The sequence below is a fragment of the Podarcis bocagei genome, assembly GCF_964188305.1.
Source record: "Podarcis bocagei genome assembly, chromosome: 11".
Classification (NCBI taxonomy): Eukaryota; Metazoa; Chordata; class Lepidosauria; order Squamata; family Lacertidae; genus Podarcis; species Podarcis bocagei.
In genome coordinates this window covers 37,270,879-37,492,388 of record NC_138136.1, presented here as the reverse complement: position 1 = coordinate 37,492,388, position 221,510 = coordinate 37,270,879, and the positions used below count along the sequence as shown (strand labels likewise).

Sequence of the window (221,510 nt, the reverse complement as noted above, 5' to 3'; positions counted from 1 at the left end):
TTGCAAGATCTGGTCCTAGTTCTAATGTCCTGCCTTGCTGAGGTTGAAGTTATACATCAAGTGTGTAGACACCGCATGTGATAGTCATTCCTAGACTGTATGATTTCTGAGTACATGAGGATGATTGCTTCCTGTAAGATTTTTTAAAACTCCCCACATACAAGGAACAATCTCCTAGCTTTCAATCTGCAGAAAACATTCTCACTTGTAATCTGCCATAGAACTGTCTATATATCTGAATCAGCTCTGAAAGTAATAAACTCAAATTTCCAAAGGAGGAGTGGGGAATAGGACAATGGAGCGGAGAAAACAGTTTGACTACAACTCCTGTCATACCTAACAATTGTCCATGTTCACGGGAGTTGATGGGAGTTGTAATCCAGCAACACCTAGAGGGCCACAGGTTAGCCACCACTCAACTATGTGCAACGCAGCCAACTATTATATGCTCATACCAGCTAAGCGCCCTTCGCAGCACCACACGCCAAATCATACAAGCTTGGGGCTGTTCAGGGAATGAGACTACTTCCAGGATTATACCCAATGTGAAGTCAAGTTGACATGCCCCTTCACTGCAGGAGATTGTTGTTGATCAGTGACGTCTTAGCTGGGCTTGCAATCATTTTTCCTACAGGGAAGGGTGCTTCCCTTTCAACCCACGCCACTGCTGCCATTTCCAAATTCAAGATAATGCCTGGTACATTTGGAAAGAAGGCACTTTGTGCCTGGCTCAGATATAATACTAAACCACGGTTTAGCCAGTGTCACGTGAACAAGCCTGCTTAAGAGTTTAACCCTGGTTTGTTTCAACAAACCATACTTTAAAACTAACCACTACTTCAGACCTACCAACGAACAGTGATTTGTTTAAACTAGACAGTGAATATACAGGAGTGTAAGCCCAAGGTTTGCAGCTCATTTCTGTAACATTAAGCTATGGCTTAGTGTTACATTCAAACCGGCCCTTGGCCCTTGCTGTTACTGACAGCTTTTTTAAAAAAAGAAACATTGTTTTTATGGTGCGGCATACAAAAGGCTTTCTCCCGTTGGCTAGAATTTATTTATGAAGGCCACTAGTGATTGTGGCTCAGTTAGCCCTTTTCAGATATTCAGCCCAAACATATGAGGGCAAAAGATGTGTAGGAGGCTGGGGACACATATACTAGTCCTGCTTCCACTTCAGTCATTTGCATGTTTAGCATCAAGTCCTGAAGGAAGTCTCAAAGTGCCCCAAAATCTCTCTGCAACCAGGAGCCCAATCTCAACCATGAGGGTGCTTATCAGCATGCTGAACAGGCTTAGAAGCTCCCCACTCAACCTGGCAAGGTATTGGGAGGGAGGGAGCCCACCATGCCCACCCCTGTCCCCCTTCTTTTTGACCTCACATGTTCAAGCTGAGTGACCAGAGGTTCTGATTTACCTACAATTAATGGTGGGGAGGGACCATTTTAATCTGCAGCCCACTCTTCAGCTCCTCCTGGGAATAGAGCCACAAAGAAAGTATTTTCTAAACTGGACTCTTAATCAAAGATAGTGTGAACACCCATACTAGAAAACAGAATAAATAAAATTATGATGCCCAGGTCTAGAGAGTACATAGACCAATAAAGGCCAGGTATAACAGGCTGCTAGCCACATTGACCATGTTCCACGTCCAGTAGTGGGTAGACTGCTGCTGTGCTCAGGTCCTGCTGCCATGCTTCTCATGGGCAACTGGTTGGCCACTGTGAGAACAGGATGTTGGCATAGATGCGACATTGGCCTGATCCAGCAGGCTCTTCTTATGTTTATCTGCTTGCTGTTGATTTTTATGCTCAAAGCTAGGAATGCCCAGGAAATTGTCTTAAATAGCAGAAAAGGTTGTGCAAAACATTAGAAAACAGCTTTGCAAAATAGAACGTTCACCATGGCCCAAATTAGATTTTAATTACGTAAGATTTCATGTAGCAATTAATATACATTATTTTTTGTTGGAGGCTTTAAAATGAGTTATAGAATAAAACCGCTAGTGCTTTGTTTTTCAAACCATTACACACAGTAACAAAACAATGTGCTTTTCTCTACTAAAGAACACTTGGCCCCAATCCAGGGAAATGAGAGTGCAGCAAAAGGCTGTGTGGCTGCTGCTTCACCACAGAGCATCAGCCTGCCTAAGGCATGATCAAAGCAGTCAGAAGAGCAGGACACCATATTGAATCTGGATGTCCCCTTTCATGGTGGTTGGTGCTGCCATCTGCTTCCAGGAATAGGTTGCTAATAGATTAGGGTCAATATTGATAGCACACAACTATTGACACTTGACTCTAGTAGCATTTTAAAATTCCAACTTCCTCTCAATAAGGTGCTTACATCTCTTGCAACAAGCATCTCTTATGCCTCCTTTTCAATAAGCTTATTTGCTTGTTAACAGTTCACCAACACTAGATATACCTTGTTTCATGCTTCTGGGTTCATTATGAGTAACACAGGTAACCAAATTACAAAAGCATTACAGCGAAAATAAAAGAATGCTCATAAATCCAAATAGTTTTACAGTTCGCTCTTTAAAGTCAGTGCAAATAAAAAGAGAACATTGACTTTGAGTGAAAGTTTCCCCCCTTTTCACTAGACTGTGACAAAAATGCACATGATTCTCTGAAGACAGTGTCTACATGAAACACAACTCAAAAGCAAAAACTTGGAAAGCACCAGCAAGACATGATTTAGTGATGTTAATTAGTTTTTGTGGTTACCAATTTTATAATATAAGCTGCTCTACTCTGAAAAGCTTTACAAGCAAATGGTTGAAATAAGAAGCAAAACTATCTATACTAAAGAATATAGTCAGTATACAAATAAACCAAGCAACTAAAATTAAAGACTTATGGGATCATGCTGCAGAAGATAAAACCACTTTAATAAATGTTGCTGTTCAACATAATTTATTTTTCTAGTGGAAATATAACACATTGGCCTCCTTGCTGCCAAACTGCCAAACACACGACTCATCACCTCCTGGCATTTATAGTTCCTTGAGCTAGTCTACCACCAGTTCAGGGGCATCCAGGTAGATCACCACATTTCTTGACAGAATGCATTGTGGACAATAAATTGAGAACAACGGCTACAGTACAACCATGTACCGCAGTCCGTCTACAGCATACAAAATACTGGAATGCATTTTTTCATGCATACTTGTCAGCTGCATAGATTTAGGTGTGAATGCCACTTCAAGCAGCATTCATCAATAACTTTTCTTAAATGCACATATATTTGCTAAGTCTGCTGCAATAAATGTACTAGACTAGAGTACTGTGAGTTCTCAGCTGGTATGCAATGGCTTCAAGAAATAAAATTAGGAATCACTATTAATTAAAAGCAAAAGCAAAACATGTGGGAATATAATTATAAGGAATTGCACATAGATAAGATGGACAAGGTCCTAACTTGACAAATTTGTGTAAAATGCTATCCAGGCACTACTGGCACCCAGATTAATCTCTTCTTCCTAACAGATTATGGGGAAAAACTATACTCGGTCTAAAGGAAAACTCTGGATAGGAGATCAGCCACAGTACAGTGGTACCTCGGGTTAGACGCTTCAGGTTATGCGTTTTCGGTTTGTGCACCGCGCCGAACTCAGAAGTACCAGAACGGGTTACTTTCGGGTTTCGGCGCTTGCGCATGCGCAGAAACACAACCCGCATGTGTGCAGACGCGGCGCTGCAGGTTGCAAATGTGCCTCTCACACAGATCACATTCGCAACCCGAGGTTCCACTGTACAGCAGCCAAGTATGTATAAAATATGTTCCTCTGAAACAGCCATTTTTATAGTGCCAAAAGCCGGTTTTATTTTTTTGCATTAATTAAACTGTCAGAAATAGTTTTTTTAAAAAAACCAAAAACAAACTAGAGCTTTCAAGGCAAAGATTCCATATATACAGCCTGAACATTTCACAATCATCTTGAGAGCTTTATAAACTTTCCATATGAATTTAAAATTTATAGTTGCAAAAGAGTGTTAGCATAAGGAGTGTTACTCTCAATTTTCAATAAGTTATGTCTCCTTGATTACGTGAATCGTCTATCAAAATTTGCCATTCAAAGCTCCTGCTGCAACTGATTGTGTAAAGCTTTACATGATCCATCTCATCCTAATTTTTAGAAGTTCGTGTTTTGGGCTACAACTAAAATTTCAAACACAATATATTATACAGTGGAAATTTGGAGTGTGACTAAATGGAGGTGACTAAATGGCAAAGGCACACCAACTACATATATTATGGTTTATGCTAAAGGTCAACAGTTATATTTTGCAGCTATTTAATTATTGCCACCACCAAATCTTGCATTACCTGTGACTGTAACCACATAGTGCATAATGTGATTTTGGTTAATATGCAGTAACTTGGAAAGGAAATGGGTTGTCTTGTTTTTCAGAAAATTAATGTTCAGTTCCTAATACAGTTCTTTGTCTCCCCAACAGAAGGCGTTCTCACAATAATTGAACTCATGCTATTCTCAAGCTTACCTTTGGGAAAGGATAGCATTTCAGACTATATAAGGCAATAAGCTTTTTTTTTAAAAAAACAGAATGGCAGGTATCCTGATAAAATATTTCTCATTATTATTACTGGCCTAGGTAGTAACTTTTGCACACCCAAATATTTCCAAGAGTTGAGCTGGACTGTTACATGTATTGTCAAGTATTCAGGGTACTCCCAAGTATTTTTAAAATGAAAAACAGCAAGACATTTATTTAACCTCTTACTATGAAAGGTGAGTGGGCTTACTAAATGCATTCCATCCAATATGCATCTACTTATAACAGGGCAGTGAATATAGTAAATCATTTTAAAATGGATATTTCCTATCATAAGGGATCATAGTTTGTCAAGCACAAGATTCTCCTACAAGCAGAAATTTTCATTAGAGAGCATTTTAATAAGGGTAAGATTAGCCCTGGTACAGAAATACTATTCCGTACAGTACTCTGTTATTAAAAAATGAGCTGCCTGCAGCTATTAGTCATGCTGTTTGGGATTACGTTGCTTTAGATATTCACTGTACCAAAGGCTGTACCTCCTTTAGACCATTATACAACCAGGGTTAAAAATGAAGTGTTTTTCAAATAAGCAGGCTGTTACATAATTCAAATATTTTAACAATGACAGGAATAATGAAAACTGGAAAAAAATTATAACTTCCACAACTTAACAGTAAAATGGGATTTCAGTTTTGAATTTTCTTTAAATAAAGGTTCCTTAGAGTAATCAAAGAACAGTCAAACTAATAGACAAAAATAATTTTAAGTATTCTCATTACAAAATATTGCTTCTATAAATAAAATTTTATGTAACTTTATTATCTATCACTCAGTCCTGCAATTAAAATGTTTCTATTTATACGAGCATGGGAAATTCTAATTTAAAAATACAAGATGTACACAGTATACATGGCCTTCTAAAGGGTTTTGCTATATGCCATTTTAAATGTACTAGGCTGTAAACAATACATTCTTAAGTATATGTATTCCACTCTTAGGGGGCTTCCTGTTACTCTGTAGAGCCATTTGTTCCCATTTTCAAAATAACTTGTATTTTGTACAATGAATAGTTAAAATGCATTATATCTCTGAAATCCACTTCCTACATGACAAATATAGTGAGAAATAAAGACCTTTAGGAGAATTCCTGTTGCTGTAATAGAAGCTGATGTGAAAGTAGCAATCTGTTGATTAAACAGTGAAGTCTTCAGTGAACCAAAGGTCAGATTGCAGACCTGTCCTGGTAAAGTATGTTGGGAAGAAGCTCTGCTGCAATAGGTGCTGATTTAGTGTTTCACACGACTGTAAAAAGTGAGTGAAGAACCAGAAATATCTTGAATGGTTCGTTCTCCTCAGTGTTCTGCAAAATACAGATCTAATAAGGTAGTTTTTGATCCCATCAGAATTTTGTACCATAATTTAAAAAAATGCATTTTAAGCTCTTCTGCACATATCAAATTGTTTGTCAGATGACGCCTTTCCCAGACAGAAGGTGGTGAGCAAACTGTTGACTATGGATGTTCAGAAGTGAAAGGAAAATCATTATTCTGTGGAATCCTCACCACCTGTTTAAACAAACAAAAAACAGCTGAAGGACAAACTATAAAGTTGCTTTTTAAACCAAATTCTATTCCTTTAGAGGCCGCATCAAAATGTGATTTTCAAGCACCTATTCCTCCTTGGCATCTGAGTCTGCAGGCCACGTTCTGTGACAGGCTGCTCTAGCTGAAGATATGACAGAAACAAAATTAGTAGAAGAAAAGGAGAGGCTTAACTCTCCCAACAGCTCATTAATATGATTAGTCTTTCCCTCCCCACATCACCTGCTTGGAATACTGAATCAAGAGGACCCTTTCCTCCTCTGCCCACAGCAATAGTGCTAGTGTAAGAACTCAATGTCAATACTGTTTTGCAGGTGTGCATATGAAAACACAGATACCACAGCAGTACCTGCTTTGCTTATCAACAGTTCCATTTTCAATCCCCCAGTACCTCCAGTTAATGTAATCTCCAGTTATATACCAGGGCTGGCAGAGAATCTCCTTTCTGAGAACCTGAGAAGAGTTGCGGCCAGTCTAAGTCACCTATACTGGGCTAAAGGGACTCATGAGCCGACTCACTGTAAGGCAGCATTGTTTAACTCAGGAATAGGCAAACTCGGCCCTCCAGATGTTTTGGAACGACAACTCCCATCATCCCTAGCTAACAGGACCAGTGCTCAGGGATAATGGGAGTTGTAGTCCCAAAACATCTGGAGGGCTGAGTTTGCCTATGCCTGGTCTAACTACTGTACGTGAAGATCTGTGGATGAGTGGAACATTTGTAGCTTTAATTTATGTATGCTTTGCTTTTTATAGAGATTTTTCCACTGCAGATTGATTTACAGAGTAAATTAGTAATTTCATCCTTTAAATCGATTCCCCCTTTACGGGAAAACTTGCCTTGCAGACTTTGGAAGTGACCTTAATTTTGATTAAATATATTGCAATTAGTTATTGGCATGCCAATTCACACATTAATCCAGTAGGGTCACCTCCGTCAAATTGATAACAACCGTGATGAGACAAATCTTACATTCCACTAATGCAACATATGTTTCCACCTGCAACCCAGAAATCAGATTAAGGTTTTCACACAATTTTTCACTAAGGCTTAACCCCCTCCATGATCACAATCTTTCCCACTTTGTTCATGCTGTTGATTCAAACAGTCAAGGTTTGCTTGCAAATACTGCCTTTCCACGTTTCCAGCATCCTGAAAACGTATCACCATTTAAGAAAGATGCTATAAATGGGAAAAGATCTTGCTTTTCTTAAAAAAAAAAAAACATGTCTAGAGCTTTTGTTCAAATAAGCACAAGCATCAATATACCCCAAAATTCCATATCATCAAACTGTAATTTAGATGTTTTAGATGAGTTAGGGAGGAATATAGTGTGCATTTCTCTTCTCTGATTAGAACAGTGGAATATAACACCCCTAGCCACCCAGCTCAACAACCCAGAAAAAATGGGCAACAGATCTCTGAATTAGGAAAACTCCTCCCAAATCAATGACTAGAAAGGAGGCCACGTCATATAACTCTAGGAGTACTAGCTAAGACACACTTTGGTAAAAATGGAAGCAGCAGAGGCATCTGTCAGTCAGAAGTAAGGAAACTATATCCATTCTGACAAAGCAAGTTTCCTTCAGATAAGTATCTTGTGAGAAGTTCCAACTTTCTTTTCCCATACACTTCCCCCCCGCCCCTGCCTCAATCCTCAATCCTACTCAATTAATGAATATAGTTCTGGGATTTCCTAAATGTACTAACATCCTCGTCTCCTCTGTGAAAGTTCAGGAGGATGGCAACATGAGAGCAGACCTTTTCTACTATGCCTCCTTGCTTGTGGAAAGCTCATCTTGAGGTGTCAGGCTAAAACATTCCTCTTTTCCCAGGCCTTTGGCTACTTAAACAATATTTGGCCTTTTAAACTGTGGGGCATATTGTTTTTTCTTGTTACTATGGTATATGTATTTTTGTGTTTTTATATTGTAAACCGCCCTGTGATGCTCAGATGAAGGGTGGTACAGAAATTTAATAAATAAAAATAAATAAAACTAAACTATTTATGCACAGCAGTGCTCTGCACTGAAATATTAATATACAAAAATTTGCCTGAACTTGAAAATGATTTATTGCTAATAAATATTTTGGATAAAGCCATTTTGTGTTTTAGTCTAAAAGCAGAAATAAACCCAGATACATTAATCTGCCTATTTTGAGCTTATACAGTGGCTGCGGATCTTAAGCCACACATGCACTTCTCTTGTGTAAACGTAGGAGAACTTAGGCACATTCCTAACAAGGATCTACTATTATAGGTGCTACTACTATTTGAGGAAACCAGATATATACCAAAAGAAGAAACATTACTCCTTAATTTTCCCAGTCTGTGCAAGGCAGGTTCTCCTCTTCATCTTCAGACTCTGGTGATGCTTCCTTAATTCGCCGTAGTGCTTCATGGATGCTGCGTGTCAAAGGGTCATCATCAGGTAGAATTGTGAATGATTCTCTCATAAGGTCCTTTTGCACTTTCTTCAGTTTCACACCTTTTCTTATCTGTGCCAAGATGTTATTGCTGTCGTCCTCATCAGGGAAAGGCGGGAGATTTCTCTGCTCAACTTTCCTCAGGTGGAAGCTACCACGTTTCAAGGAAGCCAACACCTCATCCATTGGGGAACTCACTGCAGAAAATCAAGAGTTCAGTAAGCATTGCAACTTTTCATATTTTATGCTATGAAAATTCAACAAGACAGTCACAAAAGCCAACGATGTCTGAAATCTCCTTTTCCTCTCCTCCTCCTTGCGGCTCCACCTCCTCTCCATTGGGTTCCCCAACCCACAAAGCACATTTCCTACATGGAAGGTAAAAAAAAAACCTGCTATATATTTCTAATGCACTGTTTCTACAATGAAAAAAAAATTACATTATTTTCAGATCACAATAATCAAGCCCATAAGAAAGGAGATCAAAACAATTGGAGGATTATGTAGTTCAAAAGGTGAAATGAAGCTCCTGCATCACGAGATGAGCCCCCACTGTTGTCTTTGGTTCTCACAAAATGTCTGGTAAGTATCTGGCTCAACTTTCTATGTTAGGATAATGAAGCTGGTATTGAGGGAGGCTGCTATTCCTTAGAGAGCCAACCCAATCCCTCTACATACCCAACTGCCCTTGTGTACAGGGGCAACAACCAAACCTGGACACCTCCTGGTCTACCTGCCCACAAATGCATGTCCGCTTAGGGAACAGGTTGGACTATGCCTTTAATTTTTAAGATCCACTGTATCATGTTTATTCTTTTCATTTAAAAACCACAGATCTGCTAAGATACACCACTTCCTACCGGCAGAGGTGTGGAACCTTGTTCTTAAAAGTTCTGTTTTAAAAAAAACACCAAAAAAACTTTTGGTACTAGTACAAAATAAGTACTTTGAGCTGCGGACTAACACCCTGTACTCAAGACATTGAAAATGTCACCATTTATTAATTAAAATATACCAACGCCACCTCCCCCATTGTTCAATGTTGTCAAAACAGAAATCAAAATTTGGATAAAAACATCAACAGAGTTATCAAGAGTTTTCATTAATTCCACCAGCTGGAATCCAGAGATCTACTTCAGGTGTAAAAACTTTTTATTTTATTTTTTGCTCAAAGCCACCAACACCCCTCCCCTGGAAAACATCACAAAATGCTATTAAAAGACCCGCCCCCCGCCCCAGTTTCAAACATGATTTGGGGAGATCATGTTCAAAAATCACAAAGCCATGCTCTCTTGGGGGGTAGGGACCCTTTAATTTTATTACTCAAGGTAAGAAGAACTGCTTTTTTCTTTTCCCCGAATCACATTCAAGAGAAATGAAGTTACCTCTTCTCCTCTGCAAGCCTTCCATATCGCCCATTTTCTTTAGTTTCTTCTTGGCACTGACCAACTGGCTGCTATCAAAGAAATGAGCTGATGGTGCTATAGTGGTCAGCAGTGCTGGCTTCTCAATGCTGGGTTGTTTCACAGGGCTACTGCTCTTCTCAGAGCACTGAGTAGACTCTTCCTTGGTGGGCAGAGGTGGTGGCGGCGGTGGTGGAAGAGGAGGCGGCATTGGGGCCTCATTAACTATATTGGGCTGGAGTTCATTACTGAGAAGAGCAGGAGGAGAAGGAATTTGAGAAAATTCAGAGATAACGCCACAGGGAGGTGAAGTATCTTCAAGAGGTCCTAAATTCCTAGACTCCTGGATTTGTAAAGGTTGTATTCTTTTTTCTTGCCCCACCACATCAGTCTGTGTAGTTACAGGTAGCGACAGACGATGATCAGCACATGAAGTTGAACTGGCCGTACTTTTTCTTCTTGCATGGGCCAGTCGAAGTCTGGTTGATTTGAGTATTACTTGTCCAGGATAGCGCTTAGGAGGGGGGAAATGAGTTAAAAATCAGGCAAGCATCAAAAGCATGGTGACTAACAGCACAATTTTAACCCTGTAAACTCAGAAGGAAGTCCTACTGAATTCAATGGAGCTTACTCCCACGTAAGTGGGGTTAGGATTGCAGGCCAAGAGACTTATTACTGCTAACCTCAACTGTTCACATATAATTATGATTCAACCCTTTCAAAATTGTCAGGTTAACTTGTAAATTGAGAAACATAAACATAAGAATTAATTAATATGAAGAGAAGTATAGCACAATTTTTTCCTAAGAATAATTCCAATGTTCTTTTCTATTTTCTTGTGAATATGAATACATAGTTTAATAATTAAGAAGGTTTGTTTCACACATTATATGGCAATGATATATGGTTGCCATCACATATGCAAACAACACGAAGCCATAGCGAATGCATGCTCTCTGGAACAAGTACTTGTGTCAAAGGCACTATTATTGGTGTGCAATCATATGTATATGTATATGTATATGTATATGTATATGTATATGTATGTGTGTGTAACTTACAAAGCATCAGTAGAATGTCTACCTTCTTCCATTTACCTGTTTAAATGTTCGAAGTCTGTCCAGCGTTATCTGTCGTTCCTGAGTAACCCATGAGCTTTTTCTTTCTTCTTCAGCTTGCAACTGCTCTCTCTTCTAAGAATGAAAACAAAAAGATGAAAGCTGTGGGTTAGAAACACCAGGCTGGGAGGGACGAATTTGGATGGAGTAACTTTCACCCACTACTGCTTAGTCCCAGTTAAAGTTAACGTTTTTCTTCCTTTCGTTAGAGGTTTTAAACCAAAACTTCTTAATCCAGGCATCATACACAGCCTGTCTTTGATGAGACAGGAAAATGGAATTGTTAATCTTTGTTTTCATTTTAATCACCAGGAGCTCAATGTTAAGTGTAAAAAGAGTTGCTTTTTGCCTTAGGAACCATAAGTCTTTGGAACCTCCTGAAGAAACTTCACTACTTCCACACAACACCACTTCTTGTGGACAGCTTTCTCTTCTCTTCTCTTCTCTTCTCTTCTCTTCTCTTCTCTTCTGCCCTCTGCCTCTTCTCATTCCAGTGCAGAAGAGATCTCCACACCAACCACCCATCAAAGTCCAGCTTTGCAAATTAAGGACAGGTACTAAATCTCTCTCCCCTCTCCTGGCAAGTACCTCAGCTGACCATGTTCTTCTCCTCCCCCTCCATCCTTCTGTCTCTCCCCTCCCCTTTTTCATGTCCCCAGACATCCTACTGCTTTGTCTCTCTCTCTCTCTCTCTCTCTCTCTCTCTCTCTCTCTCTCTCTCTGTCTGTCTTTCTTTCTCCTTCTCCCCACCCGCATTTCTGCTGTCCTGAGGTGATCTGCTCTTTGCCAAGCCCTTTTATTCTTCCTTAGTACAGTGGTGCCTCGTTCCGCGAGTTTTTTCGTCTAGCGAATTTTTCGTCTTGCGAAGCACGGTGTTGGAAAAGTTTTGGAAAAGCTTCAAAAATCACCAAAGTCTTCAAAAACCTCAAAAAAGGCTACCACACCGCGTTCTGTGTGTTGCTCCTCGAAGTCAAGTCGCAACTGTATTAACGGTGTTAAGAAAAAGGAAACAAACTTGCAAGACGTTTTTGTCTTGCGAAGCAAGCCCATAGGGAAAATCGTCTTGCGAAGCAGCTCAAAAACCGCAAAACCCTTTCGTCTAGTGAGTTTTTCATCTTGCGAGGCATTCGTCTTGCGGGGCACCACTGTAGTTCTGCTCATTTACAAAAATGGAACTTATTTCAAACCATGTCCCAAAGTCATCCAATTGCTTTCTTCCAATTCTTGCCCTAACCCCTTCCCAAAGCCTTCCAAAAACAATATACCAGCCTCCTTCTTCTTGACAATTTCCCCATCTCTTCTAAAGCAACTGGCCCTAGGCCCCAGTCTGTATTAATTGACTCCAATCAACCCATTTTTAATGAACATGCTGATTTCCTTTTATTGTAATAAATTGTTTGAATGATACCCTGTGGTATTCTTTGACTCCATAAACTGCCAGGTATGGGACATGCTCCGGTCTCAATGTCAAAAGATCAGAAATGGCTTGTCAAGGTTGCATGTGAGAACTACAAGTTTACAGGCAAACTGTATACTTCATAACATCTGTCATTTAGCTTCTAGCTAGCTGTAGGGTTGCAGCCATTTTTATTTTAAAAATGGCAGTAATTATCAAATACAGCATTCATTGCTTTGTAACAAGAGCAGGACCAGACCAGTCATAAATGCAAACTAGGACACCACCAGATACCAAAATTATAGGTGAACGTCCCTCAGCTGCATCATGACTTAGAAAGAGGCATAACCTGCATATTTAGACTCCTTCATGCTTTTAGAAGAAATTGGGATTCAATCTATGTTAGTGATGCTGCCTAGGAATCTGTAGATAGTAGTTAGTGCAGATAAACTAATGTAGAGCATAAGATGATGACGATGATAAATTATGCTACAAACTGTTATTTTTCTGATGCTGTATTTTAATTGTATGTTATTATAATGATTTTATACGTGAGCTTCCAGAGTACAATGTTATTGCACAGCTTTATAAAAAATATAGCAATTTTTAAAAAACAGAATTGTGGTTAGTAACATGAAAAATGAAATCAATAAAATAATATTCTTGTCAGCTCTTGGTCATTTAAGATACAGTTCTTTACCCACTTACCTTGGACGAAGCGTCACTAAATTCAAAGTGACCTACTTCTGAGATGTGCATAGGATTGTAGTGATAATGTCCTATTACTGTCCTATTGTGTATTGCTCAGTATACAGTAACATTCAAAAGCAAGGCGGGGGATTTAAATTTGCTTAAGTTGGGGGGAAACCTTGAGCTGGAGGCTTATTTTAATATTAACCAAGATGAAACTCACAAACTGTGCAGTATGCTGTGACTCTTCTTCACTCTGAAAGTGCTGCAAGAATTTTTCATGATGTTTTGCAATGCAGATCTCCTGTCAATACACAAGATACTGTATAAGATATAATTAACAAATAATAATAATAAAATAATAATAATTTATTTATACCCCACCCATCTGGCTGAGCAGCTTCCAATCGAGTGTTAAAAACAATACAGCATTAAATATTAAAAACTTCCCTAAACAGGGCTGCCTTCAGATGTCTTTTAAAGATAAGATAGCTACTTATTTCCTTCACATCTGAAGGGAGGGCATTCCACAGGGCAGGTGCCACTACCGAGAAGGCCCTCTGTCTGGTTCAATTGAAATGATCAACAGTAATCAAGCTAAGTAAGTATAAAATGAGTAGCACAAAATAATTTCAGTCTAAACACAGCAACAAATGTGAGGTTTGTTTTAAAAACACGCTTTTAAGTATTTTCTGTATGTTTGTTTTTTAAAAACCTGGAAAAGCAGTCACTGGTAAGGTGTAGATGGACACAAAAGTCAACATCTAGACTAAAAGAAAGCCACAGTCAGGATAGGAAAGGAACTAGATATGCTTCGTAAAGGATTTTGTGAAGGGAATACATAATAACAATTAATCATGCCCTGGAAAAGAGTGTGAAACCTTGTCCATGTTTATGCATTTCAGTGAGTTTGTTGCAAAGGAGATTTCAACACAGCAAAGTCAGAACTAGGGGTAAATGGGCAATTGTGTGGCTTTGGAAACTTGTGCAGTTTTCTGTATCTTTTTGTAAAGTGGGTCTGTGTTTGTGGAATCTATAGCCTCAGCTTGACAGCCTTAAAGGTGTCAGTGAGTTTACAGAAACAATCCAGTGTGTGTGTATCTGCCTGTTTGCTTAATAGTTTAAGAAGTTTGCAACATCCATTATTGTGAATTCAAAGACAAATACAGCATTTATTTCAGAACACATATATCCACTGGCTGCTGTGCTGATTTAGTTTACTACAGGAAAACCTCAATCAGTACTAAAATATTCTGCCAAACAGTGTGTACAATTTCAGCATTTATCTCCTATTACCAATTTATTTCAAAACTAGCTTTCCTAACACCAACAGTTGCTTGATACAATAAACCAAGACTACCAGTGCTTAGCCAGCAGGTGGTAGCACCGGGATAATAGGAAACTGTTTCCACAGTGATCCCATATCAACCTGCTATCAAGACATTATCAGGAAGGTAACATTACCTATAAGTAGCTGTTATAAAGGTACTATGAAAAGAATTACATTATCCAAATAAATACATAAATACACAAATACACACACACAAAATCTCTAACCATAGCAAAACAGACACCACCTATGAAGGAATTTCTAGCCTCCACACTATGAACATGAACCTGAGATCGCTGCATGCAGGAACAGGATACATGCCCACTGTGTATAGTAACACCAAATCACCACTTTGATGGTGCACCCCCTAAAAAAAAAGCTGAACAAAATATTCCTCCTCTCTCCACAGCACACAGCTTACAGAGGAAAGTGGGTGAAAAATTAAAAAGGCAATCTATGTGTGAAAATCTAGAATTTACTCCCTTAACTTTAAAATCTAATGATTAGTTTCTTTGGAAGAAAAGGCTGTTAAGTTACGTCCATGATTTTGCTTACAGCTGATCAAAACAGCAATATATTAGCTAAAACTTATAGTCAATTCAGGGAACAATAATATCACTTTTATAATGCAGCTTACGGCATGAAAGCAAGTACTTACAACTAGCATTATTTTGTGTACATCTCAACATATTTTAAAATAAAACATTTATTTTAAACTGCAGGCGATGGCCACCCTGGAGATGCTGCAGGAAATGGTTTTACCATGGTAAGGGCTTTCCCCACTCTCACCCACAGCCCCACAATTTCAGCCCTAATGTTTGAAAGTAGCATGTTGTGAATCAATATGCTTCCCAGTAATACTGTTTGGAAATACCATTTTTTACACCCAGATCCTGCTGCTAGTGGTCTCCCTTCCCTTCTACTACTCCCAGGTATTTTCTTTCCCATCCTCCTCCTATTCTAAATCTCACGTTTTATCCATTTAACTTCTGCTGCCCCCAAATCTTTATTACCATTTTTCCCTATGTGTTTAACACAACACTTTGCTGTATGTAAAAAGAAATAGGTTCCTCCACATTAGGGACAAGGAGTTTTAGCCTAGTTTGTTCTTGATACTCTATGCTAACTTTATACATGCAACAAAGCAAAGGAAAACACCAAAATATGTAACACACACATCACCAGTAGGCTGAAGTGACAAGACTTTTCCCTTTGTGCAATGTACTTTTCATTATTACCAAAACAAAACAAAAATTACTGTCATTACAGTGCTGGGGTGAGCTAAAAGGTTTAAACGTCCCTGACAAGAATGCAGGGACACGGGTGGTGCTGTGGTCTAAACCACTGAGCCTCTTGGATTTGCTGATCCAAAGGTTGGCTGTTTGAATCCATTTGATGGTGGTGAGCTCCCACTGCCCTGTCTCCAAGCTTCTGCCAACCTAGCAGTTCGAAAGCACATCATTGAAAGCAGATAAATAGGTACAGCTGCAGTGGGAAGGCAAACAACGTTTCTGTGCACTCTGGCTTCCATCATGGTGTTCAGTTGCATCAGAAGCAGTTTAGTCATGGTGGCCAAATGACCCAGAAAGCTGTCTGTGAACAAAGGCCGGCTCCCTTGGCCTGAATTGAGATGAGCGCTGCACCCCATAGTTGGCTTTGACTGGACTTAACCATCCAGGGGTCCTTTACCTATTACCTTTTTACCTGCATTAACCCTCTAACATCACCCCATATGAACTGATCAACTAAGAAGAAAGCGCACACGACCAATGGTCTGATCTGATATAAGGCAGCCTCCTATGTTCCTGTGCCAAATAGGCAAGGAACTCTTTGCTGAGTAGTGAATGAATTAGTGTTTTACCTTTTTATTTCTGAGGTAGGCTTTCTTGGCTGAAATGCGCCCACGCCTTGCTTCTAGCTGGCGGACTTTCTGTTGCAATTTCTGTAGCTCTTCTCTTTGCAAGTGTATAGATGCTGCCATATCTTCTTTTTCGAGCATGGCTTCCATACTTTCATAGGTATCATAATACACTACTTCATCTCTTTTCTCTGTTAGAAAATACTAACAATTTTAATAATTTTAAACATGCACACACACAAACTACACAATGCAATAAAATCTAGATCAACCTTCAGTTGTGATAAACAGAATTATGTAGAAATAAGTTGTTTAATGATATCGGAATGGGTCACAGAGCCAGAAGGGCTTGAGGGTTATAGTCACACACCAACACTGATCTAATACCACACAAAACCCCAACTATAGTGTGACCAGAGCAGGAAAGAAGAGCATCTAATGGAAATTACATTAGAGGTGACTAAGACCAAGGCTACAGAGGTATTTTCTCCCAAACAGATATAAGGATTGTGGTGCTCGAACCGACTCCAAGTGTGGCAAACTCCACTCAACATGGAAGTTACATCTCTCATCACCCTCAATAATAAATTCAATTTATCCAACATTTTGACTCTAGCTGGGACAATCTTTGATACCTCAGAAGGAGAAAGAAATCAAAAGCCAAACAGTTAAGGCCACAGTTCTGTGCACACTTACCTGGAAGTGAGCCCTATTGAATACAGTTAGATTCACTTCTGAGTGAATATGCATAAGAACTGGAGTGGGAAATTTGCAGCCACAGGATAATCTCAATAACCAACTTGTACTACAGCTGCCTATGGCATATTGTTATAAATAATATACATGTAAAATGAATGTATGTCACCTGAAATAAGTCTTTTGATGCTTTCAAGTTGTGCTGTCAGCAGCAGTTCTTCACACTTCAAAATTTCAAACTGTACTTCATACAACTGAAGTTGCAGGTCATAATAATCAGATTCAAGTTGATCCAAATGGGCTATGGCTTCTGTGCCACCTTGTAAACTCTGCATCTGAACAGGAAATATATAATAGTTACAACAAGATGACCTATTAAATCTTAACTCTGTCACAAAACGTTTACAAAGCCTCCTATCAAGAAGTAATGTGAAGTTATTGAGCTTTATGTGGGGGTGGGTGGGTTATTGGCTTGTTGTTTTACAGTGGTACCTTGGGTTACATACGCTTCAGGTTACATACACTTCAGGTTACATATGCTTCAGGTTACAAACTCTGCTAACCCAGAAATAGTGCTTCAGGTTAAGAACTTTGCTTCAGGATGAGAACAGAAATCGTGCTCTGGCGGCGCGGCAGCAGCAGGAGGCCCCATTAGCTAAAGTGGTGCTTCAGGTTAAGAACAGTTTCAGGTTAAGTACGGACCTCTGGAATAAATTAAGTACTTAACCAGAGGTACCACTGTATTTTAATTACGTCTTTGTGATTTTATAATTTGAATTTATTCTGTCTGAATTTTATAATTTGAATTTAACCGCCCTGAGACCTCTGGTTATAGGGTGGAATATAAATTCAAATCAATCCATCAATAAAATAAAACAAAACTATTTAAAGGTATTTTAAATGAAAAAGTATACTAATACTACATAAACCTTAGCTTCATATGCATCATCTAACTCTCCCCACTTTATTCAAAGGGACATATCTCCAATATGAGGATAATAATATTGACCTATATATATTGCAAGCCTTTTGGAATGACCGAAATGTACATAAGCAAACTGAACCCTTGATGTGAGCTGTAAAAATGCTAAGTGTAACTATTGTTTTATAAAACTAAAGACAGCCACACAGAAATTAATTTTCACACCGAAAACCTTATTAGAATAAAACAAGGGCTGAAGAAAAACAGGACACTTTTTTTCTTCTGCTCCATGAAATACACCCTCACTTTTGGCAATTTTTCAGACTGCAGAAATGGGAACAACAGTATTTGTATAGAGGGAAGTCTCCCTGGCACACATTCAGGTGCCCCGATGCACATGATGTTCCCTTGGCACTTGAATTTCAGGCAGCAATGACATCACAGAACGGGCTCTTCACAGCCCCCAAAGGCCGCTGCTCTGGTACCAATTATGGCAAAAAGAAAATCTCCCAAGTAAAACAGTGACACTGCCACACAATTATTTTCATTTCCCCTTGCTAATATTGTCGCACAACCAAACCTGACTAGCTACATGATAGCAAACAAGGCAGCAGTTGTGTTTATAAAGAAGAAGAGGAGGAGGAGGAGCCAAACCTGCTGTGAACCTCTCTGAAAGGTAAGCTTTGGAGAAATCTATTGAAGAATTTTTTGGGTTACCAAAAAAAGCCCTATTTTTACAGTAAGTGGAAAATGTTTGCCTGTGAACATGCAGTTTAGCCCTTAATGCAATGTCCTAACATTCTATTCTAGGTACCTACGCTGTTTTACACATTTAGAGAAAATTGATGATTTGGTGTTTCTGGCTGTCATCACAAAGACAAGGCCTGGCAGCTGAACTGCAAAAAGGATCTGGTATGCCTCCAAGAAAACTCTTCACTGTTCCTTTCACGCTGTAACTACCCATATTCTATGTATTTATATACAAGTGCTTAAAGGAAGAAACTAACTGTGCTCATGGGTTTAAAAAAAAATAGTTTAAATGTATTTGGTATCAAGTAAAATAGAAACCCAGCCTTGTTTTCTTTCCTTGCATCAAAAGTCTTTATCCACATTGTCAAATTAGGGCCCAAAATCCAGCAGGGACTGCTAAATGATGCAAGCAAGGGACAAAAAAATCCCTAATTATGTTATTAACAACTTTTATGAGTGATAGAACTACAACAATGGTCAACATTATTTCAGTATGCCATTTTCAAAGAAGGGACCCAAATTTTAAGCACAAATAGTTAAAGCAGAATTATCTAGCAAAAGAAAAGCACACTGGAAAACGTTTAAAAAAATGACAGCATATAGGACACTATGGCAAGATTGCAAAGTGTAACACAGAGAAGGAAGAGATATCAGAGAACCATCAGTTCCCTCTATACGGCATGACACAAACCAGAGGTCCAAGAACCAGAGAAAATATCCAGGACCAGATTTAAAAAGGCAAGTAAAGGCTGCCAACAGAGGCAGATCCAAGGTGGGCCTGGAGTCTTCCCAAAGGTATTTTAGAAGGAGCATTCATAGCAAATATCCAATGATCCATTCTCTGGATAATGTCTAGGAGTTCTCCAGTACCACCATGGGATGTGCCAAAGCTCAGCCCTTGAGGACGGGAAACACTCATCTACCCATGAAAACTAGGAAGCAGGAATAACCTTTTAAAGTACCTTTCCCCCAAACATTGCCTCAGCTAAAGCATTGTCCATTTTATGCTTGGTAAAAGTGGTTGGAGTAGCCCATATAGACCTTGCACATTTCCAATGAAGAGGCATTATTTGAACAGGCAGCAGAGGTAGTTGCAGCCCTAGTAAAAAGAGCAGTAACATTAAGGGGTGAAGGGAGATACTAAGCCTCATATGCTGTAGTGATTCAGGCACTGAACCATCTAGATTCTAGACCGTGTAGAGAAGGACATCTTTTTACCCAAAGTTATGGAATGAAAGATGAACAGAAAGTCAGATTTCTGAATTAGCTAAGTTATTTAGAGATATATTGTGAGAGCCCTACAAACATCTGGTTAATGCCTTGGCCACTCTAATGAGAGAGTTTAGGTAAAAGGAAGAGAGCAATTTTCCCTGCAAACAGTGAAATGAGGAGTTCACTTTAGGCAGGAAGGGAGGCTCAGTTGGCAAAAATACTGAATCCAAATGAAAAATGCAAAAACAAAACAAAACATCCTACCCACCCAAAACTATTGGGCAGGACCTCAAAAAATCCTCCTGTTTGTTCTGAGTTCCCAGAATGTACTCAGTCTTGTGGGACAGGAGACTGGACTCCCTGTGCATTGAATGAGGCAAGTTCATTCTCCCCTACACCTTCCTCAGTTGATCTGCTGTATTGTCCATAGGCTATCATGGGTGAAGGCAAAAGAGGCTGCCAAATGAGGGGAAACTAGATGGTCTTTTCCAGAGCCCCTAGGGGCAATATTGAATCTAAAACAATTAGGGCAGCCAGTGGATGTGACCAGAGTGGAACTTGGCCAACGGCAAAACTTTGATGCTGGAAATCAGGGGACCAAGCACATTTTGTTGGCTAGACTGTCGCAATTAAAATGCATCTTGTATCTTTAAACATTGTATTAGTCAGTTGGCAACCCCAGTAAGCAGAAGCACTAGAGCCCAACTTGTGTATTTGATAACCTTGTAAGTACATGTTTGTTAAATAAATTTATGTTCAAGCATTACATATAATGCTTTTAAGAACATGCATCTTATCTCTGTATTCTATTATATCATTTTGAGAGTTAAAGTTGCATTTTCAGTTGGACTGAAAATTTGTTTGTGAACTTTGCAGAACAGAATGTAATAACTCTGATAAGAAATAATACAAGGCTTAGTGACTTCATGGAAACCAGGAGTTACATATGTGTTTTTATGCGAATGATTTCCCTTAAAGAGGGTTAAGAAGCAAAGAAACAGATGTAGTCTAGCAGATGAGCGAGCTGGCAATGTGGACTTTGCTATAAACAAATGGAAGATGTTCCTATGCAAGCGTAGAGAACAATATTGAAACAATTCAAACCTCGATCTTGGCAGAGATGAATGATGTTTTCACAAGCCAATTGAAATTATGGATTCTATGAGAAAGAACTTTTGTATGCCACAACACATGACTATAAAAACAGTTCTCTCTCAATATCAACTCAGAGGAAATATGGGGCAGAGACACCAATGGTGGAGAAGATCAAGTAGAACCGAGAAGGCCAACTGGAAGAAGCCAATTGGGAAATGGATTACAATTTGAAGAAAGGATTATAATTCAGAGAAGATTTAAAACTGCAGAAATCCAAAGAGGCAGCAGGTATCCACAGGCCTGATGTTTTTCCTATTTTTTTCTTACAGGATCTCTAGCTCAGGTCCTTGGGGTGTATGAGTTTAGAGTTAGTGTGCTGGGTAGGGTAGTATCTTCACTCCAACTTCTATTTCCCTTTTCCTCCAGAGTCAATCTTCACAAGGGAAAGAACACCTCACTGGGTAAGTATTTTTAAATAATAAAGCTTTGGGCCTTCATTTTTGGTCTGTTTGTTTGTCCTTGTATTCCCTTGCAAAGGAATACCACAGGCTGCCATCTTTGCATTCCCTGTGCAAAGAAATATCCTGAGCTATCTGTTTTTCAGGCCTGATCACTTTGACACACACACATAGCAATGCTGTTGTTCGAGGTTTACTATCCAATTCCATCCCCAAACTGTGTTGTAACAAGTTCCTCCCTCGCTTGAAGCAACAAAGGGGACCTGACCAGCAGGTTGTCTAGATAGGAATAAATGTGAATACCTTGCAGACTTGATGCAACACCTTTACCATCATTATCTTTGTTAAGACTCTGGGCAGTGAAGCAACACTGAAGGGTTGGGCTTTGAATTGAAAGTCCCTAGAATTTATTTTCAGCAAATACTATTACACAATAAGGATGGGTGTATGTTTAAGAATCCCCCTCTCCCAGAAGGCAAATGTTAAAACTTTGCAAAGTAGCGTAAGCATGTCTCCTGCTATGTAAGAGCTAAAGACCAGGCACTCTTTAAGGATCCACAGTACAGTCTAATTAGATACAAGTCTCTTTGCAGTTAAGTGGGTACAGGATGGCAGCCTAGGCTTTGGTTTAGGTTTGGCACTGCGGGGCGGGAACAGGGTTCTTGTACCTTTGACAGCTGTATGGTGGGCATAAATTCAATAAGTTAAGCATTTTCTAGAATAGAAATACAATAGAATTTCTAGAATAGAAATTTTCTAGAATAGAAATACAATTAGGGGGAAAGCTTCACCATGACAGTACTCCCCCTTAATTTTCTATTACAGCCCTCCATGACAACCTGCAACAATTTTGTGACTGATGCCCCCAGCACTCTCTCAAAATTCAAAATGTACCACCGGTCCAAAAAAGAACTGGTGACAACCCCAATCAAAGTCCTTCCTGGAGAGACATGGGAAAATGGAAACTGTTGACCTTTGGGCGAACACCTTTCTTTTACAATGTGTTTTAACTACTTGTTTAGACAGGTGGGAAAGACCATCCTTAATCTGCAGAAAAAGTGTGTGGTGCCCATGGTGGCTTAACAATCCAGCCTCCTACGAGGGCGAAAATGAAAGGCAAATAAATTTGTCCTTCGCCTAGGAAGGAAGGAAGGAAGGAAGGAAGGAAGGAAGGAAGGAAGGACAGTCTAATGCAGAAGTGCTAACTAGGTGCTTGGGGCTATGGGTGCACCAAAATTTGTGGGTGCCTGGTCCCTTCATGGGGAATTTTGTGGGTGCCCGGGTACCCAGGGAGTTGGGACCCATGGTCTAATGAATCAGCCTTGATCCAGAAAGGGGTATGAGTGCAAATTCTATGGCAATAATCATGGACAGGAAGATTAGGTTTCTGCTACCTGAAGAGCGCTGCCTCTTTGGTAATTGACGGAGGGTACCACAATCAAATCCTGAAGCTAAGGTGGTGTTTGTTGACTTTGCTGATCAAACAGGACAGCAAGAAAATCTTCTCTTTTCCCCACCTACATTTGCTGCCTCATCAATCTGTCCTCAGTTAAAACCATTGGTGGAAAGGCAACAAGGATTGGAAAAGTAAGAAGGAAAGTAGACAGGGAAAAGAACTGGGGAGAGCTGAAACAGCAGTTTTTACATTTCTGTCATCTGACCTGTCTATTAACAGCAGCCTTAATCCATGGTTATACTGAAGGCCTGTAGCTTGTCACCCAGAGAATCTATGTATATAATAGCATGCACATTTATTTAAAATAACTAATGCACTAATTCACAACAAACACGTTGAAACAACTTGTGTGCTTCAAACTTCCAATGAATTACTGAAGTAGTATTTACTTGCAGGGGTAGTTTCTGCAGTAATGCATGTCTGGTAATACATTTCAACATGAATAAGCACTTTCTTTGATAAATGTCCCTCAAAATGTTCAAGAGAATCAGAATCAATTAAGTGATAGAGAGACATAAGTCAGATTTTGCAGTGAGTCAGTTGTACAAATCAGTTCATGTTATTCCTTTTAAAATGGAGCTCTGGGGAAAAACAGAAAATGCTCAATATTTTTCTATACTGGCTTCAAATGGAGACTACAGTTTTAAATGATGCCATCAATGTGTATGGCCACTTCACAGAGTTTTATAATCAAAGATTGCTCCTGACTCAAGAGCTTATAAGCTGCATTTTGACAACATGGAGACAGTGGGAAGAAAAGGAAGAAAGAAAATGTGGTGAGTGTCACAATAATCTAATCACAAATGGGGCACTCCATATTTTGAAGTGACTTTTTTCTATACAAGGATAACTTCCAAGTGGGGGGAAATATTCATACTATCTTGCCATTCAAATTTTCATAGAAAGTAAATCACAATTAGCTCCTGCATTCTTGAAAGATAAATACATTTACGTTTTTAAAAAAAATATTCAGTCCCTCCAATAAATCAATGTAGTAGTGGATTTTATATTGTTTTCAAATCAGTTTGAGCTAACAAGCCAATTAATTTTTTTCTTTTTAAAATCTAATTACTCTAAAAAATTACCTCTTCTTTTAACGCATGTTTCTTCTGTTCCAAACAGATTTCTTTTGCTCTCATAAGCTGCAAAGTCTCCTTAGACACTGCATACTGAAGCTTTTCCATTCGTTCCACTGCTGCTGCCCAAGCTGCCTTACCAAACTTTTTCTGGTCTGCTCGCATTCGATCATATACAGCTGTAAAAAATGATTTTTTAAAAAACAAAAAAAAACCCAACAGGTTTGTCATATATGGAAATGCTTCATATTTCATTACAAAACTTGGACTTAAGCATATGTTTGTGTACAGAAATAAAACAAAATCTTTATTGCTTAGCCAAGGGCATAATCCTACACAGGATCAGACAGAGAACTTTTACGGGGACTAAGGTTGGGCAGGTATGGACATAAATTAATTTACTGCCCCCTAAAGAAAAGGTATGGTATATCCAAAAGCTACTATATATTTTGGAAAATGGTTTGTATGTCTGTCCATTTGTTCTCTATACATTCGGACACCTTGGCACAAGAGTTTCCGAGGTGAGGGTGGCACTCTTTGTCAATGTTTGGACGCCAGACGCCATTCTGAATCAAGATGGTGAACCAAAACATGAATTTGGTTGAACTTTTTTGGTATAGCTTCAAACGCATCTCAACATAACATCGCCAAACACAGCACGAGGGTTCCTGAGGGCAGAAAACTTTGCCACCATTTGGATGCCATTTTGAATCAAGATGGAGGACTAAAACATCACAATGTTTTACATATCCAGCAAATTTTGAATAAGTATTTTCAGATAACCTGTTTTGCTGTTTAGTGACAGATCCTGAGAACAGGGATACATTTCACAAGGGGTTTACTTGTGAATGAACTATTACACTGTTTCTTATACACTGCATCATTCTACAAATTAATTAATTCACAAGAACAATTAATTAATTAATTCACAGGAACATTAATTAACAGGAACAGACTAACATATATGTTAGAAGTTTACAAAATCCCTTTTCACTTTGTTAGCAGCCTATAGCAGCAGTAATGTCAAGATCTTTCAACATCAATATAATTTTCAGTTCGAACATACAAGTACTCGGTTTACAAATCGAATCACAAACCAAGCATATTTTTTAAAAATCTAAGGGATCTCTCCAAATTTAGTGTGAAATCTCAATACCTCAAGACTGAGAAAGAGTTGAGTAATTGGGAGGCTATGAACACAAGAAAGAATCGGACAGAAGGATGCATAAATGAGTATCGGGGCCTTCCAATCTGAGAAGTGGCTAGTACACTATAATGCATAGAAATACTATCCTAGGAGGAAGGGGGAGAAAGGTGAGGAGGAAGGAAATGACTCAATTAAAGCCCATGCCAGCCCCTTTACCTACTGCTATGAACCATCGTGTAAATGTTTTTGAAGACTTTGAGGAAGGAAACTCTAAGATTCTCACTTTTCCAAAATGATTAAGCTTCAAGATCCAAGAACCATTGCATCAATCCACATTGTCCATATTGTACAATGGACTTTGTACAAAAGCAGCATGACTGTCTCCAAGGAGGCAGCCCGCCATCTTTTTCCATACAATGTTCCTGGGAGATTCTCCGTTACAATGCAAGGAAAAATATGGCTGCCTCCCTGGGTACAATACCATCTCTCTCATTCTCTCTCCTTCTTTCCTTAAACAAAATCATGTTCCATTGCTAGCATGGGCAACACTGGACCCATTTTAATGCATTTTTTCTGGCCATCCCAGACGGCTAGTATGTGGGTTTAAAAAAAAAATAATAATAATAATAATAATAATAATAATAATAATAATAATAATAATAATAATAATGTAATGTTAGACTTCATATTGTAAGTACTTAATGAAAAGAACGTGCTAAACCTGTACTGATTTTTATAATCCACATGGAAGGGCAGATTTAATCTATAGATGAATACATGTGAAAAGTGACACAAACCAGAGGAAGTCTTATTTGTCCATCTCTACTAGCAATTCATAAAAAAGCAATGACAGTGCTTTGAGACAAAGTAAGAAGGTGCAGCTATAAGACCTTGGATCATGTAAATAAGACTTCCTAGTTCTTAAAAGGCCTTTATTGGAAAACATGAAGTAGTAAAACTCCATTACCTTTCTGTGCTTTTGCTGTTATTTCAAAATATTTAACAGTGAGGTCTTGAATAGAAAGCACAGCCATGTGGGCCTTCCGCTGCCAGTCTGCATCTTCTTTTTGTAGACTCTCAATTCTTCTAGGTCCCAGGTAATCATTCTCTATGGATATCTGAAAATAGATCAGTCCATTATATCCACCACCAAAGCTTAAAGGCTACACAGAAAACTTCAAAAAGTTAAACTGTTTAACAATTATGATATGGATGAAATCACTTAACTGGGAAGGACAGATGAATGATCATGTGCTTTCCGGAACTGTTTAGAAATAACTTAGGGAGATAAATCTCACAAGCAAATGTTTCCTAAATTATTTGCTCTTAGCTACTAATCTGAGTAAGCATTACAGCATGGGTAAATCTTCATAAATTTGCATTGGATCGAAGCATGAGAAAGGGACTTTTTGAAGTGACAAGCTCAGTCACAGCACAGTCATTTACTCTGACAACTGTTTTCTACCAATGGGAGGAATCAGGTAATAGGATGAGAGCCATCCTTGAGATAAAGGTTTGGAAAGGTGAACAATACAGCTTCTTGCTGAGAATTCACAAGCAATCAAAGCTCCCACAGAATGCTACTGTCTGGAAGGAGAAATTTCCAAGACATAATTTGTACTGAGAGGCACTCTGCAAATCAAGTATCACATGAGCAGTTGCGCACAAATCCTACCCTACTTCTAATGAAAAGCTTTTGCAGGGGTCTCCAATTGTAATATATCACTTTTCTGTAGGGAAAGCATGCTTAACTTGGGCTGTTTTTCCTCACAAATGAAAATGATTAGCATGTTACTACAGATAACATGCCATTCATATATTAAAACCATATTTTGGCATATCTCCCAATCTCTACCCCTTAAATGATCTAACTGATTTGGTTTGAAGAGATTTATAAAAAGGCGTATTAGGAAAGCATTCTTACTCATTAAACACAATTATACCCTGTGTTCCCTATCCTTAGAACACTATAAAAATGTTAGAGTGCCTAAATTTTTAACTATTCCTTGTACAAAGGACAAGGGCAAAATGAAACATCAACTTATCTTTGCTTTAACAAAGGTTTTATTACACTGGTAGGTAAATTCACGCTACGGAAAATTTGATTGTACATCCACGGAGCTGTCTTTTAAAGGGTATTAGTGTTGTTTCTGAATTTTGTATATGAAATGTGCTTGCATGGCTATTAAAATTTAAATCCAACTTCTAAAATGGACTCTGGTGTCTCCTACATGATTTCAGCCTTTGTTCAAAGAAAGAGGCAACTGCGGGAAAATACTTTGAAACATGTAGGCCAGTGGTTTTCAACCAGTGTGCCATGGTACCCTGGGGTGCCCTGAATGATAGTCAGGGGTGCCATGGGCAGCACCAGCCTCTGACCCTCTTTCCTCCTCTCCCTCTTCTGATGCCCTCCTGCGTCTCTGCCTCCCAAAGGCTTGCACGACTGTTTATTGCAGCAGCCCTGGCTACAAGCTCCCTAGGCAAATAGTGCCTCTGGGGCTGGCCAAGGGGTGCTTCCCAAGCCCCTGTGGGGCAGTGTGAGGAGGCACCTCTCTTTGGGGCGGAGGTGGGAGGCTCAAAGACCAGGGGTGGCAGCTGTGGCTGCTCAGAGTATGCCCAAGGAGAGGGGAGAGGAGAGGAGGCTGAGGGAACACTCCAAATGGGAGAGCGTTCAAAAAAGGGTGAGAGGCTACCATCTTTGCAAGCAAGGGGTAACATAACTGGGTTCCTGAGTCCCACAGGGGTGCCACAGAAAGAATGTAGTTGGTCAAGGGAGCCGTAGACTCAAAAAGGTTGAAAACCTCTGATGTAGGTGATTAGCTACTAAAGCACAGTGCCCTCCAGATGTTGTTGGACTATTACCCCCATTAGCCACAGTAAGCGTGACCAGCAATTAGGAATGATGGGAGTTGCAGTCCAACATTTGGATAGCACTATATTGGCTATCCCTGTGCTAAAGACTCAAAGCCCATAGCTGAAAGGTAGAGCTAGAGGTGTGTTCCATCTGCCCCAGGCAAACTTTTTGAAAGGTAAAATAACCAAGCATATTGAAGAACAAAGAACAGGCTCTGCTGAAGTGGAATCGACACTCAGACCCTGCTTGTGGGCTTTCCATAGGCATCTAGTTGACCACTGTGAAAACAGGATGTTGTATGAGATGGGCCAATGGCCTGATCCTGTTCTTATGTCCTTAGAGGCGTTTGCCTGTAGTGGCTGTATGCAAAAGCGGTCAGGTGCAGAGAGAAACATTTGCATATATCAAGAGTTCTCATATCTGAGGCAATGAGGGTAAACATAACTCAAATGAGAAAGGGGGGGGGGGTACTTCACTGCTCAGTCCCTTGCCCTGCCTTGCATAAGTCTTTGCTCTAAACAGTCACCTACAGCATGAAGCTTCTTGTGTCAAGGCGCTCAGGGGTACACTCAGAATGACATTAGGACAAAGCACTTCAGTAACACCTCAGGTGGTTAATGCTTCATTATAAGAAGAGTGGTCCCTGCCACCTTGTAGGAGGCAGTCATTAGATCAACTCTAACAACATCAGAAGCCCTTCTTCGATGCAGACTATTGTAACTATAAATATGAACAACTACCAGCCAGCCACAAGTTTGGGGGATATTTGGGGATTCTACAGGTGGTAGAGCAGAGCTTTCCAAACTGTGTTGCAACACATTAGTGTGTTGGCTGCAGTGTGTAGGTGTGTCACACAAACGCTTCCCGCACTCCTCCTGGGACTGGAAAGGGGTTAGTTTAACCTTTGCTTTGCTAGTAAAACTGAATTAATGTGTCACGAAATGATGCGTGTCTAAAAAGTATGTCACCAACATAAAAAATTTGGAAAGCTCTGTGGTAGAGGATCAATTTTAGCTTTTACGAGCACCATTAACTATCTGGACCCATTCTGATTTGGCACCCAAACACAACTATTTCTTTACACAGCAGGTCAGTGGCTTTTTATTCTTCAAGACTTCTAGTCACTGGCCTGTGGTTCTGCCATTTTTAGATGTTCACCTGACTTTTACTAGATCTCTGTTCTGCTGCATATGGCTGCTGCCACCTATACTGTTTTTATTGTTTTAACTGGGCCCATTTTTATTCTAAGCTACTCTGGATATTTTAACAGGAAAGCAGAACAGAAATTAGATCAATCAATAAAAGCCATAAAAATATGGAATTCCAAATTAAAAAATTCCAAACTCTCCAAATCCATGCCCTAATTATAGACCACATAGATAAGACAGGCAGAACATACAAGTAAATACGGAACTCAAACTTTCAAGAATTTCAAACAGAACCATCACAAGGTGATTTGAAAATGACCAAAATTTCTAAAAGACAAAAACAGATTATGCATAAACACATGTAACACCTTTAAAGATTTATATTCATTTTATCTTCCTTGTTATTTTTCAAAATAAATAAATTTAAATTATAAGATTTATGTTAATGTGTACCTTTATCTGCTGTCTTCTGAGCATTGCAAGCTCCCTCATATCTCGGAATGGTTGCAGTAAGTACTGATAAAGTTCTGTAGTTGCTTCAGCAAGAATGCTATATGCTTCATCTTCCATTTGATATAGTTCAAGCAGCTCTACCATGCTTTCTGTATTCTTGTGTTTCTCTAGGAGCTAAGTAAAGAGAAATAATAATACATCAAAGCATAAACACATTTTCCTGCTATCAAAATGCAACCAGATATAATGACTAACATTTTCAAGTTTTGTATTCTGATATCTCGGTGAATAGCACCAGTATCACTTAATCCTACTCTCTCTCTTTTGCATAAAGTTATAAAACTAAAAAAGGGTTAACAGGGCAAGCCAGACTGAATTCAATGAGGCTAGATAAGTGTGGTTAGGATTGCAACCTAAAATATTTGATCTCCAATTATATGTCAAGCATGTAGGAAGTACACAGTGTTAGGGAGGCATTCAAAATCATGGTCTAACAGAATGAGAGGAGTCTGAAACAAGCAAATCTCTGGCTGGGCTCCAGCGCCTGAAGTCCCTCATCCTGTCCAAGTCAAAAAGTAAGCTGGCATAAGCCCCCTAAAAGGGGTCTAGTGGCACAAGGGGAGACTTACTCCTATTCCAAACGCTTTCCACTCAGTTGTGACCTAGCAACCCAGTGGAAGTTACAATGGCAAAAAGGGTAGAGTAAGTCATATTCTACTTTAAAGTCTTTGTTCCCCTCTGCCAGGCTTGGGCTGGCTCAGCCAGCAGTAGCTTCACTCCTAAATGGCTTTTGAAATAGGGGTAAGTTACACCAGTATAATTTACCCCAGTGTAAATTACACTGGCTTCCTTCGGTTGGACTGTTATGCCCATATATTACTTACAATTCTATCTTTAAGATTTTTTTTGTCATTTAGCAAAAGACATACCATTAGGGACATGGGTTGCTCAGTCCCTGCTCCTGCCAACTTAGCAGTTCAAAAGCATGAAGTGCAAGTAGATAAATAGGTACTGCTCCAGCAGGAAGGTAAACGGCGTTTCCGTGCGCTGCTCTGGTTCGCCAGAAGCGGCTTAGTCATGCTGGCCACATGACCCAGAAGCTGTACGCCGGCTCCCTCGGCCAATGAAGCAAGATGAACGCCACAACCCCAGAGTCGGCCACGACTGGACCTAATGGTCAGGGGTCCCTTTACCTTTTATACCATTTCTACATTGCACTAAGTTTTTTGTTCTTTCTGTAATAATAATAATCATCCATCCTGCTTTAGAAACCTCTACAAACTAATTTTATGTAGAAGTAGTGTATATAATATCTGTTCCGCATCATTTCTATGTTCTCTACAATTTTATGATGAAATCTTCCTAAAGTAGGAAACCTAGTTTGATAAGTAGAAACTAAGAAAGCCAATTTGTTTTTCTAAACTGTCCAGAGCTTGAAGATGTATAGTTTGTCTGTAAATATTTAAGACGTTGAAATATCTCACTGTTAAACAAGTAGTAAAATATAAAAATACATAGCACGATCTACTCCCAAGAAAGTACAGCTGCCCATGCACAGAGGGACTGCCACAAATCTTAACAGAGTGCGCTGTTCGCACTCCCATCACCTTGTGGGTGCGGACAGATTTGCCACACGAAGTACACTAAACATGAGTAATTTGTACCAGGCAAGGAGCTGTGGGAGGCGGACAGAAGCCTCCCATTCCCAGTAATGGCTTGGCAGATTGCAATGTGGGGGAGGGGAAGAAGTAGGGAACTGGGCTCCACTGAGTCCCATGCTGACCTTTTTGTGTGCCTGCAGCTGTGCTCATGAAGAGGTGGATCATACTTTTAGATTAGAATCAGGAAGAAAATTGAAAGCACATTGAAAGCACATTTCCCAACTTCCCAAGAATCCCAGGAACTGTAGTTCTGTGAACTGTTAGTGGTATATTACAGCTACCAGGATTTCTTTTTGTGGGGGCAGAAGGCTTTAAATGTATGCAGCCACAGTTTTTCAGAGGCCAGGTCTACCCAGCTCAGTAGACTCTGCATCCAGGCCTCTCAATCAGGAGATGTACTACAGCAGATATTCTCCAACACTATGTAAGCAAGTATATACTGTACCGCTTACCCCCATCTCATGGTACCAGAAGTGTTAGGTCCTTGAATGCAAAGTATGCCCAAAATCCTGCTCAGTCAAAGGACAAGAGCTCTTTATCTTTGTTCCTCCATATCCTTGTTCTTATCTTTGAATCAAGTGACTCAAACAACAAAGAATAGTGCAAACCATATTCTAAAACCCAGAACAGGAAACAGCTGATCAGAGAGTTTAACTGCCCATACTAAGAAATGCATAGTTCATATCAAGACAAAACTGGAATACAACTTCTCATGCTGTTTTATCTACCAACTGAAGTATAAAAACTCTGTAAGGCTATGCCTTGATGTTACTTATTTAAAAGTAAAGTGGAAAGTGTAGGTATAAGGGGAAAACAATGTCCATGCCCCTGGCTGCATTTTAATGGTTTTACAATATGTAATCAATATACAGAACTTAAAGAACTTTCATAAATGCTTACAGAGGAAATCTTTTCTGGACAGTCATTAAGCTAAATGATGCCAAGATAAGCATTTGATGGAATTAGAATATATATTCCAAGATAAAAGATGCAAGAAGATACTTTCATTTATTATTTGCACAATATTTCTTTTATATTCTTCAAAGAAATCTCAATTAAACTAAGGCTGCAACTGACAGAACTGCCTGGCTAGCTCTGCTCACACAGCAGGGCTTTTGTCTTTTGGCTCCTCCCCGAAGCAGAAGTACCCAGCATCTTATGACATACTACTTGTGAAATTAAGTAGAGTTTATAAACAGCTTGCAATGTGGTGTAAAGGTAGAGGGAAATTGGGACAAGGGAGTGGGAATTAGGCAAAAGTGTGCTGTGTACACAAACCCTCCACAGTTGTACCCACTGAATAAAGTAAATTGTTACACCAGCAATTTATGGCCTTAGGCTATTATATGCTGCAGTACCAAGTTTTAAAACGAAAGATGAAGTATAAAGAACTTCTCTAAAATATGCAAGGCAAATTTGTCAGACCAGAACACATTTTGTTTAATATGACATCTGTCTGACCCACATGGCAGCAACACTCCTGAGACATTATTCATTACTTTTTATCCCATCCATCATCCATCCCTCCATGGAACTTAAGAGTGGCTTTCTACCCTCACAAAAATCAAGGCAGAGGAATAGAGACATGTCTGAGGCCACACTATTTGAACCTGGATTTTATACTTCCAACCCTACTTATGACCCACTGTTAACTTTAAATTTTATCTTTAATACGGTCAATGACCAACAAGCAAGTTATAAAATAAAATAAAATTGGCAATATGAGTACTATTGTACTACAGATAACAGTGGAGATATGGCCAAATCACAAAATTGGTACTTATGTTTATGACCAGGTTTCGACTTCTAAGGTTTTGAGGATTCAATTCAAATGTCATTACTGTTTGTTATCGTTCCTTCGATGTTAACATATTCACCACTTGATTTGACTACCTTGCTGAGGTAGACAGAATGTAGGTTATACTATGCTCTCAAATACTCTATTATATTACTATTTGTAAATATCAATTATTTTTCACTAGTAGCAAAAAGTAGACATACAGTGGTACCTTGGTTGAAGAACAGCTTAGTTTATGAACAACTTAGATTAAGAACGCTGCAAACCTGGAAGTAGGTGTTTTGGTTTGTGAACTTTGCCTTGGAAGCAGAACATGTTCTGCTTGCTGTTGGGTGTGTTACATTTGTAAATTGAGACCCCTGCAGCTATGGGAAAGCAAACCTTGGTTTAAGAACGCTTTGGTTTAAGAACAGACTTCCGGAAAAGATTAAGTTTGTAAACCAAGGTACTACTGTATATGGTAACTAAAACTGTGAGATCACAAACTTGCATCATAAAATAAAGCAAGGAATGTACACACTTAAACCATACCCCGTAACCCTCCAGATCAGAGCTATCCCACTTCTGACAGCACAGCTGGATATGATGCAATAAATTTCCCTCCCTTTGATTTCCATTGAAGGGGGTATTAAAAATCCCCACTATATTGAGGACCACCAAACATGGGATATAATGTTAGCACCAAATCACCAAATAGGACCACCAAGCATGGGATATAATGTTAGCACCAAACCTCCAACAGGAAGACCATAATTCAAATAAGACATATGACATGGAGTACAACTCTCTGTCCCGGTGTTACACTATTTAGAGCTGCAAAGGAGAACTTTGCACAAAACTGTCCTCAGAATATTCTGGGACATTATTAACACTTCTCTACCTAGAACCCTGAGAAGTACTCCTGCCTCAGGACTCTCAACACAAACAGCCAACACCCCACTTCACAACTAGGACTGGTAGGCTAAGCAGAAGTATAACTTCAGAATCCTCTCCCTTGTCTCCTACCTACCCCTTTTGCCATACAGTGGTACCTCGGGTTAAGAACTTAATTCATTCTGGAGGTCTGTTCTTAACCTGAAACTGTTCTTAACCTGAAGCACCACTTTAGCTAATGGGGCCTCCCACTGCTGCCGCACGATTTCTGTTCTCATCCTGAAGCAAAGTTCTTAACCTGAGGTACTGTTTCTGGGTTAGCGGAGTCTGTAACCTGAAGCGTCTGTAACCTGAGGTAACACTGTATATGAATATCAAATCTTGTCTGAAATGTACTGCTCTAATGCTGTTCCCTACTATCAACAGCAGGAAGCAGTGTCTTTCAAGCAGAGGAGAGGCACTTATTCTCATACAGTTAAGCTCCCAGTTGGCAAAGGCCAGGCACTCTGTCCCCAACCATCACCACTGCTGGCCAAATACTCATCAGCAGTTTGGCTTTAGAGGAACAACTGCATGCATGTTCTGGATTCCACTGCAACCCCCAAGGGATGGATACACGGTAGATACAGAGATATGTAGATACACACACACACAGTCACTGCATTCCTCTCCTTCCCACATGAGAGAGGGGAGCCTGCGGCATAAGTGCTGTCTAAACATACAGGTGGCACCACGCCCTCTGCTCCCACCCACGTACAGCCACTGAGTATCTAGATTCAGGAATGATGAGCGCCGGCTGAGGTCTATTGCTCATTCTCCCTGTCTCTCCCTTTGTTCTTCACAATCTCCCCCACAGCTACAGGATGAATTTTACACCCTGTTCTATGCAGGTCCCAAACGAGATCTACACCATGACCAGCAACAGTGACCAGGATGTTCCAGTTATTCCTCCTCCAGTTATTCCTCCTATATCTTAGCAAGCTCAATGAGCGACAGTCATGCAACAGGCGAAGATGTTCCTACCAATGGCGTTCTTGAGATAGCTCAGGTGGAAGAGCGTAGCATACTTAATCTCAGGGTTGTGTATTCAAGCTCCACGTTGCAAAAGATTCCTGTGTTGCATGGGGTTGAATTAGATGACCCTCATGGTCCCTTCCAACAGTACGATTCTATGATTCTAAGCATAGGGCTGATGCTGGTGCCATGAGTGACACTGAACCTAATATGCTGCTATCTGTTCAGCCACTGTCCAAGGCACAGAAAACTTGCAAGGGTGACTGATACACATGCGTCTCTTCAGAGTACATTTCATCCTGGATAAAAAGGCATTGACTTTGCACAAATTTTTATCTTGTAACAAATATTAGGTGGCATTCTTAAACATCTTTCCACAAAAACACATATCCAAAAACTTACTGTTTACAATTCCAAACTTACAAATGGATTTCAACAGCCCTGCTTGCAAAAAAAAATCCCAAAAAAGATTACTAGCTCAAAGAATTACTCTTTTACTGTATTTTTTAAAATGCCACTCATCGGTGAGGAGTTTACTTTCATAGTTAGTGTTATGGATGCTCAATTAAGAAAAAGCTGCAGTCAGAAACCTTAGTATTTTTAAAAACATGGCCAACATTGTCAACAATAAAAGGAAAAAATGCAGCTAATAGGGTCAGGATGCTCAAGGCTGAAATTGTACATAATATTGGGGCATTTTGTTTTGTTTGAATGACAGTTCATTATTTCTTTAAAGAAATAAAGTCACTTATCTACAAGAAGACATGTAGCTGTTAGAAATAGACGGTCATACATACTGTACTAAAGAAATTTTAGAGTAAAAAAGGGTGAGCAACATTAGTCCCTAGCCTACAATACTATTTTCTGGCCAAAGTCACTACCCACACTAACAAACAAAAAGGCAGCCAGTCCCTGGTGGGGTTCCCCGACCAGCTTAGCCTTCTGAGCCCAAGGCAAGTGTATCCAGCTGCCCTGCTCCTCTGCACGGACCTGCCACTAGGCCCATAACCACTGACACGCACACACATGAAGGATGACTCTCCATGTCATGGGAGCAGTTGTAACAAGCCAGAGCCTAAATCTAGGCTCATGTGTCAGCAGTGGCAGATGACATCTTGGAAAAACTCAATGATCATTGGAATGAAAAATTATGGAATACTATTAAAAGAGAATCTATGTTTATACCAGGAAAGGGTTCAAGCAGTAAGACTTTATAGCAAGAGAATTATTTAGATTAAAAGGACACAAAGTGCAAGAACTATAGAAACCCAGCCAGATGGGCGGGGTATAAATAAATTATTATTATTATTATTATTATTATTATTATTATTATTATTATTATTATTATTATTATTTCAGCTATTAATAAATCTCTTCATCTTCTTAGAAGTATACCGTTCTAAACCCAACACAGATGTTTTGTGAGAACAGGCTTCTTGTATCAGATCTAGGCACCCACAGTCTAACACATCTTCCAACAGAAGCTATTCTAATGTGTCTGGGAAGCTCACATGCAAAGTACAATAAGAATAACCATCCCCTATTATTTTTCTCTATGTGGTAATTAGCAGTTTGCTCCTTTTGAATATTGCGATTCCATATAGATGTCAAAACTACTGGTAAGAGGTAACCTTCATTAATTTTGAAAGATATCTAAGCCTTAGAGCATACGTTATGACAACTACGGAGATGCCACCAAAAATGCCAACCCCATTAGTGAGTTCTGGATAACATTTTGAAGTACTCAATATGTGGAATGCCACCATAGCACTGAGAGACTCCACATCTGTACCAAAAGCCACCAGTAACATGATATTGCTTCTGAAAAAAACTACTCTTTTAACCTACACAGAACTGAGAATTTATGACAGATATGTTGGAGTAGTAGACTATTACAACCTAAGCTCAGTTTAAAACATTTCAGATGGAGATAAGAAGTAAGCAAAGCATTTTAAGGCCTACCGCCCACACACAACACAGTCTTTACCAATTCGGATTCTAGATTACTCTGGGATTAATTGAGCAGAAGTTTTATCTTTTCTAAAGTACAAATGCAGTCATTAATGCCCATTCAAATTATTGATCCTCTAATAAAGTATTTTAATAAAGATAAAGCATTACAGTTGTTATATAAAATAAAATGACTGCTCCTCACTTACTTATTACATTGTGATTAAAGCTGCAGAAGGATAGATAAGGATGAAAAGCCTGGAGTTACATTTACTAGGTTTTTTTAAAAGCACCTTGATCTACAATAGTATACAAATTTATACCTATTGAGAACAATGGGACTTACTGCTGAGTAGACATGTATGGGCTTGAACTGTAAAAATCACAGGTAGAGGAAATCACTTGGCTACTGAGCTGTCCATCTTGATCCCTTGGGCATGTATAGTAGGGGAAGATGGGGCTCGTCAACCTGGGAAGGTAGGGGAAGGAAAACTCTGATCCTAAACCTCTGCTGCCTTGTGCATTCATGACAAAGGCTTTGGGAGTAAACCCCAATGAAAAATCTGTAACTGATCCTTGTGCGACATTTCTTGGGAGAAAAAAAAAGACTAAGGAATAAACCCTACACAAATCTGGAGTAGAATACAGTTGGATGGAGCCTTGTATGCCTCCTTCCAGCAACTCCAGCAGTAAAGCTGGTGGCAAATGTATTGCTGTGCTTTCCTTTGGACCACATCAGCAAGGCCAAGAGGGAGGACTTGTCATCTGGGCAGCCAAAGACCTCTCCATACACACTGCCCAGGCTTGTGCCCCAAAGAGGTCACTTCGGTGCTGTGAACACAGCGAAAACCATGTGGGAGGCAGCAGTTATGAGTTACCAGTCTCTGCAGCCACAGAGGGCACTGTGATTTTCCAGTGGTTTGACTTCATAGTGAAGAATTTAAGCAAATTATGTTTTCTTTTTAAACATAAATCTCCTGTGTGGGAAGATAGACCAGAATTCCGCTCCCTTTGTGTGATTGGCCTTTTTTAAAATTACTATACTTCCTTTTAGCACAAATCATAGCCATTCTTTTATTTTCATGCCTTGAAGAACATTTACAGTGAAGTTCTCATATTTTATTTGTTTATAATTTTGAGCTTTCCAACCTGGATTCTAATGCACTGCCTCATTAAAAAGCACTGCATACGGTAATTTAGAAAGATTTAGAATTTTACAAATAAATCTAGTACAGTACTGATCAGAACCAGTTTTAAATGTTGCAGAGTTAAACTAAATGATATATTAACCAACTGAACAAAAGACTGGCAGTGTTAGCACTCTAAAACAATAAGAATTTTGTTCAAACAAGTTGAGTCATACATACAGTAGAATCTGTCGGTTAGAAAGAGTTTTAGCATAAGTCTAATAACATCACACATTTTTGAATATCTTTGTTTTCTGTAATGTTCTTCATTTGTTTTATGCTAATAAAATATTATCTTCATTATTATTTATTAAATTTGTACAATGCCCTTCATCAAAAGATCACAGGGCAGTTCACAATATATCATTTTATGAACAATGTCAACTTTTATAGTTTCCCTTTGAAACCAAGACCACATTTTCCTGAAAGTTCTCCTAGCTTTTTAATCACACAAATGCCAGAATCCAGTATCTCTATCTGCATCTCTAGTCTTTTGAAAGCTACTTTCAAAGTGCAGATGGCAAAAGTAACATGGAAGAAAATATATCTGAGCTTGGTTAGGTTCATATTTCAGGAAGAGAACAGAGTCTCATCCTGAAGTATGGAAAAGCACTGCATCAGAATTACACATTAATATTAAATGGCTGTCATCTATTGTTCCATTATCATGGAATAACTTAGCCAAATGAGATATGGGCTTCTTGTTTCAAAGAAAGCCACTATTAAGCGTGTAACAGACAGTAGAAACCTGAGAGCCAAAGGACAGAGAGCTACCTAAATGATCTTCTTTCTTAAATATGAAGCACATTTTAATTAAAGATGGGTCAATTTACACCGCATACGTACACTAACAGAGATACTGACACCAGATATGGATTAATATTCACTGGATTAAATTAATTGAGTCACCAAGAGAGCTGCCTTGCAATTAAACACAATATCCTACCCAGTTGGATCATATCTACACTACAGGTTGTGGTGGGTGGCACTGTGGCCTAAACCACTGAGCCTCTTGGGCTTGCCGATAAGAAGGTCGGCGGTTCGAATCCCCGCACTGCTCTGTCCCAGCTCCTGCCAACCTATCAGTTCGAAAGCACACCCGTGCAAGTAGATAAACAGGTACTGATGCAGCGGGAAGGTAAACAGTTTCCATGCGCTCTGGTTCCCATCACGGTGTTCTGTTCCACCAGAAGCGCTTTAGTCATGCTGACCACATGACCTGGAAAGCTGTCTGTGGATAAACATCGGCTCTCTTGGCCTGAAAGCGAGATGAGCGCCGCAACCCCATAGTCACATTTGACTGGACTTAACTGTCCAGGGGTCCTTTACCTTTTTTTACACTACAGGTTACTTCACATTATTTTGGAAAGTTCCACACATTTGCCTTTGGTTCTTTGCATCTCACCTATTCATGTATCTGCCTCACATTTTCTCTGTCTCCATAATGCATTTGTCCCACAGAACTACAGTAGAGGAACTGAAATTTTACTGAAGTCGCTTGCTTGTTACTACGGATGGTAACAATTACTCTTTCCTAGCTTTCAGTATCAAAGTTTTTAGGCACTTAGGCAACCAGGTGTCTTCCACCATCCTTTTTTTAAAAAAATGTCAGAAGTGAAGTTTTGCATATATTCATGCCAAAAGAATATACCTGTGGCAACTCTGTTTTGAGAAGCTGAACAGTTGTACATGGCCCTAAAAACCAAAAAAGAAAGAGGAAACACAGAAGGCACTGAATTTTAACATAAACTAGTAACTATTCATTACCCTGGCAACAGCATTCTCAGGTCAACTAGGTAAATGTAAAATGAACACCAATTAACACTAAATTACAAATACAACAGATTTTCACTAAAGTTAGCAGCCTTCAATCCATGCAGATTATTAAAAAAATATATTAAATGAATCAAATCACACTTTTCTAAAAATAACCACAACCAGCATTTCCTACAAATGCCACCATACAATAAAAGGCATATAATCATCAGAACTCTGAAGCAGCCAAGCCAATGGCTCTAGAATCACACTTAATTCAAGCCAAGCATGGCCTTCATCATGCTGCAAAGTTTCACTTGACAAGCATGTTGGGCAAACAAGAGTAATTAGTTACTTGGGAAATGAGTGAGACTATTTTTGGTCCTTACCCAACCTCTTATTCCAAATACTGTAAATATATATCTTCATGAAAGCCACAACTAGACAGACTCGTGAGGTATTCACACAATAGGATAACAAAGAACAAACTCAGAGTCGAAATACTGTGGGCAAAATGTTGGTCCTCTGCTTCAAAACTGACAATGTTGGAAACATCATTCACTAATTATCTTCCTCATTAAGTTCACTAATAATATGATTTCATCCTAAATGGAAATATATAAAAAATTCAGTATCTGTTGCAAAATGATGCATGAAATTTTTGCCCAATTTAAAAAAATACGAAGTATTGTTTGATGTATCCACCACCAACTATAAATAAAAAATGCACAAGGTGAATAGAAGATATTGACTCACACTCATGCTGATCTTAGATGTAAATCTGACAGGACAATTTAGTTCTGACTGATTTTATTACAATCCATTTCCTTGTATTAGGAATAGTGTCTAGCTAGCAGAATAACTGGCAAACATATCCAAGTACCAGAGTAAACATGGTCAAGTCCAGTACCCACCCACCCCACTGACCCAGCCAGTTAAAATAAAAACATATGGCTCCTCCTTAAAAAGTCAAGATACCAGTAAGTACTGTATAAGAATACACCAGTTTTGGAAAGATACAAAAAGGGCCTTAGATACAGAAAGCCAGATCCTCTGGAAGTTTACTTGGAAGCACATGTGACTGGCTATAGATATAGATATAGATAGATAGATATATAATGCACTGGATTCAGCCTTTAGCATCTTTCTGCCCTTCTCCGAAGTCTTATTTCCCCCAATAAAGACTTTACATGAAAATATAGTCAGGTCAGCAGCAGAGTTGGAGGCAGAAATCCAAGGAAAGCTTATACTGAGAGTAAGTTGCATGGGACTCAGGGGAACTAAGCATGTTCAGGATCGGGCTGAAGGGGTTTCTATTTTATCAGCAGTGGGGACCTTCCTCACCTCCTGGATGCGCTTGCGGGCCCGCTGCAGCACTTCCTCGTAACCCTTTTGCCGCAGCTCGCTCAGGCTCTCGTAATACTCCTCCGGGTCGTCCGTTTCGGTGAAGAGCACCTGGGAGAGGATCTTCCACCCGCAGGTGTCCAGGCAGTGGCCCAGGTAGACCTGCAGCCGGCAGCACAAAGCGTCCATCTCCTCCTCAGACATCTCCGGAGCTCCGAAGAGGACCGTCCACATGCCCGACGGCTCCTCGGGAAGGACCGGCAAGCAGGGCTCCAGCTCGGAGCTCACCGAGCACAGCTGCTGGTGCACGGCCCGCAGGTCCTGGAAAGAGAAGAGGCCGGCCCAGCTGCACTCCTCGCCCGACGGCGCCTCGGTCTCCGAGACGGCCGCCGAAGGCGGCTGCGGGGCGACCGCAGGCCCGGCGAGCGGGGACGGCAGCAGGAAAGCGGCGCCTCCCGCAAGCTCGTCTTTCCCCAGCTCCAGCACCTCGATGTCCTCGGCCGCGCAGGCCGCGGGGCTGAGCGGCGCCTTCGCAGCAGGCTGAGGCCTCCGGGCAGGGCTGCTCCGCGCCCGGGCCGGGCTCCTCTGCGGCGGCGGCGCCTCCGCCACTCGGCTGCCGGGGCTCCTAGGCAGCGGCTCGGCCCGGGCGGGAGAAACCGGCGAGCTCCTGGCTTGGCCCGGCTCGGCGCTGCTCCAGGCCGGGCTGCTCCTGCGGACGGTGGGGCTCCCGGGCACCTTGGAGGAAGAGGCGGCGGCGGCTCGCTGGTGCTCGAGGCCGGGGCTCCCCCCGCGGCGGATCTCCCTGGAGCCGCTGCGCTGCCTCTGCGCCGTCCGGTTGTGGCAGGTGATGGCGAACTTGCCCTCGATCTCATTCCAGGCCACGATGAAGACGAACTTGTGCTTCTCCCGTTCGTGGAAGGCGTGAGGCCTCACGGCCACCCAGTCCGCCTCCAGGGTCTCCTCCAAGGCGAAGGTGCTCATGGTGGCCGGGGGGCAGCCGCTGCCCGCCGCCGCCCGGCTCCCTTGCTTCCTCACGACCACCAAACCGGGAGGGCGCTCAAGTCACTGCCCAACGGCCTCAGCCATTTTAGCGGCGGCGGCGGGCAGGGAGGGAGGGAACGTGAAGGGAAGGATGCGCTACTGGCGGGGCCGGGTGGGATGCGAGGGGAAGGGACGACGAGGGGGATAGGCTAAGAAGGCGCCAGAGAGTCGTCAGCGACTGCTGCTGCTGCCGCCGCGGCGCGCGCTCCCCTCGCGCTCTCCCGCTCGGCTTTGTTGTCATGAGCCCGGCGGCGGCGGCTCCTCTTGCTGCTGCTGCTTGCCTGCCGGAGACAATACGAGAGGCAAGTCAATACAGTCCCCTCACACAGGTACTTGAGGCGGTCACGTGGAGGCCCCGGATCTGTTTACAAGCCGCTGCGGCGGCGACGACAACGACGACGAGGAGGAGGCGGCAGCTGCGTTCCGGCTGCTCAGCTCTTGCCCCGCCTCCAGGACTCTCTTCTCCCCCCCCCCCTCACGACACACACATACACTGCGCCCCGGCGCAGACGGGGACTCCTCCTCTCCGACGCCAGCCCTGGGTATGGGGAGGCGACGGAGCGGGGGGTGGGAGGCTGCCGGAGCCGTTTGCACAGTCCTTCCCTCCCCCTTCCTGTTGTCTCCGGCCCGACCAGATTGCCTCCTTTCTCCAGTTTCTCCCTCTCCCGCCTGCCAGGAGCGCCTTCATTATCCCTCTCCCTCAAACAATGTTCCTATTATTCAAGCCACGCAGGCAGCGCACGTCAGGCTTAGCCTCCTGCTCCTCCCTCGCCGAGGGACTTGCACCGTACCCGAAAAAGCACAATAACCTCACCGTCCTCCCAACATAACAATACCCCTCGCCACGGCCCTTGTGCCTATGGGAAAGCAATGGCGATTGTGGACCTGGTGTGTGTGAATAAATATGGTAGCCCACCAGCTGCTGGAGGCTCTCCTGACAGCTGCATCTCACAACCGCTTTGCTCCTCATGAGGACACGCCAGCTTTTGCTAGTATGAATGTTGACGGTGGGTGTGTTATTCGGAGGGGGGTGGTATTTTATTCATTGTAAATGTCTATATTCCTAAATTAAATCTATTCATTTCAAATGAGTCTTTGTTAATATCCAAACGCTTTGGGAAGGAGATGTGTGCAACAACACAAATGGGCATTCATGTGCTACTGGTCAGGTGGTCAGAAAGGACATCTCTGATTCCCCTGGAAATCAGGAAGACTTAATTTTGAGCTGGTTTAGTCTGTAGAAGCTGTTTTGTACCTCCAGCACAAAAATGCCTGTCTCTGATCCTGGAATATATTGTAGCAACCACACCAATCTCCAAGCGGTGCAAGATTCCAGGGGCACCAGGTGCTTACCCAGGCTTTGTGCTGCTTTTTTGAATGAGGTACAGCAGAGACTGTGATGTCTTTATGATACAGTGGTACCTCGGGTTACAAACACCTCCGGTTACAGACTCTGCTAACCCGGACGTAGTACCTCGGGTTAAGAACTTTTCCCCAGGATGACTAACAGAAATCGCACGTCACCAGTGTGGCGGAAGCAGGACACCTCATTAGCTAAAGTGGTACCTCACGTTAAGAACGGTTTCAGGTTAAGAGCAAACCTCCAGAACGAATTAAGTTTGTAACCAGAGGTACCACTGTATATGGTTTATTAACACAGGTATACAACCCGAGCCTACAATGGAGGAGTTCACAGCATGGACACTCCAAAAGGGTCTTGTTTCTCCCATAGCTGCAGCCTTGGATTGAAACAGAAATCTTGAATGCCTTGAGTCTAGCCCATTAGCAAATTGGCAGCCGATACAATATTTTCAACACACGTGTTGCATGTTGCTAGTAGGTTGCCCTGGAGAACAACCACACAGCAGTTTTCTGCACAAGCTGCAAGTGGTGTAGCATGGGTTGCCAGGGCCCGGGCAAGGCAAGTATGCTCTCCACCACCTGCCAGTAGACGGAACAAACGGGCAATAGCTTGGCAACCTACATGAGTGGCAGGCGTAGTGCCCAGTGAGCACCAAGAGCGGCAGAGAGCAGGTATATTTCTAAAGCCCATGTAGAGGGCACCCTAGCAACCAGCTGTTGCCCAAATCCACTCCTCAGTCTGCCCATGCAAACATTGGGAGATTTTCTATGCAAGGGGGAAGGGACACTAATTTGTATTTAATTAATTAATTGATGATGATGATAAATTATTTATACCCCACCCATCTGACTGGGTTGCCCCAGCCACTCTGGATGGCTTTGAGCATATATAAAAACACAGTAAAACATTAAACCTTAAAAGCTTCCCTATACAGTGCTGCCTTCAGATGTCTCCTAAAAGATATATAATTTCTCATTATTATAATGATTTATTATGACTATTTTCTTTCCTTTTCTTTTGAAATTTTGCACCCCAAGAATTTTGCACCCAGGGCCCCCGCCCCTGCTATGCTCCTACAAGCTGCAGTTTCCAGACCATATTCAAGGGAAACCCCAAGTAAAGTGTATTACAATAATCAAGTCTATTAATTAATCTAGTTTCTAATGCATGCACCACTGTATCAAAGCAATCCCTGCCCAGGAGCAATTGTAGCTGGCACACCAGCCAAAGCTGGCAAAAGACATTCAAAGACATTGAACACACCTGAGTAGTACCCCCTCCCCAAGGAGTTCCCCTAAGCTATGCACCTGTTCTTTCAGAGGGAGTGAAACCCCATCCAAAGCAGTCAACAGACCATTTTCCCAGATCTGGCAGTCACTCACTCACAGGGCCTCCATTTTGCTAAACTTCAGCTTCAGTTTATTGGCTTTTATCCAGCCCATTACTGAGTTCAGGTAGTGGTTCAGGACTTGCTCAACACCTCCTGGTTCAGATGTTAGAGAAAAACAGAGCTGTGTGTCATCAGCATGTATATAACACTGTGCTCCAAACAGACTGCATACTGAGTTCCAAGCAGATGCCTTGGCTACTTAGCAATCAAGGCTCTAATGCATAGTGTTATTAGTTGCAAGTATTAACAAAGCTCTCCTTGCAGCTTATGCAACTGAAGCACATACAGTCTTTCTTTCTTTCTTTCTTTCTTTCTTTCTTTCTTTCTTTCTTTCTTTCTTTCTTTCTTTTTCTATCTCTCCTTTCTGCTGTATTTGCATTATTCAGAGCATCTTACAACAATGAAACTACCACTTCCCTAATAAAACCGCCATATAAAACCAAGCAATATAAAAACCAGCTCAACAGATATTAAAACACGCTCAGCAGTTTAAAAGCCCTAAGCAGCATTCACCATATGAAGACTCATCTGCCCAACAAGATAAAAGCTTGCTGGTCCTTGAAACATCACAAGATTATAAGACCATCTCCAGTTAAAGCAGCTGTCAATTGTAATCCTGTGTTTACACAGCGGTGGGTTATGCCCTAGTGCAGGGATTGCCAACCTTTCTGGACCAGGGGACACACCTGGAATTTTGAAAAAGTGCCATGAGTGCCAGTCACAAAATGGCTTCTGTGGGGAATATGTCATTGCAAAAGATTTTTTTTATAAAAAAAATGGCTATAGTAGGGATAACACAAAATGACTGCTGTGAGAACAGGAGTAATGGCTGCCATATTTAAAAGAGCAGAAAAAGAGACAAGAACACAAAATGATGTTGGCATGTCACCCCATCAGACACTCCATCAATGAGCATATTTCAGAGGGGGGTGTTCAATGTGGGAGAAGCTGAGCCAGTGCAAACAGGAACTGAGCAGGAAGACCAAAAAAATGGATTTTTGAGGGGATATTGACATTTCATGGGCACCATAGCAGGTACTGATGGCCCCTGCCATGGTGTGCTTTCCAAGTGTTTTTGGAAATATAGTTTTTCAAAACACCCAAAGGCTATTTTGAGGGTTGTTCCCAGATTCACTTATGCAAATATAAAAGGGAAAATGAGAATTAGTCTTGAGAATTACATTGGTAAGGAGTAACATAGTGAGTTTGCTTAATAAGGAGACTCCTGTCAACTGTGAATCATATAATAGCAGGTTATATTCTGGGACGTGGGTGGAGCTGTGGCCTAAACCACTGAGCCTCTTGGGCTTGCCAATCAGAAGGTCAGACGTTCGAATCCGTGCAAGGGTGAGCTCCTGTTGCTCTGTCCCAGCTTCTGCCAACCTAGCCGTTCAAAAGCATACCAGCATGACCCGGAAAACTGTCTGTGGACAAAAGCTGACTCCCTCGGCCTGAAGCAAGATGAGCACCGCACCCCATAGTTGCCTTTGACTGGACTTAACTGTCCAGGGGGTCCTTTACCTTTTTACCTAGGTTATATTTTAATGAAATGATGGAGAACCTCACTAGCCAATGAATCTCTACTTCTGTTTCCTACAAGAATAGAAGTATCCCATTCCAACAATCATGTCCAGTTGTGTGCACATATATTTGCCCTATAAAATAAATAGGAAAGACTGCATCAGGGCACTCTAGATTATGGACTAATGCTATAATTTCACTAGAACAGAATACTTATTCCAAAAACAAAACAGAATTAAGTAATTTAGCAAGTAACCACAACTGGAAGCTGGTCCTCCAAACAGTAAATCAGGAACTGAGGGAAATGCCACAAACCACACAATATGTATTATGTAATAGCTGCTGGGTACATTTATTTTAAAATGGAAATGTAACTCATTCATAAAAGAAAGGATTGACCAAGGTTAACTATGAAAACATTACTCTAGCTCTGGTTGGGACCCACTATCTGGTCATGGGTTTGGGTCTTATTCCCTAACCTTTATCCAAGGTGGGTCATGACAGCAGTACTATCACCATACAAATATATGGTAAAAAATTTCAATAAATGGGTCCCAAAACACTAGGTGGGTCCTGAGTTTGAAAAGGTTGAACTTTACTACTCTAGTACAGTGGTACCTCGGGTTAAGAACTTAATTTGTTCTGGAGGTCCGTTCTTAACCTGAAAATGTTCTTAACCTGAGGTACCATTTTATCTAATGGGGCTTCCGGCCGCCACCACGCAGTTTCTGTTCTCATCCTGAAGCAAAGTTCTTAACCTGAGGTACTATTTATGGGTTAGCGGAGTCTGTAACCTGAAGTATCTGTAACCCGAGGTACCACTGTATTCTATAAACTAAAACGTCCAGGCCATTTCCCCATTAACTTTCCAGAAAGAAGCAAATAATATTTTACCCTTTCAGCACTGCTTTTTAGATGAATCTCCCAGTCTCCCATTCTTCAACAATACAGTAGTTCTTATAATTGAGGTGTCAGATTTTGACATGGATATCTTCATGTCACTTTGCTTCCCAGCACTGTCACAATGGAAAACACCAACCCTTGCAACTTGGGAGGCGATAGGTTTGCTAAAGAAGATGGAAGAGATTTGTTCTCTGTTGTTTACAAGGGTAGGACTAGAACCAAGAGTCCAAACTGCACAGAACCGTATTTCAGCTAAATATTAGGGGAAACTTTCTTTGGTAAGGGGAGTTCAACAATGGATCAGACATCCTCAAGGGGTGGTGGACTTACTCTGCCAGCGCTATTTAAACAGAAGCTAGATTAGACAACCATCTGTCAAGGCTGCTGTAGTTACATCCTGCATTTTGGATCCTGCACTGAGTAGCAGGTTGAGCTGCATGACCTCCAGGATCTCTCCCAACCCTATGATTCTATGAGAAGTAACAACTATGTTGAAATATGGTGTCTAATTAACAGCAGGCTGGTATGTTATTGTTAAGGCAAAACTTCCTTCTTGTTAACGCAGACACTGATTCATAGAAAACAAACAATTTTATTTAATATATATTTTTACCTCACCTCTCAACCTAGTTTCCAAGTGAGCATATGCTGATGATATACTATGAATAAATGATGGCCTATTTAAGCTTGCATATTGTATATTCATAAAAACATTGTGCCCTTGTTTAGTGAAACAAAAGGACCAAGGATTCATCCTACCTTGCTATAACTGAGGAATTACAGATTAGATATGCTATGACATACTGTATGTGTCAGGAAAGTAGATATTTAAATGTTGTTCCATTTTGGCATTTTTAGATCCTAAAATAGTTATCAGCTTAAAGCGCTTCTCTGAAGTAAAGCCAAGCTATCCTTTCTCCCCCCAATCTCTATCTGGTTTGACAAGTTATTTTGCCAGCACTTTGCTGCTAGAGGTGTGTCAGAATTTTTGCATTCTTTTTCATATGAGGCAGTATATAAATGATATCTCAGTTGTCATACATTCCTGTTTGGTGACTTAGTATTGCTTGGCTTTAGGGAACTCTTTGTCAACAGAAGTATTTGTTTGAAGCATTCTTGGGGAATGTAACTTGGGCACATACAGGCACTTTGGTAGATGTTATTGTTTTTCATTTCTGATTTGTAATACAACTTTTGTATCCTCATAAATAAAAATAAAAAATTGAAACTTCTCTCGTTAATTTTACACATTTTCCCATCAAACATTGCATATCTGGTGAAATTTAAAACCAACTGAGTGATGCTTCCTTTAGAGTTTCCCAAATTGTAATTATGAAGTGCATTGCTTCAATTTACCATCTCTCTGAATTATACCGGTAATTATTTCAGAATTTCTTTAATAACAGTTTACTAATTAATCCAAACACTGTATTTGCTGCAACAAATTAATAGCTACATCTCTCAAATAAATTAATATAATCAGCTTACTTCCTTTCTTCTATAAAACTATCAAACAATTTCAGCCAGGTACACTTAAAGGGTATCAGCTATGTGCAGATCTTCACTTGTTTTGGCTAAGGAAAGTAAAAAAGCTCAGTCTCATGAGCTTTTTTAGCTTGTCCATACAGCTATACAGTAAAGATGGATGGTTAGTTGGAAAATCCTAAGCTGTCTTGGTTTTAATGGATGTGTCAGCAATGTCAGTACTGTACATTGATCAGATTTTTTTAAAAACAGTTTATTTAACTTTACACACAGTGTGTGGAGAAATTTTAATATTCCTTTGTGTAATGAAACAACATTTTGTATTTACTGGATCAAAGATCACTGAGTTTATGCAATATTAATGACCATGTGTCCCCATAATGAAAATGTTCTTTAATCCAAATTAGAAACATACTGTTGCACACAACCTCAATCTCAGAGTTGTGCAAGATTTCAGGGTTTGCAGGCTCTTTACCCTGGTTCTGTGTTTCCTTTTGGAAATGTGGAGCAGAGGAGATTGTGGTGTCTTTATTATATATGTTTTATTTACACAAATATACAGCCTGAGCCTACAATGGAGAGGTTCACAGCATTAACACTCCAAAAGTCTTGTTTCTCCCATATCCATAGCCTTGGATTCAAGCAGAAACCAGCCATGGCTTTCTCTCTGCCTTTCCAGACCACAGCTTTCCCCTCTAGCTCACATCACAGGAAGATCTGCTCCCAAACCAGACTTTTGTTTTTCTCACTATCTCAGGAAACTGAAAGAAGGGCTCCAATCATTTCCCTTCTGGCACAGAGCCCCCTTTCCTCATTTCTCTGAATGGCCCATCAATCCAGACTACATTGGCTATTTCACCCACTGAATCCATGCTGGATCCAGGAATCAGAAGGTCTTCCATTCAGCCTACTTCCACCCTACCTCCAGCAAACTGGTCTGGCACCCACAAACTCATAAGAATACATATTGGAGCAACCCTGATTCTCAAATCTACTGGCTAAAGGGGACTAGGACTAGGCTGAGGGAGCCACATTTACCACACAGCATCCTGCTGTGGCTCAACCTACAATGTAAAACAGAGAACAAAGGCATCAGATGAAGTGTGCTTGAGTCCACGAAAACTTATTTCATAGGAAATTTGTTAGCATTTAAGATATCACAAGACTCTTTGATTCTTTTTTATCAGTGTTGGCCAACATATCTTGAATGTAGAAGCAGTTGTAAATCATTGAATGACTGTGGGAACAGGAGATAGATGTTGATGTGTACTCTTCATGTGTATGTTCATCACAAGGTGAGCACGTGTAAAACCGGGGTCTAAAATTACCTAACTGTGCTGCTCAGCATGCTGGACAAAATAAATTGCTTGCCTGAAACCACAAACTGAGTACAAGGCGGTACAGGTGGGGGTCTTCTGAGCCCCACTTATTTGAGCCCAAATTTGCTGCTGCAACATCCATTCCTGAAGGCAAGCTAATCAGATTCTGAGATATTGTGAAATAAAAATGAGAGACCCCAGATCCCAAACTTAGGTGGAAGGTAAAGTTCTAAGGTTTCCAAAGTACCATGTTCTGAAATGCTTCCTATTCTATTTACAAGCAAAACTTTATGGTCTCAAACTGTCAGTGCATGTATGACAAGATGGTATTAGGAAAGAGGGATTATATTTGTTAGGTACAGATAAATATTTTTAGCTATAACTAAAATGTGACTCTACTGCTGGTACTTAAAATGAATTAGGTTGCAGAGAGGCTTTTAAACTAACATCTGGAGGAAGGCTGACAGGTACTGAGTTCAGTTTGGGATGACTCATCCATCTGGCATGATAATAAACACACACAGCTAGCGTGCTCTAAAAATGGTTATAGAATAGAAGCTAACACTGTGTACATAAAATCCAGTGAGAGGCAACCAAATAAAGTAAAGTGTCAGGTAACAAAATATACAATTGATGGTTGCGTGGGTCACCACACAGTTACAGTTGCTAGAAATTCCAGGCCCCTTAATCAATCTGGTGATCATGGCTTTGAAACATTAAAAAGAATTGGGGCAAAAGTAAACAAGGGAACAAAATTGGCTGACTTCAGCTCTCCTTGTATTGAACAGCATAAATGTTAAGAATCAAGGCAGGTCACTATTAAGTATTATTGATTCCAGATAATGATAGGTATTATTCTTCACATCAGTGATCTGAAGGCAGGCTCTTGTCTAAACACCTGGTTCTCAGAATTGGGTAGAAGGGATAAACATAGGGAAACGACTTGATTAAAGTAACTTCAGTCTACCTGAGATGTGCAAATCTCCCCCCAAATCAATATTGACACTAAAATTGAATGGGAAATTTTGTGCGTGTGCTTTTGAAAGGACTAGTTAAGAGGAAACATAAATGTATATTATGTGGTGGGTCCAATCTCTTCAAGCAACATGATAGTTATTTCAAACACTACAATAGAAGCTTAATTTAGCATATGCACAAAATTCTGCAAAGCATATACAGGACCAATATTATGTTTAAATACAATAACTGAGAATATGAAAGTGACAATAAAGTTGATTTTATCATATTGAAGTGTAAGAGTCTCCCATTCTTTGAATTAATCTGGGCAAAGAAAAGACAAAGGTAAGTGAGTAAAAAGGAATATGAGATTTGAAAGATCAGAAACAGAATGAGTGGATCAGGATGTATGAAAGGAAGAAGCGACTATTAGGTTCTAGTGGGGACACAAGACACTGCGCTGGGCAATGTTCTCTCTGTCTTGCTACCTGAAGAGGGCACCTACAAAAGGTGCAGTCTACAATTCGGAATTGTGGCACTGGCCATCATTCTCAACTGGCTTGGGATTCTAGTCTCTATGCTTCCAAATAAACTTTCTCAATAATGGTAGCGACAGCAAATTGGGGTAGAAAATAATGCTAGGAAGGTATGCAATATAGCATGGAATTTCAAAGCCAAGGTTGTTATAGATATAGTCAAGGTGAAGCCATTTCAGCATCACCCACATGGATCCAGCTGGTCAATTTAGACCATGCAGGGCTGGGTCAAGGCAAGTTCTAAGTTATGTCAAGTTTAAGAGATGCCATAGCCTTAACAACAACAAACTGTTATTTTAACAGAAAGGACAATGAAAATAGAAATAATTAACTTTCATACAGTATTTGCATATAAACTGGTACATAGCTGAGGATGCAACTAAAAGCTAACAAAAATGTGTATCTTGCAATAAATAAGTCTATTTGTTTTTTTAAGCAATTACATAAAACTTGAAATTTAGTTTAGTTTAGTTTTTGTATTTAGAGACCCTAAATTGCAACCTACTTAGCCTACTTAATCTGAGACCCTAAACTGCAGCCTGCTTAGTTTGCACATACCGTATTTTTCGCTCTATAAGACGCACCAGACCACAAGACGCACCTAGTTTTTGGAGGAGGAAAGCAAGAAAAAAAATATTCTGCATCTCAGAAGCCAGAACAGCAAGAGGGATCGCTGTGCAGTGAAAGCAGCAATCCCTCTTGCTGTTCTGGCTTCTGGGATAGCTGTGCAGCCTGCATTCGCTCCATAAGACGCACACACATTTCCCCTTACTTTTTAGGAGGGAAAAAGTGAGTCTTATAGAGCAAAAAATACGGTATATCTGGCCCTGTGGACCAGCAACGATCAGCACGTGGGCTACAGGTGCCAGCTGCATAGAATCATCTGGAAGCGCTTCAATCTGGAAACAATTCCAGCATGTCTGGCTACCATCTGTGCAGCAGATTCACCTTTCCAGGTTTTGAACACAAGTCTTGAATATAGGATTGTGGTATTAGATTGACACGAGCCCAGAAATGACAAGGCAGTTATAATGGCCTACATTTCCTTCAATTAGTATGCAATAGCTCTGTCTTCCTTACAGTCTGAAGGAATGTATCTTCCATTACACAGACTGATCGCTCCTTTTATGTAAGTACTGTATTTGGTCCTCTTGTAAACAAACTTTGCTTCAGGAACTTTTTGGCTCCCCTGTGCAGTAACACAAAGAGCCTTTGTTATGCTCTGGGTAAGTCTGCCAATTAAAGGAAAAAAGGAGAAACGTTCTGGAGCTATGAACTAGTTCTGCAAAAGAGTTTTCTGCAAAATTATATGAGGCAGTGATGTTGCAATACTAATGGAGTGGGTCTATAGTACCGTTAACATTATTCTGATGCCACTTTGCTTAAATAACAATTTTACAATCCTGCTCTTGCAAGTTGTTACAATTGTTACAGGTTTTTGTGTCAAGGATTCTACCATTTCCCCCAAATTCTACATTCTACAGTGGTACCTCGATGTTCTAATGCTACATACAGGGATAATAATTAAATCTATATAATTTGAATCCCTTATGCTTGAATCCCTCAACATTTGTTTTATTTGCTATTATATGCTTTTACACTGCTAATTTATTGGTATTACATTGTATTTTTGTTTTCAAAATATAGATCTATAGAATACTGCTAACAGGTTTGTAAAATATCAAGCAGTTTATAAATGATTTTAAATACATAACTTAAAAATAAAACAACACAGAATAATAAAGTCAGAGATTATCTAAACTTTCCTAACATCCAGGAACAGTAAGGGAGACACCAAGGCATATGCCTAATTCCTATCAATTATAATGAGCACATTATAAATCCCTTAATATAAGCCTTGTTGTTTTCTTCTAACATGCAACAATATGCCTAATTGTGTATAGACCCAGTTTGTATCAGGAAATGCCTTTTCTCTCTTACGTTAGCTTCCCTACACATCCTGAAACATCCCAGAATTCCTTCCACTGCTTTGGTACCCATGATCCAGACTTTTCCGTTCATATTTATACATTACAATCATACCAAAGAGCCAAGACTTACAATTAAAATCACAATTGATCCCTACATTTAATTGTACTCAATGAGAGATAATGTAATAGTGAAGTGGTGGCTTATTCAGGGCAAAAGCAATTTATAGTCCAGCTATTTTGGTGATTTTGATTAGTTTCCTGTGGTTATGAATTTCACTCTGGCTGTCCTAACATATTGGCTTGCAAGCTGATTTTGATTGATCATTGTTATTATTTCGCCTAACAGAATTGTCCTGTTGTTCCTTCCAAAAGCTACCAAAGAACAAAAATAGTTTCCTACTGAAGAAATTTGCATTTTTCATCAGTAAAAAAAATGTTTGGATGCAAGTCACAGATTTTATAGGTTTTACCCCTTCACACATATCCTGGTCACACGTCACTTTCTGCCCTTTCTGATACATATAAAAATCTGACAACAGTGATGGATGAATCTCAGTTATTCTGGGTCTATCAGAACAAGGAAAGAAGCTGAAAACACCATGACAAAATAAAACCAAAGCATTAACAGCTAATAACTGTGTATAGTGTCAACATTGTACATAATGCCAAGCTCCTAAGAGGGCAAGGCCCTACTGGACTCCATAAGGCTGTTGTTTCTCAAAGCTGCTGCTGAAAGCCGGTGCCAAAGGCAAATACCTTTTAAATAGGGTTGCCACACCTCCAGGTCTGACCTGAAGTCCAGCTGGAGGGCTTGAATCTCTAAGTGGTGCATTTAAAGAATAATAGCAGCAGCAAAAACAGTAGTTTAACAACAACAACAACAACAACAACAACAACAACAACAACAACAACAACAACAACAACAACAACAACTTATACCTGCCCATCTGGCAGGGCAGGTAGGGCCTCAGCCTGTGTACCTGTTGGAGCTGGTAGACAGCTGCCCTGGACACAGAATTGACCTGCGCCTCCATGGACACCTGTGAGTCCAAAATGACTCCTTTGCTGCGCACCTGGTCCTTCATGGGCACAGTTACCCCATTCAGGACCAGGGAGTCCTCCATACCCACCCGCCCTCTGTGCCCCAAAAACAGTACTTCTGTCTTGTCAGGATTCAACCTCAATCCGTTTGCCGCCATCCATCCTCCAACTGCCATTAACTTCTGTTTCTTTATTCTATAATGTTTAAGTTATTAGATTTTAGTTGATTTAAAACCTCTTAACACCCTTTGCCTTCTTTTTACCTGTTTGCTCATGTCTCTTATTTGTCTTCTTGCTGTCTTTGTTCTTCCCTAACTTTCCTCATAGCTAAACCTTGAGTCACTTATTCTCCTTCATGCCTCAGCCCTTTTCTCTAGAAATCACAGCCTCCCAGCATCTGAGCCTCTCCCTCCTTGCTGTTCAAACAGCTTTTAAAGTTTATCTCTTATTCTCATGTGCCTTTGACCTCTAATACTAGCCTTTCCTTTCCTTAACCCACTTCTTTTTGTATCTTTCCCTATTTTCTAAGGTCTTATGCCCTCCATTTTATTGCATGTCAATAGACAGGGTTTCTCCTGTTAAATGTAATTGGTGCCCAGTGCCCAGTTCTTCAGGCTTACTATTATTACTGTATTGTTATTATTTTACCCATCATTAGAACTTCTCTGGGTCCCTCCTCTTAGGAAGCCACAGAGGGTAGTGACAAAGGAAAGGGCCTTTTCAGTTGTGGCTCCCCATCTGTGGAATGTTCACACCAGTAAGATCTGCTTGGCACCTTAAATGACATATTTCTGGCTCCAGATAAAGACTTACTCTCCCCACCCTCCCCCTGGCATTTTTTTTTATCGATTGAGATGATGTTTTGTTATTAGTGTGCTGCCAAAATTCACGTGACTGCTATGTGATTTAGAAAATCTGAAAAATATTTGCCATGGTATGTATGCCTATATAACTCATACACATTTGCAGGTGACACAGAGCATATTGCCTCTCAAAAACACCTATACAATACTATGTTTGTATTCTGTTTAAAGACATAATGAGAGGGCACAAAAACATAAAAAGCTATGCTGCATATATGGTAGTTAGGCTTATTTTAAAATTGTAGATGTTACCATGCATATATTCATACCGTAAATGAAAGCGCATTAGTCTGGTATGCTAATTAAACAAGACATAGGCATACCTAATTTTCAAGATGATGAATAAGGTGGATCTCTTAGACTCTGAGGTTATTAATCCATCAAAACTATTAGAAACACATCCTTGTGAACAGCAACACACCTCCTTCTATTCATTTCTGAAGCTGTTGGTTCATTTCTCAATGCAATAAACAATTATCCATTCCTATTTACTGGATTCCTTGATTTGTTGAAATTCAAGTACACCTAAACATTAGGGAATATTTTTTAATAGAGCAGGATTTTCCTTTGTACTTCTTAAACAGGGTAAACTAGTACACAAAACCAAGCGAACAAAGTCTGACTTCCATAAGATAAATGCTCTTTTAAAGGCATCACTTCAATGTGTAAAGGTAGATTGTTATCCTAAATTAGCTTACTAGGGGATAAATCCCGCTGGAAAAAGTGTGACTAATTTCTGAGTAAATATGCTTCTGATCCAGCTAACAAATACATTATCCTAATAATCACACTATGCACAAAGCAATATACACTTGCTTACAAAGTGTGCCGTTTGCCCCAAAACCTTGACACTCCTTTTGGTGTCTTTTGACACTGAGACCTCAATGTGCCCCTAAATTGGCATTCTATGAAGTCAGAAAACATCACTGAGTATCATTCAAGCAATTTAACACTAACAATAGCTTTAAATGATTCATGCCTAATGATTCAAGCCGCCAGTTGCAAAAGCATGCATCAAAACACATAGAAACTGTAAGATGTAGAGAAATGGTCAAGGGGGAAAAAGATGTTGACTAAAGATAGAAGGGGAAATTTTAGCTGGGGGTGGAGGGCATCCAGAAGGGAACCAGACGCTGACCAGAGCCACCTGCTTTAGAAATAGAGAGGAAGGTTGTCAGAGGAAGGAGAATGCAAGACTTTGGGACATGGCCAAAGGTTGAGGTGAAAGTGGGAATGGGAAGAAAGAGAGCAGGTCTACCCAAGAAAGAGGGACCCGATAGATGCTGAAAGCAAAAGAAGATTGCTCTTCATATTTTGAAGATCAAAAAAGCAGACACATTTGCTGCATTTAACTATGGATCACTATGACTCTGATTTTACATACCCATGAAAAAGAGGACCTGTCCTGGAAAAAGAGGACACATGGCAACCCTAGGATGGACTTGCCAAAGTGATTAATAGTCTAATCGTTCAGCCCAGACACTGAGATCCAGCATTCTGGCAGTTCCCACAATGCAATAAATGAAGCTACAGGGAACCAGGCAGAAGGCCTTCTTGGCTGTGGAATGCCCTCCCATCAGATGTTAAGGAGATGAGTAATTGTATAACATTTAGGAAACACCTGAAGGAAGCCCTGTACAGGGAAGCTTTTCAAGGTTTAATGTTTTACTGTGTTTTTATATGTGTTGGAAGCTACCCAGAGTGGCTGGGGCAAACCAGCCAGATGGACGGGGTACAAATTAGTGATGCTGATACTGAGCTGATTAATTTGGGGGGGGGTTAGCCTGGATGAGACTCTGGGTACCCTTCCAAACCTGAGATCCTGTACAGTGGTGCCCCGCAAGACGAACGCCTCGCGAGACGAAAAACTCGCAAGACGAAAGGTTTTTCCGTTTTCGAGTTGCTTCGCAAGACGAATTTCCCTATGGGCTTGCTTTGCAAGACGAAAATGTCTTGCAAGTTTGTTTCCTTTTTCGTAAAACCGTTAATACCCAGGGTGCATTGCTGGAAGAGGTGCAGTTGCGACTTGACTTTGAGGAGCAACACATTGCACGCGGTGTGGTGGCCTTTTTGAGGTTTTTGAGGACTTTGCTGAATTTTTGAAGCTTTTCCAAAACTTCTTTTGCAGCTGTTTGGTAAGTTAAACTTTTAAAACTTTTTTGGGGGTTTCTGAATTTTGGGTTGGGGTGTTTAGAATTCAAGGACTTGGTGTTGGGGAGAGGTTTGCAAGAATCTGGGAGCTTGTGTGGTTTTTTTCTGCATTTTTATGATTTTCTGTGACCATTGGGCCATGTTTATTTCATTTTTTTAAAAAAATCTGGGTTTTGAATTTCTGCATGCTGGGTGGCTGGGGGAACAGCTATGGAGGGGTTTGCAAGAATCTGGGAGCTTGTGTGGGTTTTTTTTGAATTTTTATGGTTTTCTGTGACCATTGGGCCATGTTGTGTTTTTTTGAAAAAAAGTTCTGGGTTTTGAATTTCTGTGTGCTGGGTGGCTGGGGGAACAGCTGAGGAGGGGTTTGCAAGAATCTGGGAGCTTGTGTGGGTTTTTTTTGAATTTTTATGGTTTTCTGTGACCATTGGGCGATGTTGGTTTTTTTTTGAAAAAAAGTTCTGGGTTTTGAATTTCTGTGTGCTGGGTGGCTGGGGGAACAGCTGAGGAGGGGTTTGCAACAGTTGGGGAGGGGTTTGCAACAGTTGGGGAGGGGCTGGGGGAACAGTTGAGGTTTCTGAAGACTTTGGTGATTTTTAAAGCTTTCCCAAAACTTCTTTTGCAGCCATTTGAGGATTTTGAAGACTTTGGTGATTTGCAGCTGTTTGGTAAGTTAAACTTTTAAAACTTTTTTTGGGCTTTCTGGATTTTGGGTTGGGTGTTTGGAATTCAAGGACTTGGTTCTGGGTTTGAATTGCTGATTTTTTTTTTCTTTTTCTGAGTTTACGAAGGTAAGAGCTGTGCTGCCATGGGACCCAAGAAGACTGCTGCTGCTGCGGAGGCCGGCGAGAGGAAGAAGGAGAAGGTGACGCTGGAAATGAAGAAGGAGATCATCTGGAAGCACGACGGTGGAATGCGTGTGACGGACCTCGCCAGGGAGTACGGCAGGAACCCATCGACCATCGGGACCATCCTGAAGATGAGGGAGAAGATCCTTGCGACCGATGCAGCCAAGCGAGTCACCAGGATCGTGAAGAACCTCCCAGCTGTTCTGGAGGAGGTCGAGAAGTTGCTCCTCATCTGGATAGAAGAGAAGCAGTGTGCAGGGGACACAGTGACTGAGGCCGTGATTTGTGAGAAGGCCAAGGCCTTGCACGCAGACCTCATCCGGGAACAGCCAGGAACCTCAGGCGAGCCAGAAGTCTTCAAGGCAAGCAGAGGCTGGTTTGACTGGTTCAAGACGAGATCTGGAATCCACAGCGTGGTCAGGCAGAGAAATTTGAATTGCGCTTGGCGCAGCCTGTGGCTGGACTGTGTGGCACCAAGTGACTCTGATGCACCAGAGTCAACAGTGGTGCAGGACATTGTTTCCTTGGGGAGGACCATGGGCCTGGAGGTCACAGAGGAGGACGTCAGCGAGCTGGTGGAGGAGCACGACGACGAGCTGACCACCCAGGAGCTGGTTGAACTGCAGGCAGAGGTTGCGCAGGAGCAGGCCTCGCTGGAAGAGGAGGAAGCAACTGAGGAACGGCCGTCCTCCAAAGAACTGAGGGACATTTGCCAGAAGTGGAAGGAGGTGCAGGCTTTTGCAGAGTGGCACCACCCTGACAAGCACGTGGCACATGACCAAGCGAACACTTTTGATATGACGGTCATGTTGCCTCTCAGGGAGCTGCTGAAAAGCCGGATGAAGCAGCAGACCATGGACAGGTTCCTCAGCAAGAAGCAAAGAGTGGAAGAGGAACCTTCTTCGAGTGGTCCCCCAGAGTCTTAGAAAATGTAATGTACCCTTTTTTGATTTTTAAATGTTTTTCCTGTCATGTTTAGAAACTTAATTTATTGCTCCTTCAATTTTTGAAATGCTCTTTACAGTATGCGTGACTTTAAAGAGCAGTTAATAAACTCTTGTTGTACCAAATTTGGCTTTGATTGGACTTTTTTTGACCATAGGAACGCATTAATTGGATTTCAATGCATTCCTATGGGATTTCGTGCTTCGCAAGACGAAAAATTCGCTAGACAAAAAAACTCGCGGAACGAATTAATTTCGTCTTGCGAGGCACCACTGTATCTGTGAGGGTAATGACTTTGGCTGACTAGTTTAGTACCATAATTTAGCATATCCAACAAAGTTATAGCAGAGATTGGGTTCTGTTTTGGGCCACTGCTAGCTGATTCTATTTGGAAGTCTGATGTGGAAGCAGTGGCCTTTGTTTGTTTGCCAGAGCTTTTTAAGCTGTGCCTTCACCTATGTTCAAGCAATTCCTTTAAAAAAAACCACGGAAATGTTATAAAATGTCAATAAGCCTCTAGTGACATCCTTTCAAAAGAAACTGGACCCAGGTAAATGCTGCACCCATTGAACTTCTCAACAGGTCTAGCAACCTACCTGTTAAATGGTGTGGATTTGCCTCGGCATAACTGTTCTCTGTCTTGCCATGTTCACACACCAACCCTTCCAGATAACAAAGTAACTTGCATAATGTACAGTTATTTATTGGAGGATAAGGTCCACATGCACTGTCTGGGCAGTTTTGGTTACTGTATGACTTTTATTGTGCTTTTATTATGATGGTGACATTTGTTCATCTGTATTTTTTTTTTAATCAGGATAACACAACAGGAATTCGATTCAAAGCAGAATGCTAAAACTTGGGGCTGAAGAGAACACTGGGAGAAAATAAATTACACTTTGGTTACTGTTGTCCACATTGGCTCTATCCTCTGGGGAATGGCCATAGCTCAGCGAATAAGCATCTGTTTGCATGCAGAAGGTCCCAGTTCCAGCATCTCTAGGTAGGGAGATGACCCTATCTGAAATCCATCTGCTAGTCAGTGTAGACAGAATTGCACTAGATGGGAACATTTCTATGTAATAATTTAAATAAGCCATGGTTAGGACCTTTCCTAGAATTCAAGGACTGTCCTAGAATTCAAGAAGCAAAGTGTGGACAGCAGGAAAATACCCCAACCTACCAACATTTATGTGGCACCGGTGAACTTTATATGTTGATTGTGTACGCACAAATGTCATGGGCTGCAACGGAACAGTATGTATATTGCTGTGAAGAGCCGCACAGTCTCATCAACCCACATCTTCTTGGGCCCTGGCTGTGATCCTCCCCCCACCCCCACCCCACTATGTCCAAGAAGGAAACAGTCTCCCGTGTTTCACAATAGTGATGTTCCATTGCTATACTCCCTTTGGACATCACTATTGGTGAGTGTCTGCTCTGTACTACCTGAAAAGCCACATGGGCGTAGACCTTGAGCACTGGGTGCCTGCGTGGAGAATCTGTCCCTGGAGTGTATTCACCATGACAAGGTGGCGTAGGTATCATCAGTCCGTTGCTCCTAGAGCAGCCTCCCACCTGACAGTGTATTTGTTGTTAGGTGTGGAACAGGTAGATATGTGACTTGATCAACTGCACAACTGAGTTGCCCAATTGCCTGTGGGGCTCTTGGTAATGCAGCGGATCCTTTCAGAAAGTAGAAGTTGGCTTCAAGCCTGTTGGCTAGAAACTGTGCAAGACTCTTTGCAAGCCTTGTACGAGGCATTGAAGTCCCGACTGGAAGTCGTTGTGATGCAATATTGGAACACATTAAAGATATAACAAGTATTGTGAATGCAATCAGATACATGAAGCCTTATTCTCAGTTTGCAAGTATATATCCTCATGGATTTAAGTAGAAAAATTGTAACCAGTAGGCCCAAATGGCAATTAAATGTATAAACTAGCACCTGTGGCAGTTGAATTTAAGCTTAAATGTATGCAAAATAAGCACAGCAACTGTTCACAACTTAATTAACTGGGAATAAATCCCTTGGGAGGGTTGCCTTATCTTTCACTGCTCTTGTAACTATCTCGCTCACCACAAGGAGGCAGTGCTTTTACATTTTTACAGTACTTTTAAAAAATCCACCTAGTGATGTGGTGTAAGGTGGGGTGGGGTGGGGTGGGGTGGGGCAGGGAATGCTGAGATGGAAAAATAATTATAAAGATGTTTTCTAGGGACATTACCTATTACCTGCTTTTCTAGATTTTTTTTTGTATTAGTGTTGAACTACAAATAAAGAGTGTGAGATTCTGCTCTGCTGCCAGAGCAACACCCTTACAATGGTTTTTCAAGGCAAAATGCCTCACAATACCACATAGTTGCACCACTTTCTGGGACAACATAAAGAGAAAGAAGCCGAAACTGTTGATGTCAAAATTCAGCACAAGCACATCCATTTCGTGCTAATGCATCACCTTGGGTTTCGCCAGTGTTTAGCTCATGTTTCTTCAGGTTAAGCACCAGTCTTCGGTTTGGGGCAAGGACGGAAACAGAGGCTGCAGAACTACAAATACTATTCCATTAGGTCATCATCAGATAGTAACTGTTGGATATCCCTGTTGAATTACAAATTTCTTCTCATTCTTCACTTTATGGCTGACAACCAAGGGCACTTCTAGACAGCCACTGTTTTGGGCTTGCAATTTACACAATAAAAGTTGATTCTGATCTATTGTGCAGCAATCCTGCTTCCTCCTCCACTCCCCCCCCCAAAAAGCCCCCAGACTTTTTGCAATAAGAAAAACAGTGGGGGTAATAATAATAATAATAATAATAATAACAACAACAACAACAACAACAACAACAACAACAACAACAACAACAATAATAATAATGCTGCTGCACTGGAATGTATAATAAATAATACATTATTTATATAATAAATAAGAAAAACAGTGGGGGAAATAATATTTTAAAAAATGCACTGGAAAGTATGGGATAAGATTTGCTTGACTCAGCATCAACTAACCACCCTGCAACCAAATCAGAATTAATACTCAAAAATTAGCTGACACCGTCTCATCTCCTGCAAACCTTCTGCAAACAAATCTGGATGAAAGTTCAATGAACAGGCTGTCTGGAAGTGATCCTAGAATGGCAACCAAAAAGCTGCTCTAATGTGAAGATCATGGAATTCAATTCTTTTTAATTAAAAACTGACCGTCATGCACATTCAGTACATCCCAGTGCAGTGGGAACGTTAATGCATTTCCATGATGCTATCTCACTCAATGGTAGGGAAGAGTTGCATTGTTACCACAAACTGCAAACAGATGTGCAGCGATTTTACTTTATTTTTTAAAAAATACTATATATAGAAACAGTCACACTATTGTTTATGGCCATGCATAGCTTAAGGAAAAATTTCATGTGTGTTTTAATAAAAAAACCTGTTTCACATTTTGTTTGGTTTAATTCACATTATTGCCAGCTGAATGGACATTTTATATGTAATGGAAAAGTTTCTCAAGTTGAGTGGATGTGGATTATCATGACTGCTTAATGGAGCATTCTTCTGAGGCAGCCATCTATTCCAGTTTAATAAGCAATTCATGTTATTTACTCTTGCTCAGAGACATTAGTGAGGAAGAAGCATTCCATTGTTACTATTAACATTTACTTGTAAATGTTTTTCCACTTGAAGGCTCTCTAAACAGTGGATTAAAATACAGTCAATGTAAAGCAAGGAACCTGTGGGCCACCATATATTGTTGGACTCCAACTCCCATCAGGCCTATCCAGCATAGCCAATGGCCAAGAATGATGGGAGCTGGAGTCCAACACCTGGAGGGCCACAGGTTTCCCCACCCCTGATTTAAGGAGCATATATTCCTAAGGACTGTTTATTACCATGTATATTACCAGAACAGAACACCCTTATGCCCAACCTAAAGGCTGCTCCAGAGAATTGTGAGACGGTGTTATATGATTTCCCTCAGCCAGCTCCTCCTTGTGGAGAAAATAGAGAATGAATCCAAATACTTTAAATGTGTGTAAAGGCAACACAAACTCTTCAAAGTAACTGCTGCAGAAATGCCCTATTTGGCTTCCAGGATGTGCAGCAAATGTTCAATTCTCAGTGGATGGTTAATTGAAAACATTCAAGGGTTGAAAAATTGTCTGTTGCTATTGTTTTTAAACAAACTATGGTTGCTCCAGAACACCCCGGCAAAGCATCTTCTTGGACACAAGACACACAAAATGAAGTAAAGTCCTAGATTCAAGTTGTTGACAGCTACAGTATTAGACTAGACCTTTTGGACACCAAAGAACAGGAATGATATAAACAGTCAAACCTCAGCTGCCAAACGCCTCCTTTTTGGAATGTTTCAGCTCCTGAACGCCGAAAACCCAGAAGTAAATGCTCCAGTTTTTGAACATTTTTCAGAAACTGAACATCTGACACAGCTTCTGCTTAAAGAGTTTGGATTTGATATCCCACTTTATCACTACCCGAAGAAGTCTCAAAACGGCTAACATTCTCCTTTCCCTTCCTCCCCCACAGCAAACACTCTGTGAGGTAAGTGGTGCTGAGAGACTTCAGAGAAGTGTGACTGGCCCAAGGTCACCCAGCAGCTGCATGTGGAGGAGCAGAGACGCGAACCCGGTTCACCGGACTACGAGACTACCGCTCTTAACCACTACACCACACTGGCTCTCCAGAGTGCAGGAAGCTCCTGCAACCAACCAGAAGCCTTGGTTGTTGAACATTTCAGAAGCTGAATAGGCTTCCGGGACAGATTATGTTTGACAACCAAAGTTTAACTGTATATATATATATAGTTACAGCTACATCTGGAGGGCCAGAACTTCCCATTCCTGCTTTATTGTTACAAGATTGATATAGCCTTTTTTATGTGTATGCACAATTACAAAAGAGTTCTATAATGTGTCATGGAGAAGAAAGGTGTCAGGGCAAACATATTCAGGAAGAATATTTTGTGCCAAACGAAGCATGTTAAAACATTGTGTTAGGTACCTTTATTCATTTTTTCTTAACACTGCACGTTTTAAATATAATTTCACTCTTAAAACAGCAAGACATTAGGGTAATTTGTAAATCTTTATTGGTATTAATACAGAACATTGCTCTTAGATATAAAAGAACTGAATGATGTCACATATAGGCCAAACCCCTCAGTATATAGCAGATATTAGTCATCTATTTAGCTTTTTCAGGCAAGGTGAGGCAAGCACCTTAAGTGGCAGTAACCACAGGGGGCAGCAGATTCCAATGCAGATCTTTATTTCTCCCCTTGTTCCTGATGCATATCTTCACTCAACCCTTCTTCCTTAGCAGGGAGGGTGGGGCCATTTTGTGGTTTGCCTCAGGTGCCAAAATGTCTCAGGCCGGCCCTGAGCCACATGCCAGAAGATTTTCAGTCGTTAAGGTTTTAACATGTGACCTTAGTTTCAGTGAGAAATGGAGATTTCCCTTTTTAAAAGCGGGTACCAAAGCCCTCATATGATATTAGATGTAAGAAAGATTATTTCAACTACTTGATCAGGTGCACCAGTGAAGTATATTGGAATGGATCAATCATGCTGAGTGGTGAAAGTAAATGTGATCAGCTTCCACAGATGCTACATGGTGAAGTGGACCTAAATATCTGCATAGTTATAGAGTGGTATCCAGTGGCAACTATGGACGGAAGGAATTGGTCAGCAAAACAGGGAGGGGTTTTTTTTGTCCATTTCCCCTTCCTGCTTAGCACCTCTCAAAACCCATATACGGGGGGGAGGGGGGCAAAAATTTGAGGGATTTAGAGAGGGCATGGAATTTAGGGGTCATTGAAATGGCTTCCTCCCCACTCTACTGGTGGATTATTTCAGTACCATCACTTTTGGATACCACCCACAGTCTGGGAAGCTAAGCAGCTCAAGAGGAAACTTCAGTCATGATCTATATAAGACTTCTTGCTAATTTGTGATGGAAAAGCCAAGTGGATTTTATACCTTTCCAGAAGTTACATGTTTGGATTTCACATGCAGAAAAGAGTTTTATATTCTTGTATCTTCTTTACATTTTTCTGTTTCTAATTGGGACTGTAAATAACCCTTTTTAATAAACTTTTTTTTTAATGCAGAATATTTTTTAGCTAAATTTGATCTCCTGCAATATGCATTTAGAGATTGCAATGGCATCTCAGGCCTAGGAGAATAAAACCAACAAATATTTTGAAAATAGCCTGCTGTTTATCAGAAGTATTTTATTTTTTAAAATTATATAATTGCAGTGATCTAAACTATTCCTATCCTGAGAAAAATATATCTTTCCAAAGTAAGTATTCACCTCTTTTTTTGCTTTCATAGAGAGTGCTATGCTTATTGGGGGGGGGGGGTTCGAAGATAAAACTTCTCCATCTAAGATAATGGGCACAATCCATATAAAGTTCCAATTAACCCAAGTGCTTTGGTGAAATCCTAAGCACATTCACTAGGAAGGAAATTCTGTTAAACGCAGTGAGACCTGATTTTGAGAAAAGTTGCTTAGGATTGGACTATTTTACATGTAAGCATTAAATCCCAATTATTTCAATAGGATTAGAGGATGAATGTGCTCTGAATTGTGTGTACTGCAAATAAATTGGAGTATTCAATAAAAGTGCAGCACATAGCATGGGCGCATTTTCATTTTTAAAAAGTGTTTTGAGATTTATTATACTTCCAACTTGCAATTAATAAATTTTGTCTGATCTTTCCACTGAGTTGTCAATTATACAGTGACATGCTTGTTTTTGCATAGACAAAATTGCTAATAATCTATGCTACAGTGCTGGATTTGAATTTCTGTCTTTTGAAGAGTTCTTTCTGCTGTTGTTCAGATGTTGCTTCTTTCTGCTGTATCAACTCAGCATCCCCTTTGGTCACCCCCCAGGCATCTGGCTTTGACAGTGAGGGGCAATATGGTCTTCCTGAAGCAGGCAACAGATTCTCCCAGTATTCCTTCCTAGCCCTAAGTTAAAAAAGGGACAAATGCTATTCAATATATTTTAAATCAAAGAGGGATACAGTACAAGATATTTTACAAAATATTTTAGCATGTAAATCAACAGATTGTCATAGAATAATTTTGGTTGTAAACCTAACAGTGCAAAGGATTGTTTTAATAACTCAATTTAAGGTGTTCTACTTTTAACTATGGCTCACTATGATGACTCTGATTTTACATACCCATGAAAAAGAGGACCTGTCCTGGAAAAAGAGGACATGTGGCAACCCTAGGATGGACTTGCCAGAGGGATTAATAGTGTAATCATTCAGCCAGGACACTGAGATCTAGCACCAAGGGCCTCAAACCCATAAGGGGGCACATCAACATTGGTAGTGCTGTATTGTTGCTAATTCTCCCCACCCCACCTCCCCAAGGATATTGAGGAATAAAACCCTAACATACAGTATCACTTTTGAAATACAGGTGCTTTTGAAAGGGTTATATGGATATTTCCTAGTTTCTTTTCCTCCTAAGGCCAGGTCAAAAATAACATTGACATATATAATACAGTGATAAGGGGGAGGGGGCTAAAATGAACTTTGTAGCCCCAGGAATATGGATAGTAGTTTTCCAGAAATCTTGACTATAGCTTTTAAACATTGTTGAATGTTCAAAGGCAGCACATTGTTGAACTTCAAAGGCAACCTATATAATGATTGCAATGTAAGACGTTTAAATGAGGTTTCAGGACCTCAGACAACCTTCACAACCATGCTACAGATATATGCTGAACTTTTTAGTGGCCCTCTGGCTTAGCTGCAACAAAAAGGAGGGCAATACCACACAACAACAAAAGAATCCCCAACATTTTGTGTCAGGGAGGGAGAATATTTGGAAATCTGAGAAACTGTTATGAGCACCACAAAATACCCATTTCACAGAATGAAAGTGGTGATGCTCGGAACTGCCCCCACCCCCTGAAAAAAAATATCCCCAGGGGTCCAGGCAACGTATCTACATACTCAAAACAAAGAAAACACAGACCCCCCCCAAAAAAGAGAAACCCCTGGCCTGAAATAAAACCCTCACAGGTTTTTTTAAAAAAATTAAAAATTGGTAGGGACAGAAGGCCTTGATGGGCACTGCATCGGGCGCCCAAGAAGTAGTATGAACAAAACAAGTTAATTATGAAATTGATTTCTAAATGTCCCCACATGTTTGGAGCATGAGGGCAAACTGCACAACTAAGAAGCTAGTATTCTGATTGAATTCAGTCTCTCTAGCTTTACTATACATAGCAAATGCTTACAGCCTAACATGAAAGGAACAACATTTATATCATCAGGAAATCTGAATGAAACTTGACTGTACAATGGTTGAATAACAGGTACCCTTGTAAATTGGAGGGTATTTAACTCAGTCACTGTATTGATCTAAATGCACATATTTAGTAATATCCTGCATCCATTACTTCCATCTTGGTCTTTAGGTCTATAAAATTACTGTTCAAAACTGCTTGTGTGCATGGTTTTGTACCATGACATAGAGTTTTACTACTACCAAGTAATTTGCTATATGAAGCAATGCATTTCTGAAAAAGAAATATATATAGTGGGTTATTTTAGTATCAGAGTTAAAAATATACTTTACCTTGCTCTGACCCATGGTTTGGTATGCATGCTCAATTCGCTCCCCCAGCTGCCATGTTTTTCAGAGGCTTGTGGTAAAAATCCTCTTTCAGGGGCCAGCTCCTCTGCAATTGCTCTGATGTGATATGGTTCAAACCCACAGCACCCTCCAATATACCGAACCCCCAAATTATAGGCCTCTCTTGCATATTTGTGAATATCCCATCTGGACAGAATTCTTGGCTCCAAAGCTGTAATGATATGTAATTACTTTAACTTCACTATTATCTGAACATTCGGTGATAAAAATCTGTGCAAAACACTACCATTGTCATCCAAATGTTTTACAAAATATGCTTGTTTTCTTTAGACAGCGCTAACCAGGACAGACAATTGTGTATTTATTCACAACTACTGAGTTTGCAAACAGCAGCAAGGAGTGAATCAACCTTGGGGAAGAGTCTCTTTCCGGGTACCATAAGGCAGAGCCACAGTAGCCACTCTTGGGGAACAAGTTTTTAGTTTCCAAACTGGCTTGACTTAGGTAGGGCTCCCTATTCCACAAAGTGATCTAAACAAAATTTTCAGCACTCTTTTCTAGTTCCAAGAATTACCTACATGTTTTCCCCACCAAATGGAATAGATCATCTGATGAACAGGGAGGTTCTAATTTTTTTTTATCCCCAGTTCAGCATGCCGGGTGGGAAGCTTTAAGCATACTGAGATGGGGATGAAAATCAGTAGCTTTCTCCTGCTCCTTAGATGATATTTGCAGATCATCTGGGAAGCAGATGGCCCAATTTCATCCCAGTCTCAGCACGGACATCAAGCCCAGCCGTGGATGAAAATAACACACACCCCTCAGCTGATCTGCATGGTAACTGGCCCTGTCTACTTTTGGACTCTGTCCACGAATGAAATGTGACATCCCCCAATAGCTTTTTTGCTGAGTAATGTGGTCTGTGGCCTGAAAAATGGTTCCTATTCTTGCTATAGACGTTTACCTGCCGGCAATCTTTAGGTTTAAATATTTAGACTCTGACCCTACTGTTTTAGTGTTGTATTTTATAATTAATCTAAGTAAAGGTAAAGGGACCCCTGACCATTAGGTCCAGTCGTGACCGACTTTGGGGTTGCGGCGCTCATCTCGCTTTATTGGCCGATGGAGCCGGCGTACAGCTTCCGAGTCATGTGGCTAGCATGACTAAGCCGCTTCTGGCGAACCAGAGCACTGCACAGAAACGATGTTTACCTTCCCACCAGAGCGGTACCTATTTATCTACTTGCACTTTGACATGCTTTTGAACTGCTAGGTTGGCAGGAGCTGGGACTGAGCAACGGGAGCTCACCCTGTCACGGGGATTCAAACAGCCGACCTTCTGATCGGCAAGTCCTAGGCTCTGTGGTTTAACCCACAGTGCCACCCGCATCCCTATAATTAATCTAATTGACTATAAATCACTCTTGAAATATGAATAGAATGATGGTGCATTTAAAAAAAAAAATACATTTTATACAATGCAACATGGCTTCAGTTCCAGACCAACTGTATGCTTTTGAAGGCAATGGGGCCTATTTCCAGTACATGTACTGGATATTTGATGTATACTGTATTTTACTGTACTATTTGAGGTATAAGTGCTATTTTTCTCGCAGCTTCATGCTAAAAACAGCAACAACAACAAAAGTCTTACCAAAAGGAAATTCTGGTAGATCAATGAACCCCTGCTTCCCACAGTCCGGAGTATGAAACGCAAGTGGCTGTGACATGAGGTGTGCTTTTAGTTTAGCAGCTGCCAAGCCCTCCTTCATGAGTTTCAGAGTTTTGAGGGAAGTAGCTGGATCAAAATGGCAGTTCACGCCAACAATAGAAGCACCTAAAGAACAAGAAGTGAAGTGTTTCACAACGTCTTTCAATTCAATATTTTAAACTAATGTGATCTGTGCATAAAGGGCCCCTTTTGATGTTGTGGGTTTTTTTGAACTGCACTTTAAATATGCATGTATGAAAACAGACATAAATAGCAAAGTACTTATTGTCTTTGAAATGCTGGGAGTGTCAGATTAAAGTATGAGATCCACGCCTTGCAGGGCTGGGCTGAATGTACTCTAGACCTGGGGTGGGCAGATGGATTTGCTAAGTTCCCACCCACAAAACCCAAAGACCACAAGCTGGCATCTCTAAATAAATAAATAAATAAATATTTTAATTTGTATCCCACCCTCCCCGGAAGAGCTGGGCTAACATCATAAAAACAACATAATATGCATAAAAACAGACATCAATTAATTAAAATACATCTTAAAATTAATTCAGACAAGTTAAAATCTGGGCATGTGGCAATTATCAGGTTGGAATCACATGCAAAATACCGTATTTTTTGCTCTATAAGACTCACTTTTTCCCTCCTAAAAAGTAAGGGGAAATGTGTGTGCGTCTTATGGAGTGAATGCAGGCTGCGCAGCTATCCCAGAAGCCAGAACAGCAAGAGGGATTGCTGCTTTCTCTGCGCAGCTGTTCTGGCTTCTGAGATTTAGAATATTTTTTTCTTATTTTCCTCCTCCAAAAACTAGGTGCGTCTTGTGGTCTGGTGCATCTTATAGAGCGAAAAATACGGTACTACGTTAGAAAGGGAGGTGAATGTATACTTAGAATTAAAGGGCAGGATGTACCTCTTAGTGATACCTCCCAGTCCAGAAATTTGGTTGTGTGTGTTTTTGTTTTTTGCTCACAGTCCTTTCACACAAAAACCCATTCCTGATTCCTCCCAACCAAAGCTTATTTGCTTTAGCCGCCTGATTTAAGTGTGGAATTGTTGGTATTGTAAAGCAACCAAGTATGGGTGTGGGGTACAAGCTTCAAGTATTTTGTGCCGGGATTTGCATCTCGTGCACCTTTTCAGGCAGAATCAAGAGATTGATAGCTGTTCCCCACTTGCCTGTGGATGGGGCCACTTGCCTGTTTTTCTGTGCTGCAATAGCTAAAGTGGACGATAGGGTCATTTGCAAAGCACTTGTTAAAATGACATTTTTACTTTGAGCTTTAATAAAGCAGATTCGAAATTTTAAAATAAAAAGTAGAACTATTTGAGTAATTGGTCCATTAGGGAGAATGGGGCAATGTTCCTCCCCCCCCCCCCAAGCTGGGTCCACTATGATCCAACAGGCCTTCCCTTTCACCTTGTCCAATATTTTCCTACTCAAACATGCACCTACTTTTGCTGAGCTTCTTTCATCTCATTCCATATCGCTAATATTTTAACTTGTATCACGATGGATATGTCAAATATAGAATCTTACCAGCGTTTACAAGTTTGACAGCACATTCTCCAGGTAATATGCCATGCATATCTCCTTCTGGACCAATACAAAGAGTTGCTGCAACTGGAACCCCAGCTTCTTTTAAGGTTTCAACTGCCCACACAGCTTCTTCAACATGTTCAAAATACTAAAAAGAGACGAAAGGAGTAAGTAAGTAAGTAAGAGAGAGAGAGGGAGAAAGAGAGAGAGAGGAGAGAGAGAGAGAGAGTTCAGAGCATAATACTACCTTTGGTGTGAAAATGTAACAAAAACAAACAAAAGGCTAAAAGAAAAAGTACATTTTAATTTTTTTTAAATTGGGATACAATGCAAAAACCCCACCCCCTGACAAAAGGGCTTTATTGAAGGTCAGAGCCATCGTTGCATCTGCCCCATATCTATGCATGGTGGCTGTGGTGAAATGGAGGTGGACTACGATTAGCCCTGATCACTGCCGGAGCTCCAGACTGGCACAGTGATTGACTCCACACAGGGCCTAATGCCTAGCTCTGCTCCCTCCCCACCTTTGGAATGCTCCATATTTCAAGGCTTTCTGCTGCCCTCCAATGGCAAGAAGAATACCACCAGTGGGCCACTCACCTACATGTTCAGTTGGGAGACACCTTTGCTGAAGCCAGTGCTTCCCCTTCCCAGCCCAGCCCAGCGGAGAGGGAAATTGGGATTCTTGTTATTTTCTAAATATTCAAAACTTCCCCTCCAAAAATTGCATTTGCTGAGTATCTTTCGTCATATACTAAACTCATTTGTACCTCAGGGTATCTGTTTAAGGGTTCTACCAACCTATTCACTGAGCACCTATCCTGATTTGTTCATGTAAAATTTATGTGGAGGCTATATGATATCAGTTTATTGAGCATTCGTTCTGATTTGTTTGTGCAGAGGCTAGGCCCAAGTCATTGTTATCCCACACCTTCCAGGATTGGGGTGGGGCCTGAGGGGCACATGGCCCTGGGCACAATTTTCTGAGGGGGTGCCCTGCCCCCAACTCTTTCTGGCACTCTTTGATGAAGCAGATTTTCTAGATCCATTTCAATAGGGGTTTAGGCCCGGTTTTGGCATGCCTTGGTCACTCTTTGGTGGCAGGTGGGTTGCAAATCTGCAGAGCCCCATTGTGCAAGCAGTTTTTCAATTCACACAAACTCTGGATACGAACCTATCACAAAAGCTGTTTCCCCCATTATCACCGCTTACTGTTTCCTTAATGGCTGCATTTACCTCTGCAATTAAGAAGTCCACATTCTTTTTGGTAAAAACCTCTAGCTGCTTTCGAAAGATTGATTTAACTTCAGCTTCACTCTTGCTACTTAAGTATGAAGGGGTTTGGCTGACGCCTCCAGCCACCAAAGCATCCCCTTCTTGAGCCACTTCTTTTGCAATATCACAGGCTGCTTCGTTTACTTTCTTGCCCTGATAATACGGAAATAGCATTAGTACGGACTTACACCATACACATACCTACACTTTTATTGTAGGAAAAATGAATACACGTTACATTTGTTGTCCAGCTAAGAAGTCTCACATTTTACCAATCATCACAGTACAATTTCATAAGGGGGTGTTTTTTATTAGAGGACAGTGTAAATGTTTGCCTGCTTCGTTTTTGGGTCCAAAATAGTATCTTCAGAGGTCCCAAAAATATTTCCTGAAAATAACTCCTTCTAATCACAACATAAATATAGTTCGCCTCTCTTTGCTGCTATTGAGCCAGCCTGCTTCTATTTTGGCAAAAGCAACTAACCAACCAAAAACTAACTAGGTCTTCATCAGTAGTCCCATCCAGACAGTCAGGAATCATGCAGCAAATGTCATTTATTCCATCACTCTTGGCAAGCAAAGTTAATTTAGAGTGAGGACATGTGTGATCCTAACCAACTACCTAAAAATAGGCAAATGATCCTTAAAATATTGAAGAGGAGAGTGCTTCTCAGTGTTGACAAAAGTGTCTGTATCTCTTCTCTGGTTCTGTCCTGACATTGCTGACATGTTCTCAAGTGAGAGATTTAAAAGCACCTGAGGAAAATATTAGGGGGGGGATGTTTTCAAGTCTGAAAGGTAACCACAGTGTTACAATATCTCTAAGAAGGAGCAGTGGCGTAGCGTGGGTTGTCAGCACCCAGGGCAAGGCAAGTAATTTGCGCCCCCTAACCCGTGGATTTGCGCCCCCTAACCCTAACCCCCAGATGTTGCGCCCGGTCCGGCCGGGCCCCCCTGCACCCCCCACGCTACGCCACTGAGAAGGAGCAAAGGACAAACTGGCCTCGAAAATCAGTTTCTAGATTAAAAAATAGTAACTAGGTTTTACTGAAAAATCAATCAGAAACATTCTTCTTGGCTATTCATGTCTTGCACATAATATTATGTCACACTATAAGGCGTTACTTCTGTATATGGGTATACAAACTTTTCTTTGTCACAATTAATTGATAAATTTAGCCCTTGTCAGCTCCTGTTTTCCACAGTATTAAACAACTTGAAAGTGCTTTGTGAGAAATAACTACAGTAAGAGTAACTAGCTTGCTTCTTTCATCTGACAGGCAGTTGTCCCTGTTTTTTGGGAAGGTAATCCAGGCAGCATCTCTGTCTTGCCATTTCAGTATACTAAATCTTCATATATTTTATTTCTATTTGAATTTTTAAATCTACATCTTTGTATTAATGAGTTAGGTCTTGCAAAGGTGACCCATGTTTCTGCGTTGAGATCATGCAACTGTGCTTGTCAATAAAAATAAAAAACAGTTGAAACTACTCACAGAATGTTTATCAGCTACATAGTTCCCCCTGTTTTCTAATTTGTCATCACTGGCATAAAAGGTGAATGTCTGTAAAACATTTGATCCAGCCCTGAGGAATTCTCGATGCAGCTGACGAACTGCAAAATGTTTAAACAAAACGAAGAGTCAAATATGATGTTAATATTGTGGCAGCAGCTCCTTTTACATTTTATTGCCTTATGTTCCATTTTATGACCTACACATAGTGATTCGCTTCATTTTTAACTGAGTTGTTATACTGTTAAAAAGAAACACTCCCATTGATTTATTAATAAAGGGTATGCGTATTTAATCAATTAAAAAATCTGCACATTAATTTCCCAACTTGCAATTGGTATATGATTAATGCAAAAGGCATCTGAGACTGTTAAACCATTTCACTTGTAGATCTGACAGTTGGACAAAATTGGATTTGAACCAGGAAGGTTTAAGGTTCATCTCTATAGTAGAGGTATCTTGGAAAAGCAAAATCACTCTCTCTCTCACCCTCTTTTTCCTGCCTGTAAAATAAGAACAATGCTGACTTGAGCGTTTTGAAAAACTCTGCAAATTAGAAGTATAAATAAATAGGATTCATATGATAATAACTGATGAAAGACTTCCAGGTAAATCTGAAGTTGCAAAAGAAAGGCACATTCTTTCCTTTCCTTAGAGTGTAATCCAGTGTTATACAAGCAGATTTCCCCTTCTTCTCTTTCCCTCTGCAGCCTCCTGCACTCCTCCCCCAAATTTCTCTAGACTCTCATTGACACCCAACTCCCAAATGACTGTGATCTACTCACAGTATTAAAAAAACTGGCAGTGATCTACCCATTGTTGTTGGATGGACCAAAGTTGTTGAACTTTTTTTTTAGGAAGACACAGGTTTCCCCCCCCCTTTTTTGGGGGGGGGGAGATCACTGAGGGGCCAAAGATCTCCTAGGAACACCCCGTGATCTACAAGTAGATCACAATCTACCTGTTGGACATGCCTGCAGTTTTAGTAGGCATGCAAGGAGCTGCATGAGGAGGAGGAGAGGAAGGGGAAGTCCTGTTGCATGGATAGAAGTCTCTTCTCCACTACTGGATATTGTCAATTAAGCTATTTTTCCTTAATCTACTGGTGCAATATGCAATAGCATTTTTAACAGGCAGTGTATCAAAAGTAGATTTTAAATGGGAAATGTGCCACCCACAACTACAATGAATTTATAATAATAACAATAACAAAACAACAACAACAATAATAATTTATTATTTGTACCCCGCCCATCTGGCTGGGTTTCCCCAGCCACTCTGGGCGGCTTCCATAGAAACCAAAAATACACTAAAATATCACACATTAAAAACTTCCCTGGGCTGCCTTAAGATAGAGACAATAGAACACAGACAGCCAATGCAGTGTCCTCCAGATGTTACTAGATCCCAACCTCAATTGGCCATAGTCAGCATGACCAAAGGTCAAGGATGATAGAAGTTGTAATCCAACAACACCTGCAGTGTAACCATGTCGGTATCCCTGCAGTGCAGGATACTTAATGTGCACAGGTAGGCCACTAATTACTTCTACTTGTTACCTCATTTAGGAAGCATTGTCGGCCACAATAAAAAGGACTTAATTCCAAGCAAATGTGTTGATAATTATGATGCCAGAATAGCTGTCTCAAATCCCACAGCAGTTACTGTGCAATAGCTGGCACCATCCGCACTCTAACCAAAGGCCAGAAAAACAGGCTGTTTCTTCACTTCAAGACTGTTTGGTTTCCTATCCAGTTTCAAGGTCACATCTGACACACTGACACCCTCTGTCACCCCCCCCCCATTTTGACCCATACAAATGTAATTTAAGAATGATTTAAGGTCACATCTATTTCACACTTAGAACACTGTTTGCCTGACTGGTATGGGACTTTCGCAATACACCCCAGTTGTGAAATAGTTGTTTGTTGCATTTTTAAAATCTTGCCTTACTTTGAAGGAGCTGGAGTGATACATGGAAAATTGTAGTGGTGGACAGAAGTAGTAGCATCAGGCTTAATTTCACTCTCCCCATACTGTGGCAGGGACAGTTTTGTCTTTGAAGAGGTACAGGTTTTGCCAAATGATTTTGAACATAAAGCTACTACTGAAAATGGTACCAGAATACATAGTACAGTGGTACCTCAGGTTACATACGCTTCAGATTACGGACTCGGCTAACCCAGAAATAGTGCTTCAGGTTAAGAACTTTGCTTCAGGATGAGAACAGAAATCGTGTTCCAGCGGTGCAGCGGCAGCAGGAGGCCCCATTAGCTAAAGTGGTGCTTCAGGTTAAGAACAATTTCAGGTTAAGAATGGACCTCTGGAACGAATTAAGTACTTAACCTGAGGTACCACTGTATTTGACACCATCAGATACAAACAATGTGGTGGGGTACTACTGTTCACCTAACCTCCTGTTAGTTGCATCACTGCTGCTTACCAGGAGGTAGAGGGGTGAAGTGCTGGCAAGGCCCGCATGGTGCAAACGCAGAGGCAGAGCCAATCCAATACTCCCATCAGCGCATTTGCACCATAGCCATTATCCCCCTCCTGGTAAACATCAACAATGCAATGACCAGAGGTCAGGTGAGCAGTGCCATCCCACCACATTGTCTGCTACTGTAGAAGCAGAGGATAACCAAAAGACCATTGATTACATTAATATGGCTTTTTGTGATTATCACAGTATTTGCTTGCATCCCCTTGTCTTTGTAAATCCAGGACCCTATCTTCAAAGACCTATAGATGCCTTCAGACACAAGATAACAAACAGTATACTTTAAATCCTTGTTTTAAGGCAATCCCAAAACTGCAAAAATATAAAAAGATTAAATATTACTGATATAATGTTAAAGCAATATTTCTGTAATAACCAGTTCAAAGTGTCATAAAATACGAAATCAGGTATAAATCAGAAAATGTGCCCATTAAAGAGCCCATTAAAATTTGTTGAATAGAACCAATTTTCATTGGCCTGTGCGTTGTGCCCAACAGCCCCTATTTAGCTAAAGTGGACTGTGATTAAGTCCATTGAATGAAATGGGATGTGAACTAATTGCACCCGACTTATTCCACTGATTTCAAGGGGCATAAAGCACAATCCTCTAAAGCCTTACTCACTGTATTTAATGATGTTTACTCCCTAGTAAGTTTGTTTAGGGTCACAGCTTTTATTATGACTAACTTTATCAAGCATAGGGGTCAATGTGTATTCTACAACTGGGAATTTTACACAATTCATAATGTATACATTGCAGATTAAACTAACCTGCTTCTGGGTGTTCTAGAGCAGCTTCTGGAGTCCAAGGCCCAGCTTTTACATATCCCCTCTTTTCGAGAGCAATGACAAATCCTCCATCACCAATCACAATTTCTCCAGCATCTAGACGTTCAAGAATACCCTAGAAGAAGAAGAACAACAACTACATAGTGTTCTAATATTTTAGAACGTTCAGCTAAAATGTCTCCAAGCAACTTAGATCTGAAAACATATACATAAATACATTATATCATGTAGAGGAGAAAAAAATAATAAATTACATTAACATTTCATATAAAGTTAAGCTGCTGCACTTGTGATCTTCCTGGGGTGCAAGCCTGGGCAGTGTGTATGGAGGTCCTGGGATGTCTAGACAAGACAACACTTCTTGGTGTGGTCCAAAGGAAAGCAGAGCAATACGTTTGATTCCAGCAGGGCAGCGGGAGTTGCCAGGAGGCGGCGTACAAGGCACCATCCACTCATCTTAAGACTCCATAATGGATTTGTGTAGGGTTTACTCCTTAGCCTTATCTTCTCCACAAGATATCACACAAGGCAGTGGAGGTTTAGGATCAGAGTTTTCATTCTCTGAAAGTAGATGGGCTACTTTCCCATGCTGATGAGCCCCATATGCTCCTAATTTCCCTCTACAGCATATGCAGAAGCCGCCTTCTTGACCGTTGGACCCACTATTTATCTTGTCCACTCAATCCGCCACAGTCTGTCTTCACATGTAAAGGAAGTCCCTAACTTGCCAAGGGTTTGAGACTCATCGGCTACCCTCATCTGGTTTAGTTTGCCAGTTGAAGCTGTTCCTGAAGCTGTCGCATACTGACAGCTTCTAGGAGCCACAGATGAGAGCTGAAGAAGTTTCTGAAGAAACTTTGTAAGATTCCACTGGTGGATTGCCATGTAGAAAGCAGCTATCATCAACCATGCCAACACATCTGTCTTAAATCTCTCTTTGTGTGCTAGTTTTATATAATTCCCACTGATAAGAGAATGCTTGCCAGGAGGACTATGCCAAGTTTATTACTCAACCCTCTGAAACTCACACCAAGTCATTTTGTGTCATTGTATTAATTCTTTAAATGCAAGACTACTACAACAGCCACTAAATTCACCAGTTGTGTGCTGGGTTCACAGAGCACAATTTATTTATTTTTTTGGACTAGCTACTTTGAATCTGCACGACAAAAACTACAGGAAATATGTAGAGGGTCACATTCAGCTTCCAGGATGGAAATTACCCATTCCTGATTTAAGAGGACTATTGAAACCCTGAAAGGTCAAAGGAACACAACCTTTACCCTTCATGGCACTTCATTATCACCAATGCACTTCTTGGAAATCCTCTCGATTACAGCAAATTCGTATATATATTTATAAAAAAATTATTTGTACAAAATATTTTACTACTTTGTCTATAGAAACATATCTGGTGGCTATTATGGGCCTAAAAGGAAAAACAATACTTGCATTCTATAAAATACCCAGTCTGGAGGTGATACCAATGACGGCATTTATAGTATATCATACTAGCATCTCTTGGGCGAACAGGTAGACTTGAACCTATTTGTGCCCTATGTTGGTTTTTATATCAAGTCAAATCCATCTAGCTCAGAATTTTCTACACTGACTGGCAGTAGTTTGCAGGATTTCAAGGAGGAGTCTTTCTTAGTCCCACTTGGATATCCTGGGGATAGAAGCTCCTATACTAAACTATGCCCTTCCCTAAGATGAGGTGTCATTTTGGGTTATTACTCCCTTATGTGCTTGATGGCAGATCCTGTTCAAAGTATTATTTCCCCTTGAGTATGTAATGCTATTTATTAGGGAAAAGTTTGCTGACAATTGCCTGGGCTGCCATCTGAACAGCTTTTTGTGATCCCTCAGTCATAGTTAACTGAGGCATTAGTGACAGCTGTCCTGTGTTTCTTTTCATAGCTGCAGTGACAGTTGCTGTTGAATCTCAGACTGACCTCTCCCTAAATGTCCGTGCCCCCTTTTTTATTAACTGCTTCACGATTTACCAGACCTGCTTCATAAAACTCTGCTTCTGAAGTGAAGACAGTGTGAATTGAGTCTAGCAGTACACATGTTACACACTACACTTGCCCATGTGTTCTAGGAACATATAATCTGGACGCTAACATTTTTTAAACAAATCTGAAAGGCAGTGTATTTACCTATCACCAAAAAGTTCACCCTTCCGTTAGGAAACAGCTGTTCTGGAATGGGGCACACTGCCTTTCTAGCTTAAGTAAAAGCTTTACAGAAGGTGCCACCAAATGCTTTGCCAGGTGTTGGTCACCCACATATGCAAATACTGTACTTATAAACACTTGCAGAAGAACAGTTCTCTGCTACAGCAACATGACAGTGTCTCTCATTCTTAGTTCTATGCTTCTTTTTCTCCTTCTCTCTCTGTGAGGCTTTTGGGGCAGCATGATTCCCAACACAGTCTTTCTAAATCTATACAGTATCAAAATATAATCTCCTGCCCAAGCATTGTTTACACTTCTCTTCATTTTCCATGCTTTGTATGCAAGAGGTGCCCACATTTTCCACTGTAGTCAAATATTTTTGTTCTTCTAGCCATAACATTGCCCAGATTTACCTTTCTTTCTCCATTAACACTGCCAAAATCATTGCCAAGGAGCTGTTTATTGGTTGACTGGTGCTACTTTTTTATCTCTGTTTTTCTGAACACTATCTAGTATCATATGCTAGATTATCCATCTTCATAAAAGCTGTATTGATAAAATCTAATAATCTATTTCTTCAGGTTTCCCCCTGCATGTGACTTTCCTTCAAACATATAACTCCATAGCTATGCACACATACATACTCCATTTTCCAACAGGCATATTATCCATAGGTCTAATATTTAAGAGTACTTTTACCTCTCCTATTAGGTTTTAGTGATATACATGATCAAGCAACAGTAACACAAATATTTAGATGAATTCCTTTGAAATCACACGGAGTAACGTTTATGAAAGCAATTAACAATGAGTCTTCTAGTGAAGCTTTCTAATGACAATGAAGATTCACATCTGCGGGACTGCAAATTTGCATATTCATGGAATAGGAAGTGACCCAACAATTCTGACTGATTACATTTTTATGCAGAATCCTGGCCAAAGCATGGAAAAAGTATCTATCTAAATCAGTATCACATTCAGTTGTTCCAAATGCAGAAAACACACTTTGCTATCATACTGAACATTTCCATAACAATGTGAATAATCAGATTTATACACAAAATAAATGAAAAGTCTTGGGATATAAAAAATTTGTCAGAACCAGGTGCCCCTGGCTTCAATACGTGCCCTGGATTACACTTCACAGTGTCTAGGGCAGCTGAGATAGTTAAGGGTGTAGACCAGTGGTTCCCAACCTTTTTTTGCCCATGACCCACCTAAGCATCTCTAAAATCCTGATGCCCCCCCCCATATATAATTCTTATTATTCGAAAAGTGAACTCCTGTTCACGTGGAGGAAGCCTAAAGGGCCATTCACTATTAATAATTCATTCTCGAATTGCCCGCCTTAAAAATCAAATTGCCCCCCTGTGGGTGTAGACCGAGGTGTCTATTTCTATACCTCAACTCGTGGAGCGGACTTTCACCTTTGACCCTCTTGAAGCCCCCAGGGTCTGCCTATTAGCAAAGCCCCAAACGACCCCTCTCTCTCGCTCACAACTTTTCTATTAAAACACCGTTGTTCTTTTTCTCGATGACGCCTTGCAGGAGATAATCGACCACCTCTTGCCCGAACACTCCAAAGCCAGAGAAAGGTCTGGCGGCTCTATTACACCTCGGGGCTTCTCTTCACAACGAAACCAAGCAAGCAAGAGCCCCAAGCAGCCGGCGGCTTTACCTTCTTGTTTTTCGGGGTCCCTCCAATAGGTGCCATGATCCGCCGCCCTGTCGATCCTTGTCGGGAACTGCACTTTCCCTCCTCTGCCGCCGAGACAAACGAACAGAGCGCGCCCCAGCGAAGTGGCACAGAGAGCGCTGCAAACCGCTCGCGCGTTTTATATCCCTGGGAAGGGGCGGCCGGAGGTGGGTGGATCCTGAGCTGGACGTCGATTGGAGAAAGAGGCGTCTCAATATAGCTGCGTTCGCCCGGGCAAGACCCTGCTCGGACTTGCTCCTTTCTGCGAAGGGCGAAAAGTAACGGTGCCTCGAGAACTCAAGCACCGGATAACCTCTCTCTCACGCTCGAAGAAGCAGCAGTGTAGAATCACGGCTACTTAAACGCTCCATACATTAAAACGCCACTTCGAGCATTTGGCAACTCATAGCTACCTATAAATAATTATTAGGGTGTTAAGCGCTAACGGCACAGCATTTTGCCTTGCGTGCAGGAGGTCCCAAGTTGGGGAAAACTCGTGACTGAAACCCTGGGCAGCCGCTGCCAGTCAGTGTGGACAATACTGAGGAAGATAGACCGATGGTGCGGCTCAGTATATGGCAGCTTCCTACGGGGCGGGAGGAAGCAATGCTTCAAATTCCCACATAATTCCCCTCGCCTCCCTCAAGCGCCTAGCTCATGGATGCCACAAATGCATCATATTTTTCAGTGTGCTGTTAGAAGCTGGCTTCCAACGGCCATTTTCAGGATTTCGTGTATACTTCCCAAGGTTTTGAGATTCCTCACTGCAGGAAGCAAGTCATTTTTCCTAAACCCCACTCACCCAAATATGTATCTTTACCGGGTATAAAAAACATGGGCCGCTTACAATGGGTGGGAGAGGGCGCAGGAGGAAAAGCACTTTTTAAAATACGAAAGAGTTGGTCTTAGGTTTGGGCGCGCCTCCACCGCGTTTCGCCTCCCCTCACGGCGCCAATGTCGTTTTCTTCCTTAACTTCCCCTGAGCCTCAGTTTTTGTCTCCTCGCCCTGACACCCGCATCCCTAGCTCCCAAGAAGCCATTTCGGCGGGGGGAACCCATCCAGCAATTATTGCTCCCTTTCCCCCACCCCTCAAAGGGAGAAAGGTTTAAAGGTAATAACAACACCCCCATAAGCTGCTCTTTCGCCTTCGAGGGGCGGTCCTGGTTCCCTCCGCCGTGGGGATTGGCCGCAGAGTGAGCTCTGCCAACTGGAAAACGACGGCTCAGCCTGTCTGTCTTGTGGGGAGCAGCGGGAGCGGGGTGCACATTGGGAAGGAAAGAGCCTCGGCTGGCCGAGCCACCATCTCCTGAGACAGACAGAGAGAGAAGAAGCCATGCTTCGGGGAGCCCTGCGGTCGCTCCCGCCAAAGCTGTGGGGCAGGGAGCCCGCTTTCTCGCCTCCTGCTCGGCCTTTTGCCTGCAGCCCGACCACTGAAAGGTGGTGAGTCCAGCTTCAGGCTCTTGCCTCCACTTCTTCCCTAGCCGCGTTATTCTCGAGTCTGGCCTCAAATAAAGGCTGGCTCTATGTGCATAGGCAGCCAAGCTGCTCTGTGGTGGTGTTGGTGGTGTAATTTGTCCCAGACCCGAGACTGGGAAGTTTTGGGGTGCTCCTGACTTAAAAAGGGATGTTTCTCCTATTTCGTGAAATTGGTCTGAGGCAGAGAGACTTGGGGTTGCGTTTTACATGCGTGAAATTATTAAAACATAGCAGGGTGAGGATGCACTGAATTACACCTGAACAAATTTAATGTAGATCCTGTGAGAAGTCAAATTAATATTTAGTTACATTTTTATTGTATTGTTCCTTCACAGAGTTCAGGGTAGCATACATTGTTCTTTCATCTTCACAACAGCGGAGAGAAACTCATCCCTTTGTCATCTGGGAAGCTTTGTGGTTGAATAAGGATTGGAACCCAGGTCTTAATGTCATAAGTCATTTCTAAAAGGCTGCATATATTCCTGCTTGCCTTTGATCCATTCTTGGCATACTTAGAACTCTACAAAATTGCCTTTTTCTCCTCTAACAGTGTCTATGGAGGCATTTTGGGGGTGCATTTGTGTGCATCCTGTTGTAGCCCATATTCTGTAACTCCTATGCAGGTGTGAAATGCCTTAGCTAAAAAGGTAAATACTTTCTCCAAAATCCTTGCATGTTGGTGACACTGAGATGTCCCTCCCTCTCCCCATCCCACAACTATAACCTTTGTGTTTAGAGATCAACCAAAATTGAGAGAGGTCCATTCTGTGTCCATTCCCACATGGTGTATCATTAATACACACTGAAAGGTAAACACAATTGAAGACTTTTGAACATTAAATTGGTGTACCTCAGCTCAATATGGAAGCTGCCTTTAGGGTGAATGAGCCTGTGAATGGTTGTGAGTAGTGAACAGTGGTGGTGGCTGCTCCTCCTCACTTGAGCTGGTAGGGCAGTGGGCAGGGCAGCTAACAGCAACTGGAGCTAGGGATAAGCAGAGCCAGAGGTCACAAGAGGCAAGCTCACTTAATCCAGAAACACACACTGGGCACTTCTAGACTGTCGCCATTGTATAACCTCCCTGCCAAAAGAATAAGAATGAATGCTCGATAAATAGCTCCATAAACATGTACAAACAGACAGGGCCAGCCCAATACATTTTGGAACCTGAGGTGAACCACCAAATGGTGCCCTCCACCCCACCAAGAAAAATGGGGTGAGTGAAGACCTACATCAGGAACAAAGGAGGAATAAAGATCTACATTGGGACCTGCTGCCCCTGTGCATCCTGCCGCCTGAGGCAGTCATCTCACCTGTCCTCATGGGTTGGCTGGCCCTGCAAACAAAGCAAAATGAAAGCTTGATAAGTAGGTTATATGGAAGCAAACACAGAGTTGACACATACACAAGTGAGTGTGTGGCAGGGGAAGAAAGCAAGGCTGGGGACTCGGAGAAGGACAAATGGAGATGTTGAAGGCAGGCAGGGGGGTTCTGCATGGCACTGCAAGAAAGCGAGTCTTTCCCTCCAGCACGGAAACCAAAAATCTTGCTGTGGCTCATTCCCTCTGCTTCAAACAAAAGTGGCACAATCTGCCTGCTCTTTCTGCTGCTTCCTACCCAGTGTCTGGAATGGTATGTTAACTAAGCTCCTCTCAGATTTGCAGCAACGGCAGCAGCAGTGTGATTAGCTGAAAGCATTCTCAGTGAATCCTCGTTTCGCAACCTGGATAAAATGGGAGGGGAATATTTTGAAGCGCTCTCAGTGGATTGGTAGTGGGTGTCATTCTGAAAGGAACAGTGTTATGAATAGAATCATTGAATTGTAGAGTTGGAAGGGACCATGAGGCTCATCTAGTCCACCCCCCTGCTATGCAGGAATCTTTTGCCCAACATGGGGCTCAGACCCACAACCCTGAGAGTCTCTACCAGCTGTGCTATGATTTTGCACAAAGTGCAGCAAATAAGTCTCATAATCGCACAAAGTGCAGCAAATGTCTCATAATTGGCTAGCTGTTTTCATTCTCTAGGAAAGAAGGGAATTTGATAATTTATTTATTTTTTATATAATTTGTTTTTTAAACTGAGGCTTCTTTCACTCTGCTATCTTAGGGATGACAATATACTTCTTGAACTATTTATGTAAAATACATAAGAAATACAGTATATAAAAAAAGACAAAGAAGCAAGATTCCTGTTTCTATGTTTTTCCTAGGGAAGAAAAACCTTCTATAGAAGCAAGATGGAAAGATGCAGCAGAAACAGTAATTATTGGAGGTGGTTGTGTTGGTGTTAGTCTTGCCTACCACCTGGCCAAGGCTGGCATGAAAGACGTACTTCTGTTGGAAAAGTCTGAACTCACTGCTGGATCTACATGGCATGCAGTAAGGGAAAGTTCTAACATATTAAATATGAAACAAGCCATCCGATTTTTAGTTGCTTAGATAATAACAATTTCATAAATTATATAATTATTGTCATTCTAAATATAGCCTTTCGCAACTCATTAAATTGTCTCTCAGAAACACAGTGGAAATTTGCATAGAGCTGAAACTCATTAATTACTGATGTTTACTATGGGAGTGTGACAGAATAGCTCGTCCATTGCATGTTTGGCAATTGAAGTTGGGCCTCGCAAATGCTACCATTATAGCATGTAACCTAAGCAAGCGGAAGCAGTTTTTTTTAAAAAAAACCTAACGTGTTTAGTTACAGCTCCTTGCCAAGGGTGCAAGGGAGCATAGGTACACCTCTGTGTCTTCTGAAGCAGCAAAATCCTTCTTGTACCACCTGCATTTTTCAGGAAGATTGCTCCCTACCCATACAACTGAAGCCAATAGAAGCCTTTTTGCAACACTAGGTTTTTTTTGCAGGGGAGGCACAGCACACAAGGAGGAGAGTTTTAGACCTTTCTTCATCAGCTGCAACTTCCCTGCAAAAAGATGCCTCATGCCACAATTATGCATGAAAAAGGCAATTATTGCCTCCAATAGAGGGCTTTTAAAAAGACTAATTATGGAGGGGTGGGGAGGCAGAGGTACGAGAGATCTGCAGGGTGGATGAAGGGTCCCCAGGGGGTGTATCTGACCCATGGGTAGGGATGTTTGAGAATTCCTAAGAAAACAGAAACAGGAGTGGCAATTGGCAGTGTTTGCTTATTTTCCCATGTCTGGAACAGAAATCAATCCAGTGAATGTGTTTAGCATTCAGTGTTGTTGTTGTTGTTGCTTTCAGCCTGCAAGCAATACGTAATTGATTACCTTCGCCTCACATTTTCATTGTGTTTCCTTTGCATTGAAATGAATGGGGTGGAATAATGTAACGACAACATAATTTATATAATTAATTACACGTTAGGTAATTTCACTACAGTTGACAGCAAGACGAATAGCATACTTTTTGGCAGATGATGACTACAATGGAGTGGAAGCAGCGCTGCCTGCTTACAAATACAGAAATGGAAAACAATGCCTTCTTACATCACTACGCATAGACCAGCAGTTCCACATCTCTGAAAGTGACAGGACTCCAATGTTTGACCTGAGTTAATGTTGTATCTTAATTCTGCCTCTGCCTTGTTAAGATTGTCAGGATTGCATTGAAAGGTGAAAAACTCTTACACTGATTTAATGGAGAGAGGAAGACCATTTGGCAAGGTTCCCTGCATATACTAACCATAGCATTCACAGAAAAACAATCTATTTATATTTCTGTAGTTATGCAAGGCATTCTGCTCCATGTGGGAATTACAGATTAGTAGCTGGATCCATATTACGCAAACTGTGCAGTGACCTAGCTAGTTACCAAGAAGAAGTTGTTTTCAGTAGCTTGCAGCCTCAGGGTAATCCTAGATATCATATCGTGTGTCAGTGGTGGTGGCTGTAGTAAAGCCAAATTAGACATTACTAACATGTACCGTATCTGCTGAAGTGGTATACATTTCTAGTCACCTTGCATATTCATATACTATTGTAAATTATCAAAGTAGCACTTGATAGGCTTTATGAAATATAGTGACTCTCAAATTTTGTGTGCATAATTCTGCACAGTGTGTCCTCCCAAGACCAAACTTCAGTGTGTATTTTGGTTCCATAAATTCCTTGAGCATTTGATGCTGCTCTCAGCATTTGATTCTCAAGCTGTGTTGATGTGCTTGCCATTGGAATTTTAGGCTGAAATCAGATACACACTTAGCTGAGAGTAAGTCCCATTGAACTCAGTGAATTCACTCAGTGTTAACCACTTAAGCGATTATGAATAGATGAGCTTCCTCTGGCTTGCTTAATAATTAAAGCTGTTGCAAACTTTGAGAAAACTCAAGTCTTTCCAAGAATTTTCTGAGAATGCTTTCTGAGCCCAGTGGAGCTCTCCATTAGCTCTCTTTTATCGCTAATTCTCCATCCCAAACTTACACATCGAAGTGGTGAGGGAATTGGTCTAGGTTGGCAAAGCCTATTGCAGATGTTTTGAAACACTCCTGCAGTATAGATATCACTGAGGATATTGATCATAGAAGTACAGGCAGCACTAACTAGTATGATACAGAAAGCACTAGAGCAGAATTGTAGTAAGGCCCTGCCCTTGCATTCCTGTAAGGTAGAGATGACTGTGCTGGTTATGAACTATGTTGTGCTAGAATGAACATACTTCTATGCCATTCGTTTCCAGCCAAAGGATAGGATCAGGTTTTTAGACAAAGAATAAATTGAACTCCCAGAATTATGCAGCTTAGATTTGCAGAATACAACATACAGGGATTATTTCATCTTTCAGTGAAGCATGCAAAGTGTAGCCTATATAAGAATGCTGTTTTTAGTCTTCCTATGCTCGTGCTTATGCACAAGAGAGAAGTATAGCTCTAAGGTATGAACAAGTAAAACAAATCTGATGGAAAGAAAAACCTTAAGAGGGAAAATCCTTACCCTCCAAAACCCCAGCTCCATAATAATTCAGTGGCATGGAACATTGAGGGACTAAGAGGGGGGAAACTGGGTGGAAGGAGTATAGAGTAAAATGGCTAGAACTGAGAACAGAGAAGCATAGCTACGTAGAAGGAACTGTCTCAGTGTTCAAATAGGTCACTTCTTGGTTCTCAAGGAGAAGCTCTTTTTCATTTTTCCCAGGGGTGAAAAAGAGAGTTGCTCATACATGTTAATGGAGAAATTAAACAATTTAATGTAGCAGGGATTGGGCACAAATGTGTCTTTCTCCTCCCTCACCTCCATAAAACCCCAAATGTGGCAGTGGTGGAACAAAATTGTCTCAACGGAGTGGGGAGCTCAAAAAAGCTCAGTGGGGGACCCACATGCTTAGTGGGGAAGGGGGAGGAAAACAGGTAAGTGGGGATGGGGTGGGGTGGAGCGACTGGAACCATGAACAGAAGCATTCCACGCTGCAATGTTTTGTTGAAGACACCCCCATTTGTATCCTTTTTTTGTTCTTTTTTAAAAGGCAGGTTTGACAACGTATTTCCACCCTGGAATAAATCTGAAGCAGATCCATCACTACAGCATCAAGCTTTATGAACAATTAGAAGATGAGACTGGACAAGTGTGTATCTTTAAATATATTTATTACAGATCCAAAATCTTGTGAAATACAGCATTCTGCACAAAGCAAGAACATTTTGCATGCTTGGGGTTGTTTAGCAACTTTAGAAACTCCCTAATGATTGCTCCCAGTGGCTTCATGTAGATTTTAAATAGCACTGAAGACAACATAGTGCCCTGTGGCACACTATAGCTCAAAAGCCAAGGGGCTGAGGTCCAGGAATTATTGCAGCTGCATCAAACACAACCCTCTCAATACCTCCCCCCAAAGGGGGTATTTGTGACCAGGTGGTAGTTGTTAAATATTGTTGAGTCTAGGGTGGGTTTTTACAGGGGTGGCTGCACTATTCCTTCCTTCTTTCCACCTCCTCATACAGAGACCCATTCACCACATCCTGAACTCACCCAGTCTTATCCCCCACCATATATATATATATATATATATATATATATATATATATATATATATATAGGTTTTGGTGTCTTCGGGTGTCTTCCCGTGTAAGAGTTGGGGTGTCTAGGCGACGTTTCGACGAGGTCTCACTCGTCATCTTCAGGCTGGTGCTTTCGGCTTCTTGTTACTAGAACAGAGCTCTGTTCTAGTAACAAGAAGCCGAAAGCACCAGCCTGAAGATGACGAGTGAGACCTCGTCGAAACGTCGCCTAGACACCCCAACTCTTACACGGGAAGACACCCGAAGACACCAAAACCTACATTCCTGTACCCGTGAAAATCTACGAAAGCATATATATATATATATATATATATATAAATTTTTTATTAGGTTTTACACAAATATCACCAATCCAACAATTTCACAAATAACATATTTCCATCTTTTAGACTTCCCTCAGCTTCTCTGACAATCATCCATGTTAAAATTGTTATCTACGCATTCCCCAAATTTCGTATCGCCTTTTAAAATACCTTTTCGAACATATTTACATTCTTGCAATATTCCTTATACTTTTACAAAGCTTCTTCAAAACCCAGTAGCGTTGTTTGTTCATCACATACAGTCTTCAAATAATCTGTAAATTTTCCCCAATCCTCAGTGAACTTGTGATCTCGTTGATATCTTATTTTTCCAGTTAATTTATCCAGTTCTGCGTAGTCCGTTAACTTCATTCTCCATTCCTCCAGAGCCGGTAATTCTTCCTGTTTCCATTTTTGGGCCAATAATATTCTCGCTGCTGTTATTGCATACTGAAAAAGTTTACAATCCTTTCTATTTATTTCATTTCTTGTTATTCCTAGGAGAAAGGTTTCTGGTCTTTTTACAAAAGTATATTTCAACATCTTCTTTAACTCATTATATATCATCTCCCAGAACCCCTTCACCTTCTTACATTCCCACCACATATGAAAAAAGGTTCCTTCTTTTTCTTTACATTTCCAACACTTATTACAAGTTTTAAACATTTTTGCTAATTTAACCAGTGTGATACACCATTTTCATAACATTTTCCTTTAACGTGGTGCACGCTGTAAATCTCAAATTATCATTCCATACTTTAACCCAATCTTCAAACTGTATATTATACCCAAAATCTCTGGCCCAGTGAATCATTACCACCTTGCTAGCCTTAATCATCCAAGAAGGGCAAGGGTCCAAATGGTATGTCATTGGGAGCATACATGCAGAGGTGTACCCAGGCTCCCTTGCAGCCTTGGTCAAGAATCTGGCCTGGCTATTCCAACAATTTAATCTTTGCTAGACCCAGGAATTAGAAGTGACTCAGGGATATAGGCTAACATCTCCCCACCACACAAACTCACAATACTATGATAATGGCAATTTGTCAGTGCCCTCTTATTCAACTTCATGAAGGTGGAGCGTCAAATAATTTCCCTTGTTTTGTTTTAATGATTGGTTTTATTGTTTGCTACTTTGGAAAATACTAATGAGTGTTTAAAAACTATGTTTGAACATTAAAGTATGACTTGTATTAGAATAATAGAATTGTAGTGTTGGAAGGTGCCCCTGTGGGTCATCTTGTCCAAACTCCTGCAATGCAGAAATCTCAACTAAATCATACATGTCAGATAGCCATCCAGCCTCTTATTAAAAACTTCTGTTTGTCCACCACTGTCAAACAGTTCTTGCTGTAAGAAAATTCTTTCTGATGTTCATAATCTCCTTTTTGTAACTTGAAGCCACTGGTTTTGGTCCTACCTTCTGGAGCAGGAGGAAACAAGCTTGTTCCGTTTTCTATGCGACAGCACTATAGATACTTGAAGATGACTGTCCTATCTCCTCTCAGACTCCTCTAATCCAAACTAAACATACCCTAATCCCTCAACCATTTCTCATAAGGCTGTGTTTCCAGACCTTTGACCATCCTGGTCGCCCTCCTCTTCACATGTTCCAGTTTATTATTGTTTATTATTTTGTTATTTATTTCATTTCTATACTGCTTTATATTTTCAAGAAAAATCTCAAAGCAGTTTACAGCATATTAAAACATCAATAAAACAATCTGAAGAAAGTCAAATATAGAGTATACAGTCAAAGCAACATAATTAGCGAAAAACTAAAATATTATCTTAAAGATTTCAAAATAAAACATTACAAAGGAGGTCAACTACAGAATACATATTTAACTCAAACAAAGTTAACATAAAACTTAAACATTAAAAAACCCCATTGCTAAGTGAAGTCAAATATAAAATGCACATTTAAAACAGCATAATGAACAAGAGAATAAAATATCATAAGCATGACACAGCTGTTTAGCAGGCACAAAAAGATGGGGCAAAAGAATCCAGTAGTTGGGGTTTGTTGTCAGGCGTATCCTTCTTAAATTGTGGTGCCCAGAATTAAACAGAATTGAAAAGAAAACTAAAAATTAAAGTGGTTAATCTGTTGGTACATTTCAAATAACTATAAAGTTAATTATAGCAACTCATTATTTATTCTGTAGCCTCTTCTGAAGATACACTATGCCATGGTTATCATTTAGGACTTTATTGGACTGCTTGTAAGTATTCTATATTGGGAACCTGATAGTCTTTTTTCTGTTCCTGTTAGGCTGTTGGGTTTCATCAGCCAGGAAGTATTAGAATTGCTTCAACTCCAACGAGGGTGGATGAGTTTAAATACCAGATGTCTCGGGCTGGTTGGCACCCAGCAGAGCAGTATCTTATCAAGCCAGAGAGAGTACAAGAATTATTCCCTTTAATAAACATGGAAAAGGTAAACAAATTCAATTATTTTATTTCCAAATGATGTGAAATTTATTTTACATGCAGAAAATATGACTCTGTGATTCAATATCCCTCTTCAAAATTTGAAGATTATTTTATAGTACACAACTCTATTAAATTTTCCTAACATGAAACCATTTGAAAGAAGTTGCCTCAGGCAGCAGATTTTACAGAGGGTGCCATTTTTATGTATCCAATATCCAGCTTAGTGTGTCATTTACAGAATGAGCTTCAGTCTGCGTGAGAGGTCATTCTGACAGGAGCTACAGGTGCAGAAATGTTACTGGCATTCTGCAGGCTGTGCTGGGTACAGAAGCAAGACTTGACTATTAGGATTTATTGCAGAAGGCTCAGCAGCTGACAGTATTGTAATGTTCAATGTATATTTGTGATCTATTCAAAACCAACTTTATCAGTGTTGCAAAAATGAAGCAGAGCAACTTGGACATGGTAGAAGAATCCTTTATTAATGTGTGTAAATATATTGGCCTCTTGGTTTTACAAATCCTTGGTAATTCCTAAGGTTTTGATCAGAAACAGCCACCAGATATTCAGATGAGGGAACAAAGGACACTTTGAGTACAGTGGTACCTCGGGTTAAATACTTAATCGTTCCGGAGGTCCATACTTAACCTGAAACTGTTCTTAACCTGAAGCACCACTTTAGCTAATGGGGCCTCCTGCTGCTGCTGCGCCGCCAGAGCACGATTTCTGTTCTCATCCTGAAGCAAAGTTCTTAACCCAAGGTACTATTTCTGGGTTAGTGGAGTCTGTAACCTGAAGCGTATGTAACCCGAGGTACCACTGTAGTTATGTTGATCGTTGTGACAGTAACAATGTATTGTAGGGGCCAGTGCTTTTTTTTCTTTAAAAAATGTTTAGGGGGTACTTTCATTTTCCTACTCATATTGAAATACTGCCCCTCGATGAGGCCAAACTTAGATTCACAAAATGTTTAGGGGTATGTGTACCCTGTCCCCCCCCCCAGAAAAAAGCACTGGTAGGGGCCTATGGGAATTGTAATTGAGTGATATCTGGAAGGCCAAAGGTTCCACACACCTAAACTGGTTGTAATTCTGTTCTCCTGAACTGAGTAGCAAAACACCCATTGGCTGCATTTCCATGTCATGGAAAGCCACCTACACTGTGGCTTACCATACATGAGCTGAACCTGTTTCACTCTTTGCATTCACACTGTTGAGAAACAAACAGTGAACTCTGGCATTGCGTTTTATCCGGACTAGGTATTGGGGTTTGTTTCTCTCCAAGCAAATACAAGATTTGTTATTGGCTTACCAGTTGTGGTTTATTTGAATGAAACAAATCATAATCTCTGATTTGGAAGTAATACTAAGTAAAGGATCATGATTTTTACAATGTGTAGGAGTGAAGGAAGTCTGATCAGTTCATGTAAAAAAGACACTATTTTTGATCTACTGTTATGTGTTGATACAGCCATTGATTTTAACGAATATCTTTGATTAACACTGAGGTAAGTTGAATTTCCATGCTATATTTGTTCTTTTTGGTTTTTGCTGAAACCCTTAGCTATTTTGTTTTTTCTTACATCCAGATTCTGAATTTGTCTTTCCTAGAAATTACACACAAGTCTCCAGTTCCTTGTTCAAAGAAGTCCTAATATGTAGATATCCTCCATTTCTAACATGTTGGTTAAGAAAACATAACAATACTAACACAGTTTCATTTTGTTTGACCCACTTAGGTTTTAGCTGGTTTGTACAACCCTGGAGATGGTCATATTGACCCTTACTCACTCACCATGGCTTTGGCTGCAGGGGCCAGGAAATATGGTGCTCAGATAAATTATCCAGTCCAAGTAACTGACCTAAAATCTAGAGCAGATGGAACATGGGAAGTTGAAACTCCACAAGGAATAATTCATGCAAACAGAGTTGTGAATACAGCTGGTAAGAAATGAAATATATTTGCATGTCTTTGGAAAATTTAATACCCTAACTAGGCCAGATGAAGTAGCTCACACTAAACACAGATTGAGCACAAATGCTCTAATGAATGCCATGCAGAACGCAAGTGATATATGCTTTGCATTAGCTATTTGATGACCTCCTGGAAGATAATTTGGCATGAAGCAGTGATTCCCCCCCAAAAAAATAATAATAATAATTTTAATAGTTCCTAGAATAGCATGCTTCATTGCTTAATGATAGGATAATGTACATTCCATGTTATTAGCATTCTGGTTTTAAAAAATGCCGTTATGTAAGTCTGTGAATCTTCCTTCCATGTATATTAGTTTAGGACCAGGATATGAGAACAGGACTCCTGCATGTAGATTGACCTTTGACTTTGAAAACTGAGGAAATAGCCACACTATTAGGCAATTCCAGTCCAAAATGTCTCCATGAATTGTGGAAACACTTGCTTGGCATTATATTATGTTTACACATTATAAACACTTAGAAGATTAAAATGGGTTGCGTGTCCGTGTTTCCTGGAAATAGCTTTTGCCTTTTTATTGAGTTAAGATACTGTTAGACACCACCCCAATCTCCACAGCAGTGCAAGATTCTAGGGGTGCAGGCGCATACTCAGGGTTTGTTTCCTTTGGAAAAGAGACATAGTGGAGATCGTGGTGTCTTTATGATATATAGTTTATTTACACATATATACAAATTGAGCCTAGGATGGAGGGGTAGACACAGCATTACACTCCAAGAGGGTCTTGCTTCTCTTATAGGCACAGTCTTGGGTTCAAGAAGGCATCAGATATTTTGTATGTTGCCCTGCAGCTTACCATTCTCTCCCTGTCACGTAACTCTTAACTTTGCACTAGGCAGCTGCCTAGATTGATTCAGCTTACTGACTGAAAAACCATTTCCCCCAGAGCACACCAGGGCAAACTGCAATCCTGAAATTCTACTACTGGCCTTTGTCCTTCTACCTAATTCTGAGCTCAGAGAGAGGTTCTCCCTTTTCCAGCTGGCACAGAATCTCTGCTTTATTAATCACCCATCTCCCTGCCCCATTTGTTTGCTTAAAGAGTTGGCCATTATTAGGCTGACCTGGACATGGAAAGCTGAGCCCAGCACTTACTAAATCCAGGCACCCTCAAATTCTAGCACCCCAAACCAACAGCAGTACATTCGGCTCCTAAATGTAATGCAGTTGCTGTCATTTAGAAAATGACTTATTTTTGTGTGAGTAAAGGAGTATTTAATTTGGTATCTATAATAACGGAACCATTTGGCTCTAATGTATTAATGTTTATAATTATAGCATAAATACCACAAGTAAAAAGGGCTCTGATGAGTACACTGGAACATGGGAAGCTGCCTTATTCTGAATCACATCAGTGATCCTGCTAGCTCAGTGTCGTCAGTTTTGAGTAATAGGCTGCAACATTACAGCAGATGGTCATAGGCTGAGACTGTCCAGGGTTTCAAACAGGGTTTATTTCCCTGCCCTCCCTGGGGATGCCAGAAATTAGACCTCAAATCTTTTCCAAGCAAACCATTTACCCTACCACTTTTCACAGTTCCATACCATCAGTACACCCCATTTATTCAGTGCTGAGGAATAACCTACAACAGTAAAATGAATGGCACAGGAACCCATTCTTGCAGGCACTGCATGTGACTTGGACCTTTGACATCCATGCCACGGTTTCCTCACTGCTATTTCATATATCTTCTTACATACTCAGTAATTAGCAATGTTTTACTATTGAGATGTGAAGTTGTGACATCTCTTCAGGCTCTTTCATTTCTTTTTAACTTATTAAACCAAAGGCATACTTGTCAAGTTACAATGTTCAACCAAAGGGAACATTTAGAGCTGGCATTGATTAATGTCCTGGGTCAGGGTAGGTAAACAGCTATGATGTTCCTAATACTCTAGCAGCCAATCTTCTTCCTTCCTTCCATACCCTCCTCTCCAAAAGAAAATAATAATTTACTGTGAGCTTTCATTCCTGTTATATTGCTAAGTTTATATTGCCAACTCAAAACATAGCTGGGTTCATTAGACAGCCGCTTACCTTTCAACCCCTTTCTCATCCAGTTGCTCAATTCAGATGGTACATTTCACATTTTCCAAAGCGTGGTCTGGATATTTCACTGAATTATTTTATTGTGTTCTGTCTTGTTGTCTCATTTGCTCACCCCTTCACTGCTTTTTTTACATACCCTCCTCCATTTCCTAGCTTTTTGCTGTTATTTGCAACAATGTTTGACTCAGTAACCCATGGTTAGTGCTCATCTCCAAACAGTTTGCAAACCCCCTTTGGAATATGGTTTAAAATTATGGTTTGGGGGCAATTTGTACAGCATGACAAACTATTAGTAGAGAACATTAGGAAAGACCAGCACCCCATATCAGAGAAGGAGATATAAGGGTACAAGCCCTGCTTATGCTCCCAGCTTCCAAATCACTGTTTGGAAATTAATCCGTATAATGTCTGCTGTTTTTATATTTGAGCTTATTTTCAGTTAAATGAGAAATTACTCTCTCTCTCTCTCTCTCTCTCTCTCTCTCTCTCTCTGTGTGTGTGTGTGTGTATCCCAAATCTGTTACACAAATCCTGCCTAGATCCCACAGCCACTTCTTATTGCCACTCTTGCCTGTGGTGTTGGTGCATGGATAGGAACAACCTCAGTGTTTTGTGAGTGTTCTAGGGATTGTGGCTCATTAACTACTTGATAACTTATTTCTTGTTTGACCTACGCAGTGTCCTTATTTAATGTTAAGTTATAAAGTGGGACAGAGGGTTTTAGCCAACAGGCTTTTGCCTCATTACCAGCTTCCCCTCCATTCCTCCTCCATGTTTCACTTTGTCTTTTTGCTCAGCATATACTTCATGAAACTCTTAATCTTAGGGTTCTGGGTTCAAGCCCTACATTGGGCAAAAGATTCCTGCGTTGCAGGGGGCTGGACTAGATGGCCCTCATGGTCCCTTCCAACTCTACAATTCTATGTGTCTATGATTCATGGCCAAGACTAAATTGGCTGTTATCAGCAGCAGACATTTATTCTGCTATTTTAATCACAGCAGAAATCTGAGGCAAACCTCAGCTGCAAACAACTGTATTCATGATTAAGCTTGAGAAATAGGAGCATTAATAGAAATGGGTGGAGTTGAATGCAAAAAGCTGGACTTAAATTTTTTTAGAGACAGCCCCCTAAGAGGTGGCCTGTGGTGTTATCTTATTCTCAGCACTGTCCAATACTGTCTATAGAAACTCTGGGTGCTATTAGTAGTTAGCTGGAACAGTGGTAGTTTAGAACTAGAAAAAAAAGGTTAGTAGAATAAAGTAGGAGAAGTGAAAACTATCAAAGCCGTGGTGCCCATAGATGATGCCTTGTTCGCCTCCTCCAACACAGAAATAAATTTTCTCTCCACAGGCAACCTCTGCCATCCTGAAGCAACATTCCCACCAAATGTAGGCATTCTGTTTGTTTTTCCTGTTTGGAAAACATGATGATCTTTGGCATAAGGAGGAGTCCTCCAATGAGTTGTCCCTTTGTCAAAGACAACAACCCAAACTGTTCCACACTATTGAATCATCTCCTTGTTTAAGTAATATTCTGCTTTTATTATTAAAACTCCTCTTCCAAGGTTCATAAATAGTTACATACACAAAAACTTGACATCGTTCCCATATGAGGAAGTTGCAGCTTGGTTGCAGAGAGAGACAGCAATGAAATTTGGTTCCCCTCCCAAAAAGCTTCCTAGCATTAAGCTCAGGTGGACTGCAGAAGGGCAAGGTTTAGAAATGTGAGACATCTGGGATGAGCAGGAGAGCCATTTCTGTATTATAAGCAGCAGAGAAAATCAAGGAGGGGAGAGAAGAGAAGGGATTACACAAGAGAGAGAGGTAATGAAGAGGAACCATAGTAGCAAAAATTTCAGAGGTCAAGGAAAATGCTAGGAATGGTTAACTGGTTTGCAGGACACAGACAGAGAGAAACTATCCTCAACCTTTCCCTTTGCTGAGTAGGGACTCCTAGGTTTAACAGCTGAGATCAGCAGTGGTTCAAAGCCATATCTTTTGATGTAAGAGGGGATTCAGAATACACACATCAACAAGATTGTTCCTTTAGTTTCCAAGTACTTCGTTCTAATATTTGCATTTCTGTCCTTTGTGTTTTCTAGGTTTCTGGGCTCGTGAAATAGGGAAAATGATTGGATTGCCCCATCCACTCATACCAGTTCATCACCAGTACATTGTTACTGCAACTATTCCTGAAGTGAAAGCCCTTAAAAAGGAATTTCCTGTGATTCGTGACCTAGAAGGTTCATATTATCTAAGACAAGAAAGGGATGGGATTTTATTTGGCCCATATGAAAGTCCAGAAAAAATGAAACTACAGGAATCCTGGGTAAAAAATGGAGTCCCGCCAGGTAATTTTGCTTGAAAAATAATCTCAGGCTTTAGCTGCAGTTATATGATTGTCATAATCCTAGAGTAGAGGCAGAGTTCTCTGGCAAATGCAGGCTCAGAGAGGAGATGGATCCTCTCCCTGGTTTGATGCATGTGTGTTCATGGGCAGCAGACCCCCCCCCCATGGTACACCCCCCAGGAGCCGCCTCTGCCACCAGATTCTGGTGGCTTGTCCATAGACTCCTTAGGGATCAAGAGAGCCCTGAGGAGAGTTTCCCCACAACTGGAAACCATATTCCCCAATGGCTGCAGCAGGAGGCACCTTTAACAGGTCAAGAGGCATCACTTAGTGGGTGAAGCCTCTAGTCAATAACTACTTAAAGGTAAAGGTAAAGGGGACCCCTGACCATTAGGTCCAGTCGTGGCCGACTCTGGGGTTGCAGCGTTCATCTTGCTTTATGGCCAAGGGAGCCGGTGTACAGCTTCCAGGTCATGTGGCCAGCATGACTAAGCCGCTTCTGGCGAACCAGAGCAGCGCACAGAAACGCCGTTTACCTTCCCGCCGGAGTGGTACCTATTTATCTACTTGCACTTTGACGTGCTTTCGAACTGCTAGGTTGGCAGGAGCAGGGACCGATCAATGGGAGCTCACCCTGTTGCGGGGATTCGAACTGCCGACCTTCTGATCGGCAAGTCCTAGGCTCTGTGGTTTAACCCACAGTGCCACCCACGTCCCCAATAACTCCCTAGCTCTGCTATAAAACTTAATCAGTTGCTCTAGGTCCTGGCTGAGACAATTGAGATATTTGGATTCAGCTATGGGAGCACCATCCATGGGCCTGAACCCACACCTTTGAGTCTTTCTAAGCTACTTTTGCTGCTCGAAACTTCCAACCTCCCATTGCTTGGGCCATCACGCCTCCTCAGTGGTGGGGATCCTCATGGATCACAATCATGGGATAATAGCCCAGTTCTGCTAATTAGTTCTATCCTTTGTGTGGATCACAGTGGTACTATTTTTGTCATTGTGCTGATGGTTGCAGCCAGATACAGTTACTGATACAGGGACAAAACTTTATACCAATGCTATGAATGAAACTTTAGTGGCACTGGTGAAGTGTGGAAGGCCATGGCTGCAAATTGCATGTCTGCATCTGGGTCTTTTGTTGTAAATAGCATGGAGATCATGAACATAGCTGTGTTTTCCCCAGATGAAGAAAGTAGCATTTGGTGGACTGGGGGCAGGAGGGGAATGGATGTCTGATGAACTCCACATAGGCATGTCTTTGCATCAGTAAAATAGATAAAAAGAATTGTGTTAAATAAATGCCAAATATTTCTTGTATTGTTTGATGCGATGGGAGGTAGAAATTAGTTTATTTTCAGATGCAAGATACAGCTAGGTGTATTGTTATTTTTGCAAGATACGGGTGGCGCTGCGGGTTAAACCACAGAGCCTAGGACTTGCCGATCAGAAGGTCAGCGGTTTGAATCCCCGTGATGGGGTGAGCTCCCGTTGCTTGGTCCCTGCTCCTGCCAACCTAGCAGTTCGAAAGCACATCAAAGCGCAAATAGATAAATAGGTACCACTCCAGCAGGAAGGTAAGCGGCGTTTCCGTGCGTTGCTCTGGTTTGCCAGAAGTGGCTTAGTCATGATGGCCACATGACCCGGAAGCTGTACGTCGGCTCCCTCGGCCAATAAAGCGAGATGAGTCGGCCACGACTGGACCTAATGGTCAGGGGTCCCTTTACCTTTACTTTATAGCTACAAAGTTTAGGTTTCAATGATGCAAATTATCAAGCTCACCACTTGTTAGAATTAATTGAATTTATGTTTTGCAAAGATATTCGGTGACTGGAATCTGTGAGTGACTATTATATATATGTATGTTACACATGCATATTTGTAAAGACAAAGAGCCTTTCTGGCATCATTAACTTGTTCTCAGATTTCCTATATAAGCCTGTCTTTCACTTTGTGCTCTTCAAGGCAGCAGATGGGGATTCTCAACATACAACTCCTATCCTGCAACATTTGTGTGTATCCTGAAAAAATAAGCGCTTTGTGTAACTAAAGAGCTTTTGGAATTGGAAAATAACAAATGCATGACTCAAAACTTTTTTTTCTAGGATTTGGGAAGGAGCTTTTTGAGTCTGATTTGGACCGAATAATGGATCATGTTGAGGCTGCTATGGAAATGGTCCCAATCCTAAAGCAAGCAGACATTATCAATGTAGTTGCAGGCCCTATAACATATTCTCCAGATATCTTGCCTATGGTGGGGCCACATCAGGGTGTTCGAAATTATTGGGTGGCTATTGGTTTTGGGTGAGTAAATTGATCTATTGTTAGGAGAAACCTTGTAAATGTTAAATTTATACTTATACGTCTGTCTTCACTGGGTCCTGGATGGTATCTACATGAGTTCTTAAAGAAGTGGCCTCTGTAACACCATTTTGTTAAAAGGATTTTGTGGGTGGGGGTGATCTCCAATAAGTTTGTCCTGTTAGCTTAAAGTCTGTTGTCAAGCATAAGTACAAGTTTGAGTGAAGAAGAATCAGCATAGCTTCTGCGAATGTACGTCTTGTCTCATTTTATAATTCTTTAAGAGTGTTAGCAAACATGAAGATAGGGGTGAATCTGGTTGACATTCTTGGACTTTCAAAAAGCTTCTAACAAGTCCATGGCCAAAGACTAGAGGGTGAATGTATCACAGCTTTTGAATTGCAGAAAGGAATGTGAAATGCATCCTGGTACAAAGAAAATTTGTCTAAGAAATTTAAGTGGCCCAACTTCCAGTGGGCTTAAATTTGTGGCATTTAAATTTGTGGTAAGTGTTGGTGGTATTAGTTATTCTTCCTAGGCAGTCTGATCTTGCTTAACATATTATTTCATCATGACATAAAAGCCAAGGTTATCATGCTGTTACAGAGAAAACAGAGCAACAACACAAATTTAATTCCAGCCAAATGTAGCTGGAACTCAGATGTTTGTTCTGTTGCTGTAATCACTTAATCTTTAATTCAAAGCCTAACTGGGCTTTGCCCAGCCATGTCACTGAACTGGCCCAGGGCAGGTTACAAAAGATCTCAGGTATAATTTAGCTTGAAATCATAAAATAACACAAAGCAAACAAATGATATAATTAACAAATGAGCACACTGTCCCATCTTAAATTCCAGGCTGCATAAGTGCTCCAGATTTTTAACAAGTCTAACTTTCCAGTAATGAGAAAGCACCCCCCCCCAAAGAAAAGGTCATAGAGAAGATAATAAGAAGTGAGTTTATAGTCCTCAAAGGTTGTACTGAAATGTTATGTGAAATAAGCTCGTGGGGGAACTGCCCATCTCTTCTTCTTTCCCCAGATACGGCATCATCCATGCTGGTGGCATAGGAAAGTATCTCAGTGACTGGATACTCAGTGGGGAGCCTCCTTTTGATCTAATAGAATTAGATCCAAATAGGTATGGAAAGTGGACCACTCCAGAATTCACGGCAGCAAAAGCAAGAGAATCTTATGGATTTAACAATATTGGTAAGGTGTAATTTTCCCCATAGAAAAATAAATAAATTAGCAATTGAGTAGAGAATTCTTGTGCTGGTTTTCTTCACCTTCCCCCCACCCCCAGACTAATAGAGAGCAGGGCTTTGCCTTGTACAGTGGTACCTTGGTTTACGAACTTAATCCGTTCTGGAAGTTCGTTCTTAAACCAAAGCATTCCTTAAACCAAGGTGTGCTTTCCCATAGCAGCAGGGGACTCAATTTACAAATGGAACACACTTAACAGGAAGCGGAACATGTTCTGCTTCCAAGGCAAAGTTCACAAACCAAAACACCTACTTCTGGGTTTGCAGCATTTTTAATCCAAGTTGTTCATAAACTAAGCTGTTCTTAAACCAAGGTACCACTGTAGTTTGCTGGGACATTGCCAGGCATGGAGAGTCCTCCTCTCCCTTTGGTAACTTCACAGACAAGAATTAATGAGCAGTTTATATTTTATAGTCATTTTAATTCAGTCATCTGGTTGCAAAAATCCACATCTGTCAGGAGTGTGTGCAGGAGCCAGGCCTGTGACCGGTAGGGCTTCGCAGGACTGGGGCTTTCCTAAGTTTGTTCTGAAGAGCCAAGGCGTGGCTGCACAGGTGAGGCGAATTGGTAACTCACAGCACCTGGTGGCAAGAGCCGGGAAGGGATATAAGGTCAGCATTTCCCTTTGGCTCTTTGCCACAGCAACACACTTCCTGCTTTGCTGCATTTGGCTTGTTGACTTCTTGCTTCCTGATCCTCGGACCCTTGGCTTCTTGACTCCTGGTTTCCTGACCCTTAGACCCTTGGCTTCCGGACTCCTGTTCCTGCTCCCACCCCGCTGTCTTGCCCCCGGTCCCGATGTCCTCCACCAGGACTTCGACCACCCGTAAACCAGACCGTGACAACATCTCTCCATAAGGAGAGCAGTTGTCTACTCTCAGTCTTCCCCTTTCTGTCCCCAGCAACATCCTGGGAGCCAACAGAAAGTTCCTCCTCCTCTCTGCATTCTTTGTTCTCTAATACGGATGGACCTCCTAGTTTTTTTGGGGGGGAGGAACCCCCACACTCTCTAATGTCGTCTCTGCTGGCTGTTCCCTCCCTTCTGTTTCTCTTTCCATTATTTTGTAACTAGGCAACTCCTGTCGAAACTGCTCAGTATCTGTGTCTCTCTGCTTCTGAAACCACTGGAAACAGGGGGGTGGGGGGTTGAATCCCCCCATCTCTGCCTGAGAATGCATTCCTCACTCCGCTGATTCAGACCATTCTCTGACATCCAGTTTACACTGTACTGCTTACCTTGCTTATTTTATTTCCATCATTATGATATTTCACAGCCTGCAAAGTTCTTCAAAAGCATTATTTGTAGCTGCATGAAAAATACTGTGTACATGTGCAATAAGTGATTCATTGTCATATGTTTTACCATGTTGATTTTGTTTGTTTGTTTTGCAGTTGGCTATCCTAAAGAAGAAAGATTTGCCGGGAGACCCACAGCAAGAGTCAGTGGGCTTTATGAAGTCCTTAAGTCGGAATGCTCCATGGGATTCCATGCAGGATGGGAGCAGCCTCATTGGTTCTACAAACCTGGGGATGAGATTGGATACAAGTAAATGAAAAATATTTATTGATTGTTCTTTTGTGCCAAATTAATAGCATTAGCAATATTATGTTCAGGGTTGTTAAAATAAAGAAAGGATTGTGAACCGTAGTCTGAAACATAGTATCACTGTTCAGTTGGTCAAATGCACATTAAGAGGAAGTGGTATCATTCATTCATTCATTTAATAAAATTTATGCACTACATTATTGTAAAAAAACTTCGAAGCAGTTTAATTGGTAGCAGTTACAATAAAGAAAGAGGAATATTTTCATGGTTTTACAACACCAAGTGCATGGCCAGTGGGTAGGGATGACATGAAAACCCCTCCTGGTGGTGCAGCAATAAAACTGCTAGTGCATTTGCAAAGCTAAGCAGGGTTCAGTATGGTTTCAAATTGGATGGGGGTTGGACTAGATGACCCTCAGGTTCCCTGTCAATTCATACATAGGCTATTTGAGCAGTATGCAGTATACATAGGCTATGAGAGCAGTATGCATATTCACTGAGGCCACCTAGAGAGGGACAGCACCTGGAAGAGTATGAAGAAGAGCAGAAGCCACTGTTCCGCTGCTGCTGCTTTGCACAGCAGTTTTGGTAACCCTGCCATGTAAAACAGCAGCGGGGCAGGAGGTTCCTTTCCTCCTCAATGCCGTCTCTTTTCAGGTGCTGCCCGAGGCAGCTGCCTCATCCCACCTCATTCATGGGCTGGTCCTGCAGATGGTTCATATGTTGGTTTAGGTGTGCAGTTGGTGGCTTACAGAAAGCATAGTCCCCACTACACTTCCATTGTTAAATTTGTATGAGTATAGGCATATTGCAGATATATAAACATCCATGTATATGTAATGGGTGTGGTTTGCTGCCGTGATCCCACTCAATGGCTCTTATTAGATTTCACCCTTAATCTTCAAAACATACTATAAGAACTTGTGATAATCTCCAGCTGATAATGAAATGCAAAACAAATAAATGACAACATTAAAGATTAATTCACGGGAGCTATTGAGGGTTTTTTTTGGGGGGGTAACTTCAGGTGAAAAAGTTACCAATCTAAAATAGTTCTTCCTTCCACATATGCTTAACCCTTTTGTATAAGAAACGGAAACAGCAGAAAGTCTCCTACAGTTTTACTGGGGAGGTATGTTGGGACTCCAAGTGACCTTAAGGGTCTGTCCATGATGACCGAAGTTTCTACGTTATGCTTACTCTTGTACTGTATTGCATTTATATTCTGCACTTCTATACCTGCATCTGTGGAGTTCCTAGTTTTTGTCTATAGAATGCAATAATTAATAAATTTTAATGTAAAACATCCACTCAATGGAGTTGAGCAGCATTGGTAATTAAATTAAGCATTAACCTAAAGTTACAGTTAGGGAAACTATTGATAAACTTGCCAAAATAAGGTATGCCTATGATTTTTCAGTTTCATTCCCCTTCCCTACTTGTCCAAAGGGGTTGGTAGATGAAAGGAAAGTGAGAGGGCTACTTACAGTTAAGTTGAAAATTACTAGGTCCTTTTCTTAAAAAATGCACTTATTATTTTTCTAGGCCAAGTTTTCGACGTACAAACTGGTTTGAACCTGTGGGCCGTGAATATAAGCAGGTGATGGAAAAAGTGGGTGTGATTGATCTCACTCCATTTGGCAAGATTAGCATCAAAGGCAGTGATTCTGCTAAATTTTTGGACCGTCTGATTGCAAATGTGATCCCAAAGGTAAATGGAAATGTAACAGCAATATAGGTCTAAGATTATTTTTAATATATGCTTAAAATAAATTTATATTCATATGAAGTCCCAATTGTACTGAGCCTAAGAGTGGTAAGGAAGTAGGATTACATCTACCTCCACCTTCCTGTGTGCACTTGGCCTGATCTGGATCAATCTCATACCCATACTATAGACATGATGTTAGACTGGAGTCTGTACATTTCACATATGCCCACCTTGTGGAAGCTGCATGCCTCAAAATTTAGTTGCGCAAAGATTGCAGGAATTGTAGCTAAACAAATTAGATGCTATGCACCTAAGCCTTATTTAAACATTACCCCAAATTTGTGAATGTGAATCTGTTCCAAATCAGGTGGACAAATGTCGGGATGAATGAGGAATTCTGTTAACTAAATTTTCTCCCTATCCTTATGTTAACAGGTGAACCTATTTAATATGTACTTACCAAAGCAATGCATAAACTGAAATTCAGCTATGCCTACATAGTTCTCCATACTTTGCAGTACAGTTCTCCAGCCAAGTCATGTACACAAAAACATATATACTGGAGTAAGTGAGCATACAAATACATACTGTATTAGTGAAAATAATATATATAATGCATTATATTAGGGGAAATTGCTTACAAAAATGTATATATTAGGAGAAATTTGCACTAAAATTCTGCTGAATTTTCAAATTGCAAACTGACGTGGAAATGTGACAAACTGAAAAACAGAAAAACGAGAAACTGAGAGAAACAAAAACTGACATTCCCCCATCCTTGTGTGAAGCAAAACCAAAACTGAGGCCTCCAGGAATCCCATAGAAATCAGTGGTGCTTAAGCATGCCTAAGTCTGTGTTGGATTGCAGCCTGTGTATTCTAGGAAGAGCTCAATTTCCTTATACTGTATAATGTCTGCTGTACTGTATTATAATTTCTTCTTCTTTTATTATTCAGATAGGTTTCACAAATATAAGTCATATGTTAACCCCAAGAGGCAGAGTCTATGCGGAGCTCACAGTCTCTCATCTAAAGCCAGGGGAATTTTTGTTAATTACTGGTTCTGGGTCAGAGCTTCATGACTTGAGGTCAGTGTACATTGTAACTACTGAAGTTTAAAAAGCCATTTGTGATGATGGAAATAGGGAAGGAGCTGCAGTTCAGGAAAGTCGCAAGAGCCAGAGCACATAGGAACAGATTAAGTTGCCTTGGACTGAGCCAGACTATTGGTCCATCTAGCTCACTAATGTCTACACTGAGTAGCATTGTTTCAGGCAGGGAGACTTTTCCATCCCTACCTTGACATGCCAGAGATTGAGCCTGGGACAGATGCTTCACCATTGAGCTCTGGCCTTTATGCATCCTGGGATCTTCTGAATCAGAGATAACATTGTAAATAGCTCAGAGTACATCGTAAAAATACTGAGATTACGAATCTTCTCTCCAGAAGTTGCTGGTATAAATCAAAAGTATTGTTCACCTCTCTCTGAGAGTGCTCAGCCTATTTATCCTGGTAAAACAAAGGCTTCAGCAGACTATGATTGCACACTGCAAATAGTGTAGAGGACATATACTAGCAAGGCGGGTATTTATTTGGGTAGAAATGACTAATGGTCCCAACTAATTTCTGTTGGTGGCTCCTTGATAAAAAACTAAATGGAGCTCAAAAAGAGGTTTATAAATATTTGTAGTGATAAATGTTGTGATAGCCTCAGAAAAGCTGTGGGAATTGGTTGCATTGGTGGATGATATTATTATTCAGTTGGGTATCTCATGCATTAAAAAATATATATATCTGGAATCTGAATATGGGACAGTAGGGAGTGGGGTGAGCTTGTCTCAGAGGTACAAGAGACGTTCTTCATGACTTGGGTTTACCTGATAGTCATAGTTATCAACCTAGCTATTTTATGCATTTTAATGTTTGGATTAATAAAATGTTGCCTTTTATTTTCAGATGGATTGAAGAGGAGGCATCTAGAGGACAATTTAACGTTGAGATCAGAAATGTCACAGAAGAAATTGGAGTATTGGGTGTAGCTGGTCCATATGCACGAAAAGTCCTCCAGAAGCTGACAACAGAGGATCTCAGTGATGCAGCATTTAGTTTTCTACAATCCAGACATTTAAACATTGCGGGTATTCCTGTTACTGCAATTAGAATCTCCTATACAGGTAAGGCGGGAGGGGGAGGGATTATTGTTGTTATAAGCAAAACAGCTGGTTTCTATACAAGGCAGCAGTGCTTGCAAGTAATACCACTATTACTTGCAGTGATGGGTCATTTAATGTTTATTTTCATGTTATGCCTTTAAATAAGCACGGCCATAATTTAATTCTAGACTTGATTAAGATGTCATCCTTTGGTTTGTAATAGGTGAACTGGGTTGGGAGTTGTACCACAGGCGAGAAGATTCTGCACCTTTATACTCTGCTATCATGGAAGCAGGCCGTGAAGAAGGAATTGACAACTTTGGAACATATGTGATGAATACATTAAGGCTAGAAAAGGCTTTTCGGGCATGGGGAGCAGAGGTTTGAATATAATCCTTTCTTTCGTGTTATTTGTGTATTGGTCACAGGTAAATCATATTTAACTATTCTGCTTCTTCAAGGCCTGATAAGAGTAAAATAAGAAACAGCTACTATTATGATTTACACCTTCTATTTTTCATGGGGGCAAACAGTATTCTCAATTACATTTGTGGCACCAAAGCCTCCTTTTTAATTCACCGATGTTTCTTTTTCCTCTATATTAAAAAGTCTGTTCAATTAAGAGATCACAGTAGTATGTTTGGGTGGAATTCTTACTTAGAGCATGCTAATTAAACTCTGAGCCGTTTCAGTCTAAAGTGTTTTCAGCTCCTAAGGGGCTTTGAAATTGTGCCCAGATCCTTACACCCATTTTAGCAGGTTACTTTGAAAAGAGCTAAGGGTTTGTCTTCAGAGAAAACAGCATGCACTGTGGAGTCAATGAGACCTACATTTAGGTAGATGTATCCAGGATACAAACCTTTATTCTGAAGCATTTATAATTCCTTCCTCTGCTGTATGAGGAATTTATAAGAACCTTCTCATTTATCTCAAGGCATTTCTGTTCCAGCAGTCAAAATGTGCACTGATTGCAATTTTGCCTTTGTATGACACACTTTAGATATATATCCTATCATCACAGAGAATATGAATACTAGCTATCCTGTTTGTCCCAATCCTTCTCATAAAATGTTGGATATTATGAAATTCCTTCCATTTTAGAGGAGGCTGAGCTCACACCTTCCACGGATTTAAACAAAATAAAACTCAACAAATGTTTTTTAAATGTTATTGATAAAGTTGGAGGTAATATACCCTTGCTGGTGCTTCCCCCTTAATACATGAGCACTTGTATGGTGGATGTGTGTTGCAGAGGATGAACAGGAAAAGCAAAGAAAGAACCATGTGACATGTTCCTGTTCAGTATTCTGCTTGCTTAAGCATGCCTCTCTTCTGGTTCCTCCATTCAGTTCCCATTCCTACCTAGTCAGGATTCCACATCAACTGAGGTTGCTCATGCCACATTGGACTGCTTGCTTATTGATTGATTGATTGATTGATTGATTGATTGATTGTTCCACTTGCACTTCAGGGTATTTTCCTAAAGATGTTTTGCATTTTCTGAATTGGTATAAGCCAGCTTCTTATTTCCCTAATATTTCTCGGCAAAAAGATGCCGAGGTAGCTCCTTCAAAATGCTACGACCGTAATTCAGTAGGTAATGATGCATGTGTATATAATTCTCTCCTTCTTTGGAGGTTTTTATGCAGAGGTTGGATGACCATCTGTCTTGGATGCTTTAGTTGAGATTCCTACATTGCAGGGGGTTGGACTAGATGACTCTTGCTGTCCCTTTCTGGGTCTGCAATTGTATGATTCTACATGCAAAAAAACTGCTGTGGATATGGAATTCTCTGGTTTCACCTGGAGAGCAGAGATAATCAACATGGCGCACTCCAGATGTTGAGATTACAACTCTCACCAGCATGGCCTATGGTCAGGAGTGATTGAAGTTGTAATATAACCCATATCTGGAGGGCACCACTGACTACACCTGGTTTAGAGAGCATGCCAATGCAATTGTCTCACTTTAACAATCCCATAGAATTCCACCATACTGTCTTACCTGTTGAAAATGAGAAGAACAACTGAGGCATCAGTTAGCTGTTCACTGTGGGATGGGGGATAGTGAGGTAGATTTGCAAGTAAATGATTATTGCATCTTCCTTGGTTAGTTCTCAGTGGAGTAAAGGCTTTTTTTGCAGGATGTCTCATTTCTTATTGTCTTCTTAACTGTAGATATTGAAGAAATATATACTTGCATTTTTTTATTGGAGATACAAATGTCACTAAGAATTACAATCCTTTAACAAAAGAGATGTTACTTGTTGTTCATAAAGAAATAAATGGAAAACAGTATGAGAAAGTGAAAAGACGTGAAGGAAATATGCCATCTAGTGATTAAATCTCTCATTGCATATTTTTTTAACAGATGAATTGTGATACCAATCCTCTGGAAGCCGGACTGAAATATTTTATAAAATTAAATAAGGTAGGTCTGAAACATTTTCCGAGATATATATTTATGAAATTATTCCTGGGTTTGCAAGTATTATATATAAACTCTTCAAAACAGATATTGATAAATTTCTGCAGCACTGTTCCATGTTGTATGCTGGAGGAATGGTTTCAAATAATGTTGCTTTGATAGGTAGATTGGTCCCACTAATTAACTCCATCTGCCAAAGAATGTGAGAATCAGAACTAGTTCCTTGTGCATCTCTTTATCTGAAATGAATTTTGCTCTGGTGTAGAATTTTGGATGCTGGTTGATTCATTTCTTTAATTTCTACTGCAAAACCATTTATATTTCCTACAATCCAACTGGACAGCTGTAAGTGTGGTGGCAAATTCAGTATGTGAGATTTTACAGATGGTCTGGGTCTGGTCAGTGCTTGGGACAACATGGGGACCCTATGTATATCACCCTTAGTTCATTTAAAAAGAGGGGAATATAAAGTATAATAAATGTCCAGCTGCTGATATTTATCTCCAGCATTTAGAGAAATAAATTTACTGCAAAATACAGAGAGCCTTTTGAAAGCATGAATGGAGGCAAGAAGTTTACACAAGCCTAAACTATTCACCTGCTTCAATGGAAGAAATAAATTTGCAGATAAAGTCTTAATTGTGACTCCTTAAAAAAAGCATATACATGGGTGGAACAGTTCAGGATAGGAAGTCTGTCAAATATTAGTTGCCTCTAGGGGCAAAAGACTTTTCTGTGTTTACATGTCGAGGGAATTTAATTTGGAAGGCTGTCCTGGAATTATTCAGGAATGGCCAATGAAGAATAATTAATTTCAAAATATTGCACAGGCCTGGCTCTTGTGTGCTGTAAGGTGATGGCTAAAGCAGATTGCAGCAGATGTTGCTGCTCTCTTACTCAGTTGAGTAGCTTTGTGTATATAATTTGGATCCATTCCAGGATTCATAAGAGATTTACCCAATAAATTGTGCCATTAAAAGGTGTTCGCATGTCTTATTGACAGATTGAATTATAATATTTTAGTTCCAAGGGACCCAAACATCATTGTCCTTAATTAACTCCTTTTATTTTTCTGACTGGATAAGAAAACAAACTCACAATTTGGGTGTTTCTATCTACACTCTACACATCTGCACACTTCGCTTAAAAATAATAGCAATTGCTACTGAGAACGTTTCCTATAAACGAATACAGCGTATAAGAGAATATACCAAGGGTTACATCGTAGAAGGCACCTGCTGTAACAATTTGTCACAAATACTTAGATGAAATCTCTTCAGGTATGATATAGAATGAAAGCAAATGACAGACTAATACTCCTACTAAGCAGCTCCACTTCCTTGCCTCAGAGGATCAGAATGCGCTCTGTTACACAGTAGGTAGAGGCCAAAGATCAGTACCAAGGAAGTACAAGGATGAGGGAAGGAAATGCCACCTGAAAAGAATCATGGCACCATAGGGATACTATCTTTCTTTTCCTGATACCACACTTGAATGAAAGTTTAATTGAGCAAATCTTTTGTAAGTCACTTTGAAAGCTTCTCAGCTCTATAAAGCAGGCTAGAAATAGTTTAAATACAATTTTAAAAAAGAATTTGGGAATCAGAACCTTTTATACAATTTGCTCATAAAAGAAACCTTAGACATAAATGGAAGGACAGTACTTTGATTGGAGTCTTCGTATTCTGCCATATATGCTCACACTAGAAAGTCAGGCTGGTTTTATTGCTATTCCATTTTGACAATAGGCATTTTTGGGACTTTAAAACACCACAAAACCTTGGAATGCACTTTCCTAGCCAATTAAGCCTTATGTGAAGAATTGCAACAGTGCAACTGTATCCCATGCTTGTTTACTCAGAAGGGAGTCTCACTGACTTTAAATGTTTGTGGGATTGTAACCTTAGTCTTCATTACTTTTTTTTGGTCAAAGTATAAATTATTTTGAGGCTTTTCATATCTTTGATTTTTAAAAGTGCAGCAGTTATTACAGGTAAGCAACCATATACAGCAGTTTTGCTGCAGCAGCAGTAGTAGTAGTTGTGAGAGATATTTTCAATTCTATCACTGCTTTGGTGTTGCTGGTTTTCAGAAAAAAACAGCCTAATGGCTGAATGTAGACAAAGAAAATCCAGGAAACAACTTAATTTTGATGGAGGTCTGCTGACTGAGGTGGTCATGGTAATGTAGGGGTAAAAGTGGCTATGTCAGAATTCCACATCTATGGAATGGCTGAGGGAGGTCTGCCTTGCCCATGGGGTTTTGTGCCTAATATAGAAGTATGGGTGTGTTGCTGTTTTGATTAAGGAATCAAAATGTCAGTAACTAGACCTGCTAAAAAGTGGGTTGTTATTTTTAGAGGACCACTTCCTTGATCAGAAAATTCATTTTCACTGATGGAAGTTATATGAAGATTAATTACATCAGTCTCTGTGTTTCTGACATTAATATTTATCAACTGGCATTTTTCTGATGTTTTCATTTTTAAAAAAAATCTGATTGGAGCAACTTGGTCAGAGTCAGCCCTTGGCTATTGGGGATTGGTATACATAGAGTGGGCAAGGCTTTCCAGCCATGGTGAAAGCCAAGGATGCAGTGACTTTTTGAGACAATTTGGATGCTTTTGTGGTGCATATTATGAAGAATTTCAAGGAAACTTGCAGCAGGGTTGGTATTGTGCTTGACTGCTGCAAAGACCCATCAATCAAAAACCTTATGGTAAAGTGTCAAATTGGGAAAGGAAGGAAATAAGGGTTGACATTAGCAGCAGGGACAGCATATTGCCTGTGCAATGGAGAACATTAATCAAATCCAAGGAAAACAAGGCCTCACTTGTTCTGTTCCTAAAAAGAGAACTGCTGCAGCAGGCATAACGTAGTGACACAGACAAGCAGTGGTGATCATGATGGTTATGATGCTTCATCAGTTGGAAGAAACACAGACCACCTCAACTCCACTCATATGATTGTGCATCTGTCTGAGGCAGGGTCAGGAGGACATAACAGAGTCACTGTCACAAGGAGCAATAGAGATGCTGTATTGCTACTGATAGCCTTCTAACCTCATCTCAACAGTGAGCTATGGATGTAAGCAGTCATGTCAAATTATATGAATTATATGTTGCCAAGCACAAAGTGGAATGCCATGATTAAGGAAGAGATGGACAGCTGGGCTTTCATGCCACCTTGAGGCATGATACCACAAGCTAGCTTCCAAGACTGGAAGACCTGTTAAAAGTCTCCATCTCCTGTCTCATACATACCTGATGTCCACCTGATTTGAAGTGTCTTACACACCTGATGTATGAACCTACCAGGAAGACACATTTAATTCATATTCTGTTCATTTGCTCCATTCAGAAAGGGAAAGAAGTGCAATGCTACCAACAGAAGAAGCACTTATTCAGCAAATTGTTGAGCCCACCACCAAGCCTTAATTTTATAAAATGCTATTGTGGCAAACTCAGTTTTCCAAGCCCCACAGAAAGTGGTTGACACATTGAGCAAAGTATGCCGTCTCTACATTTAGCTGAGTGATTGGACATTACAACCTGTGGGTGTACAAGTGGACATCAGTTTGCTTATGTGCATTATTTGTGAAAGTGAACTGGAAATCAGAATGCAAGTGTGTGGATTGGTGCCAAAATCCATACAGTTACAACCATGACAGTGATTTATGTGTGTATTGAAGGTGTCTTGGTATTTTGAAATGTTATATTGTTTACTTAAGGATTAGATTTTAGTCCAAAAAAATATTTCAGCCAAAATAGGTTGTTTATATTATTTGTTGCTTTTGGCTCCATTACTGTTTAGGTAGCCTTTTAGGGCATAGAGCAGAGGTGTGGAGTTTTATCAGTTTGAGGGTCACATTTTCTCGTGGGAAGCATACCAGGAAGGGACCACAGGCCAGGGCTCAGAGTTGCCAGAATCAAAAGGATATGTAGGCCCCATTCTAGCCATACAAAAGTCAGAGAGGGGTGTCATACTAGCCAACTTTTCAAGCACCAAACTAGAATGTGTGTCTTCTGGGATGTAGTCCTAGGTGAGTCACATGATCCGCACCTCACCCTTGCCCTGAAAAAGTGTTTTTTTCAGGGTGAGAGTGCAGCACTAGAGCATGGCACCCAAAATGGTCGTTGAGATCTTATGCAAAAAAACTGGGATGTCCTGTTTTTCCAGGGCACTTAGGAGGTATGGTGTGTGTGTGCGCGTATGTGCGTGAACCTACACACAAGTAAGCAAGAGACCTTTATCCCACAAAGAGTATTTATAATGGCCACAACTCTTGTGGGGTACAGCTTAAGAGACAAGTGGTCCTATTTTTGACAACTCATGACTTGCAATGATGTTTGCCTCAGCCCAGGCTGCTGAGTCTTCAGAAGTCAGGAAGCAGCTACAGGTGACTACTGTGTTTAAGTGGCTACTGCCCTGCCACCATTAGGGCACAATTCTGTCGCCACCCTTGAGATGGAATAGCTTGTGCCTGCAGGAGCCCACTGCAACTCCTTCACTTTTAAGGATCCTACCTGAGCACCCTTTGATAGATATGTCAAAGTTGTGAAAACAGAAAACAACAAACCTCCCATGCAGGGGCAACAAGAATATATACTTCACAGGGTTGCAAAAACTCTATGATCAGTTCTGCCAGTACTGGGCCCAGGTAAGTTTTCTTCCTAATCCCATCAACCAGCAGCTAACACTGGGTCCAGAGAAATCTTGCACTAATTTACTTCAACTTATGTTACATAATCTCCTGCCAACCTAGCAGTTCGAAAGCACGTCGAAGTGCAAGTAGATAAATAGGTACCGCTCTGGTGGGAAGGTAAACGGCGTTTCCGTGTGCTGCTCTGGTTCTCCAGAAGTAGCTTAGTCATGCTGGCCACATGACCCGGAAGCTGTACGCCGGCTCCCTCAGCCAATAAAGCGAGATGAGCGCCGCAACCCCAGAGTCGGCCACGACTGGACCTAATGGTCAGGGGTCCCTTTACCTTTACCTATGTTACATAATGTTATAGCAAAGAGAGTATGTAGGGATGGGCAGGCTAGGAAAACACTAGCTGGATCCTCAAGAGGGAGATTGCTCGCCCTTTAAAAAAATCATTTCAGTTGAATCTGAGAAAGATGGCTAGGAGGAGTTCTATCACAAGTTGCATATGTGGCATGTTTTCTGTGACACCTCCCCTCCAGCATATGGGCATAAGGAAAGGCTCCCTGTGCAACTGGAAAGCCAGCCTTTATCATACATGAGCTTTATTGAAAGTAATGGGAGTTGAGCACAAGTACTCTTCTAGTACTGTTTGTCCCTTGTGCAAGAGAAGCTCCTGCAGGATTGCAATTTTGTACAGTACTTGTTTCTTTGCTCCACTTTTATTGCCCTTTGTTGAATTCATGCATGAAGAGTCTCTCCACTGATACTGCACATGTGGACTGAACTATAGCACACTAACACATTTTCCTTCTGGAAATAACATGACATATGAATCATTTCCCTATGCTGCGATATTAGTTCCTCATGCATGATTTTAAAGTGAATGAAGGAGGTTGGGGTGAACATTATTTTAGTTTAAGTTGTATAGTTTCATTTGCTATAGTCAGTGCTTTTTTCTGAGGGTACGCAGGGGTACGCATACCCCTAAACATTTTGTGAATCTTTGTACCTTTGTCCATTTACTGTATTTATTTTTCCGGATTTGAACTATAAAATGGTTATTTATTGAGTCAAAATGAGAGTACCCATAAAAAAAATTTTTAGAAAAAGCACTGGCTACAGTGGTAAAAACTATTACAAAACAATTTTTGGAACATTATCCTACCATACAGTATAGCAAAAATCCAGAACCTCCACAGTGGAATGTGCAAACATAAAGAAATTCAGTAAAAGAAATACATAGAGAAAGTATATTAATTAAAGCTATGATTCTCCTTTACTGTCAATAGGAAAGGAAATATCCTAAAAGCTCTTTTTTCGTATTGTAATATAAACATGCTTCTTTGTCTTCACTAAACAACTATTTCAGAAAAAATACAGCACATAAACTAAAATGATTTCCTGATCATTGATTTAGCTGTTGTATAATATCTAGTAAATGTGGTTTGAACCATTCTTTTCTTTCTTAGAACTAAATACAACACAGATGAAATTTTCTTTCACAAATTAATTTGTGAGGGTATTTTTTTTTTAAAGGCTAAAGCAAATCAGAATTACTCTAGCTGTTGCCCTGTTTATATATTCACAGGAGTTAACTACCTTCCATGCAATTAATCTAGAAGTGACCCATTAAAGCAATTCACATCTGTTACCAGGTCATACTCAAGGCTCCAATTATGACTGCTGCATTAACCTTCATGCAAACTGTGTTTTCCATTTATAAATGATGGATTTATGGGAGTCAAGTGAATAATGTTGAAGAGTAAGCGTGGGGGAGCTTGGAAGTATTCAAATGCATGGGCTTCTTTTAAGGACAGTTTCACTAGAACATGGAGAAGCAATGCACAGAACTACTGGCTGCAGATAAGAAATGCCAAGAGCCAACAAATGTAAATTGTCAGATTCACATCTATGATTTCCGCCCCGTCCCCCCTTTCCATTGTATCTCCTGGAAATAACTGGAGTCAACCAAAAGCAATAGCGCACTCAATTTATATCATCTGGTGTACTATGGATTACTGCTTTTAATTGGCAAAGCCTGATTGCCATTTTCTATAAGGGTATTGTCTGCACTGCTATCTCTCTGGTGGCTCGTGTTTTGGTTTGCCCTTCATTGTCTCTCATCTTCTCTCTACCTCTATTAATACATTCATGGTATATGGAGAGGACAGCAAAGGAAAAGGAGACACTAAGGACAAGAAATAAATTGTGCCTGTTCAAGCAGCATGCTGCCCATGCCTGCTCACAAGTGTGAGTAGGAGAAGTGGCACATGGATTGCAATAGCATAGTGTTCTGGTTTAATTGCTAGCAAATTAATTGGCAAGTAGAAGGGCAACATGTGTTTAAAACATGGATAAGGAAACTTTCTAGCCTGGCAGACCAGATTGTTATTTCCTCCACTGCTTGTGGACCAAGTATGACAGGCCAACAGATCCTATTTTGCCCCAAAAGGCAAAGACTCTCAAAACACTATTTGTGCAGTGCTTTGAGCCGTGCTTCTGAAGATTTGACAAATCAGCTGATTGCCAGATCTTCAGAAACCCCTTTTAGAACGTTATTTTCTGCAGCCTTGGGACTTTGCAGGTACCTGCAAACAACTGTTTTGGCTGAGCCCCACCCTTACCTGACCCACACCTGTAAAGTGGCCTTACAAGCCAAATGAGAAACCTGGCTGGCTAATTAGGTCTGCAGACCAGAGGGCCCCCCCCCTGCATATTGTTTTCTGGGCTTGAGGGACGTTGCAGGAAAGTTCAGTACTGACTTGCTTGAGAGAGGTGGAGTCAGGCCACTTAGGATTGTCCCAGCCACATCAACTGTCTGCAGCATTTTTCAGGAAAACCTGCGTACATATCCTGAGCCACTCTGTGTGCGGTTTTGCTGCATGCCAAAAAACACATACTCTGTTTCCTTTTCTTATATTGAAACTGGGCAATGGCAATAACAGCAGTAGAAGCATATTTTGAACTAAGATTAAGAAGGCTTCCCACATTCCTCCCATGTTCTCTTTTGCCCTGTCACAACTACAAGTAATAGCATGCCAGGTTGCAAGGAATTGCAGGCAAAATTCTCCCCCACTCCATGTGCCCAGCACTGGGGTGCTGGCAAGAAGAGAAGGAAGATTTATGTATTTCTACTGCTTCTTCCCAGCTTCTAGCTTAAAGTGTTCTTGGGTGTGGGACAGAGTGGTGGATACGGACAGGGAGTATTTAATCCAAACCTGAGTAGAGTGTTGGGAGTTGTAAAGCTCACTTTTCATATTAAGGTCAGCTTTAAAAGCCCCTGAAGTTTATTTTCAAGACTAGCTTGGAGAACTTCACCGGCATATCTCTCTATCTGTTTGTTTGTTTGTTTGTCTGTCTGTCTGTCTGTCTGTTTGTTCGTTTGTTTTAGACAGAACATTCCAAATAGTAAGCATTGCTCTTGCTCTAGTTTGGCTTCAAAGGTCATCACATAGACAAATCGCATCATCCAGAAACTAAATTGGAGTAAGTGCTCCCCGATTAATTCTAGCATCTAGTACCAGAAGGAAACATATTTACCATCACCACTGAAACCATCAAAAAGCAACAACAAAAAGACAAAGAGGGATTTCCCCCTTACCCGCCTCCTGAAAGCCTAGCAAGCTAAAAAAGGCTGCCTGACAGATTTTAGTTCAGGCCTTCTGTCAGGCTTCAGCAGGGGGCTGCTCTTAACAGGTGCCAACCTGAACGTGGGCAGGCATGGTCCATACCAGAAAGGTTAAGGCCAGGGCAAGCATATGAAGCTATGAGGAACCAGAAACAGGAAAGACTCAGAGGCAAGGGCAGAATCTAAACAAGTGTGACTGAAGGTTGATTCCAGAGGAGGCATGAATTGTTGATTTGTCTCTACTGCTGCTACTGATAGCAGACACAGGGGCCAAGCTTGAGGCCAGGGTTGGATAGGCCTAAGTAAGCCTGTTTGCTGATACTCAGCTACTGCAGCCAATGTAGCACCCTTGCAGTTCTGTATACACACAGCATTCTATTCTATTATCAGTTGAAATTCTTTGTTTTCTCTTCATACACACACTATCTAGATCTGTTGCATATTTTGCCCCTGAAAAGTGCTTCTTGAGAAACTGGTTTCATTCTGAAAATAAAGGCTCACTGCAGGTTGCTTCTGTATTACCCCAAGTAATATGTAGGTGGTCCCAGCAATGGTGGTGGTGGTGGTGGTGGTGGGGTGTATCCATACCTGACCAATGAAGTTGTGGATGGGTGTACACCAAAAGCACAATCACAACTTCCTTCTCCTGGGGAACGTGCAGAGAGAAAACGGCGTGCCTAACCTAAGCAAGGTGATGGTTTTGAAACGCTTATCAAGTAACTCCACCCACCCTAAGTAGGTGGCAGGATCTAGAATCAATCTTGATTGAAATCAGCATGTTGAAAACAAACATGAATGGTTCTGGATTTTGTGCTACTGTAGCCTTATGAGGCTTTGCCCTTGGGTGGGAAAAATATTGCGCCCGGGAAAGGGAAGTGGGAGTCAACAGACACTCAAGGAACAGTTTCAGAGAAAAAGCTTTATTTCTACCATCCATGAACTGGTAGAAGGAGCAAGTGTGATAACTCACAAAAAGCATGCACGAGTTCACAGTCATCTGCACAGAGTATATATTCCCCTTCTAGTTCCCTCCCCTTTCTCCTCCCTCAGGAGTCCTGCCCATGAGTTCTTCTGAGCATGAACAGAAAGCTGTCTTGGGACTATTGGACTCTTGGCACCCTTCCCAGGAAAGGGGGGTGAGAGCCAAGGGGTCGAGGAGCCCTGGTGGTTCAGCATGTCCAAGATGTTGCAACCGAATGAGATAAGATTCATTTCTCAGGCCTGCTTTGTTTTGTTTTATAAAAATTTTATTGGTTTTACAAAACATTTTTTATAGACACATACAAACAAACAAACAAACAAACAAACAAACATGTATAATTTCATATCCTTTTTTCATACACCTTACTTCGTTGACTTCCCCAAACCTCCCCTTTCTGCATCCCAATTTCCAAAATTATTTCAGCAAATCCTAACACTTAATTTTATCTGATTTATCCCTTATTCTTTTCTTTTACTTAATCTTTTACAGCTGTAAACCCCCTTTTCCCCCCCTAAAACCTCGACATTTTAACTATCATTAATTTTACAATGTTTCTTAAGATAAGTTTTAAATTTCTTCCAGTCTTCTTCCGCCGTCTCTTTCCCCTGATCACGAATTCTGCAGGTCATTTCAGCCAGTCCCATATAGTCTATCACCTTCATCTGCCAATCTTCCAGAGTGGGTAGATCTTGTGTCTTCCAATGCTTTGCGATGAGTATTCTTGCTGCTGTGGTGGCGTACATAAAAAAATTTCTATCTTTCTTTGGCACCATTTGGCCGACAATGCCCAAGAGAAAGGCCTCTGGTTTCTTAGGGAAAGTACATTTAAGCACCTTTTTCATTTCATTATATATCATTTCCCAGAAAGCCTTAATCTTCGGGCGCGTCCACCAAAGGTGGTAAAAAGTACCTTCAGTTTCTTTGCATTTCCAACACTTATTATCGGGCAAATGGTAGATTTTTGCTACCTTGACTGGGGTCATGTACCATCTATAGATCATTTTCATAATATTTTCCTTTAAGGCATTACATGCCGTAAATTTTATGCCAGTGGTCCACAACTGTTCCCAGTCAGCAAACATAATGTTATAACCAATGTCCTGTGCCCACTTAATCATAGCTGACTTAACTGTTTCACATTTCTCAGGCCTGCTTTGAACAGAGCCTATTCATTAGCTTTTTGAAGCCTTCTTGTACTGATAAAAAGTAACGTTTTGCCTTGCAACAGCAGAGCAAATGAGCAGATGCTTAGCTGCTGAGAAAATGATTTTGAAAAGCTTTGAGAAGCTTTGAGCCTGCTTTGGGGGGGGGGATGACTTTAGGCCTAGGTCACCTGTCCTCACCTTCCTTCATTACCAGTGAGTTAATGTGCACATAACCTCAGATTTTTGGTCTAGTTGTCAGTAGTTCATACACACATGCAAGAGTCTTTCCCACAACCCTTACCTCACGTCTTTTTAACTTGAGAGAGATACCTCAGGCAAAGCCTGGGGTTTTCTGCATGAGCTACCCCAATAGCTTTGGAATGCACAAAGTAGTTTACCAGATAAATGTCTGTTGTTGCTATCTTTTGTGGGATCGGTAGGTGGGGAAGGGGATGTGGGTTTTCTTGCAATAGTTTTCTATAAATGTCTCTGCTGTTACTTCCCCATGTAAGTAGCCAAGAGGAAGCTTGAGCCCTTTTCAGTATAATATTTTTAAAGCTATATAATCAGAATGTATAGCGCTTAAAGGTTACAAATGTAGACAAATATGAGGTAAAATAACTGAACATACCCACATTGTGAGCAAGATGAAATAACATTCAAGAAGCCCAATGGTTTAATTTAATTTGTACTTTTATCTAAAGCTTAATAATGGATGGAAAAACAAGTGAAGGCAAATTTAAATGCTTGCATCCATAACCCTGTCACAGAGCCTGACTAATCATTTATCATCATTATCTTTCTTTCCCAGCCAGCAGACTTCATAGGAAAGCAAGCACTGAAGCAGATTAAAGAAAAGGGGCTTGAACGGCAACTTGTGTATCTCACCTTGGAAACGGATAATGTTGATCCAGAGGGAAATGAAAGTGTCTGGTATAATAACAAGGCACGTAGCATAGATTTTGTTTCAAAAAACTGAAGCAAAGTTTTCTAGAACATATTGTGCTCCCATCCATATTTCAAAATGAACAAAAGATAGTTTGCACACAGTTTAAAAAGGGTTGCAAACACCAGCATATGTTTGCGCAAGGAAATACACACATGTGCAATGACATATGTTTTTATTTTTGCTATAACAGATTAAAAAATGCCATCCCTTTGCAATTTCTACCAGTGGCAGTTCTCACAGTCCTCTGCTGGGCTTCTCACAACAAAAGGAATTTGCTACTGGGCCAGGTTCAAAGTTCTAGTGTTAATACTCAGAGCTCTAAGCACCTTGGACCCAAAGATTATGTAAAGAAGAAGTGGAAGAAAAGTCTGGATTTGATATCCTGCTTTATCACTGCCCTAAGGAGTCTCAAAGCGGCTAACATTCTCCTTTTCCCTTCCTCCCCCACAACAAACACTCTGTGAAGTGAATGAGGCTGAGAGACTTCAGAGAAGTGTGACTAGCCCAAGGTCACCCAGCAGCTACATGTGGAGGAGCAGGGAATCGAACCCGGTTCACCAGATTACGAGTCCACCGCTCTTAACCACTACACTACACTGGCTCTCTAAAGTAAAGGACTGATGAGGACTGTCCTGATGTACTCTGTGCTCCCCCCCTACTTTGAAACAGAATCAGGACTCCAGTCCACCCAGCTTTCAGGCAGACAAGATAAGACAGCCTGCTGAAACTGGACACATCTTATAATTCAGGAGGGAGAGAGAGGCTGGGAGGAAACAGGAAAGCAGGGAGAAAACACATCCTGACCTAAGTAGGTCACAGGTCACAATAGCAGCACTACCTTCATACAAATGTATGGTAAAAAAATTAAAAAGTGGGTCCTCAGTTGCATTTTTGGGTTAAAGGAGGGCTCCAGGTCCAAAAAGGTTGAAGAGCTGTGTTCACACCAAGATTGTGCCACCTTCAGGTGTCAAATTTCCAAAGAGAATTAATACTTTGAGATGCATTCAGATCAATGGACTTTAATAACTCAAGTGGTTTCAGTGGGTCTACTCTAAGTATGATTTAATTTAATATCTCTCAGAAATTAGAAATGGAAAATTTATTACAATATTGAGTCACTTTTTAGATCCATCTGCATGTGTCCATATCAGTAGCTTTCATTTATATAAATGAAAGTTATTTCTTTAGAGTGGGGAATATTCTAAAAACTGTATTTATTACTTGAGGAATGTGATATATTTTTATGCTTCAGTGTAAGTTTGTAGGGTAGGTTTGTATGCAGCGGTCGAGCTATGTTGCTACTCAAGAACAGGTGATGCATGTGCAGTATCTTTTTCCAGGGCACAAATTATTCTCTATGTTGAGATGCTCCTAGCCTTTTTTTGGTTAAAGCAGACAAGATAACTATGTAACGTGCAGTCATGTGTTTGATTTTCTAACATGCTGACTGTTTTATTGAATAATACAACCTACATCAACTGTGTAGGCTTCCATACACTAAAACCTTTGTGATATTTGGGTAATTTTTCAGGTTATTGGCAACACCACATCTGGATGTTACAGCTACAGCACTCAGCAGAGTCTGGCTTTTGCATATGTCCCTGTGGAACTCAGTAAAGTTGGACAGAAACTGGAAGTTGAACTACTAGGCAAAAATTATCAAGCAACTATTATCCAGGAGCCATTGGTTATGACTGAGCCAACAAGAACACGGCTTCAGAAGAAGGGTGGAAGTGCTAAAATATAAACAGGCAGGCGTTTAATTCCTCAATATTAAGAGTCAATACTTGATTAGCATATTTCATTTGAGTTGAATGCAAATTACACATGAAATATGCAACAAAATAATACTTTATGTTTACTAATCATTAAGAATAAGGAACAATTTAAGAAACCACTGTTACTTATACACATTAGTTCTTGCAAATAATGTACACCAAGTCAGTAAATAGCAGCAGCAACAGTCTTGAGTATGTTGTAAAAAAATGGGATTGTTGCAGTATGATTGAGCAAGTGGCAGGAGTCCTGGGCTACAGAGCATGTGGCAAATCTTTATAGAAATAATGGTCTGATCACAAAGGAGAACAAAATACTGAGGCTATAAGCCCATGAATTGATGGGAATTTGAAAGCAGTGAGAGCCTCCTAGCTAGGTTGGCACAGTGGTGAAATAAGTTCCATATCTGAAGCAAGGGTCTAGGTAACCAAACAGAAATTTACTTAGAAGACAGTTTTACCTCCCAATGATTTTTGAACTTGCATTGCATATAAGGATGGGGGAGAAATTCAATTCAGTTTCTATTTAAAGGTGAACTTATCTCATTTGCACTTTCTGAAACACTGCACAAACCAAAAGATAGCTATCATTTGAAATTCATAATTCTCCAATTTTGGGGGCATTTTTCCCCAACCAAATCGTGTGTATAAAAATGCATATACTAAAGTTAAGTGTGTATAAAAATGCATATATCTGTGAGAATAACATACAAAAATGCATTATATTAGGGGAAATTGCTTTGCCAAATTGTGCATACTGTATTAGGCAAAATTGCATACACATATGTATACATTAGGAGAAATTCACAATAAATTACTGTTGAATCTTCTAGGGGACATATGAAAAATGGTGAATCGATGTGGAAGTCATAGAGCTAAATTTAAAATAGGGGGGATGAGAAATAGTGAAACTAAAATCGACAGATTCCTCCATCCCTATTTGCAAAAGAGCTACAGTAGTTGGTCCACACCATTTGGGCTATTTTTTTTAAAAAAGGAAATTGGGAAAGTGAATTGGAGATAAAACCAATGACACCACAGGGGTCTAGATTCCTAGGTACACTCTAGATGGTGATTTATATCAGAAAATAGGGAATCTCTCTGTGTGTGTGTGTCTGTGTGTGTGTGTGTGTGTGTGTGTGTGTTTCTGTGTTTCTTTGAACACCTGTACAACACAAATCTCTCATTTGAAACTTCATGGCTGGTGGGCTAGCCCTTCCAGAAAAATATATCTGCCTTGGTTGAATAGCCTGTGCCGGATACCAAATCCATAAAACATTGATTAATTTCATTCTTAAGCCATAATTTTTCCTTTTCATAAACCTAATGCTAATGCTAACTTAAAACAATTCTGTGTCCCTGCTCACACTATTCAACACTAAATTTTCATTGTCCTATTTAAAGGTCACTTAAACAAAAATTGCTCAAAAGTGCAGAATCTTCCACAGAAACTGATACATCTAAGTCCTTCAGTAAAGAAGCTGACGCATAAATAAGACATGCCAGTAGAAACACAGTTTGAATAATGAGCACCTATTATTGCCAATGATTTAATGCAAGCTGACATTACATTGTACAGATCTGAGTATCTGTTTACAAAGCAGGTCGCAATAAAATATAGAAGCTGACAGGATTGCCCATAGTGCTAGCTGGAGTGAGAGAGAAAAATCCATTTCAAAATTATTCTCTTACATTTTATATTATTTGGCCTGTTTTCTTCAACCATGACAGGATCTGATTTTATTTTTTTAAGATGACATTGTTTGTAATCAATCACTTTTTACATCTTAGTTTGCCAATACATTCTTTTAGATGTTAAAAATGATTAGAATTAAGCATATTTCATGTAGAAACAAAAATATATAAACACAGGGCACAATTTCTCTCCTGCCTCATTACCTATAGAACTCATTTGTAAAACTGTGAACAAAGGGACACTTTTATCTCTCCGCCTACCCCTTGCAGCTAGGTGCTTGTCCAGCCGTTATGTGGAAAGGAAGGTCCATAGATAGATAGATAGATAGATAGATAGATAGATAGATAGATCCCTCCCATAGTGTAGTCATCCCCAACCTGCTGCCCTCTAGAATATGGCCATGTGGCCTGGGGTTGATGGGACTTTTAGTGCAAAACATCTGGAGGGCACAATGTTGGAGAAGGTTGTTATGGTGGTACTGGTCTTTACTACACCACATGAGTGCGCTACTTGCTCTTGGAGCATGAGTAGCTTGCACACAGCACTTTGCATAGATGCTACTACGGGAGGTACGCATGCACACCCTACCCCAGATTTAAGCCTGTGCTTTGTGGAGTCCTTTACAGATTATAATTTATTTATTATATCTATAACATGTCAGGATTGGCTCCCAAAGCAGTTTACAATTAAAGCCTCTTAAAAGGGGACAATATACCGTAATTAAGGATATGTTTGTGACTAGAATAGATCAGGCCTTTTATATTAATTATTTATTGGTGTGATTTCACTCGCTGAATAATCATAAAATGTAAGTTCATACACGTTTGCAATTCCTGATGAATATCATATATTTTTGTTCCTTGCATTATTAAAATTCATACACTTTTTCCTTTCAAAGCAATATAGTTTTTTATAAGCCCTTCTTCATGTTTTCATGTCGCCAATTTTTTAAGCAGATGGAGATTGTAATTCAGTGGTTTTGTAAGAAAGGTAGCTCTAACAGTTATCCTTGAGAAATGCTGTTGACATGCCTAGATTACTTAACTTGTTGCACACTAACTGACACAAGTTAAAGCAAGAAAATGCAGAGAGACCTTACTTTTTTTTCTTAACTGGTTTCCTAAAGTTTAAGTCAGGCATAGGCAAACTCCCATCATCACTAGCTAACAGGACCAGTGGTCAGGGATGATTGGAATTGTAGTCTCAAAACATCTGGAGGGCCGAGTTTGCCTATGCCTGGTTTAAGTTACAAATATTTCAGTTAGAAGAGTTACACTGGGCAGCACAGCTAACCCCACAAATAATTATTTTTATATACTGTACAATACAATAAGGCCCCAGACTGCTAGAGCATTCTACAGTAAATGCAAGTAGCTCAGACTTGAAGAGCAAGACTGAGGACTACATGTTCTAAGAGTTGGTGGAGTCGGATTGTCTTTAGGATAAGCTAGGATTGCCACCTAAATGATACTCTAGAAATAATTAACCCGAGGTACTACTTCCGGTTAGCGGAGTCTGTAACCCAAAGTGTTTGTAACCGGAGGTACCACTGTACATCCTTTTTCTTACCTGATTCGAAGCAGTCCTATAGGGAGAATGTTCTTGGCCTCCTGCTGGTTTTTTTTTCACTAGTAGAAGACTTCTATCCTTGTTATCCTTTTAAAACTCACAACAAAATAAAATCCAGTTGGTAACCCTCAGTGTCCACATGTTGCCTGCTAATGTATACAGTGGTACCTCGGGTTAAGAACTTAATTCGTTCTGGAGGTCTGTTCTTAACCTGAAACTGTTCTTAACCTGAAACACCACTTTAGCTAATGGGGCCTCCTGCTGCCACCGCATCGCCAGAGCACGATTTCTGTTCTCATCCTGAAGCAAAGTTCTTAATCCGAGATACTATTTCTGGGTTAGCGGAGTCTGTAACCTGAAGCGTCTGTAACCTGAAGTGTATGTAACCTGAGGTACCACTGTACAGTGAGACTTACATTGTTAAGATGGTTGCCTGAAGTAGCATAGGATATTTCAGGTTCTGATAATTGGGCTGTGATATAACCGATTGTTAAATGAAAGAGAGGGAACATAGACAAGCATACAAATTAGCTGAAATGTGAAGGGAAAATACATCTTGTCCTTGGTCTGGAGGAGGAGAGTGAAAATTGCTGCAGCTAACAGACTTGCCCACAGATCAGATAAAAGTGCTGCTGCAGTTTGGCAGACTATTGGGTGGGTGGTGGAGTCAACCCTGAAGAAAGTACCCCAGAGGGCACTTGGAGGTTGCCACCCCCTTTAAGTTTGTATTGATGAATTTATCAATCTAGTAGAAGAAAACGAGCAATGCATTATTAGGTGGTAATTGAAATAATATTTTTTGCTTCCAAAAAGTTCCCTATAAGCAAATGACTGAATCAGTAAATAGTAAGGCAAGAAGGAAGTGGCTGTGTTGCTGTTTCTTTGGCATTGTACTGATGTGGGTGGAGGTAGGCAAATGATCTGGGTCTCAAAATGTTTAATGCTGCCATAGATTCTTCACAAATGAGAAATTCACTTTGTGACAAGTGGTTGGTTGGAAATAAAGTGTGTTAAGGGTGTGGTTGGTGGGAATGGTTGAGAGTGAGATTTGCATGTGGGAGTGTGCTATTTTTGGGAGATGCTATTGTGAAAGAAAGTTTAGGCCCAGCTGCCTCCTTAGTTATTTTGCTTAGCAAATGATCTTTAATATGTGAATTCTGATCGTACTTTTGTCTTTGATTTTTTACTTATAATGTTTACTGATGTTGATATTTTGTTTCACTGTTAATGGTGCTGCTTTAAATGTGGATCTTTATTACATTTTTGTGTATGATTGTTATTTGCAATGTTCTTTTCTAGTATTTTGTAATATTTGTATTTGATGTTGTATGATGTGCTGTAAACTGCTTAGAGATTTTCTTTCCCCATGCGATGTAAAACAGAATAGAAATAATAAAGTAAGATTCCTATGCTTCTAAGCCAGCTTTATAAACACCAGATCCATATAAGGCAAGCACCTGTTAGTTTAGTGTTTTCTACAATAATAAACCTTGTTATTCTTCCATTTCTGCTGTTCTCAGCATGGGTTCAGGATGTCCGGAGCACACTTGTAAGAGTTCTTAAGTTACAGCTTCCCTCCTTCACCCATTTGGAGTCACTAGATTTACCTAAGCCTGAATTACAGGTTTTGCCTTTAACTGTCCTAGTAACCTTGGGCTCCCAGCCATCAGATAACAGTCATGGTTTCCAGTAGGGCCTGTAATCTTAACTCACTGCAGCTCAGCACAGTGCCTAAGGCATGGGTAGGCAAACTAAGGCCCGGGGGGGCTGGATCTGGCCCAATCGCCTTCTAAATCCGGCCCGCAGACGGTCCGGGAATTAGTGTATTTTTACATGAATAGAATGTGTGCTTTTATTTAAAATGCATCTCTGGGTTATTTGTGGGGCATAGGAATTCATTCATCCCCCCCCCCCAAAAAAAGATTGCTGACCCCTGGGCTAAGTCAAAGGATTGGGCCGTTCATAGAATAATACTGCTGTGTTCTGCTTTAATATTTCCATTTTTTACCAGATTATTTCTTTTTTATGGCTCTTGCACTTCAGCTGAAACATTCCCTTACAAGATTTCAAAATAAAACATTACTAAAGGAAGCCCATTTATGAGATGCACATTTTAACCAGCACAATTAAGAGAATGAAACAATATCGTAAGCCTAGGGAAGGCACCAGAAGGATGAGGCAGCTGGTGCTGCAGCAGCAGGTCTTCCCTGGGGCATCCCCTTCCACCCCTAACCCCGGACCATGTACAGTACTGCTCTGTACTTCTTTATGCCCTCTGGACAGACGCAGGCTGGGGAAGGAGAGGGAGACGGGCAGGCTGGTGGTTCCTGTTTCATTTCGCTCCGGAGGGGCGGAGATGACTCTGATTGGCTTCCTCCAGGGTGGGCGGGCCACTTGCCCTCGGAGGCAGACTTGCAGGTCCCTGTGCCCTTCCTGCCCTGTGAGTTCCTGCTGGGGCTGGCGGAGGACTTAGGGATGCTCCAGCGGTTGGTGTTCGGGCGCTGCTCGCCCCCGGGGCTGCTGCTGCTGCTGCTGTGCTTGGCGCGCACGTGCCCGAGCGCTGCGCCTCGGCGTCCCGTCAACTTGGTCTTCGTGTTGGCCGACGACCTGGGCTGGGGCGACGTCGGCTGGCACGGCTCCGAGATCCGCACCCCGACCCTGGACGCGCTGGGGGCGGGCGGCGTGCGCCTGGAGAGCTATTACACGCAGCCGCTGTGCACCCCGTCGCGCAGCCAGCTGCTCACCGGCAGGTACCAGGTAGGCGGGAAAACGCGGCGGGATTGGACCTGCCCACGCGAAGGGCTTAGAGACTGAGGGAGGGACGTGTAGAAACTGTGGCTGAGGTGCTTCTGTCTTCCCGCCCGGCATCTCTCCCTTGCCGTCGGTGGATTCCTGTGAGAATCTAAGCCTAACTTTCTAGCCCTCGCGGTTGCAGTTCGAATGAGTGGTTTCTAAAACTTAGGAACTGCTGAGGTCTTTGCGTATTAACCCATCTTAATTATCAGGGATATGTATTTTTTTTCTGATTTGAAAGTCACGCCCAAATCATGAGAGCTCTTCACTCGTGTAGCGCGTTACGTGTGTTTGTGTCTGTCCAGCAACGTGACGAGCTACAATCAAAAAGAGTCACGTCTGTTTCCTGTCAGAGCTGACTGAACATATGAAATAAGGTTGAGGTTTGGGGGTTGTATTTCTGGGCAACGTATTTCTAGCTTTCTTTGCCCGTTGTTCTAAAACTTATTAGCTCTTAACATTGAGAGGGTCAATATTCCCCTTCCGGCCCGTATGCCCTGCAAACCTTAGCCCAATGATATATCTTGCAAAAATGCACGACGAATTCCTAGTACTGTATTGTTTTCCTAGTGCAAAGATACCATAGGAATAGATTATCTGGTTTGGGGAGACCTCTAGTGGCTGTTTAATATGCATTTCAGTAAGAGGTCAGGATTGTGTCTTTTGTAAACGTCTGTAATCTGTTAGGGAAAGCAACGTGTAATAATGAATATACTTTATTTTTGCATATCAGCAAGCAGTGTTTTCCAGTGAACAACATATATTTTTAAGGAAAGGAGGAGCCACAAAGCTCCTTTCGGTTTGCATGTCAGCATCATGAATGAAACATTTTATCAGCAGAGCTGAGAAAGGAAACAGCTGATTAAAACTTAGCCTTCTCTCCTCAAGTTTCAGTGGCTGCCTCAGATCCAACTGACTTTCTATTTGTGGGTGTTTCCTGCTGCCTATGATTCTGGGATAATCTCATAAAGTGGATGTGTGCCAATCACTCCGCTAGGAAGCCTGGTGTTTGGATTTGGGGCAGGGGTGCAGGGAGAAAGCAAAAGAAATGGTGCAACTGGTGGTATTTCTTGCAGAAGCCCATATTGTAGCAAACCGATTGAATTCTAAAGTGCTGCAACACTCACACTCCTTTACCTTATCCTGCTGGCAACGGAAACTGCTTACACAAGCAGATGCTACTGTTAGCTAGTCCTACCACAGGCTGGACACTATTCAAGCTGTTGTTAGGCAACCTGGAGAATTAGTTCTGGGACTGGATCTCATTCTTTAGCAGCAGTGAGGAGGAACTTTAGTTAAGCGGCAGAGGGCATGCTTTGCATCCACAAGGTCCCAGGTTCAATCCCTGCCTTCTTTAGTTAAAAGAATCAGGAAGCAACTGATGTGAAAGCCCCCTAGCTGGGACGGCGAAAAGCTGCCACCAATCAGAGGTGGCTTCATTTGGACGTAATGATAAACCATGCTGAAGCCCTGCTTTGTTTTACAAACCATGAGTTGCCCCACAGATTATCAAACAAACCAAAAGTCTTCGAAGTTTGGTTTGTTTTCCAGCTGCTACTGTTAGCCAGTTTTCCAGCTCCTGCCTTTGTAGTTTGCCTTGTAGTTTGGTGAGCTTGGGTGGTCATAAAAATTTTGGTTAAGGAAAAGTGCTCAGTTTGCCATGTTTAAAAGAAACTAAGCTATGAGCCAATAACTGTGGTTTCAGATCATGGTTTTGTAGTTAATAGACAAAACAAAGTTCAGCTGCTGGGCAGTGTTCACACATAATGCTGTGCCATGGTTTAATAAACCATGCCCTGGTGTTATGTGCAAAACAGGGCAATGAATATTGTTTAAAGCACACCCTTCCTTATACAAGATTTCAAACCCACCTATAAATTGAGAACATAAGCCTGATTAAGTCATTTGAAGGAGGTCGATTCCAGCCCCCTGCCTTCTCCAAACATATTGTCCTGGCAGCATTAGCTATATGGATTGACAGATGGGACACACAAAGGAAGAAGGATTGTAGCCTTTGATTTCTTATGACAATAGAGTTGTTCATAGTTAGGACTCTGTATGCTACGTGCAGTTAATTCATTCATCAATGACCAATTTGAGACTATGCCCCATCTCTTTCACACTCTGGAAAGCTCTATAGCTTAGGATGGGCCTGTAGCTCAATATTAGAGCATCTGCTCTGCTTGCAGAATAGTCCAAGTTCAGTCCCCGGTATTTCTAGTCAGGACTGAGTGAGTTCCCTGTCTGAAACGCTGGAAAGTCTCCAACAGTCAATGTAGCTACATGTTGGCATCTGATTGGTAGGTAGATGCATGCACAATCTTTACTACTTGCAACTCTCTCTGCTGTGGAGCTTCTATTCCTTTCCCCCCAACTTTTGGGGTTTATTAGCCCAAACATCAAGGATTATTATTATTATTTGCAAGGGTTATCCAGTTGCTTTGCAGCTGCAAATTCAGATCCAAGTAGCAGATACAGGAACAGGTAATAGTTAACATGAGATACAACATTGCTTTTTAAAAAATGTATTCATGAGTACTAAGTTGCTATTTCTCAAATATTTCTCTTACTTTGTTAATATTGCAACTCAGGGACACAGTACGAGTCCCCCACCCCTGCAAAGGGTTTTGCAGACATGTCGTGAAAGGGCCAGCAGTGTCCCCATCTTCAAGACTAACCACAAAGCCACTTCCTTCCCCCCTCTCCCCCTGATCTTTGGTAGATATAATTCACCATTCTTAGTACAGGTGCCTAACTGTTATTTTCATAAAGGAATGAATGTAATACATGTTTCTCTTTTTAAAACTCATTTGCTCAATTCATTATGCAGTTATTTCTTTTAGATATAGGCCTTTCACAAATTGTGTTTTGTTTTATCTGTGATCCATAACCTACTTTGCTTTTCTCCCTGCGGTTAATCACTCTTTACAGCCTTTGAAGAAGATCATAGCCAGAGGCTAAATATTTGACCAGATGTTCTCCTTATCTACTCCTGCATTTTTCCTATTTCAGTAGGTTTTAAAAACAAAATATTTTCTAGATAGGAGCTGTTTTGCTAAGACCTTGTAAGCCATCAGAGACTCTGCTACTGGGACATTTGGGGAAATGTTCTGCAGCAGCCATATGGTTCCTGATACTGGATATGCAGCATTTTTCACCAGTCATGACCGGGTGACCTGAGAAATCAATAGGGGCATGGCTGATTCTACATACCCTTTGCTTCAGCTTCCTTGGATTCCCTAATTAGGCTGGGAACAATACAGATTTCTTGCCTTGGACCATGTCTTCTTCTGGCCCTTTGATCTTCATCTGCCCCTGCTGTGATCCCAGCCTATTCCATCCTGACTGGGCTTTGGTGACCCAGTTATTTCATGATGTGTGGAGATGTCTTAGACTTCTGCTTTTGTAACAGTAACTAGTGGCCAATTGCTATGATAGCAAGGGAAGGAGAGCTGGTATATCTGGAAGAGGCCCTGGAGGGCGCAGCTCACCTCCCTGATTTGCTCCCCAGCTGAAATGAAAGGTGGTCATCTCATATTTCCTAATGGTGACCCAGAGGGCAATTTTATTTCCTCTTCTGTTTTAAGTATAGGGTAGTGGTTTCTTCACAAGGATGTTCTGTGTTCTACATCCACTCTTTGAAGCATGAGGCCTCTGAACATTTGCAAGGAATCACAGTTGGGGAGAGACCTGTTACATCCAGTTCCCACTTTAATACAGTGGTACCTCGGGTTAAGTACTTAATTCGTTCCAGAGGTCTGTTCTTAACCTGAAACTGTTATTGGTTTCAGAACTCACAGGGTTAAGGAGTTCAGTGTGACGTCTCTTTCCTGAGGCGTGGTTAGAAACACTTAGGGAGTGGTTTGACGCTAAGTGTTCAGTCTGGTTTCGCTTTTGCGGAGAGAGGACGCAAGATGTGTGCGTTGTCGCCCGGAGAGATTTAAGAGAGCTGTTTTACTTCATGATTAAAGGCTAACAAGATAAGGAACGCCTTTGTGTCTGAATTTATTACCCACATGCTGCAATTGCTTCGCTGCTGTGTTTACTCTGCTACCGGCAAGAGGCAGAGGCAGGAAGGATCTTTGGATCAGCACGGACAGACATAAGAGCTGCGCAAAGGGAAGCGTGCTGGACTCCATGTTTGTTTTTCTTGGAACTCATGGCAACTTTGACCTCTCCGTTGCCATAGAAACTGTTCTTAACCTGAAGCACCACTTTAGCTAATGGGGCCTCCTGCTGCTGCCATGCCGCCGGAGCACAATTTCTGTTCTCATCCTGAAGCAAAGTTCTTAACCCGAGATACTATTTCTGGGTTAGCGGAGTGTGTAACCTAAAGTGTATGTAACCTGAAGCGTATGTAACCCGAGGTACCACTGTATTTGCATGCTGCTTTTCCAAAAGCCAAGCTGAGCTCAAACTGGCTCACAACAAGAACAAATATAAAAGAAATATAATATAAAAGAAATATAAAAGAAATAGGCTAATATAAAAGAAATAGGCAAAAAAATACAATAAATGCAGTAACAGAATAAAAATGATATAAAATAGCAAAAACCACAAAATAAAACAGTCATGTTGGATATATATACAGTGGTACCTCGGGTTAAGTACTTAATTTGTTCTGGAGGTTCGTTCTTAACCTGAAACTGTTCTTAACCTGAAGCACCACTTTAGCTAATGGGGCCTCCCACCGCCACCGCATGATTTCTGTTGTCATCCTGAAGCAAAGTTCTTAACCCAAGGTACTATTTCTGGGTTAGCGGAGTCTGTAGCCTGAAGTGTATGTAACCCGAGGTACCACTGTATATTAGCAACACCAATCAGCCCTGCAGCATGAAACAGAAAAAAAACCTCCTAATCTTGCTCACCTATGATGTGCACATTTAATTCCTGTCTCTCACACAGAAGGGCAGATTCTACCAACAGGCTCTCCCTGGGGGTAGAAACCAATTCTATCTTCCTGAAGCCAGCAGACAAAATATGCATGAAACCCATATTATAATAGCCAGAGCGCAAAGAAGAAAGAATAGAAATGTGCTACAAACCTGGCATACAGCACTCATTTCCCTCCTTTCTCCCACCCAGAGGAAAGAGATCAATGGCAACAGGTCCTCACCTGGAACATGAAGCAATTTCCATTCTCCTTCCACTAGTTTCCCCACCAGCAGATAATAAAAATTCTACACAACTCATATAAGCTAGGAGGGTGCAGAAAAATGTGGAGTTATACAACTTCATATTTTTATATAAGTCTAGCTTAAAACAACAGGTCAACAAAACCTTGTGATGTCCCCAAAGAGACAGATCCATTTGGTGTCTTCCCTTTGGGGTGGCCCCCACCCTCACTCTGCCTGGTGTTAGCCTCTCACATCATATGAGCTGGATGCTTTATAGCTGAATATTCTTCCCATGAGCATCTGGGTGGCCACAGTGAGAATGGGAGGCTCGGCTAGATAGACATTTGGCTTAATCAACAAGGCTCTCTTTTTGTTCTTTCATGGGAGCACATGGCTACTTTGAGCTCTTGCTATTTCAGCCAGTCTGTCCATAAATTGAAAACCTGGGGAATGAGCACAAGGTAAGAACAGTGATCTTTCTCTCCTCTGTCTAAGAAGCCATTGTGTGCTCTCTCTCTCTCTCTCTCTCTCTCGTTCACCTCTTTGTTTTGGTTGATATAAAAGGGGGGGGAAAGCTAATTTAAAACATTAGTAGTAAAAAACAGTCTGGGGTGTTAGCCATTCCTCTGCTGATCACCACCCTGTCTTGCTAAAACTGCCCTATAGTTTCATATATATTTTCAGAGCTTTTTATTTCCTGAAAGGAAGCCATCTATGTCAATTCAGCCTGGCCATCTGCTTTCCAATCAGAAATGAAAATTTATATTTTACTGCATTGGCAAGTGATATTGACCGCCCCTGTCAGTTGCTCATGAAAACCTGCCGCCAGGTGCTTTTCACCCTCACTAGCAAGCGACACTCCATTTCCATCGCTGGTAGGGCAGGCTAGAGAATTTGCGGGGAACAGTGGATGATTTTGAAACATTTTAAAATACCTTTTTTTTTTACATGAAAAGAGCCCAATGGAAAATATGTCTTGCTTGGTTCCCAGTTCATAGCCATTTTCAAAAATCACCTAAAGAAAGATTAATCCTGTGATCTTATTGATGTTAGTCCTCTGCTATTCCTTCCTTACACTTGATCATAAATCTGTTGTTAGATCACCGTTCAGAGATGCATGTGACAGTTTTGAAGATTTTCGTATTAACCTTCTCACAAGTATAATAAAACCAGAAGACTAGAGCACCTTCATAGTGTTTTTTAAATGTGCAATACATATTTGACAGTGATTTTTAATTGAGAGAGGCATGCAAAGATACGTAAATTGATGCTTTGCTTTCTTTAGAACTTTTAATAAATCTGGCTGTTCATGAAACTCATCTTTGCTGTCTCTAGATGGTTGGTGGGTCATCTGTTAAGGAAGTCAAATAATGCATTTGGGCTTTCTGGCAATAACAGTGAATTTTCTTTTCAGATTATATTTCCATTTTATGTTTATGTTCAGTTTCAGTAGCTCCCTTGTTTCTTTGCTTTCTAAAGCCAGCTAGAATCCTCCATTTGGGTAATCTTCAAGCTCACTGGTTCTTCTGATTATTATGTTTGGCTGGCAAAAATCTCCTCATTTTGCTAGATGATATAATTTTGGCTAATTATGATACATTTGGTATTCCTCTTTTAAGAACTGCCTTCCAAAATAGCTTAATGAAACCATGACTGGAAAAATGAGATACAAGTATTTGTCATTTCTGTGGTTAGTGGTTCAGAAGCTGGAAACAGATTTTGCATTTAATTGAAGCTTGCAACTTTGGGGAGGACTTTGAGAGAAGCGCAAAACATTTCACAAGTGTATATTGTAATGCTGTACAGGTGTACATGGCATTTGATGGAGGAGTTGAATACAAAGTGTTAGGGAACAGAATGTTTTAATAGTCCTGCATGTGACAGATTTGATGATCATGAGATTCTGTTTTGAATAGTAATCAGATTCCAACTTTAGGAAGGCCACAAAACTTCATTCCCTCTTCATGACTGAAAGCAGTGATGGCCTACAGCAACATGGGGGAGCCACCATACCTCAGGTCTAATTTGGTTGTTAACACCATTTGAAGCAAACTGTGCCCGTATGTGATCATATGATGTCAGAAGCAAAGCTCTGTCATCTCCAATCTAAGCTCTAAGGGCAAAGTTGGAGATAAGAGATCTATTGTCTTCCATCTTAGCACTAAGCATTACAGCTCTAAGAACAGAGAGAAACCTGTGCCTGCCACCAGTTTGAAATTAGAATTGCCTGTTGTCATATGATGCCAGGTGATTGACATATGAATGGCCTTGCCCACCTGTCAACAGTGGCCTGCAGAGGGTGGGCAAATTCTGGATCCAACCTTTGGGCTGCAAAGGTTTTCCGGAGGTTGAGTAACTTACTGTGGGCCCCAGTATATGCAGACATTTGCACTCTTTTGTGCTCTGTCACTGGGTGCAAGTCAACATTGCACAATTACTCATGTTCCACCTGCACAAGCATATCAGCTTGCCAGACGGAATGAATCCCCATTTCCTTCCGTGTGCTGTTCTGGAGGTTCTCCAGACCCCCTCAGGGCCAATCTCAGTCAGCACACAGTGGAGAAGGGGTGGGGAGAAGCACGAATGTTCAAGCGGAAGCCCTTACACAGGAGAGGAGCCCTCTGAATCAGGCCAAAGGTCCATCTAGTCCAGCATCCTGTGCCTAAAGATGGGTAATAAAGGCACAAGGCGAGCCTCCCTGGGGAGAGCATTCCACAAGTGGAGAGCCACCACAGGAAAGTTCTATTCTTGAGTTTCCACCCTCTGGACCTCTCATGGAGGAGGCACATGAAGAAGGGTCTCAGATGGTGATTGCAGGGTCTGGGTTCGTTCATATGGAGAGAGGCAGTCCTTGAGATATTATGGTCCTCCATGAGGACACTGACCTGAGAGTAAGCCCCAATGAGCACAGTGGAGCTTGCTTCTAAGAAAACATTTATTAGAATGGCGCTGTTGAGTATCCTTCAGTTGGGTGACAGCTCTGTTTTCAAGCCGCACCAGGTACCTTTCCCCCATAACTCCTATGTGATAGACATGGCAGTTCTGTGTTTTGCTTCCTTTCATTTGGATTCATAGCCTAGATGTCCTGCAAATGTACACCAATTACTTTTAAGTGACTTCCCACCCTGCACACAGTTGCTGCTTATTTTTCAGTATTTCTAAGATGTGATGTATTTAATGTTCCATTATTGATCTGGGTATGTTAGATTTGTTTTCCTCTAAATATGAACGTGTTGCTATGCAGATAGCATAGCGCTGCCTGAGCATCAGAAAATTATGCTGTAACCGATGTGTAAGGTACACTTGTTTTCATTAGATCCATACAGGTTTACAGCATGAAATAATTTGGCCGTGTCAGCCCAGCTGTGTCCCACTGCATGAAAAACTCCTGCCTGAGCTACTTAAAGAGGCAGGATATGTTACCCACATGGTGGGAAAGTGGCATTTAGGAATGTACAGAAAAGAATGCCTTCCAACCCGCAGAGGATTTGATACTTACTTTGGTAAGTGACGTTTACTTTATTCCTCCTTTGTTTTCATTGGATGGCCCAGCAGTCAATAATTTGTTCTGGCTTAGTAAGAACGTAAGATGAGCCTGCTGGTTCATCCCAGTGGCTGATCTAGTCCAGGATCCTGTTCTCACAGTGGCCAACCAGATATCTGTGGAAAGCCTGAAAACAGATCCTGAGCACCAGAGCAGTCTCCCCACTTGTAATTCCCAGCTACTGTCACTCAGAGGCATCATAGGTATAACTTAGCCATCATGGCTAACATTTTCCTTAAAGCAGCGTTTCCCAACCTAGTGGCTTCCAGATGTTTTGGGCTCCAAATCCCAATTAGCTTATCTCGGAGCATGGCCAGTCATTGGGCCAGGATGATTGGAGCTGGATGGTACCAGATTGGGGGAAGCTGCTATGGAGGCTTTGGGGGATGGTGTAACAGTGTGAGGAGGACAAAGGTATAAGGTGCTAATTTCTACTGAGTACAGAAGTCTGATGCATCAGGGATGCCAGCTTATTCTGCCTCTGAGATAATGATTTCTCAAAAGTTGTTGTAGGGGCCTTTTGTGACCATGGAGGCATTGACTTGTGTCACTGATTTGTATCTGCGATACCAGATACCAGAACAAGAATCACAGCTGAAGGACTCTGTATTCGGAAAACCTAAGCTGGGGAATTAGAGCTTGTGTTCTATCACTAAGTTATGTCCAACTTATAACCTCTCTGTGGCATGGAATTTTCTGGATGTGAAGCGCTGGATGGGAATGAGTTCAAACGATGAGTTTTGTATGGTGGATTGAGTGAAAAGAAAAATAAAAGCATACAATGTAAATGCGTGGAATGTATGAAATACTGAATAGATTTGATTTTTCTTCTGTCTTCCATTCAGAAATAAGCGAAAATGTGTATGGAACACATTTATAGTACAGGAAATGTCTCTGTCTCCCAGAAACAATATTGTCACATGCTTGTACATAAAACACCAAAATGAAGCAGAAATTGCCTGCTTTTTACTTGGCTCTTGTTGGCTGTCTTCAGGGACCATGTGTCTTTGTTCTTGGTTTGTTCCATCATTTTACTATTATGGATGGCCATGCATATGAGTTATGAATTATAATGAAAATCTTGGGTGCAGTCCAACCAAGGGCATTGCTAAATCCTTAAAAGCCTAAAGGCACAGGACCGTGACACAGATTTGCATAACATTTGCAGATGCTAATTTATATGTATAGATTTAGGCTGACTGTCAGGGAAAATCGCTTAATAAGCAAGTTAAAAACCACAAAATTAAGTTCTTTAAAAGGGGAAGAGGTAGGATATATGGGGCATGGTGCAAAAGACTTGGGCTCAGTTTCCCAGGGCCATACCTTTACAACAGAATCCAGCAGAAGAGACTCAGTTAGTGGACTAGATTCCTTCCTGCCCCACCTTCAGCCTCCTGCATGCCCTAAAAATCTATTGAAGGAGCATGGGGGCAGGAGGAAGAGGAGAAGGGCAAGCCCCGTTGCATAAGCAGAAGTCTCCTTCTGCAATACTGGATGTCACACATTGATTGCAAACTGATAATCAGTTGTCAAAGAAATAAACAACTATCTGCCTTTTAGAAGACATCTGAAGGCAACCCTGTTTTTAATGTTTGATGTTTTATTGTGTTTTTAAAATTCTGTTGGGAGCCACAGAGAGTGGCTGGGGAAACCCAGCCTGATGGGCGGGGTATTATTATTATTATTATTATTATTATTATTATTATTATTATTATTATTATTAATTTTTTATATAGAGCTGGATGAGGGAATTTAAGATAGAAGGATCTGAACCTTGCATCGACTAGGAAAGACTGATTTGGGTACAATAGCCATAATGGTCAAATTGAGGGGTTCCCCCCAATTATAGCTATCAACTTTCAGATTTGAAAATAAGGGATCAGCAGCCTGACATGTCCTGGGGAGAGTCTACGAGATATCTAACAATCCGGGATAGCAGCGGGAAACGGCGCTGGAAGAAGGGAATTTCCCGCAAAAAAAGGGAAGGTTGACAGCTATGCCCCAATACAATTTTGAAAGACAATAAAATGCATTGTAGGATTTCCCTTTTTGTATAGAAATGTGCATTTTTCACAGTTAACACAAGCTCCTTACACAATGTTGTTTCAGTGTTGTCAGGTGCAATTCCAGAAAAAAATTAAAAAATTGGAAACGTCAAAGGCCATGTTTAGGTAACTGAGGGTGTAACCCATGCTATATCGTGGCATTGGTAAACTGCTAATTTTAATTACCGTATTTTTTGCTCTATAAGACGCACCAGACCATAAGACGCACCTAGTTTTTGGAGGAGGAAAACAAGAAAAAAATTATTCTGAATCTCGGGAGCCAGAACAGCAAGAGGGATCGCTGCGCAGTGAAAGCAGCAATCCCTCTTGCTGTTCTGGCTTCTGGGATAGCTGCACAGCCTGCATTCGCTCCATAAGATGCACACACATTTCCCCTTACATTTTAAGAGGGGAAAAGTGAGTCTTATAGAGCAAAAACTACAGTATCTTTTGGATGTTTAATATCTGTTTTTGCCTACCTTTTATTGATAATTCTGGTTTTGTTTGTAATAAAATCTCTATTTAAAATCATGTGGCATAAAATTTTTGTTAAATATAATAAAGAAATATAGGTTTTGCTCGGTGTGACTGCAAACCGGAGGAGCTGCCTATTAACTCTTACTATCCATTGGTGTTAAGCCTGATTTGTGTCTGTTAAACGGCACTAATTTGTGGCAAGCTAGCTGCAGAAGGATTTTATTTGGAAATCCTTCTGTTCTGTTTGGAAATGGGGATCCTTTATTCTGGAGAGACTGTCTCACTCACCAGTTGGTGTCAGCAGGAGATTGGAAATGTTTGAATAGCTTGCATGAAAAATACTCTTTGCAACATATAAATAGCTTAGTAATTCTACCTTCAGCTGCAAGAATTATTATAGGGTTTTTGTTTGGTTTTGTTTTTTAAACTATCTTGGCTGCTGTGTCTTTTCATCTTTGACGTTCCATAATTTCAGTTTCAAAATCTCTCATGCACTTGCCAATTTAAAAGCATCATTGGACTCCTATTAACCATGCAAGCATGGAAGCAGATGTTAACGGTTTTTGTTTTTAGTTTTTTAATGGTGGGGATGAGAGAGTTTGCCAAATGATTTGTTGACTTGTTTTATAAAAACAATCCTATTTAGTCCTGGTATTCCGCCCCCTCCCCCAGGTGTACCAGACCAGGTAAATTCCTCCTTTTTACTGACTTGCAAATCTTACTGCCATTCTGCTTTTAAAGACTCTCCTACTGAAATTGTCACAGACATGATTCCTGTTGATTTCTTGGTGGTGGTTTCCTGTTTGTGGAATGCCCTCCCCGGTGAGGCATGTCTCCTTCCCTCATTATTGGCTTTCAATATAAATTTAAAAACATTCCTGTTTATCCAGGCTGAAGGATACTGACCATAGCAACCATTAAATTTGCAGCTTTGAGGGTATGTGATGGTTTTTAAATGGTTTAGATACTCTAAAAGTTTTTAAATGTTTTTTATTTGTTTGCTAATGTTTTAAGGATGTTTTATTTTAAATTATATTGTTTAAACATTTTGATGTTTGCTTCCTTGGGCTTCTTTGAGAGGAAGGGTGGGAAGAGAAATGTAATGAATACATAAATTTAATGAATACATAAAAAGAGAGACTTGATATTTCTCTCTTTTAGGTTACCTTCTTGGAAGTGAAGATTACTATTCTCACGAGCGCTGTGTGCCCATCGAAGCGAAGAACGTAACTCGATGTGCTCTCGATTTTCGAGAGGGAGAAGAAGTTGCAGATGGATTTAAAGACATGTACTCTACTAATGTGTTTACAGAAAGAGCAGCAGATCTTATAGCTAATCACCAGACTGAGAAGGTACAATTCTATCTCTTTCTTAAAATATAAAGTTGGAATTAATACATTTTGATGCATTTAGGATCAGACGCTTTGGTACAGCTACCTGTTCTTAGTCCCATTATAGTCGTAAGTTCATAATCGGGAATTTAACAACATATTGGGGGGAAATCATTGACAGGGCTGTCCTACAAAATAGATCAGAAAGAAGCTGAATTCAGTTTCTCAAACATTTTCTTCGGTTTTTCTGCTCCTTGTATGATAAATTTGATAGAGCAGCTTCAAAATACTGTAATATTAGTTTGCTTAAATCTTGGTGGCAAAACTTGTACCAGTGCTATCTGCTTGCAGCACCTGTGGCTGCCAGTGTGATGTGGTGAATAGTGTTGTGCTTGATGGTTGCATTGGTTCAGTTCCTTCGTCATTCACTGGCTCCCTGTGGCAGTCACTATGGCTGAAATCCTATACATGGTTGTCTGGTAAACAACCCCCTTTAACTCAGTGGGACCAACTTCACCTGCAAAGGATTTCCATGTATGCCTCTGCCACATCACTCTTAGGTCTCTCATTACCTAAGATTGGTGTGGAGATGAAGTTGGAAGAACCTTATGTATGCTGTCTTTAGGTCCTTGGTAGAAAACCATATATGTTATTATTAATCTTGCATTGATATTATTAATATCAATACATTGTTAAACCAGGTGATCAATTAGATATTATTATTAAATATCAGTACAATGGTACCTTGGTTCTCAAACACCTTAGTTCTCAAACGCCAAAAACCTGGAAGTAAGTGTTCCAGTTTTTGAATGTTTTTCGGAAGCCGAATGTCCAATGCTGCTGTTGGCTGTTGTTTCTGCACCAATCAGAAGCTGCACCTTGGTTTTCGAACAGACTTCCAGAATGGATTAAGTTTGGCGCTTTTGTTTTTGCTATTTGCGTTTTTGTTTTTGTGGCTTTTTCGGCTAATTTGTTTTTGTGACTGTGTGGAACCCAGTTCAGCTATTGATTGATTGATTGATTGATCGTGTGACTGTGGAAATGGATAAAAGCCCCCCATCCAAACAATGACTATCATCAGTGCAGGTAAGGGAAAAAAATAATTTTTATTTTTATCATTTACAATACTGTCTTATTTATTTTATAGTACAGTACATTGATGATTGCTTTCATTTTATGGATCAATGGTCTTGTTAGATAGTTTTGCATTCCTTTCTATGGGAAAGCACGCCTTGGTTTTGGAATGCTTTGGTTTTGGAATGGACTTCCGGAAAGGATTAAGTTTGAGAACCAAGGTACCACCGAAATGTTAAATATTAACATTATGATTAAATATTAATCTAAACCACTTAATGTTAAACATCTCAAAGCAATAAACAGTAAAAACTATTAATATAAACCACAAAAAGAAATGAAAGATGCAATACAATACCATAAGGTACAAACAGGGAGAAGTCCAGCCTTAGTGGCCCAGGAAAAACAGAGAAAAGAAAGTTTCATCTTTAAAAGATGTCTCAGGCAGATTACACAAATAGTACTCCCTGTCCTGCACCACTAATGTAGCATGTCTGACCCAATTACTGGTGTGCCCTGCTCTTAAATATTTCTAGACTTCCCTAATGAAAGCAAAAATTGAATTTGAAGGTCTGCCTGGAGTTAGATCAGCTTATGGCCCTCCAGATGTTGTTGGACAGCAACTCTCATCATCCTTGACTGCTGGCCATTCTGGCTGGGGCCAATGGAGTCTGGCAACATCATAAAAATGGGGATGTCTTCAATTAAATATTCTTTTATCCTTGAGAACTGAAGACAGAAGGCAGGAAGGAAGCCAGTAGTTGCAGCTGGAAGCTTATCAGCCAGTATGCTGATTATGGCATTTAATGATGCGGTCTCTTTTTTTGGTGTTGTGCCTTTTTGGCGACAGCCTCTCTTTCTCTACCTCGCTCTGCAATCAGTCCACGAGCCTCTTCAAGTACCTGAGAAATACATAGAGCCATATTCTTTTATCAAAGACAAAAAGAGACGCAAATATGCGGGAATGGTGTCTATTATGGATGAAGCTGTGGGAAATGTCACTGCAGCCCTGAAGAAGTACGGCCTTTGGAACAACACGGTTCTAATATTTTCTACAGGTAAGATTAACAATTAGATATACGCACATATTATTGGCAATTTTCTGTTGGCTATTAAGCTGATTATCTAGCAGGGGAAATGGAGGTTGGGAAAGAATGCAGAAGGCTTACTTGGTATCTGTGTAAGGAATGTAACCCCCCCCCCCCAAAAAAAATTGTTAAACTCTTAATAAACCATCCCTGCAATCCTAAGACACAGCTACCCATTCTGTTGGCTACAACAGAATGCTTCTGTCAGCAGGGGCAGTTGGAGGGGGCTAGGAAAGATTTGTGGGCACCACGTTGGTGACCCCTTGAGAAGAAAAGCAGTCCAGAGCTAAGGCTGCGTCGGTGAGACTCTGCAACCAAAGAATACATGTGCTTCTTCTTTACTTTGTACGACACCTGGAAAAAAAGACCCAAGTTGCTTTGCTTTGTTGCAGTCTTGATATGATAGGGCAATTTGCAGCATTTACATTGATAAATACTACTGCAATTAATCCTACTTGTAGCCAAAATTGCAGTGGCAGTTTCCGTGTGCTGGAGGGGTGGGGAGGAGTTCTGAAGTGGGGAGCTGGCTCCTTGTGTGAGGCTCGCACAGATGCCGCAGTTTGAGCCTGGGGCCATCTGCATTCCAAGCAGATGCTGTCTGTGCCACTGAGCTATGGCCCTTAGCCTGCTGTTTGTCGTGGCTTCTTAATGTGTACAGTCATACTTCGGGTTAAAGACGCTTCAGGTTGCGTTTTTTTGGGTTGTGGACTGCTGAAACCCAGAAGTACCGGAACAAATTACTTCCGGGTTTTGGCAATCGCACATGCGCAGAAGGCTAAATCGCGCTATGTGCATGCGCAGATGTGCTGAATCGCAACCCACATGTGCGCAGACACACCACTGTGGGTTGCGGACGCTGCAGGTTGCGAACGTGCATCCCGCACAGATCATGTTCGCAACCCAAGCATCCACTGTACCCATGTAGTCAAATATTATAGTAAACATGCTTCTGTTTTAGTGCTAAATACCGGAAAGTGTGGGAAGCAATAAGTGGGGCTTCCACCTAACAGAGGCTTAACGGTTGCTTGATAGGCAGAAATTCAACAGACTTACCTGTTCCAGGCAAAAAAATAAAATGATGGGGAAGGGTGACGTACTTTATCATTGTCACAAGAGGGCACCATAAGATGCGAAGTAGGGCTTCTCTTGTGACAATGCTGTTTGATAGAGCCCACATACTAATTTATTTCCACGGTGCATTGTTGGTTCAAAGTGTATCCCTTTTTACTGCTAACACTAGGAGTTTTCAGCCTTTGTCACAGTGTTCCTCCCAAGGGCAGAAAACAAAACAATCTGTGTACGTCCCCCTCCACCAACGGCTGCTACAAACTAATCAACATCCTGTTCCTATTTGGCATCCTGGAGAGTGTTTGTGTTGGGCCTTCGTCTGTAGGTGGAAATGCCAGAGAGTACCGTATTTTTCGCTCTATAAGACACAGCAGACCACAAGACGCACCTAGTTTTTGGAGGAGGAAAACAAGGAAAAAAATATTCTGAATCTCAGAAGCCAGAACAGCAAGAGGGATTGCTGCGCAGTGAAAGCAACAATCCCTCTTGCTGTTCTGGCTTCTGGGATAGCTGCGCAGCCTGCATTCGTTCCATAAGATGCACACACATTTCCCCTTACTTTTTAGGAGGGAAAAAGTGAATCTTATAGAGCAAAAAATACTGTACTTCTCCACGTTGCTCCAGTATGAAAACTAATATCTGGGCATCTTTCTGAAACATAGCCTACTCTTTGAGATGGCCTTTGGAGTTCGGAGAGAAGTTGGAAAAGGAACTTCTTTTTATTTTGCTCTGAGTCCTCTTTGTTTTTTACTCCTCTTAAAAAAACTCCACTCGTGTTTGGGTGGGCTGTTAATCTAAATAAATAATATAGTGAAATATGCGCAAGCCTAATCCTGAATTGGTTCAATTTCAGCTGAATGATACTCGTATAACAAAAGGTATAATAAAATCATGGTGGCATTGTTTTAAAACAACATATAAGAACTTAAATAGTTAAATGTGCAAATTTCAGAGGACAACAGGTACAAGCCAAGCCTTTTGCTGCTTTGGTGTAAAGACACTAAAATATTACTGTGTGTAAATATAGTGGAGTGGGGGGGGGGCATCACTGTTTTGCAGGATGAGGCTGAGTTTCCATTTCATTCATTACCAGCTAGCAATTGGTTGACGTATGCCTGGGACCCTACAAAGATCCATATTGTTTGCCCCTAGAGAGAACTGCAGTGTTCTACAGATCCTATGCAACCAGATTAAGATTTGAAATGATGAATTGATTCTTAATATGTGTGACTGGGGAGGAGCTTTGGAGTTCAAACTGAGGACAGCGTTCTTCACAGATACATACCTTGAGCTGCTTGTGCACAGTGTAGGTCTTTGATGTATTCGTTAAATGTCTGGCATCAGTGGGAGTATAGAGAGGCCCATTCTGCAAGTGATTATAGACAGCATACACACACATCTGTGTGTGCGCACACACGCACGTGCACACACACAGTGTCTTAAATTGTTTGGTGCATAAGTTCAAGAGTCCAGTTCAATGGGAATGCCAGAGGTCAGAAATCAACTTGCTTGGTTGAGCTATGAATTGGAGCTTTCATAGAGGTTGCATAGCTGTAGTATTAATCCTCCCCTTTCATAAGCACTGGAAGGATTCACCCACACAATTTAAAAACTTAATAATGGGAAAAATGACATGCTTTTATTGCTATCTTTGGCAGCCGGTTCTAAATGCTTCATCCAAGCTGAAGTGTACAGAAGATTTGCTTGTAGGCTTGCCCCCTGCTTCAATCCAGTCCTCAGCCTCATGCCTTTTTAATAACTAAATGTTTCAGACATTCCATATCAGCACCACCCTTTATAATTCTGGACATATTTAGTCTCCCTTTTATTGTTCCTAATATACATAGTTCAGACTCGTCAGATGGTTCCTTTTTTCCACAGAGGGATTCCAGATGCAGTGTGCCTCTTTCTGCTGGTTGGTTGATATTTCTATATTGACATACTACTTATTGGCCATGTTTGCACATAACAGTAAGCCAGAGTTAAACGAAGTATGGATTACCAGGAATGAGCAAGCACACTAGTACATGTGACTCATACTGTCTCTGCCCTCTTCCTTTTCCCTTTGTTGCATTGGGAGGAAACACATGAGAGTGCTGACTTAGTATTACAGTGGTACCTCTGGATACGCACACCTCCGGTTGCGTATCCTTCAGGATGTGAACGTGGCAAACCTGGAAGTATTTTTCCGGGTTTCACTGAACATGCATGTGCAGAAGCGGTCTACCGCCCCACGCGCATGCACAGAAGTGGTCCCTCCGGTTGCGGAAACCTTGGGATCCAACCGGAGCTCTGGAATGGATGCTGTCCGCAACAAGATGTACCACTGTACATGCAAACTAGTCCTTGTGTCTTGTTTCTCTCCAGACAACCACAAGGGCAAACCAAGAACAAACCATGGTTCGCATGGAATGCTAAGCCGGCAGTCTGGTTTTGTTTTTCCCCTGACATGGCAAAAGGTATAGGGTGTGTGTGATTTGAGTAGTGTACACCAGCATGCTTGCTCATTTCTGGTAAGCCATACTTGGTTTAATTCTGGTTTACTGTTATGTATGCACCGGGCTCCTGAGGATGCAAATTCATATTCAGTATGATATTGGCCCTTGGTCTGATCCATCAAGGCTCTTCTTCTCTACTTAAAAGAAAGAAAAAAATGCTGTCTGATTCTCGGTTGCTGCCCAACATTGTTTGGAACAAAATTGTGGGTGGGCTTCAACTAAGTTGTTGCATATATGAAGCGAGGTCTGCTTGTGCAATGAGATTTCCCCCCTTCTCCCACCCATGGAGCCTGGCACCCCCTCAATCTGATCTGCAGGGCTTAATAGAAGCTCTACCTATGCCAATTTTGAGTGCCCTACCTTCACTCTAGGCACCATAACTGTTGCTTCATTGCCCTGAGCTCCCTGGAAAACCAAAATGTGCCTTCATCCACAGAAAGAGGATGCTCTCAGGAGCAATTGTGTCATCTGTCCAAGTTGTTTCTCTAATCCAGAGATCAACCAGGACTTTGAGGCAATGGGGACTTACCTGGAACAGTCAGAAAACCATCTAAATCCATTTTGGCTTGACAGGTGTCTCCACCCTACTGGAGGTTAGGAGTTCCTGTAAGCTTAAACTTCATCAAATAGATGATTAGGGCCTCACTGTGTGCAGATATGATCCCCTATTTGTTCATTTAGGAATGAGGTTCTTTAGACCAGGGAAACAACAGATAGGAAAAACACCCACCCCCGCACACTGCTTCTCGCCCCCTTCCTCAAAATCAGTTTTGATCCCTCTGTAGAAAGGGTACAAGGGTATTTGAGGTTTCGTTACATGCATGTCTGTGTAATGTGTAGTTAGGCCCCTAAACAGGTTTGTTCCGAAGTAACTTACACTGAAATGGAAACTTGGACTCTTCCAAGTAAATGTGTTTTAGATATATGTTTAGTAAATATGTCTGTCACGTTCTTTATTAACTATAGAATTCTGGCCACAACCTCTGTAATATGTCAGTTGTATTAATAAATACTACATTTGGCATATCCTTCTACAAGGATGCCTTAGTTTCTAAATGTTTTTATAATTCCCTGAGAACCTATTTTGTTTTTCTCCTCTATGGAAACAGCTTCACCTTTTGGTGTTCTGCATAATTTCACATGTTCCGTAAATGGTGCAGAATGAGACAGTGAAATGTTAGGACTTGCGACAAGCCTGCTGAGATCTTAAAACCGACAAATGATTTTCTAGTTAATTAATAGCCTGTCTTTTTCTTGACATAGTACAAGCCGATCTGTCACCGCTGCTCAAAAGCTGATTGTGTGCTCTTGTTTGATTAATCAGGTCCCATGGCTTAAGCCAAGCTGCACTGGTACCTGCATCTGTGCACAATGTCACAAACAATGTCACAAACTACCGTAATTGTGATAAACAAGCAAAAAGTTGATATGCACACACACGGCCTGCTCTTTATTTCTTATTCTTTAATGAAGACAATGCAATTTTATCTTTATAAACCAGGCTAACATTTAGGGCTTGCTTCACACCTAGATGAATTGGCATGTGAAAAGGTGCCACGAATGTCTAGTTTGCTGCATGTACGTGCATGTAGAAGCAGAGGCATGGGATGCAACAAGCTGAGCACTACAGTGTGGTGCTAACACAGAGGGCACATATGTTCCTTAACAGCCAATAGGAACAACTGATAGGTATATGAATGCTTTTGGAGGGTGGGATAGTAACTAGCCACAGCTTCTAGGTAGTGTAGATCTTTGTAGTGTGTATCTTTGGCTTGCTGGCAATTCTATCAAAGTCCATCAAAAGCCTTGGAGTGTTCTTCTTCGAAAACGCCTATATTCATATCTGTGATTATGTGTCCCGAACATGTCTGTTGAGAAGATTGCTATAATACCCATGCAACAAAAAGCCACATGATTCAGAGAAAGAGATCTGTGCTTTTGAATGAATATAATGATATGAAATGAGCCCAGCTATGTGCATGTGATGCCACAGTAGTTATTTAGATGCATTTTGTTAGGATTGCATATATGCTTTTGCAGATAAATGTTCCAACATGCATGTATATGTATATGTATGTTGTTGTTGTTGTTTAGTCATTTAGTCGTGTCCAACTCTTCATGACCCCATGGACCAGAGCACGCCAGGCACTCCTGTCTTCCACTGCCTCCCGCAGTTTGGTCAGACTCATGTTTGTAGCTTCGAGAACACTGTCCAACCATCTCGTCCTCTGTCGTCCCCTTCTCTTTGTGCCCTCCATCTTTCCCAACATCAGGGTCTTTTCCAGGGAGTCTTCTCTTCTCATGAGGTGGCCAAAGTATTGGAGCCTCAGCTTCAGGATCTGTCCTTCCAGTGAGCACTCAGGGCTGATTTCCTTAAGAATGGATAGGTTTGATCTTCTTGCAGTCTCCTCCAGCACCGTAATTCAAAAGCATCAATTCTTCGGCAATCAGCCTTCTATATATATATGTATGTGAAAATGAAAAGATGGCTTTCACACATCCACAATACACAGCTTTATTCTGAGGATATGCTTCTCTCTGCCTTGTGCTTAACCATCTGCCCTACACATCTTTCAGAACTTGCAAAAATTTGGCAGGCTACAAAGATGATTTAAAATCCTTTTAAGTTTATGGAGACAGAATCTACTTGAGGGTTGAACAATACTAATCCAATCCAGTCTGGTTCCCTGCTGTGCAAGGTATTGTCCAGTACTACAGGAATATCCTGGTGGAATGGACTTTACATGTCCCAAGGTTAGCTTTCAGCTGAGATTTCCTTTCAACTCTGCTTTTGCCATCTTCTCAAAGCCCCCACCCACCCCAGCAAGTCCTGCCCATCCTAAAGATAGCTAAAAACTGTTAGCACATTCTGAAAGACTCTAATGAATTGGCAAAACAAGGAACGAATGTTAACTCCCAAGCCGCCTGCTTTGCTTTAATAGATGATCAATATAAACAGCACACTAGTAGAGTTCTGTGGTGGACCAGCCAGGTTAGACACCCATGAGATTTTGGTATGATCGGGGGAGGGGGATTCAAAAGTAGTAAGATGACTGCAAGTACCTGAATAGTTAGGGAGATTCATTCATTCATTCACTGATTTGCTACATTTATATAATAGATTGCCATATAAGTTACATGATAAAAGGAGGAAATAAGAAATGAAGCATATCCAGGGACCAGCGATTTCCACCTGTTGCATTAAGGTTGCATAAGGACCAAGTGGAACAGCACAAAAGAAAAAAATTCCTTCCAGTAGCACCTTAAAGACCAACTAAGTTAGTTCTTGGTATGAGCTTTCGTGTGCATGCACACTTCTTCAGATGTGTATCTGAAGAAGTGTGCATGCACACGAAAGCTCATACCAAGAACTAACTTAGTTGGTCTTTAAGGTGCTACTGGAAGGAATTTTTTTATTTTGACTATGGCAGACCAACACGGCTACCTATCTACTACTAGCACAAAAGAAAGCACTTCTGGGATAGGGTAGGAGAAAACCAAGTGGCATTTGGATCCAGCCAAGGTCAGTGGGAAGGATAGGCCTTATTGTGTCACCTCTCAAAGCATGTCCCTTGTCATGCAATAGCTTGAGTTGAGGCAATGTGTTGCAATGAGGAAGCACTTCAACATTTCTCACTAACGTTAACAACAGCAATTTCTCACCAACATTCAAGAAGCATCACAAAAGTTTAAGATAAGCGTTTATAAATCAGAATTTGAGAGTGCTGTTGTGTTCAGGTTGTGCTTGTAGGTTTTCCATGGGCCTGTGTGAGAACTGGATACTGGACTAGATGGGTCACTGGCCTGACACAGCAGCACTGCTCTTATAGAATCATAGAATTGTGGCTTTGGAAGGGACCGTGAGGGATATCTGGTTCAACCATCTGCAAGGCAGGAATCTTTTTCCCAACGTGGGGCTCAAACCACGACTCTGAGATTAAGAGTCTCATGCTCTACTGGCTGATCTATGCTCTACCAACTATTATGCTCTTAATTTAGTTGATATATGGAATACTTTAGAAGTAGTATCAAAAATATCTTGATTATTAGAAATTTCATAGATAATGGACCATTACTAGCTAAAACCAAATAATCTCATCATGCATGGAACCCCCAGTGTGAGCTGAGATCTTTTTACACAGAAGCCTGTAAAAGTAGGCTGTATCTGTATGTTGCACCATCCCTTCTTTTTTGTGATGGACATCCTCTTAGAGGACTTCCTGCTTGCTGAAGGTTTGTAAGAAGGAGCTCACTTCAATGCCCCACTACATGGGGGGGACCTATATACAGTGGTACCTTGGGTTACATATGCTTCAGGTTACATACGCTTCAGGTTACAGACTCCGCTAACACAGAAATAGTACCTCGGGTTAAGAACTTTGCTTCAGGATGTGAACAGAAATCATGCTCTGGCGGTGCGGCAGCAGCAGGAGGCCCCATTAGCTAAAGTGGTACCTTGGGTTAAGAACAGTTTCAGGTTAAGAACGGACCTCCCGAATGAATTAAGTACTTAACCTGAGGTACCACTGTACTAGGCTGGAACAAATCCATCACAACAGCAACAGCTACTACCACTCTTATCTATTGTCATAAAGGAAAGTAAATTTTATAGAGCAGGCTTTGGCCAAATAATGGAGAAACATCATGGATACTGTCCTGGTGACAATTAACAAGGTTTTCCAAACCCACTTAGGCTAAGCAAAATTTATACAGGAGATTACTGTTGGAACTACAGTGTTCTAGGAATGTATGTAGATCATATTTGTTGGACAAGTTCCAAGATTATAAATTTTTAGAATTAAATCCTTTATAAAACCAATGATATGATGGGTTATGTTTTACCACTAGGTCCATTGGCTGCATTATTCTGTTTTTGTGAGTTATGTAGTTCTTTGTGAAGAGATGGAAATGATTATCCATTTGTTAATAGCAGCACGAATGGCCATAGGCGCCGACTCCATGGGGCTTGAGGGGGCTCGAGCCCCCTCAAAAAAATTTTTGGGGGGGCTCAGCCCCCCCAATAATCTCAGGCGGGCGCCCTTCCAGCAGAGCGCCGCCGCCGTCCCCCGCCTCCTCCTTCGCCAGCCAGCCAGCCGCGCGCCCTAATCGGAGAGCCCCGGCTGGAAATCCCGCGAGAACAGGGGAATCCCGACTGGCCACACCTCCCAGCCAGCCAATCGGCTGGCTGGGGGGGCGTGGCTTGCCCTATTTAGGGCCGGAGCCACTTTATTTGCATATTCATGAGCTTATTTATTATTCATGAGCTTTCCCGGGCCCCCCCAATATTTTTTCTAAGTCCGCGTCCCTGCGAATGGCCATAAACTAGAAATAGAAAAAACAAACCCATCCCCCCATCACAGACTGGCTGTTAGAAGACTTAAGAGGTGTGTGTGTGTGTGTGTGTGTGTGTGTCCAATGCCATCAGAAGTAAAAGGAGGCAGGTGGGTGAATAATTGTTTTATGGAGAAATTGAGCCATTTCATAGCTATTTGGAATAATAAAGTAGAATATGCTGCCCAATATTATACTTGGAGTCATACAAGAGAATAATAAATTTTGGACCAACAACATTGATCTGTTGTTTTCCTGTCGTGGTCTGCTGTAGAAAATTGGACCACGTGGATTTCTCATTTTGTGTTATCCTGTTGTTTAGAGATGGGTTTTTAAATACATACGTACATACGTACATACATACATACATGCCACTCCTGGCATCAGAGAAGGGAACTGATTTGGAAAGCAGATGTAAATAGGTCTGATCGGCTGACTGGAGTTATAGTTCACACTAAATAAAGCCACTTCCTTGGGTTTTGGCCTGTGCTTTGCAAGATATGGTACTGTAATTACAGCTGCTCTTTATTTGAGAATCGTTGCAGGAGAAAAACAGCACCACACTAGCAGCCGAGCAATTCCCTGACACTGAGCTACAGCCATGTCACTCATGCCACTATATGCTGAAATGTTTAATCCTTTGTTTTTATTGTTGGTGTTCCTGGGTTGGTTTGGGGGGCTTTAGATGCTGGCCAGTTTTCATTGGCTGCAGGGATTGTTATTGGAATGGCTGACAGCTGTCTGCCAGGCTGTCTGCAGAGCCTTCCTGTGCTCACTGCTGTTCAGCTTCACAGAGCTATTGTTCGCCTTGAGCCCTCCCTCCCCACTCCCTGCCTTAAAGCCTTTCCCAGCCATATCCTGATATGGTAAACCGCTTAAATTAGCTCCAGATTGCTCTGTTTATTTTGTGCAAGATAAGCGACAAAGTGCAGCCACAGCCGTCCACCTCAAATAAACTGAGGAGGAAAGAGAGGAGAGCAAGGTAATCTGGGTGACCAAATGCAGCAGCCTCCAAACAAGAAAGGCACAACACAAAGCGTTAGTATGCATAGATCATTTCCTCTCTCCCTCACAGTGCTGCTGTGCCAGAGAGCATATTCTTGGAAGTAAGTGCAGACTAAATGCGGCACTTTATTTATTTTCAAGGCAGCATTCCCATATAGCTGGCAACCTTATAGGAATCCCTGCTCATTTCCTCAAGATCTTGTGTTTGTTTTTTGTTTGTTTTCCCTGGAAAAGAAAATAGGGGAAAACCTTCTGTTGTCTAGAATGATGTTTAAAAGCAGCCTCCCTCATATGCGTCAGTCTTGATAACAACCACCCTTAGGCCTCTACTTCAGTAGGTTTTGCATTTCTGACTGTAAAAGTGTTCTCCGTGCAGCTTGGAGTGTGTTAAGATTGTGGAGATTCGGCTTTCTGAAGTTCTTACACAACATCTGGGAAAGTGCAGCAATAATGGCCTCATTTCCTCCACGGCCCTTTTGAAGGCATTACAAATATACATCTCAATTAGGTCCTTAACTTAAAAAAAAACACACACCAAAAAAACCCCCAGATGAGTAGATCCTGTTCCAAAAGAACACACTGCTTCGAAAGGCGTAAGGGGATGCCCAAACAGGGCATTCAAAGTAAACTTCCTTCTCTGAATAAGAACACATAAATGTTCCAGCCACATTTTAGCAGGTTTTGACCCTCGGAATTCAGTATTCCATTCAGTAGACACAGGGTTTTGGCTACATTCCTAAATAAACTTGCATTGAAGCAAGTTGCAGTGAAACCGGTGGATCTTCCTTCCAAGAAAATGGTTGGCATCTGCAGATATTCTACATTAAAACAAAAACAAGCTTAACTATGTGGGACAGCCATTTGCTTTGTTCAAGACCTTGTGCAAGACTGTGACAGAAGGAAAACAAGGTTGCATTTCAAAAATATATTTTGCACGTGTGTGGGAGCTTATTTTTACAGTTATATAGAAATGTATATAGTGGATGTGGTGGTATTTGGAGTTGCTACAAACCTCATTCTTTATTTTACTCGCTGGTTCCTCCTAGGCTATGTGTTTAGGGCTGAGATACATGCATCCTTTTTTTAATCCTGCAGACTATTCATTTTATCTCAGGAGCACGTTAAGGAATATTTTGAGGAGGAGACTTTGTGCTCAGAAATGGCTTTTTACTTGCTATTTTCCAGAGCAGAGTAACCTTACCTTAGCTGCTATTATAATTGAAAAAGTCAGCTCTCTTGAGTTAGCATTATTATTATTCACCATATTTTATTTTCCTCTGAACATTGTGTGCACATAGTCCATACTGAATTACTCTCAGGTGACAGAAATCATGTGTCAGCATCTCTTATTCTTGGAATAGCTCGAAGTAGAAGAAATCAATTTTTTATTACTTCTGTTGCTGTGTTTATTAAAATGAGAAGGCTTCTTGGTTTGGTTCCATATTAAAACAGGAACTCTGAGATAAGGGGCGGGGGACAACCTATAAGTACGTTCATGCACTCCACTAAGTTTAATTGACATAATAGTCGTCACAGTAGTGTAAAGTTGGGAGGATTTGAAGGTCATTTACTAATAATTATTTGTGCTGAGAGGGACTCCTACAGTCCAAACCAAGCCCTACATCATGGGTAGACAAACTAAGGCCCGGGGGCCGGATCTGGCCCAATTGCCTTCTAAATCCGGCCTGCAGACGGTCCAGGAATCAGCATGTTTTTACATGAGTGGAATGTGTGCTTTTATTTAAAATTCATCTCTGGGTTATTTGTGGGGCATAGAAATTCGTTCATCCCCCCCAAAAAAAATATATAGTCCAGCCCCCCACAAGGTCTGAGGGACAGTGGACCGGCCCCCTGGTGAAAAATTTGCTGACCCCTGCCCTACATGAATGCACAGTTAACTTTCGGGTTTCACTACTTGAAAACAGGGTGATGGTTGCTTGGTTAGATGGGGTTGCAGTATCCACCTGTTCTACAAAGGAAAGGAATCCTTCTGTTAGCTGAGGAATCTTTGATCTAGTAGAGGGCTCCACTAACAGTAGAGGAGGTGAGGCAGTTCCTGGAGGTTCCTTCTTCAGATCTCTGTGCCAGCACCCATGAAAGGGGCCGTTAACTCTCTGCAGCAGATTTCCAGGGGACACAGAGATCTTACTCCCTTCTTCTGTTAGCAAAGGCATCTGCTGAATCAAAAGCCTGTCCGCACACAAAATGATTCAGTTTGTGGCTTCATATAAAAGGGCTAGATCACCTGTGATACTTCAGGTGTTACTGGACTACAACTCCCATCTTCCCATTGGCCTTGCTGTCTGAGCTGATGGGACCCATCGTCCCAACAACAAATGAAAGGTTACAGATTTCCCCATCCCTGTGCTAGGCAAATCTTTGAAGGACCTTCCAATGGTTGTGAGTTCAGTGGAACGGCTGTGCTCAATGGCGGTACATTTCCAGTGTTACCAGATTCCAGGGTAAAAAAAACAAAAGCCAGTGGTCACAGTCATGCCAAGTGTATACCTTTGCTGATCTGTATCTTTGACTACTTATGGAAAAGCTAATGCTAGCCCTAAATGGATCTTGCAAAGATCCAGCAAAGGCAATCCTTACATCTAGAATAGAGACCGACAGAATACATTTAATTAGTGGTTAAGCAATCTTGCTTCATTTACATGATGCAGCTACCCAGATTAAGCTTTTCTTGACTGTGGTATTTGGATTTACTTTATAGGTTAATTAACACTTGCTTGTGTTTTTTGTTCATCCACCATGGTGAAGAGAAGCTTAGAATTGTAAGCTATTTGTATTTCAAATAACAGGGAATAGGATCAAATTACTTCAGGGGCACACAATGAGGAATTCATGGGGATTATGTCAGTACACACAACAGTGACCTAGCTAAGCATGGCTCCTTTTCCTAATGTGAGCAGGCATGCTTCACGTTCTCTTAAGACACCTTTGAAGCTTTCTTACCTGCTCTCATTGGCATTTTATTATGGCCTGTCATCTTGAATCTAGTGTAAAATATCAAGGTGATTACCCAGCTAATGGCATCTTGACCACCAGCAATTATTTTGGAAAAGAACTTCCTTTTGACTTCATGTATGGTGGGTTCTGTGTGTGTGTGTTTTAAGAGAGAGAAACAGTCTGCAACCCAGTTTAAAAACCAATTTTACAATTCTAGTTTGTGGTTTTTAAGACCCCCAATTTTAAATATGTACCTCTGAATATTCTTAGCTTGTTGTGATATCCTTGTACGCACATGACACTGGATCATAGGAAGAGAGCACAAAGATTGTTTCATGAGCTCTTCAAATTCTTGCTGATTTAGTAATGTTGGTTTATTCCAGGTCAAGCATTCATTATTTTGCTGTCTTGCAGTTCTTAAAAGATGTTCATGCTGATAAGCCAGTTTATACTAGTTATCATTGTCTTGTCTGTAGCTTCATGGGCTCACACTGTACCAGGATATCTGGCAAGTCTTCAGATGGAACTGAGCAGAAATGGGGCTGCTTTTCTGCTTTATTAATTCATATCAGATCTTTAGCAAGGCTGAAATTGAATCAAGGTCCTGATTCTCAGAAACCTTGTACTAATAAAGCAATTCTGAAGCAGTTCTAGGGACATGAGAAACATCTGTCCAAAGTTCATGAATAATGATTTTTTCAGCCAAATTTTTACATGAACTGCCTGAGTTCCCACTTTCAGTGCCTTGTTGTAGAGGAAATGAAAAGAAATCTGTTGCTCTTAGGTGAAGATTGGAGAGAAGTATGGAAGAAGCTTCCTACAAGCAGTGCAGATAATTTAATTATGTGCTCAAAAGTTTGCCATATGGACTATTTCACTAGATTTGGAGGAAACAAAAGAAATAAGAAAAGGGAACTGGAGTGGGATAAAGTTGATCACTGTATTATTTTAGTTATCCAGACTTCGGAGGTAATTCCATCATGCAGCCTTCTACATGCCCGGTATTTTTCTTCTAATCATCAGCAAAATCAGCTGACTTGGATTTCCAATCCAGCTGTTGATTGCAGCTCTGAAGAATGGAGCTCCATTGCAGAAGTGTCCACTCTGTCTTTAATTGCAATTATGCATTTAGTACAGTGCTGCCTTGGGTTTCATACGTTTCAGGTTATATACATTTCAGGTTACATACGCTTCAGGTTACACACTCCGCTAACCCAAAAATAGTGCTCCAGGTTAAGAACTTTGCTTCAGGATGAGAACAGAAATTGTGTGGCGGTGGCACAGCAGCAGCAGGAGGCCCCATTAGCTAAAGTGGTGCTTCAGGTTAAGAACAGTTTCAGGTTAAGAATGGACCTCCGGAACGAATTAAGTACTTAACCCGAGGTACCACTATAATCACATGCGTAGGACACACTTGACATATAGGAGATTCCCCCCCCCCTTTATATGCATGTGTGAGGGGGAAATGTTTGGGGCTGGCACGCGTGCCTGAAGCACAAATTGGTTAATCTCCCATAGATCTAAGGAGCCACATCAAAAGGAATTATGTCAATCTGGTTTACAAAGCGTAATGAAATTTTTCGTGTTTATCTGTCCTCTTAATGCACTTACCGCTTGAGATACACTTGCACTTCCTTCAAGCCCTGAGATGCCATTAAGCACAATAAACTTTGGGGCCATGTTCAACATTCTTGGGCACACAGACCTCCCCCACCCCCAGTAGAGGGAAATGTTCCATGTGCTCTTTGGCATTTCCAATAGCCTAGGAATCTGCGCTGTACTAAGTCAGTTCATTGGTCCACCTACCTCCGTACTGGCTGTACTGACTGGCAACAACTCGCTAAGGTTTCACACAGGAGTTTTTCCTTGTCTGGAGATGTCATAAAATAGACCTCAGACCTTTCTGCATGCAGAGCACTGTGCTCTGCCACTAAGCCACAGCCATGTTAGTTGCATTTCATTCTAACTGAAATAAATTAAAATGGAGGCGTGCCCCCCCCACATTGATTTAAATGGGATCCAAGTGCAGCTAACTCAGTCTGGTTACAACCCAATGTATTTCATTTTCATAGAGGTGAATGAGAAGCTTCAGCCTCCATGGAGACCCACTGCAAATGTTGCAGACACTGGATCAGAACCTGCAAGACACTTACTTTTGTAGACTAGTCTATCAAAGTACTGCTGATTGGTTTACCCATACTTGTTTTTAGCTCGGTGGCTGGACATGTCACGTAATGGCTCATACATGTGTGCCAGTCATCAAATCACCACCACCAGTTTTTTTATAACACTCGAAATCAGACACAATCCTTTTCAATGGAGGTGGCTTGTTCACTCAGCTTAGAATCATCAAGTGATGAGAAAACAGGAATATTCATGAGGCTGTTATCCTGAAAATGGTTTCTTACCCTTGCATTACAATAAAGCTGATAGGACTGAAACATTATCAATAATTTCCCCTGAAATGTCTTTGATATTGTTAAACCTTTGGCCCTGGACTCCAATCTCTTCACGAGTTTAAAGTTTCAGGACAATCCAGGATGTCTGGTGGGCTCACATATTGCCAAGGATGTCTAGAAAACTGGTCAGAAATAAGCCATGTTGGATTTGTTGCATGGTTATAGCAGGGACGCGGACTTAGAAAAAATATTGGGGGGGCCCGGGAAAGCTCATGAATAATAAATAAGCTCATGAATATGCAAATAAAGTGGCTCCGGCCCTAAATAGGGCAAGCCACGCCCCCCCAGCCAGCCGATTGGCTGGCTGGGAGGTGTGGCCAGTCGGGATTCCCCTGTTCTCGCGGGATTTCCAGCCGGGGCTCTCCGATTAGGGCGCGCGGCTGGCTGGCTGGCGAAGGAGCAGGTGGGGAGGAGGCGGGGGGCGGCGGTGGCGCTCTGCTGGAAGGGCGCCCGCCCGAGATTATTGGGGGGGCTGAGCCCCCCCAAAAAAATTTTTGAGGGGGCTCGAGCCCCCTCAAGCCCCATGGAGTCGGCGCCTATGGGTTATAGTACAAATCTGTAGCCGAAGCACTGATCAGTATAGTTGTCAGGTCCTGGAAGCCAATGTTTAGGTTGCAAGATTACATGTTGAAGAAGTGAACCTCCAAAATAGTATTATCAAAAATCTGTTCTACCCACAGAATGAGCTACACATACATTACTTGCCAAACTTGGCAAGGTGATGGAGATCTAGGACTAGGTCTTCCATTTCTATATTTTTGATTCAGAGAGTACCACCTCTTGTAGATCAAATCCTGAAAATGGTAGAAGAATCTCAAAGGCCTCTTTCTGTGTTTATTTTCTGGATTTCATACACAAGGCAGTAAAGTATAGTGGTACCTCGGGTTACATACGCTTCAGGTTACATACGCTTCAGGTTACATACGCTTCAGGTTACAGACTTCGCTAACCCAGAAATAGTGCTTCAGGTTAAGATCTTTGCTTCAGGATTCAGAAATTGTTTTCCGGCGGCGCAGTGGCAGCAGGAGGCCCCATTAGCTAAAGTGGTGCTTCAGGTTAAGAACAGTTTCAGGTTAAGAACGGACCTCTGGAACGAATTAAGTACTCAACCTGAGGTACTACTGTAAAGAGGATATTCTTAGAGGATTTCTTTCTCCTTTGTGACATAATGATGGTGCATAGGATCCTGAAGGTTGCTGGGCCCGTGACCTTAGGCTGTTGATGATTTGCAGAAAGGCAGCTCTGGATCCAACCTTTTTGTCTAGACAATGTGTGTATATAAGCCACAGTGGGTGTTACCATAGAAGAGGCATTTCTCTTGTGTTAGAGAGCATGGGAATGCTTGTTTTAAATGATGCTTGAAGCCTGCACATTCATAAGTAGTCACATAAATAATAGGTTTTAAAAATGTATATCTATGTCTGCTGCCCAGTTAATTAGGAACACCTTTTCAGTCAATTAAAAGGTTTTAGAATTGGTTAATCAATCAGTTGATCAAACAATGCAGCCCTACTCACATCCCACCCACTTCAGAACAAAATAATATTGGTCTTTACTCTCTCTGTTTAATGAGCATTAAATTGCAACAGAACACTTCATTATTGTATGATTTTTCTCCAGTAACAAAGAGAAACTGTATTTACTGATGTTTATAAAACTTGAAAGCAGAGTAGTGCAGAGCCAGAAGTAGGTAGAAGTCTATCCCGGTGGGAGGTATCTCACAAGTGAATATATCCCTTAATAGGTTATCTTTTAAAAATGGGAGTGCTGGGATCTTGGAAGTGAAAACTTTCTTTTAATAAATACACATTTCAGAGTGAAATTATTCAAATTATGCATAAGTACCAGTGTGATGTAACAGTAAGAGTTTTAGATTATGACCTGGGAGACCAGAGTTTGAATCCCCACTCAACCATGAAACTCACTGGGTGCCCCTGGGCCAGTCACTGTTTCTTAGCCTGACCTACCTAACAAGGTTGTTGTGAAGATTAATGGGGAGGGGGAACTTTGGAGGCAAAGGAGGTATATAAGTGGAATAAAGAAATAAGTATAATGATGATGAGGATAGTTGTAATGCATATGCTGGGGCAGGTCATTGGTCCATCTAACCCAATATTGCCTACTCTGATTGGCAGTGGGTCTCCAAAGTCAGTCAGGAATTTCCCCCAGTACCTGTTACCTGACACTTTAACCTGAGTTGCCAGTTCTCGTTCTTTGCCACTAAATTATGGGCACTCCGTATTAAGATACAGTCCTCTACACCCTGCTTATAAATGTTAGTCAGATATGTTAGCTATGAAATGTTGTCTAATAAAAAAACCAACAACTCTGTAGCAGATGATGGTGTGAGGTGTTGTAAACAAAAACTGTCTCTTTTCCCTTATGGGGTTTCCAAGAGCCTGTATACTGTAATAATAATAATAATAATAAATTTTATTTATATCCCGCCCTTCCCAGCAGAGCCGGGCTCAGGGCGGCTAACAACAATCAAATAAACAATCAAATAATAACACATTCTAAAAATATTTCATTATAAAAATTACTTAAAATCAAATTGATGGCAACCGATTAAACAAAATTCTGTGCAGGTTGCCAGAGGAGGGAGTCAGGCTGCGCCCTGACCAAAGGCCTGGCGGAACAACTCTGTCTTGCAGGCCCTGCAGAAAGATGTCAGGTCCCGCAGGGCCCTAGTCTCTTGTGACAGAGCATTCCACCAGGTTGGAGCCGCAGCCGAGAAGGCCCTGGCTCTAGTTGAGGCCAGCCTAACCTCTCTGAGGCCTGGGACATTGAGGGTGTTATTATTTGCAGACTGTAGGTTTCTCTGTGGGGCATACCAGGAGAGGCGGTCCCGTAGGTACGAGGGTCCTAGGCCGTATAGGGCTTTAAAGGTTAAAACCTGCACCTTAAACCTGATCCTGTACTCCACCGGGAGCCAGTGCAGCTGGTATAATACCGGATGAATGTGCTCTCGCAGCGAAGACCCCATAAGGAGTCTCGCCGCGGCATTCTGCACCCGTTGGAGTTTCTGGGTCAGTCTCAAGGGCAGCCCCACGTAGAGCGAGTTACAATAATCCAGTCTGGAGGTGACCGTCGCATGGATCACAGTGGCTAGGTCAGGGCGAGAGAGATAAGGGGCCAACTGCTTAGCTTGGCGGAGATGGAAAAATGCCGCCTTTGTTATAGCTGTAATCTGCGCCTCCATAGAGAGGGAGGTATCGAAGATTACACCCAAACTCTTAACGGACGGTGCTGGCACTAATTGCACCCCCGCAAGAGATGGGAGTTGCCCCCTCGATCCCATATCGTCCCGCCCCAGCCAGAGGACCTCTGTCTTCGAAGGATTTAACTTCAACCGGCTCCCACGTAACCATCCAGCCACAGCTTCCAGACATCTGGTCAGTGTGTCTGGGGCCGAGTTAGGATGGCCATCCATCAACAGATAGAGTTGGGTGTCATCAGCATACTGATGGCAACCCAGCCCAAAACTCCGGACAAGCTGGGCGAGGGGGCGCATAAAGATGTTAAAAAGCATCGGGGAGAGAATCGCACCCTGAGGCACTCCACACACCAAGGAGTGACGCGATGACAATTCCCCCCCAAGCGCCACCCTCTGTCCCCGATCAGAGAGAAACGAGCGCAGCCATTGAAGGACTGTGCCCTGGATCCCCACGTCGGCAAGGCAGTGGTCCAGGAGTTCGTGATCGACCATGTCAAAGGCTGCTGACAGATCTAGAAGAATCAGCAGCCCCGACCCGCCTCGATCCAGCTGCCTGCGGAGATCATCTGTTAGGGCGACCAGAGCCGTCTCGGTCCCATGACCAGCACGGAAGCCGGACTGGAATGGATCCAAAGCAGATGTTTCATCCAGAAACCTACCAAGCTGTTCAGCAACCGCTCTCTCAATCACCTTACCCAGGAATGGAAGATTCGAGACCGGGCGGTAATTGGATAGATCTGAGGGATCTAATGAGGTTTTCTTTAAGAGCGGACGCACCACCGCCTCCTTCAGTTCCCCTGGGAATATGCCAAGGGACAAATTGATGATATCCCCCAGGGGGGCCCGCACCTCGTCTGGACACGCTCTAATCAGCCATGACGGGCACGGGTCAAGAGGACAGGTAGTGGGCTTTCCAGCTTGGAGGAATCTGTCCACATGTAGAGTCCTTATGTGGGTTCCCTATTGGTAGGAGAAAATAACAGAGGCCAACCAGAGAATATTGAGAAGCAAAGCAGATCGTAAACCTGATCTTTATTGAACTGTTGCAACAGGGTGCTCCCCTCACACGCAGGAAGGCCCAGAACAAAGGTGTACCTGCCCTTATATAGACATTTTAAATTCCCTGCCCTGGAGCTCAAGACCACCCCTCCATACATCATACATACATCACAGAAGGGGTGTAACCCAAGACCACCCCCCACAAACATCATATCTACATCACAGAATGGTGGTCTACAACAGAAATTTGAATGTTTTTCCTGTCTGCCAGGTTATCTAATAAAGCCTTATCTAATTGCTTTTCCTGGTAGTCTGCCCATTCCTTTGAAATGGTAATTACCCAATTCCTATAACAAGGAAGGTTTTCTCACCTCCTCCCTCCTTGCAAAGAAACGTTTGGTCAACTTGGGAGTCAAAATGGTTTCAGCATGGTCTTCCTGTGCTGGTCCAGACATGTGTTCCACATATCTATGTTTGTGCTTGGTTGGTACATTTATGAACATTTATTTTATATATATAAGACCTTAATTTTTTATTACAGGGGCAATGGTGCTTGCCTGACCTCCCAGCAGCAGGGACACCGGTGTTTACTGGGAGAAAGGGGGGGGCAGTGCAGCAATGAGGTTGACACTGCACAAACACACACCTGGAGCACCATATTGGTTCTGCAAGTGTGTTTGCACAGTGCTGACCTGGTCCACATTACCGTGGTCTTTCCATTCTTCCTCTCAGTAAACAGCAGTGACCCATCTGTCAGGAGGTCGAATAAACACTGCCACCGCATACCACCATTTGCTACTGATACCATCTGAATCATAGATTTATAGAATTGTAGAGTTGGAAGGTGATCACCCTTTCCAGCCGGCTGCAGTGCAAGAATCTCAACTACATCAGCCATGACAGGTGGTCATCCAACCTCATCTTTAAAAACTTCAATGAAGGGGGTATATAAAACTTTTTAAAAAACCAACAACAGGGTTTCTTCATACTTACCGCTTAATATGTTTCAGATAATGGGGGCCAAACGTTGGCAGGTGGAAACAACTGGCCATTAAGAGGAAGGAAATGGACACTGTGGGAAGGCGGAGTGAGAGGAGTGGGATTTGTTGCAAGTCCTTTACTGAAACGGAAGGGAGTGGAAAGTCATGACCTTATCCACATTTCTGATTGGCTGCCAACCCTGGTGAAGCTCGCTGGAGGGTCTACGAATGGCACAAAGCGTCTAGATGGTTTTGATGTCTGGAGAACAATCAGGTAACCTCTGTTTTAGTAGGACATTATCCCCCTCTCCATGGTGCATTATGGGCAACCAAGATGTTGCTGGGGGCAAAATCCTTGTTTGCCATGTTTTTGTTTTTTTAAAATAAACGTCCTTAAAAATGTGATCGGATTTTCTTTTAATGGATTTATTAACTAGCAGAAATGGGGCAACTAAACTTAATCAAGCTAGCAGACTCAAGCAGCAAACATTTTGTATGACGCCTTGTTCAAAAATCCATGTAACTCATGAGAAGGTCCTGAGAAATAATTTATCACTTGAGTGTTTGCTGCTATAAGCGGATTTGATTAAATGAATGATAACCCAGCTGTTTGTAACAGAAAAATTAATGCAACCCTGATGCATGTCCACTGTATAATCCATCAGAAACTTTCCTGCCAATAGTCTGATTAAGTCAAATTACTCATGGGCAAGTTTTCACCTTCTAAATTTTCTCTGTAGAATTTCCTCCCCCCCTCCCCCCCTTTGCAATCTAACCAGAATTCCCCAGAGTGCTGGGTGTTTTAACAGTGTAAACAGATACATTCTTGCATGGTTGAAAAGTAACTGGTTTTCAATATCACAGAGTAAACAAGATGGAGAGAGGTGATAATTGCTTCATTAAGCTATCAGCAATGCAGAAAGCGGTTTGCAGTCTTACATAGTTTCAGCAGGGGTATTTTATTGAAACTATAATGGCTGGGTTTTTAATAGATTGGATTAAGCTGTCTGAGTTTTAAAAGTACAAGGGTGCACAGAATTATTGGTAGACCCCCCATGGAAGAAAAAACATCTGCAGCAATTACAGTTTTGCAACAGACAGAGTACATGAAATTGACCACAGTCTCCTCCTTGCTTGACTCTGTCATGCATCAGTTCCTTACAACAGCTTTCTATTAGAGCTATTTAAACTATTTTTGCCTGCCTGGGGTGATGTTTTTATTATTCTATCTGGTTGGCCAGGCATCTCCAGAGATGTTGTGGATATTGAATATCTTCCTGTGTTGGAACAAAGGGTTGTACTGCAGGAACCATTGGGTATTCTCCAGCAATCTGATTCTGTGAACTTTCCCAAGTGCTGCAGACCAACCAGGGTTTTGGTTGGACAAGACATTCTTGATAAAGTTGAAAGCATGGCACTCAATTTCCTTTAGAAAGTTTTTTTCCCCTTGGCTGCAGCTAGTACAAAATGTTTTCACACATCCCCCCTTTGGTGAATCCAGATTGCTGGGGGCATTAAAAACCTGCTCCCTACTGGTTGCAATGACTACCTGTCAGTTTCCAGGCATAATTCAAGGTACTAATTATGTTGCACAAAGCCCTATATATCTAGGGAGCTGGGTACTTTGTACAGCATTCCCCCCCCCCACATGACACCCTTCTCCCATAAAATTTAGAGAGGCCCTGATCCATTTCCCATGAGGACAAATTTGTTGACTTAGGCAACTGTATTTTTCTTAAGGGTGCTGCAACATTCTGTTGTATCCAAGTACTTTCTAATCAGAGTAGATGCATTTACATTAATGAACCAAAGTCAGTCATACCCATTAACTTCAGTGGGTCTACTCTGAGTAGGACGAGCATTGGACACAACCCTTTGAAACGCTTCCCCAAAAAAGGCCTCCTGAGCTCCTAACTTTAGTCATTTTTTGGCTGAGAGCCAAAGAAGTCATACTTAGAACAGACCAATTGAAATAAATGAGCTTAAGTCCCATGATTTTATTGTATTTTATAATAATTTTTATTGAATTTTCAAATTGTAACAACAATTTTTCCACAAATCTTAATTGAACAATTTATATATCCATATTTCTCCCCTCCCCCCTCTTTGCCTTCCCCAATATTTCCGTATTGATTTATTACACAAATTCTATACCCTGCTTTTACCCTGCTATATAAGAGGTTTTACCTCTTATATAGTTGGGAAAGTTTAGTCAAAACGTGCCAATGGGTCCAAATCTTTATACTGTAATTTTATATAGTTTATAAATGGTTCCCACTCCTTTTTGAAATCCATGTTGTCTCTCCCATGTATCCTCTCAGTCAGCTTAGCCAGTTCCCATGATTTTAAATGAGTCTACAGTGGTACCTCGGGTTAAGTACTTAATTCATTCCGGAGGTCCGTACTTAACCTGAAATTGTTCTTAACCTAAAGCACCACTTTAGCTAATGGGGCCTCCTGCTGCCGCTACACTACCGGAGCCCGATTTCTGTTCTTATCCTGAAGCAAAGTTCTTAACCTGAAGCACTATTTCTGACTTAGTGGAGTGTGTAACCTGAAGCATATGTAACCCAAGGTACCACTGTACTCTGAATATGATTAACATTGGGTATCACCCTCAGAAAGCAAGTGAAAACCATTTTGTTTTACATTATTTTTATTGCTAGTTTTATGTCTTCTTGTTTTATTGTGTGGTAAATGTTTTCTAAATATCTTGCATTGACTTACTGTGTTTTATAACTATTGGGTAGCTAAAAAGAATGTTGTTCTTTGCAGCCCTGGCTTGATTTCAAGACACAGCTGCAAAGGATCTGCAAAGCCATAGCTCAAGCCACTCCTGCAAAGGAACACTTTTTGTTTGTAGGCGTGACTTGAAATCAAACCGCATATGTAAAGGAAGAATTGGGAGTGGACTTTCCTTTGATGTTCTGCCTTCTGGCCCCCATGTTTACATTGGACTATTGACTGGTAGGTGGCCCTGCACATCTATCCAAGTGGGAAGTTGGTGGTGGAAAGTTCAGTCTGGCTCAGTTCCCCTTCTCTGAACTAAGTTCCACTCAGAATAAAAAGGTAAAGGGACCCCTGACCGTTAGGTCCAGTCGCAGACGACTCTGGGATTGACGTGCTCATCTTGCTTTACTGGCCGAGAGAGCCAGCATACAGCTTCCGGGTCATGAGGCCAGCATGACTAAGCCGCTTCTGGCAAACCAGAGCAGCGCACGGAAATGTCGTTTACCTTCCCACCGGAGCGGTACCTGTTTATCTACTTGCACTTTGACGTTCTTTCAAACTGCTAGGTTGGCAGGAGCAGGGGCCGAGCAATGGGAGCTCACCCTGTTGCAGGGATTCGAACCGCTGACCTTCTGATAGGCAAGCCCTAGGCTCTGTGGTTTAGACCACAGCACCACCCGCGTCCCTTTTTCCACTCAGAGTAGACCAGTTTATGTTAGTCATGCCCATTAATTTCAGTGGGTCTGCTCTCTGTATGACTAACCCATTAATGCAAATCCTTTGAGTTTCCACTTTGTGTGAAGAAAAGCCTTGTGTAACATCTAATAGTGGCCATGTGCAAGCAGAACAGACTTCCACTTGTGCAATGAGACTTCCTCTTCCCCTCCTTCACCCTCCTTATGCACCCCAAATCTTCTCTGGTTGATTGGCTCTCTTCAGCAGATTTGGTGGGGCCACAGGAGCTGCAGGGTGGGGAGGAGAAAGGAAAAAGCGAAGTCCTGATGGCTGAATAAAAGCCCACTTCCCCAATGTTGGATTTCGCCAATGTACGCATTCCTGAAATGCATAACTAAAATTAATTGGGCTCCTGATTACTCTGAGTGTAACTTAGTTCAGGGTTGGGGAACTGAATCCAGCCTGAACTCCCCACCACCACGGATCACTTTCCTAGATGGGAAGGGTCACCCACTTGTCAATCATGTGATGGTAACCATGAAACCAGGAGGCAGAGCTTCAAAGGAAAGTGTGCTCCCAATTCTTCTTTTCTTCTTCTGGCTTGGTTTTGGTACAGGACAAACAATATCCTGTTTAAATTTCTGAGCAGCTTTGCACACTTAATTAGTTAACAGACTTCCTTTTTTCTTGAGAGAATCGCAAAAGGAATGGTTGAAATAGCTGGGCTAGGATTCTGTTAAACTGTAGAAAGAAATTTAATGCCTTTCCTAATAAACTTTATTCTAGTGAAGGCGAACCTTCCCCCAGAACGGAGCTGCTTCATAACATAGACCCGATTTTTGTGGATCCGTCTCCATGTAAGTCTACCATTATTAATTCCTGGAACTTTTGGACAGGTCCTTGAGGCCCACTTGGGGGGCTGGGGGTTCCCCTATCAATGCAGTTTTTATTTTTCTCTCTGGGTGAAGAATTTAAATCAGGCTGGACACCAGCCATTCTGTCACTATGCCATAAAGTGTTGCAGTGATCTCATCTTCAGAGCACGGTTAACTACACTCTAAATCATTCCCAGAGTCTGTTGCATTCTCTCGTGCTCCAAAGTTGCTCATATGTAAATCATAATGCAGCCCAGAGTGTAGAGCTGTTGACAGATAGCCACATGCTCCAGGTACATAGTGGGGCACCATGCCAAGGACCAAAATGCCCCCAGCCCTGAAAAGTGGCAGTTATCTTCCGATAGTTGGGGATATACATGCACATGCCGTTTTCTTGTACAATAAAGCTCTCTTGTTAACCTAGCAGATAGAGAGAAAGGAGGGGGCTCCAGTTCCTACGTGGCTGTGAAGTTCCAAGTCCCATGGCTGCTTTCATGCTGTAATCATGAGAGATGGGAAGCTTTGCCAATTCTGCTTCTCCACTTAAACACTGTCTGTTTTACAACCCTGCCCAGCTATGTTTCCCCCCCTTTCCCTTTTTGTTATTTTGCCAGAGACTAAGCTTTTCAATGTGGGGATTGTTTAAGAAGATTTTCATTGGAACATATCCTTTTTACACACTCTCTAAGTTCCTTAATGAAATTACTATGTAATAACAAAGGGGTGTCCAAAACCACAGATGGCAGCCCTCCTCGCGTGGTTCTCCCCAGGCTTTGTGACTCTGCCTGCGGCCTTGCACGGTCCCTTTCAGGCTCCCCCACCCCCCGCCAAGTTGAAAGTCGAGGAAGCAAAAGAGTGGACTGGGGTTGCACTCTGTGGGAGCCTGGGCTTCGCGTTCTTTGCTGCCCTTTTGCCTGTAGCAATTGAAGACAAGTGGCACAGGGGACAAGCAGTTGTGCATGTGTGTGCAAAAGAGTAGGAGAGGGAGAGGAGAGAAGGCAGAAATAAAATGAAGTGTGGCTCAGGGCCAGGACAAAAAGCATACATCCTCCTAAGTCGTACAGCCTCCAAGCATGTATTTTAGCCCTTCTAGTTCTGCATAAAGTTTTATGAAGTTTTGCCAGGTGGGACTTGCTGGCACACTCTGCATGGCCTGGAAGCCACATGCTGCACAACTTCCCTTGGCTGTATGGGGCCTTCTCTGGGTTCTTTGGGGGCTGCGTTTTGCAAGGGCTGCCTTAAATAGTTTGCTGCAGGTGACAGCTGCTGTTCCAAGAAAACTGACACAGATGTCATAGGCTGGCTAGACCCAGAGGAATGGTGGGAGGCACCAGCTGGGGAACCCCCAAGGGAAGGAGGCTCAGAGCCAGGGGTTGGTGGTGGGACAATGATGAGTGGTCAGAGGCAGAAGCCTGGGAAGAGGAGGTGTCGGAAGCTGAACAGATAAAAGGGTTTAGTGAGCATGGACAGTCTGTGGCAGAGAGAAGTGCAGAAGCTGGAGCAGGAGAAGAGGAAGGCCAAGATGAGTCAGACTGGTGAAGAAGCCAAGGTATCTCCCACTCTTGCTGTGACAAATTCCCTTCTCCCCTGGTCTCCCAGAACCAGAAGAGGTATGAAGAGGGAGGAGCAGAGACAGACTCATCAAGAGAGTCTCAGGTTGTTTGGGAAGGACCTAGAGGAGGAGGAGTCTTAGACAGCTATGGGAAGGTGGGGGTCTTCAGCCTCCACAACTGTCTTGGTAGGCACGTGTTAGTGTTAGTGTGCTCGTTAGGCCTGGCTCTCCTGAGCAAGCCTTGTTTCTTCTAATAAAGAATTAACCTCACATACTCCATGTGATTTATTGCTGGCTGGTTCCCTGACAAAAGCTGCAAATGAGTCATTTGTGACCTGTTCTCCCCCCCCCCCCATATTTTGTGTATTGTATTTATATCCCACCTTCACCCCCTTCTGTAGAATGCAAGGTAGCATCTATAGAGTTAGTAACCATCTCATCCATACCCTGACCCAGGGCCGGATTTAGGTTTGATGAGGCCCTAAGCTACTGAAGGTAATGGGGCCCTTTATATGTCCAGCTGTCCTTTGTCAGCAATAAATTGTTGCTGTTTTTTGTGTTGAATATATATTATATGGTAATTTATGGAGCTAATAGGTATCTAAAGCCATTTGCACATAACAAAATATGTATTTTATCAAAGTAATTGTTGAACTGAAATACAATTAAGAAGAAGTATATTAAAAGTGAAATAATTAAAGGTAAAGGGACCCCTGATCATTAAGGTCCAGTCGCGGATGACTCTGGTCACCAACTGGCTGAGGGAGTTGGTATACAGCTTCCGGGTCATGTGGCCAGCATGACTAAGCCGCTTCTGGCAAACCAGAGCAGCGCATGGAAACGCCGTTTACCTTCCTGCCAGAGTGGTACCTATTTATCTACTTGCACTTTGACGTGCTTTCGAACTGCTAGGTTGGCAGGCGCAGGGACCGAGCAACGGGAGCTCACCCCATCACGGGGATTTGAACCTTCTGATCAGCAATCCCTAGGATCTGTGGTTTAGACCACAGCGCCACCCGTGCCCCTGAAATACAATTAAGAAGAAGTATATTTGGGGGCCCCCCCAAGAGAGTGGAGCCCTAAGCTATAGCATGTTTAGCTTATACATAAATCTGACACTGTCCTGACGAGACCCAGATCTTCTTAGCTTCATCTAGGTTGTTGCATCATGTACCTTCAGAGTATTGTCTACATTGACTGTCAGCAGATCTTTAGGATTTCAGGCAGGGGTCTCTTCCAGCCCCACCTAGAGGTACCAGGGATCAAACCTGAGACCTTCTTCCAGCAAAGTGGCCGCTCTATCATGAGCTGTTGCTCTTCTACCTCTGAGAGTAAGAAAGGGACGGGTTCCAAGCCACAAGGAACGGCCTTCAGGAAGTGTTTAGCCGTACCACCTAGCAGTTTGAAAGTTTTACAGTAATTTTCGATTTGTTACCTGCCTAAAGCAGCTTCTTCTCTGTACAGAAGCAACATGAGTACATGTTCCATTATTGGCTGGGTCATTACTCCGAGCTGGCTGGTTCAAATCCTGGCTGTTCCAACTTCTCTCAAAAGAATCCTGTCTATTGGTTCCCATTATGAATGTCACTTTCTAACACAGCTCCTCTTCTGGAATCCATATTCTGTGGTGCTAGTTGAACCCAGATGAGTTGACAGTTGACAGTGCTTTCATTGTTGTAAACAGCTCAGGAGCCATTTTGGCATATGAGGGGGGTGTGTGTGTGTGTGTGTGGATGTTTTTTCCCTACACCTCCCTGTCCCAATTTTGAGCAATACGTACAGTATATCTCAAGGCAATGAGAGTTTCTGTATGAATAGCATTCATACAGCGCTTGACACTTAAGAAAAGCAACAACCCAGCGAAACATCACAAAAATGCATCATCTTTATTTATGCACCCATCTGGCATCATTTGTCATTCTCTAGGTTCTCTTGCGTCAACATCTGCTACCCAGGCCATCCTTTCCACCTTTTTCTTACTACAGGAGAATGTAGGAGCAGTCGGGCCCGAGACTTGTATTCACTGGGATTTTTTGACACTTTTACAACAATGCCTTCTATTATAGGGATTCTCTGCATTATTTGTTCACTCTGCTTTAAGAAAATTATTGCATGCAAAGCTACCAGAGCTTAAGCAATGAGTGCCCAGCAGCACTTACCTGGTTTGCCAGCATGGGTGTCACTCCATCTTACTAGGAGGGGCTAGTCTGGCACAGGGAGGATGCATTGCTGGGAGCACCGGATTGGTTCTGCCAGGGCGTCTGTGCTGTGATGATCTCCCAGCTGCGTGCATCACCTCTTCCAGTAATCTGCAGTGACACCCATGTCAGGAGGCCAGGTAAGCATGGCTGCTTCTCACATCCATGAACCCCAGTCATGAGGAAAGAAAACAGCTTTGTACATGGCATCTGGATCTCAGTGCCATAGTGAGGGCCATAGCTTAGTGGCAGACCCTCGGCTATGCATACAGAAGGTCCTAGGTTCATTCCCCAGTATCTCTCAGTAGGGTTGGGGGAGAATGTGGTTTGAAATCCTGGAGAGTCACTGCCAACCAGTGTGGGCAATATTGATCCAGAGGTAACAATGGTTTGGCACAGTTTAAGGCAGCTCCCCAGGTTCTTTTGCACTGGCCCTCTGTGCAAAAGAAAATGGAGGCTTTGATTCTGCCTTCTCACCAAACAGATGGTTGAGAGTGTGTTGGGCAAAGTCTGTCCTGGGTGAATCTTTTTGGTACAGGGAAATATGTGCATAGCTACAGTTTGTGCCAGTGTTTACTCCTGTTGGACTGAGACAAAGGTGTGTGAAGCAACATCACTTTAAAACACATTGTACTCTGGTTAATTTGTGCCTTTTAAAATATCTGTGGAACTCATTTTAAAACTGAAAAATAATTATACCTTCAAAATCTCGCCTCGACTTGCAATCTTTCCAGTCAAATGCAACTCAGGACCATGGCAGCCCCCCCCCTTTTTTTTGCAGCCCCAGACTGGTACTGAAAATTGCAACTTTCTCAAGTCCTTTCTGGGAGCGCATACATGGCAGGTAGAGTGCATTCAGTTTAGTAGATCGAAAGTTTTGAAGGCTGTTTTGGGTGAAAATTGAAGGGACCAGTTGCTTTGCATTACACACTTTATTGTTCTAATTTTAGCCATAATAATTTAGCAGGTTTTTTAAATGACTGTTTTTGGAAAACATATTAGGAGCAACTCAGGCTATTAGAAGCATACTTCATGGTCATAGTCCTCAGAATAGTCAACCTATTTTCATATTATGAGTCTGAGCATCACAGCTCTTGAATAGGTCAATAGGTTTTTTTACAGACACTCAAAAATCACTGTCTCAACACAGACTTGCCCTCCACAGTTGTAATGGCAGATTTCTGGAAGGAAGATTATTTGCGCCAAATAGAATACATGTAGGTTCAAGCTCACCGCAGAAAAAATGATACACCTGGGAACAATTTTACTGAGCATAAGTGTTGCTAACCTCTCTTGGAATAACTTGCACCTTTTCCTCTGATGTTTCTGCCCATTTCTGAACAGTAGGGGGGAGGTGAAGAAAGAACATGAGAAGTGCTCAGCTATGATATATGTTGCATTCAGAGATATTGACCTCTATGCATTATGTCTGCTTTTGAGGGTCAAACTAGACATGACAATGGCAGCTTCATTCTGCCCTGTTGACTCAGGAGCATAGGAACCTGTAAATGCACAGGAGAAATCCATAGGAACAAAAGACAAACAAACAAACCCTGTAACCACCAGGACTGAGGATCCCCTCAAAGGACCTTCCACGGAGACACCCGCTAAAGTGCCTGTCAGGAGTGGGTCAGCAATAAATCACACAGAGTAAGTGAAGTTAGCCCTGAGTGCTCACTGGAAGGACAGATCATGAAGCTGAGGCTCTAATACTTTGGCCACCTCATGAGAAGAGAAGACTGCCTGGAAAAGACCCTGATGTTGGGAAAGATGGAGGGCACAAGGAGAAGGGGACGACAGAGGACGAGATGGTTGGACAGTGTTCTCGAAGCTACAAACATGAGTTTGGCCAAACTGTGGGAGGCAGTGGAAGACAGGAGTGGCTGGCATGCTCTGGTCCATGGGGTCACGAAGAGTCGGACAGGACTAAACGACTAAACAACAACAACAAAGTGAAGTTAACTCTTTATTAGAACAAACAAGGGCTATTTAGTAGTGTCAGGCCTAATGAGCACAGCAACTCTTCTTGGTAATCAGTACACCACACTGGCTCCCTCTTGAACCTTTCAGGTGCTGGAAAAGACACAGGTCTCTGGCTTCTTGTGCCTGAACCTTGTTTCACTTTCTTGCTGTGTTGACTGTAACCTGCTGTGTTGACTGTTGCTTGACCTTGCCTCTGGGTTACCTCTTGGACTGATACCCTCTGTTGGACCTTGGCTTATTTGGTCACTGCTGGGCCCCCATATAATCGTTTCTTGGTGAGTTTTTTTGGGCAGGAGACTTGGACCTTCCTGAATTGGGATCCTAATACCTAAGGGCACCTACTGGAGCATGATAGGAGACTGTAATTAGTTGGAAAGTTCTCTTGTAGGAGCTCCATTGGGAAAGAATAGGAGCTGTGCCAAGGCATAGTGCTTTCAGTGGAACTAGTGCAGGAGATCTTCCCATTGGTTTGTGCCTTAAAACACAATAGCAGGTATTGTACATGCTCCTTATCAGTTTGTACAACATAGTTCGTTGAGCCTCTTTTTCTCTCTCCAATAGTCTGGGCCAAACTACTTTTCAAAGTTTTAAAAATGCCTTGGGACAAAGTTCTGGAGGAAATAAGCCATGCTAAACACATGCTATCACTTGTGGACATGTGCCCACCTGAGACTCAACAATGCCACACTGAATAAGGAGTCAGTGTCTAGAGACACACAAATCACTTCCCTCCCTTAATCAATAACCTACCTTTGCATATTCTCTTGGCATTCTGCTTAATATTTTCATATGAAATTTCAAACAGAACACTTAATAAAAAAGCATGTAATTCCCTAATGAATATGCTAATTGAATTTGCCATATAAAAGAATAAAATCACATAATAAGTATATGTTTCAAATTAAGTGCACTTATGTGCACTGGGAAAAGTATTGCGAAATGTACAATATCATACACATTTGTTATAACTTTGCATCGTTTCTTTAAAAACAGCTCTCCAAGTTATTGATGGCTTGGCAGCTGTGAGGATGACGTCAGCTCTTCCATTGTGAAGCCTCTGCTTTCTTTTAGATAGTCTTATGGCATTTCATCAAGTTTCGGTGATTCAGCTGAATTAAAAACCAACTGGCTTTGAGTCAAAATTCCCTTAACTGCTAAACCAAACATATTCCTGACCACATAGCCAATGCTGTCTCATAGCAGCACTGAAGCTCTATATCCTATTGTAGGCAATTGTTATTTTTCAGAATCTGAACTGAATGACCTAGAGAAAGTAATGGAACAATTGGAACTAAGGGTTGTTAGCCAAAGTCTGTCAATATATTTCCTTATTTGTCATGGTCATTCATTAATAAAACATGAGATATTCACCACCTTGGCAAGACAGACATTCTTTTTATCATCTTGGAGAGAAAAAGGCAGGGTTTTATCAGATGCTTCAAAGGACTGACTTCCAAACTTGTTTATTTGTTTTTTTAAGTGTTGCTAGGTAGAGAGAGAGATGTCAGTGTAAAGCTCTTTCACCATTGCTCAAAATCCTATGCATTCTGCAAATGGAAAAACTGAAAAAAGTGGCCTGCTTGCCTACTGGTTGTAGTTGGGTTATGGTTGTGCTTGCTTGAAGGCATCAACCCAGAGCATAGAAATTAGGAGGCACTTAGTCTGAGCCAATTTAATCAAAATCTGACATTTGTAAGGACATTACTTGGTGCATTCTACTAATAACTGCCGAAACAAATAGCCGCATGGAACAGCCATACTTTGGTATGTATCTGACAACCACCCAGCACTCATTTAATTCATAATAATTTATTATATGCACAGAAACAGTGTTAAAGGTACATGTGCAATATTAAAAGCTCCCTGATTAAAAATAATAATAGTGAGCTTTAACTATCCATAGTTTCATAGCCTCAATGCACAGCTTGGCTTTCAGTTTGACTGAGCAGCTGATGGCAGGGTGTGTGAGCTGATTTATTTGATCCGTGAAGGCGTTTGTGAGTGCTATGAACCTTACCACTAAATGCATAGAGTTCTCTCCTGATCGCAGTGGGATTCTGTGACTTGTGAATTATACTGTGTGCCACATTCCATTCTTGGTGGTGCACTGTCACTTTCAACAACCTCCATTGCCATCCATGATTGCCTTTCACTGGCATTCCTTTCTAGCAGAGTGTGGACTGTGCAGTCTAGCAAAGTTTTCTACATTGTTCTGCAAAATTGTATGTCACATTTGTGGATACCTGCACAATATCTGTGCTCTGCTGAATTGGTGCCATAATTTATGATGGAATTGCCCGTATCATTTTTAAGTAATACTTTATAGTGTGTGGATATTTGGTTTATAATAAATCACCTTTGAATTCCAGTGACATTATATATTGCATCTGCAAGGAACACCAGAAGAATTTGTCTTTATTATGGGACAGTTAACTCCTAGGGGCCCCATTTTTCACCAGGGCTAAAAAGATTCTTTTGACTTATTACACAGCCAAATTGATTTGTGCCATTCATACTTCTTTTCACCACTGGGAAAATATGAATTTGCATAAAGAGAACAAACACTCATTGTAAGTAGATGGTGTGTACTGTTTTTGTGGGTCCATAAATGTGTGGGTGTGCTTTCTCTAAAGGAATAAAAATGGCATTGCCCTTTATGTTCATGCGCAGCTAACACCTGGCATTATTTGAAACTTAAAAAAATAAGTGTGTTAACAAATCCCATCATTTTGATATGATCTTTTCCTGCTGCTGACTTGGTGAATTTGAAACCTTAGAAAGATAATGGCTGCAACATATATACAGGCTATTTGGTCTCAAAACTCCCAGGAAGATTATCCATGTATCCAGATACTTGGATATGAAGTCCTACTGGAAAGAAGCAGCTTTCAATAAAATGCAGTTTGGTTCAACCCTAAAATTGGCAATCAGATAGATTATGCCTCTACAGCTTGTGATCCACCATGTGGAATGCAGCCATTAATGTTGGTCTGCCAGATAACCAATGAACCTACTGTTTTTGTTTCCTTTCTGCAACTGAAAAATGAAGACACATAGCCCAAGTAGAAGAACAGACCCTAAGTAGAAAAAAGAAGAAGTAGGTAAAATATAAATATCCCTCATTAGTTTTCCTTGCCCATTGTCCTATAATAACTAATTTAATTCCCATATTTTCCATCCTAACCAGCCATTTCCTTCAAAATATTGTATTTAGATACTTTACTGAAAATTAAAATTAATTTAATTAGCTACATTTCCTTTTTCCATTAGTTCACATACTGTAGTTCTTTGTTTTACAAAATATAAGACTGGAGGGGAGGACCTTTAGTTTAGTTGTATGGCTAGAGCCCATGCTCTGCATGCAAAAGCTCCCAAGTTAATTCAAAGTGTCTCCATTGCAAGAGTCTTAAGGAGCAGAGAAGACCCCTCCATAGGACCCTGGAGAACCATTTCCAGTCACAGTAGATAGGGATGGGTTAGATGAACCAAGTTTTGATTCTGTGTGAGACAGTTCAATTTACTCATATATTTGCAATATATATTTTGCTGAATGAGTGCTGCACCTGTATCTGGAAGCTAGACAAGAACCTTTTTGTATCTTTTAACAAAGGCAGGATAGCAACATGAAACTCCTAAGTCTTGTGCCACCTAGTGACTACCATATTTTTCGCTCTATAGGGCGCACTGGACCATAGGGCGCACCTAGGGTTTTTTTTGGGGGGGGAATAAAGAAGGAAAGCCAAGATCCATCCCACTGGCTGTCTTGGCTTCCTCATTAGCCACGCGCAACCTCTCCAGACGGGAGAAGCTGCGCGCGGCTTTGTTTTTAGCCGTGGGGCTGGGGACGGGGGAAGCCCGAGCTTCCCCCGACCCCAGCCCCCAAAACTGGTCCAGGAGCGATGGCAAGATTGCGCGCAACCTCGCTACCACTCCTGGGGCTTGTGGGGCTCTGCAGCCCCCAGAACAAGCTTCTATCCGCAAGCCTTTGGAGCCCGGCAGGAACTCCCGCCGTCCTCAGATGGCTTGCGGAGAACAGGCAGCTATCTGCAAGCCTTCGGAACCCAGCGGGAACTCCCACCATGCTCAGAAGGCTTGCGGATAGCTGCCTGAAGCCCGGGGAGCACAGCGGCGGTTGGCGCTGCACTCCTCGGGCTTCAGGCTGCAGGCTGCACTCCGAAGGCTTGCGGATAGCTGCCTGAAGCCTGCACTGGCTCCATAGGATGCACACACATTTCCCCTTCATTTTTGGAGGGGGAAAAGTGCGTCCTATAAAGCAAAAAATACGGTAAGCTATATAATGACACTGTCCACGCAAATTTGAGGGGGGTTTTTTGCCTTTGAAAATAATGATTTCCTTTTCTCTTACATTTGTTTCAGGATGTTACAAAGCATTGAAATGAAATCAACTTTTTTCCAATTCCTTTGTTTGGAAAAAAAAGAGCATGGGGGGGGGACTTTTTAAGCTTTGGCAACATATTGTGTAATAACTAGTATTACCATTGGTCTCTTTAATTGGTCTATTTAAAAAAGAAAGAGAATTGGGTAAGTTAGAGCTCATGGCAAAACCTGATTATTTTATGCTTCAGATGTCATTAGAAGACAGTATCTTGGATCTTAGCTTTTTGCCCAGTTTACGGAAGGAGAGTTGTGCACGCAGAAAGAGTCCTGTTCCTGGAAGGAAACATTCTGTGAGTGGATTTCTTGAATGGCTGCTCCTTCTGTGAAAGGAGCAAAGAGTTAGGACCCAAGCCAAGATCTGGAGCTTGCCCAGTCCAGCCTGCTACTGTTTCTTTACTTCCTTGTAAAGCCTTTCATCTTGAACCAAAACATCTTTGTCTAAAGCTGATACAGTCAGCATGTAGAAGGGTGATTAGATGACTGGTATCTGAAGTTAATAATTCAACTCATATGTTAAGATGGTTGAAGAACATTGCTTGGTTTAAAAAATATATATTTACCATATATATATATATATATATATATGTAGGTTTTGGTGTCTTCGGGTGTCTTCCCGTGTAAGAGTTGGGGTGTCTAGGCGACGTTTCGACGAGGTCTCACTCGTCATCTTCAGGCTGGTGCTTTCGGCTTCTTGTTACTAGAACAGAGCAGGATCTCAGTGTTTGAGTTCCTATAAATACTGTTGAGGGGGTGTGGTGTATAGCCTCCAACGTTCTGGGCAGAGAGGAAGTTCCTAGGTTAATGTGCCTTTTCTTCTTTTGTTCATTAATTACTTGAGGGATATCTTGAGTGATTACTTGAGTGATATTCTGAGTACCACTCAGAATATCACTCAAGTAATCACTCAAGATATCCCTCAAGTAATTAATATCCCTCAAGTAATTAATGAACAAAAGAAGAAAAGGCACATTAACCTAGGAACTTCCTCTCTGCCCAGAACGTTGGAGGCTATACACCACACCCCCTCAACAGTATTTATAGGAACTCAAACACTGAGATCCTGCTCTGTTCTAGTAACAAGAAGCCGAAAGCACCAGCCTGAAGATGACGAGTGAGACCTCGTCGAAACGTCGCCTAGACACCCCAACTCTTACACGGGAAGACACCCGAAGACACCAAAACCTACATTCCTGTACCCGTGAAAATCTACGAAAGCATATATATATATATATATATATATATATGGGCATTGTTGGGGTGACAGTAATAAATAAGAGTCTAGATAACTAGATTTTCATCAGTTCCTTCAAAATCAGTATTCCATTAATTTTTCAAAGGTCAAGGTCACAGCCATTCCTCAAGCATTCTTATTTTAATAGAGTAACTGAAAGTGTCTGAGTTCTGCAGAAAATTCATTATCGCCATAAAGCCGCAAAAGGTCACAAAATGTCTTTCTTCACTGAAGTAGCAAAAATTTTTTATTTCTCCAATAATTCATTATCACAGTGGAGCCTGAAGGAGCCCTTGACATTTCAGCATCCTCCTCCTTCAGGGGAAATAATTGTTTTCATATATCATGATTTAGAAAACGACAGAAAAATTAGTGAAAAACAAACACAAACCTTTCTGGTCTGGGAACCATCTGTATTACTCTTTGTTCCTAAAGCTTCCCTTCCCCCCCTCCCTCCCCGTGCTGTCACTGAAGCTCTCTACATCTACCCTGTGCAAAATGGTGAACGTCAGATCTATAGTATTGTAAAAAAGCGTAAGAAAATATGAAGAGCCTTGCTGGTTCAGGCCAAAGGTCTGACATCCTGTTCTCACAGTGGCCAACCAGAGGCCTGTGGGGAAGTGTGCCAGCAGGGCATGAGCACAACAACACTCTCCTCACCTGCAATTCCCAGCAGGTGTTATTTGTTATGTACTGAAGTTCTCACCCTGGGCCAGCAGGGGGATACTGTAGATCAGTGTTTCCCAACCACTGTTCCGCGGCACACTAGTGTCCCGCGAGATGTTGCCTGGTGTGCCGCGGGAAAAATTAAAAAATTCGAAAGATTTTTTTTTAAGTCAAATTTTCGATTGGGGCGCCGTCACTAGATGACCCCTGGGGTTCCCTCCCTCCCTCCCGCTCTGCGCGTCCCTCCTCCTCCTCCTCCTCCAGGAAGGCCCTTCCTGGCTCTTGGCCAAGGCTTGGCGGCTGCCACTCACTCACTCGCTCGCCCACCCGTCCCTCCATCCCTGCACCCGGCCTCTCCCCCTCCGTCCCCGGCGCGGGGGCTGCCGGGATCCGTAGTCCCCTCGCCCTTGGCCTCCACGCGAACTACGTTTCCCAGCGTAGCCTGGCGGGCCGGGCGTTTTGTTTGAAGCGCTCTTCTCCCGGCCATGGAATGAGCGCAGCGGCGGCGGCCGGGCGGGCAGGGGCTCTTCCGCGCAGACCCCGCGCAGCCTGCCTGCGCCCCCGCAGAGATCGAGCGGCAGGATGGAGCCCGGGGATCCCCGCGGAGGCGGAGCGGCGGAGGCGGAGGCTGCCCCCCAGGTAGGGCTGCGTCGGGGGGGATTTATTTTTGCAATGCTGCATCCACGCCGGAGGGGACGCATCGGACCGCGGGGAGACCCCTTGGCGGGCGTGCAAGGCAATGCATGCGTGCAGGCGTTGCATGGAGTGCAGTGCAATGCAATGGCAACGCGGCGCCCTGCATGCATGCATGCAACTTCCACCGGCGCTCCGGACTTGGCAGGTGAGGGGGGTCCCCAGTGGGCGGCAGAGAGAGCCGGGAGGGCGAAGGGGAGCCGGGGGGGGAGCAGCGCTGCTCCCCGAGCCGAGCCCGGGGGGAAACTTCTGCGTTGTTGCGCCGGGTGTTGGAAGCGGAGGCTGGCGGGGGCCCCTCACCTGCAAAACCTGGTCGCCTCTCATATATTTCGTGCATTGCATTCATCGCCCGCTTTCTCCTCCATGGAGCTCCCGGGGGCGCCCGTGGTTCTCCCCGTGTTATCCTCGCAACAACAGCCCTGTGAGGTGGGTCAGGCGAGTGGCCCAAGGGAGCACCCAGGGATTGTCCTGGCCAGGTGGGGTGATTTGAACCCTGCTCTCTGCCCGGTCTTCGTCCTCATTTAGCCCCCACATGTGCATGACTGTGCATGACTGAGGTTTTCCCCCCTCGTCTTGGCTATGGTGTGAGTCTGTGCTGTTAATTAATGGGGTTCTGCCTTCGGAGAAGATGAGCCAGCCCTCAAGGAGGTGATTATGTAATTTGCTAGCAATTCATGTCCCTCCCGGCGTAACGCTGCACGCTGACGTCACGGGGCTGTAATGGTGGTGTGCCTCGAGATTTTTTTCATGAAACAAGTGTGCCTTTGCCCAAAAGGTCCACATACGCAAATAAGGGATTGAAAGTGACGTTCAGTGATTGGATAGTTACAGAAAATGGTTACTGTTGCGTTCTAGTGGAGCACTATATAAGCAGGCTGGCTGAAGCCTTCAGTTCAGTTCTGTTCTGGCCTGTGAATAAACAAGAGCTGTTTGAAGAATCGCTGTGTCGTCTGATATGTTCACCTACAACTTAACAGTATTCAGAGGCACATTGCCTCTAACAGTGGAGGCAAGATGTGCATATCTTTCAGTGCACATTCAGCCCTTGCAGTTTGCGCTATACTTTGTCACACTGCCATAATAATAATAATAATAATAATAATAATAATAATAATAATAATAATAATTTATTTATACCCCACCCATCTGGCTGGGTTTCCCCAGCCACTCTGGGTGGCTCCCAACAGAATATTAAAAACATGATAAAACATCAAACATTAAAAACATCCCTAAATAGGGGTGCCTTCATTGTCCTGTCTGAAGGATGGGAATGGAGATGCTCCTTTAGGTATACTGGGCCAAGGCTTCCCATAGGCGTGTGATTGGCCACTGTGAGAATAGGATTCTGGACTAGATGGACCACTGGCCTGATCCAGCAAGCTTTTTTATGTTCTTGCATTTAGGGAGGCTTTTTGCCTTGAGAGGCTGGTTTCTACTGCTTAGGCCTTAACTGGTACCTGCCTCTATATGATGTTTCCATAGCTGCTTCTTTTAATTGCTTTTATTTGATGGCTTGCTATTTTGGTTCCTTTATCTTACTTTTTGTTTTTATTGTATCATATTCTTTCTCTCACCTGCCAATTTGAATTGTTTAAGGAAAAGTGGGACATAAGTATTTTAAGCTAATAAAAATGGAATAAATAAAAAAATGGGATCCTCTCCCCTTTTTTGCAGGGGTTGTGCTGACTGTTCCTTAGGTTTTCTTACGTTAATAACGCTTCCTAGCAATTCTTGTTGAGCAGGAATTAGACTGGCAAAATCTGTAATATCTCACGCTTGGGCATCTGTGATTCTCTCTGCCTGGAAAATTTGAACTGTGGGAGGCAGGCGGCAGAATGGTATCATGTTGCTGACATGTGGACACAAAATGCATGCTGATGAAAACAATGGGTTGCATGTAACTTGTTCCATCAGCACAAACATTTATGCTTCTGCAGTGAAACTTCCCCCCTCTTCTTCCATATGACCCCCTAAATCTGTTCTGGGCCTTCCCCCGATGATCCAGAACAGATTTAGGGAAGGTACTGTGCACATGTGGGGAAAGTTGGGGGTGAGTTCCTTTGTGAAAGCAAAAACCCTTGTGCAGTTGGGATGTGTTAGCTGGATTCTGCCTGAAATGGCCCTGTACTGGTCCTGCTGCTTTCTCCATTGTAGACTGGGTTCATTACAAAGACAGTGTGGTGAGCAGTCAGTGCCCTGGCAGGAGTGACGGCAGTGTTGTGTTTCCCAGACTGGTTAATTTCTGCTTCTAAAAGTTTTGTTAGCTCTCACTTCAGAGACTGAACCTCAGTGTTACTGATATAGTGTATAGAAATCAACATTCAAAAGCTATTTGAAAAGGGCACCTGATACAGTCCTATTAACAAAACTAAGCCACATCCAGATTCATGTAAGCATGTCAACATTTTCCTGTACTTGGAAAGCTGACATTTCAGGGTAAGATAAATAAAACATTTTTTAAAATGTCCAGTAGAGACCAACTAAGTTTGTTCTGGGTATAAGCTTTCGTGTGCATGCACACTTCTTCAGCTAGGTATCTGAAGAAGTGTGCATGCACATGAAAGCTTATACCCAGAACAAACTTAGTTGGTCTCTAAGGTAATACTGGACAATTTTTTAATTTTTTAATTTATTTCGACTGCATCAGACCAACACAGCTACCTACCTGAATCTAGTATCTCAGGGCGAGGTTAAGCTAGAAGCTTTATCCCTGATGTGGTCATATTATGATTGCAGGTAAATTTTGAGAGGGCACCACATTTTAAAGTTGAGTGATCCATTAGCACGTCCTCCTGTAGGATTGCACCACTCTGAAGCTCTGGAGTGGTACAGTCCCACAGGTGGACAGTGTTGCATCAGAAACAGCATGTCTGGGTAGACTCTTCGTCTACTTCAAGTTTTTAAAACTTCTTTTAAGAAATGTATTTGACATACGAGAAGGAGGAATAAAGGATGAATATTCCATCTTTTTGTACAGATGTAACTGGAACAGGAAAACCATTGTTGGCAGAGCACTACTGAAATCTTGAACTAATGAGTGGAAACATTCTGGAAGCAATTATTTTACAAGCACAAAGTTTTTTGTTTTTATAAAAAAAATTCTTTCCTTTTAGTTTTTAAATGTTTCAGCAGAACTGCATTTCTGTTGGAGATGTCTCTGACAGCAAACACAACGTGGAACCCAGATAGTCATGGGACCAAGAGTCTTAAAGCATTCTTTGGGGGCGTTTCTCCTTGGCCACTGGTATTCGAGATGAGAAGAAAGTATGATGCAGAGATCTTAAACAGCTTTATTCATTCATTCATTCATTCATTTAAATATCCATTAGTCTTTTGGCTATTTCGGCAGACATAAGAAACGTGATGCAAGCCCTTGAAGTCAGCTTTCTAGGAGCAATAGCAGCACAGTTTATTCATGAATTACCGTATTTTTTGCTCTATAAGACTCACTTTTTCCCTCCTAAAAAGTCAGGGGAAATGTGTGTGCGTCTTATGGAGCGAATGCAGGCTGTGCAGCTATCCCAGAAGCCAGAACAGCAAGAGGGATTGCTGCTTTCACTGCGCAGTGATCCCTCTTGCTGTTCTGGCTTCTGAGATTCAGAATATTTTTTTTCTTGTTTTCCTCCTCCAAAAACTAGGTGTGTCTTGTGGTCTGGTGCGTCTTATAGAGCGAAAAATAGGGTAGATTCCAGAGGGAGCCCCCTGGTCCTGCCACCCCCAACCAGTGGACACTAGTGTATAAGGCCAAATGGGGCACTGCAGCTCCCCCCAAACCAGTGGAGGCTCATCTATAAAGGCAAATGGGGCATTGCACCACCAACCTGAGTCTGTCCTTGGCCAGCTCCCCCACCTGCCTTCTTACATTCAGTCCTGGGGGTGGTAATGGCGGCCACCTTCCTGCTCCTTAATCTTGGGGTTTCCCTCAGCATGGAGAAGGATGGAGGAGGGAACCCGGAAGAGCCTCTCATTGGCTCTGGCTCAACCTACTGCCAGCTCTCTGCCTTCCCCCCAATGGCCACCAGCTGACACTGCCCCAACCTCTGTTTCCAAGTGTAGTTTTAAAATATAAGTGAGGGAATTATATTTTGTATATGAATATGACTTAAGACACATCTTATGCTGAGAACTGGTCGTCTATTAAGTTTGTATGTTCTTGTAGGATTAGATAGGTTCATGGTAAAGGTAAAGGGACCCCTGACCATTAGGTCCAGTCGTGACAGACTGGGGTTGCGGCACTCATCTCGCTTTATTAGCCGAGGGAGCCAGCGTACAGGTCATGTGGCCAGCATGACTAAGCCGCTTTTGGCGAACCAGAGCAGCACACGGAAACACCGTTTACCTTCCCTCCGGAGTAGTACCTATTTATCTACTTGCACTTGGACGTGCTTTTGAACTGCTAGGTTGGCAGGAGCAGGGACCGAGCAACGGGAGCTCACCCCATTGTGGGGATTCGAACCGCCCACCTTCTGATCAGCAAGTCCTAGGCTCTGTGGTTTAACCCACAGTGCCACCCACGTTCCCATGGTTCATGGAGGTTAAGGCTTATCAATAGCTACTAGTCCTCAGATGAATAGTTCCTCCTTGCTGGAAAGTTTCAGAAGGGGCTGTGTCCACCTCACTCACTTGGCATTTAGCTTGACTGTAATGAGGGAAAAGAGCCTCTAATGTGTAGCTAATTATAATTTATTCAGCCCATGTACTTGGCTCTCCTTTCTTGTCCCTGCATTGTTGCCTTCTCTCCTTCGGTTTGGCAGTTCTGTCAAATCCCATTTTTTCCATGCTTTTGTCAAGAGCAGTTGGGATCTGTGTGTGGCTGCCCCGTGTGGTGAACCACTGAACTGCATGTGGCAGCCTATGTACTTGAAGATCCTTCAGGACTGACTCTACCCACCCAGGCTGTCCACTAAATATTTCTGGGCAGAAAGAAGCATAAAGGGCATCCTCCTCCACCTGATCCTTGTTTGAGCAGCAAGGTCTTCCTGAGTACTGCCCCATCCCTGTCTCCTAGTTTGCCCTTTGCTCCTGACTTTTGGCTTGCTCCACCATTCCTTGCTCCCCTCAGATCTTTTCTGAAGCCCAACCCTGACAGATTGGGACTGTTGTGTTGTTTCTGGTGGATCTTTTATTTCAGTTTTGATCTTTATGTGTGATGCCTTGAGCTATGGAAAGGTGGCTAAGAAATCTAGAGGCAGCCCACCAGCTATGTGAGTCAACGGAGGAAGAGCTTGTTAGGTTTGCTATCTTAAACTACAAAGAAATGGGAGAGGAGCTGGCACCTGGCAACCTACAATACATGGTTGGCAATATTTTTTAAATTTTTGACATGATAGGTCGCAAAATGTGGTAGACCTGGTGAATGGGCTACACTGAGGTGACTGTTGGCTCTTTTGCAGCGGTAGTGGGGTCCTCTACAACTTGTTGTTAGAGATACAGAAGGTATTGATACTAGAAACCACCATTTTGAACCAGGAGTACACACTTTCCTTAGCTAAAAATGAGCAACAGCGGGGGGGGGGACGACTGTCATAAAGTGTGGCATTAAACTGGATAAGGAACCACAAGGATCTACTGCAAGGGATCTGTGTTGAAGTGAAAGTGAAAGGCCACTTTGTGGGATGAACTTCAAGACGCAAGATTAGTTTAACAAGGTCTACTTCTCATTTTGCTGTTTTTAGAAGAAAATTCTGATAAGGATGGCAAGTATAAAACACGCTGAGCTGTACAGACTTAGTGTCACCACCAAAACATAGGACTTTTCCTACGAAATCCCAATGTTCCTTCCTTATCTGTAAAAAGCTTGTACGTCAAACTAACAAGGTTTCTGTGACCCAGTCAAAACAACGAGCCATGCAATAAACATTCATTTATAGCTTATTCCAGCAAGTTGCTTGTAAGGCATTGCGAAGACCATGAAAGCAAGAAGTTCCTCTTGTCTCTCCTTGGGTTATAGGTAGGTATACCTATGAGGCTTTGTAAGAAGGGAAGGACTGTGGGGGTAGAGTGCATGCTTAATATGCAGAAATTCCTTGGTTCTGCCCCCAAGACCTCCAGTTGAAATGGGGGGGGGGGGACCCCTAGTCCTCTGGATGCTACCAGATAGCTCCCATCACTGTTGACTCAGTAGCCATGAAGATTGGGGAGGTTTGCGAAAGTTGAAGTCCCAGCAATATCTGAAGGTCCATTAGTTTTTCACCACTGATGATCGCAGTTGGCAGGGATGTGAGGGGACCTGCTTAAAACTGTAGAGATGTATTACCAATCAGAACAGATAATACTGGGCCAGGTGGAGCAGGATTCTGACGCAATGCCAGTTCATTTGAACTGTATCATTTGAACTGCATCCCCAATAGATTTGGTAAAGTAGCCCACATAGAATGTGGGAGCTGTGGCCCTCCAGATGCTGTTGGACTCCAACTCCCATCAGCCCCAGCCAGAATGGCTAATGGTCAGGGGATGGTGGGAACTGTAGTCCAGCAACACCTGCAGAGTCTTCTCTGACATAAAGAAAGGCTGCGTATCTCAAAGGGACCGCTTTCCTTCCATGGAATATGCAGTGTTGGAGGCTGTGTGGGGTTGAGAGAGATCCTTCATGAAATGTTTTACTTTTTATATGTTAGCAGGCTGCCAGTGTGGTGTAGTGGTTAAGAGCAGTGGACTCGTAATCTGGTGAACCAGGTTCGATTCCCTGCTTCTCCACATGAAACTGCTGGGTGACCTTGGGCTAGTCACACTTCCCTCTGGAGTCTCTCAGCCTCACTCACCTCACAGAGTGTTTGTTGTGGGGGAAGAAGGGAAAAGGAGATTGTTAGCCACTTTGAGACTCCTTAAAGGTAAAGGGTAAAGGGACCCCTGACCATTAGGTCCAGTCGTGACTGACTCTGGGGTTGCGTCACTCATCTCACTTTATTGGCTGAGGGAGCCGGCATACAGCTTCCGGGTCATGTGGCCAGCATGACTAAGCCGCTTCTGGTGAACCTGAGCAGCACACAGAAATGCTGTTTACCTTCCCACCAAGGTGGTACCTATTTATCTACTTGCACTTTGATGTGCTTTCGAACTACAGGAGCAGGGACCGAGCATCGGGAGCTCACCCTGGTGCGGGGATTCGAACCGCCGACCTTCTGATCGGCAAGTCCTAGGCTCTGTGGTTTAACCCACAGTGCCAACCGCGTCCCTTGAGACTCCTTACGGTAGTGATAAAGCGGGATATCAAATCCAAACTCTTCTTCTTCTTCTCTTGGAAAATAAACCAGTCCAAGCTAGCTGTTCCTCTTCCTCACTGCTTGTACGTGCAAGGCTTTTTGTTTACATTATCTGCAGCTTAAATGAGCACCATATTTGAATGTTTTTAATTAACTAGTGGAACAATGTATTTATTTTTATTTTTTTATCCTGTTCATACCTCTTGCTTTTGGTCATATTTCCATACACAAAGGAACAAAATGTATACTTTGAGCTTTAAAAAAAAGTTTACTGAGGCAAGGGAGAATAAATGCAAACCTGTGTCTTGAGAGTCTGGTGTAGGCATGCCCTCCTTAAAGGTCTGCAGCACCTCTTAAAGTAATGTAACTTCTCCTTTTTTCTGGTCCAAATCCATTTTCTTTCATATGGGTTATAACAAATGTAAACAGTTACGTTTTCTGTTCACTATACTCAGAATCTGCATAACAAATCCCCATTTTTAATAACCTTGGGTGGCTAAAGCCTTAGAGTGCCTTTGTATATATCGTGCATATATTGAGGCCTGCATTTATTTCCATGAACTTTGCAGTTTCTTATGAGTTTCTCAAGAAATCTTCCATACAATCTGAGAGCTCTTGAACTTTTGTTGTGCCCTCAGCAATGCCCATGTGATTCTACATGTAACATGCATGAAGAAGCAGGCTTCCACACATGCATCATTTACTGGCTTTGGAACTAGTCAGATAAGAGTTCTCTCGTGGGATTTTATTTTATTCTTAGGGTATTTGGCTCCAGGCCTAGAGTGGAGGAATATAGCTGCCTATCCACTTTACCTTCTCTGATTCCTGATAAAGTTTCTTCTACTCAGCCCTAGTTGGTACTGTCAAGACAAGTCAGTAGGGTTGCAATTTAACGACGATTCATTGAAAGCACACACATAGCGTCATGCAAGCAAATAAGCAGAATTCAAAATAGTAGTTTGCTGCGCTTCCAAAAGCACTGCATTCCACTGACAGAGGTGACCTGTCATCTTGTCGTAATGGATAGTCTAACACAGGTGTAAACCAACACAGTCCAGGTCCAGAAGCCACCCAAAAGTTGCTTTCCCAATGCTGCTTATACAGTTCTTAGCTTTCCAAACATGGTAACAATGGCAACCTTGACCGCCATCCCCAAGTATCTTGCATATATACTTGTGTGTTCTAGATAGTCCCTAGATGTTTGTGTGTTTCATAGACCATAAAATTGTAGAGTTGGAAGGGACTCTGAATGTCATCTTGTCTAACCCTCTGCAATGAAGGAATCTCAACACACAGTCCTCCAACCAATCTGAAACCTGCTTAGCTTTGCAAATGTGCTAGCAGTTTTATTGCTGCACCACTAGTAAAGGTTTGTATCTTTACCTTCACATTCTCTTTCGTCCTTCACTTCTGCCTAACTGCAAGCTTGCTTTATTTCCTTTTATGATCTCCTATTATGATATGTTTAGGCCGTTCTATACAATATGTGCCTAAGATTCAACTCATGACAATATATGTAACATAATGCTAGTGATAATACAGTTGTATCTAGGCTCCTGAATGCCTTGGGAGTCGAACGTTTCGGCTCCTGAACGATCGAAAACCAGAAGTGAGTGTTCTGGTTTTCGAACATTTTTTTGGAAGCTGAACATCTGACGGGGCTTCTGATTGGCTGCAGGAGCTTCCTACAGCCAATCAGAAGCCATGCTTTGGATGCTGAGCATTTCAGAAGTTAAATGGACTTCCAGAACGGATTCTGTTCAACTTCCAAAGTACGACTGTAATAGGATTTTTTAACCATTGGACAGAATGGTTTCTCATATGCTTTGTACACTCAAGAACTTGGGAGCCTGCCTTATACAAAACCAAGGGTTGAGATGATCAAGTGTAATGAATATGGGTTGCTCGTGCGTAAGTTGCCGCCTCTCCTGGCTTTGTTGCCTTGTTAAACCTTTCAGTCTGGACAGCCCTTCACTTCGTGGCTGCCTCAGTCGCTAGCAGAATCCGTCAGTGGGCGTTTCTTAAACCTTTTCCAACATAAACGCCCTCCCATCAGATGTCAAAGAGATAAATAATTACCTGACATTCAGAAGACATCTTAAGGCAGCCCTGTTCAGGGAAGTTTTTAATATGTAATGCTGTACTGTTTTTAACACTGATTGGGAGCCGCCCAGAGTGGCTGGGGAAACTCAGCCAGATGGGCGGGGTATAAATAATAAATAATAATTATTATTATTATTATTATTATTATTATTATTATTATTATTATTATTAAAGTTGTTTGACACCCAGTCTCCTCCTACTCTCTCTGCGCGGAGGTCTTCTGCGCAGGGAGGGCGTGGGTAGCGGAGGACCCGTGCTCTCCCCGCTGGTGTCCGGCGAAGAGTCCTGGAGCCCTCTCGCCGCTTCCCCCATCTGCCCCCCTTTATTCCTGGTGTTGCGCTGAATTGCTTCCCCATCTGCTGAGCTGCCTCTCTCCCTGCTGGGCCCTTCTCCAGCATCATTTGAGAGCCTTCCCTCCGCCTCTAGCTCCAATGTCAGTTCCCTGACATCAAGCTAAGATCTTGAATGGGTAGCAGTCTTCACTGGTGTTCAAATAAGAGATGTACTGTTGCTTTTATTAGGAAAGTATTACTGGTATTAGGGACGCGAGTGGCGCTGTGTGTTAAACCACAGAGCCTAGGACTTGCTGATCAGAAGGTCAGCGGTTCGAATCCCCGCGACGGGGTGAGCTCCCGTTGCTCGGTCCCTGCTCCTGCCAACCTAGCAGTTCGAAAGCACGTCTAAGTGCAAGTAGATAAATAGGTACCGCTCCAGTGGGAAGATAACGGCATTTCCATGTGCTGCTCTGGTTCGCCAGAAGCAGCTTAGTCATGCTGGCCACATGACCCGGAAGTTGTACGCCCGCTCCCTCGGCCAATAAAGCAAGATGAGTGCCGCAACCCCAGAGTCAGTCACTACTGGACCTCATGGTCAGGGGTCCCTTTACCTTTACCTTTATTACTGGTATTACTAGTATTCTTTTCAATAGAATCTTAACCTTCCCCCAGCATAGGATGCATTGCCAGTTTCCCAAATAATGGGAGCACACACAAGTCACAACAATGCACACTAAGTTGTTCACTTGTAACTGTGTCCAGTCCCAAATCGCACATTCCTTTCTTTAAGAGGCTTTTTGAAATGTCTCTGGGTGTAGTGTGCAGGTGGCTTAGGGTGTTGTGACTTAGCCAGATCAGTTCCATAGCTGCGACTGCAGAGCGGGCAGCAAGAAAAGCAGAGGTTGCTGATGAATAGCCCTACTTGGTTGGTTGTAATACATTAGCAGTCACAGTGCATGCCATCTCCCACACTGTGAGCAAAGACTTTCTTTTTTGCTCATGGTCAGCGAAGGGTGGCAGTCAAAAAATGTTGCCTATGGAAACTGAGCTCGTATGACAAGCATTGTGGAATAAATGATTGGGCATGAGTCTGCTTCCAAATTAAGTATTACGTTTACATGGTTTCAGTCTCCTCCACCAGGCCCCAGAATGTACCGTCCACACCACAAATACACTGGAATACAGTATGCTTTAACTTTTGTGGTTGGGCTTTCACTAAATACCGTGTTATACCAAAGCTATGTACTCTTTGATCACTTGCCATACACAGAGAGAGAGAAAAAAACTTTTTCAGCATGGTTCTCTCTCTCATCATTTTAATCACAGACTAAAGAGTGAATGTATTTGGTTAGTTTTCCTGGACCTTTTTAAAAATGCATCTACTGCCTATTTATATCTCATCTCTTTGTGGTTCTGCCAATGACGCTGGTTACTGGAGCTTTTATTTAAGGAGTGAGGGAATGAGCATGAGGAATATAAATAATGGGCCTTCTATAAAACTGTGTTACCTATGCAGTTGTATAAAACTTAATTCACTGTTGCATTTTTACTTCTCTGCAATTTAACCTTTGAATCATCAAAGATTAGAACATAAACTCAGAAGACTTCTTTAAAAAAAATAATTGGAGCTACTTGTTTATGCATAATGGTCTGGTCTGCATGTCATGCTAAACCAAACCATGGCTTAGCATGAATGCATGTGCATACAGGCTACTGAAGAGGAGTTCATAGCCACTTCACTCTTCCTGGGCTGTTTTTCTGCCCCGCTGCACTGAACTAAGCTTTAGCTTGGCATAGTGTGTCATCTGAATCTAGGCTCCTGGTTTTATGGTTCCTGGTTTGTCTGCAAGAGTTAATTATGAGCCTGGATTTAGACAACATGTTAAACCAAACCATGGCTTAGCTCACTGTGGCACATCAACAAAATAACTGGAGATAAATGACACTGCCATGATCTGTTTGCCATTTATGTTTGTTAATTTATGCTGTGTTTGTGATGTCCTATTATGTTCCATAATGCTATTACAGTCATACCTCGGGTTACAGATGCTTCAGGTTGTGGTTTTTTGGGTTTCGGACCGCCAAAACCCGGAAGTACCAGAACTGATTACTTACCGGTTTCGGCGGTCGCACATGTGCAGAAGCGCTAAATCACACTTTGCGCATGCGCAGAAACGCTGAATCACAACCCACGCGTGCGCAGACGCACCACTGCAGGTTGCGGACGCTGCAGGTTGTGAACGTGCATCCTGCACAGATCACGTTCACAAGCTGAGTGTCCACTGTATTATATGTTGCTTGTAAACTGCATCGGGATTAATAGAAGCATAGAATTGTAGAGTTGGAGGGGACCCCAACTTCCTGCAATGTAGGACTCTCATCTAAAGCATCCATGACACATGTCCACCCAACCTCTGCTTTAAAAACTCCAAGGAAGCAGAGTTCACAACCTCCTAAGGAAGTCTGTTCCACTGTCCAACAGCTCTTACTGTCAGAAGGTTCTTCTGATGTTTGGTCACAATCTCTTTTCTTGTAACTTGAATCCATTGGTTCAGGTCCTGCCCTCTGGAGCAGGAGAAAGCCAGCTTGCTCCATCTTCCATGTGACAGTCCTTGGGATATTTGAAGGTGGCTATCATATCTCCTCTCAGTCTTTTCTTTCCCAGGCTAAACATTCCCAACTCTCTCAACCGCTCTTCCTAAGGCTTGGCTTCCAGACCCTTTATAATTTTGGTTGATTCATTTATAATAATAAAAAACCCAAACTCCTCTCCTAGAACCTGCACACTCTCATGTTTGCACTGTCATGCTTTTGCCATATTATTAGCAATAGGCATAGCAATATATAATCATTAATATAAACATAGTAATTCTACACAGGAGCGTATGATCAACATTTATGAAGAAATTGAAATTTAGAAAAAAAGACAGTTAAAATGGGTCAAAGACCGAGATCTTCCTCATAATACTAAAATCTCAAGTCACCCAGTGGAGATGAATGTTGAGTGATTCCAAACCAACCAAAAGAAGTACTTTTTCACACTTCCTACAGTAAATTGATGGAACTTGCTGCTACATGATCTGATGATGACTATGGACTTAGATGGATTTTGAATGAAATTAGCTTTATGGAAACAGGTCTATCATTGGGAATTCTTCATGGCAAGTGGGAAATGTCTCTCCCCACTTTTTAAGAGGAATGCCCTGCGGCCTCTTAGAGGGCAGGGGACTTTCAGGAAGGAGGAAGGGAGTTTCTGAAGTATGTAGAAACCCCTAGCTGTTTTGAGATGGCCCCTTTTGCTTCCAAACTGACCAGCATTCAAACACCTGGGATCACTATTAGAGGGAATTATGGCTACATGAAAGCTCCAGGTTTAGAGGCAGCATATCTCTGACGACAATGAATGGGAAAAGGAGCAGACTGGGAGGAGAAGGTGTCAGAAGCTGAAGAGGTAACAGGAAGAGGCTGCGGCCAAGAACAGTTCAGAGGCAGAAGCAGGGACTGGAGAGGAGTGGGGCCAGGAGACAGAGAGGCAGTCTTCCCCTCCTGCTGCAACCAGCTCCCCTCCCCCTTGATCTCCTAGAACACGCAGATAACCGAAATGAGCAGAGCAGAGTGTGCAGATTCAGTTTGCGACTGCTTGGGAAAGACCTTGGAGAGGAGGATTCCTAGTGGGCGCTGTGGAGGTGGAGACCTTCAGTTGTCACAACTGCTTCATTGGGGGCAAGACCTCCTGGAAAGAGTTGCTGAGACCACTAGGACTGAGCTGTGGTTTGTTTCCTTGAATAAAGAGATAATTTCATTGGCCTTGGGTGGTTTATTGTTTTATTGCTGACGCATGCCTGACTCCAGCTCTGACACAGCTGAGCTCTTCTTAAGAAATTATGGGAGAGTCAAGGCAGGGTAACAAATGTACAGGCAGCAACCAATTGATGCGTGACCTCATGCATCGTGGTGACCTGGAAGTGACCAGAAAAGGGGGTGGAGCTGACTTAGACATGCTCAGCTGTCAAGTGCGAGGACCTGGAAAACAGCCCTCACACAAATTGGGGGTTGCCTGTAGTTACCTTTACTTAACACTTTGGGGGTGAAAAGTTAGGCTGAAAGCATTAGGATTTTTAATTCAGTTGTTTAGATAAATAGGCTGAAACTCTGGTTTATATGTATTTCTCTCTCTGCCTTATACTTCCACACAAAACAGATACTGTCTGTTCTGAAACCTTTTACATATAAATTATCATTGCAATATATTGCCCGTGATGTTTGCTTTTATAAATTGAAAATCAAAAGTTTGGATCAATTTGGAACGAGTCATATGGAATGTACACACAAAATGATGAAAGATTTGAATTTTCCAGCCTAGATAATAAATACCATGTGCAGTCCTTTACCTCAACGATTTTCTAATTCAGTGTGTGTCTGGCAGACTTTTCCTTTCATTCTTGTTCCATGTTGAAAGTAGAGCAAGAAAACTGTTAAAAGTGTAATTAAATTTACAGAGATCAAGGAAAAACATAAACCAGCATAGTTTAACCCCTGGAAGTTTAGAGTTGGCTGGACTGACTTTATTTTACACTTATAAACAGTGTGGGAAAGTGGTTGTTCTAAAAGAGCATATCAAATCTCATGGAAATGTTTCATCATCAGTGCTTCTTAAAAAGGAGCTTGCCTTCATAAATGACTTCACTCACCACCTAATAAAATGCTGCACATATCATTAAAGGTGCGGATGAATTCCCTATTGTCAGACAGAAAGAGGAAACCTCAACTCACCCTGTGCTAGCCTCAGGCAAACAATCCTCTCTCTTTGTCAGTCCTCCAACTGTGGTATAGGATGATAATAACAATGACCTATGATGCACTGCTGTTGTATGGTTTACTGAGAGAATATGTGTGGAGGTGTTTTTGGTGAGCTACAGCTTAGGACCAGAATACCTGAAGGACTATTTCCTCCTAGATTATGCTGCCTGGACTCAAAGGTTATTAAGAGAGGCACTTTTAGCCAGTGTGGTGTAGTGGTTAAGAGCGGTAGTCTCGTAATCTGGGGAACTGGGTTCGCGTCTCCGCTCCTCCACATGCAGCTGCTGGGTGACCTTGGACCAGTCACACTTCTCTGAAGTCTCTCAGCCCCACTCACCTCACAGAGTGTTTGCTGTGGGGGAGGAAGGGAAAGGAGAATGTTAGCCGCTTTGAGACTCCTGAAGGGGAGTGAAAGGCGGGATATCAAATCCTCCTCCTCCTCTTCTTCTTCTTCTTCTTCTTCTTCTTCTTCTTCACCCTACACCTAAGGTATAGAAGGTAGGGACATGGGAGAGCGTTTTCTCCCACTCTCTGAAGCATCATATCATGGGAGACCCATACTTCCTCTCTGTTTGATGGTATATAACATTTTTATTTAGGCTGGTCTTTGTCCCAGAAGCTGGATATTTGTTTTCTGGTGATTTACTTCATTTTTATAGGTTGACTGATTTGTGGTGCTTTTTATCTGCATCTTTTATTGTAATAGTGTGTAGGCATTATTATTATTATTTTTACTTTTGTTTCATAAGACACTTTGAGTGGTTCAGTTTGTGAACTGGAAAGAGAGGACAGAAACATTCCTGAAATAATAATAACATAATGATAAAACAATTATAGTAATAAAAATTAAAAACAGTAGCAAACTCTATGTGCTCAAAGAATATGGAAAGAATATGGTTACTCAGCAGTGTGTGTGTAAGCTGTGGCTGGTGTGTGCCTTTTTCTAGCAGATTCTTAGGACTGTGGCTAGCCCAGGTTGCATCCATCTCATTAGGCTGGAGGCTTGGGAACACATGTTCATTATAATATTTACATTATTGGCAGGGCCAAATTAAAGGCTGCACTGTGTTCTCAGGCCTCACACATCGCTGACAATCAGGCATGCTTTCTGTTCTGCTGGAATAAAGGCAAAGATGAGTCTGCCTACACAGAGAAGGCTTTTCTGAATCCTCCTACTCCATCCTAAAGAGGGGGCCTTCTCTGCTGCTGTCATCTATCCACACGCCCTTCACTTATGCATGTACCATACACAGACAGATTGCTTTCTGTAACGTAATTTTAATTTAGAACTGATCTTTTTATCATATTGGAAGCACTCAAAATTTTGCCTTCACACAATAACACTGTAAAAGAAGAAATCAAAGTCTAAACATGTAAATATATACAAATGGCCTTTAAATAATCAACACAGATGCAATACTTTAAAATTACATGATTGCATGACAGATCTATTGTCTGTCAAGTCAAATGCTCAATCAGCCATCACTCTTGCCAGAAACACCTTATGCTTCGGGGATACTGCTCACCTTTTTATGTTATATTTAAGCACCTCACATACATTCATATTTGTTTCGCCTGTGCTTTATTTTTAAAAACCTGGCAGGTTTTAAAAACTGATTTGGGCATTGTGAGGGAAGTGTCTTGGTGGTATCCAGTGCTTTTTTCCGGGAAGGGGGAGGTGGTAGTACGCAGGGGTACGCATACCCCTAAACATTTTGTGAATCTTTATACTTTTGCCCATTTACTGTATTTATTTTTCCTGATTTGATCTATAAAATGGTGGTTTTCTTGAGTCAAAATGAGAGTACTCCTAAACATTTTTATCTTTAGAAGCAGCCTAGCTAGCTGCTTGGGTGCCAAAGGAGACATGTGCCCTTTGCCCAGGGGTGGGGCAAGCCAGGGCAGGGCACACTGAGCAGAGCCTCCATGGAGTCCGCCCACCACCTCCCCCTCAGCTGTAGGGTGGCAGCGGGTGGACGCAAGCCCCACATTGCCGTTTTGGGCAGCACGGAGCCTACAGGCTCCCGAGCCACCGAGCCACTCCCAGGAGAGACGCGTGACTCAGGAGCACTGCAGGCCCATGGTAAGTTCCACCCCCCACAGTGTGGCACCCAGTCTGCCCCCCCCCCAGCTACACCTACTATCTGCAAACTTGCAGAACTGTTATTTTCAGGTGTTGACCATGGGGAAAGAAGGCTATATTTGTATGGAATGTTATTGTTACACTTCCATGCTATCTCCACAACTCTAGCAAATGATTCCTCTGTCTTCACCATAAGTGCGTTTATAATTATAAGTATTTCTTTAAAATGCATAATAAGTTTCAGTGCACTCTGGCACTTGTCACGGTCCTCCATTGTGCCAGAAGTGGTTTAATCATATTGGCCACATGACCCAGAAAGCTGTCTGTGGACAAACGCCAGCTGCCTTGGCCTGAAAGCGAGATGAGCGCCACAACCCTATAGTTGCTTTTGACTGGATTTAACCTTCCAGGGGTCCTTTACCTTTTTACCTATTCCGCACACAAACAATATAATTTCACAATGGATATAATAAGGTAAAGGTAAAGGGACCACTGACCATTAGGTCCAGTCGTGGCCGACTCTGGGGTTGCGGCACTCATCTTGCTTTACTGGCCGAGGGAGCCGGCGTACAGCTTCCAGGTCATGTGGCCAGCATGACTAAGCCGCTTCTGGCGAACCAGAGCAGCACATGGAAACGCCGTTTACCTTCCCGCTGGAGCGGTACCTATTTATCTACTTGCACTTTGACGTGCTTTTGAACTGCTAGGTTGGCAGGAGCAGGGACCAAGCAACAGGAGCTCACCCCGTTGCGGGGATTCGAACCGCCGACCTTCTGATCAGCAAGTCCTAGGCACAACCCTATAGTCGCCTTTGACGGGACTTAACCTTCCAGGGGTCCTTTACCTTTTTACCTATTCCACACACAAACAATATAATTTCACAATGGATATAATACTCGTGTCCTATTTGATCTTAGGTGCAGGTATCAGCAACAGAACTTCATCACAGAGTAATTATTTTTCCTGGGAAGATTCAATTTTCAATACCTCTATACATGCTGCAATTCGACATGGAAAATGGAAACTACTAACTGGCAATCCAGGTAACTTTTTATGGGATTCCTCCCTTTCGCATGTTCCAGATAATGGCACTTCCTGGTATTTGCTGTATTAAATTTGTGAATACTGGTTTTGGTAGCAATTGATGCTCCAGAGGTGTAAGAAAGAACTGACTTAATAATGATCATAAGAACTCCCTGCCCTTCAGCCTTAAAATAAGGTTGGTTGGTTGGTTGGTTGGTTGGTTGGTTGGTTAAATGTGTATGGCCACCCATCAATAGACATTTCCTCCTGGGCAGCTTACAGAGGTGGGAAAGATGACCAGTTTAGGCTGTTCTGCCTGAAAAAGTAACTTATTTATTTAAAGTGTGCTAACATTCCTACATGCACTATCTGTTTTGACATAGTATGAAGCATTGTATTCAAATTTGTCACTTGAAGCAGCAAGAGGGACACCTGCTAGAAAGCTCACTCAATGGCAGGCATCCCAGCTTTCCAGTTGAGGCATCCAGCTGGTACTATAATTTCCTATATGTCAGTCAGTGTTCTTGCAGATTAATCTCTTACCTTGTTTCTAGGATGGCACTGTTTGTCCGCTTGTGTGTGCCTTGTTGCTCAAAGTTCACCCACTGATCATTGAATGTTTGTTATAAAAAAATATGCAAAGATGCAAAAGGTGCAGTAAGAGAAAGGAGTTGAGGGCGGTGGTGTCAAAACCAAGAAAAGAGCAACAAACCTCAGCCAAATAGCTCTACTGCAGACTGAGCTCCATACAGTTTATATTAGGAACTCTTCTTCCTACTAACATTTAATTCATCTTCTCGTTATTCTGTTGGTCAGCTGGCAAATCTCCATAGGAAAAAAACAAATTCTGCGTCGCAAGTTCAATTCCACTTCTCTAAAATTGAACAAGTCAGATCTGTGAACAAGCTGGAAACAAATTAAGAGGCTAATGCTGTCCCAACTAACCTCTAATCTGCTCTGTTCCTGTTTATAGGTTGCTCCCACTGGTTTCCACCGCCATCTTTATTTGATGAGTCAGAGGCTCTGTCTTCAGACCCTCCAACAAAGAAACTTTGGCTCTATGATATTGTTAATGATCCCGAGGAACGAAGTGACTTGTCAGAACAATATCCTGACATTGTGAAAAAGCTCCTTTTGCGTCTCCAGCACTATAACAATAACTCTGTTCCCGTGTTCTACCCAGAAAATGACCCTAATTGTGACCCAGGAACGAAGAAAGCCTGGGGGCCTTGGATGTAGGAAACTGCTCAGCAGCCCGAGAAAGGTATGTCCAGGGTAGTCATAGAGCTGATTCCCACATTATATTTGTGTACATAAAAATGTGTGCATCCTTGTGTACACCACGGCAAAGTGTACAAAAATGTTCCATGGGAATCAGCCCATAGACTCAGGGACACAGACACTTCTGACTCGTTTATTTTACCTCTTCAGTCCATTGGATCCAGTTCTTCTTACTCAAAAGCTGTTTGAAGGATCCAGTTTCACCATTGGTTGTGCTTGAAGTTCTATAGAATCATAAATCTGCCATTTGGATGTTGGTGGGTTTTTTGCCGTCCATGACATGTCTCTGAAGCAGAGGGTAAAATGATGCCGCCTTCCCAAAGTTCCTGGCCAGCTGGGAAACATTATTTCAGTTGGAAAGCTCTGAGTCATGGCGGGGGGGCAGGGCCTTCTAAATTCTTTCGCATCTGAAGTCAAAGGCTTGATTTCATACTTGCCGGGAGCCAGCTTTTATCGGAGGCTGACAGAGTTGTAAAGAAAAGGAGAAAGAAGCCAATTGTAGAGTTCCTTTTCTCTCTCCACACCTTTACCTCGCGAGTCACTCTAACAGGAGCATCCTAGAATCTCCATGAACAGAACCTCTTAGCAGCTACACACCAAGGTCCTAGCAATAGCCAAACATGTCAGCTCTACACCCAAAATGTCTTATTTCCACAATATGAATATTGAGATCAATATGAATACTGTGTCCACAGTGGTGGACAGGATGGTGGCGTGGAGATGTATACCTGACCTCCCAGCAGGTGAGTTGCTGCTGCTTGCCAGGAGGGAGAAGGGCAAGATATTGCGGAGGGTGGCACAATGCATATGACACTGGCAGGAGCACCGGATTGACTCTGCTGGCACCTCTGAGAGCCAGTGTGGTGTAGTGGTTAAGAGCAGTAGACTTGTAATCTGGTGAACCGGGTTCGCGTCTCCGCTCCTCCACATGCAGCTGCTGGGTAACCTTGGGCTAGTCACACTTCTCTGAAGTCTCTCAGCCCCACTCACCTCACAGAGTGTTTGTTGTGGGGGAGGAAGGGAAAGGAGAATGTTAGCCACTTTGAGACTCCTTCGGGTAGTGATAAAGCGGGATATCAAATCCAAACTACTCTTCCTCCTCCTCCTCCTCCTCCTCCTCCTCCTCTTCTTCTTCTTCTTCTTCTTCTTCTTCTTCTTCTTCGCACTGCACCAACCTTGCCACCACTGTGAACCTCCCAGTAAGCATCAGCGGCTCACCTGCCAGGAGGTGAGGTAGCTGTCTCCACCCCACCATTCCATCTGCTACTGCCCTATATACATATTTACTCAGAACTCTTTGGACTTTTTTTTTTTTACACAAAGTCCACTTACCAAAGGCTCCTGATTAAACTTAGTAGTTATGGAATGAGAGGAAAGGTTCTCTTATGGCTCAGTAACCAAATAACAGAAAACTGGGAGCAATAATAAATGGACAATTCTCACAATGGAAGTGGGGTTCCTCAAAGATCTGTGATGATACCAGTGTTTTTAATATGTCTGTAAATTATGTGGAGGTAGGTGTGAGCAGAGAGGCAGCCAAGTTTGCTGATGACACTGTTTTGTTGAGGGTAGTAAAACCAAAAAGGGACTGTGAAGAGTTTCGGTGAGAACTCCACAAAGTGGGTGAGAACGTAATAGCGGTTTATAGAATTCTGCACGAGGTGGAAAAAGTAGGGGGAAATGTTTTGGGAGTATCTTAATCTGTGTCACATGTTCTTTTTAAATAAAGGGATGGTCAGATGCCATCACAGGATGATGGTCAGAGTCTCAGTTGGTCATTTTATTAGAGGGCTCTAATAAGTTTGAGCAAGTCTAAATATTGTAATTTCCTTTAGACAATCTTCTTGCTTTCTGGGTTTTCCCCCTCTCTTGAAGATCTCATGCATTTTACATTCTGAAACTTTTCATTTGCGACCAGTGGACCACAAATAAATTATATTTGTCTGACTTTTTTTCCCTGGGCCCAATTCACAGTGCTTGCTCTGACATTACCAGAGCAAGGTAAAGTGAGGGGGAGAATGGGCTGAGGAGAAGCTACCACCTCCTAGGATCCACTACTCAACTCTGGCCAGGATGGGAAGTGCTGTGGTGGCCCTTTTCTATGTTATTCCCTCGCACCCAATGTATTGTTCAGAAAATGGGTGTAAAGGGGTGGGTGGGGGGCTTGATGCCATTTTTGCTTCAACGTATACTGTTTAGGTTGACAAATTGTTCAACTTTACAAGGACAATCCTCTATTGGACGAGCTGCATGATCCAAGTCCAGTTTAAAGATAAAAGTTTAAAGATCAAAGAACCATACAAAGCCCCCTTCAAGGCAAGGGCCCTGAAGTTGCTCATCAACAGTTTGCATTTGGACAGCAGGCTGCAGGTCACCTGCTCTGGTTAAAAAAAAATATTCTGTTAAAATTGTAGTAATTTTAAGGGTGCAAATTATATGCAAACTTGTGTCTTCTTTTATTTTATTTTGGCAATGTGTAAGCAGTCACCCTGGAAGAGCTAAGCACTGGATTCATAAGAAACGAATTTGAAGAAGAGGTGTTTTGTTTTGGTAAGTGCCAACATGATGATGCTAAACACATAAGCATACACAGGATTTCAGTTCTATTAAATTGTATACCGCATATCTAAACACAACCTATACGTTAAGTAAAAGATTTATTGCATTAGGTTTTCCAAGCTATAAATAAATTGTGAGATCACATGGAGGTGCTGGTCTTCATCTTCTCTCATCCTTCATCACTAAGGCTGCAATCCCATGCAAGCTTACTCAGCAGGTAGGTTCCACTGGAATTTACTCCTGTGTGATCACAAATCTTGACTATGTGTATTACAGATGCACCAGGTTTGCTAATTATATTGGTCAACCCATGGATGAATTTCTGCTTCAGGGCAGGAATTGTGTTAGGGAACATTGGAAGGGCTGATACTAAACCTCTTGCTTGTATAATAATAATAATAATAATAATAATAATAATAATAATAATAATAATAATAATAATAATAATAATATATTATTTATACCCCGCCCATCTGGCTGGGTTTCCCCAGCCACTCTGGGCAGCTTCCAACAAAATATTAAAATACATTAGTCCAAACATTAAAAGCTTCCCTAAACAGGGCTGTCTTCAGATGTCTTCTAAAAGCCTGGTAGTTATTGTTCTCTTTGACATCTGGTGGGAGGGCGTTACACAGGGCGGGTGCCACTACCGAGAAGGCCCTCTGCCTGGTTCCCTGTAAGTTGGTTTCTCGCAGTGAGGGACCTGCCAGAAGGGCCTCAGCGCTGGACCTCAGTGTCTGGGTTGAGCGATCGGGGTTGAGACGCTCCTTCAGGTATACTGGACCGAGGCCGTTTAGGGCTTTAAAGGTCAGCACCAACACTTTGAATTGTACTTGGAAACGTACTGGGAGCCAATGTAGGTCTTTTGAGACCAGTGTTATGTGGTCTCAGCAGTCTAGCTGCCACATTCTGGATTAGTTGTAGTTTTCGGGTCACCTTCAAAGGTAGCCCCACATAGAGAGATAACCAGAGCATGCACCACTCTGGTGAGACGGTCCGTGGGCAGGTCGGGTCTCAGCCTGCATACCAGATGGAGCTGGTAGACAGTTGCCCCAGACACAGAATTGACCTGCGCCTCCATGGATAGCTGTGAGTCCAAAATGACTCCCAGGCTGCGCACTTGGTCCTTCAGGGGCACAGTTACCTGCACAGTTACCCCATTCAGGACCATGGAGTCCTCCACACCCACCTGCCTCCTGTCCCCCCCAAAACAGTACTTTTGTCTTGTCAGGATTCAGCCTCAATCTGTTAGCCCCAATCCATCCTCCAACTGCCTCCAGACACTCACACAGGCTGAACATCTGCTGCAATCATAAAAAAAGATAACCTTCCCAGCTGCTAGTTTCCCTTCGTTCTGTCTGGGCTCTTTGATAAAGAAAGCTGCTGTGTTTTGTCTGAAGAGCTATAGTTAAAATAAGTACAGTCAAAGAGAAATTCTAGATTTAGATGTACAGAACATACTCTTCAGAAACCACAACAAGCTATACTAGCAAAGCCACAGCTTACTATGGACAAACGCTGGCATCCAAGGCAATGAAGAAAATATAGGTTTGACTGCATAGTGCCTTTCATTCTTAAAATATCTGAGGGCTCTTTATAAAGTTATGAGCTATACTACGGTCTGCTGCACAATACACTAAATCGACATGTTGGAGCTCATGGAACTTTGGAGTGTCAGGCATAGCCCTACTGGCTTTAGCCCATACGTAGCAGAGTTTTCCTGCACAGCGAAGAAGCTAGTTGCGGCGATAATGACTAGTCAGCTAGACTCAGAAGAACTATTTACAGGATTTATTAAAAGGAAAAAATAAAACCAGCAGAGTTTCTGCATACAAATAAAAGCAAAATAAATCCTCTCTTTCTTTCTCTCTCTCATAACCATACACAGCACTTCTAACTCCTAACACACCTCACATCAAACTGTGCTAGCAATCCCTAGATAACAGAGTTGAGTGCTGCTCGTTAACCAATCAGAGTGAGTAGTTTCTAGGTCAAGCAGACCTGGGCTTTCTGCCAAGAGTAAATTGACTCCAGCTTGAGTTAATTGGTGAAGCTAGAATCTGCAAGTTTCTCACGAGAACCAATTAACAGAAACTGAAACCGAAACTGAACACCCCCTCACAGATTCTGCTGAACAATTAACACCAAATACACCTATGTAGGAGATTATTTTTCCAGCAAACCTAAACCCTTGCACATTCGCTTGTTCTTTATCTTTGCCAATGGTTTAGTTAATACATCTGCTACATTTTCTTCACTTGACACATAAGTACAGGTGATTACATTGTCTTGTACACAGCAACGTACATTTTGGTATTTTACAGAGATATGTTTTGAACGCGATTTGAAACCCTCTGTTTTACTTAATGTTATACAAGCTTGATTATCAATGTAAACTTGTACTGGTTCTCCACAATTCACATTTAAATCTGCCATCAAATGCTTGAAATAAATCACCTCGTTGCACAATTCACTCAATGCGGCATACTCTGATTCCGTTGATGACACACTTACTACGTCTTGCTTGCGTGACCGCCAGCTGATTAAAGCTCCACCGACCATTATGACTAGTCCTGTGACAGATTTTCTATCCGGCAAATTTCCCCAGTCACTATCACAGTAGCAACTCAACATTTCATCCTCTGAAGAATTTAATTGTAACATATAGCCAATTGTCTGTTTGAGATATCTCAGAACTTGTTTTACCCCTTTCCAGGCATTTAGTGTGGGTTTTGAGACCAATCTACTTAATATGCCTACTGCATAGCTAATATCAGGTCTGGACCACTGTGCTATATACAATAAACTTCCAATTACAGAGTGATATACATCAGGATGTTCAAATTCAGGACTCTCATCTATGTGAAGTGTTTTTATGAAACCTGGATCCATAGGCACCGCTGCCCCTTTGCAATCCTGCATCCTGTATGTAGTCAGTAGTTGTTTAACTTTGTTCTGCTGACTAATTAGGCAGCTGCCATCTTGGGCCCAGCACACTTCCAACCCTAGATATGTCCTAACCGGGCCTAAGTCTTTTGTACACCCACCTGCAGCCTACAATCTTTGCCCCCTCAGGCGCTGCCACTGGTGTAAAAACCTTGTGCTCATTCAGAGAGGACATCTCTTCCTCCATTGCCTGTTTCCAGCGCTCTGCCTCCTCTTTTGGTAACTTTAACACCTCCTGAAAACTCTTGGGTTCTGCACTTACACTAAACACATTTGCAGTATCTGGGGAAAAACGCACTGGAGGCACTCCTTTGTTTTGTCTTTTAGATCTTCTGGGAGAAAATTTTTCTTCTGACCCACTTTCCTCCTCAGAACTACGACCTCTCTTTTGTTGCTTAGCAACTGGGCTCTGGCTAACTCCACTTTCTTGAGAGCTCTTATCTGAACTTTCCTCCCCCTCAGACTCTGATTCTCTGTGTCTACTTTCAGAGTCATGGAGCTCCTGGGAAGGTTCAAACCAAACCTCAGTATTGGCATGTAGTCTCTCCCAGCCACTATGTTCACAAAAACTGGCATTCCTGGAGATCACAATGCCGTTTGTCCCTTCAGCAAAACGGAAACCTTTTCCCAGCTCCTGGTATCCCACAAACACTAACTGTTTGGTCTTAGGATCTCCCTTCTTTCTCATTTGTTTCGGAATTAATACCCAGGCTTTTGATCCAAACACATGCAAATGGTCAATTTTAGGTTTTTTCTGAAACAATTTAAAGTATGGGGTTGTACCTATTGTTTGATGGAAGAGCCTATTTTGGAGATAACACGCGGTGAGCATGCTCTCCCCCCAATAAGACATGGGCAAATCAGCATCAGCAAGCATGGCAAACATCATATCTTGTAAAGATCTGTTTTTTCGCTCTGCAACGCCATTCTCCTCTGGGGAAAAAACATTCGTTTTTCTATGCCCAATGCCACGCTTTTGTAACCAATCTCTAAAGGCATTTGACATAAATTCGCCACCTCTGTCCGTCTGAATCCTTTTGAGTTTAATGGACAGAAATCTTTCCACAGATGCCACCCAGCCTTTAAACTTAGTGAACACGTCACCCTTATTCTTCATGGGAAAAACCCAAGAATAACGTGTAGCGTCATCCACAATTGTTAGTGAAAAACGCGATCCACCCCTGCTTACAGCAAATGGACCAATTACGTCCATGTGAACCAGCTGTAGCGGTGACTCACTAACTCTGTCACTTCTGGGGTAAGAGACTCTGTGGGTTTTAACCTTTTTACACACATTACAATCAAGGTACTTGTTACAACTCTTTAAATTACCCCCATCAGCCAATTCAGACATTTTTAGTACACTTTTCCAGCAAGCATGCCCCATTTTCCTATGCAATAAGTGCACACAGTTGTCATGTATAGCTTTGTTATTCACTGCAGGCTGAGATTTACTGACTACTGCTGCAACTTGAGATCCTGCTTTAAGCCAAAACAAGCCTCCCTCTGACTTAGCAGTGCCTAAAATCTCACCAGCCTTCTTAATAATGCAACTGTCTCCTTCAAAATACACTTTAAACCCAGCTTTTAGCAAACAATCTACAGACATCAGATTGCTCCTTAATGACGGCACACAAAGTACATTTTGCAGGCATTCACGAAGACAAGGAACATAAACTGCACCCCCCGAAATCACTTCGGAAGTACTTCCGTCTGCTAGAGCCACCTGGCTACGCTGTGCTGAGTTCTTGGAAACAAACAATTCATCTGAATTCACGATGTGGCGAGACGCTCCCGAATCGACCACCCAGACCGCTTGTTTCTCATCAGCAATCTTGACCTCGCCGGTCACCAGCTGAGCCGACTGTTTTCGTTTGAAGAATTTCTTTTTACGCTGCTGCTGCTGCTGATCTCGTCTCTGCTCCTGCACCGGCAACTGAGACTTGACCAACTCCGGACATTGTCGTTTTAGATGCGCTGAAGACCCACATCGGAAACAACGCCTAACAGCAAACGCTGACTCCTCACCGGTACGCTGCTTTTGCTTCACCTCTGGCACGGCATGAGAACTCCTTCCAAACCGCCCACCAGTAGAAGCCTCTGCAGCCAACGACCTTTCTTGCCTCTTCTGCCATTCTTCAATCAAACGCCCAGTAACGTAACTGACTGATAAATCACGCTCCTGTATGCTTTCTAGAGACAAAACTAAATTATCCCAGCTTTCAGGGAGAGAACTCAAAATAATAGCCACCTTCTCCTGCTGGTCTAACGCACAGTCTCTTTCCTGTAGCGCAGAAAACTTTAACTGTAAACTGTGTAGGTGTTCCTGCATTGTAACCCCAGGCTGTAACATTGCCTTGTACAATGCCTTGCGAATGAACAGCTTGGAAACCGCTGTCTCACGCACATGGAGTTCTTTAAGTGCTTGCCACACACCTCTAGCTGTCTTGATTCCCCTCACATACGGCAACTGGGAATCTTCCAGCCCCAAGACAATTGTGGCCCTTGCTCTTTGGTCTTTATCGAGGTCTTCATCATCAGGCTTCGTAGGAAACTTACTCACCACTTGCCAGAGACGATCCCTCTGCAGCACTGCCTGCATGCGTTCCGACCACAGCAAGTAATTGGAGTCATTCAGACGCTCAAAAGCCATCTGAACTGGTTGTGAGGCCATCTTGAGAGCGATGTCCCTGGAACCCGGAACCAGCTACTCACGACCACCGAGAGAGAAAACAGGAACCACAGCACCCAGCACTCACACGCTGCAGCTGTTGTCCTTGTGTCCGCTGCGTCACCAGCTCACCACGGTCAGGAACCAGCCAGGAACAACAACTTCTGGAACTACTGGAACCAACGCCGTTGATGCTGACACCACCGCAACTCAGGCTGGCAGCACAATGCCCATAACCTCATGGAACTTTGGAGTGTCAGGCATAGCCCTACTGGCTTTAGCCCATACGTAGCAGAGTTTTCCTGCACAGCGAAGAAGCTAGTTGCGGCGATAATGACTAGTCAGCTAGACTCAGAAGAACTATTTACAGGATTTATTAAAAGGAAAAAATAAAACCAGCAGAGTTTCTGCATACAAATAAAAGCAAAATAAATCCTCTCTTTCTTTCTCTCTCTCATAACCATACACAGCACTTCTAACTCCTAACACACCTCACATCAAACTGTGCTAGCAATCCCTAGATAACAGAGTTGAGTGCTGCTCGTTAACCAATCAGAGTGAGTAGTTTCTAGGTCAAGCAGACCTGGGCTTTCTGCCAAGAGTAAATTGACTCCAGCTTGAGTTAATTGGTGAAGCTAGAATCTGCAAGTTTCTCACGAGAACCAATTAACAGAAACTGAAACCGAAACTGAACAGGAGCTGGGCACATATTTCATCTTTGGCATACATTGTTTTATTTTATGTCTTCAGATTTAGCAAACAGCTCTGAGAATCAGCATAACTACAAGGACTTTATATCTTTTTTAAAACAGATAATATTCTATGGTAAACTTAAAGCTCTGCCAGTCAAACTGAACATATAAACAGAATGGGTTAGTACTAGATGACTATGATTCTTTTATTTATTTATTTTTCTTCAGGGGATTAGGAGGACTAAGAACGTCACATAGATCTTTTTTTAAAAAACACAAAACACTTCAAAATTTAGTAAGGAAAGCCTTCAGAATGTCAGCAGATTCCCTTTCTTCAGTGTTCAACTGGTGAGTGCTTATTTCTTGAAGGAGTTCAAGACCCAGTTTATCAGCAGACATCGTAGATTGGTAGGTTTCTTTACAAGACACACACACCCCTCTGGCCTGCCACCAAGGCCTATCTTACATAGCAGCAGTCAGTTATTTACTGTCCTTCCACTCTCCCCCTGTCTCTTGTGGTGAGAGGCTTCTAATCTAGTTATCCCTGTTCCACTTGCACATGTTCCCCCATATCTTTTGTCCCAGTTCTCTCTCTCTCCTCAAACAAGCTCCCTTACTCTCACTCTCCTTACTCTGCTTCCTCCACCCTTGACACACTGCTTGTGGTGTTTCAAACCATCGGAAATCCCTTGGCTCTCAGCCTACTTAGTGATGGGACACTGAGGGACTACAAAAGTCTTCACCCTGGTGTTTTGCTTCTGGCCCAGTCTTTGCCTGTTCCAGCTGAGCCATAAAGAGGGCATCATGGCAGGCAGCCATGCTCGTCTCCTAACCCACCCACCCCCTAATGAGATAGACGTGGGGGGGGGGGCTGCAGCTCCTGGGCTCCCCTGCTGCCTTTCTATCTTTTCCCACAATGGCTTCCTTTGATTTGACATTGTTAAGTCCTTGCCAACTAACAAGTATACGGTGGTACCTTGGTTTACAAACTCAATCCATTCTGGAAGTCCGTTCTTAAACTGAAACCGTTCTTAAACCGAGGCGCACTTTCCCTAATGAGGCCTCCCGCTTTTGCTGAGTTCGTAAATTGAATCGTTCGTAAACAGGATTGTTCTTAAACCGAGGTACCACTGTATTCTTCTAGGTACAAAACTGCACACTTAATTTCGTATAATACACGTAATTCATCCTATTCCCCTAGGCTTGGTTTTTCAACTAAACTTTTAAATCCTGTGTACACTCACTTGTGAGTAAACCCCATGAAACTCACTGGACTTACTTTTGTGTAAATATGCATAGGATTGCACTGCAAATATTTAAAAGTTCACAGTGTTCTGATTCCTCTTGCAATTATTTTACTTAGTTGTGATTCCCCCCCCCCCTTGACAGGGTGGATATTTTGTGTGTAGCAATTGATTACTCAGTCTATATGGTTCCATTCCTTGTCAGTTTCAAATGTTCTCCTGCAGGTATAGGGCAGTATATAAATTCTAACAACAACAACAACAACTCTGATTTATCCCAATTTTGCAGTTTTTTAGAAGCATGGAACCCCCCCATAGATGTACTATTCCCTGTTGATCTGTTTGCTTTGTAACACAAAACCCCCAATAAAAACTAATTCTTAAAAAAATGCATAGAACCCCCACAATTAAGTTATATAAACATTTCCTTGAAGTATGCATTTTGTACATAATATTTCCCTAAAATACACATTTTTCTATGCCTTTCAATACATTTCCTTTATGAAACACACACAAGGAAGCTTGCAATCCGTTCCATAGTTGACCTGCATATACTGTATTTTTTGCCCTATAGGACGCACCGTCCCATAAGGCGCACCTAGTTTTTTTGGGGGGAAATAAAGGGGGGGAAATTTACTCCCCCCCCAGGCGCGGGGCTGGGGAAGCCCGAGCTTCCCCCGACCCCAGCCCCCAGAACAGGCAACTCTCCGCAAGCAGCAGGAGCCCAGCGCCGGGCTCCCACGGCTTGCGGAGATCTGCGCGAAGCCTGGAGAGTGAGAGGGGTTGGTGCGCACCGACGCGTTTCGCTCTCCAGGCTTCAGCGAAAGCCTGCACTCGTCCCATAGGATGCACACACATTTCCCCTTCATTTTTGGAGGGGAAAAAGTGTGTCCTATGGGGCAAAAAATACGGTACTTCTTTCTTCTTTGGCGATCACTCGTAGCTGAGTAAGATTGTCCTCCATAAACACGGTTTTAACAATGAGTCCGTAAGTCACTGTGGAGGCCAATTCTGGATCCACACGTCCTTGCACAGTGGGGACATTGGTTTCTGGACGGGAGTTGATCATGGTGTGGATTTGCCAAGCGTGTCTTCCTCTTAGCACGTTTCTCCCTTGCGTCCTGAGTTTGCGTGTCTTCAAAGCCCATGACACCTTTGGTAAAGGCTGTTCTCCAACTGGAGCACTCGCAGGCCAGTGTTTCCAAGTTGTCAGTGTTTATACTACATTTTTAAAGCTTTGCCTTGAGACAGTCTCTAAACCTCTTTTGTTGACCACCAGCATTATGCTTTCCATTTTTAAGTTCAGAATAGAGTAGTTTCTTTGGAAGGTGATGATCCAGCGAGTGGGTGACCTGCATATAATGCTTGAACTGGTGAATCAGATTGGTCCCCTTCAAAATGCAGATGGAACACATTTCTCTCTATTTGGGAGTCAACTCGTAAATTAAATATATGATAGCTTTCTTTCATTTATTTTCACCGATACTTTAATCTTATTTATTATTGACTTTGAAACACATTTCAATACAATCCATGTTAAAAACAACTCCCACCAGCAAATGAACTGGCTCAAACTATCCCTTTGGGAACTTGTCTTTAACCCTCACAACTTCAGACCTGAATGAGAAATTACATTTGACCTCCATCTCTCCCCATCCCACTTCAATCTTGGCTGCCTTCAAAACAATCTTATAAGGCATCATTTAACCCATTATTCTCAGCATGTGATTACTGGATTCTTCCATCGACTTGACTCCAACTGCACTTGCAGCCACATCTCCTATACAAATGGTGTGTTTAGAATTGATAGTTTTTGACAAGGTACACATTATACTTTTAAAGCACATCCCCTCTCCAAAGATTCCTGGGGACTGTAGTTTGTTAAGGGTATTGGGAATTGTAGCTCTGATTAAGTATTTCCCCCTTTGTAAAGATACACTTAATTTGCCTCTTGCATTCCACCCCACAATGGGTGCAATCTCTTTTCTTTGTTCTTAAATGAATGTAAGACCATAACTATAAATCACCCACTGCTTTGGATAACATTTTTCATCGTAGATAGTTCAACCTTTGGCAGTTTCTTTGAATATTCATTTGTTTTCTTGCTGTCGGTCATTTACTGTTTCCTAAATATTCAGTTTCTCTGTATACAAAAGAACAGTTACAGCCCCAATTAAGCCATGGGGCCAGAGTTACCTCTGCATCCAAACATCCTCCCCGGAATTCATATGAAGCTGCAGTGCACAAACTAATTTTCCCCAAGCACCATTTATTTCCTATAGTGTTCTTTCTTAATCAATGTGTTACAAATGTTTTCTGATCAATGCACTATGTCCATATCTAGCCTCCACTTCCCCCTAAGCAAGTGGCAACCCATTGGAGGAATCTATCAGAACTGCAGGAATGTCCAGTATCCCACTCAGATCAATAGCATCACTTTAACTGTTTTGACACCAGACATTATTTGCGTTACAGCTGCTTACTGCAGCCCGCGAATCAATCAGTCATACATAATTCAGCATTGCTGAGATCTTGATTGCTTCATTGCTTGAGGATGTTGTAATGACAAAGGAGACGATGCTCAAATGTGCGTGGGAGAAAAACAACTTTGAATTATTAATTCTGCATAAAAGTTTAGTTATAGATAGTAAACATTAGAGGAAGTTTTTTGGTACCATTCATTAAAATAAGCATGTGCCACCTGTCTCTTTCTGGTGAAAGACTCCAAAACTGCTCAATTGATTCATAATCACAAGGTGGTCATTCAGAAGCCCACAGGGTACTGCAGGAAACAAAGGGTCCATTTTACACTGTTAATAGAACTTTGAATTTGGAGGCCTTTAATGACTACTTAGGTCAGAGGTGGGGAATGTCTTTCAGTCCCAATGTCACATTCCCTTCTGAGCAACTGACAGCCACATGCCAATGGTAAAAGCAACAAGTGTTAATTTTACATCTGTACTGTAGGCTAATTTCTGCACACACTCTTCTGTCCTCTGGCAAGGGGCAGAAGGGGCTGGCAAGCAGTAATCATGCTTAGAGTTCAAGGACACATTCCAGCCAGACGAAAACACTTAGGGTATGATATGTATGGCTGGGAAAGAGTTCCAAGGGTCAGATGGGGGGCCTGCAGAGTCACATTCAGCTCTTGCACCTGAGGCTCCCAACCTCTGGCTTACGTATTGTTATAGGTTTGGGTGCCAGAGTTTGTAGGTGCAAGACACCCATGCTTCCTAGGTTTAGTAAATGTTAGGGTTTAACCAATACTTGGAGTATTAAGAGAAGGTGCCAGGTGTTTGATTTAGCGGTGTAGAAACACAGGCTAAACTTTTTTTCCTGACCAGGGAATCACTTAGAGATAAGCCATTAAGAAATATAGACAAAGTCATGACCTGTCGAGATTGGCCACCAGCAAAGCAAAGACTTTGGCAGCTGCAAATGGGGGATAGTTAGTAAGACAGAAGACTAATAGTTTTGGTTTTGGATTAGAGTTTGCCTGTTGTAAGCAAACAGGGGGGAAATGGTTTGCAAGCTTGAGAGGAGGAGCCAGAGCACAAGGCGGACTGTCTGTTTTAGGCTGCAGAGGCGGCAGTAGGGCAGATCTGGCCTCCCCGGAGCGAGCCACAGTCATCGTTTCTGCAGCAGCAGCAGCGGCACCAGCAGGTAATGCATTCCTTAGACGCTGGATCTTTTGCTGCTATGGATCCTGTTGCCTGAGGCAGCTGCCTCACCTCACCTTGCCTAATGGGTGGGCCAGTCCTGGCAGGCAGCAATTTGCCAAAGCAGTTAAAAGGTGACATGATGCATACTTCACACACACTTATAATATCTAACCACTGTCCACTTTAGCTGGTGGTCTAGTTGCACACACTGAGAGATATGCAGATATACTGTATGTCAGGAAAACTTTTCTCTTGCTTTATAGCTGTATCTTCACTGCATGTTCAAAGCACCATCCATGCAATTCATTGGGCCCCCAACTGAACACTGCAATGTGGATAAGTGTCTCCATTCTGATCAGCTGTGCATGAAGAGTCTTCATTCTGCATGAAAATATCTCTTGTGGGATTTGACCAGTTTATATATATATATTTAGGACTGAGTGACTATTATGGTGAACTGTTTAGGGGGAGTGTGTTCCATTTATATCAATAGGACATATTTCCAAAAGACAAGTTTATACTTGTCTAGGGTAAAAATCAGTTTAACAAGCCTTTGGAATACTGCTTGGTAGAAATAAAGATTGACATAGTCCACAACTGCAAATTGACCAGAATGGCTCATACACGCTAAATGAAGAACAGGAATGAAAAGCTCCCATTGTCCCACAGAGTAGCTTAGGGTTTTGTGAATTGTCTCAAATTACATCATTGCCCATCTATGTGGATAAAAGTCTGTTGTTTGAAGGCCAGAGGTTGCACACTAGCAGTTGTTACAGAGCCCATTTTCACAGTGTATAAACAGCTCAAAGCAGCTGTGTGGAAGTGTCAGCCTTTTGCATCCTAAATGGCTGGCAAAGTCAGTAACAGATTCCGCCTTAGAGTGTTCAGGCTGTGTACACACAAACCTGTTAATAGCACAAAAATGTTGTTTTTCTCACTCCAGAATCACTTGTGCTTGTCTTCAACATCCTGCTTTAAATCTAGATGGATTATAGATCCTGCTGTCCACAAGGATGGGTGTAGTTACTTGATACATATTTGAAAACCCTCCCCTTAATTAGGTTATCTGCACATTTTTGCTCCCTGCACATGCCCCGGGTGGACGATTATTGGTATATGCCCACCCACAATGTCATTGGGCAGATGTGGACACACTGCTGGGACTACGTAGATCTCTCTTTCCAAATGAACACACTGTGAGGTAAAGCAGAATCAATCCACAATGCGCTTTTATTCTTGGAATGAAACCAGTTTCTCAAGAAGCACTTTTCAGGGGCAAAAAATATACAATGGATCTAGATTGAGTACATGTTTTTTCTAGGTAGTCCATACACAATCTTCATTGAGTCTATAATAAATTCTCGTGTGTATGCAGTCTTATTCTAAGCTACAATTTATTGCATTAAGGTGCAACATAGAAAGTAGCAGGACATTACAGCTGGAGTCTTCAAAATAACTTCAGAAATTCTGTATTTTTCTTCAGAAAAAGTACTTTTGTTCTTTTTTAAAAGGTGAACTGGTTAACCTTAAATAGTTCTGTAATTTATTATTCTTAAGTAAATAAATTTACATTTACATTATTTGATGTATTACCTATTGCTACCTTGCATTTTTATGGCAATTTCATACTATATACATTTCTCTCTGTCTCTCTCCTGGTTTCTGAATCTCTTTCTTCTCTCTAATTGTTGAATGCAAGTTTATTTCTCAAATGGCTCTGGAAAGCTTTAAAGTTCTGTTCTTTAATCATCTTCACTAAATTATCTGGATGTGACTGACATCATCAAAGCCACAACATAAAACATGTGTATTCACTAATCACAATTTAGATAGTGGTGAAAATACAGAGCAGATCTTCCTCAAACTTTAACCGGCTGGCAGAATCAAGTGCGAACAGGTAGTCCTTCAAATACCCCGGAAACAAACCACAATGGTGACAGCAACCACTTTGAATCAAACTCATAAACATACCAGGAGTCACTGCAGATTAAATAGCTGCAGAATCACATGCTTTGAACAATGGATCCCTGTCAACAACCTGGCAGCAGCATTCTGAAGCAGCTGTAGTTTTCAGTCTTTAAAGATAGACCCACCTAGAGCATGTAACAATAGTTCAATATAGATATAACCAAAAAATGTTGCTACTGCATGTCCTTTTCTACAGGTGTTGGGGAAATGCACATGTACATGATGTGTCAGGTCTTTAGCTGAGAGTCATGGTTCATGGTCCAATTACCCATCCAGGGACTTGTTTTTATTATAGAAATAAAAAGTGGGAACTATCTAGGCAGGCTGTCATGTGTTATTTAACTATAAGTGCATTCTAGAACAAGATGCATGTAAAAACATTATTTTGTAGACAATTTTTATCTAGGTACCAGCAGGTTAACATCAACATCAAATACAAAACATAATTTCTATGCACATGGAAGTCACTTCCATGCACCTGAAACATGTAGCTATAGATAAAAGACAATTTGTGCCAATTATCAACTAAATTGCTATTATTTGTTCAATCTGTAGACAGAAATAATGTGTTATTTGCAGGAAGCATTTATAGGTTGGGGTCATATGGAGATGCCTCCTTGGCCTCCAGTTGAAATTAATAGCTTAGATGTTATAGCACAAGCTTCTGGGGCCAACGGGCACTCTTGAAACTTTTAGAAACTGTCATGGGCACCAGCCACAAAACAGCTGCTATGTGGCTGCACATCAGGAATTGGCTGCCACATCTAAATGCATAGAAAGAGATAAAAGTACGTTTCTGAGCACAATTCAAAGTGTTGGTGCTGACCTTTAAAGCCCTAAATGGCCTCGGTCCTGTATACCTGAAGGAGCATCTCCACCCCCATCATCCAGCCCGGACACTGAGGTCCAGCGCCAAGGGCCTTCTGGCGGTTCCCTCACTGCGAGAAGCCAAGTTACAGGGAACCAGGCAGAGGGCCTTCTCGGTAGTGGCGCCTGCCCTGTGGAACGCCCTCCCAGCAGATGTCAAGGCAATAAACAACTATTTTACTTTTAAAAGACAACTGTTTAGGGAAGTTTTTAATGTCTGATGCTGTATTGTTTTTAATATTTTGTTGGAAGCCGCCCAGATGGTGCTGACTGACTTGCCCCTGCATCAGTCCACTCGGCAATGCAGAAAAAGGCACCTACACTGGCTACCACAGAAGAGAGCCTTTGCAGTTATCTGTGCAGAATGGAAGAGAGCATAAATTTCCAATCCCAGCTTTCCAATGAAATGTGGGCCTGTTTGAGCAGCTGTTCAATGTAAGAGAGGCTACACCTGTGCCAGTGAGTGGAAAAAAATGTAGTTTCTCATGCATTGTAGATTTTTGAGGCAATATTTGCTGACCTCTTTCACGAGGGTGTCATAGGAGGTACTGACACGAATGCTATTGCCGTAGGTGCTAAACCCTTATACAGTATGAGAACAACCAAATGCTAGTGGAAAAGAGGGAAAGGAGGAAAGAAAGGCTGTTTGAACGCAGTTGTTCTAATTCTTATAGAGAAGAACAAGGCAACAGCACAAAATTGTTGAACACACTTGTTTGGATTATGGCATGAAATCAGCAGATATATTGTGGACACTTAAGTTATTACTATGGGGTATTTACAAACTCCTTGCTGTTTTATTATTTTGCATAATACTGCTAGAGCGGTTAGGAATTTAATTTCCTGCTCGCAGATCTTTTTCAACAAAATACATGTGGATTTTTCAATCTGACATAGTATTCACCCCCTTCACATATGTTCCTCTGAGAGTATTCTGCTATATTCAGCTGTTGGGGGTGGGTGGGGGGAAAGACATTATGTCAGAATCGGCCCTGAGACAGACCAGAATAATTAGTTTCTATTTGAAACTTAATAATTCTCTGTAGATGAGTGGTGAAGTTAAATTTAATAATACTGGGAAGCATTTGGCAGTGTTACGGTGTATCCCATTGCAGCATCAATGTCTACAACAGAAAAACCGAAGCTAGTCGCAGTAAAATGTTCAGCATGATATATTATCTGGTTGTTTACACTAACCTCATTTCCAAGGGTTTCTTTTAACTCTTATTGGTCCAGTTGCGATGAATAACACAATGCACAATTATTTTGAAGCAGCGTAATAAAATGCATGGACCGAGCAACCGTAGAATCATAGGATTGTAGAGTTGGAAGGGACCATGAGGGTAAATTTAGTCTAACCCCCTGCAATGCAAGACTCTTTTGCCCAATGTGGGGCTTGAACCCACAACCCCAAGATTAAAAGTCTCATGCTCTACCAACTGAGCTATCCAATCCTATGGCTGCAAATCTATCAGCGGGGACAAGGGGGTACACAACTGATCCTGGTAGAACTTCCACTGTGTCCTATTCCTCCTCCGGTGGAAACATACAAGCACTGTGAGAGGGAAGGATTCACCTGCCGACATTTATAGTGGTACCTCAGGTTAAGAACTTCAATTCATTCCAGAGGTCTGTTCTTAACCTGAAACTGTTCTTAACCTGAAGCACCACTTTAGCTAATGGGGCCTCCCACTGCCACGCAATTTCTGTTCTCATCCTGTAGCAAAGTTCTTAACCTAAGGTACTATTTCTGGGTTAGCGGAGTCTGTAACCTGAAGCGTCTGTAACCTGAAGCGTCTGTAACCCGAGGTACTACTGTAATTCCATGAATATTGGCTCCTCTCTGCCACTGCAGTGACAGCCTATGAAACTTCAGGATAGGATTGCACCCATACTTAGAATACGAAGTAACTTGTTTTACACTGAACACTGAACCAATCTGCCCCACCCCAACACCTTCTAGGTAAGCGGCTGCAATGCCTCTGTTGGGAGGACAGCTCCACCACCCCATCCTCATCTCTCAGTAGTTTCTCAGGTAATCCAGAGCCCCAAAGAAAGATATTGTGAGGCTCCCCAAAATTGGTGACCCTTTAACTAGAAACTGCACCACACTGTTATATCCCATATGAACAGACATTGCACAGAGCATCCGCTTGGCGGCTCCCTCTGTAAACACTGGTGTGCTGGCAAAATTCTCAGTTCAAAAATTAAACTGTGCATGCACTGCCTTATTTTGCTAATAGTTGCAGCCATAGATTTTAAAGGGACAGGGAAACCTTAATGACTTTTGAATGGCCACTCAAAACATCACCAAACCAATGAAAGAGTTGGTTTCTAAATAAGTCCAAATAAACTACAATGGTACCTCGGGTTAAGAACTTAATTCTTTCTGGAGGTCCGTTCTTAACCTGAAATTGTTCTTAACCTGAGGTACCACTTTAGCTAATGGGGCCTCCCTCTGCCACCGCATCGCCAGAGCACGATTTCTGTTCTCATCCTGAGGTAAAGTTCTTAACCTGAGGTACTATTTATGGGTTAGTGGAGTCTGTAACCTGAAGCGTCCTGTAACCTGAAGCGTCTGTAACCCGAGGTACCACTGTACATCAGTTTTCACCAAAATTGGGAAGAAATATATGATACTCCTTTTCAAATCTGAAAAAAGTAAATGTGTCCATTTCCAGCACTGTTACAGGCAATGTTTATTGTTTTAAACCACTTAGAATAGTTGTAAACGGCTTAGAATTTTGTGTTTGTATGTTTTACAATCAAGCGGTATGTAAATTCTTACATAAATAAAAGATAGGACCAGTTCTGCCACATTTGTAGGCCTCATTGGGTGGCTTATGTATGCCAAGTTTCAATTTATTCACTCAACAGATGTCTTTTTTTTAATAACCCATAAAATACTGAGACTTATCAGGGCACAACAGCAAACCACCAACAGGATCATAGCGCACAATGTATACACACACACACACACACAGAACACAGTGCCGTGTTATATTTTCCCTCTTCCTCTGAGGCGCAATCTCATGCTTTGCTTGCTGTTTTCCTTTCCCTCTGAGACGGGCGAGGAGGGTGTCCAATAATTCCCTTTCTATCCCAGGGACACGACTGCTGCTCAGCACTGCACTCGGTTTCCGTTTGGTGCTTTTGGCAGCGTCTTCGGCAGGGAGGCACCAAGCTAGTAGTACCATTAACGTCTCTCTCACTCACTCACACACATCAAGCAGGGAGGGAGAGCGAGCGAGAGAGCGAGAGAGAGCGCGCGCGCCAAAAAGTAGCTGGGCTTGGCGGGAACTCCCTCGCCTCCCGCAGAAGCCTCTTCTTCTGCCCAGTGCTGGGCTTCCCCCGAGGCCAGTTTCGCCGCGACCGTTTGCTTCGTCGGCCTTGCTGTCCTCTCTCCGTCCCTCCCTCGTAATGAGCAGCAGAGACGGGGAGTTCCGTATCCCCCGCGGCACGCGGGCCTTTCTTCCTCCTGCCCGCCCCAGCCTTGCTCCATGCATGAACCCTTTATTGTGTCTGCCACGCTCACTCCGCCCCGCCCGCTGCTGGGAGCCGTGGGGCCTCCCTCCTATCAACACACACAGCCGCTGACCTCGTCCCCTGCCTCTTGGGACGCTCTGCCTTGGCTCGCAGCGCGGGGCAGCCTTGCTGCTGACCAAACCCTGCGCTTCGCCGCTCCGAGTCAGGAGCCTGGCGCGGCTGCTCCTTCGCGGCGTAGTCTCTCCTCGGATGGGCTGTTCCGCTTTCACGTGGGAAGGCATTTCACACGTGTATTCCCGCATGGACCGCGATGCCTTACATCTGCCCTCATCCTGCTCCCCTGATCTTTTTACACCACCTGACGAAATCTCCCTCAGAAAGATACCTTCCCCATTACCTCACGCACTCCTATCGTTTTTGCCTCTTTCTGTACACCACACACACACACATCTGTACAGACAGAAGGCATGTGTATATTTTTCCCTTGAAAGGTTTTCCATCCTCGTTTTCCTTTTTTACAACGTCGTGACAAACAGATGAAAGGAACACTTCCATGTCTCGGGGAGAAGGGAAGCTGCGCGTATCACCCCTCAGACTTCAAACTTGCGCCCACTTTCTCCCCCTCACGAAGCCTCACATTTTACCTCAGGAACCTCGCTCCCTGACCCCACGACAAGAAGTCATGGGGCGCCCCCACCTCTGTCCCCTCGGGTCTTCTTCGAGCTTCGCAATTCTTGCCGGCTCTCTTGCCGTGCGCCAAAGTGTGTGAATGTGTGTACATGAAAATAATATTCCCATCCAACAGAGGAAAACTACCTTGACACTTGTTCCCCGTGTGCTCCTCCTTTTTGTCCCTCGACCCCGATACCCCCCTCCTCGTACGTTGACTTGGGCCCCGCATCCCGCCCTTCACTCCCAGACCGCCCTCCTTTCCCCTTTGGTGAGGGAGAGTCCTCGTCTTGCAATCGCTGGCGGCTTCTCCTCAGGACGCCCCAATCGCTCTCCAACACTCTCCCTTCCTGCTCCGCCGCCGGCCTCGTCCCCCCTTTTAATCCATCGGCTTTGGGAGGAGAGAGAAGAGGAAGGCAGACGTTGGTGGGGGGACGGCCGTGTCGAGTGGGCTGGTCCAGGGCAGGACCGAGCGAGGAGGCAGCCTCGCTCCACACCGCTCCTTCTTCCCTCCCGCGGGAAGCTGCCGAGCAGGCGAGGTCCCTCCGCTCCTCCTGGACTGGCCGCGCTGAGGCCTGCGGAGGGGAGGGAGGACGGAGGGGGACGCCCGCGCTGAGGTGGCCGGAGAGAGGCTGAGGTGGCGGAGACGCCAAGCGCGAGCGCGCTCACGGCCGCTTCCTGCCGGGCACCGGGGATTTACCAGCCGGGGGAAACCCGCGAGGCGGCTGCGGCGAAGTTGCACCCTTGGACGTCGGGTAAGTCCGAGGGGAAGACCGTGAGGGGATTTCCTTTCCATTCATTGGATTTGCGTGGGGAGAGAGAGGGAGAGAGGCTGGCCGGCCAGGGAGGCGCTGGGAATGGTGGCGGCTTTTGCGGAGCAAACTTCCCTCCATGTGCTTATCAACTTTGGATGTGAGGAAAATAAAGGGGCGGGGGGGGGGGTCACGACGACCGTGTCTCGCCAGTGGGGGGGGGGAGCTCCGCTCTTCCTACGTGCCTGAAAACTGAGTGTGGAAAAGTGTGTGCCTTGGCGTGTTCGCGCGCGCCTTGCTGGCCACTGGCTCAGGCGAGAACGACCCTCTCCTCTTTAGCGAAACAAAACTGGGGGAGCCCATTCCAGTGATTTCGGTGGGTTTTGCTTTAAAGTAAGTACGCTTCGGCTGGCAGTCTTCAAACTTCCAGCTTCTTCGTTCCAAATCCCAGCAGCCTTCCGGGTTATTTCGGTGTCTG

General features: G+C 42.0%; 4 protein-coding genes and 1 long non-coding RNA gene across 10 annotated transcripts; 2 read left to right on the top strand and 3 right to left on the bottom strand.

The window, feature by feature from the left end:
- Nucleotides 1-1,430: 1,430 nt before the first annotated feature.
- Nucleotides 1,431-43,274, bottom strand: JMY (junction mediating and regulatory protein, p53 cofactor). 4 transcript variants are annotated; one of them, XR_014012848.1, is made up of 12 exons: nucleotides 41,200-43,274; nucleotides 29,618-29,791; nucleotides 26,130-26,280; nucleotides 24,025-24,194; nucleotides 17,216-17,381; nucleotides 16,354-16,541; nucleotides 13,386-13,466; nucleotides 11,056-11,151; nucleotides 9,941-10,472; nucleotides 8,442-8,752; nucleotides 6,196-6,251; nucleotides 1,431-6,091 (listed from the first exon to the last, which is right to left on the bottom strand). XR_014012848.1 is itself a non-coding variant. In XM_081212723.1 (11 exons), exons 1-10 carry the CDS (start codon nucleotides 42,178-42,180, stop codon nucleotides 8,445-8,447), a joined length of 2,847 nt encoding a protein of 948 aa, XP_081068849.1. In that variant the 5' UTR covers nucleotides 42,181-43,274; the 3' UTR covers nucleotides 1,431-6,091; nucleotides 8,424-8,444. The 4 variants fall into 4 exon arrangements, 3 of the variants coding, with proteins under 3 accessions (XP_081068849.1, XP_081068850.1, XP_081068851.1); XM_081212723.1 differs by lacking the exon at nucleotides 6,196-6,251 and having other exon boundaries at nucleotides 8,424-8,752; XM_081212724.1 differs by having other exon boundaries at nucleotides 1,431-6,251.
- A 21,314-nt stretch (nucleotides 43,275-64,588) lies between these two features.
- On the bottom strand, nucleotides 64,589-81,497 carry LOC308597264 (betaine--homocysteine S-methyltransferase 1). Its single transcript, XM_081213089.1, has 8 exons — nucleotides 81,338-81,497; nucleotides 77,462-77,594; nucleotides 74,173-74,291; nucleotides 72,638-72,829; nucleotides 71,402-71,549; nucleotides 69,796-69,978; nucleotides 68,124-68,352; nucleotides 64,589-66,494 (listed from the first exon to the last, which is right to left on the bottom strand). The coding sequence occupies exons 1-8, from the start codon at nucleotides 81,371-81,373 to the stop codon at nucleotides 66,302-66,304; spliced, it is 1,233 nt and encodes a 410-aa protein (XP_081069215.1). The 5' UTR covers nucleotides 81,374-81,497; the 3' UTR covers nucleotides 64,589-66,301.
- Nucleotides 81,498-82,600: 1,103 nt separating this feature from the next.
- Nucleotides 82,601-127,271, top strand: DMGDH (dimethylglycine dehydrogenase). Of its 2 annotated transcripts, none has more exons than XM_081212745.1 (16): nucleotides 82,601-82,793; nucleotides 85,045-85,213; nucleotides 88,281-88,379; nucleotides 91,411-91,575; nucleotides 93,310-93,514; nucleotides 97,720-97,968; nucleotides 100,079-100,277; nucleotides 101,315-101,484; nucleotides 102,931-103,084; nucleotides 104,630-104,795; nucleotides 105,752-105,882; nucleotides 106,752-106,969; nucleotides 107,172-107,329; nucleotides 109,320-109,379; nucleotides 120,590-120,724; nucleotides 122,259-127,271. In XM_081212745.1, exons 1-16 carry the CDS (start codon nucleotides 82,690-82,692, stop codon nucleotides 122,472-122,474), a joined length of 2,598 nt encoding a protein of 865 aa, XP_081068871.1. In that variant the 5' UTR covers nucleotides 82,601-82,689; the 3' UTR covers nucleotides 122,475-127,271. The 2 variants fall into 2 exon arrangements, with proteins under 2 accessions (XP_081068871.1, XP_081068870.1); XM_081212744.1 differs by having other exon boundaries at nucleotides 82,601-82,796.
- LOC308597468 lies at nucleotides 125,169-133,833 on the bottom strand. Its single transcript, XR_014013015.1, has 2 exons — nucleotides 133,218-133,833; nucleotides 125,169-125,978 (listed from the first exon to the last, which is right to left on the bottom strand). It is a non-coding gene; the product is annotated as an uncharacterized lncRNA (long non-coding RNA).
- On the top strand, nucleotides 127,731-201,274 carry ARSB (arylsulfatase B). Of its 2 annotated transcripts, XM_081212933.1 has the most exons (8): nucleotides 127,906-128,524; nucleotides 136,994-137,180; nucleotides 140,905-141,095; nucleotides 142,999-143,206; nucleotides 163,779-164,022; nucleotides 167,940-168,010; nucleotides 198,130-198,255; nucleotides 199,209-201,274. In XM_081212933.1, the coding sequence occupies exons 1-8, from the start codon at nucleotides 128,009-128,011 to the stop codon at nucleotides 199,472-199,474; spliced, it is 1,809 nt and encodes a 602-aa protein (XP_081069059.1). In that variant the 5' UTR covers nucleotides 127,906-128,008; the 3' UTR covers nucleotides 199,475-201,274. The 2 variants fall into 2 exon arrangements, with proteins under 2 accessions (XP_081069060.1, XP_081069059.1); XM_081212934.1 differs by lacking the exons at nucleotides 163,779-164,022; nucleotides 167,940-168,010 and having other exon boundaries at nucleotides 127,731-128,524.
- The last annotated feature ends 20,236 nt before the right edge of the window (nucleotides 201,275-221,510 follow it).

What these genes read in the sequence shown, in the direction of transcription:
- JMY (XM_081212723.1), bottom strand. Translation starts at nt 42,180, where the DNA reads ATGAGCACCTTCGCCTTGGAGGAGACCCTGGAGGCGGACTGGGTGGCC. An exon ending in CATCAAAAGACTTATTTCAG is followed by an intron (nt 16,542 to 17,215) that starts GTGACATACATT and finishes ATTTTCTAACAG; the next exon opens with AGAAAAGAGATGAAGTAGTG. An exon ending in AGGCTTGCAGAGGAGAAGAG is followed by an intron (nt 8,753 to 9,940) that starts GTAACTTCATTT and finishes GATTTTCTGCAG; the next exon opens with TGAGTTCCCCAATGGATGAG.
- LOC308597264 (XM_081213089.1), bottom strand. Translation starts at nt 81,373, where the DNA reads ATGGCACCTATTGGAGGGACCCCGAAAAACAAGAAG. An exon ending in GGACCCCGAAAAACAAGAAG is followed by an intron (nt 77,595 to 81,337) that starts GTAAAGCCGCCG and finishes TTCTTCTTCTAG; the next exon opens with GGTATTCTTGAACGTCTAGA. An exon ending in TCTAGAACACCCAGAAGCAG is followed by an intron (nt 74,292 to 77,461) that starts GTTAGTTTAATC and finishes AACATTTTGCAG; the next exon opens with TTCGTCAGCTGCATCGAGAA.
- DMGDH (XM_081212744.1), top strand. Translation starts at nt 82,690, where the DNA reads ATGCTTCGGGGAGCCCTGCGGTCGCTCCCGCCAAAGCTGTGGGGCAGG. An exon ending in TGGGTGGCTATTGGTTTTGG is followed by an intron (nt 100,278 to 101,314) that starts GTGAGTAAATTG and finishes TTCTTTCCCCAG; the next exon opens with ATACGGCATCATCCATGCTG. An exon ending in GTGTCTGGTATAATAACAAG is followed by an intron (nt 120,725 to 122,258) that starts GCACGTAGCATA and finishes GTAATTTTTCAG; the next exon opens with GTTATTGGCAACACCACATC.
- ARSB (XM_081212933.1), top strand. Translation starts at nt 128,009, where the DNA reads ATGTACAGTACTGCTCTGTACTTCTTTATGCCCTCTGGACAGACGCAG. An exon ending in CTAATCACCAGACTGAGAAG is followed by an intron (nt 141,096 to 142,998) that starts GTACAATTCTAT and finishes TTTTGGCGACAG; the next exon opens with CCTCTCTTTCTCTACCTCGC. An exon ending in GGTTCTAATATTTTCTACAG is followed by an intron (nt 143,207 to 163,778) that starts GTAAGATTAACA and finishes AATATGTTTCAG; the next exon opens with ATAATGGGGGCCAAACGTTG.